The sequence below is a fragment of the Columba livia genome, chromosome 2, assembly GCF_036013475.1.
Source record: "Columba livia isolate bColLiv1 breed racing homer chromosome 2, bColLiv1.pat.W.v2, whole genome shotgun sequence".
Classification (NCBI taxonomy): domain Eukaryota; kingdom Metazoa; phylum Chordata; class Aves; order Columbiformes; family Columbidae; genus Columba; species Columba livia.
This window is the reverse complement of record NC_088603.1, coordinates 35,082,808-35,316,755: the sequence shown is the minus strand read 5'-3', so window position 1 is coordinate 35,316,755 and position 233,948 is coordinate 35,082,808. Positions and strand designations below refer to the sequence as shown.

General features: G+C 39.7%; 3 protein-coding genes and 2 long non-coding RNA genes across 23 annotated transcripts; 3 read left to right on the top strand and 2 right to left on the bottom strand.

Moving 5' to 3' along the window:
- The first annotated feature begins 22,905 nt into the window (after positions 1-22,905).
- Positions 22,906-119,247, top strand: OSBPL3 (oxysterol binding protein like 3). 9 transcript variants are annotated; one of them, XM_065051329.1, is made up of 25 exons: positions 22,906-23,211; positions 24,780-24,898; positions 41,922-42,047; positions 66,159-66,401; positions 75,980-76,099; positions 76,301-76,354; positions 76,563-76,676; positions 77,179-77,349; positions 81,168-81,294; positions 82,118-82,221; positions 82,370-82,462; positions 83,065-83,221; positions 85,645-85,775; positions 88,569-88,676; positions 91,517-91,651; positions 92,353-92,446; positions 95,401-95,651; positions 97,503-97,640; positions 101,524-101,587; positions 104,162-104,240; positions 108,834-108,978; positions 110,285-110,429; positions 111,301-111,427; positions 111,997-112,119; positions 113,655-119,247. In XM_065051329.1, exons 4-25 carry the CDS (start codon positions 66,309-66,311, stop codon positions 113,749-113,751), a joined length of 2,670 nt encoding a protein of 889 aa, XP_064907401.1. In that variant the 5' UTR covers positions 22,906-23,211; positions 24,780-24,898; positions 41,922-42,047; positions 66,159-66,308; the 3' UTR covers positions 113,752-119,247. The 9 variants fall into 9 exon arrangements, with proteins under 9 accessions (XP_064907401.1, XP_064907400.1, XP_064907398.1 ...); XM_065051328.1 differs by having other exon boundaries at positions 22,906-23,224; XM_065051326.1 differs by lacking the exon at positions 24,780-24,898.
- Positions 119,248-119,792: 545 nt separating this feature from the next.
- Positions 119,793-129,327, bottom strand: LOC110356634 (uncharacterized). Its single transcript, XR_010470079.1, has 4 exons — positions 129,191-129,327; positions 125,814-127,116; positions 122,688-122,751; positions 119,793-119,991 (listed from the first exon to the last, which is right to left on the bottom strand). It is a non-coding gene; the product is annotated as an uncharacterized LOC110356634 (long non-coding RNA).
- GSDME (gasdermin E) lies at positions 129,174-155,733 on the top strand. 7 transcript variants are annotated; one of them, XM_065051342.1, is made up of 12 exons: positions 129,174-129,383; positions 129,793-129,906; positions 130,733-130,879; positions 132,358-132,588; positions 133,732-133,924; positions 142,614-142,785; positions 143,909-144,029; positions 149,065-149,253; positions 151,196-151,323; positions 151,439-151,625; positions 153,157-153,230; positions 154,028-155,733. In XM_065051342.1, exons 4-12 carry the CDS (start codon positions 132,378-132,380, stop codon positions 154,256-154,258), a joined length of 1,506 nt encoding a protein of 501 aa, XP_064907414.1. In that variant the 5' UTR covers positions 129,174-129,383; positions 129,793-129,906; positions 130,733-130,879; positions 132,358-132,377; the 3' UTR covers positions 154,259-155,733. The 7 variants fall into 7 exon arrangements, with proteins under 7 accessions (XP_064907414.1, XP_064907413.1, XP_064907415.1 ...); XM_065051345.1 differs by lacking the exon at positions 129,174-129,383 and adding an exon at positions 129,461-129,665; XM_065051346.1 differs by lacking the exon at positions 129,174-129,383 and adding an exon at positions 129,691-129,708.
- Positions 155,734-157,961: 2,228 nt separating this feature from the next.
- PALS2 (protein associated with LIN7 2, MAGUK p55 family member) lies at positions 157,962-217,790 on the bottom strand. 5 transcript variants are annotated; one of them, XM_065051337.1, is made up of 13 exons: positions 217,554-217,789; positions 189,390-189,473; positions 186,449-186,567; positions 181,490-181,642; positions 174,041-174,193; positions 173,289-173,516; positions 171,984-172,115; positions 169,880-169,979; positions 169,259-169,327; positions 168,062-168,223; positions 167,327-167,529; positions 166,887-167,015; positions 157,962-164,845 (listed from the first exon to the last, which is right to left on the bottom strand). In XM_065051337.1, exons 3-13 carry the CDS (start codon positions 186,563-186,565, stop codon positions 164,669-164,671), a joined length of 1,623 nt encoding a protein of 540 aa, XP_064907409.1. In that variant the 5' UTR covers positions 186,566-186,567; positions 189,390-189,473; positions 217,554-217,789; the 3' UTR covers positions 157,962-164,668. The 5 variants fall into 5 exon arrangements, with proteins under 5 accessions (XP_064907409.1, XP_064907408.1, XP_064907407.1 ...); XM_065051336.1 differs by lacking the exon at positions 189,390-189,473 and having other exon boundaries at positions 186,449-186,570; XM_065051335.1 differs by lacking the exon at positions 189,390-189,473.
- Positions 169,893-177,870, top strand: LOC110356430 (uncharacterized). Its single transcript, XR_002409647.2, has 3 exons — positions 169,893-170,027; positions 172,629-173,525; positions 177,507-177,870. It is a non-coding gene; the product is annotated as an uncharacterized LOC110356430 (long non-coding RNA).
- Positions 217,791-233,948: the final 16,158 nt, after the last annotated feature.

The window sequence follows — 233,948 nt, the reverse complement described above, 5'->3', positions numbered from 1 at the left end:
AAGATGTGAATTCTCTAATTTCTTTTGTTTGTTCTCATGCAGAAGAAAGAGAAAACCCATTATCCCATTTTCTTTGGAAGAATTTCAGAGCAAAGAGTATCTCTGGTAGCACTAAATAACTCATTGAGCTAAGCCTTATTTGCAAAGTCATAAAATGACAGCAATTCCTGGAAGCAACTTTCATTGCTGAAATCGAGAGTCCTATAGTGTCATCTTCTGATTAAAGCTGCTTTAGAAATATGGAGTAGGGAAAATTACCAGCCAAGCTCAGTTTGTATTCCTTTTAATAATATTGAACTACATGTCAGTAATAACCAAAATATTGCTTATATGTAAATATATAGAAAGTTTCTGTCCTCTGGTAATAAGTAAATGTCTAGGAACATCTGAAGCAGAGGTTTAATTTCAACCGGAAATGGTGTTTTAAAGAAGTTCTCATGCCTCACAGGGTAGGTACATTACTAGTTTTTTGACAATAGTATTTTCATTTCTGATCAGCTTTCTCTCAAATTTGTGCTTAGGAGAAGATCTGGTTAAACAGATGTTTCAGCAACCAAGTAAAAAATTCTTTTGGAAGCAATGTTTCCAAACTGCATGGTGCCAGGAGAAATGGGAGCTTCCATTTTCCTGCTCTCGGCTTGCTCTGACTTTTAACTCTAATGGCTGGGTATACCTGTGCTGCACAATGCAACACGATATAAAGATTTCCAGACTAGTTCTCCCTGAGTTAGCATTGCTGTCAAAGAGATAAGAGCTGCATTAGCAGAGGAATTGCACAAAAGCCAAGTTCTCCCGAGGAGAAACTAGCTTGGATGCCTCTGGTCACTTAGCACTAGGTCAGGTGTCTCAGCCAGGGACCACATCCTGGGCCATGTTTCTGAGGGGAAGAGCACTGACTGCTTCCCCAGGTGATTCACCAGGCAAACCTGCCTGTTAGCAATCCGCGCGTGGTGTCCCGTGGCTATCCAAATGACGTGGTCAGCCACGAGTGAACCTTTGCATCTTTGGCTCCTGACCAACCTCCTCCATGAGAAGTGAGGAAGGTGAGTGGCAGCGACTGACTGGAAACATCTCCAGCCTGAGCAGAGCAGGATCCTGCCCCTCCTTTCGAAGGGAACCGGCTGTGGAGGGACCTGAAGCACAGTGACATGTGTCAAGTGCGGGTGGAAATGCCTGGGGAGGCTTCACAGTCATTATAGCCAACGCTTCAACCAGCACCAGGAGCAGTGCTATCGATTTTGCTCCATTCTCTTGTCATCAAGCTGAGTCAAGACTCAGTTCTTGTAAAAGCTGCATTAGAAAAATGTCAGTGGAAGATCCATTGCATCTCCACATATTGTTCAGAAAGCCCGTGGGATTAGCTGGGCCTAATGCAGCAGGACAATATATAACGTTTCTCTGTGATTGCTGGAAATAATGTTATTATGCCAGGCTCTGCCTGTCCTGAGAGAGAAGGAGTATTGTGCCAAATTTCATACTGAGTGAGTGCAGTTCTGTAAATCAGCGTTAATGCTTAGCTTATTAGAACTACAGGCAAATAAGGGAAGGCTGAATGAGCAATGCTGTGTATTTAACTATGTATGAGGAACCATTCAAACAGCACAAGGCCTGTGTGTTGGATGTACTTTCAGTGGACTCAGTAACAAAGCTGTTTACTGCGGAACGCTCACTTTCCTTTAGCCAAATGACAAGAAACCCATTTTGGCATTGCATGACTGTGATGCTGCAAGTTTTGTGGAGCAGAAATAAACTTGAACATCTAATTGAGCACTGAGCAATAGCTTGCTGATCACAGACCATAACACTTACCTTAAGATAAATCACTTTCCTCTAGACAACAGCAATTACTGTTTAGACACAGGGGTATAATGGGCAGTTCAAAAGAGAGTAATGTCTTCATCCCTGTGTCTCATAAACTCATTGTTCAGAATGTACATAACTCTGCTTAACCTTCACTAATGTCCTCTGCAGAACTTACTGCAAGTGTTCTGGACATTAGCTTCTTAAAGGACGATCAAAAATGTAATGAGATGAAAATGGTTGTGATTTATCCTTGAAGCTGTTTGTTGCAAGATTCTGACCCAGATTCAGCCCTCCTTAGGGCGGTTTTGCACTGCACTCTGGGCACAATGCCCTTGAAAAGGGCAGAGCGGGTGGTGCATTCATGGACTACCCTCCAAGGTGTCTTAAGCACCAAAAGTCAAACTTTTCTTCCTCTGTGGGGTTTGGCTGGTTGGGGTTTGGTTTGTTTTGGTTTTTTTTTGTTTGGTTGGTTTTGGTTTTGGTTTTAAGTCAGAAAATCTAAAGGAAAAAAGAAAGAAGTATTTAGTCTGTAAAGAATACGCTTTATAAAACCAGTGTTGAAATCATGTTTGATAAACAGTGCTTTAACAAGAAATCAAAGTGATTCCTCCAATACATCTGAAATCAGACTTCATTGCCATTCTAGCTAGCACCCTTTGGGTTTGGACTTTGGTACTGATGCTGAAAGTGCCAAGTTGGCACTCAGAGTCCAGCGTTACAAACATGACACTACTTTTACCTTTTGCTGAAATGCTCTGTAACATAGCAGAGCTCTCATTTCCTTTTCCCTAAGAGATGGGCTTTTGTCATCCTAATTCTGCTAAGAAGAAGAAAGGCTCAAAGGAAACAACATCATCTCCACTGGCTTTAGCTAATACCTGAAACTTACTGCTCTGGCTCCAGCCTGTCCTTTCTGTATTCTCCTTCCTGGCATCCCATGTTCATTTCTTGTCTTCACCCTTCTCGCTCTCCCTCTCCTTGAGCAGGTTAGACTGCACCCCTCCATGACACCTGGATTAGAAAGCTGTGCCTTAAAGAGGCTGAATGCTAATGCCAGCTCACCAGATTTCATGGGCTGTGGATTTAACCTAGCTGCAAGGGTGCAGGGAATGCTGCAGCAGCACAAGCCTCACCTGTGTCTCCTGTGCTTTCACTCCACTGTGTCCACTTTGTTTTGTCTTTGCAGAAACACAGTGAATTTCTCAACAACTCCCCAGGGAAAGACCATGTTGTCTGTTGTTCTTTTCTAGAGACTCTCTTCAGACATGCTTCAGCCGCTGGGATGATCAGATAAGTGCATCAATAAGGGTTCCCGTCTCACTGATGCCAGACCAGACAAATTTTTCTGATACAGAGAAAATCAAGTTTGTTTTCTTTCCCTCCATGTGTCTTACACACACAGACATGTACACACGTGTAGCTTGTTGCCTGTCATTTCCCATCACTCTGGGCCTGATTGTCGCACCAGCAAGCTATGATATGATGGAAGGAAGCTCCAATTCTTGTATGATTAGGTTTGTCCAGTGACATCCCACAACATGAAAGAGATCCACTATCCAAAGCATACCCCACCATCTGCCATTTGTGGTTGATAAGCCACACTGTGCAGTGGGAATATCAGCAGACGTTGTATTTCTTTACCTGTAATGAACGTGTTCTTCAACGTTTGGCCTGACTTGTCTCATTATCTGTTCTAGGACTCAGAAGACAGTGGTAGCTGGACTCATCACTCCAAACTACATTTAAATATTTAGTGTCATTCAGAGAGATGATTGCGCTAGCCCTTCTAATTCACCTGGTGTGTTTCACGACCAAAATTAGCCCAGTACTAGTCACAGGAGAACCTTTTCCTTAGAGGTCATCATATAAGAATATAAGAGCATTTTTAGGACTCTTCTGTACATATCTGTTTGAGGAGGCCAGCAGAGCTGATTTGCAGAGCCTGGGGTCTAATTCTTCAACATGAGTGAAGCTGAGATGGAAATGTCTCCCGACACTTCAGCTCATAGAGAAGTCAGAATGCAGAAAACATTTGCTGTAACTGATAGCAGAAGTAGAGTATAGACAATCCCAAAGTGAGGTTAAGTGCATGTTACCAGATTAGGTAAGCATGTCAAAAGACTCAGAGACTGACACAATCTGTATGGTTCCTGTCAGTGTCACAGTTTTGGCTTTCCTCATTAGAAAATAAATGTTTTTGCATCTTCTTCAATGGAAGATTTTAAAACAAGACTGAAGCAGGTGTGCAAGTGTCAGGTGTCCTTTTGAGTCGAGATGGGATTGACATGTTCCACCTTTAATTATGTAAATTTTAATTTGCTGGCTGTTCATAGGGAAGCGGCTAGCCTGGAACAGCTGCTGGGGCTGTGTAAAATTAACCTGAGCCATGCCCAGGCTCTAGCAGACGGGTGCTGCTCTGCACAAGCTGACGCATTCAGTGCTGACATCCCGTCTTGAAGCTGAGTGCAGAAGGCTGAAAGCTGGATATGCCCTGGAGATCAGTACGTCCTGCCTTCCTCGGGGTTTATCTTCTTAGGCCTTGCAGAGATGGATTTACAGGGGGAAATCAGGAGGAGTGTAATTCTCCTCATCTGTAAGTACCATAGTGTATCTTGTATTGTGAGATGGGGAAGTGACCATGGCAGGTACTGCTCTCTCCCCCAGAGCACCATCACGACTGCTTTATAACTAACCCTGAGCTATGGACACATAGCTGAGCTTACATTTGGAAAAACCTAACTGCCTCCTACCCCCCACTTTCCACCCCAAAGTGTATGACAGAGTTTCTTGAACAAAGGCAAATCAGCCCTGGCTGGGAGATTTTACCTCAGCTAAAGCACAACGTGATTCCTACGTGAGCAAATGTGGTTTGCCTTGGAAACAGCATCCTGTGTGCTGTTGGTCTAGGGCGGCCACCTCCGGGCTTTTGCCTGGAAAATTTTATCTCAGGGCAGGTTTGGTTAGTGCTGTTGCTCTGGTTTGAGCTGTTCTCTGAATTACATTAAGCGGTCCCCAGTGCTCTCAGTGCAGTGCTTGGCTGCAGTTTGCCCAAGACTTGTTCCGACCTGTCACTCTGAAAGCTCTTATTTCAAATTAAGGCTGTGTTTCTTGGGGAAAACCAGCAACATTGTGGTGAGTCACGAAGAAGTATCAAGTCAGTTGGCATAACTTAACAAGGGAGGAACCTACATGTTGAAGATTTCAACCTACACAATGCCTTTGATTTGATTCAGAGCATGCTTTCACCAAGGACTAAATTCCTGAGAATTAAGGACCACTCTAGTCACATTAGGACCACTTTAATGACGACATCCATTTGGGGCTTTCATGCGTGTTGACTTCCCACAGTCGGATGAATTGGCTTAATTTATCAAGTGTCCCCTTGCAGACAAACCCCAAGTCTCCTTTTCTTGCACTTTGGCCATGTGTCCTACAGCGAAGGACTGCTGTGCCATGCCTGCTACCCCATGTGTCTGAAATCTTTCCTTCTCTACATCACTGACTCATCCCTTTCACCAACTCTTAACTCTCTTTGCAAAGTTTTGTATGCTGCAAGCTATATAAGGAAGCAAATTGCATTGAACTGTATTAGCAAGCAGCCTGGAGGGGTTATTTATTTTTTCCGGTACAGTGCCAGAAACAAATTTTCCCAAATCTTCAAACTTTCTGAAACACTTGACTCACATTCCTGAGTTACCAGGCCTTTAAATTACTGCATACGGCTGTGTTTTACTCCTTCATTCACCATGTTCCTTTTTTTTCAGAGCTGATCTTTTTTTCAGAAATTATTCAGATGATGCTACAATTAGTATATTTCACATAGAACTAGCAAGTCCATCTACTCTCTCACTGTAATTAGAGAGAAATGTAACACATTTGAAAATAAATAGCCCAGGCATGAGGCGGTTTTGTGGAACAATACAGAACAAGTGGGTGGACATGAATGTGGAAAAAGAGCCAGGATTCTGAGTGGTAAAAATTGGCTCAACTCCATCAGCTTGTTAGAGCTACAATAGCTTGAACTCTCACATTTGGCAATAAGCTACAAAATTATAAAAATACATAGTATAAGGAGAATCATGTCCTAAGCTGTTATTATAGTGGAGTTCTGCTGGCAGCAGCACAGCTTCAGAAACAAACATTCTAAACTTAGGTTTCTGTAGTTGCGCTCTTGGCTGTAGCTCACATGGAGTTACAGCAGGGGAACCGTGCAGAATGAGGGGGTCCCTGTGACAGCTAGAATGACTGGAGATATATGGGAGGTAAACAAAGAGTTTTCTCCATATTGCAATGATCTGAGTGACCAGGAAATACATGATGGCTCAGACAGACATATTATGATTTGTAATTTTATGCCATTGAGCAGCAGAGAGGAATATTGAGAAATTCCTTGGATTTTTTTCCCCTTCTTGTGGGCAGAGCTGCTTCTTTTCCTGGGTTAAATTCTGGAGTACTGTTTTTAAAAATGCCAACGTGCCTTTAGAAAAATCAGGATACAGGTTCCAAATTCAAGGTGCCATTGGAAGCTGTAATCTCATCCTGCCAGTCATCACTAACTATCACGAGTCTCCTACACCACAGCTTCTGTTTATAGTTTCTCACAGGCAGATTTCTGGTCTGTGTAAATTGGTTGGGCTCCCTTGGCATCTTCCAGGAGATCACTGGCAGTGCTCAATAAAGAACCAGGCACCTCAAATCTGCTTTAGCCATCATTTCGTCTGTACTAAGAGGAGAAAAGCAGATCTCTGTGGCCCAGCTTCCAGGTGTAGCATCTATGGACAGAAATGTGTCTTGAAGCAAAAACTTGTCTACTTGTGTGCTGCTGTTTAAGGAAGTCAGGTCATTAAATCCAGTTATTCATATCAGTCTTTGCTTGAGAATTTTGTTCGTCTTTTCTGTTTTTCTATAAGTCAAAAGATATTATGACAGCTTAGAAAGATCTCATCATAACTGTGCTATATTTTTCAGTCAGAAGCCTGATAAGATGTGGCCTTTTCTCCTTATGACTCTCCAAATATATTCTTCCACTCATTTATTTGCTGCTTCTGGCTGACAGCAGCTCTTCAAATGGCTTAATATAGCATGTAAATATCATGAATTTGCAGAATATGGAGCAACAAAGAAGAAAATTACATCGTACTATGTCCTTCCTCATTTCTCAGGCTAATATAAAATGTCATATGCTTCTGTGATTGAATCGGAAACAAGTTGTTACTTTTATTTAAATTTAGGTTATGGTAAAAGGCTAAGAGCACTCCCACATACTTACATGGGAAATATAAGTATGAATCATCTTCATTGCGTTTTCTTCCTCCCTGATGCTAGCAGTGGGGCTCGTGATCTCTCCAAGAAATGAGCTTGTGTGTGCCGTTCCAGTCCTTGACGTATGTCTGATGGCTGGGATTGGGATCAGTATTTGGTTTTCACAGTTATCAGCTGAGTTCCACACTTATATTACTCCTGTACTGGAATTCAGAGGACTTTCATCCTCTGTATATGTGCAGAGCTCTACTGAGCTGTTAGTGTAAGGGCTATTATTAGGATAGTGTTGGGAAGCAAGACTCATTTTTCATGTATTATTGAATGAAGTATCCTGACAAGGCTATTTTGTGTACCTTACTCAGGTTTCCTACAATGAATGATCCAACCTGTATTGCCACTGATCACACAGAGGTAGACCACAAGAATACTAGAGGACCAGAATTTGCTCAGAATTGTTAATGTTGATACCGTTGAGATAACTGTGGCCTGTCAGACAACGCCTGCAGCTCAGGGGATGCTGGTCAGGGAAGAGTCAGAATTAAGAGTCTGAGAACTTGCACGGTGCCTCCTCCCTCCGACATGATGGGCCTTCTGGGCTCAGTGCCCAGGGAGAGCTGCCAGGGACTGCCATCATCACTCATCTGCAAACAGAAGGACATGACTAATGCTTTGGATGTCACCCCACACATCTCCTTCTGCAGAGCCATGGTGCTGGTGCAGCAGAGCCACAGTCACCCCCAGGGTGGCAGCGGGAATCCTGTCCCACTCATGTTTTGCTTCTCAGACAAACCTCTGGGCATAAGTGACACTTTGGTCTTGGCTAAGAAGAAATACAGAGCTGAACCTGAGTTTTTTTACCCTGGATTTTTGGTGGTTCTTCTGTTATTTGGAGACCCACATACCTTCAGTTCACCAAGTCCTCACTTCTGCAGGTTCTCACTGTCCAGTGTATAACGATGCTAAGTGTGCACATGCTTCTTAGTGGGTTATTTTTCTTAGAGAAAGAAAGAGCAGGTTTCTTTGGTTGGTTGGTTGGTTTTCCCTTTCCTGTCTTAAGGACATAAAGCCAATGTCAAAGAGCTTTGAACATGTTGGCCAATTTCAGCAAAAGGGATGGCTGAGCAGAGATCGCAGAGGCATGAAGATCTGACAGGTATGAAGATCTGACAAGTGACAGGTAGGGGGCAAGAAAGAGGGAGCAGCAGGGGGAACTCAGCTGAGATTTCTCTCTGACAGCATCTGGTTAACCAGCAATTGTGCCTGTAGCTCGCCTGTGCTCAGCAGGAAGCCTGAAGACAGTAAGCAAGGGACATAACTAGATCTTTGGCTGTTGTATGAACAGATCAAGGGACTGTGAGAGGAGCTTGAGGCAGGGGGAAGATTTAGGAGAGACAAAGACTGGGGGCATGATAATGGCAGTGTTGCAAGAAAAATAGTTCAGAGTTGGACTATATATATGGATTAGTACTCAGGACACAGAAAATATATTTATAAGATGTCAGGCTTAATTTGTTTTACTGCTAATGCAATAAGTTATTTCCCTCTTTAGTCCCAGTTTCCATGGCTTTGTTTTTGTATTGGCTCCCTCATCAACAATGACTAGAGAGGTAGACACAAACTTCCACAGTTCCTTCAAATGTCAGCATGGCAAAAAATTGTCTTTCCTGGCCAGGGAACAGCTCCCTGATAACTGCAGTAAGCAAAGGGAAGAGCCACAGGTCTGAAGCACATCTGTGTGTGTGTGTGTGTGTGTGTGAGCAGCAGTTCTCTCTTTCAGTGCAGTGATCTGCACAAATTAGAGGCAGAAGTCACTACAGAGCCAGCTCACATGAGCAGAGCTTGCCTGAAGTGTAGTGTTTAGCACCTTCTCCTACTCCTGGCTCTCTGATGTGATTAGTGTGGGTGTTCTGCAAATGTGAATAGGCCTTATCAAGCTGTGACCTTGAAAGAGCTGCTGTTATGCAAGAAACAAGGTTCTGCTTGTACAGTGCTTGTGTAAAAGTCACTGGCCGCCCACCACAAAATGATTTGCCATTTTCTTGGTGAACTGAGGTTTTTTGACTTGGCGATATGCCTAGTTCAGAGTTCGTACCAACTAGAGACTAAATCTACATCTGTTACCTACTTCCAGGAATAGCATTTGCGATAGATCTGATCACGTTCCCTTTGTCAAGGTAACTGTGTCACCCTTTTGCAGTTCAATGTTGTGTTCTTATATGACTTGAGCTTTACTGAACTTCTAAGGCAAATGGCAACAGCAATAATATTTCTGTGAGCCTCCAAGAAAGTGGTGTGATACGACAGAGTGAAAAGACTTGGAGTAATTACCACCAGACTTCCAGGATCCACATTACTCTTCATGTATGGAATATGATGTAAAGTATTCTGAAACTTCACAATCACCTGAAAAAGGAAGCATGGTGCCTTGTCAGGTAACAAATGGCAGCCGGAAAGCCTGTTTTCAGAGAGCAAACCAGAGGCTTTGCGTGATATTCATTTCACCAAGCTGAAAGACATTGCAACAATATTGTTTGTGGACAGGCAATGGACACAGTCTGCAAAAACAATCCAAAACAACATCAACAAAAAGCACAAGTTTACTCTGCAGAAAATAAGAGGACCATAATTTATTATTGTCCTAATCTAGGACTGAGAAGAAATAGCTGTAAAAAGTGAAATGGAAATGACTTGCCAAACCAGTGACAGCCTCGTTTTCTTCCAAATGTTACACCACAGCCACAGTCCTTGCTACTTCGTCCAGCTCCCCTCATCAGTAAGTTTCAGAAACTCTCTGAGAAGATAATTGTTTGCAGCTTTTACGATTACATCACTGGAATGTTGTCAGAAAAAAATGCTTGCCCTGAGCTGCCACAAGGTATTGTGCTGCCAAAGAAAGTGCCTCTTTGTAACCAAGGAACTAGAGATCTCTGACTTTTCTCAGCTCTGCTTACAAGACTTTGTTGAAAACAGTGGCAAAAGGTTACGTCCACGTGGACAGCTTAACATGCTCATGAAGCACATATCTGACCATCAGAAAGAGTTGTCTAGAATTTATTGTGGAGACAGAGGAGAAAGGAGAAGCCGATTGCTAATACAAGACTAGTGCTTATTAACTGGATGAGCTTAATGCACAGTAAGATATAAGATGTCACTGCAAATCTCCAGTGCTTCACTTCACACCACAGAAAGGACTTGGACTTAGCCACTCGAAGGCATGTCACAGTTAGATGCAGCAATTTATTTGAAAAATAAGTATTACTGTGACTCAGCTACACACTAATCAATTTTATTGCATTGTAAATCAATTGTATTCCTGATAAATTGTTTTTAATTGCACACATTTTAACAGTTTGCAGACTTCTTAATATTGGTGAGTTTCAGTATTAGGTCTTTTTATTACATCTGGAACTGGTGCTTCACATGCACAAGTATTTGGAATACCTGCAGTATTCTGAACCAGACCAATGTTTACCTTTTATATTGCATTACTCTGGTTCACATGCCTCCTTTCAAGGTTAAGAGTGTCAGTGTTCCCCTCCCACTAACAGGTGTGTTTTGTGGTGCTTTTGTATCAGCTGAGAAATCTTTGGAGGAAAACAGTATTTATATGACCGTGTCCTTTTTAATCTTTTGTGTCCTAACAGCAAAGGAACGTACAAAAGTCACACAAGCCAACACCGTCTGTAGCCCAGGCAGTGCAGGCCACTTTAAAAAGGGCAGTGTCATGGGCAAGGCAGAGGAAATGACAACCCATGGTGGATCTGGGAAGTGGGGTTTACTTAACAACCAGCAAGATTAGAACTTTTACCTTTCTTAATTATTTCACAGACTAACCCACTCCCGCCACCACCCCACTGTTACGTCCACTAGGTCTCAACTTCCCAGCAGGGACACCACTGTGCATCCAGGCTGAGCAGAAAGTTGTGTCAGTTTGTGCTGTGCTGCCTCTAGCAGATACCAGTCTCAGATGTTAGTGGCCGAGGTCCCTGGGTGTTCCCCAGCATCCACCTCCACACAGCCCTCTGGTCTCCAGGATCTTCCCCCACTTACAGGATCTTTCCTCTAGCCAAAATCTTCACCTTCCTTTATCCAGGACATCTTCTTTCGATTGAGACACTTTTTTTCAAGAATCCTTCATTTTACCACTCTCCAGAATGCCAGGGCCCCATTTTCCCCAATATAAACAGTCAATAGGCAGAAGCAAAATGCTCATGTTCATGCGCGTGGTGGTTCTGTCTCATGTCTCTTCATTAATAGCAGGGCCCAGGATATTTCACTTCTGTTTTTTCCAGGTGTTACCAAAATTTACCACCAGCTAGTACCAGTTGCAGATAGTAAGCAGCAGGCTTCTTTCAGAAGTTCAGCTTCAAACATTCATCCCGACACACATACACCCAAACATCTGCCCTGCTAGATTTCACAACCTCAGACATTTTTTTTTGCCTGGGGCAGAAGCTTTTCAGATTCCTCACATACTGCATTAGCTGGGACTGAGATTAAAGGGTTTGGGGTGAATGCTTGAGGACAACGAGATTTTAAAGTATAACTGTCTGGAGAAAAACTGCTGAATCTTGCCCAGGCCCTACTGGACGAAAGAATCTAGTTGGGAATTACTTGTCATTTCTGTCTTCCCTGGCAGAGTCCATAAAGGCCACCCATAGGTTGCTGAGCCAGAGTCAGGAGCACAATCCTACCAAGGTAGTCATTTGGGAGTTGTTAGGATAAGCTGGACAAGACAATAATAACATTACTACGAAACACCAGTAACACTTGGCGTCAGCACATACAGAGATTTAACAGTAGACAACTCTGCAGTACAAGGTTCTCTAAACTAGCACAAGCTCAACTCGCTAAGTCCTAGAGTGCATCCCCATGACAACACAGGTATATTGCGTCCAGATTCAAGATGGTTCACCTGGAGCCCATCCACCTCTGCACTGTGAGCACAGTTATCATGCCACTCAGTCAGCTCTCCCCCAGCTAACCAGGACACTGTCATTGTTTCTGCTCTAGATGGGTTGATACCAACTAAAACCCGCTTGCCTGTATTTCATACAAGCTAAAACAGACAAGAATGACTGAATCTGGTGGCTAGGATGACAGTATTTTACCAGAAGCCTGCTCCGTAGTTGCAATGATTCAACCCAACTTTTATTAGAGATTCTTTTGCCTTTTTCTTCTTTTGTATTTCTAGGAGCTAATTTCAATTTAGAAATTTATTCCAGCTGGATCAGATGACTAGGCTTTCCTTCTTTTAAAATGCCTGAAAATTATTTAAGTCTATTCACTGTGAAAAGAGCCCCCAGAGTGCTAGGCATTCACAACAGAAAACTATTTTTAGTCTGTTTTCTTAAGGAAACAATGCCTACTCAGCCAGGCTGTTTGTTCATCCATCTATCAATTTAATTCTAATAACTATGAACCTGCAGACTGATTTCAGCCAGATTTGGCAAATTTGCAAAGTTCCTGCAAAACATGTGAAAAATAAGTGGTTAGATGGAAAAAGCCTATTCTTTCTTTCATGATGCAGGAAAAGGAGGAAAAATTCAGCGATTGTTCTTTTGGGTGAGAACAGGCTGGCTTGTTAGTCTGTGCTAGTAAGTGACCAGGTGCAGAGCCCTAATTCAGCTACAGCATATCTGCTCTCTTCCCTGCCTGGTAATTAGACGATCTAGAGTGAGGTGAGACTATTGTAGGATACGGAGGAAAAGGTGGGGGAAAAACTGGGTTATTGAGTGGGGCTTTGTAGGAGATGTGTAGAGAAACAAATCTGTAGGAGGTCAGACTTCATTAGTTCTGCTATCCATGAAATATGGTCTTCTTTTTCCCTCTGGAGTTTCTTTCTCTGAACTTTTTTTATTTGCTATTTATATTCATAAATCTCACCTGAGTGACTCAGATCTTTTCAGCTGGCAGTTTGAAGATGTCACTGCCATTCAGCCTACATTTGTTGGAGAAAAACGACAGCCACCTTTCCAAGCACCTCCTCTCTGAGCTACTTTGAGAGCACAGAAGCCCAAGCAGCACACTTCATTTCTCCTCACCCCATATTGTGTCACTCTTCCGCCTTTTCTTATTTTCGAGAGCGAATATACACCTCACATTGACACTGGGCAACTTTTATGATGACAGTCATGACTTGTGAAAGTGTCAGCTGGTTATGTCTGGAACATTTCCTTTTAAGTGTGAGATCTCAAGGACAGAAAGTATAGTGAGTTTTAGTATGTAACTGCTATCAACAAAGTGCTTTTCAAATTCAGGTTATTCTCAATCTCAAATATTAATAGGTATAGAAGTGACAGGATGGCCACCTGAGGAGGTGAGAGGGGAAAAATACAGGAAAAACAGTAGAGGGAATGCTTGGGTCTGCACTTATGGTACCTGTGAGTCTGGTGAAGAAACGAAGGAGAAAAGAGGTGAAACAAGAGATTGAGAATGGAAAAAGCTGCACTAGAAAGCAATGTGGGTTGACTTTGAAAAATGCCTTTAAGTTTCAAACCTTCTCTGTAGCAGCCTTTTGTTAACTGACAAAGTGAAGACCAGAGGAACACTGCATGGTGCTATATTGTTTTCTTTATTACCTTTAATTATCTTCTTACAAATGATAATACTTTACTCACTTTTCACCATCTGCCGAGCACTTCGATGAGCTGTCAGCAAGCACTTGCAGTTTGAGCACCACAAATTGATTTGACATTTTAAACAAAAATTGGTTACAGTCAAGACTGAAATCTATCTTCTCCTTGCCAAAATAAAAACCTGAACAACACTGTTTATTTGACACAAACATTCCATTCTGCCTCAGAGAAGGCTTTGCTTAGAGGGAAAGTAGAGGAACATACAATCTAACCCTGCAACATTACTGTCCCTTCTTTTTCAGTGAATAAGTGCTTATCCAGAATGTGGGAGCCATTAGTACTCATCTAAAGCATTTTCTGGGATAGTTTAAAGGAATAAAGGGGGGTTTGGCATACAACTAATTAAACACACTAGGTCAGGTAGAGGCATTCAAGGACTGCCCCTTCTTGGGAACAGTTTAATCACTGCCAAAGTCAGGGATTCATTTACTTTTTTATTTTCTTTCTCTGAGTAAATGAAACCCCTCAAACCACACCCACCTACCTCACAGGGCAGGAAGGGGAACCAGGTCTCCCCCATCTTTGCTAAGTGTTCCAGTTGCTACTTCACATTTTTGAATCTGGCCCTCAAACATTTAGGGGTCTTTTCTTGCTGAAACTATTTGGCAAAGTCAGTTCATATTTGCAAACAGTCTTGAGATGACAGCAATCACACTGGCAGTTCTACTGGTGGTTTTTTACTGGTCTTCTTGCCAGTTCTCCTTAGAGCTGCCCTTGAGGTTACAGTTCATTCAGAGCCCTTTGCACACAAGTGTGACGCAGCCTATGTTCTTTCCAACAAGCCTTATCTTAAACTTCCTCTGCTGGCATTTCGTTTACAATTATATTACTTCCAAACGTTTATAGTAGCTTTATTAGATCCATCTGGTATTCTTCATAATCCTCCCAAACTGTGCCAAACCCAAATAATCTGTATCACAAGCAAATTTTACTACAAGATCGTTCATCCTCCCAGACTCTGAATAATATATGGAACACTGGCTCCAGCTGGGGTCCTTGGGGCATGCAGCTATTAACCTTTTTCCATTTTAAGAGGTAGTAATTTATTCAAGCTCTTCGTAGTCACTCTCTCTCAGCTAGTTTTTAATTCATGACAGAACTTTACCTTTCACTTCTGATTCTCAAGTTCCTTTAAAGCCTCTTTGAAAAAGACTTTATTGACAGTGTTCCAAGGCTCTGAATTAATTGCATCCCCTCATCCTTCATTAGTCATTATTTTAATATTGAAATAATGTTTATGTCTTAGAAAGTAAATGCTCTTCCCAGCGTTACATGTGACTTTATTTTGGCTTATCGAAACCAGTGCATAGGAGGCATATTTGTTTGCTTTTCTCCTCCTATTGTTATGACTATTTGCTTCCACCCTGTAATAGTCCCCCAGCTGCATCAGAAATCCACCTTTAATTCTTTACCTCAGCGCTGAGCTAAAACTTTATAACCTATATGATTCCTAAAATCAACATGAGTTCCACTTTAAAGACCAAATGCGACGTTTTTCATTTCCTCCTTGCAAAGTAAATGTTTGCCATAACACATTGCATTAGCTCTTTGAGGTCAGATAAACAGCTCATTTAATTCACAGTGCATTTTTCATTTTGTGGGATGGGTTTTCCTGCGTTCAGCTGCTTCTTATTTTAGTTCTCACTAGGTATTCTTACGTCACCTGCTCCCAGTTATGTAATATGATTTAATTTCATCTTTTTAAAGATGCCTCCAGGAATCTTTGCCTTTATTACTTCTAAAAACCAAGATAAAAGTCTGAATTCCCCACAGGTAATTTCCTGCCATTCCATAATACTAACTAGTGTGATAATGAGTGTACATAAACAGCTCCATGTCTATGCCAAGTATTTTTCTTCTTTGGTTATGAATGGAGGACTTTCCCTTTTTAAAGACTTTAAAATACACTTGCTCACTCTTGGTCCTACATATGTACAGGCCAATGACCTCCAAATTTTTGCTACTTTTTTTTTTTTTGCTTAACTTTTCAACAGTATTTTTTTAAGTTCCATTAAAAAATAGCAGCTTACTAAAATAAAAAATCTCAATAACTGCTAAATCCATATCTATTTGTATTCCAAAGGAGATTTTTAAAGTGTTTGGCTTTAAAGCCTTGTAGCAATATCCCTTTTCCACACCTCTTCTGGAGGCAGAGAAGTGGAAAGGCAGCTGCACATCTCTGTCATGGTTGAAGGCATTGTTAATTGAATTTGTGCCAAGTGACTATTTGCTTGATTAGCAGCTGACTGGATTGAGGTGACCGTGATGAACTGGCTATACCTGAGCTGCAGGTGAGTAAACTCCATTTCGTGCCTTTTGCTAGTGACCTCTATATTTGTGTTTGCCCAAGGCAGGCTGGGAGGTTTGCTTTTCCCCTATTTTACTTTGTTAGTCAGTCGTGTCAGGCTGTGGCACTTATGTCATAAAAGCTTTCGTTCTACTCTTTCTCAGCAATCACCTTAGAGTTCAACTGAAGGCTTTCATTGCTTTATCATTGTCAAAACTTTTTTAACACAGAGACCCATTCCTCATTAGCAAACCCTTAGAAAAACAGCACGAATGAAAAGATGCATTGAGCAATAGACTGGGTACCCTGTCTTGCCTCCGTTGTCATGGGGTAACGGCGAGGTGAGGCGGCTGTCCTCCCAACAGCTGCTTGGATTCTCACCGGTGTCTTGAGATGTGAGGGAAAATCCCAGCCACTCGACATTTGATCTGTTGGGTGAGGCATTTGACCCAAAGCTCGTTGAATTTGAAGGATGGTTTTTCCATTGATTTCAACAGCGCCAGATCTGGTCTGACGCAGCCGCCTGGAACCGTAATGCTACTTCAAATAAAGGTGAAGATTTCACTTCTTGGACATCCCTTCTGCCTGGAACCATTGCTAGCCTCTGGGAACAAAACAAAACAAAAGCAGTAAATCTGTCTGGACTTACTGACTTGTTTTGTGTGTAGTCAGGGTTATGATGTCTGGGAGGACGTATTTTTCTGTCAGATAAGGTCTGCTGGCAGCATTAAAAATTGTGAATAAGCCATACTAGTGTGGTTCTGAACTGTTTTAAAACACAGTCCACGACACTAATGGCTGTGGTACAGAGAGAGGAGAGGCTACTACTGTAGGTCAGCAGAACTCAACCTACCTGTATTAGCTTTTTCCCACTGTGTCTTGGCAGCCAGACTGAACAGTTTTCCTGTCGGAAACCTTCTGATGCAAAATGAACAGTTAATCCACACCAACAAAAGGCACGCTTTCTGCTCTCCTCTAGTGAAATTCTGAGCTAAGTGCGTACATCTAAGAGCTGTGGCAGTGGATAGGTCTGGTACAGTAACTTTTTACTGAGGTGTAGGTCTGTGGGTGCAAAGCATCACTAGGCACAAACTGGCTGTAACTGTGCCTCATCTGAGAACTGGAAACTGTCTGATCATTGGAGCAGGACGGCTCTGGAACAGCTCTTCGGCTGGAGGCCAGAAGCCCAACTTTCAAGTCAGTGCGAGGAGAGTTGGTCCTCTGCTCTTTCATTCTGATTTCAGTCAGGAATAACTGTTTGCTAACAAGTTTAATGTCTGTAGCTGGACTTGCACATGTTGTCAGGGTCATGCTTCTTACCGCCATTGTTGAGCCTTGCTGAGTATCACATGCACTCAAGTGAAGCACTAGCAACTTTAAGGACTTCAGACAAGAGAATTGTTGCTGGAAGGAAATGTACCTTGTAGGCATAATTTACAATGTTTAAACAATATTATTTATTTTTACTTTGAAGTGGAATGCAAAGGCATCAATCCCATAGCCCTCCACAAAATACTTTCCGGATATAAATTCAGTGCCTTATCTTACCTTGTGCTTTCAGGGTCCCGAAAGAATGAAATAACTTGACGTCAGCAGTTTTTGTGCATTAACATTTCCACATTTTTTTTCCTATTGTGTGCATTCAAAGGAAAAGAATACCCAATCTAGCCCTAATAAGAGAAATCTGGATCCTATTTTCACTGCAGAAAACATGACACTCTTCAGATAATACAGAATGTATGGTTAGTTGTCTGAGAAAAGGAGAGCAGGGATCTAACCTCAGTACTTGAAGAGCTCCACACTGTATGCAATAGTTACAGAAAAAGAATAACACAAGAGATATGCCTGGGCCTTGCCCAGAGCTCAGTGAATTAAGTAGGAACTTTGGTTGTGATGGACAATATATTAAGTCTTCCAGCTGCAACTACATAATACCTTAGAAAGGCAAAAGACCCATGGGTGTGGAGTATCTCTGCTAATCCTTGTGCCCCACAGGAGGATCATCTCTCTCCTGCTCCAGAAAAAAACCCTCACTAGCAACCCCAACGGCCAGGACTGAATCGGCAGGGAAGGATAATCTGGCCCACAGTGCACTGAATTACACTGTTTCCTAACAGCTGCATTGCCCTCTGCCAGCTGAAGAGTATCTGGATGCCAGATTCTGCAAAGACCAGTCTCACATTGCTATAAACACGCTTTCTGAATATAATAAACTTCCATGTACTTTGATACTTTCTGCCTTAAGTAATGTGGAAAAAATATGACTTTTTTTTTTTTCCATCTGACTGCATTTTAGATAAATACTAAAATCCCAGAATACTTGGGAGAATGAGTAATAGTCACCAATGAGGAGGAGGGGGGTGAATGTTATAAAACAGCATCTGGTGTGTATGAAACCAGCACAAGACTGACAAATACAGAATCTTCAACTGCCATTTTGTTTAGCTTTTCTTCTTAAAGGAAAATGCTACTACTTTTAAAAAATCAGAATAATTTTATCTTGAAAACTTTGGAGTTGCCTTTCATTTCCAAGTCAGTATTAAAGTTACTGCTTGGAGCATGTCCTTGCCTGTATGAAGCAGAAGCTTAGTGATTCTTAACTCCCTGTTTCTCCAGCAGTCTGGACATTGGATTTGCTCATTCACCACATGGTGATCACTTTAAATTCACCAGTTTGCCTTCAAATGGAGTAAGCCTGGGAGCCAGACCTAATACAGCTGGGCCCTCGAAGTTCCCCTGGAGCTAAATGGAAGAGATAAATGCAAGTCAAACTGATAGCAAGAAAAGTACTTTTAGTACCAGCTATTTCTAAGGTGCTGCACAAACACACACACACAAAAAGATTGGATTCTCCAGAGTCTGCAATTCTGGCTTATGTTGCCCGCCTTCTCTATTTCTTTGGTGTGCACTGGCAATTTTCAGAATGGATCAGCAGTGCTGTGGAAAGAGGCTGTAAAGCTACCACGTGTCATGTTTACCCAGCAGGTATACACTATGCACGGTCATGGCACCCACAGTAAATCTGTGCATCTTGTTGATGTTTGCTGCCTGGTATATTGTATTCCAGCTTTGAAAGTCTTGGGCCAGAGCAAACTTCTTTTGATTATTTGACAGAGGGACTTTCTTGAAGAGCAATTTGGGTATTGGAAAAGGAGTGACTGCTTACTTTCTTCACTGTGGTACACTCCACAGGGATAATTCCTTGCTGAGTGCCAAGCTGGTGGATGTTAACTCCTTTTCAGTTTTTTGCTTTCCCATTTTGACTAACTTCTGGCAACACATGTGCTTTACCAACATGGAAAGACTGTAGGACTTCCTGCTCTGCCCTCATCTGAATGAGTGAACTACAGCCAGTTAAGCAGTTTGTAAGGAGAAGAAGAGTAAAGGTTGCTGTGTCAGCAGATCTGCTTCCCCCTACAGCTGCAGAGCTTTGATCAGCATACAAGTGAAGGGCAAAATAGAGACTGCTAAAAGTATTTGCAGCAATTAATTAATTTTACAACACATATGAGATGCTTTCACATGGGCATTACAGCATGAGGCACTTCAGAGGTAAACTTGGTACCTCAGAGGTATTCAGAAGGGCTCCAAAGGGAATTTAACGAGGCTAATTCTAGCTGGGAAGCCAGACAAGCCATGGAAGAAGGTCAAGTCACTACAATGATGTGAAAAGAGGCCTTGGCAGATTAGGGAGAAAGGCAAGCATTTAGAAACAGCAGCAAGAAAGACACAGGAAAGGCAGTGACAGTAGCTTATGTGATACGAGCCTATAAATGCAACAGGACAACAGCAACATTTGCCAAAGTATTGTTGATGGGATAGAAGACTTCTCACCAGTGACCGAGAATAAAATAAAAGGTACTGGCATAAGGACAGAAAAGACATGATGGGGAGGGCTGGTAGAAAGTGGAAAGCAACCAAGGACACATTTATTTTGGTGCACAAGGAAAGATGTTGCTGAATTTCAAGACAGATAACTCCTGCCCAGGACTAAAGATATATGTGCATAGTCATCAGAAGAGAAAGATAGATTAATCCAATAAATTTGCAACGTACACCATTCTGCTGCTGCTTCCACCTTCTCAGCCACAAGGATACTGATAGACACATTCCTGTGCTCTAAATGTAGAAGCTCTTCACAAGTCACATTTGTCTTCGTTGTTCAACTCAAACCACAGGACGTAACTTCTGTCTCATTATGAGGCTTTCTCTGTCTGGTTCATGTACCTGGTATGGACGTTTGTTCACTCACATAAGACTAAGATTGCTTAAACATGAAACATCATTGCATGTCTTTGAGTAATTATTTTCACCTAATAATTAAAACAAAACAAACAAACAAAAAGCTTGAAATCATAAGACAATCCCTTTCATTGCTCCACTGGAAACATTATTGTCAACTGTCTTTACAAAGCCACAGGAAAGAGTAAGCTAAAAGGACACACAGAGTGGTAGAGTTGTAATTCAGGCCATGTAATTTAATTCTGAATTATATCAGATCAAAGAGAAACTGAATTAAAAAAAAATACATGTTGCATTATGCAGAATGGAGTTCCTCTTCTTAATAGCTCCAGAAAGATTACAGTGTCATGAGGCTCCATCAATCAGAACAGAAAAACCAAAGAGCAAGGATAAATTGAAGGTTAAGTGCATGGCGCTGAGGAACACCCTAACCGCCTTCCTTTTGCTATTATCAATCGGATGGGTTTGTGTTCATGGATCTATTAAGAATGAAAAACAGCAATCTATATTCAGACAGAGGCTTTCTGCCTATATATTTACCTTGTGGTACACAAGCATCTTGTATTTTGCCATCCCAGTTAACAGTGTCACTATTTCTTCATGTGTTGATTTTCTAACAGAAAGGATGATCTTATTCTCAAAGGGCTGCTTATTAATGTATTTCTAAAATTTTCTTTAGCCCAGAAAAAAGAGAGCACTCCAATATTTTTTTTTATTTTTTCTATTCAACAGAAAAGCAGAACAAAAGGAAAAGAAACAAAGCCCCAAATCCATAGAAAGATAAAACTCCTTCCTACTGTAACTACAGTGAAATAATTTAACACAGACTAGAGATGTCCTTGGTCTATATTTCTTTTCTGTGATGAATACAGGAACAGTACATGTTCTAAATGTTTCAGGAACCTCAAGTATAACAATGTCTATAGGGCAGGATTCAAGATGGAGATTTTGGACCGGAAGAGAAGTTTAATTTTGTTTTGTTCATTTCCTTTTCATTGCAGGCCCTGGAGACTGTGTATCCTCAGGGAGACACCCAATTCCTTTCTAAAACAAGAGGTGATCCAAGTTTGGTTTCAGTGGGAGCTGGAACAGGCCGCACATGCATGGGAAACATACTGTTACCTAACAGTATGTTATTACATCATGTGATCACTGGAAAGATGAACCATCAACATCTTCCAGTTGCCTAATATTTTCCTTAACTGATTTGCTGCTGCAAGCTATTTGTTGCATTTAGTTAAACAATTGTGCTCTTTAAAAGAACAGTGCTAATTTTGTCCTAAAACTTGTATTTATAAAACTTCACTTTTATAAAACCTGAAACCTAAGGAACTGCTGTATGCTGTTTTTAAATTCCAGTTGGTTGCAAACTGATAAATATCTCCTGGCAATACCTGAATTCCCACACAGCAGCAACTTAAAGCTGTGCTAAACAACATAACCAAAACTAAAACTGCTTCTGTTGCTTTTCATCGACTTTGTTGCTTGATACTGACCAAAATATCACTGCTTTAGTTTTCATTGTGTAGGCAGCATTTCCTTAAGCTATCATCAGGCTGCTTGGCTACAGGCAGCAGCAGAGACAACGGAAGCCCTCTTTGATGTAGTAGCACACAGGCCAGCTCTGAAAGCAGCATTCAAGGTGTTTGGGTCACTTTGGTGCTTATGGTTTGGGAAGCCTTTGCTGGATAGCATTCCTAATAAATGTGATACTCTGGTGTCTCTCATACCCTTACAAGATTTCATCCCAAGTACAAGGTCCTAGTCTACTCCCAGGTCACGCTACCGCAAGTTCCCATCCACGAATACCCTCCTTAGCTTTTGGGACATCACTCAAGCTTTTCCAAGTGTTTTTGCTCTTTTCTAATGCAGGATAGATGGTATAAATGAAGAAAAGGTTTTCTGTTTTCTATAATCACTCCAGCTGGGAAAAGCACTGAGTTCTGAATGGAACGGAAAAGCAGCTGATCAGTTTTGAGCACATGACGCTGAGTAGGGAAACCAGGGTGGTTCTTCCCACCCCCCTTCCTTTCTCCTAAGTAGGGATTAAATCGCACGTCGTAAATAAGAACTGTATGCCAGGTCACATCCCGTCTCCATCCTCAGAAGAGGTAATAATTTTGGAAAGATTTAGCACACACACTAAAGGGTTCGTGGAAGCAGTCCAGAGCACTTCTCATGGCTTCGACCTAATTAGTCAAGTTGTTTCTTTTTAAATAAGACTCGGAGTAACACGCTAATTCTAGGATGCCGGGAGGAAGAGTGTTTAACTCCCACCGGAGGAGCCCTCCCAAAGGCAAGGCGGGCCGCGGGGAGCGTTTCTCGGTTGCCGATCCCCTCAGGCCGCTGTGGGTGCGGCGTCGCCCCCTACCAGCCCTCCCTGCGGGCACCACCTCGCACTTCTCCGCGAGGGCGCGGCTGAGGAAACCATCGCTCCCCCGGCCCCGAGGCTTCCGCTGCGCGATTAGCCCCCAGAACACCGCCTGCCCTGCGCTGTCCTGTCCTGTCCTGCCCTGTCCTGTCCCGGCCGCTTAAGGCGAGCTCAGCGCCGGCTTAGCCCGCAGCTCCTGTCCCCGCGTCCCCTCCGGGACCGCGCCCCACCTGTCCGCCGGGCGCCGCCCGTGACGTCATGGAAACACCCCTTCCCCCCCACAACGGCCGGGCGGGAATCACGCCCCTCGGCACGGCGGAGGGGCGGGCGGGTGTTTCCCGTTGGTCACGCCGGCTGCCACTCGAGCGCGACGGTCCCGCCCGCGGGCCCCTCTCGTGGACGTTCCCCAGCAGCTGGAGCGATCGGAGGTGTCGCCCCGCGCGCCTCCGCCTTCCCCGCCAGCACCGGCGCAGGTAGCGCGGCTCTTCATGGTGGCGGCTGCCGCTCTCGCCCGACTCCTTCCGCCCTCCGTCCTGCTGGCTGCGGGGCGCCGCTGCCCGGGGGCCATGGCGGGGGCGCTCGGCGGGCGGTAGCTCGGCCAGCGGCAGGTGAGGAGCTCAGGTGGGTGTCCGGGCGGGGTCGGCGCCCGCGGGGCCGCTTCCCCGCCGCGTCGTAGGGACGGGGTAGCGGGGCGTAGCCCCCCTCGCTGAAGCGCCGCTGTGTGCCGGTGATCGGCGGGGCGGGCCCGGGGGGAAGCAGCGGCCGCCGGCGAACTCGACGTGGGAGAAAAGTGGCTTTCCAACCTCAAGTAAAGCAGCTTTCTGGCCGGGCTCGCAGCGAGAGCCCTGAGGGCTACGGGCGGGCGGCTGCTGCCGGCACAGCTCCTCAGCCTCCGCGCCGCCCGCCCCGCCGGGCTCCTCTCCGGTCACCTCCCGCAGTGTCCCCGGCCGCACTGTGACAGCCCGGCAAGGCTGTTCCGGAACGGCAGCCAACTAACACCCCTCTCCCTGCAAAGGGAGGTGCTGTGGGGGCTGCTCGGCATTTATTTAACTCGCGGAGCGCTCCGTGTGGCACCGAGACGGGGAGGATTCTAGATCAGCCGTGATGCACCGGGCAGCTGCTCCCCAAGGGCGGCCGCCCGGGGAGAGGCGGCTCTCCCGGAGCGGTGGGCAGGGGCGGGTCTCCCCCTTGCTGCTTGCCCTGCCTGGGGAGTCGAGCTGGCAGCCAGCGGGCTCTTAAATGTAACTTCAGAAATCTTGGGCATGTTTGCAAAGCTGTCACTCGTCTAAATCTGTGGTTCTCTGTGCTTGTGTAGAATAAAATATGCCACTTCTTTTTTTTTTTTTTTTTTTTTCTTGGCCACATCTTCAAGAAAATAGGTTAATTAAATCCAGCCACTTCAGTTTCCAGGTTTATTTAATTTCCCTTTGAGGACAAATTAGGCAATATGAGCATTTAAATACTCCATTGCTTAAAAACTGTTTGGTACGGTTCACTGACAGTGAAGTACTCTTCACTGACACTTGCTGTTTTAGTTTTACTAGGAGGATATCTGGAACGGCTAGAGAGAAGGGTGTTTAATAAATTAACTTCTTCCTTGTAAGGTAATTTGTCTGCCTTACACTTTTGTCCTAGGCCTCTCTAATGGTGGTAACCATGTTCTTCCTTCTCTGCTTTCTTGAGAAGGGACACAGGGAACAGTTGGTTGTTAGTTGGTTGTTGCTTCATTCCTCGACTTTCATCAATTAATCATAGAGTTCAGAATGTTTCACTCTACTTAATTTCAGCTTGTAAGTGTGGGTTGGGTATTTAAAGCAGGTTTTTTAATGGACGTGTTCTGTAAAGCCACAGCTAACAACAATTTTAATTTCCATGAGCTTTGTTTTCACTATTGAAAATATTTAAAATAAAGGTTTAAGTAATATTCCCTAGTCTGTACCCCAGTAGATTAAGCTAAAGATTTTCCAGTGTGGCTTCTAGTCCTTTGACAAAACAATAATGTTCACAATTCCTTGTTCTCTTTTTCTTTACCCTGATATTGCCCCACATACTGCGTTAGGCCCATTTGTGTCCTCTCTTATCATTTTGTATAATATCTGGGTTTGTACGCAGGAAAGGTGGGAGGGGAATTTTAGTGATTGGAGGTGTTCTCTTTGCATGTATGTGCACCAAACAGTTGTGGTTGGGCTGAAATTACTGGCATGTTCACCAAGGACAGGAAATGATGGTGAGACTCAGCTGAAGCCTGGTTATTGCAACACTGCATGTGTGGCTGGATTGTTCGCTTTTGCAAGTGTAAGTGTACTATATTTTATACAAACCCCTGTTTTTTTTAGTAGCTGTGTGTATGTCATTGTAAAGACTTTGGTCTAGTTCAAACTGCATCTATTGCAAACAGATGCATGTCAGTCTAACAGCCCTTCTTTCATTTTGTATTCTGTAGGTCTTGCTATATGCTGTGTAGAAAGTAGAGTGTAATAGGGCATTATTCTGGCGCTCTTGGATTTTACGTTTTTTAATCTAAAACTGAGTTTTCAGTTGCTACAAAATCAGAAAAGCCTTCCTATTGACAAGGTGATTCACATATAAGTTGCTACTATATTTTAGGCTTAAATTTGATTTGCTGTAATGTGCATTTCAAAAAATGCTTTGATGAATGAGTATGTGACTGCAGTCATCGGCTACTTTTATATGTCAGAAGAAGCACAGTATTTATATTGGTGTATTTAGATGTTATTTAAGTAAATCTCAATTGATTTCAGTTATGTTAAGATTTGACTCACTAAAAGTGCAAAGTTTTGCTGGTAAAAGGCCAGGGGATGGATACTGTGATATGCCACTGCTAAGGCAGCCAAAGAAACTTGCAGGAGAATCTAATTTTCTATTCCTGTGCCAAGTTTCAGATAACAGGGTGCAGATATTGTGAGATCTGAGAAACAACTCTCCAGACTGGGACTAATGTGTTTCTGTTACCCCATTTACCCTGCTCTACTGTTTGAGGTGCTGCATTTTCATATCTGTCCTCTGCTTCTGCGGTTGTGTTCAAGCAGCATACTTTGGGGGACAGGCATTGTTTTTAGTCTTCTGCAGCTGTCACTTGAGGTATAAGTACATAAATCCTTGAATACTGTGCCTGGAAATAAGTGTTTAATTGCTTTAGTTTCTCATTTACCTGAGAGACAAGGAGTTTTTGTGTATGTAATGTTGTCTTGTTGTGTGTCCTCATCCTTATTCTGCTAACATAAAATATATCTTCGAGGTTAACTTCTAATTACCTTAAAGCAAAGCTTGCTGTCTGCCTTCAGAGCTGAGTGATGTAGGGTGTTGATGCTAAGGAATAGACAACCTTGGTGAAGTTGGAAACATAACAGGGAGGCACAGCTGTGGGTCTGATCCTGGGAGGCAGGACATCCCCAACTCCTCATCCTTTCAGTCTGTTTTAGCTTGTTGCTCATGCAAAGTTTTTGAAGCTGCTTGTGGCTTTCACATAGTGCGTGTGCTCAGAAATAGCAGATTCTATTATGTATGAAGTTACGGCATGAATTAACACAGTGGTGGAATAGTGGTTTTGGAATTCACGGAACATTGTTGCAGGTTGCTTGAAACATTAAAAAAAAAAAAAAGTTGGGGACTGCCTCAGCAGAGGAAGAAAACAGAAAACTTGCACAAATTCTTTCTGATTTTCTGTATTCAGGTGTCCCAACTGAGGTATTTGTTACATGACCAGAGGGGTTTTGTTTGGTTGGTTTTATGTGTTTTTTTTTTTTTGGTTGGTTTTTATTATTATTATTATTATTATTATTATAAAAAAAAAATAAATGCAATTCTGGTACCTGCCTTGTTAGCAGAAGCAGTGAGCACACCAAGAAATGCCAGCTGAGCCTGAGAAATGCGTTTGCTCAGCTCAGGCCAGCGCAGCCTGGCCTCCCCCGTCGTGTCCGTCTGCTGTGCCGGAGCAGCACTGACTCAGTGCGGGCTCCTTAGGGTAGAAATCACGTGTCAATGTGCAGTGCTGAGCACGGCAGCGCTTAATCCTATTTCAGTGTCTGATGATGCTGACCACGAAAGTAAGGAAGTACAGTTGAGCTGCTTTTGATGTGGAAGGTACCAAGCAATTTTTGCAATGCGTGTTTGCTAATGATTCAGTCTTTGGATGAAGGCTGTTCTAGACATGGCTCCTGAATCTTTTTCTGTGGAAAGTAATTACTGATAAGCATGACTTGACAGGAATCCCTGTTCTGTGCAACAGGAGGGAGGAGTAAGCATGAGAACTGACTTTCATTGACCTCTAAGCCCTAAGCTGAAGTAGCGCATTGAGAATTGCGATGAGTTTCTGGCTCTGAAAGAGGTCTCCGAACTTACTAATTGTATAGCTGGCTGTAAGACAGCTTGACATACAGATAGTGGCTGCCTAATAGCTTCTGGTAAGTCACAGAAGGAAGGCTGCGGATATGATTCTTTATCTGCCTCTGTATGTTGCTTTTCAGATTTGTAACAGTGTAGACTGAATTGAAAAATTCTTCCTTCAAAGTAATTGAATAACATATTAGCCAAGCTCTGCCTTCCTTGTCTGACCAAGAGGTGTATATATATCTGTCTGTGTTTCTAGGTTACTCACTTTCGGGTACAGTTGTTAAATTACAAGTACCTGAACTGGAGATTCCCTCTTCAGTTGTTAAGTTGTGGGGTTTTGATGGCTGAATCATATTTAGATTGGCAAACACAGCTGCTGCCATGTCAACACTTAATTATTTCCCTCTGGATGTTTTCTTTGTCACTTATGTTAACATGGGTTTGCACACAGATCTCCCTTTCTTCTGCCTTCCAATGTAATGCATGAACTGGGAATTAAGGAGATTTTTCTTTTCTGCTTTCCATAAGAGCAACTTTTTAAGCAATCCTTCAGATTCTGCCCACATGTTGGCTGAGCTGACACCTAAAAAACCATCATGGCAAAAAAGTGTAGTATGTGGTGCTGCAGTTGTCATGCAGAGCATGTATTTAACCGGTGTTCTTAGAATGAAGACAGTAACAATACAAAATAGTAAAGGTGAGAAACTAATCCTTGTTTGTACCAGTGTTTATGACTATTCTGTGTTTACTGTAATTACACCTGTTGGATTTCAGTAATGACTTTGTGTTGCCATTAGAAAAACCTGAAGCATTGGGCTTTCTGGCCATTCATTGCATCCTCTGATTAATACTTTTAGGGTAGAAGTCTGCAATGTTTCCCTGGCTGAATGTAGTCATATTCTTTCCTCATCTTAATTTCTGCCAATTATGCTGTTACTGCTTATGATGATACTGCAAAGATTTTATTCTCACAAGTGTTATCTGTTGTGACCATCACTTAGGTCACTTTTAGGTCACCTCTCTCTGATCTGACTGATACCAGTTTTGTGATTCTGAAGGCTTTTCCTAGTCACAGTGTATGCATTTTTACTGTTCTGATTTTAGTCTCTTCCATTTTCTTATAGTTGCTGGTGAAAATGAATGAAGCTCCTGGTCTTAATGGTTCCCATAAAGAACAACTTACATGTTTACTTCTTTCTGCACAGAGAGTAGCTGAAACCACAGACGAGACAGTTTCTGAACAGCTTGTCAATCACCAACAGAACCGTCTATGCAGGAGACTTTATCCTCTCAGTGCACAAGACCATCTGTGTCACTGTTAATTCTCTGTTACAGAAGGTTAAGTCCTGCCCTTCAAGTTTTTACATGAGCAGAGTAAGTTATAGGTTTCTGGCACTACTTCCACCTTGCCAACCACCCATGTTAAAAACATTCTATTTCAATGATTTCCTCTTTGTCAAGATAGTTGCTTCATCAGTGTGTCTAGAGAAATAGCCTTGAGAAGGGATAGAGAGAGTTTCTTCATACTGTTAGCTAGCCAGGTGAAACGTACAATTCTGTTTTTTACAGAACTTTTGCTGTCCTGTCCGCGGTGACAACAGATGTTGAAACCAGCCTCAATGAGTTTTGTTTTCCAAAGGTTTCTGCCGCTGCCTCAGGCTGCGAGGCATGATAGCGGCGCTTCCCCTGAGTACGATGCAGAACACGCCTTGTTCATCCTGGCACCTGGGACTGTGTTGGTTGCAACTGCATTGTTAGAAAAGAAGCTTTTTTAATAGTCTTAGAAAACACTGTATTCTGAAGGAGAGTGAATGGTTCTATAATTAATTTCTATATCCTTTGCTTGTGACAAGCGCGCAGTTTATGCTCTCAAAGCTTTGTCCAGGGATCTCTGCACTTGTATTTAAGCGCAGCTTATAATGTCGAAGGGGAGGAGGTTTTGCTATGAATGTCGATTCAGTCACTGACCGTCTCACATACCTTAAAAAAAATATCAGCACGTGTCTGCTGGTCTTCTGTGGTACTGCTTGAGCACTTTAAAATGATGAAGTGTAAATCATCAGTAGCAATGGGGATCCTGAAGACATGGTAGTGATGACTGTCTGCATACTGGGGAGCTGAGGAAGCTAACTCCAAAGGATGTGGGCTACTGAGTCTTTGCTGATTTAAGATGACTGTGGTAGAAGTTTGTGGTGGCTTTTTCAGGTTTCCTCCCTCGTCCCTTGCTGCTTGCCAAAGGCGGGGAGGCTGCTACTTGCTGAGAGAGATCTTCCTACAATCTGGTAACTGTGTGGGGTGTCCCCCGCGCAATCGGATGTGTCTGTGCAGCTCAGTGGCACGTGGCTTCTCGGCTATGCAGCCGTTTAGGTAGCAGATGTTCTAAAAACTTGCTAGTCGTCTTTTTTTTTTTTTGTGGGTGATGATTTCACCACCTCAAAAGGAGCAGCCCATCTAGCATGCATCAGGCTATTCAGAGCTGGCATTATTGCTAAAAGATTTGCAGGTCTTTGCTTTTTACATAAGTGATAATGGAACAAAGAAACGAAAAATAAGCAAAATGTGTTATTGAGACTATGCCTGGAGATTAGATTTTTGCTAGCAACTAAGAGTGATTTATAAAGGGCTCTGTGGTCTAGCCTGCTGCTGTTATGTTCTGCAGACTTCTCAGAACTGCGTCTTACTTGCAGTTAAACAGGGTTAGTTGAATCACTTGGAACAGCCGTGTTTAGTTTCCTTCAAAGATAACGTTCTGATAATGGTTTTGTCACCTGTTGAAATACGTTAACAGGACAGGACCAGAGGCAATGGGGACTGAAACACAGGAGGTTGCCTCTGAACATCAGGAAGTATTTTTTTTCTGCTGTGAGGGTTCCTGAGTACTGGCACAGGTTGCCCAGACATGTTGTGGTGTCTCCCTCTTGTTGATATTCAAAAGCCATCTGGATGTGGTCCTGGGCAACAGGCTCCAGGTGACCCTGCTTGAGCAGGTGGAATGGACCAGATGACCTCCAGAGGTACATTCCAACCTCAACCATTCTGTGATAATTCTACTACTGTATTTTGAAGTTTAGCACAGTGCCACTCTGCCCTTCAAACTCTGTTAGATCTAGAAATTATTTTGGAAAAGCCGATCAGCATCCTGGTGTTCTTTTCCAGTCTTTCCTGGGCCTTAACTGAGCCAATTAGCAACTTTGTGGTTGGGATACAGGTCAACTTTCATACAGCAGGGTGCAACCATTGTTGGAATAGGCTTCTTATGGAGGACTGGTGGTATATGTCTGACAGAATTGGACTTCTAGAAAGAGAAGAGAACTAAAACTAATGGGGTTTAATAATTTACTGAGACTAAGGTCAGATAACAAGCAATTTGTGTATGAAAATAAGAGAATCTAGGCTAAATATAGTCCTGTTATTGAACTCTAGTAACAACCATATTGGGAAAGAAGAGTTGATATTTCTTGTTTGTTTTCTGATTGAGGTCAAACAATGGAAGGAAAATAATTTAGGTGTTGGTCTACAGAACTGTGTTATGTCTTGGCAAGAAAGCTACTGTTTTTTAAGAAGTTAATTCAGTAAGTGTGCCCTTACTAGCATCAACAAATACATCTTATTCATGTTATTCAGTAAATAGTATCATGGACCCTCATTTGCTTACTGTTGTGGTGTCTGTACCACTGCAAGGCTGAGCAGGCACCCACCTGGGTTTAGATTACTGTGCTGGCTATTGGGCTGTTTGGTCATGTGCAAAAAAAAGCCCAGATCTAAAGGGAAATGAAATCTTAAGTTTGGGTATTGAGCGAAATACTGGGCCAACGTATTATGATTGCTTCTTGCCTTCCTTAACTGAGTGGTACTGATAATTTTTTACTGAGTGACCTAGCTAGGAAGTAACAATTCAAAGCTCTTACGCTACTGCCACAGCTGCTGAAATTCAGGAAGTGTAAAACCCATTCATTCTTTCCTCTGTGTGTGGGTTTGGTGTGGTGCTGGTTTTTTTTTCTTTTTCTAAGTGGTATCGCAGAGTTCATTTGCAGATTTGTTACTGTCTTTCAAACCCACCTATCTCATCTGCAAAGCATTAAAACCAAAAGCACTCAATATTATGATAACCTTATTAAAATAAGGCTCACTCACTGAAAATCTCCAAGTGCTTGGAGAATCACAAATTGTTGAGAAAGGAGAACTTACTGAGGTAGGGAGCTGCCATTGTGAATAAATAAAGTTTTTGCCTTTTAGCTGATGTCCAGTTTATTTTGTTGAAACAAGCTTTTTAACATCCTGTTTCTTAGAATAAGAATAAAAATACACTGCTGAAATCTTTTTTTTTTCATGCAGTTCACTGAAGAAATACAGAACTTCATTTCAGATTTGCCAATAAGATGTTAGAATTTTCCACAGGATAGCTGAATCATAGGCTTCTCTCTCCCTCCCCCCTTCATGTCACAGCTTATTTTCCTGTGTATTATACTATATTGTTGTCTACTCTTTGAAATTCAGCAGGAACAACATTTCCACTTGAAAACTAACAGCAGAGCCATTCACAGGATGTCATTTTGGCAGATGACTTACTACTTGTTTGCTTCATGGGGTTTTTTTTAGTTTTGTTTGTTTGTTTTAAGAGAAAGGAGACAAAGTGCCAGGCTTTCATGAAATGGAGTACTTGATAAAGATGACTTGTAAATATTTTTTTTTCCTTTATTGCAAGAACACTTAAGTATACAAGGTCATTTTCTTTTACCATGTCATATGCATGTACTCGCTGGTGTACTGAAGATCCCTTACTGGTGATAATATTACATTTTAAAAGATCAAATTTAAAGCAATGAGACACCATTGAGTATTTTTAATTCTGTACAAGGTCATTGTTTTCATCAGACAGTACTTAATAATCTGCTTTTAGTTCTAATTAATTAGTATGAAAAGCTAAGCAGAGAAGATACAACTTGCCATTTATTGCTATCTGTATTGTCAGCCGTTTCTTTACTTTTAAAGAAACGGCTTCCTTATGTCCCGAGTAATTTGGTGGCTTAGAACACTGACTGCATCTGAGTATAATCAAGTGACTGAGCATTCTTACTTTTGGAGACATTTGTGGGGCTTGTCTGTGGTGGTCACCGCTTCCCCCTGCAGAGGCTTAGGCGATATTGGTTTCCAAGGCATGGCCCGGCATTTGAAAAAAGCCATGTTTTCCTAGCTCTGGATGCCATTTCAATCTTGATAATCCAGACATAGTGACAGTTCACATTGACCTACCATATGCTCCTCACTAAATGAGCCTGCGTTATTGACTTTAATATGACTAGAATGCATGGGTAACATGAACGCACCCTCTATTCAGTGCAGGATGAGAGCTGTTTGCTTCTGTTTTTCTCAAATAAAACTTTTCAACAGTAGGTCAGTGTGCAAGGCACTTCTGCAAAAGGATCATCTTTGCTTGCTGTTAAGTGAATTTTATGTTCTAAACAACAACAAAAAAGTGTATCCCCTGAATATTAGGAAGATGTAGTGCCTTTCTCGCTGTGGTTTGTTTCTCGGCACTCACATCTTGCAGAACTTGAATTCTTGAGGGAATTTCGTTCTTAATAATTGCTGAGCAGTCCACAAGTGCATTACCACTTGATCCACCTGGTGATGGGTTACTTAGGAAAGAAGGAGGTGTAGACTGTGCATCTGTTGTGCATTATTTTATCAATAAAATCTTCTATGTGAGCCTAGCCTAAGGCACTCACAGCTAGAGGAAGGGTAGTATTGGTGAGGGAACTAGAGATAAAGAGCAGGAAAACAGATTTTTATATATCAGTCTATGTAACTTTAATTCTCACTTCTTATTCTGGTTGACCAAACTGCATTTTTACTTTCTTGTGGTTCTTTTTGGCCCTTGAAAATAGTGGTGATGTTCTAAGTAAATACAGACAAGTTATCTTACGAAACTTTTTTGTGCAGTCTTTGAATGCCACTGAAACATTTGCATGCAAGAATGTTTTGTGGAATGTAGGAGGAGTGCAAGCAAAAATCCCAAGGCATAGGTTGGCTTAGACTTGTGTTTGAATTGGCTTTGTTGAAGAAGGGAATTGAAGAAAACTGTTCTGATCCCCTTAATTCCTGCTTGCACTGATATTCTGAAACACTTGTTTCTGTGTGTCTGAGTCTTAGAACTCTGGAAACTGCAGTCATTGTCTTAGAAAAGGCATGGGCATGCTGAGTATTGACATCAAATGAAGAAAATGAAAAATTTTATTGTCAGAATTTATGTAGTAGAAGCTACATGTGTCTGGTAGCCAAAATATAGATTCTAAAAAGTACAGTTTCCGTGACCTACCCCTTTTTGAAATCAATATTCATTTAAAAAATGTCACACCAAACCTTTGCTCATAAAATATATGCATATAAGTGAGTAAAGGCAAAGTATTTTTTTATTATTATTAATGGAAACTTAAGAGTATTAAGGCAATGTCAGTTTGCAGCCCAGGTTGACTGAGTAATAGTAATGTTGGTAAGTGGTATATAAAGACTTCCTTGCTGAAGGTGGCTGTACTGACACATCACAGGACTGGAAGAGAGTTCCTGCATATATTTGCTGCAGTCAATACATTTGTATACTCCCTCTTGTAAAGTGACCAAGTGTCATCTTAAAATAGTCAGAGCTTTGTCCCTAGGCATCCTGTTAACAACTTATTTTAAAACTTCTCTGCTTTGACTAAAACTGTGTTCCAGGGTTCTGGCTAAATGTATCTATGACCAGTTTATACACCTAGCTCATATTTTCTCTCAGTGTTTATAAAAGCATCTGCATTCCCTCTGAGTCTTTGTAAAGTGGTTAACTTTTTGCTCCATTCACGTTGGGGAGACTCCCCATTTCTTCCTGTTATTCTAGGAGACTTGTATTTATAATTTGAAGAGATGCAGAGAATCTTGTGATGTGGCTGACTAGGTACACTTGTGGTGTTCCCTTCAGGAAAATATTCTGCTGTCAGTCTTTCTTGCATAAGCTTACATTGGTCTCAGATGTGTCTTAGGTGCTATTTTTTGTTTCCTCAGCAGATTAGATGCTGGCAGTGCCTTGCACAGTGAGTTTTTTAATGCTTCCCTATATGTGTGTGTAGGAAATACCTTTATGTCAAGGGATAGTTTTGTTCTCTATTCAGACCTTCATCAAGTTGGCGATGGAAGGAATATGTAATTGGCTCATACATGTGAGTATCTTCCCCTCCTTGGTTGCTTCCAGCTGTCATAGCAGAACTGCTTGTCTTACTTCTGAGGTCCTGACCTTGCCTTCAGGGCCGATAAGCTGCATTCCTTGTCACTGCTTCTGTTCATGTGGTTCCTCTCACCTGGCGTTCTAGTCATTCGGTGCATTAGAGGTGCCTCTATTTGTTGACAGCAATTTTTATTAGGCACCTCAATTCCCTTGCCACTAGTAGGACTGTTAAATAAAACTAGCCCCAAGATAATTTTTGGCAACCTCTTCTGATGGTCTATGTCCAACCTGGTATTATCTTCTGTGGCCAGTTACTTAATCACTTTGCAATTCTTCTACTAAATAAGATCATTGCCAGCTTTATTATTTTTTTTAATGCAGCTGTTGTAAGGTCCAGGTGATATCTATATATTTGCCTTGTCTTTTTTAAGTTTTTGAAAGAAAGTTAACTGTTACCATTAACTTTGGTATTTCCTTCTGACTCTTTGACTTAATCTGGAATCTTGCATGTTCCTGGTGGTGGTAGGGCTGATTTTCTTTTTCCTCTTCTCCCCTCACTTCCAACTGTAAAGATGGGTATTCTGTCTGCTCTCCTGACATCATGAAGTACCTCCCACTGGTTTGTCTATCTTTGTTTGTGTTTGGGGTTTTGCTTTGGTTTGGTTTTTTTTTGCCTGCTTAAAAAGTATAGATTGTGGTTTTTAGATATTTATGTTGGCCAGAGGACAAGTTGGCACAATAACCTGGGAATGTATGAAAGTTTTATTTGCAGATATATTTACAACTTAATCCATGTTTTCTTTCAGAAATCTGTAGCAGTATCTTGTTTCCTCAGCTCATGCTCAGGAAGCTGTTACTTGTGATTCCATGCTGGTTGTGGTAGTTCCAAGGCTTGTTTCATAGTAGACATCCTGTCTTTGTTTCTTTACTAAGAAATTTTCACTGCCAAGTTACTTCTTCACTTAATTTCAATGTGTTGTTGAAGAACTTTGTTTAATATCTTTATATTATTTTTTTTTTTTGAGAGTTTTAGCTTTATTCCACGCTTTAAAGAAGTTGCACCTCATATGTTAATAAACTCCTTCCCTGCCTGTTTAGGAGAGCTGGGGAAGCTGTTTATCTATAATAGTTATGCCTGTTTCATCTTGCAAGTTGTCTACAGAACACTGCATCCCATGAGGCATTTCCAGATTAGTTTTTGCACATTTAATGAAACAGCAGGTCAGTGTTACCAGTTTAGAGAGTCTGAATTCCTTGATCTACCTGGCTACTTAAACTAGCTCCTTTTACTTGTTACTTGAGTCAGAGAATGAAGTAAAATCTCCTACCAAAGCTGGTTCTTGAAACCTATTGCAGACTCCCAGCACTTTTTTTTTTTTTTAAAAGGTTTTTTTTGGACCCGGACAGATTCCATTCATTCTTTTGAAGTGGTGTGTTTGGATTTTTTTATCTGTCACAGTTTTAAGTGGTGTAGATATGGACCACCCCACCTCGACTGGCTTTTATGAATAAATAGCGTGTACGTTTCAATATGTGTTTTAGCCAGTAAAACTCTGTCCCTGTGAATGTAGCCTTGTCTTTAATACCTAATTCAAATTCATCTGTCCTGTAGTATAGGCCTCTTACTCTCTACTTCCAAATGTTTTATCTGATCATGCCTGTTTGCTAGGGCAGACTACTTATCTGCTTGATCCGTGTTCTCATCTGTGTTAGGACTTTCAGTCCTTTATCAGAAAATCACAGATAAGAGTACTTCTTGGCCACATCCTCCTTTTCCTTGCCAGTGCAGTGAGGTTAGATGTGGAGATGGCGTGGGTGCCCGGCAACTTTCACTTCTCATTTTGATCTTTAAATCCCTTCTTGGGTGTGTCACATTGTCCTGAGTGTCCTTGTCTCATGAATGAGACTGAATACTCTGTTTCACCCATCTCTTTTTATTTTTCCTTTTTTTTTTTTTTCTTATTTAAGAGCCTTGTTATCAAATCCCTTGAGATGTAGCTGGGTCAATTGTTTGAAGTCCCACCATATAAATATTCTTCAGATTCTGCACCCCATCTCTGTTCTTGGACTGTAACTTAAGTAACCTTGAACACCCAGGAAGAACATATTAATAGCTTCAGATCAGCAGGGAAATACCTGAAGTGCAAGGAGGAAGAGGAAAGGCTAATATATGTTGAACATTTGATCAGATTCTGAAAGTGTTCACTTGAATGTGATTTCATTTAAATCTATATCAAAACAAAAAAAATCAAGTTGCATTTCAGTTAATATATATTTAACTGAAAATGTTTATATATAGTTTCCCCATAAAGTCACAGATAAAGTAATAGCTGTTGCTGGAGTTTTTAAGCAGCTATTACTACAGCTGGGGCAATTTTGCAGGTCACTAGATGTAGATAAAAGCATCTGGTAAATAAACAGATTCTGAAATTTGTAGACATCATAACTGACCACATCTATTTATTTTTTTTTTTTCTGCGGGGAAAATATTCTCATTCAGAGAAAATTCAAAACTTACTGTGAATGGGCTGCAGCTTCTGCAGGATGCTCTGTATTTATCCTGAAGGATGGTATATATTTACTCTGATGGATGTCGTTGTTTTAACATAACCGCTTTTTAATTAATGCTTCTATGGAAGTTTTGTGAACAGTTTGATCTTAACAGTCTTGACGTGAGGTGGCTGATGTGCTTTTTTTTAGCCTTTTTTGGTGTGTTTCTGTGTATGCATGTGGCACTAAGAGGAAAAGAAGACAGGGTTATACTTACGTAGGTGCTCCAGTTTTGGATAGGAGAGTAAAATCTCTCCAGTATTACTGGTGAGAAGAAAACAAATAATCTTTTTCTGGTATCTTTTCTTTCCTGCTGATCCCCAGATGCAGATTTAGTGGACAGTCACGTAATGCTACTGTAGCCGCACGCTTGCTTTCTCAGACTAATGCTGGGGTGGCTTTGGCTGATCCCCACTGTTCTTCCATCCTTCTGCTTGCGTGGGTTTTTTCTCTACTAATTTCTTAAAGGGCAGCATGCGGTATGTCCCTGCTCACTGCACCTTACATGATGGATTTAGATGTGGGGAGAAGGTGAGAGGTGGTTTGGTGCTCAAGAGCAGTGCAGCCCCACCTCGCAGCTGCCTGTGTCTGGTGACACTGCCGCAGAGCGGGACAGCCCAACTAGAGCTCTGGGTCACTCAGCTCTGATTCATGACAGTGAACACAGGGCATTGAGAGTGTATTTATATGTAGCAGATGCATGATGATGTGTATATATATATTTTTTTTTTTTTTAATTCGTCTCTACTATCTAGGCTGTTGTGGTTGTTTTGAAACAAAAATGTCTTCTGTAAGAGGGACACATGTAATATATAAAGTGCCTCTGGCGTTGAACCCTATTTTTGATGCTGTTTATCCACGTTTTGGTCTATTACTTCAAAAAGAAACATTTCAACGGCAACAAGTGTCGTGATTTTTGTGCCTTATCAGAAGTGAATCCATGCAGTCTGTCTAACACCTGCACTGACAGTGGGCAGCTTGTCTGTTCTGCAGCAGCTCAGCTCACGGTACAGCATGGATGTTCCAGGGCAGATCTGTCTTAAAGAACAAAAAGACATGTTTCCTTCAGCCTGTTTTATCCAGCCTGGTCTGCACATCAGAAATAGTAGATCAGAAGACAGAAAAAAAGCTGTGGTGTATTACCCTTGGTTTTACTTGGTGTAGTAGGTACTTCTGGCAGACTTCTAGCTGGTGCTCCTAACAGTGCACACACAGCTCTAACACAGGCAAACCTCAGGTCTTAGCTGGTCTGTCTCTTCAGCTCCAATGTCACGTTCAGTAATTCAAATGGTAGAGGGCAAAAGCCAGGTGATGGTTTGAGGGTAGAGAGAAGGGGGTTTGTGGTCATGGCTGGAGGGAAAGTAAAGACTGTCATTGTTGCAGTGGCTTGGGTTTTGTGCTGGTGTTTTGTGTTTTTTGGTTTTGTTTTGGTTTTTTTTTTTAATTTAACTCCCTGACTTGTAGAAAAATTGGAGGCACTTCAATTATGTAATGACCTCTAAAACGAAGGTGAACACAAACGCTGAATCTGTAGAACACATTTCTAGCTGTCAGCCAAATTTTCTGCCTGCAACCCTTTATCAGCTCAGAGAGAGAAACTGAAGCCTGCTATGTGAAACTCTGAATTCAAACTTTTTGAAATCCTTATTGTGTATAAGAAGGCAGAAGAGAGAACTTGTTTGATGCCTTTATCAGGGTGCTGCCATAGCAGATTTTGGACCCCTTCGTGTATGTCTTGACATTAGAAGGGGTGGCAGGGAAGGGTCAGGCTGCATGTGTGTGCAGGAGACTCACTTCTCCTCTTCCTCCCCTGTGGTGCCTCACTGGGTGGCACAGGGACAAGCATGTGGGTACCAGAGCAGCTTGCTGGTGAAAGCAATGTCTTGACTGGAAACATGGGCTGAGGAAGATTCAGTACACTCTGCTAATAAAGCAATGAAATGGCTTAGTTTGAAAAAGGTGCAGGTATGTGTGCTTTTGTCACCTGCTGCAACTGGAACCAGAGTGGTGGGATAGGAAAGCAATTGGTCTCTTGAAAATAGGAGTTCTGAATTGAGTGTTGGAGACTCAAACTTAACCATCTCAATGGTTTGCTGCCTGCTTCTCTGTGGTAACATGCAACTGTGTGTGCCTGTGTGCTTTTTCTAATGAGAAGATTTTTCTCTCCTTGCAAGACATAAAAGCTGAGGGGGAGCTATTAAATTCTGAAAGCTATATTTAGCTTGGAGCAATTAAAGCTAGCACTGTATAATGACACTTGTAACTAGCTTATCCATCATGCAAACTATAGGGGTTTTAAAATGTTTTCTTTTGATCAGACTTGACATTACTGGCAACTTTCACTCACATGCATCAAACTCTGAATTTTAGAAGGGACGTGTGTTGCAGGTTGTTTCAAGCAAGTCACTTGCTTTCTTACTGTTTCCCTGTCACTTTGTACCTGTTTCAGTTTTCAGTGCAAACCAGCGTAATCCTGTCTTATTTCCAAAAGGAGCAGTTCAGCTCTGCCCTCCTTTCTGCAGCTGCCTGATTTGCTCATTTCATCTCCAATATCCTGGTAGCACATTCATGCAGTGAACTGGTTCAGAAAACTGTGTGGCTAAAAATCTGGCTTTTTTCCTGTTTAGTTATTTACTGGATTAATTTCCCACTGCATTCCACTGCATAGTTGTGTTGCGACTGGTTTTAGTAGGAGCTGCAGCAGCAATAAATGGCTAGCTTTGAGAAGGGAGAAAATTGTCTGGTTCTTCCCAAGGGCTCAGTTCTGTTTGCTGCAGATTTATTCAAAACTACACTCTATTGCCAGATTAGGTATTTGTTACACTCCTGGTAACTTCTTCCAGAAATACTTAGAAATGTGTAGCTTCTTTGAGACTAATACAGTACAAAACGGCTTAATGAATTGCTGTAGAGTTGTTAAAAAGGTCAACTATTGCATGTTCATATTTTTTTTTTCCCCGTGGGTACCAAATAATTAATTAAATGAGCATCCCTTTATGAATCTCCTATGAGCTGTAGTCACCAACTATGAGATGTTTATTGTTCAACTTATCCTTCTATTCCAATGTATCAGGCTCCAGAATTTTTTGACTATCTGTTTGCGAGTATGTCTGTACAAGCGTGGATTACATTTTATTTCACAGGCACAAAAAAAGTTATAAATCAATCAGCACTTCTCTTGCATTGTTCATGTAAATAACACAAAGAATTGAAGGCACTATTTTTCAAAGCTAGGTTTTTTAATTTATTTTTTCAAAGGTGTATCATAAGGTGATTTTGTTGCCTTAAACACGAGAAGCTTTTAGTATATGATTAGTTGGAAGTTTTAAATGTAGAACGGCTTAATTCCTGAGTTACCGGGAAAAATGCCAGCCATAGATTTGGGAAAGTCTGAGTAATAAAATGGTAAAGCTGGTTCATCACTCAAATATGTTATTACTTCAGCTGTGTCTGCCCACTGCAGGCTCCTACAGGCTAAAAATGTCAACAGGCTCTTAAATTAGTAGCTATTTTGGGTCTCTAATCTTAAAAGACAGCACAAATGAAGGAACCTTAGGTTAATATAAAATATCAAAGTTAACACATCAGGTGTTATTTCTTACTCTAGTTTTAAAAGCTTCCACCCTTGATATTTGGATTATCATTAAAAATACACAAGTTAATACATTATAAGAAATCCATTCCTAAAATTAGATCACAGATGTTTAGACTCCAAACCAGCTGGTGGTGATGGTATTTTCAGGAATGTAACACGTAGAAGCAGCAAGCAGTGGAGCGTAAACATGAAATTATGAGTTATTAACTGCAGATAACTGATAAGAGAAGGCAAAAGTATTGTTTAAAACTAAGTGAGTTGAAAACAGGGAAAAATATTTCCTTTTTCCTTGGAAAATATGCTAACACTTTAAAAACAATACTAAATAAGGGAAGTAATCTCAATAATCAAAGAAATTCAGAAGAATTTAGTTCTATTACTGAAATGAAGCTGTGTGGTCTATTGACAGCATATAGAAATAATAACAAATAAAAATGTTACATTATAACTGCTGAAGCTATTATTTAGAATAAAACCTGCAAAATACACAGTGGGTAACAGTTTTGAATCTAGGCTGCAAATAGTTTAAGGAATTCTCTGTTTCTCGTTTTGATCTCAAAGATCAGGAAAGCCTCGGACCACTGGGAGAAACTTAATGATGTGCTAGTTTTTATAAACAGTGAGTTACATGTGGTACCAAGACGCTGGCTCGTCTGGTGCTGATTACAGACTTCTGGAAAGACTGTCAGGCTGATACGGGAACTGACTCAGTGCAACAGAAATGCAAATCTAATAGCTGGAATGAAGAACCATGCAGTCTGTGAATATAGAGGCTAAACTATAGAGCCTTTTTAGCTCAAATTGAGCATGTTAAGCTTTGTCATAATCCACTTCTCTTTGCACCATCCCTGGAGACATCCAAGGCCGGGCTGGACAGGGCTCTGAGCAACCTGGTCTAGTTGAAGATGTCCCTGCTCAGGGGGGTTGGACTAGATGAGCTTTGATGGTCCCTCCCAACTCAAACTGTTCTACGATTTTACAATTGGTAGTGTTCATGTTGTACAGAGAAGTTCTGCAGGCTGCTAAGACTGTTAAATTGGATTGTCGTCAGAAAAAGTGCTTTTGACCAGATGTTGGTCACTTCAAGCAACAGTCTAATAGTGATACAAGTTTGTCAAAGAGCAGTATGTCCTGGCATATCTTTCTATGCAGGATTCTTCATTCTTTGTTGTTGTGGGTTTTTGTTTGTTTTGTTCTGTTTGTGTGTTTTTGGTTTCTTTTTATGTGCTGACAAGATGTTTGAGTGTGTTCCCTACACCCTCAGAGTTACACACTTGTGCAGAATTTTTGGGGCAAGAAAGTTTTCTGTCACAAATTGCATTCATCTGTTAGTGTGTTAATAGGCTAAAACTTTGTTGCTTACTTATATAGGAGAATGTTACTAACCTGAACTTCTAACACATCTTTCAGGAGAGGAAGATGTAGCTGTAGGTGCTGTATTTTAGGGAAAGACTGGGGAGAGGATGGGAATGAGCAGGGGGAACCCACAAAAAAGGTAGTAAACTTTCCAGACATTAATATCTTGTATTCTTTACCTTCCTTGTGCTTCCCAAGTATGGAAGGACAATGCAGCATGAAGTTTTATTTTTCATCTGATTTTTTTGTTTTTATTTGTTTTTCAGATCTGACACCAGACTCATGTGAGCTTGCCACATCTTGCCTCATGGAATTGCTCAGACTCTTATTGCTGTGAAAGAGGAGGAGATTTGGATTCTTCATAGTTAGCACTGAGAAACTACCCACTCACTGTAAGTCAGTCTTCCTTATATCATGGTTGTGGTGCCCTCTCTACAGGAAAGCAGAAATCAAATTGATCTGGAGCCTTTTTCAGCCTAGAGGGGACATGAAAGAAGCTGCCTAAGAAGCTTCTTGCTGTGAAGAATCAATCCATCAATGGACAATGGAAGATGACTGTAGTATAGCTGGCATAGAGCAAGGACTTTGAGGATGACACATTGTGCTTAGTTTTATGTCTAGGAAAAGAATTGAAGGATGTAGCAAGGAAACAGAATAGATAAACCTGAAGTTGTGGAATGTAACCATATATTCTGCTGAGATGACGGTACTTGTTCAAAAATACCTCAGAGCTTGAGGGAATTGGAAAAAATACTAATTGTTGGGTTGCACTGTGTTTAGGCTCCCTTTAATCTTAGGCTTTGGGGTTTCCACTGGTTACCTACCATGCCAGGAAAGGACTCTCTCACCCATTGTGCCATTGGACTCCTTGTGGTTTGTGTCTCATTATGAAATGCTCTCCACAGACTGCAGTCAAACACAGGACTCTGGCAAAGTTGAGATTATGTACTGGTGATATTGAAAAACTTATTGTGTTGCTGGTGGGTGTGTTTTTTGCCTGAGTGTTCACGGATTATGAATTTTATCATTAGGAGGAACTTCTATCCTAAGTCTTATTGCCAGTCATGGCACTTGTGGTGTTTTACCTTCTTCACTAGCATGTAAATGTACCCACAGTGTATCCTGAATACTTAAAAATTTCTGTTTTGAGGTACAGATGGTGATAATGCACTTAAGCTTCTTGGCTGGTTGCTTGTGCTGCACTGTAGCATTTTTAAAAAATACCTTCTTGGCCTTTTTAACCTGTAGGTATTAAATTAGTATTATAGGGCACATAGGACAGGTAGGACATTGTAAGTCTTACCTGCAACTTACATGTTTGCTTGTTGTTGTGGAAGGTTGGATGTTCTGAACTGTGGAGTTCTTACAGTCCTGCAATTGTATATGAACTAACGTTTTGAATTTAGTGTTAACAGGCTCACATGAATCTTTTACATGTAAAGCAGAATATAGCACTGCTCTTCTGCAATAATTTCCCATATTTACATCTGTGTTTGTGTATGCTTAGTCACTGCTTTAAGCTTGATGAATTATTTTAGGTTAAATCTTTCTGTTTCTATTGCGATTGTGTAGAAGGTATTGCCAGCTGTTTATTGCCCAGTAGGACTGACTTTCCTCAGGAAAGCTGGAGATGCGTCATGAAAACTGAATTATGTAGCAGGCACAAGGGTTGAATCTTTGCTAGTGTGGCAGCTATAAAGTACATTAACAGTGATGTGTGTTTTCAGCTTCTACAAACTAGAAGCTGAAACAGACTCAGAGAAGGAGAGCAAGGAGTGGAAAATACTTCTACTTGTTTAATTTGTGTTGGTAGGTACTGCCATACTGCTGCAACAGGCTCTCTCTAGGAGGTACCCAGTTGCTATAGGATTCTTTTACCTATGCAGATAACAGAGTTTGTCAAATATTATTACAAAATAGTTAACAGATTATGTTGGGAAGTTCTATGTTTAAGTAGCAAAGCAGTGGTTTTGTGATTGTCGAATGACTTTCAAACAGTTTCAGTGTGCTTGGCAGAAATGAGCACAGACCTGTCCCACCTCTGTGTCCAATGTGTGGCTATTTTATTTGCAGAGCTGGCTGCTGTGGAACAGGTATGTTCATGGCTTCATATGGAGCTGTGCAGGAGACCTCACTTTGATCCTTTCCAGGGCAAGAATATTTGCCATTGAAAGTTTTGAATAGCTGGTGAAAGGAAGGGTGGTAGGTCTACAGGGATACAAAACTAGCATAGTATGAACAGTTACTAGATAGGAAATTTTCATTGCTCCTCTAACAGCTGTAGCAGAACAATGAGAATTAGCATTAATCTTGACAATATTGTTGTTCTCATACTGACATAGTGCGATCCTGTTGGCCTGTGTTCTTAGAATGCATTAATACTTTGTAACACATTTAAGTTATATTAAGTTATATTAAATCTCACACTAACACATGGTGTAATTTCAATGAATAGTTCTATGTCTTTGAAAAAGGAAAGAAACCATACTTAGTGCTCAAAGTGACTTCACCTTGAAATGAAGTTATCTTAAATTCATTTTCACAAAGTCAAAAACTGAATCTATGGCTATTAGAGAATCAGTTTCCATATGTTGCTGAGCCTTTAGAGGAATTCTTTAATGCTTTCTTGAATGCAGTAAAATGTGGTGAAGGAAGTGATCCTCATTCCTCATCCTCATAAATTTCACTTAAGAAACTTAATTGAAGCCCTGTGTATTCTTTTGTTGGTATTTCCTCTCAGTTTTGCCAATTTAAAATTCCAAACTTTGTTCTTCAGTAGAAATATTAAGTACATTGATTTTATTTTATTTTTTTTTTTTTTTCTCTCTTACTTGGAGCACTGACATAGTAAATCTTGTGGAAGGTATTTAATTTTACTTTGTAAGCTGTATATTGACAGAAATGTTAAGAATATTGACAACTCAACATTATCTGCTGGCTCTTTACTAACTGTCTTACATGAGAACCTCTTTGTACAGAACTAAAATCTGTGCTAAAATGTTGTTTAGTGCTTCCTTCAAAGGAAAAGAAGGTCATTTTTTAGCCTGCTTGTACTCAAAAATACAAAAAATAACCAATGTGCACAGCCCTAGCTTTTCTTTGTGCACAAGTGCATGTCTATGAACTTAAGCTATTTCTCTCAGATGAGTTCAAAAGTGTTTCTTGTGGATTTAGTTATTTAGTTTAGTTAATAGGACAAGGGGGCATGGGCTTAAACTCTGCCAGGGGAAATTTAGGCTGGATATTAGAAATTCTTTACAGAGAGAGTGGTCAGGCATTGGAATGGCTGCCCAGGGAGGTGGTGGACTCGCCGTCCCTAGAGGTTTTTAAACTGAGATTGGACATGGCACTTAGTGCCATGATCTAGTAAACGGACTAGAGTTGGACCAAGGGTTGGACTCGATGATCTCTGAGGTCTTTTCCAACCCAGTTGATTCTGTGATTCTGTGATACTTGCGCTAAAGTACCTGACAGCTAGTAGCATAGGCAGATGTTCCTGCGAAAAACAAAATTGGCAAAAAGGAGAAAAAGGATGTTTGTTAACTTACTGTCTTACTAGTTGCTATTGAAACAAATTAATTTTGTGTTACTGTTTAAGACTAAAATAAACTGTAACTCTGTGCATCATGGATGTTATTTATGGAAGGGAGGGTGAAGAAGCAAGATAACTTTACCTCTTAAGAGCATAATGTGTATTTTTTAGTTTTAGTCATAGGTACCTTGACCTTAAACAGGTAATACCTGATCAGGCGGAGGAAATGTTTGAAACAGCCGAACTGCTAATTTAGTATCATTACAGAAAAAGTAATTTTTAGAATTTGTGTCAGTAGAAATCAAATGTTTACGAAATTATGAGAAGGTGGATCAAATGTACATGCACAGTTCCATGAATACAGGCTTGTAAACCAGTTGTAGCTTAAATGCATCTTTTAGGGCAAGTTGTCACTTGTAAATGTCAAATGTATGTCAGGCTGATGCTGGGCTTGAAGTGATGTGAAAAGGTTGTGAACTCCTTGGTCCTGCACTGTTAAGGCCATACACAGTTTCCTCTGCAGTAGTGATGCAGTATATCTCAGATCTGAAAATCCAGATATTTTTAATAGTTACTGCTTCCTACCTTGGGAGACACTATGAATTCAAGTACTTGAAGTAGGCAATTAGTATAGCCAAAAGTGACTTATAAGAGAGGATCGTGAATCTTGTCTCCTGTTACTCAAACTTTTGATTCCTTATGCTTATATGCAGAGAAAAGTAGCAACTGCTGTGTCTCATCGTTCCAGAAACAATCAGGTTTGTCTGCTGTCATTTTATCAAAAGAAACAAATTGCCTTCTTACTGGCATTGCAAGGAGGATTTTACAAAGCGAGATTCTGCATTTTGCTTCCAGACAGTGACACAGATAGCCCAGATCCTTGTCACTGAGAATGTTTTCATCACCCTCTGGCTGAGCAGAAGCACACACTTTCATCTGGAGGTCATGAATTCAGTCAGTCCTTTGATATAAATCAGTTTTGTGCTTGGAGAAGCCGTGAAAACTTGCCCCTTGTTTTAAAAGTAGCTCTAAGATATCATCTCTGTCTTTCAGTATATGTTTGAACGTGTGTTTCCATCAGTTTTATCTTCTTTTTAGAAAGACTGGGTAACTTTTTCCTGTCTTTGTTTATGTAAACCACGATAAGTTGCTTGTTTGTGCACCAGGTGAAGAATGAAAGTAATGCTTTGGATATATCAGAAGCCAGAATATTTGTCACATTTCAAGGATGGCCTTAGAAATTTATTTATGCAGAGCCACTGTTGCAAAGCTTCAGGGCCCCTTGCTTTCCAGTAGTGTAACAGCAGAAGTTTTGCCTGCAAACTAATTGCATGGAGGGGAAGAGAATGTTGTGGTTGTTGGTGCACTCCTTTAGGAACATGGTAACAAGGACCTGGGACTGAATCTCCAGTCCTGGCATGTGTAGTAGTGAATAAGGTGTGTGTTTGGCCTCTAGTGACCGTTCACTCGCTGACTCATGGTTTAAATGCCTTATACACCCATTTGCTTTTGGGAAAAGGTCATATCTTTATTTTAATTCATGAGTTCTTGTAGCAATAGGTATTTGAAGAAGAAATGAAAAATACCTAGTTCCTTTAGGTTTGAAGAAACTTCCTACACTAAGTAGAAAAATATAAGGATTATTGAAGTAGGTATGTTTCAAGGAGAAATAAAGTTTACTTTATAGACTGAATAAAATGATAAAAATAACTTTACACATCTGGCTTTAAGAAAAGTCCACGATCAATTTGCTTCTATAGTAACATGTTTTAATCTTGTTTTATCCTCACATGTCGGTCCAAGCATGTAACCTGTTGTGAATTTTTTTGTTGCACATTTTATCAAAGCATATATATGAAGGATAAAAATAGGTCAAACCTGACCAAGGATCAGCATTGATTAATAAACAGGAATGTATTTATGAAAATGTAACATTTGCAGTATTTGTTTAATGAGGTTTTTTTATAGCTTACTGACTTTATGCATATGCCACACACTTAACAAAAGAAAATGTCTACTGTGGAGACACATGCTTTTTAGTTACAAAACCACATCGAGAATTTTTGAGAACAAAAATATATTTTCCTGTCAGCTGAAGTTATGTTGAAAGAACATTAAGACTCTGGCAGAAAACCAGGCAAGGTCTTATCTGGTAGGGAGTAAAACATGCTGCCTTGGTAGCCTGCAGGCACAATAGTGAGCATCAGAGTGATACAGTATAAAATGATTTTGAAAAGCTTGAAGAAGACTTCAATGCAGCAGGATGTTCTACTGTAACTTTCAGTGGTCTTCCCTTCTGTCCGGGTGACTTCTGAGCTTCCGTATTTCCTGGAGGAGACATGGGCTCTGCTGCTGTATTTTTAGAGAATGGCAAGTTACTAAAGAAAAGGAAAAGCTCTTGATCTAGTACCAGATTTCATATGATGCCTTACTTTACAATGTACCAAAAATTCTCCTTCTTCCCCCCCGCCCCAAGTTTTGTCAATGTGTATGTTTATCCCCAGGAGTTTTTTTACTCCCAGTACCTAAACCAACTGTCCACGAGTGTGTTTGAATGCACTGCAAGTAGTAGCTTATTTTAAACAGTAGGAGTCATGCTTTCAGAAAAATCAAAGAAATTTCAATTATTATTCTACTTTAGAAGCCTAATACTAAGGGATTAATGAAAATGTTGATTGTAGAAAATTGTCCTTCTGTAGCGCAGCAAGTGTTTGGAACTGCTAACAAACTGCCAAGTGCTACAAAATGAAATAACTTTAATTCTTAGGGGCTCTTAAGTTAGCTAAAAGGTAGATGCTGTCAGCTCCAGTCATAGTCAGAGACAGCAGTGCTTGCTGTGGTGTCAGGGAAAAAGCTGAGTGTGTTTCTGCTTGAGAGACATCAAGAGAATTTGGTGTAGCTGTTGAGAAGGATAAGGGGGACTTCAAAATTGCCCTGTCCCTTTATGTGTGATTTTAACGGCGTCTTTTAATGGGCAGCCACTCTGCTTCTAAAGGTTGAAACTGTTCGTTAATGCAGTTTTTAACACTTTAATGATCCACCAATCCTTACCTGCTGATTTTATTTTTGTCATCACTGGACGAAATGGTATTAACAAGTGGTCGGAGAGGTAAAAGGTACCATAAGATAAGCTGGTTTGTAGCTTTACCTGCAGTACCTTCCAGCATCAGGCGCAGCAGCTTTTGAAAGGAAACGATTGGTTTGGGGGAAGTGGAAAAAACATTCATCATTTGGCTCAAGCTTTGGGACTCTGGAGGAAACTGGGTTCTCCACTGTATGGAAGGAGAACAGGCTGCAAAATTCAGAACTGAAAGGTTCAGTGGACTTTGGCTTGTCATGAGGGTAGTATAAATTTGCAAATTTTCTATGCCTGTAGACGGCTTTCATAGCTAGTAAACTTCTGACTAAATTTAGTGCGTTGTAATGAAATGGGATGCAAAAATATAAACAGAGCAGACTGTGTTCTCTGCCCATAAAGAGGAAACATGCTACGTATCTCTGCGGTCACGTGAATTAACGTGATACTGGAAAAGTACAAAAGTGGCCCTTAAATCCAGAAGAAAATAAATAAATAAATATATTTTTAATTTTTAGTTGGCTTTAACCTTTCTGTATGTTTGCTTTTTATGACTATATGAAAAGAATGATTCTCATTAAAACCTAATGAACTATATGTGGATATTTGGTACTGAATTTAGCTTAGCAAAACAAAGTATATTCACAGACAGCTGTACATATTTGCTTAATAAAGTAATAATCTATATAGCATCACATATGTCTAAGTCAGATTCTTAACTTTATACTCTTTATTGCTCTTGAAACTGTAACTAAGATGTTATACAGTTTCCCACAGATCACACACAGGATTTCCATGGAAAATGGTTAAAATATTGAAAAAGTAATTTTTAAAATTAAAAATGTGTGACATTCCTAGAACTAATTTACTGAACCAGAAATGTACAATTGTACCTGTGTACTGATTTATTTCTGATTGTACTTCAGAAGTGTAAAAGCTGTTCCCTTGCATAGTTTGTTGGTATTTGTCAATTTCGTAGGTGATGAATAAGCATTTTTTTCAGTTCCCATTTGTCTTCCCCATTTTGAGTGAGCAATATATAACACTTGAGACTAGGCAGCGTATATTTTCTGAGGAAGATGTTGCTACATAGAAATTCACGTTAAATTTCCAGAGCAGCCTTGATTCCAAGTGGGTGATTAACAACTCTTCCTAAAACGATGGTTAGAGACCCGTTAAAACCTTCCGTTTAAGCATATGCTGCTTTGATTTACTTTTTCAATTTAATTAATGTTTAGTAGACTATTGTCAGGGAGTGTAAGCATAACTTCAGGAATAAAATTTCAAAGTTTTTGACAAGATTATTTTTTGCTGGTCCTTAAGGCTGTTCGTAATGGCCACAGTTTCAGTTTTGCTGATGTTCTGTCCTCATCTGGGGTGACAGAATCCACCCGTCCTCTGAGAAACAGAGGACAAAGCTGTCCTGTCTTCTTCCATTCTGTTCTTTTAATGGGAAAGACAACAGGACACAAAATATGCAAAAGTTCAAATTGCCACGCTCTAAATAACAATCAGTCATTTCCTTCCAATAATACATTTTACAAGGAGTAACTACCATAGACTTTTAAGTCAACACTAGTTAAACTTGGGGTTTATGATCTGTAGTGTTATAGTTTGGGAAATATATTAATGAATATAATGGTTCACTTTTTTTATTTAGTAAACATAAATGAATGAAAATGTAAGTAAAAGTGAGAGGTTTTTCTACAGCAGACCACTGAGCCTGGAGAATCTCTTGCACATGCTGTATTTTTGCTGTATGACCCACTATAGAAGTGTACATATCTGTGTCTGAAATATTGATAGACTTCTTGGTTTGGTTTTCCTACCAAATCAGTCCTTGACAGCATGCATTTTTATTTTTATTTCACTTTTTATTTCCATTTCACTCGTTGTTGGAAGATGTATTGGAGAGACGAAAAGGGAGGTGAGCAGTGAGCAAGGGAGGACTGTGGCTGGCTGGCTGTAAGAGAAATGGGGAGTTTACTGTTCCACTTAGATCCTCTTGGCTCTGTGCAGCACAGGTTCTTGTATAGAAGTAAGCTGTCTTGGGCAGTTTTCCAGAGAAATGCTTGGATGTATCTAATTTAAAGACAAGGTTTCTTTCCTCACAGGCCAAATCCTGGTGGGGGGGTGGTTGAAGAGTGAAGGAGTTCACTTGCCTGCTTTCAAAGTCAACCCGTGACCAGACATTCCAAATTTCTTGAAAGTCTAAGTGCAAAATTATTCTTCCCTCAGAGCATGTCTCATGCTTTCACTTAGACACCGAATCTAGAATGCTATTTGTTCTGCCTGGCCAAACTGTAGTTTATATGTCACTTCTTAATATTTTTTTTTCCCCAGTGCCATACAGTTATCGAGGAAATCTGAGAGAAACCACTAATTCAGAGGTGGTGATAGCTAAGGAACAGCTGTTAAGGGCATGATTCATCATCTGCTCCTACAAGTTGTGAGATTTCAATCTACCATGTATTTGCAAACTCTGTGGTGAAGGAATACTGGTGACCTGGGTGCAGGGGCTGCCACGATAGGTGTCCTCTGCGCTGCTGTGACTGTCCCTGGCACTGGCTGGGACCAGATGCTTTAGAGGAAGAGTGTGTCAGTCCTTATCCTGAGTAGTTATAAAACATTCACCCTTTTCTCAGACCCTTCTTATAATCTTCATCAGGTGGACTTATGATCTAGTGTGAAAAAAGGCTGTCTTTATTTTTTTCAAGTTTACAGAAATTGCACATCCTTTTATAATAAGTGTATACCTTGATGGTATACACTAAGCTAAATAAATTTATATTATAGGGCATGGCTTGGTCTGTTTTCAAGGGTGGTGTATATTACTTTACCAGCAACAAGTGCCATGACCTACTCTATCAAGTTGAAAAATAATGCGCATTTCATTTGAATAAAAAAGTGACACTACAAGAAAGAAAATGCCCAAACACTGAGCTAAAGAAAGCAACAACTGTAGGGAACTGTAACAGATGCAATAACAAACAAATGAAGCTGGCCCTTGAAATGAAAGGTGTGGGGGGGAATAAACACCTCCCCTCCCAATGAAGTAGCTTTACACTGTATCATTAAATCTCACTTGGCAAAATTGAGATGTCTTCTTCAAGACACAAGAAACTTAATTTTTCATTGGAGGCTTTTTCTTCACCACCAGAAATGTCTGCAAGATCTCACTGGTTTTGGCTGTGCTCTTCTTAAGTTTTTCTTGCAGTCATATTTCAGATGGAAGGTTTTTTTTAAACAATATCACAGAAGTATTTATGAAAAGAAGAAACACATAACATTCTTAAATATTGAGTATCTTTCAGATTGTCAGTATGTCAAAATGGTACCTCTGAAATGAGCCATGCTTTAGTATAAGCGGATGTGTTGGTAGGAGAGCAGCACCGGGCATCAGGAGTCACCACCTTTGTACGGAGGTGGGAAGTACAGAGGATGGTATGGCTGAAAGATGTAGAGGGCAGTGACTATCGAGGCTTTCGAGAAATACAAGGAAGAAATAAATGAGCTATAAGGATTTCATGCAACTTTGTATTTCTGCACTTAAAATCTGATATTGGGCTTTGTATAACACATGTATCTCTCAGAGCAGAAGCAGCAAAACATTTTCAAATCATAAAGAGATTTCAGGGTTCTGTAGAACATAATCAGGCTAAGATCTTATTTTTAAATGTATTTAATTTTATTCCTGTCAGTGTTGTCTTACCTCTCTTATATTTTTGAAATAGCAACTTTAAAGGTTTTGAAAACTCCCATTAAGACTAAAATGCAATTCACTGTACATGACTATCACTGTTTTCTTCTTTTCATGAAGTCATAATGGAAGAGGATATAAATACCTCTGCAAAGTTCAGTTGGTCAAGCCACGGGCTATATACATGCGTTTAGGCAGATTTGAATATTTTGGGATTTATCTTGTTAGCATCTTCAGACTTGGTTAATTCATGACTAGCAGCACAAAATTTGAGGAACACTTCTGAAGTGGGGTCTTTGGCTATGAACTAGAGGCCCTTTTAATAGTGGTTTGTGAGGAATAAGAAACCACTAACAGTGTATTTTGCCTGGATGCCTGCCTGTGTGGGGGATGCTCCAGCTGTGCTGTTGGGATGATAAATTCATGTGTTTCAGTTACATAACTATGCATCATATTTTATTTAACTTACAGCCCAGAAGTATGACCACAACATGCATTTAAAACACAATGGTGTTGTCATAGAAAAAAATAAATCTGCACAGTAAGACTTGATTAATAAAGGATCATTAGCAGTTGAACCAGGTGATAGCATCGCTGTAGATGTACATATAGAAAGCATGTAAATAAATGTGTATATGCTTTGTGTAGGTGTTGGAAATAAAGCAGCTTTATGACCAGTGAGAATTGTAGGTTTTGCCATAGAAGGTGCTTCAGAAGTTCTCAGCTTGACAAATGCCCAGCAGCTGAAGTGAAGGTATATTGGGCAGAGAGCAAGGCTGTGGCCACCCAAGCCTCCCAGGCAGGTGGCACAGTGAAGGATCTCAGTATAGCGGCCAGCTCAGAAAGCCCAAGTGATGCAGGTCTGGAGTGAAATGTCCAGATCTGTGCAGACTCTGCAGTGACTCAGGGTTGGGAGGCTTCTGCCTTGGCATCCAAGTATGCTCTGTCATGGGGCCAGTGTAATCGCATAGACAGTGACCTGTAATTGTCCTTCAGCCTTGCAGCATCAGGCTGCAACTGCCACGATTGAGTATTAGTCAGTAAAATTCATGTCGTTAAGCTGGAGTCTGAGAAGAATAAGCCTTCATTCTCTTTTTTTTTTTTTTTTTAGGGATAGCCTTATTTGAGGTCTAAGTGTCCTTTGCAAGGTCTTTGCTTATTTAGCTGGTGTGAAATGAAGTTATGTTACGAAGTGTGGGGTAAGGAAGATGTACCTTCTTTTATAAAGAATATTTTATTTCTGTCACAAAAGTACTGGTATTTCTGCAGACTTTTGTATTTCAGAGTACTCTGAAATGATTGTGAAAACCAGCTTTTCTGATATTTATTTATTTTTTTACCCCTGGTGAACAAGTCTTGATTCAATACATTACAGGCAAATGGGAGGTTGTTTAGTGGTTTTGGATAAATTGTGGAAACCCAATTGGAACTGTTTGTGTTCACACATTTTATTTGATTTGCTACCTGTGAAATACCCTGTTTCTGTGCATGTGGGCGTGAAGGCTGATTACTCTAAGTGGATGTTGTTCATACAATATATTGCTGCTTGCTCAGCTGAAGAAAAGTCAGTCCTGCAGCATCCCTGGAGTTGGTTCTGAATATAAAAAAGCCAGTGGTTGACTGGGTACAAAATGTTAATTATTGTTCTGCTCTGTTCAGACATAACTAATGTGTGACTTGATTCTCAGATAATTTATCTAAATTATTACATTCACATGGGAAGAAATGCGTTTGTCACATGTATTTACTTTCTCATGCTTAATGCAGAATGTCCAGCTTGACAATTCCTGCACTTGGTGAGTTTAAGCCTCTTAAATTTGCTGTATATGATGGTTAAGCGGCTGGTTTTAACTAATGCCTTGTGCTTTTTCCGCATCCTTGCCTAGCTTTGGAGAAATATTCCGGGCACAGGGAATGGGGCAAAGAAGAAGAGAGAGAGAGATGGAGCTGGGATTGTGTGAACTGGCAACAGGAGATGTGAGCAATGCTTGAGCAGTTTGTGGAGCCCACACGTAAAATAAATACAAAATCAGATCCCTCTGTACAAGGCAGCAAAACCAGTGCATTGCAGCCTTTACTGGAAGCTCTAATTACTTTAAAGCACTCTATGCTGGAATTGTATAAACAACCCGCAGAGCAAATTACAGACTTTTCAAAATGAGTTGCTGGACATCCCATCTTTGGGAAGGATCTTGAGTATTTTAATAGGTTTGCGATTAATCAGAATTTGTATGGCTGGGTGTTCTATCACTTAGGTGAAAGCAAAATGTGAAGTGTGAAAGCTTAATGCGGTTCCAGGTCAGTGTAAATGAACAGCACTTTAAGGTGGGTGTTTTGGGAAGCACAAAGACATGATCAGCTTTCACTGGATGCTATTCAGAGCCTGGCATGTGGCTCCTCATCTGCCCCACTTTCAAAATCTTTGCTGAAAAACCTAATGATGCTGAAAGCAGTGAAAGAGAGAGATCAGAATCTTTAAGTAATGCAATAACTTTTTGTACTTGACACAAATATAAATTATTTGGATTTTGATGTGTGGGCTTTTTAAATAAACCAGCATGCAGCTCTAAAAGCATTTAAATTCAATTTACCAATTTCAAGACACAGAATACACCACCAGGTGACTGAGGCATGTGTTGTGCTGTTCTCTGTATTTCTTGATTTTCACCTTTTAAAAGTATGATGCCTATTAAGCATGTTAAGTGATCTATTCATAAAATCATTTCTCTAGGTGCTGCAAATGATACTGGAGTGTTACAGGAGAACTTGCTTTGTGGCTGTATTTGATTTTATCGTTCGGTTACTGACTTGAAGCAATTATCACCTTCACTGTTTGTCTGCCTAACTGGTGTAAAATCACCCTAGAGTACCACCTTTCAATTGTCTCACTGGGCACAATGTAGGAACAGTTTTAACAACAACTATATTAGTCTCTAAATTAGTGCAAGTTTTCTGCTTTAGAAGATCACTATAATGAGGGACATCAAGGTGCTGGTCCTTCAGTCAAAATAAGAACTGTTTGTCCTCTTGTTTCACTGTTTGTATGTGCAGGCTTTCAGTTGTGTTGGGCAATCAGGTATATGTGGTATTTTCTTGATATCCATATGTTGGTAACTACAAAATACAGCTCATAAATTTCATCCATAAAGAATCTGTTAATAGAAGCTCCGTCTTCTACTCTAGGAAAGGCTGTAAGTCTTTCCAAAAGGATATTTATGCAGCAGTCTTTCCACAGCACATGAAGTGAAAATATGTTCAAACTACCTTGCTCTCTTCCCCAGAGGCTGATGAGCAGCTGGGTGAGTCCATGTGCCTGAGAATGACGATGTGAAACAGGAGCTGGGGGACTGCCAGCTCTTGCGGCCACCTTGTTTATCTACTGTTGAAATACTTTTGTATTTTCGGGTACAGAAAGCTAGAAAACTGTAAATGCTGATGATGTAGTTTCTCCAAATGTAATCCTTCCATTTGCCATTGGTCATTTCCAGATTTATCTTTAATGTGATGTTCCATGTAAATCCTTGTCATTTTGGAGTGACTAAAGTACAAGATTTGAATGTTTCTGATGTATTTTATGATGTGTTCTCAAAACCAGAATACAATAAAGCTTAGAAAAGATTGGATGCATTTAAATGGAAATTTTAAATTCTCTTGACTTAAATTATCATTCATAGTAATTTATTTTCACAGTCTTCCTCCAGCTCTTCACTTTTTACATGCATTTAATTATTCTACCTTTTCACAATTAAATGCATAGAATAAAATAATGAAATTGAGTTCAGTGGTTGTGTTTTAGCTGTCTGTATTTTCCATAGAAGAAAGTGTGAGTTATGAAAAGGCTTTAACGCCTGTGAACTCCAAGTTTTGTGGCCAAAACTTGATGAAAACTTTGAAAGTAGAGTTCGAGTCTTGACCAGCCTTTGAAATACAATTTTATGTCAGAAGTGCAGTTTTATGGCATAAACTTTGTAAAGGTGTTTTCCTCCTTTGTGTGGTCTATATTTTATCATGTGAAAAAAAGACGTACTTGAATGAGTTTCTCAGACTTTATCTTAAAAGTACCACTTGCTGGTAAAATTCTGGAAAACAGAGTCAGTGAAAGATGGTAAATAAAAGTTAAGGAAAAATATGTGGGTCATCATGGCTAAAGTGGGCATGACTGCCATCTCATAAGAAATTAGCTTTCAATGGTATGGTTCATGCAACTTCATATGTTATTATTTTAGACATTTTTATTTAAATTAAACCCTTTTAGCACCCTCCTCTAAGAAGCTGTGGTGTGTTCGGTTTCATATTGTGGTTTTTTTGTTTGGTTGTTTGGTTTTTTTTTAGAAATATATCAAGTGTAGTATATGATAAATTGTGGAAAATGTCTTTTTAAGTATGTCAGAATGCACCTTATGCTGCCCTACTTATAATTAACCACAGGTTTAATTTGGTTCTGTCTTGTAAGTCCTGATGGTCTAGAAAAGCCAGTACCACCCATATGCCAGCATTTTAGAAACAAACAGAAAAATGACGAGAAGTGGAGAGGAGAGTGGCTAAGACCAAGAATAGCAGCACTCTTCTAATATCAAGCAATTTAAGGGGAATCTACATCACTTGTAAATATTTCTGCTTATTGCTACTTTTATAGCCTATAATTAAAATGAAAGCTGTTGGTTGCTGTTCAAGTATAACCAATCTCAAAAATGCTGTGAAACAACCAAGATGCGAGACTGCACATATTGTAAAACACATCCTGCTGTTGTCTGCTGTCTCTATAGCCTGTTTATAGCCACTGGAACTGAAGTGCAAAATGAGGGTACTCATTAGAAATAACAAATACGGATTGTTATGTTGTAGCACCCTTTCACTGGGCTCAAATCAAGTTATTTGTAAATTATTCATTCTTACGTATTGCTGAGACATCCTAATTAAACACTTCTGTCTTTTAAACTTCTAAAAATGCTTGAGAATCGGAGTGTAGCTCAAGTGTTGTTTTTTTTTAATAATGAAGAATTTATTTTGTTTTTAATGAAATTCAAACAAATAGCTGGTAGCTTGCACTAGCCTGAATCTAAATGTAAGATTAGGGAGAGTATCTTTTTTGAGGTCGGTCTGGGTCAGTTGACAATGATACTGCTTCTGCTTTCGTCCCTGAAAGTTGGTGCTGACTACCCCTGCATTTTTGCCAAAACAAAGTATGTGGACTACCCCCTGTGACAAATGACTCTCCACTGCAGTGGATTAGGAAGGGCTCCTGTGACTGATTGTTTATTTATGAAGGAACTACTGATCTCTAGAAAAGAGACAGTAAAGAATTCCTTGAGAGCAATAACTTCTTGTTTTGGTGGTTCTAGAAGTGGATATGAATTTGAGCTCTAACCTGCCAGCAGGGGCACTGAGCTGCTGCTGAGACCCGTATCAGTTCTCAGCAGCTTTGCACTGAGTCCGAGCCTCAATGCTGCAGGCAGGCCATGTTTTACATTGGGATGTCATACTGTGGTAGCCTTATACGAACAAACTTACTGCATTAGAACTCTATACGTCTTCCTTGTTCTGTGCTATCTGTAAATGTGTTACATTATTCACAAAGTCTTAAATGAAGCCTTCCTTTTTGGCCAGTCTCCTAACTTGCTTTTAGGTTTTGTTCCGCTGCAGTTAGGCAGCAACAGGACAAGATCTGACATGAAAGCACTCACACTGAAATGGACCTTCTGTCCTTCCCAAGCATGGTTGCTGCTTCTGCAGCTTCGTGTTCACTTTCTTCCTTTTTCAAGGTCAAAAGTTCTCTTACCAGCCCTGTCCAAGTAGAGCCTGTAAGGTAACCCTAGCCTCATTCAGATTCTCCTCCAGCATTTCAGAATTTGAGGAGGTGGTGGGGGGATTCTGTCATTTGAGAAGGGGAGAAGATCCCTTTTATGGTCTCTTTCCTGCTCAAGAGCAACCCTGTTAACCTGATTGGAGACCCTCATCTCCAACCTGCTGCTGCTTTTGCTGACCAAGCTATTGTGATTGATACTTTTCTCATTCTGTGTTACTTAAGCAAAACATTGCATGTATTTATTCAGATTTATTATCTAGTTTCCCATATCTTGCATTTCTCTGCTTCTAGGTCTCTTTCAGTTCATCTTTATTCTATGCCATGAGGATAATGTTGCACAAAACCTGATCCATGGAACCTCCTTCCTGGTTCCCATTGTCAAGGTGTTCATCACAGTCATAAATATGAAAGGAGTTAAGACCAGCTGTGATGCAGAATCTGTCAAGAGTGTGGTTCACTCCATCCGTATCTGCTTTTCGCAGTTGTTGTCAACTGTGTATGTGATACATGTTTCCAAGCAAAAGCACATTGCAGGCATTGTCCTGTCCCTCCTTGAGGAGCTCCAGCCTAAGCCTTAAAAACTTTAATTTTTATTTAAAATAAACACATTCCTCTGTACACTTTTTTCTTTATATTTGCATTTTTTAATTGAAAGCTCAGAGTTCACAAACTCTTACCTTTTGGCATTAATAATAAAGATACTTAGCACTTGTAGTACTAATTGTCCTCAGTAGACTTTAATCGTGTTAATTGATTCCTACAACACATCTCTAAAGCATCAAGGTTTATTCTCATACTTTATGTTTGGAAACACAGTATTGGGCAGTTGGTGGCCCGTAGCTTAAGATGATGTTAGAAAGGGTTAACAATGATGTGCTAGCACTGCCTGCCGTTGTTCAGAATACTACATACCTCTTTTGATGTTTCAAGCTATCTTAATATGAAAGACCTTCTGTAAAGAAATAATTGCATAAAAAGCTGTAGCTCTGTCTGCATTTATAAATACAGATGTTGTAAAGTGTGCTGAAAAAGGTGTACTGGAATGGAATTAGAGACTCTGAAGCTGATCAAGAAGAAATGTGACATTCTCATAACTCCTGGTCATTAGACTTTATAAGGTGTGTAAATGAATTTCTGTGTATCATAGAAGAGCTGAATCTTGTTGCCACAGTCATTAAAGTTAATGATATTTAAATTTTGAGCTAATAGGCCTGCTTATAAAGGAGAAGCACTAATCATTCTCAGAGGGAAATGCTGTTTCCTTTGTAACTTTTATCTTTTTAGAACAGGGGCGTCAAATTCATTTTCACCAGGGGCCACATCAGCCCGCTTTAGAAATTAAGTGATATGCACAAGACGTTCAGGACAAATCCAGTGTATTATAGAAAAACAAGTATCTGAGAAGGGGACCCTAGGTTTTTGTTTGAGTTTGGGTCTTTGTGGGGTTTGTTGTGGTTTTGTGTTGTGGTGGGGGTTTGTTGTTCTTGGTTTTTGTTTGTGTTTTTTGTTTGGTTGGTTGGTTTTGTTTGTTGGTTTGGGGTTTTTTTAGAAGGCAGATGATGCCAAAGTGTGAAAAGGAAAACACTGCATCAAAGAGGACAAACCAGGCTTATTGGATTATGCCACTCTTTAATGAACATCTAGTTTTCCTGAAAGAGATAAATGATCTCTGTGTTGTGTTTGCTGTTCATACATAACCTATGATGTTTTTCTTCAGACTTTGGTAAAGATTATCCCTGGGTCACCAAACTCTTCCAATAGTCTTATTTGCTGTTCTACTTGAAACCCAAGGTGGTTAGGTTTGGGTTTGTTTCTCTATAGTTAAACCAACTGTGTCAGCTGGTTTAGTAAAATACATTGCTTGATGTCAACCTTGGTAGATTTATGCATCTCACAGCATTATGCAGCTTATCAGGTCATAAAGAGACAGTCTGATTCAAAGTTACTTGGATGCCTTCAATGATTTGACAGGAAAATGATGTCTTTTTCTTGATGTACAGACAGTGCTGTCTTAAGATCTTGAATTACTACATGCTGACAGACTGACAGATACTTCCATGAGAAAGCATTGACTTCCAGAACTAACACTGTGACTATCAAAACTGATCTAGGAGAAAAAACAGTCTGTATCTCAGTAACGTTTTGGTAATAATGAGTGTAGTTATAAAAAGGGATGAGCCTTGGGGTGTCAGTAGAATATCTTTGTTTTAGTGAACAAAGCAAAGCTTTAAATAGTAACAGCAGAACAATTAAAGGCAACCAAGCTCGTATCAAAGTTCTGATGGTGATGTTTCCACTCCTACCACCTCTCGGACATTATCATTAACAGATGGGCCTCTCCAAGGTTTTTAGTACAGGCTGTAAAATGATACCATGTGCCTGTTACTTCCCTTACTGCAAATGATAATAAGCCTGAGCATTCTTTGTCTTTTCACTTTTAAGTTCTTTGCTAGATAAACGGCATTTCCAGTGGAACCAGACCCACTGTTTTATTAATTGAGCAACTCCATTAGCATTGCTGCAATGCAGCATGTGAGCTCCTAGCACAGGCTTTGGTCACAGTTCAGGAGCTCTTATTTTTTGCTCTGTCCTCTTGACAGGGAGACTGTGGACTCCTCTGTCACTGGGTCACAAACAGGTTCCTGTGGTCCCCCAGCTTGTGGCTTCTCAGTTGTGTGTGTGCAAGGGTCTTGCAAGGAGCTGGAGGGGACATGTGGGTCCCCACTCAGTCTGGTGGCTCCTGCTGGGGAGCCCTGAGCTGTACTTAGAATCACAGAATCATTTCAGTTGGAAGAGACCCTCCCAATCGAGTCCAAGCATAACCTAACTCTGGCACTAAACCACGTCCATAAGAACCCTGAACCTTAGTCAAATCTTTTTCTGAACGGGGTGGGGGGACAAGGAGAATTATTCATTATTTAGGACCTGACTGTGAGCTAGGTCAGTCTTGTTAGTTATGTTTCTCAACTGTGATTAAAAGTTGAGTGGAAAAGGTGGTTTGACAGCTAACTAATTACCATAATAATACAGACATTACTGCATGTATTTTCTTTATTGCTAGTCACCAAGATTTTTAACATATCTGTCTAGAATATATACGCAGCAAACTCTTTTTATAGAAGTGTCATCTATTGCAGATCTCCTGGGGGTAGAAATAATGTCAAGATTATGCATTTAAAGTTAATCACGTTGCATGCAGTATTACAATTGGTTTCTATAGATGTAAGTGAAAAGTGGTATTTTTATATAGACTCATATTTCAGGATACTAATTGACCTATTTCTAAATTTCTATAAAATTTTTATAAGATAAGGATTGGATTATTTGCCTCAAAGGCTAGTAGGACAGCAGATATTTGCTTTGCTTCAGGAGTCTGAGTAGCCGTGATAGGGAAGTGTGGTGCTCTTTGATGTCTTCCTTGGGATGTATTCTGCTGGAGTGTTTCTGTTTTTTTGGTTTGGATCTTTGTTTTCTGTAGATTGGAACATGCAGGTTTTTCCTTTATCGTGAAATGAACATTATATATGAAATATAATCAGGTGTTAGATGGAGTATATTTGTCATTTTTTCTACCTTTTTCCCTTTCCCACTCTCTGTAGCTCTTGATTAGGCAATTCAGAGAGTTTTGTTTGATCTAGATTTTCTTCTTTTGGGTCAGTGTGATTTAATTACTACAACAGCCTCCCTAAGGAGGTGGGCTAGATGGAAATAACTGTTTCTTTGCATCACAGACTACTTCAGAGAGTAGCATGTGTCTATGGCTAATGACAGCATCTGCTCAGCAAAGGTTGTGATTTGGTCAATGTCTAGAGATGGCGCCGATCTGATGGTAGGCAGTTCTGAAATACTTCCTGTTGTTCGAATGTTTGCTTTCGAAGATAATTTAATAATTTAGTTGTTTTAAACCATTTTATGCTTTTTTCTGCAAGTTTTCTTCTGCAACACTACAGTATCTGTGCACTTTGCCCTTCAATAATATGAATCTTATGGTAAGTCACGAACAGCTAATACCCTCCTCAGAAATACACATCCAGTAGTTATACATAGCATATTTGTAGTCTATAAATAATTCTTTCCTTTTTTTCAGCCAGATAAGACACTAGGATAGATTAAAGCTGACAATTTGAAGTATAACAGAGAAATCCATGAAAGCGTTAGTTAGAAAAGGCTATTGTTTTGTTTATTCAGGTGGGCATGAGTGAATGTAACTCAGTCATTTAATAATAGCTACAGAGCAAATGTTCCAATACAGATTCATTTTCAATTCAGTGACAGTCACTCAGTGTTGCTGGCAAGTCTGATTTGGATTGCTCAGTCCCATGCTTGCTGTGTCCACATGCCTCTCATCAGGCTTTCTGTTGTTCCCATTCTTCTATCCACAAAACCTTAATTGGCTACAGTTATAGAATGAGATGTACACTTCCAGTTTTGGTGCTCACAATCTCTCTTCACTGTTCTTTCACTGCTGAATCAGCTCTGAAGCAGCTGTTAAGGCTTTCTTTTTCTTCCAGAGCTGTAATAAAAATAATTGCATAATGTTGCCTTTTTTTTTGTGCAGTTTTCCATTTTTTCCGAATTTTTGCTTTTCTTCTTTTGTGTGAGATATGGAAAAACTTGGATTTTGCTGTAATCTTATTGCTTTGAGAGTTGCAAGAGATTAATTGTGATACTGAGAAGCTGCCTTGAATTAGTGCAGTTTTAAAGGTTTGAGGACAATTTAGGATGGTACTTTTTTTTAAAAAATGTAGGTTTTCCTGTTGTATGTAGCATCATGTTTGCATTAGCTTTAATTGATGTAGAATGATAAGGTTCTTAGTACCAGATGATAAGTAGAGATAAGTGCTGTTTATAAGTTTAGGCTGTAGTAGCTATAAATAACACTTGCTACTCATGTATTCTTAATTCTTTAAAATGCACCTGGTGAGGTCATTTGCGAAAGTACTCTCTTGGCCTACTTTTGCTGCTGTTGACTTGATAATGAACAATTAGGCCAATACTTAGCACCTGTGAAAATTTCCTGCCCTAAATTTATTTGGATTAGCCTCAGTCTCATACTTTTGATTTGTCTTTTTGGAATAGACAGAGTAAGCGGTGCTGTGTGCTCTGGAGGAAAGGTGACCACAAACACAGTGTGGCTTGGGGAGAAGCAAAATGTATTGCACCTGGATTATAATGGCCTCAAAACATTAATTTTAGCTGCAATCTTAGATTAGTTAGCATAATACTGATCTTAATGTCTGCTTTACAGTTGTAATTGGGATTGCACCTGGTAGCCTTAAGTTCCACCAGTAACGTAAAACACCAGTTGCCCTAGAGAGGCCCAGTCACTTCTGCTGGCAGCCAGAATATGAGAGTCAGTTTGGGATGTGAGATCAGTGTTTTCGCACCTTTCAGGAAGAATAAATGGGTTATTGTTGAAGGGCAACCAGTTTTCTTTTCTATCTCTCTTTTTTTCCCTTCCCCTGAACTCGAAGAGATTTTTTTTTTTTTTAAAAAAAAAGGCACAAAGTAGCTGCTGGAGCACGCACCAGTTTTCACAGATAAGCTGGGGCTGTGTTAATTATTCATATGCACTTGCACATTCAAATCTGGAAATCTCAAGGTAGTAGGTTAAATTACTGGAAAACACACATAAAATAATAAAACAGTTTGAAGAGAGGGCACACTTCACTCCTGACTTCTTCAGGGCTGGTACTAAAAGCTTTTTCTTCAGCCCATGTAGTAGATAATTTGAAGGAATAAAGGGAAATTCCAAAGCCCCATTTTGGAGGCAGACTGACAAAATACTTGAGGTGCTCTCTGTCAGATTTACCCCACCTATCACCTGCTCCTCATTGAAGCACCCCTAGTTAGGTGGCTGAGTCACCTTCAGCTTACTTGAACTCTGGAGAAGTGGCCGTCTCTCTTTCTGATTTGAGAAAGACAAATGATGTTGCCCCAGGAGATCTTAAATACTTAGGTGGTGTAAGTCTGTGTCTAGTTGATGTCGGTGTAAGCAAGTGGAGCAGTGCAGTAAAAGTGAACCTTTGTAGGGAATCAGTTAAAGGTGAGGACCAAACATCCACACCAGGACAGGACTAGTCAGGACTAGCTCTAGTCTGGTCCCGTGGACTTAATGCTATGAGCACTGAATGTGCTCCTAGAGCACAGTTCATCCAAAAGGGTTTTGCTTTCCGTGTTTCAAGACTGTCCTGTAGTGCAAGCCTAAATGTTGCAAGACTAGGGGCACCAGGAGATTCGTAGCAGAAGTTCCCTTCTGCTCTGTCCTAAAATACTAATGCAGCCACACCTTAACTTCCTTTAGACTCCACACCACAAATGTGATGATAGAAATACTCTTCTGATTATATGAATTCTTTTTGTGTTAAAGTCCATGAGACCTCATTTTTTTTCATCTACCTGATGCTTCCAGGACGTCACAACCCCTGTGTTATGTGTTCAAATAGGCAAAGGGCATTGTGTAACTTGCACACAGTGTCTCTGAAGATACACCCTCAAGGTACCGATGACAACAACTTTCAGTGCATTTTACTGCAAGTTAGAGCCTGTTTCTTGCCATACGCTCTGCCAAGCTTTTCCAAAAAGCCAGATAGTCACCAATGAAAGCCAAGCGATAAAGTGGTCATTTTGGATGTGGAGCAATGAAGAGGACAGGCGGTTATCTGAGCAAACAGTGTGCCAAAAAAGTAAAGCACTTGCTGCATGGTACGTGCAAGAGGGTATCCGAACGATGAGTTTGCAGGAAGTGTGTTTCCATTCCTGTGGTGAATATTTGATCTCTGCTTCTTAACAGAGATGTTATCATTAAACTCTTTTACTAAATGCAGCTTGAAACTAAGCAAGAAAGTTATGGTTTATGCTTACTCTACAGTTTAAAACCTACATAAATTGAGGGAAATCTAAACCTGTTAAAAGTGCTAGTTCTTAATGAAATGCCACACAAATTTATCTTTTAGGTAGGAAGTGACTATACCTTCTCCTAAACTCGCTATTCCTAATCTCAGTAGTAATTTCAGTGTAAATCCCATGAGGGTAACTGAGTATTTCTGACTAGATAAGGTAAATGCTGTGAAGAAAGACCTTGTTGCAGGTGAAAAGAGGGCATGTTGGTTGAAATGTTACAGCAAGCTATATTGCCAAAGAGGCAGTGTAGGTTGGAAAGGTTTTTTGTTTGGAATTTGGGTGCTTCAGACTATCTGAAGAGGGAGAGAAGTTTTCTGCAGTGTACTGTTTTCTTCATTTTAAGTCTAGCACCTGGGGTTGGTTGTTGGTTGGTTGGGTGTTTTTTGTGTTTTAGTTTTTTTAAGAGAAATGAATTCTGAAAATACATAAAGTGCTTTACTAGAGATCTTAAAATGCTGCTTCTGTCAGAATAGGTTTCTGAGCCTCTTCAAGAAAAGATGAATGGTAAACTTCAGTAACCAGTGAGCCCAGTTCAGGACTGTTCTGACACTGCAAGCAAGAGGACTGTGAAATAGTTGCCTCCCTGTTTCAGCAAGGAAATTTCTCTGTGTGGAAACTTCCTTATCTTCCTCAGTGGTGGTTTTTACACTTTTCCTAATGTGCAAATCCCTTGCCTAAGACGAAATCTGAAGTGACACGCAATTCACAAAGCCGCTCTGCTACTCGAGGTTTTGGAGAGCATCACCCTTGTGTTATATCCTCTGTTTGGTTTTCAAAAAAATACGCAGTTACCATGACAACTCCTGCCCACACTAGAAATCCGTTATTGGGAGTTTCTGGCTTGGCTTTTATTTGCACATGCTGCAAACAGCACTGTTATTAAACAGGCTGTTAATTATTCTTCCAGTCACTGACTGAGACAACTGATGTGACAATAGTTAAAACTTTCTGATTCCAGCTAAGAGCAGTCATGCAAAGTGAGCTGACTTTGCAAGCTCACTGCTTTTATGTATTGCTCGTTTATACATAGATTTATTATTTTTTCCTTACAAGCTGAAGCCATGCTTACTTGATTAATTTATCAAGAAACTGGGAAAAAGAGGGGTTTTTTTTGATTACTCACCATCTCTTTTGGAAGGTATTTTCTTAGATGCTTTCTTCACATTTTGAGGATTTTTTTTTTCCATTTTATACAGATATTTATTGTACTCTGTGTGTCTTTATTTTTTAAAGAATTTAAATATTCTAAAAGGTGCTTGATACTGTACTTTGTCCTCTGAATAAATAGTGACAATTGAAGCATGTGTTTAGGATCCAAAATTCATATTGTTCCTGTTTGAGACTTGTTTGCTAGATGTATTTCTAATAGTGTACAGTAGTGCAGTCAGCTTGTATTACTGAAGGCTTTATTATGATTCGTGCTACAGAATGACAGGAAGAGACAGTATCTGAGAACTTGACTTTTTGTTTTTCTTTTCCCTTTTAGGAATTTCCCTGGGATGCAGATCATGCCACTGGACTGCATTTGGGTGAAGGATGAGTTCTGCGTTTCTCTCAGGAGTCTTCCAACACATTTTCTTAATTACCTTTTAATGGTGTTCTAAGTGAGCTTATGTGAAACAAATGGTATTGCATCATGAGTGAAGAAAAAAGCCTTGGTGCATCCCAGAAAATGTTGTCTCCTTCAAGAAGTACTAGCAGCTGTTCCTCCAAGCAGGGAAGTCGACAGGTAGTACAAACTTTTTCAACCAAACTGAAAGCATTACTAAGTATGGCTGTTACTTTTGCTCTTGAATATCAGCAAAACTCTTAAACTCTCTTTGCCTGTTGCTTGTTTATTTCATCACTTCTTTGTTTTCTTTACTCTCTTTTTGTAGTTGGTAGCTCTGTCTTATTTTGAGGTGCATTAAACACATTACCAAAGAGCAGGCACTTGCACAACTGGAATGCCAACAGTGCCTTTGAATTTCTGCCCCGTTGTATGTGTGGTGTCTTTATAGTGAAATATTGCTGGCGTAAAGGCTTGGTCTCAGTGCTTTGATCCTGAAATACCAAGTCTTCCATGTAGGATACCACTTTTGTGGTAGGATATTGCGTACCTGCTCTGCTTATCTCAGGTTGCCAGGCAAAGGTGTGCCCGTGTGTCTGAAAGAGAAGGCATTTTTCTCAAACTTTGAACTAGAGCCTCTTTGACAATGAAAAAGTGCCTGTGAATGCCTGTGTGTGCTGGTTGTTGCTGTAGAACTCTAGTTAAGAAAAATAAGTATTTGTGTAATGTGGTGCATCTGGGTGACTAATGCAAAGCATGCTTTGTTTTCTGCAGAGCTGATGCTGTACTTTAAACCTCACAGTTTTAAAAGACATGTTTACGGGTGTTTGCTCCAGGCTGCTGAAGACAGCTTTTGTTGGTGGGCAAGAAACATTGACCTGCAGCCACACTGAGAATTAAGCTAAACACACTCAATCCATGCTTGCGAAATTGTGAGCAATGTGCTCGACATAAACTTTTTTTTTTGTACAGCTCCTGGCTTAGTGGAGCTCTTCAAGCTGGCTCAGGTTGAAATATTAATTGGAATTGAGCATCCAGATCCCCCTAAAGCTTTGGAGACCTCAGCTGTGTTTTGAAATAGCACCTGCTTTTCTGGGACTTCTGGCTCTCTACATAAAATTGGCAAGGCAGACAAATCTCTGAACAATTTATGCCTTTTAAAGTGCTCTGCTTATAAGGAATGCTGTGCATGTCTAGTATACTGAGCAAAGAAATACTTGCTTTTGGCATGTCTTTTTTTGTTTTCCTGCAACGTTATTTTTTTGTATCCTCAGTATGAGATTACCTTTAAAAAGCATAATTTGAAACATTTGGTATTGTCTGTTTCAACAGTTTGTTTCTACTAAGTGTAATAATGTAGTATTTTAGTAACAAGATTTGCGTGAGCATGACTAAATCCACTGATGTGTTAAGCAGCCTGTATAAGGAACCATATTTATGCAGAAACAATTTCTGCAAGAACCTCGCTTATTGCCATTTAACATGATAAAATCTGTTGGCTAGCTCAGGTTTTTGATACTATTATAGTGGGTTCCATTCCTTGTCCATTGTGTCCTCACCTGCTCTCTTTGGAGAAAATGAATAGTTCAGTAAGGTTTAATGTTATCTTGTCAGTCCTGAATTTTTTTTAGTCTCTGATCCTTGTACGAAAATGTGAAGTGTACCTGGTCAAGGTGAGAGCTGCACCTTGGTGTTTTGCTTGTATTGCTGGTACATCCATGATCATGCATTATAGACAGGCAGATGGTAAATTGCCTCATCCACCTGTCAGATCAAGCTAAATGGAGGTATAAAGTAGGTTGTTTCCTAAAGTGTATCGAAGAGTGATACGGTTGATATTTCTATGCGATATTATAACATGGGACATCATGATAAGTATCCCCACTTTGATCAGTGTTTCAATGTTAATCTTTTCATTGCCAGTCATTGCAATACCAACAGTATACTTTTGCATCTAGGGAACATACATTGGTTGACTGGCTGTCCATGTTTTCAGGGGCTGGTAATGACAGAGGCAAGACTACGGAATTGAGGAGTTTGTGTGACTTGTTATGTGCTGGGAAATGATCACTAAGCAGGGCTAGAAGCTCTGCTTGCTTGCTTTTGCTACATAGTCTGAAAATTTGCAAACATGTTTTTCAGAAATTATGTGTGCTTTTTAAGGTTCAACTGGTCTATTATTTTTATTTTTAAATAGGAACTTCTAATATTTGTAAGGAATACTCTAATACTTTATTTCCTTCTTTACCAAGTGCAATAACTTCCTAGCTTATCCTGTAACTTGTTTTGCATCTGCTAAAGTGATCTAGACCTCTTCCTTCAAATTAGTAAAATTTAGAAAGATAGAAAAATTCTAAATTACAGTTTCTTTCATCATTATCAGTGTTTATGTGCATGGCTGCATATTGCTGCCCATTAATTCCCTGGTGTTTTTCACGTGGCTGGTTTTTCACACTGAAGTTGTCTTGTAGTTTACAGAACAAACTGTTTTGCTCGGGAAAACAAAGATTTAAATATCCCGTGCAGTATACACACTCTGGATATTTACTTAAAAATAACATGTGTGTGGTTTTCCCTTGATTTTTTAAAAAATTTATTTGTTAATTCCAGTTTGTGACAATAGCCTGTTTCAGTGGATGTTTTGTTAGACATACACTTCCGTGCTGCATGTGGAAAGAGGGACACTTAGGTCTAGCAGAGGCAGTACTCTGCGAGACTTACTGGCCTGGACCAGTGCTTTGGGTGAGAATGGGTATCTTCTCCCTGTTCCTGCTCCCCAAAAGGCTCTGAGCTTGCAGATTATAAAGATCTTTACCTTGCTAGATAGGACCTCTCTTTAGTTATGTAAACCACATGGTATAGTATATATTTTAAAATCTAAATTGTTGGTCTGGGCAGTGAGGAGGTTGAGATTTCTCGTGTCCTGTCCCTTTGCTTCCCCCTTCCCACGCAGGATTTGTTGTCACACTTGATCGAGTAGTTTTGTTTATTTTGTTAATTGCTTCTTTTCTCACTCAGCCTCCTGTATGGGTAAATTGCAGCCTCACAGTCCATCCCTGCTAATACCCACCTGCTCAGGGCTGACAAAACTGGGCATGAGTGATACCGCTGTCTGAGAGTTATTTAATTTGTTGGTTTTCATCTGTGTGTTAGTTTAAATGACAGCACTTTAGGTGCTCTATTAAGTTAACAGCAACAATCTAAAGTTCTATAAATCTGTTAAAGAAATCCCCTAATTTAAAAAGTACCACAGACATTTTTTAATTTTTTTTTTTTTTTTTTTGCAAAGCCTTAGTAGAAAAATAATACTGTTACTAATACTTTCTTATGAATATTGCTGTGAAAGTTTAAATCATTTTGCCATATGCTGTGCAGATTGAGGAGTATAGTGCTATGATTTTGATATTCTTTCCTTCATCTTCCAGCTCCACAGAGGGCTTCTTGTTCCTCCTTCAAACATTTGTGCCTCCCTCAGGGACCTTCAGAGCTGGGCTTGCTGCGTGTAGGTTAACAACAGATCTGCCTGACAGGTCTTTTTCTCTGTGCTGCTGATGTGACACAGCAGTTCTTTTAATCTGATAAAGTAGGAAGAAATTCCGAGACATGCAGGGGAAGGGACCTGGACAGCTCATTTGTTTTTCTCCCCAAAATAGTGAGATCTAGGTTTTGAGTCTCTCTGATTTCCTAGGCACAGACTGTGTTGCAGGTACACACTGGCACCAAATAATAAGAAGCTACCCTAGACTGGGCTATGGAACCCCCGTAGTACAAAGTACAAGTACACGTGTCAGCGGTGTAGAGTATAAGTGAAGTCCTGTGATGCAGAAGACAGGCCACTGTGCCAAAAATGAACTGGCTTAAGCAGAGCTGCAGACTTGGAGGGGCCTGCTCCTTCCTTTGCTAAACTTGGTGCCCTTTTTCCGCCAGATGCAACACATTTGCGATGTGAATTGAAGATGTTAACAGTTAATCCTGTTCCACGAAGTTCAGCTTCACCTTGAAGGCCCATAGCAGGTTGGAGGCTACTGCCACATCCCACCTCTGCTTTCATCTGCTTTTCTACTTCGGTCATTGAATGGGATCTCTTACACAAACCCATAATTCAAACTGTGTTTTGTGAGGAAGGAAAACTGGTATTGATCTTCTTTAAATTTAAATTGACCTGTAAGCAGAAGAAGATATATTCCAGTAGTTATTTTTAAGTCTAATTTGTTAACTAACTTTTAAAAGAGATTCAGTAGGGAAAAGCTCTATGTCAGGAGAACTGCTTAAAAAAGCTTGTGTTCTAAAAAAGAAAATTAAATAATTTCTGCCAGTTTTATGAACCGTAACGAATGCTGTAGTTGCAGCTGATGCCAACCCTTATCCTCCACAAAGCGGGCTTCTATTTTTGGCACTTTAAAATATTCGGTACAACTGACTGCATTTTACACTGGAGAAAGTCTGGCACTGTCATCTGTTTCGTTCAGGGAGCTGCAAGTGCAAGCATCGGTCTGAGAGCTGTTCAAACTCGTTACTTCATCCTTTCTCCTGAAATAATTTGCTTTGAGGAGCTGTATAGTACAGAATATTGCAAAAAATTAGGAGTCATTTGTTTTATTAAATAAAGGACTACTGTTACTTAGTGATAGACTTACCTCTGAAGACCAAAGTGTATGGTTTTTGTTTTGTTTCTCAGCCACAGAGCAGGTATAGCCAAGTAGCAACTACTGCAGGGTGAATTTCCAGTGCTGCAAGGGGCCCCTCTGGGCCTGAGAAAAGTAAAGAGTATGTTCCTCCCTCAGCCTCGAGTGAAACTTCTGCCTGGGCAGCAAATGCAGTGTCGATCATTTTGTGCAGATATTGGCCCCTAATGATAAAAACATCTTTTGGAGTGTCATAACCTTGATACTACCAATCTGGACATCAGGCTTATGCTGGAATTGTTAATGCCATTCAGCTGGGAGTTTGTTGTGCGTGGGTTTTTTTCGGGTTTTTTTGGGTGGGGAGGTGGTGGTGGTGGTTTTTGGTTTGGTTGGTTTGTTTAATTTAGCACTGTGGTTTGAGGTACCTCTTCCAGTTCCCTGTTGTGGGATAACAACCAGCAAAATAGAGCATAACCTGAATTATTCCAGTAGCTTTTAGGAAATCCTGTGTCTCCAATTTGTTCCTCTGCTGTTTCAGACAGATGAGAGCAGTTGATAACCAACCAGCCTGATTAATTTGCCTTCATTTTAGAGAGTAAGCAGTTTTCTCTTGCTTCTGCAGCTGCTCCCAGCAACAGCCAACTGACGCTTTTTCCTCATTAAATGAGATGTCAGATCTCTTGCTGAACAAAATGCCGATCAAGACCCTGTAGGGTTTGGATCAAGAGTGAATGGATCCAAAATGAGTTGCAACAGCTGTGTGTTGAAAAATGTGTGAGTTTGGGGGTTCAGATGGCAAAGGTTGGACTCTTTTTGAGAGATACATGTGGAAGGGGACCAAATGCTGTTACTGCACTGTTGTACCATGCATATATCCAGCAGATCCCCAAAATGTTAATTCTTTGAGCTATTCCTTGTCTTTCCTTGGGCAACTTAGTTAATTGAATAGTCTTGTGCTTTTAAAAGGATTAATTTCTAATCCAACTAAAGCTACGTTTACATAAAGTTTGCAGTTGAAGTGTGAGGTTCCCAGGGCAGAAATGTGGGTAAGAGACTTGCCTTCAGCTGAGACTTGGCAGGACATTGGGCCTGCTTGATGGGAAGAAGTGCTCTCACTTGCTTTTCTTCCTGCTTTCACACTTTTTAATGGTGGAGGCACTTTCTTGGCCACTTCACTGACCTGAAGAACAGTGAGAAACGTGGTTCTCCTGCAGAAACATGGGGGACACCTGGTGCCTGACTGCAGGAGTGGCCCAGACAAAATTTGAGTTGGAATGCAGGCCAGAATATACTCTGTATTTTAAAGTTTTACCAAAACTATTTGACACCATATCTATTCCAGATGGGTGCAAGTGGCTGAGTAATTTATCAGCTGCTTCCTTCTGTTCACCTCTGCAAGCAGACCACTCTTATCAACCTTCAGTTGTTCAAGCTTAACCAGAGTCTCTGAGAACTTGATCCAAAGTTCTTCGCTAGGTGTAACACTGGAATATTGAAAAGTATCTGCTGTTCACTAGTCTTAACTGCTGTCGGGTTAATTCTCAGTGGAAAAATTATGTGTTTGGGTACTGTAGTTTAATGTATTTCAGCTGAGGCAATTACTGAAGCTTGCTCAGTAATCAGGCAAAACAGCTTTTAAGCTCTTCTGGCTGATTTAAAGAAGAAAGAAACAAAAACATAAACACAGCATTTTTCTCAATCTTGCAGTTTGTCCTGGTAGTCCTTAATTAGAATTATCTTTCACTACTTCCATCAGGTTTCTCACTTTGTGAACCATTTACCTTTTTCCAAGTCTCCAATTTGAAACTAGCTAATGTCAAGATTAATTTTTATATTGGCTCATTTAGTAGGTAATATTTTCTGAGGAAATGAGATTTCATCCACATGTGGATGTTTAAGCAGCAGTAAGTTCAGCTCGTACAAGTAAATTGTAGCATTATACTATATTTAATGATCTTTAAAGAGGCTGCTCTCTGTCATCATAACAGTCCCAATCCTTGTTATCATATAAGGCTTCATCAGTAATCTTTAACAGGAAAAAGAAATCCAAGCCCACTACGGAAAGCACTTAGTGTCACAAAACTTACATTTATGGCACAAGAGGTTGTGGAACATCATTTTTCTTTGGCTTTCAAGGTTTTGGACTGGAATGTTCAGTCAAAAAAAAAAAGAAAAAGAGAGGGGAAAAGTCCTTAATATTGGAGGCTTAGAGCTGCCTTTGTACTTGAGTGTCTGTCAAACTGCAGCTGGCGGGCTCTACCTGCTGTGCCTGGTGTTAGGCTGATGTACTGGACACAGCCCAGGAGGCTTTCTCCTCTTCCTTCAGCCCAATAAAATAGTGATATCCATGAGTAGCTTCTCTGTTCCCTCATCTCATATTATAGTAATTTACCCCAAAGCAGGACAGGATTCATGATTATTGAGAATTTTAAGTAACTCCCAAAGTAGTAAAAATACAAAGAATATGGAGTGTAACTTATGGTTTTCAACAGGAAAAACTTGATTTCCTGATTATTGTTTCAAAATAATGGTATCTAATGCACTGTCAACACACCTTCAAAACTGGAGGGAATAAAGAAGCTATTTGTTACGAAACTGACAAGGATAAAATCCGAACCTGTAGGGATTAAAAAAAAAAAAAAAAAAGAGTGCCATGATAACAATTTCAGTTGGAATAACTGCAGGTTTAACTTACCTTCAGGTAGTAGAACATCATTGAGTGGCCTGTAGGGTGTTGAATGACAGGAGCTGCTCAGCGCCACATTTCTGCTGCTTGCAGCCTGTTGTGTAGTGCTGGCAGGGAAGCAGAGCAGCTTTCCAGTTTGTTCCATGAAGTGCAATGCAAGGAGAATAATAACAAAACAGTAGAGTGCTGCCAGGAATGTGGTAGAAAGGAGATCAGATTCCTTAGGCTGTTTAGTGAATGTCTTTTCAAAGATGGTTTACTGTTAGGCCTTGTTACTCAAGTAATCAGCGTATTACCTACTGTAGTTTGTTGGGGTTTTTTTGTTTTGTTTTGTTTTTTCCCTAGGTTTCTAGGGGTGAATTTTAAGGATTCTGGAGATAGATAAATGTGGTGGGTTGAGCCTGGCTGGACACCAGGTGCCCACCAAAGCTCCTCTATCATTCCCTTTCATCAGCTGGACAGGGAAGAGAAAATAAAATCAAATGCTTGGGGTTGAGATAAGGACAGGGAGAGATCACTCCTACTCAGAGTAAGATAATGAGAAATAAAACCAAATCTTAAAACACCTTTCACCCACACCTCCCTTCTTTCCAGGCTTAACTTTATTCCTGAATTCTCTACCTACTCCCACCCCCACAGTGGTGCAGGGGGACAGGGAATGGGGGTTGTGGTCAGTTCATCCCACGTTTTCTCTGCCACTCCTTCCTCCTCACACTCCTCCCGTGCTCCAGCGTGGAGTTCCTTCGATGGAAGACAGTCCTCCATGAACTCCAACATGAGTCCTTCCCACAGGCTGCAGTTCTTCATGAACCGCTGCAGTCCGGGTCTCCCATAGAGTCACAAGTCCCGCCAGCAAACCTGCTCCAGCCTGGACTCCTCTCTCCATGTGTCCGCACATCCTGCCAGGAACCTGCTCCAGCTTGGGTTTCACATGGGGTCACAGCCTCCTTCGGGCATCACCTGCTCCAGTGTGGGCTCCTCCATTACAGGTGGATTTCTGCTCCACCGTGGACATCCATGGGCTGCAGAGGACAGCTCAGCCAGCCTCACCATGGGCTGCAGGGGAACCTCTGCTTCAGCACCCGAAGCACCTCCTGCCCTCCTCCTTCCCTGATCTGGGTGTCTGCAGAGCTGTTTCTCTCACCTATTCCCACTTGTGTCTCTGTCTACAGTTGCTGTGCATGTAGTACATGCCCCCTCCTTATCTGTGTTATCCCAGAGCTGCTACCACCATCGCTGATGGGCTCAGCCTTGGCCAGCGGTGGGTCCATCTTGGAGCTGGCTGGCACTGGGTTTGTCAGACACACAGAAGCTTCCACACGTGTAGCCTCCCAGCTACCATAACCTTGCCACACAAACCCAATACAGCCAACTAGCACTCTTGCTGACTTTTCTTTCATTTTTGTTTTAAAATTTTTTTGAGTCAGTCAACTTTTTGGAGGGTAATGCTTCCCTATGTATCTTACAGAGAGGACCACAGATACTCACCTACCTGGGATAGTTCTGTTTTCCCCAAAGTGTTTCGTGCAAGTCCTTTTTCGTCATTAAATTCTATACGTTAAAGTATTCTTTGTCTTTTTCAAATAGATGGGGATGATACTAGCACATGCCATTTCCTGTCAGTTGTTTGTAATTCTGGATCTGTCAAATCCTGTGGTTGCTGGCAATAAATAATTTGTGAGATCTTTGATCAGAAACCTTGAAACTCGTGTTATATTTTCATTAGAGTCAATCCATAAATAAGAACTATAAAAATGTTATGAGATATATTCTCTGTTACATTGCTGCAGGGCCTTTCTTTTAAGAGTTCCTGATGGCAGAAAAGAGACATTCTCTCTTAATTAGAGTTGTATCTGATGAAGGGTTTTTAAAATTTTTCTTGTACACTCCCTTTATGTTTGGTTCCTCATAGTACTCCCTGGGATTTTCATTATTTCCCTGGGATTTTCATTATTTCTACTGCAAGTCACACCAAGCACAAAACCTTGAGTTACTGAATGTGAGCAGAAGAGTTTTATATAAAAGGTGTCTTTTATTTCTGCTTCATAGCGTACAAAGCATGTCCTTTTAGCATAGGCTTTTTGTGCCTGTGATGGCAGAATGTTTTGTATGCTAAATTGTGACTAGGCTGTGGCTGTACACTGTGTATACACGTATGTATGTACGTACAGAAAAATATACATATAAAATTCTGGTAAGCATATATATTCAACGAAGCGTGTTGTTGTGAAAGTAGTGTTTTATTTAGTTTGTATTATTTTTATCAAAATTTTTAAAAAGACTCTTGTCTCTTGGAAGATACGTAACAAAGTATAAAGACAGATCTAAGCTTAGATTTCAACGTTATTTGGGTTTTTTGCATTTATAGCCTTCATCCTTCTGAATCTCTCTTAACAATTGTGTTGTTTTGAAGAAACAAGATCTAGATTTGGCTTTTCTTTTTTAAGCAGGACAGCTGGGAAATTGTAGAAGGACTCCGGGGAGCAATGAATTGTACCCAGGAGCCCCAGAAGCAGGAGGGCTGCTTGCTGAAAAAGAGGAAATGGCCTTTGAAGGGCTGGCACAAGGTAGGAAAGGAATGTTTGTCTGAAAGCTCCATGGCATGTGAGTGGGACTTGCTTGGTGTGGTTTTGTGGCAAAAAGGTTACTTAAGAACAGAGTAAGTGTTTTCCAAATAAATATGGGGGGAGATGTTGTGGTTGCTGTTTGTTTGTTGGTTGGTTTTGTTAGTTAGGTTGCTTTTTAATTCTCCACATTTCTGGTTACAGAGATACTTCTTTTTGGACAGAGGGATTTTGAAGTATTCCAAATGCCAAGGTGATGTAAGTGATCAGAAACCCTTTAAGGCCATTTTAAGGTAACAACACTGTTTTGTTCAAAATGACAATAAATCGGGATTGTTGACAGTGGGAAATAGAGTTTCAGCATTTGTAAATGGTAGGTTGAAGGAGGGGAAATGATGATTTCAGTAGGTAATATCTATCCTTTTGCTTTATTCTGGAGTGATTGTATTCTTTTTACTTTTTTCAGATAGAGAGAGGGAAGCTTCATGGCTGTATTGATGTTGGACTTTCTGTCATGTCTGTAAAGAAATCAACAAAATGTATAGATTTGGATACAGAAGAGCAGATATACCATCTGAAGGTAGGTCTTCAAGATTGTTATAACCTTGCTCCTGAAATAACAACGTTAGGTACAGTGGATATCTTCTTTTCTTTTTAATAGTAAGAGGTCTGTTAGTTACAGTAATAACTTAGTTTTTAGTCTCAGCAGACTAGTTTAGACTTTATAACTTGAGAGGCCTTAGTGTACAGTTCCAGAGTCAGTAACTCTGTTTCAAATAGAAATTTCGAAGATGCCTCACATTTAGCAGCGCTCTTTTCACTCAGCACTTTTTTTGGCAAAGGGTATGCACTTGTTGCACAAGTCCTTTTGTTTTCAGTAGTTGTATCTTGCTCTTTGTCTTACCTATAGAGGAAGTATTTTCCACAGTCAAATGTGTATATAGAAACATAGGGAGAAAAACTTTTCCAATACTTTGCCAATGAAGGTCAGACAAGCTAGCTGTCTAGTCAGCACACAATACCTTAGTTTCTTTTTTTCTGATTTTGAATGCGAATGTTAAAAACCCTGAAATTTTGTGCAGGTGAAATCTCAGGAACTGTTTGATGAATGGGTAGCGAAACTTCGTCACCACAGAATGTACCGTCAGAACGAAATCTCCATGTTTCCTCATGACGTCAATAATATTTTCTTCCCTGTGTCTACTACTGCGGACTCTTTCCCTGGTTTCTATGATTCTACTCCGGGTAGAAAGGTAATAGTTATGATTTATAAATAATCACCTTTCATCAGGGATTAAATTAGTCTGATTTGTGTTTATTAAGTAAAGACCATAATGGAAGTTTGTGGTGGGGTTTAAGTTATGATCTAAAATGTCAGGAGGGAAATTATATTATTTATTGATCTACTCCCAGCAGTTTTCTCTATGATGCTGTTAAATTTTATAATATTGTTTTAATGCAGTAAATTATATTTTGTGATGACTTTTAAAACTGGATATTGAGTTAGAATTCTCATAACATTTGAGGCATGTATCAGTATTTGTCTGATATGTGCTGCTGAATATTGGTCTGGGTCCCAGAAGAGCACTTGGCTACTTTTTTTTTCCCTTCAGCATTTTTTCATTTAGACGTTAGCTAATAAAACCTCTACCCTTTTACATTAATGAATCTGACTGTGCTTACCTGAGGACTATATAGGAATTATCTGAGAGCCACCACCTGTGGCCACTATTTTTATTTTGAACTGAGGTAGAAGAATTATTCAAACCAATCCAAGGACCATGCTGTGGGTGGGTATGGGGTCTGGATGAGCCTGGTTGGCAGTGTACATCTCTTTAGGTAAATTCTGTGACTTAGTTTCACAAATGACCTGACAAATGCTCAGTCCATCACTATGACTTAATCTCTTTGATGCAGTCTCAAGAAAGAGTGATTGTGCCTGAAAACAACCTCTGTGCCTTGAGCAGTCTTGCTGATGTTCACCCAAAGAAGCTCTTCTGTTCCAATCTAGAACCAATGATCTCTTCTGAGAATAATGACTATTTTAGTAATACTGTGTTACTTAGTATAACTCAAACAGCTGTTTCTGCCAAATCCAGAAGAAGTGTCTCCTAAGCAGCAATCACCTCTTTCTCATCTTCCTACCCAAGTCTTTTTTTCCCTGGCTCTATTGCTGTAGGATCTGAGTGGGCTTGTTCCCTGATACTGGTGGTTCATCACTTTGGTAGGACTATCCTTTCACCAAACAGAAATATGAAGGGCAACAAAGTTGGTGATGGGCCTGGAGCACAAGTCTGATGAGGAGCAGCTGAGGGAACTGGGGCTGTTTAGCCTGGAAGAAAGGAGGCTGAGGAGAGACCTTATTGCTGTCTGCAGCTACCTGAAAGGAGGTCGTAACATGGAGAGTGTTGGTCTCTTCTCCTGAGTAACAAGTGACAGGACAAGAGGAAATGGTCTCAAGTTGTGCCAGGGGAGGTTTAGTTTGGATATTAGGAAACGTTTCTTCACAGAAAGGGTTGTCAGGCATTGGAACACGCAGTCCAGGGAAGTGGTGGAGTCATCATCCCTGGAGATATTTGAAAGACATGTAGGCATAGCACTTAGGGACATGGCTTAGAGGTGGACTTGACAATGTTAGGTTAACAGTTGGACTCGATCTTAAAGGTCTTTTCCAGCCAAAGTGTTTCCATGTGCCTGCACAGGTCTTTGCTGGTGGCTGAGAGCAGGGGATCTGTGTGAGTGGGTGGCTGAGCAAACAGTAACTCACCGTGTGTCGGTAACAGGGCTGTTGTGCAAAGAGCTGCCGGCGAGCTCTGCTGTGCCAGCACGTCTGTGGCTCTGCCAGCCTGCACTTCCCAGGCTGTGTCTGCAAGGAAATGGCAAACATCTTGTGGCCGTTTGGTTATTTTCTCCCAAAAAACAACTGGGATACAGGAGGAGAAGAATACCAAGGGCAAAAGTGGAACATTGCAAAGGCCCTGCTATCTCTATGCCTGTGCAATCCCTCTCTCTCTCTTAAAAAAAACCCACCCAAAACCAACAACAACAAAACAAAAACACAAGAAAAAAAAATCCATGTGGCCAGCATATCTAAAATCTATGTTCCTTGTCAAGAAACTAACCATTTCTTCTTTGGCATGAAATACTTTAATTCACTTATAATTTATTAATCCAGATTTGCACTGCAAAGAAGCCCTACTTATTTTCATGTGAAAAATAGAACGGGCTAGTTCTTAAGCTGCAGTTAATCACCTTAGCTCAGCTGAAGCTAAATGGAAGTTTGCCAATTTACACTAGCCCTAGCTTGATGTTAGTTGATATGAATCCAGCAGTTAGGTTATTTTGAGAAAAATATATCAAGTGAACTTTGCATTACATTTTATTTGCCTTTAGAAACACATGATCAGTTTTCATTTTTTATTTAATTTTGTTTTTTTTTTTTCAGTTGTTGTTGAGAGGTAGGTTTATCTACCTACATACATTTATGTGGAATGCTTGGATTCTAAAGCTTAGCCATGCTGATCAAAACCGAAACTATGCTAACTGGAGCTACACAAACTCTGTTTTGCCTGTTTCTTGGTAATGCCTGCTTCCTTCTACCCTCCTGCTTGTGTGCCCTTCATCTATATGAATTCTGGAAAAGCTGATTATATGAGCTAGATTTCTGAAGAGATAAATGTGGGATTTGTTCACAAAGTGCCACTACAATTGCTCATCTTTAAATTCAGTTTACTTATGCTGTTAAAGGTGCTGAGGTTATTACATGAGTATACATATATAGATAACTAGAGCTCATACAACTTTATGTATGAATAAAACAGCTAAGCTACCTAGATTAATTTAAAAAGTGTGCTTATTGCATACTGACTATATGAATTAACACCATACTGAATGACATCACGTGGATAGGGCATTTTATTTTATTCTGCAACTCGAGTTGGAGCTTATACTTTAAATTTTAAAAGACCAACTAAGAAAATGGCAACTGACTGAGATGTAGATGATGTTTCCTACGAACAGATTTAAAACCAGTACTACCTAAGCTACCTGAGTTTTGATATAAGGTGAACAAGGGGTAACAAAGTTTGTGTTTGCTTTAGGAAATAGCCAATCACTTTAGTCAGCTTTTCTCATAACCAGTAAAACAGTCATGTAATAGTAGTTTAGATGAAACATTGTAAAACTGATTTTAAACAAGATGTTGACAAAGCATGTCATTTGTGCAACTTCTGGACACAGACGTTATTAAAGATGAAAGGTTTAGTAAGGTCTAAAATTAATTAGGCATTTGAATCACTATTATTTGTAGTTACATTAGAGAAGAAGACAGCATTATAGGCCATAACAAAGTGACAGTAGTATTGAGTAGAAATTTCTTCCCACTGGAAACTTAATTGCACTGCTTAATGAGGTCTTACACAGAATTTCCAGCATCTCCTGAAGCACCTGGCAGGGGCACTGCTAAAAATGAGATAAGTTTGAAAATGGTCACTGAGACATTGTAAAAGGGTGGTATTTACCCAGATGAGGTGCATAGTCACACATGGATTAAGACCTGTCAAGCCAAATCACATACTACAGTCATAAACCTTTTTATATATACAGTCATATAAAATTTTTAAATAACATCTAGTAGGTCTTGCTATCTTCACTGGAAAACAGCATGAACAAATACATGCCTGTTGCATTTAAGCTACTTTGAAGGCTTCTTTGGGGAGCATGGAGAGGAACAGAATGTCCAGCTTTGGTCCTGTTCAGATATGGTTCTTTAATTGTATAAAGTTTACTTAATTGATGCAGAATTTTGCCCTTCCTCAAAATTCAGTTTTCAGCATTTTTTTTGGTTCCTTTAGTATTTCCACTGTTCACGGACAGCAGTTATGTTAGATATCCTGACGCTATGCTCAATGACTGTACACCTAGTCTTGTTCATACACTCTTTTTCTTCCATGTTATTGATGCCTTCAGTCCTTGTGCCTGACTGTGGACCTCAACAGTTGCTTGTCAAAATTTGTGCATACAACACTAAAATATAATTTGTTACTTATTCACTTGTTCTTATTTGGAACAGGCAGGCGGCTTGACCAAACAGAATTCGTTGTCAGCTGGAGGTAACTTGTCATTTTCCTTTTCGAGTAATGAGTCCAGGATTTCATCTTGGCTACAGTCTTCTGAAGACATGGAAAAATGTTCAAGAGGTAATGATATTTGAAGGAAATTGAAAATAGGCTAATATTTCCCCTAGTTTTTATTGACAATGATAGTACTACACTGTAAGAAGTCATTATAGTTATGAGTTTTGTCTGAAACTGGAGGGAGCAAAGGGGTGGTTGTTGATTAATTGGCAAATCACTTGATTTCAGAAGGACTAGTGATTTTGGATGTTGGGTATCAATTGTGGGCACCTCTTCAAGGAAGCAATATATTTCAGTACATTTTCTTTTATATACAAACATCACCTTCGGTAGTAAGTTTTGAACTTTCTTAAGCCAAGCATTCAAAAAAGGGAAGCACCCAAAATCTAGTCATTTAAAAATCACTAACTGTAATTCAAAGTCATCTTCTGCTTTCATGCTTTCCTAAGAGCATGAAGATCTTTCTCTTGTTGGTAGTGTCTGTGTGATACTTATTTGGGAAAGTTCTAACCACCAGTGAGTTTCAGCTCTAATACAGAGGAGCCTCATCTTTAGCTCAAACTGTACAATTCAGTCTTGATGCCTATGGAATTGTTACCCTCACCACGAGGAGCTCTAACTAGTCCCAAACTGCAGTAATGATCACATTATTCTTACTTTTCTGCAACCAACTAGGATAAAATATAGTGATCATTATACACACCATGTAGATACATTTCATATTTTGAATTTGAACTTGAAGATAGAAGGATACAAGCTTTTCATCCTGTCATCTAATGAATAGCTTATATTAGCTATACTCAAAATAAAGCTAACCTACAGAGAAAAAACTTCCAGTGTGTCTGTTACTTTAGGGCAACTGAAAATATTCTCTTGTTCAAAACAGACCTCTCGAACTGTCACACATATTTACTGGAAATGAACCAGCTGTTACAGAGCATGGATGTTCTTCACAGGACGTATTCAGCGCCTGCTATAAATGCTATGCAGGTTTGTTGTTCAAAAAACAAAACCAAAAAAGGCTTTGCCTTGCCATTCCAAAAAACAGCCCCAAATCCTAAAGTGTCAATATATTTCTTCTTAGCTCTGCTAGTTTTGTGGCAATCTGTAAAATTTTTGTCCTGCATGTTCTTAAAAGGTTGGACCTTTTGAAAGCCCAAAGAAGGAAAAGAGAACACACAGGAGGTGGCGGTCCAGGGTTGTTGGGAAAGAGGCTAAAGGAATGCTACAGGTAATTTAAGTCCTTTCAGTTCCCATCTTTCTCTAAATCTTCGTTACTGATCGCTTCTTGGTGTAACCAGTTTAGGAAATATGAATCTTTCCAAGTAGTGTCCTGTGCTACCTCATTCTAAGTGATCAGACAAAACACAGAAATGTTGTCATTGATATCTGCAATAGGATCTGCCCTGCTGCCTTCAGGAAACTGGCCACGTTTTTCACCCATTTTTTCAGTCTGTCTCCACTTTGGGGTGTTGTGGTGTTGGTTTTTCTCATCAATATAGATTTTTGCAAATTCTCCAGATAGTTTTGTACACATTTGCATCCAGAGACCATGTGATAAGTTACTTATAAGTAGAGCAAAATAGTATAGTTATATGCTACAGCTCTCAATGACTTATTTCTTGGAGTTTTGCCAAATCTTCAATTGTGACATCTTGGGCAAAGTTGTATCTATGGTTTCCTTTGACAGGTGTCATCCATTTCAAGCCTTTTGGTAACTGTCAGTAATTTTTCCATTTTTGGTGTCTCCAACATGTAACCCAGGTGGATACAATAAAACAAAATTGTCTTTACAGTTTATAAAAACGTCACAAATGGCCATCCTCCTTACAGGTGCCTTCAGTATTTTCTGCCCCTATGAGACTGCATGCTTCCAATCCTAACTTATCAACAATAGATTTTGTAGAGGAGAAAAATTACTCCGATGGCTCTGAAACATCATCAGAATTTACTAAAATGCAAGAGGACTTATTTCACATTGCACATAAAGGTAAATGAAATCGTCTTTTGTGGGTGGTTTTATATCATCACAATTTAAATTATGATGTGAAGTCTGAGAATGCTTCCTGTTTGATGTTTAGGAAAAGCAGAAAATGCCCTCCCTTCCTGTCATTCCCTTGAGGAATTGCAAATGTTGAGATCTTGACTAATTTGAAAAAAGTGACTTAAAGGTGTTGGTTTTTTGTGTTTTGTTTGTTTGTTTGTTGGTTTGTTTTGGGTTTTTTTTTTGTTTTTTAATTTTTTGTCTAGTGAAGGACAGCCCTTTGTTTTATGTGCTAAACTTACGTTGGATTTTTTTGCCAAAAGATAACAATCCGAAAATCAGTTGCTATAAATACAACAGCAGATTTATACTCTTTTGTCTTTGCATGCATGCGTGTATGTGAGCACATGTATGTTTGTGTATTTGGCGTGCTTCACTGTGTTTCAGAGTCAACATTTGTTGGTGATGCAAGGGTTGCTATGGTAGTAACCTATTTTTAGTGAATACAGAAGAGTAAAATCATGTAAAGCAGCCAGAGGGGCAGCTTGACTAGAAATGGTTTCTTCTCAGAATCATTTTTCATTAGCAGCCCTTTGCTCCATCATCCTCGCACCAGAAACACTTTTTTTTTTTGTTGAAGTGATCTCTGTGAAGAAGGCACTTAAGCATTTATAGACTTTTGGGAGTATTGGCTTTGTCCTCTTTTGCAGAAGAAAATGATTGATGCTATCAATAAGCATTCTTTGCTTGTTTTTCCCTTCTAGTGCTGATGTGTCTTGATTCTTTTATGTAAGAAAAGTATCTAAGTAGTAAACTTTATTAAGTCAATTATAGTCAAAACTGATGTATGTTTTCCAAAACAAGAAAACAAGTGGGGCTGGGGTGCAGTCAGGAAACTTGCTATTAAGCAGAGCAAAGAAATTGCCTAGTCAAGGTCATCTTACCTAAAATGTCTGTGTTGGAAATTTTGGTTAGACTGACCCATGCATCGAAGGGACAATTGACTTGGTGCTATTTAATACAGTATCGCTTTATTAAGAGTACAAAGATTTTTTTTTTTTCCCAAAAAGTTGCTTTATACCCTACCCCTTCCAAAAAAGAGTAGCGAAGACAACTTTTGCTTTAGCTTTTGATACAAGTTAAATAAAATGTAACATTAGTAATTTAGTCTGTAATAATTATTGAAAATTTAACTATTATACAACTTATTAAATTACATTGAAGGTCACTGAAGATTTTGACATGAAAGGCTAAGATAATAAAATAGATCAGGGTGGATGCATCTTCCTCTCCACTCCCTGCAATACTGTTAAAGATTTCTTCAAATAGGTTAAAGCATGAGAATTAGCTTGGGTAATGGTTTGCAGTGTTGAAATACACCTAAGATGATTTTCTTATAAGAGTAAATTAGGTTACATTATTTAATGAAGTGGTGATGATTCAGGTCAGCCCTGAGTGGATGATGAGGAGAGGTATCAGACATTCCTTGCTCTTTGCCCTTTCCATGTATCCATGCTCAGATTTCATGTTGTTTCCCTGTAGGTGGATAGATTTTTACATTGCCCATTCTCATGACTGTATTACAAGGCTTAATTAGGCCTCCAGAAATCCTCTAATTCTCCAATTGAATATGAATGTTGAAATCCTGCATAAACAAATATTACTCGAATACATTTTTGTTCCTTGTGGTTAAAGAAAAGATTAAATGCCTTAGAAGTAAAAAAAACGAGGAAAGTGCATTTCCCCTTTAAAAATCTAGTAATTTTAAAATTGCATGATCTGTTGTCTGATTTGAATGTTTCAGGCTGGTGATACTGACTCAGGAAGGAGTAGAAGTAGCAGCGTAATGTGCACAACGTTCAGGATCTGACCCTTTGAGTCACTAAATCATCTAACAAGCTGAAATTTCTTTATCCCAAAGAGATAACAAAACTCAACACCACAGTTGGCTTGCTTATGGGGAAACTACTAACCCTATAGCTGTGGCACAGTATGTGTTATAGCTGCTTTTTGATTTTTTTTTTTTCCTATTTCACTTTTTTTCTTCCCTCTCTTCTTCTCCACCACTGGAATTATTAAAGGAATGTGGAATAGAGTCATGACCATCTGAAGATTCAAGCTAATTGGGGAACAAAAGAAAGTGAAGAGCAGATGTGGTTAGTTAGCTTTGTTGCCATCTGTCACAAATAATCGGAGTAATTTTGACTGTGGCTAATATAGTCAACATGGTAGCGTTCACCATAAACATTTCTTCTACTAAAAAATCTACCCTATAACCTTGATTAATATGACTTGTTTTTAGTAACCCACTCTGGATCTCTCAAACTAAATTCTTGTTTCTGTCATCATGTTTTGTTGAAGTTTTACATAGTTGGTTGGATACCATTTGTAGCTGTTTTTAACTGTCACTTTTTACGAAATGGTTCTAGTTTACTTCACCTTGAGGTCAGCATTCAGCACCATATCTACAGAGAGAGAAAAGCTGAAGCAGATGCTGGAGCACGATGCATCTTCCTCTCCATCTGCACAAATAGTTGGCTTGAAGAATGCCTTAACATCTGTAAGTGACATGCCAAAGTTTGGCAGGCTTCATTGTCATCAGATACTACTTCTATATTTCATAGTAGTTAATTTCTGTTTCTTTAGTGACTATTCTGTGCTAGTACTTGCAGTATTGAAGCATACTAAGTTATTATAGATGGCGTTTTTCAAAGACTCTTTCCTAAGTGTTAAAGGTATTGTGAAATCACTGAAGTAGATAAGATTGATTTAGGTATATAATACAATCTGTATCATTTAACGTTAAGAATCAAAAGGCTGCTCTGTGACAATGAGTCTACTTTCTCTCAAAACATAAAATGTTCAGTCGCTCAGTTCTGGTAGATTGCGGGTTTCCCTTTCCTGTTCCTAAACAGCACTCAAGAATTCACACTGTGACTTGGCATAAAATAAAGATGATAGTGGCTGAAAGCACTCAGCTGCCCCTTGTAATGCCCTAGAGCTTCATCACACTGCACCAAGACACCACAAAGCAAATTCAAGTACAACTTGTTTATATAGACTTCCAACCTTAATTATCTTCAGTCACCTAAAAGCAGCAATGGAGCTGTTAGGGCAGAGTTCTGTTATAAATTACAGAAGATTGTGTTCTTTAAAAAGGCAGGGGTTTTGTTTGGTGTGCTTTTTGTAATTGATTGAGACCAGAACTTTCAGCTTGGTCATGTTAAAACATCTCAACCAAACAGTGATCTGATTTCAGAGCAACAAGGGCCATCTTTACCATGGTCTTAAAATTTCAGTGTTTGTTGCAAATTCCTAGTCAGAGGCAAGGGAGACTCCTTGGTATTGATAAATGTGATATAGGTCATCTTAGAATCATTTCAGTATGCAAACTTCCTTTTCCTTTAAAAAAGCTATATATGGTTATAGCTTTTTAGGCATACACTATGCCTCTTTGCCTAAACCCTTAGAGGCCATGATGTCTACAGAGTATTTAGAGAAAGCTGAAACCTGTTGCATGGCAATGATACTCACTCACTTGCACTTCTTTGTTTTTGGCTTTCAGATGTTCTACTCATGATAGTTGAATAGGTGACTTTTGTTTTTCTAGTCTTATTTGTCTACCATTTTATGTCCAAGATTCTGGTTTAAGATTTCTGAACTCCACGAACACTCAGCATGAATTTTTTTTCCTGAGCAATGAAGTTCTGTTGACCATCTTCAACCTCTAAATGTTGTTTTGAAAGTCATGCTTTTAGGTCTTATCTGATACTTAATAAGCCTTTTGTAGCCAATCCAGAAGTCACCTGTGAACCCTGGCAGTTTCAGCAGAGGTTAACACCTGTGAAAGCTCTTTGTAGCCTATAGATCTGTAAAGCCATGATGCCAACAGAAAGTTTCTCACCTTGTACAGCAAAGCATCCTGAAGGAGAAAGGAATAAGCTTCTCTGAAGATGTATGGAAGCACAGATCTGATAAACCTGACATATTTCTAGGACTTCCTTGCAAGAGTCCTGTGTTGATGACTTTGACTTAGTGTTTGTTGTTGTTCATTTCACTTTGTTTTCTGTACATGAAGAACAAAAAAATCAAACATAACTCTGTTTTGCTTTCGTTAGCCTGGCAGGGGAAGAAAAGTGAACAGATTTAAAGTGGATAAAACACCACAAACGTGGCATCCCTGCCTCTGCTTCTCCTTCATTTAGACAGGATTCTTAACCTATACACAGTCTAAGCAAAGCAAAGACAGAATGAGAAAAAGTACCATATTTTTATTTCTCGGGGGGGAAGAAGACAATAGAAGAAGAAAACACTATGTAGCAAACATAAAAATTGGAGAATACTATTACAGGAAAGCTGTGTTAATTCTTTTTTGCACTCATTTGTTGTGAGTGTAATGCAATGCTGTCCACTTGAATACTTTACACAGCAATGATTTTTGCCTGTATGGCGAATTCAGATCACACTCATGTAAAGCCGGAAATTATATTCTCCCTTCCATCACCACTTTGGGCTTATTGTCTTTCCTGCCCTCCAGACTATTTCCAACAAAAATTACTGTTGAAATCAGAAGCCTCTGTGGGACAAAGTGAATGTGTGAACAGCAGGGTTCCCCACATCCTGGTATTGATTCAGGTCACTAAAATGGGCAGTAAGTCTTTAGCATTGTTCCAAAGTTAGTAACTCCATCTTTTTTTTACAGATATATTTTCATTGCAGAGAGGGTTGCATTCTCTTCCTATAAATCTAATGTGACACCTGTCCATCAGATGCACCCAGCAGGACAAAATAACATGAAACAAACATGACTTTGCAGTAGAGGCTTTTTATTCTGATCACTGCTCTTATAAGCTTATAGGACACAAATTGTGCTTCTACCTGTCTGAATTTAAGTTGTGTTTTTCTGCCAGTGGAAAAAGGAACTGTCTGTAAATGAGGCTAATGGCAAAATCAAATGGTTTGGGATGTGGCAAGAGTAAGAATGTTGAGAGAGGCTAGGTTGAAGGTGGGGGTGAAGGAAGAAAGCTTGAAAAGAAAAAAAGATGCACAAAATTCATTTATGACTTATTAAATCCGCTTGAAAAATCTGGTAACTTGAAATATCCCTGCCATCTTTGGCTTTTTTCCTCCATTTATGTGTCTTTTCTCTCACACCGAACAAAAATAGTTTTGAGAGCTAAGGAACAAGGTTTGAAGCATTTATAATAAATGATTTGCTGAGCTAGTAAAAAAATCATGTGGTGGTGTTTTATGCTGCACTTTAAATACTCTTCACCCCTTTTAACGCAATAAAGCCACATTCAAGTTAGTTGAGAGAACTTTATATCCCCAATATTTTTGTTAAATATTCCAGGCAATAGCACAAAACACAGATCTTAAAGACCGGTTACGCAGAATACATGCCGAGTCTATGATCCTTGATTCAGCATCTAATGCAAAATCAAGTCCAGATTTGGTGAAGGTGGGTATGGATTTCCTCTTTCAGTGGTGTCTGTTCCTCAAGCCCCCACATCTAGACAGTGCTGCGTTAGCTGCGTCTTGTCCTGTTCTTCGTGTCCTCCCTATGGTGTGTCGTGTTAGTAAAACGAGCCCGCTTTCGTGGTCATGAGTCGTTTCTGATGATGCATTGTGAAATATGTGATTTGAAAGACTTTCCTTGTGAGCAGTTTTCCTGAGCACATTTTCATTGCTTTGTGCTGCCGGTTCCCAGTGTTCTCCCCCACCTTCCATCTGCTTCCTATTCAGCATGAACAGACCTGCCACCTTGATGCCCTTGTGCTGCTGTTTCTCTCCCCCTTATTCCCTTGTTAACTTTCAAGTTCTGCGTTTTTTTCTGTTGCCTGTCTAAATATTGTTAGCTCGGAATGCTGGTTACCGCTGTGGCTCTTGTAAGGTTTAGAACAACTACCAGACATTTCCATGAAAGGATCAAAGAAGCAAGACATACAAAAGCCCTTTCAGCTGTTTCCCTGTTTTCACACAAAGAAAAGCAGTCTTCCACATATCCAGTTAGACATTTGGGACGTGCTGATGTTCAGACAGTTTTTTGGCTTGCTGTAGAATGCATGCGAGTCTGGTGTGTTTATATAGGAACTGGGTGTTAATGGTGCTAGTGAGGGAAGCAAGAACTGGGTTATTTCTGATGGGTTTTCCTAAATGTTAACTCATATAGAAACCTGCTGTGCTTGTAGGATAAATCTTTCATTAGAACTTGAGTGGATGTTGATACTGGGGTTTTTTTATAACTTATTCTTTCCTTTTAAAGACAGTTTAAGTGTTCTGGCTATTCGGTTCTGGTTTAGTTCTGTTTTAGTAGAGCTGTTCTTTGGTCCTATTTATATGTTTGAAATTGTTTGGTGTGGGTTTTGTTGTTGTTATTTGTTTGTTTGGATTTTTTTTAAGGTATTTAATCATTCTAATGTCTTTTGCTTTTAATCCCAGGAGAATTTGAACAGCACTTAAACTGCTATCCAGACAAGCATTAATATATTGGTTTTAATTTCAGGCATTCTTTATTTTCTTATTTAGTGGAGGTCCTTGCAATGACAATGGATTATTTCTGAAACTTGTTCTATGCACTATATATATACACGCACACAGATGAGACAAAAATAGCTTCCAAAACGTCCTTTAGAGGTTTCATTCACAAATTCTTTCTGGCGTGGTTTGGAAAGGAACTTAAGGATGAAATCGCTTATACTGCAGAAGTTTTAGATTTTTCTGAGGACTATGACAGAGTAGTGCTGCCGGGAGGAAGATGAGGCCACTGCACAAAATGCTGCTCTAAATGATACATCAGGTGCTATGATAGACCTGTGAAAATTGACACAGTATGAACTAGTACCTCAAGCCTTTGCGTAAGGTAAAAGCTTAGTTTGTCTGTTGGGCAGTTTATTTTGTAGTTAACATGTCAGGGTGGGAACATGGAAGAAGACAACCTGAAACTTTCATGTGATAAATATAAAAACCTGCTGTTCTTTTGTGAGTCTTTCCTGCTCACTTTCCTTCTCAGATTCAAAATAGTATTGGAAAGAATCCCAGTAGCAATGCTCACATGTTTAAGATTTTTTTTTTAACTTGTAAGCTCCTGTAGCTGTCTTCCCACACACAGACAATGTTGAAGTTTCCTCTTTTCTTGCTGCTATATCAGAAGTATTTTTTTTTAAAGTCTTTTGTATGATAACAGTTCGGTTTGTTACCATGTCACCAATATCAGCCCGTACTGAATAACATTCTATACTATCACAGAATCTACCAGCAGAGAAGATTTGAAAGATTTGTCAGCTTGATTATAGACTTGTCAGATTGTTCATTATGTTGTTTTCAAAGTAAAACGCTACGATTCCAGCAACATTATGATAGAGCAGTCACAGTTACAGGTTAGTAAAGCATCTGATGCAGAAAAGCTTGAGAGCAGCTAATATACTCCTTTGGCGCAGCCAGCCCTTTTCCTTAGTCTTGGTGGAGTTATCAGGGAAAACAATTGTGCACAGTGTTCTCCAACTTTTTTTACTGCATTCACAGAATGAACCAAGTCTCACTGGTCACCCCATCTTTGCTAGGCCACTTTTTGGGACTCTGCTTATGCCAAACGTCTGTAGAGCTTCTGTGGGTTGAGTTACTGAGATGTCCATGGCAGTCAAATGTGCCTGCAGCAGCAAAAGCAATGTCACTTATATGGCTTTGATAATGTGCTGGTTTTGGTTATCACAGAGCTATCTCAGGCGTGGATATGAAGGAAAACCTCCCAAAGAACAGCATAGAAAATTATCTAGTGATAAGACAGAGAGCTAGGAAAGTATTGCTATTATAAAGGAAGCAACTTTGCCCCTCCAAATTTTTTATGCCACTGCATCACAGGCTTTGCATTAAGCAAGGCTTGGGAGGAAAAGACTAATTCATTTGCTAAGATCAGAAAGGAATGTGAATCTAAGATGTAATATAAAGAGATGGGAGTTTTTGTCCTTTTGGGGGCTTTTTGATGATAGATTTGTGCATATCTGGCTGAATCCCTCAAATATCAAAGCATTTTTTCATCCTTTTTTTTTTTTTTTTTTTTTAAAAAAAAATGATTTACTGAATAAGCATTGCTCTTTTCCTTCTTTTTTGTTCTCTTTGGTCTGTTTTACTCTGGTTTTAAATCCCTCTTCGAAACACATGCTACCTTTTACTAAATAGGAGGGGAGCATGTGCAATCTTCTCCCAGTGTTTTGCAGCCCTTTAAGTTATGTGACTGTGGAACTGCATGCACGAATGCTATTTGTGGTACTTCTCTCAAAACTTGTTATTTCTTTTAAACAGGAAAATTCAAGAGAAGAAAGCAGAGGTCTGGTTCACCAGGTCTCCAATGAAAGCAGACTGTCTCTTGCTGACTCTCTCACAGAATTTTTTGATGCACAGGAAGTCCTGCTGTCTGCTAGCTCTTCAGAAAATGAGGTCTGAGCATTAAGATTGACATCATTCTGATGTAGTTTCTTATTTGCCACTTAACATGCAGTTTTTCTGAGTGCTCGCTGTGCATCAGATGACTGCTAGAAAATGAATATTTTTCAAAATATTTAGAAGTCAATATGCTGCATGTATTTATTTGTTGTCATTGTCTCTTCACAGTAAAATGTAGCAATTATTATGAAGAACACTTATATGCACATTAATGCACATGGCAATTAGGTAGCTAGTATGCAGATACTCTGTATATTGTACTGTCTGCCTTGAGTCATTATACACGTGCTTAAGAAATTGTACTATAGAAATATATCTTCATACTTGTGGTGTCTGTAGGTACCTTGGGGCTGATCTCATGCATTTTGAAACTTAATAACTCATTTTGCCACCTCTTCTTGGACTCCATAAAAACCTTGGCTTTGATATAAGCAAAGACTTCTTAGCTGTGGGGCCAAGAAGATGAAGCATGTCTCCACTAAAAGAATAGTCGAATTTTCAGTGATGGTGATCTCTCCCAAACTCAATTGTTTCTTCTTAGGAGTTCTTAGTACTTTCCCGTAGTACCAAAACAGAGCTTAAACAGTTCAAATCTATTAAAATAATAATTGCAGGGGAAAGTAACAATTTTCATGTGCATATGGGGTTATTTTAACGAGTGGCATATCTTGCTTATTTCCCTGCCCCACACTCAGGTATCAGATGATGACTCATACGTAAGTGATATCAGTGACAATGTCTCAGAAGATAACCTAAGCAATGACATAGAGAATGAACGACAAACTTTAGGTAAGTTCAATGTTGTTTTGTGTTTGTTTCTTTTTTTGGGGATTTTTTTTTTTCTTCTCTTACTAGAAATAATTTGATATTACAGGTTTTGAGATGTAAACAGCCTGCTATTTTCTGTTACAGCCTCAGTTTGGTTTTGAACAGCACATTCTGGCTAATCTGATTAACAGAGCCCAGGCACCATTGATGCAGCAGGATGGTGGTTCTGTATCAGCAGAGAAACCTGCTTTCTTGGCTGCTTTGGTGCAGCTCCCACTTCTTTTCAGTTCTTTTCATGGTCACACGATTTTTCAAAGTAGCAAAGCCTAGCTGCTTTCTTTTTTTTTTTCCCAAAAGTAATTTTCCATTTGTCACTTGTTTTTTTCAGTTTGCAATTTAACAACCACATTAAGAATTCTGTTGCTTTTAGCAGAACTCAGTGTTTAAAGGAAAACACTGGGAGGCCTGATGTATGACTGTAAGGATTTTTTCTTGTGTTTTTTAATCATGAGAGCCTTGTTAGCACAAATGCTTGTTTAATTGTCTTGCTAATTAGAAACAGAACAAAAAAAAAAAGAGGGAGAAGAATGTGTCATAACAAACTAATTGGCTTCAACTCCTTTCAGTAATCCTGATGTTCTTCCCCCTCTATCAATATATTTTTAACTTCAAAAAGGCTGAACTGTGGTTTCTTTCTAGCAGCTGTTTCCTGGTCATCTCCAGGGACCAGTGGATCTCTATGAACTTGGGTAGTTTGAAATGCCTGGAGATCTGTTGTATTTTCTAACTGTTTACAAGTGAAGATTTTATTGAAAGAAAGGAAAGAATACATATTGATTTACCTGTTATCTGGACCTTAGTAAACTGTACTAACTTGACTGTTCATATTCTCATAAGAAAGACCATCACTGAAGCTCTTCCATATTAGCAACACCTCCACATGCTTCTGGTACCTGCTCTCTGTGTGCTTCGGTCAGCCTGCCATTCCCACTAGTAGCAAACTGGAGGCCTTTTTCCTACAGGGTATTAGCTGAACCATGAATTGTGGGTTTACTATCAAATCCTCTGGCCGCTGTAATGTAAAAGGTCAGACCAAATGATAGTAATGTTCCAGTCTGGCCTTGAAAGTCATTGAGTCTAGGTGGAGGTCAGATGTCTCTCTTTCGGTATTGTTGCTGGCCATTGCAAACCAGATCTACATGGGCTTCTCTTTTCTTGGAGAGATGGAAGAACTTGGCTGTATAGAAAATTTGGTATCTGAATATCTTAGTTGTTTCTCATATCTGTTTTGTCACCAGATTACCCCAATTAACGGGCTGGCCCAGAATATGTAGTTCAGTCAATTAGTATTCTACTTTTAATCAGAAACTGTCAAGGGATGTAACCAAATCCCATTACAGAGAGCTCTTTTGAACAAGGATAATTTTTTAGCATTTACCTTCTTCCTCTCCAGATATCTCCCCGTTCCTGAGGTATCTAAGGGAGCATCCTTCTTTTTGGCCTCTTCTTATTTTCAACAATCTATTCCAAGATGGAAGCATAGGAGCCAACCTCTTAAGAGTATATTTTTTTCAGGTAGATTTTTTGATTTGTAGTGCCCATGCCATTTTTATGCAAAAAGAAAGAGTAACAGCAATTCGGTCACATGAGATATTAGGACTTCTAGTTTGTGAGTAGCAGGGAAGATGGAAACTTCTTCCTCAAAACTCTGGGGCTGCTGATTACACTTGAAAACCTCCATGTGAGGCATGGGCTAGCATACATGGCAGTGATGGAGAAATTAGCCCTGGTGGTTATTTGTACTTTGTCACTGTTGGAAGCTCTGCTGATATCACGTTCATGTCAGTGGAACAGCAGAGGAAATACTGCTTGAAATCCTGCATTTAGGGGCAGTGATTCACAGGAAAGAGGTGCAGCCCAGTGCTGGTTTAATTCTTCCAAGACAAATCTCTGTGAGGAAAGCCAGATGAGGACAAGGGTTGACAGACTGGCACTCTACATGAATGCCTCTGAATGGCAGCTGATTCTGGGGCAGGAGCTTCCTAGGTGCTTCTAAGGACATTTAAAGATAAAGTATCTTCTTGTAGCAGCAACTGTATACCTCTCTGAAGTGAGACTGATGTACAGATAAGCCAACATAATCACTTGAGACTAGCCTGTTGCAGAAGCTTGTAGCTCTATTTTAATCATGCCACAAATCATTTCATGGCACACTTAGAACTATTTATCCTGTTCCAGTTGCTTTGACGTAGCAACACAGACCTCAGATATTCATGTCAAGGACTCTCCACATGAGTCCTTTATTATAATCTTCAGCAAACCCATTAGCTCCACAGTTGCTTAATTTCTTCCACCTTTAAAACAGGCCATTTCTTCACTAATGTATGGCAGTCTCTAAAAGCTAACATCACTCAATATTTTTTAAATGCTAAGCACTATAGGGAGCACTGTGGAAAAGCCTGCATGTAAATCTATGGTGTAGTACATTTCCCTGGTAGGAGTATTCTAAAAAGTCGGAAAAAATAGGTAGGAGTTTGTTATTATGCTTGGATCTCTAAGTTACGCCTTGCCTTCTGAGAAGTGTCAACTTAATTGAAGCTCTGTCAAGGAGGGAGGTTTTACATCACTTTAACAGATAGGAATCTGTCTTTGTTAGAAATAAAATCTAATATTTACTCTTTCAAACTCAATGGAAAGCCTGAGCCTTTCTTATAGCTTTTAAGGGGAAGGAAGGTCATTTTTAATGCATCTTTTGTATCTGGCATTTACCTCGGTTAACATACAGAAATGAAAATCTTGTTCTTAATTTTATCATTTTTATAACAGGCTATCTTCAATCACAAGTGAAATACTTGCATGAATTGTGAGGAAGGAAGTTTTGCCAGAGAAAAGATGGTTGCATTTTAGTGTATGTTTGCAAAGGGGATGAAACTAAGTAAACAGTGAATTGATTTGTTCTGCCACTTCCTTTTCAGACTGTATTTCTGAAAGTGGAATGGGATGCAATTCTAAACGGAGAACATGTTTACCCGCTCCGTGTCCTAACACGAGCAACATCAGCCTGTGGAATATCCTGAGAAACAACATAGGAAAGGATCTCTCCAAAGTGGCCATGCCTGTTGAATTAAATGAGCCACTTAACACCCTTCAGCGTCTGTGCGAGGAGCTGGAGTACAGTGAACTACTAGATAAAGCAGCGCATACGCCTAACCCATTTGAACGGATGGTAAATATTTTATTCCAAGTACCTAGTAACATTCAACATGATTAGAATAGAGTAAATATAAAAACAGTCTACCAAAGGAGTGAAGATGTTCTGTTCCATTATTTTTTTCACCCAGCTGAGAGAGGCAGACTCTCTGAATGTGTGTCTGTACATACTTACATACCCACTATTTTTGACTCTTCTGCATAATTTGTGTTGCTTTATCAGCAAGTCTCTCTCCTTGAGTGCCTCGCTGTCCTGCAAGGTTAAACAAAGTAGTCTAGTTCTGTTTTGCAGCTCTTACTCTGTAAAATTAACATTTTACAGCAAAAAAAAGGAGGGGAGTTGAATTGATGTACTTCCCTCTTGAGCGTGAAAGCTACAGTATGTCTTTTTTTAAGGGTGTCTAATCTGGTAATGCATTTGTGCATAGAGGATGGTGGATCTTCCAGCCCTACACTACCATGATGTCTTAATATGAACTAAAAGAGCTCAATTTGTTTTATTAACTGGTTTTGTGAAGTTTTGGGGTTGATACAGAATGTTCAGGACCTCAAAACTAGGCCATATTAATGTATGTTTAGTACAATAACGGTGTCATCTTCTGCCGGTGCAGAACCCTGAATTCAGCATTTGGCGAAAGAATACGAGAAAAATGCATGTCAGTTCTTCTGCTTCCAGGTGCACAAAAGCTATTTAATATGTAATATTGTAAATAAAGGATTAAAAACTCTCTAAATTCTCTTAAATTGAAGCTATAGATTGTCCCTTAAACTCAATTAAGCCTTTGTAATTCAATATATCTTGTATTAAAATGAGGTTATTAATGGATGTAAATAGTCATGTAATAGACACTGTTTGAAAAGCCTCCTGCTCCATTCTGACACTCTGCAAGGGTGACAATTTAGTGTGAGTTCTCAGGACAGAGGGTCTGGCTATTAACTGGGGGGTTGGTGCAGAGCTTTTTTTGTGTTCTTGAGAACATACGTTAAAATGAAAAGGAAATGAGCAGCAGTTGTTCATATGGGAGTGAAAATAAGCCTTTTCTCTCCTTCCCACACTTAAGCATCTGGAAATTACCTCAGAATGGAGTATTCTTTGAGAAATCCTGAGGCAAAATTTTTGCTCGCATCTACTTTTTCACAAGATGAGGAAAGGGAGAAAAATTGTACAAAAGAGACCTGAACAGACAACCCCAAATTCTAATTCCTCAGGTTTAGAAGGAATTATGCTTGAGTTGACCACAAACATTTGGAAGGGTTACCTGTGTCTCAGTCATAATCAGGAACAGTTTCATTATTAGGTAATAGCACACAGCAGGTAAAATGCAATTCATTTCAAACTGCATTAGAAATATAATAGCAACTTGGTGAAAACTCATCCAGTGCTGCCCGTGCCATATTTAGGAAAATGATAGTTGGTAGATCCTTAGAATCACAGACCACAACTATAAAAGCCAGTTATAAGACAAAATCTAATAGTGATTTTTGAGGGTACTGTTTTGAACTGTGTTGCAGAATGCTAAGCTGTTTCAAACAGTTTTCAGAAATGCTGTTTTCAGTTGATGAAATTTGCAGTGTTTGACCCTAATAACTCCATCCTGGAATGACTCTCTGAAAACTGAATAATTCTCTAATATGTGAGCTAGTGCTTAACTTGCAGGAAAAATGCGTGTTTGCAGTCTGCAAATTATGGGAAAAATAGCAGAATTTGATGTCAGGATAAAAACCATATTTTGCTGTGGTGGTATTTTTGGTTTTGGGGGGCTTTTGGTGTGTGTTTGTTTTTCCCCATTAAACCAGAATGTATAGCAAAAATTGTGCATAGCTATGGTAAATTAATTAATCAGAATTCCACATATGTTATTCCCAGGTGTATATAGCTGCATTTGCAGTCTCTGCATATGCATCCAGTTACTACCGAGCTGGAAGTAAACCATTTAATCCTGTGCTTGGAGAAACCTATGAATGTATTCGTGAAGATAAGGGTTTCCAGTTCTTTGCGGAACAGGTATTGTATGCTGCAGACCTTAGATTTGCTGCTTTGACACACTGTTTAATTCTAAATGTATGGCTGGGATCCTCTGGAATCAGTAGCAAAATACAAAATTACTTCACATAACTTGAGCCAAACACAACTCAGGGGATGTTGCAGAATTATAAATGAGGGAAATTGTTTTTTGAGGGAAGTCCAGTAACTCTGGCATGGAACATGACAACCAACAGCTGACAGTCGAGAAGCCAAGGCTGGCAAGCTGCCCTCTCCAGTAACCAGATAACCTGGTTAAGCAGAGTGTGATTCCCCATGTGGAAATCTGATCACGACTGCAACAAGCATTCACATTCTTGTCACTTTCTTTTGTGTGTGATCATTAATGTAACAAGGTGGATGGATGATGGCAGAGCGGTGGATGTGGTCTACCTTGACTTCAGCAAAGCATTTGACACAGTCTCCCATAGCATCCTGGTTGCTAAATTGAGGAGGTGTGGTCTGGACAATAAAGTAGTGAGGTGGATTGCAAACTGGCTTAAGGAGAGAAGCCAGAGAGTGGTAGTCAATGGTGCGGAGTCTAGTTGGAGGCCAGTATCTAGTGGAGTGCCTCAGGGGTTAGTACTGGGGCCAATATTATTCAATATATTCATTAACGATTTAGACGAGGGAATAGAGTGTACTATCAGCAAGTTTGCTGATGACACTAAGCTGGGAGGAGTGGCTGATGTGCCAGAAGGCTGTGCTGCTATCCAGCGGGACCTGGACAGGCTGGAGAGTTGGGCAGGGAATAACCTGATGAAATTTAACAAGGGAAAGTGTAGAGTCCTGCATCTGGGCAGGAACAACCCCAGGTTCCAGTATAGGTTGGGAAATCACATATTAGAGAGCAGTGTAGGGGAAAGGGACCTGGGGGTCTTGGTGGACAACAGGATGACCATGAGCCAGCACTGTGCCCTTGTGGCCAGGAAGGCCAATGGCATCCTGGGGTGTATTAGAAGGGGGGTGGTTAGTAGGTCGAGAGAGGTTCTCCTTCCCCTCTACTCCACCCCGGTGAGACCACATCTGGAATATTGTGTCTAGTTCTGGGCCCCTCAGTTCAAGAAGGACAGGGAACTGCTGGAGAGAGTCCAGCACAGGGCAACGAAGATGATTAAGGGAGTGGAGCACCTCCCTTGTGAAGAAAGGCTGAGGGAGCTGGGTCTCTTTAGTTTGGAGAAGAGGAGACTAAGGGGGGACCTTATTAATGTCTATAAATATATAAAAGGTGAGTGCCAAGAGGATGGAGCCAGGCTCTTTTCAGTGGCAAACAATGATAGGACAAGGGGTAATGGGATCAAGCTCGAACACAAGAGGTTCCACTTAAATTTGAGAAGAAACTTCTTCTCAGTGAGGGTGGCAGAGCACTGGAACAGGCTGCCCAGGGAGGTTGTGGAGTCTCCTTCTCTGGAGACATTCAGAACCCGCCTGGACATGTTCCTGTGCGACCTCACCTAGGCGTTCCTGCTCCAGCAGGGGGATTGGACTAGATGATCTTTTGAGGTCCCTTCCAATCCCAAACATACTGTGATACTGTGATTAAAAATACCATATCTTCAGCCATTTAATGTCTTTTTTTAAAAGAAATATATCCCCCGTGTGAGTCAATCAATGATTAGTATTTTCCGTGGCACTATAAATATTTCTACTTCCTGTCCAAATACTTTGTGAGCTAAGCCTTTCAGATCTGCTACCACAGCTTAGTAGGTGAAGAATGTCTACAACACATCAAGGTCTGGGTGTTTATGAAAATAATTCCCAAATAGGAGAATAATTACTTAAGTATGGGTGAAAATTATTAAGTTTAAACCAGTCAAGTTACCAAAATTGCCAAGCTTGAGACATATGTTAGAAAGAGATAAAACTTCAATAATCTGGTGCCTAACAGAGTAAGAATGATTGAAAGCTGTCTCATTCTGTCTAGACATAACAAAAAAAAAACCCTACAAAAAGTGCAGTGGGTAAGAGTGTAAGAGGCTTCTTTTAGGAAAAGTGTTTTTGCCACTTCTGAAGATACAACATTTTGTACAGTATGTTTTAGAACTGACAAAAAGAAGTGCTGTGATCTTCGCTTAGTCTCAGGAAAAGTCACAGGCAAGAGTTAAAATGAGAAAAAAAAAAAGGCACAAAGCAAGAATCAAATTTAAAGTTGGAGTAATATATCTGGTTCTTCACTGTGTTACTTCAGTTCTAAGGTGATGTGTACAGAGCACTGCAGTTAGTGTAACATCAAGCTGGAGTAACAAAGTGGTGAATAGAGGTTGATACTGAATTAAATACTGAATTAAAGGAAGTGAATATTGGATAAATCAGTACAAAGACTAATTTTTCTAAAGAATTTTAATACATGAGGGGGGTTGGACTGTTAACAGCTGTTGTTCTAGTATGTGCAGTAAGCGATGTGAGTTTATAGAGCGGTAAAGTTACTGTATGGGGTGGAGGAATATTAGGAAGCGAGGGCAGTATAGGAGGAAAGATATTTCATGTAGCTTGCGAGCATTGAATAGTTCTCTTTGCATCAGCAGCTGTTGCTTCTTGCCTGTTTGCACAAGCATTTTGATGCTTACTCTAGGTAACCTGTTAGTGCAGATAGTATGCAATCCATGGCATAGATAGCCAAAATGTATAAAATAAGACATTCTGCTCTATTACTGGAGTGAGTTTAGAATAACTCCACTTAGCACCGTGACCCTAGGCTGGAATTATAACAGTTTAAGTGAGAGCTATGTTTAACCCATGAATTATAGTGACATCTGGGGTTAATCTGGGTGCAGTATATGAGAGAGAGTGTGTTGCTCCTGGTGGATTAGGGCACAGCTGAGAGTAATTAGTACTTTTTTCTCTCTCTTTTTTTTTTTTTTTAACACCAAGATGTTCAGTAAATAACTGGATGCCTGCACAGAAAATGCTTGATAAGAGATTTGCCAAATGAGTGACAAAAAAAACCCTAAAACTGCATATGAGCCACGTGTAGGTAGTCAAGAAATTAGATTCATAGTGGGAAATAGTAATTTGACTTGAAAATAAAGTTGTCTTTGTCAAAAGAACAGACATTACACATCAAAGAGTTGGTCTTGGTCGGTTGTTAGTTGTGTTCGTCCAGAAGGGAGATTTTACAGCGAAGGAGGAGTGGCTGCTTCACTTTGTGCAGTTACTATATTATTTACTATTTCCTTTTAATAGTCTGCATTGTGTATTTGTTTATTTACTCACAGTCCTTGTTTCACTGTATTGGTGGTTGCCCTAATTCATGTATGTGCTGTTGCCCAAAGCTGATAAAACACAGTGCGTGTGATTAGTTTTGCACTAGAAACGCCGGGGGTGTCACTACTGCAGCAGTAGGGGTTGCTGGATGGAATTTCATGGCTTGATTTTTGCCACCCGTGGAACCCTCAGAGATCGTTGTCTCCTCCATCACAGTCAGGGTTTTGTTGCTATTTTCTGTACAGAAGAATTTGGCCCTTTGTGGGGTTTTGTTTGGTTGGTTTTGTTTTTTAGAAATTTTTGTGTGTGTACTCTAGGTGCAGCTTCGGTTACTCTGTGAAGGGGTCCTGAAGGTAAATGTAATCATCGTCTTAGAGACAATGTACAACGTATGTAGTTAGATTTTCACTCAAGGAACAAATTCAGTGGCCTTTTAAAATAAGTGCTTCCCATTTCTTTGAAGGCTTCTTAGGTCTCTGTACCTTATTAATCTCACTGGCTCCCTCTTCAGGAAACAACTGCAAAAGGAAAGTAGATGGAATTGAAAATGCCAGATATGAATGAAAAATGAAGGGAAAAAAATAAGAACCCAAACCAAAATGCCTGTTCAAGTGTTAATATGTCCATCTTGTTTTTTTCCCCTTTCATGTCTTGCTATTAGGTCAGTCACCATCCACCTATTTCTGCATGCCATGCTGAATCTGTGAATTTTGCTTTTTGGCAAGGTAACTCTTCAGTCTATCATTTTCTTTTACAGTGTTCGTAATATTTTCAATGTATGTCTAACATGAAATATCCAGAAATTGGGAAAAGTTGAAATTCCCTGCTTAAATTGTACTAGAGTGGCTTTTAGAAATGCTGGCCTATACTTACTTGTACACTTCTTACTTAGATGTTCTGCCATTATAAAAATGTTGAAGTTTTTTCTTATAACATTAATTGATTTTTCTTTTCATGTGAAAATACCTGCATTTCTTTAAAACCAGGTTTGTTTGGAGTCGGGTTCTTAAATAAAGAAGAGTTGTACCTCAAGCTGTTTATAAAACAAACAAGCTGGAACACAGCTTGAAACACTACAGGTTAAATCTTGAGCCTTGGCAAATCTTGTAAACCTGTTCTGAAAATAATTTCCAAAAATGAGCATAACGGCAAGGATAAATGTAATTACCTTTCTCTGCTGGCATTATTACAGTATGTAAGATTTTGTGCTATTCGACTACTAACATTGTGTTTCAGAAGAAGTGTGTTGGAGCTTTGTTAGCTCTGTAATGCTGGTAAAGATGTCAGCCAGTCACGGTACCTGTGTGGTTAGATATTTTTGGAGTGTACACAGGATATAACTATGTCTCAGTTAAAATCCTTCACCCAGAGGTTTGTCAATTCACAGTGTAGCCATATTATAACCTTTAATTCTGTTAGGATTGACTCTGCTGACTTAATTATAGTTATTACGGATTAAGCCATACTGAACAGAAATGGAACTCTGTCATTAGTCTGGGTTTCATTATTCAATATAATTCTTTGTTTTGTAAACAAATACAGGGACAAGAGTTCTTTTGTTCTCAGCCAAATAGCAGAGATGACCTAAAATTTATTCAGTCACTGAAAACTATAAATAAAGACTAGAGAGCAGCCTTTCTTAATAAAAACGGGTGAAACTGATTTGTTCAACAGATCATGACAATGGTTATCGCTCAAATATTTTAGCACTTGCATTTAGAGAGCAAAGCTCTTCTGTAAAGATGAGAGCTGAGAATCTGATCAATGAGAAAGAGTATAAGATTTGGTCTAGATGAGCACAGCAGACTGAGTGAGGGTACTGCAGTGTTGTTGGGGCTGTTTTGTTTTTAATTGTGGCTAGCTGAGCTTATGGGAGACCTAGACAATGTATTGTTTTTATTCTTTTCCAATGCAAAGGCAGTTTGTAAATGCTATGGCCTCTTGTGGGGCTATATTAACTTACGTGGAAAGATTAACTTCAAGTTAATCATAAAGGCAGCTCGTCAATGAGGTAAGTTTTTTCTGTGTGCAAAGTTCTTTTCATTTACCATATTAGCTCCTCAGCAGCATTGCCAGAGTAGTGCTGTCATTCCACCAGACACTGACCTTAGTTCAGCTGTTTCAATGTCAAGAAATCTCTTGATCATCTCTAGTGAGCCAGCAGGCTGGGTTCTGACAGGGACAGTTCTTTTGGAAATCATTTTCCCTGACTTATGAAGCTGACTCTGCTTTCGCAAAGGAGTGTGGACACATGAACAATGGAAATTCAGAGAAGGCAGTTCCAGCTATTAAACATCTGTGTGCTTTTCTTAGCTGTCCTAAAATTTTTGCATGATCAAGTTACACATTGCTTCCCAAGATGTTTCCCATGTACTGATTTCCGTGGGACAGCTTTGCCATTTGTGAGAACAGAGAATGTAACAGAGTCTGATGACAGATTTTAGCTGTTAAATTCAGCAGGGTGTGCCTTTGCCCTTTCTCTTCCATCCCCCTGCAGAAGAGAGGAAGCTAGTACAGAATTGGGCTCAACACCATCAACACCTGTGTAGTACAGGAATCACAACAGAATTGCTGCCACTAAGGAGGCTGGCCCAGCATCTAGCCCAGCATCTAGCTTCAAATGTATTTTATTTTTCTAAGTCCTTTTCTCAGGTGATAACTCTATACCCCTTCTGCCATGCTTTTTTGTCCTTGTTTCTTTCTCTTCCAGGTGTTTTTGCTCAATAAATTTGTCTAAACTTGCACTGAGATTTCTAATCTTTTTTGGAGAAATGGCGTGAGGCTTGGACACGTCTCTCTGTGATTCAGACAAGATTTTTAAAGGGCCAGTTAAACTTACAGAAAAAAAATGGACTAATTCCCTCTGCAGTTTTGTGCCTTTTGAAACATTCTCTTGCTTCTTCACTGTGGATGCTCTTATTTGCTATTTTTTTTTTTTTTTGGAATTCTGCTTTTGTTTTTGGAAATGTCTGCTTTCATTCACTAGCAACTGCATTGCAGATAAATATACTCTGTCTATAGCTTACTCAAATTCATCTCCTTTGGAAAAGGTTTTGAGAGGGGACTTCTAAACCTCTTTTGCTTTGCTATTTAAATAATCAGTAATGTAATGGGGGGAAACATAAGGAAGAACAAACAAAACCATGTTTGAAGGTCCACAGCATTCTCTGAACACTTTTAGTATGTAGCAATTAATTATTTTGCATTTCTTGACAATAAAATAGAACCCAAAAATGTATTGGTTCGCCCATGACTAAACCTGTCTCTCTTTGTTTTTTTTTTTCCTCTTCCTGTTTCAGATGTAAGATGGAAAAACAAATTCTGGGGAAAGTCCATGGAAATTGTTCCAGTTGGTACAACACACGTAACTCTTCCAGCGTAAGTGCTGCAGTTGTGCACTGCTGTTCACACACAGGCACAGACATGCCTGCACACATAGGAACCACGTTTATGTGGATAAGAACAAGCTGTGCTGTATTAAACCTGTGGAAAAATTGGGGATTATGGTTTAGTTAAAAAAAGGGGGGGAGGGAGAAAAGAACCCACCAAACCCAAACCAGAAGCATAAAACAGAAGCACTAACTCTTATAAAGGTTATAAAAAATGAAAGATGAAATTTAAAAAAAAAGTCACTCCTGTGTATATTGAAATAAGCAAAGTTGGTGTTTTCATACTTCAGTTGAATTTCAAACTTCATGCGTTTTAAACTCACAGGGAAAAACTGCATGGTAGAGAAAGCTATGAATTCTTTTGTTTGAAACATGGACTTGGGGGAGGGGGTGTTGTTTTTGTCTTCTGTACCTATATTTGTATGGACCTTAACACCATGGGGTCCTGGTCTTTAGGTGAGGCTGATAACCATCGTCACTGCATAAATAATTATGGTAAGTGATAAAAAAAACCCAGTTGCATATCTGGTGTTTATTATCCAAGGAAGTAAGCAGATTTTGTAGTTCAGTGTTGACTAAGGTTTAATACCATCAACAACCTGGCAGATGTCTCAAAATCGACGGCCCTTGTTCTTGTGGGTGACTTTAACCTGCTGGATATCTGCTGGGAGCTCAATACTGCACAGAAGAGGCAGTCTAGGAAGTTCCTAGAGTGTATAGAGGACAATTTCCTTCATCAGCTGGTAAATGAGCCCACCAGGGGCAAGACCCCGCTAGACCTACTGTTTACAAACAGAGAAGGGCTGGTGGGAGATGTAGTGGTTGGAGGCCGCCTGGGGCATAGCAACCATGAAATAATAGAATTTTCAATACTCAGAGATGCAGGGGGAACAATTAACAAAACCTCTACGCTGGACTTCCGGAGGGCAGATTTTTGCCTATTCAGAAGTCTAGTTCAGAGCATACCCTGGGAAACAATGCTTAAAAACAAGGGGGCCCAGGAGAGTTGGACATGCTTCAAGCAGGTGGTTTTGAGTGCACAGGAACAGGCTATACCAGTGTGCCAAAAGGCTAGCCGGAGGGGAAGACAACCGGCTTGGCTAAACAGGGAGATTCTGAATGAAACCAGAAATAAAAAGAGACTTTACCAACTGTGGAAAAAAGGGCTGGCTACTTATGAAGAATTTATGGAAATAGCTAGATTATGCAGAAAAAAAATCAGGGAAACAAAAGTGCAATTTGAAGTTAATTTGGCCAATTCTGTCAGGGATAATAAAAAGTCCTTCAAATATGTTAATAACAAAAGGAGGGGCAAGGAAAACCTCCATTCTCTGTTAGACTTTGAGGGAAATATAGTTAACAAAGATGAGGAGAAAGCTGAGGTGCTCAATACCTACTTTGCCTCAGTTTTCACCAGTAAGACAGGTGGCCCTCAGGACAACTCATCTCTGGAGGTGGTTGACAGAGATAGGAAGCCAAATAGGCCTCTTGTATTCCAGGAGGAAATAGTTGGTGATTTAGTGAGCCATCTGGATCCTCACAAGTCTATGGGACCAGATGAGATCCATCCTAGGGTGATGAGGGAGCTAGCAGAAGAACTTGCCAAGCCGTTCTCCATCATCTTCCAACAGTCCTGGCTCACTGGGGAGGTCCCATATGATTGGAAATTGGCCAATGTTACCCCAGTCCACAAAAAGGGCTGCAGAGCTGACCCTGGCAACTACAGGCCTGTCAGCCTGACCTCGGTGCCTGGCAGGGTTATGGAGCAGATCATCCTGAATGGAATCACACAGCACCTTCAGGATGGACAAGGGATCAGACCCAGCCAGCATGGCTTTAGGAGGGGCAGGTCCTGTCTGACCAACCTGATCTCCTTTTATGATCAGGTGACTCACCTGGTGGATGAGGGGAAAGCCGAGGATGTGGTCAATCTGGACTTCAGCAAGGCCTTTGACACTGTCTCCCATAATATACTCTTGCAAAAGCTGGTAGCCCATGGCTTGGACAAGTGTACTCTACGCTGGGTTAAGAACAGGCTGGAGGGCCAGACCCAGAGAGTGCTGGTGAATGGGGCTGCATCCAGCTGGCGGCCAGTCACTAGTGGTGTTCCCCAGGGGTCAGTGTTGGGTCCAGTCCCGTTTAACATCTTTATTGATGATTTAGATGAGGGGATTGAGACCGTCATCAGCAAATTTGCTGATGACACCAAGTTGGGAGGGAGTGTTGACCTGCTGGAAGGCAGGAGGGCTCTGCAGAGGGATCTGGATAGACTGGAAAAATGGGCTGATTCCAATGGGATGAAGTTCAATAAGGCCAAGTGCCGGGTGCTGCACTTTGGTCACAACAACCCCCTGCAGCGCTACAGGCTGGGCGCAGAGTGGCTGGAGAGCAGTCAGACAGAAAGGGACCTGGGGGTACTAATTGACAGGAAGCTCAACATGAGCCAACAGTGTGCCCAGGTGGCCAAGAAGGCCAACGGTATCCTGTCCTGTATCAAAAACAGCGTGGTCAGCAGGACAAGGGAAGTGATCCTTCCCCTGTACTCTGCATTGGTGAGGCCACACCTGGAGTATTGTGTTCAGTTCTGGGCCCCTCAGTTCACGAAAGACATTGAAGTGCTGGAGCGGGTCCAGAGAAGAGCAACACGACTGGTGAAGGGACTTGAACATAAGACCTATGGGGAGAGGCTGAGAGAGATGGGGTTGTTTAGTCTAGAGAAGAGGAGGCTTAGAGGTGACCTCATCACTCTCTATAACTACCTGAAGGGAAGTTATAGCCAGGTGGGGATTGGTCTCTTCTCCCAGGCAGTTAGCAACAGGACAAGGGGGCATGGGCTTAAACTCTGCCAGGGGAAATTTAGGCTGGATATTAGAAAGAAATTCTTTACAGAGAGAGTGGTCAGGCATTGGAATGGCTGCCCAGGGAGGTGGTGGACTCGCCGTCCCTGGAGGTTTTTAAACTGAGATTGGACATGGCACTTAGTGCCATGATCTAGTAAACAGACTAGAGTTGGACCAAGGGTTGGACTCTATGATCTCTGAGGTCTTTTCCAACCCAGTCGATTCTGTGATTCTGTGATATTTTTTTAAAAATAAAAATCTGCAGTGTTCCTATGCTAGCTTGTCAGAGTGCCCATTATAGATCAGCAGTTAAAATCTCTTAAAATTTGGCATGTATCCATCATGTTTGCAGAACCAGAGGTCTAAAGGTTAAGCAGCGTTCTAATTAAATCTGTTTTCCAAAGAGAGTCTACAAAATTAATTACTCTGCCATCTGAAAAAAGAAAAATGACCCAAGAACCTAGCACTTGTCAGACTAAGCGACTAAGCATGATTTTTTCTTACATGGGTAAAATTGTGATATAGAAAGATAGTATCCAAAAGGTAAGGTATAAAACATGTTGTGTTCATAGCAGCTGGCCTGAGCAGTGGAGTGAAAGGGCTTTAGGATGTGAGGGTTCAGAGACAAGGTAACTAATGGATTAGGGCCCCTGGTTGGCTGATGACCTGGAAAATAATCTGATTCATATGTGTTCTCCACATGCTGGTTTGTATCCCTGTGTATCTGATAAAGAATTGGGTACAAAAAAGGTACTGAGGCTATAGGCAAAAATGAATCATTAGTATTGAGGTTATTCTTGGAGCAAATACAGTATTTTTAGCATGCATAGAAGAGCATGTGACCTGCAAGTAGGGGCAAGAAAACAAGTTATTGCAGGGTAAATTGGCTGCATATCTGCTAGTCCGTAAAAACTGTCCTTGTGCATGCTCTTACAAAGCAGCCAGTGGAAGCAAGTGGTAAAGGAGAGGTAAGGAAAGATTCTAATATTCTCACAGGACCTGTGTGTGAGGCAGTTGCTGTTGGGAAACTGGTGCTTTGTAAGCTTACCCTTTACCTTTTCAGTAGCACGGTAGCTATTGATATTCAGAACAAATTGTAGAATAGATGTCTTCACAAGACTCCTTTATAAATCCTTTTCTTGAGGATTTATAAAACTGTTTTATAAGAACATCTACTCTTTCAATAAAAGGTAAAATGTTGTATTACCTATTGGTATTCATCTCTCCCTGTCTGCTGTCTTCCAGCGTGCAACTGTGTCTTGAACTACCTGGTGAAAACTTCTGCTCTTGCTTGAAGCACGCACATAGGCTCAGTCTTGAGAACTTGAGCCAAGCTCATTCTAGTCACTAAAGAGTCTTCTGACAACTCCAGTGGCCGATGTCCTTGTGTTTTTCAGTTGTCACTGTGTTACAAGTGGTGAAATAGGCATTCCAGCCAGTAGAAGATATTAGAATTATTACTTTTGGAAACTTAAAACTGGTAAAGAGGGGCAAGTAAATTGAGAGAAAAGTGAATTCAAGAGCAAAGTTTATAGCGGAAGTGAAAAGGATTTTCTGGGAGACAGGATTGTTGTCACAGGGTTTGTTTTTGAGAAGGTGTGGGACATGAAGATGAGGCATTCCAGAAAAAAAATTGTTTTGTGGGGTTTTTCTAATCAAGTTCTCTGCAATTTTTTTCCCACAAATTTATGAGTTTGTTTGAACACAGTATGAGATTTTCCCTGTGTGTAATTTTCTTACAGTTTTAAAGACCATTTTGCATGGAACAAGGTGACATCTTGCATCCATAACATCTTAAGTGGGCAAAGATGGATCGAACACTATGGAGAGATCATCATCAAAAATCTTAACGATGACACTTGCCACTGCAAACTGACTTTCATAAAGGTAACTGCAGCAGCGAGCACAGCAATGCTGACAGTGCCTGTTCTAACAGACACAGCAGCGGGTGGATGCTCTCAGCACAAGCTCAGTAAGACAAGCTTTGTCTGCCTGTAGTTCTGTAATTACCTGTGATTTTTTGAGAAACTTAATTCTGAAGGAACTGCTGCTCACTAGGCAGAGCCAGACAACAAAGAGAAGCAACAGCTTTCTCAGGTGATTCCACTTGAGACACAGACAAGCATGGGGAAAGGAAGGGAAGAAATATGATGAAAAGCCTCTTCTGTGTTTTATGAGAGAGGTACACACAAGGTGTCTGCTAACAGTGGTTTACCACATGCCTTCATTCTGCAACTGTAGAACCAGTGCTTACGTGGGGTGCTTCACCCAATGCTCTGTTCTAGCCCTTTGCAGGTACTTGGAGGAGCTTCTGGGAGAGGTTGTGGTGTTACTCATAGCTTTTCCTTTGGTACAAGGCACCAAAATATGAATTCCTCAGGAAATCCCCTTATGACTGAAATTAAAATTAGGTTTTGGCAACAGTTGACTTCTTCCTGGAAAAGGAAAATAAATGAAAACCTAAAATGATGCCAAAATTTCTAACCTGAGAAATAGTTTTGCAAAGCATGCTAGGAGACTTGCCTTCTCCTGCATTTTCTGTATCGTCTGATTGCTGGAGAAACACCGTGCTTTGCGTAGAAACAGTCTATACAGATACAAGCCAAGTACTTCAGCGTACCTATGCAGCATGGCATGCTCAGCAGCAGAAAGACGGTTTCCTTTTCTGATTTGTTTTCCTGAATACTTTGTGCTTTCTAAGAAAAATTAGGATGATTTTTTTTTTCTTCAAATACTTATTTGAAAGTAATGTATGTACAGAGTTGCAGTGGATGTTTAGAGTTCAAATTTTAAAGACTAAGAGCCTGCAAATCTTACACCTTTGATATTGTAAATTGTCTGAACTGGAGATTACTGTATCAGTTCTTTTTCTTCCTTTTCTGCAAGTTTGGGAAAGATGCAGATAACTTAGGACTCAGTGTTATCTGTCACTGAGCAACATTCAAGGTCAGCTGTGCTTCACCTAGTACTGCCCCTAAAAAAGGCAAACAAAATAAATATGATTCTTAACATTAGTGTTTTAATAAGCTGATTAACAGTACTGGCACCAGTTGTTTGCATGTGATATTGTAATGTGCAGTTAAATGAATGACTTTCATTTCAGAAAACCACTCTACAGCATGGTGCTACTGACACAGCAAAGTCACACTTGATCTCTAATGCACGTTGTTTCCCTTGTTCCTTCTAATTCTAGGCCAAGTATTGGAATCCAAATGCACATGAGATTGAAGGCAGCGTCATGGATAAAGCCGGGAAAGTTGTGCATCGACTCTTTGGGAAGTGGCATGAAAGCTTATACTGTGGGACAACTTCATCTTCAAACTGCATATGGAGAGCAAGTTAGTGATCAAAGTGGCTAACGAGCAGAACTTATAATTTGTTTGAGAATAAGCTTATTATTTTCATCTCTTTATTAGGACCCGACTTCTTGTTACTTCTATGTGAAATACTACATTCGTGTTGTTACAATTTAGACTAGAAGAATACATTATTTAATTTAAATAATATCATTGAATCATTTCATTTGGAAGAGACCCTCAAGATATCGAGTCCAGCCATAACCTAACTCTAGCACTAAACCATGTGCCTAAGAAGTTAATCTAAACACCTTTTAAACTCCTCCAGGGATGGTGACTCAACCACTTCCCTGGGCAGCCTGTTCCAGTGCCTGACAACCATTTCCATGAAGGCCTTTTCCCAACATCCAAGCTGAACCTCATGGAGAACTTGGCTTCTTTCATTTTCTCCATTCTCCCTCATTTTCAAGTTTGGGCATGAAGTGGATATTGAGGACACTAAAAGGAAGAACAAACCAAAACCCCCACTTTTTGTGTGGAGAAGTGTGGAGTATTTTATGTATTATACATTGGAGGACAGCCCACAAAACTCAGTTCTGTAATGACAGCTATATCTGAACTTCACCCAAACTCGGGAGTTTTAGTCTGCTGTAGTTTGAAAAAGCACTATGATAATAGCATGGCCTTCATCACAGTTGTGCTCTGATCCAGCTGAGAGAACAGAGATCTGTTTTGCTGCAGTGCAATTATCAAGGGGAATGTTCTCTTTTGTCACACTATTAAAAACCTCTCATTCCCCCAGAACTGAGACTGTGGTTCAGATACGAACAAATGACTGTAGGGAGCTTGGAATTTTCCTTCTAAAGATAAGAACATTTAACTGGAATTCTGAATGTACTCTTTTCTTCTGTAGATCCAATGCCTAAAGGTTATGAACAGTGGTACGGATTTACGCAATTTGCACTGGAGTTAAATGAGCTGGACCCGCAAACTAGGTCATTACTCCCCTCCACTGATACACGTTTTAGGCCAGACCAAAGGTAAGAAGTATTAACTCTTGAATGTCTTCCTCAAATAGTTCTTAATCTTCTGTATGCTCACTTTGCCCTAAGCTCAGGCTATTTTGTGTAGATACCTGCAGTATGTTTCTATTTCTACATTAACGTGCATCTGAAACAGACATTTCAATCACTTATCAAGAGATGGTCTCATCATTATGGACCAGTGTTTCCTAAAATTGACTTATGGATGCTTCTAGAACTGCCTTTCCAAAGATGTTAAAACTTCAGTACTTCAGGTACTGGATGTTGAACGTACTGTGTTTGAACAGCCAAAAACTGAGACACTATAAATTTATTTCTGCAGTGGAATTTCTACTGTTGCCAACTTCCAACTAAAAGAATATAATATAACGATGACTCTGAGCTTGTTATCAGTTACTTTTCTTTAAGTGCTTTTGGATAGTGCAGTTGTCTACAGATGTAGCTGTTTACCTTTCAAACACTGTGAACTGCCTGCTGTAAAGATTAAATTCTGGAGCTCTAGAGGACCTGGGAAAGATGGGGGACAGGAGGATCAATTTTGTCTCTTACCACTGCTGGTGCTACAGGTTTCTAGAAGAAGGGAATATTGAGGGAGCTGAAATGCAAAAGCAGAGAATCGAGCAGCTACAGAGAGAACGACGGAAGGTGCTGGAAGAAAACAATCTGGAGCATCAGCCTAGATTTTTCAGGTACTATATAATAATTAGCATATGCTATCCTTTATTGAAATTCTTAGTATAAATCTGCTTCTAAACTGCCGTAGAGTGGGCTCCAGTTTTTTCCAGATTTCTTCTATATTCTTGATTTTTGTACTTTGGCAACGTAGAACACTCCAGACTTAGTTAAAACTCAGGATTATATATTGCTTTTTCATTAGTGCATCCCTGAATTTCTTTCTGATTTTTCTTGCCTTGATGGTGATTGGTATTTATCCTATGTTTGAATTTGCCTGAGTGAATGTAGCATTTTGATTCTTTCAAGCAAGGTGAAGTAGCTGGATTTAGCTTAATTGCCTCTGCTGCACTTCTGCTGAAGTGTGCAGAGTTGGAGCCTTTCATTTTCAGGGCTGTTTTTGAACATTTCCCCTGTTTCTTGGAGAGAGAATTATCATTCAGAGGGCACTTTATTTCCTCTTGTTGTAAATCAATTAACAGGAGACTTCAGCCGTTGAAAAACAAAACTGAATGCTGGTGAGGACTTGGCCTTTTGCCCTCCAGCTTCTCTGTTCTCCTGCAATGAAAGAGGTGGAGGCCAGGTGAATGTTGTATGAGCCTGTGTATCACAGTTAACAGATCTGGGATCCTAATTTTTTGCTGGATAGATAGGTACTGTACTTCTGAGGAACACAGAAACATTTGAAATAAGTGTAAATAGGTGCAAAAAGGGAATGGCACAGATCACTACATGTTTAATGAGCTGGTGAGCTAACTCATCACATGTCAATCACACCTACTAAGGAGAAGCAAATGTTGCTTCCAGCAGGATAGAGGCAAAGTAACACTTTTTAATTACAGATTCACAATGAGAATAGTGAATAAGGATGAGAATTTGAGTCCTCACAATGAGGATTTGAAAACTGAGATTTGTGCTGTAGATTTAAATACCAGAATAAAGAATTTAATTACTATATAGCAAAGTGTTACACAGTGTCAGAGTAGATATGAATTATGCATTTGGCTTTTCAATAGTGATTTCTCTCTTCAACAAATCACAGGCCTGGATTTACTTAAAATAGTAATTAGATGTTGTGCCAAAAATGTTGCACACTAGATTAAAAGCAGACTGATTCCTTCAGGGTATGGTACTAAGTGCAATGAATCTTGCCTCTTGACTGAGAGCTATAGGCTCTCTTTCTGTAATAACTGTGGTGAGCCATGTTTGGAGGGGTAAGAAGTTTCCACTTCCCACTCAAAGCTGCCTTTGAGACTGTGAAATAAACCTGGACTGTAGTTTTAAGTGCTAAGCCCTGGCATGTGACAGTGGAATAAGCGTGTTGATCTCAGCTGAACCTGAGGCTACAGAGCTGGGTCTCTGAGGCCCAATGCAGACACACCAGTTCCACTCTCCAAGATCTATTGCTTTGTTTGAAGGGTGAACTGAGTTGCACTGCACCTGGTTCATGGGCTGGATTGGGTACCTGTGCACAGCACCACATGGCATTACACAGCACGTGTACGGTGAACAATAAGCTTTACATTTAAGGCATTTGTTTTGTCTTTTATAGGAAATCCAGTGATGACTCCTGGGTGAGCAATGGAACCTACATGGACCTTAGAAAAGAACCTGGTTTTTCCAAACTGGACAATCCTGTCCTCTGGTGAAAGAGGAGCTACATGAAGATATTCTGTGCTGTATTCTCAGATCTGATTTAAAAGAAGTATATGTAAAATGTATCTATATATATAAACATATATATATATATATATATATATACACGCATATACGTGTGGGGCGTGTGTATGTGTGCAAGTGTGCATATCTCCAGAATTGTGCTTAATTTAGAATCTGATAATTCTTTTCTTTATTCTGACTATTGCCGTGATTGTTTGAATGTATAAATACGCTGACTTCTTTTTATAAAATATTTAATAAATAGGACTGAATGTTATCAGCGAGAAGGAAAAGAGGAGCTTTTACACTACTTTTCCAATGTGTAATAATGTCAGTTCTGAGTTAACTTATGCCTTACTGAATTGCATTGGAGACAGTAGCATCAGCATCTCCTAAGCTGTGCTGAGAAATCAGAGTGCAAGCCTTAGTAACTCAAACTGTAAGTAGGCTTCCACAGTTCAACGAGTAGTTCAGCTGACTCTGGGCTGGTATAAATTGCTAAAACAGATTTATCAGCTGGTGCTGGAATCTGAGTATGATCTGTTGCTGCCTGTAGAAAAGATTTAAATAAGCTTTTGTTTCTGTTAGCTTTCTTTTTAGCATTATGGAAGAGGTAGTTCTGAGCTCACATCAGTGGTTCTGCTGCCTTATACATAAATTGTACCCAGCTAAATGTAGTGCTAGAAATTCAGGAATCGCCAAAATTTTCTGCTGGGAATCTTCAGATTTATAGCCCCCAACAGGGCAAGAGGAGGGAGGAGATCCTTTGTATATACTGCTTGAGCACTGACTAGATGAAGACGCTCTCTCTTTTCCCAGTAAGTAAAACCTATACAGAGCACGAAATCCTGTGCTTCCACAGCTTCATTTGTCTTTATTAACCTAAAAATTGCAACAGTAAGACTTTCTAAAAAGTAAGCAAACTGATTGTTTTAAGCTAGAAATTTTTTCTTAGTATTTTGATATTTTCTACCTCTTAAGAAATAAACAGCATATTTAAGATCTTATATTTAAAAAATGACCATCTGCCTTATGGAGAAATGTATGGAGTCTTTGATCTTCCTCTGTTGGTTTGTTATGTTCAGATAAATATTCAAGTGTCTTGCACTAAATCAATTGCATCTCTTTCCTGTAATTTTATACATATGTCTAGATCTGTGAAACTACTAAACCATAGGTCAGAAATTTAGCAGAAAACAAATGTAGCACTTTTGAATGAAGATTATAGAGGTGTGCAGTATTTTTTTTTTCCATCAAATCATAATGTCATAATCATTAACAGAATAATTTGCATTCTTACCTATCTGCAACTCAAGCCTGACCTAGGATTCTTCAAGTCTGTTCCATGTGTCTGTGACACTGGCAACAATATGGTTTCCAAGTTACAGATCTATATGTCACCACCACACGCCCCCCCTCCCCCCTTTTTTTTTTCTTACATGCCACTTTAATGGCACAAAATAAACCCAAATGTTGTTGGGATGTTTAACTGGCTTATGACTGGAACAGTTGGACAGGCATGGGTAAGGGAGACTCCTGGAGGGACTAGTAGCTTAGAAAAGCTTGCACTTTACTGTGTGCTGCGTTGTTCTAAACAAAACCTATTAAAACCAGATCTATGTATTATATGTAACATGAAGGAAATACTCTGAATGCTTCCATTTTAAACCAAATCTGTCAGAATAGATGTGTATGTGAATTCTGCTTTTTGTTACGTTGAAGCCCCATTGTTGTGGAGGCAGACAGATGCTGTTTTCACCATTTTTCACTTTGCCCAGGAACTCAGTATCATTTCCGTAATTTATAACCAAAGAAGTTAGCATAATTCTTTCTTTTATATGTGTCTTTTAAAGACTTGACTACCACGCCAGCAGCTTACAACAAGACAAGGTTCACGTCAACATGAAGACAAAATCTGGGCTTTGATTCCAAAGGAAATCTCAACCTTTGGGAGCTGTTTGACTTTACAAGGAAAGTGAGGATCTTTCATGGCTTGTTCCCATCCTGTGTTTTATTCTTGTATTAACTGGCAAAACTTGGCACAGAAATGAGTTGATATTTGTACTTAACTTTGTTGTTGGTAATTATCATTTGTACTAAAAATAACATTCATTTAACAACAAAAGAGGGTAGGGGAAATAATTAAAAAGAAAAAGAAAGCTTTCCAGAAAGGGAGGAAAATTTGTGGAGGATGCATTAAACTTGCTTAACATCATATTTGGCAGCTACTGTGTTTACTGTCTATCTGATTGCTGGGTTTGTATTTTCTACATATGGAGAGGATTTTCCCCATACTTTGTCATATGACCTAATAGTTGATAGCATCTGAAATTTAAAGGATGGAGACCAAAAGACGAAGTTAAAAAAACTGTAATGCATTAAACTCAGCAGATATTTAATGAAACTAATCTCATTTTGGGTGCATGAGTCATGATTTTTGAGAACTCAAACTGGCAGTGTTGCCTTCTATTTTACAATCTAAAACGTCTAAAATACATTTGACTAATGACGAGAAGCATCGGGCAGAAGAGTGCCTTATACAAAACTTTCTTCAGCAAAATTTCTATGTAAAGAAGGTAAACTTCAGTATTTTATCATTGTCTTGAGAAAAACAATACCTGAGAATAATCCAGGGCATTTCTTAAATACATGAAGCAAAGTTTCCTGTTGTAAATCTCTGATATGCACCTGCAAACCTGGTGTAACCAGTTGTGAATGATCTCATGTTTCCAGCTGCAGGTATGGTTGGCCCTGCTTACTTTTGTACGAAACAGTTTGGTTTAGTTGTTAAACTTCTATCAGCTGTATATTAAGAAGTGGAAGAAAATTGTCTCGATGTTACTTCTGTGTATTTCTGCATACAAATATATTCATAATTCACAAACCTTAATATACCCTATACAGTTATTCTTGGTAAAATATGAAATTTTGGTAATTTTCTTCTCCAAAACTTCACATGTGTTAATGGGTGCAGAATGTACATTAGCTTTCTGCAATATATCTTAAGACAGCTGTTGTTTATAATAACTGACATGGAGGGACTTTTTTCCCCCATTTCCACCCTGAATGGTAAAAAGAACTTACTAGGCAATTTACTGGCTCCTTTCTTGCCCAGCGATGATCCCAAAGTTGTTGAGCTCAAAGGATCACTCTTAAAATTTCCTGATGACCATTGCCTGCTATGATAGCTCTTTATTTGATGACTCTATAAATATTACTTAATATCATTTTGGAGTGCACTTTGAGAAGCACTCATCTAGCACTGCCTTCCTTTGTGTTCCAATTCACAAAGTCAGAAACTCACTATAAACTTATGTTGAGATGATGGAGGAGCTCAGGCCTTTGGGTATTAACACACTGGCTCGGTTTTCAACTTGCACAGCAAAGAAAGAAAAAAAAATCCAGGGAAATTACGTTTATAGAAACAGAAACCCACAGCTCTGCTTCCAGATTTGCAGTTTCTGATTTTCATGCAGTGTAAGTTTGGGTTTACGAAACAACATAACTTGTTTAGGAGGCTACTCCTGACAGTGAAAAGAGCCCTTTAGAGTGAGCGGAACTGGAAAGCACCATTAACCATTGTATCTCTTTCTTAATCTCTGTTCTCTGAGACTTGCTTTATATGTTAGTTCGCCAGCACGTATCCACTTCTTGTAGATGCTTTTTGAAATACAGATCCAGCAAAGTACTTAGGTTCTTTATACAAAGCTTGGAAAATTAGATGCATGGAAGAAGAATGAAAACAGCCAAAATTTTGAGAGGGAAACATCCTAGAAATATTTTCTTTTACCACCACGTTTTCTTTGGAGGACTGGAAGCAGGATTGCTGCTTTCTTTTAAAACTTGGCTCCTGAAGGAGGTTGTGGTTGCAGACATAGTCACCTTATCATTTGGCAGTTTAGTGTTGACGCCAGATCACTGTCTGGAAAGGAACACAAATTTGTGGGGCCAGAACATACAACTGGGGACAACTTTGGAGTTGCATGAAGGTCCAGTGCTGGTCCCAAAACAAAACAACACCCAAAACCCAACCTTATGAAAAACCGCACCCCTTCCCATGTTGCCTGCTTTCTCTCAGCTGTTTACGGTTCTGTTTGTTTTTTTTCTGTGGCCCCTCATATCTGAAAGTCTTTATTCAGTGTCCCATTTTCTCTTTAAAGACAGACATTCTGAAGAACAGGAAAACAGTTCATTCTAACAAATTTTTAAATGAGAAATCATGCCTAAAAGCTGCAGTTAAAACTAAAAAAAACCCAACACATTGTGGCCTACTTCTGTGTGTTTTCCTTGACTGTGAACAAGACTTCTTTTCCACTTGCACTCTGGAGTCAGACCACAGCCTGGTAAGGGTGGCTAGGGAAATGTGCAGCTACATCTGCTCAGCACACTCCTAATTGATGTTCTTACATCTGCTTTTGTGGAAATCTCTACTGTCATCTCTCTAGATGACCAGCTTTGCAGAGCAGGACACTTTCAGCATTTGTTATTTTGTCAATACAATTCTGTGTTTGTGTGTGTACAACTCGTACAGGGGGAGCAGGCTGAAGAGGAGTGTGAAACTTTGCCCACAGCGCATATATAACAGAGAGAAGGATGAAATCCAGCTTCTCCACACAGCTGAATACATCTTGCAAGGGCTAGAATCAGATGGTGCTATTCAGAGGAGTGAAGTTAAGATGGAAGGGATTTTTTTTTCTCGTTAGGTGTGTTTTCATTCATGGATTATGTCTACTATAAATAAATTTTGCAATATTCACTAACTCATCCTGTTTTTTAGCTACTGGTGGGTACAACTTACTCCAGCAGCATAAGAAACTGCACATTATGTGGTTTATCTGTTGAAGTTTAGTAAATGCTGTAACTTATCACCATATGTATTACTGTACTGCTCAGTTCTTAGATACTGTTCTTGCTGCGGCTTTTGAAAGCAATAAGATAAATTTTCCACATAAATAGTTGCCATATGTTAAAAAGTTATATTAAGTTGTTCCTTTTTTATATAAATTGTGGATTTGGTGTTTTCATTGTCTAAAACAAAACTATCAAAGCTTATGAGAATGTTTGGGAGGCTGACCACAAGAGGTGACGAGCTCCTTCAGCTCCACACCTTTCAGATGGCTGCTATCCCTGAGAATCAGGCAGTCTCCTATTTATGTTAACAGTATTTTACTAGTTCCAGTATCGGAAACACATACCACATATATGAGGTATTACATATGCAAAGCTGCTAAATGCTGGATTTGTTTGTTTTGATAGGGCATTAGTGATTTCAGAATGAAGAAAAGTATCTTATGTGTTAGAATTATCAGTGGCTTTCAGATTTTGTGAGAAAACTTTCTGTAGTCAGGATCATTCCTGTTTTCTGCTTCACTTACTCCAAAAATTTGTAATAATGTTGGAGCACCTTGATGCACAATTTGATTTATTATCTTTGTCTCTGTAACCAATTTAGTTGGATGTTAATAAATCATACTTGCAAAAGGTCATAGAGCACCCTGACTTTTTCCCAGGGGTTATAGGCATCTTTCTTCAAAGGTTGTTAGTGACAGCTGAAATAAGTGTAGTTGCTGTAGCAATCTGTGCTTTTTACACTTGCGAAAATGGTGAGTATGAAACAGATTCCATCTGCCAGGAGCTTTATTTATCACTTTACAACCTGTCTGGGAGTTGTGCAATGTTCTAGTTGTTTACCAGTTACCTGTATGCACGGTACAGCAGTGTCGTGTGGCTGTTACACCAGACACTGGGGCAGGGTGAGGGGTAAGCGTATGGAATTCATTTAGAGCTGGAAGCTGATTCTTGCAAGCAGTTTTTAGTAGGCAGATGTGCAGCATAAATGTTATGCTTTAGCATGAATCTGGAGACTATAAACCGTGTGCTCTCCGTAAAACAACTTTTAAAAACAAAGAAACATAGTATTTACTGGATAAAATAAATAACTGGAAGGAAACTGTATCAATGTGGTGTTTTCTCCCTCAGAAATGGTGATTCAGGGGAGCTCTGCTAATCACATCTCAACTATGTCTCATGATCTCACTGTATACGTATAAGATGCAATACAGATGGATTAGGGTCTTGAAAACTGTCAAAGTATAGTGAATGTAATTCCTGACCAACCTGTGATTCCTGATGGCAGTTCTGCAGCACTTTCCAGGCTCAGTCTGTACAAAGATTTGGTGGGAAGGAGCATGGAGGTTCCAGGAAGAGCTGGGAAAATTGGATCGATAAACCTGTTACCACACAAAACATTCTCAGCTGTTGTACATGGCAGAATAAGGACCAAAGCCAAAAGAACAACAGTTTTTGTAATGGGCAAAAATCAGCTCATGTTTTTGAAATCCAGCCATTTTGGTTCTGTATTGGGCTAAGAACTTTGGAACTTGATCATTGTGTCAGTGAGAATCACATCATTGCTGATCAATTTTGTCAAATCACAGAACAGTTTGGGTTGGAAAGGACCTTCAAAGCTGATCTAGGCCAACCCTCCTGCACTGAGCAGGGACACCTTCAACTAGATCAGGTTGCTCAGAGCCCCGTCCAGCCTGGCCTTAAATCTCTCCAGAGATGGGGCATCTACCACCTCTCTGGGCAAATCTAATATGCTTTCATTGGTACCTCAATTAACTAGCATTTTGTTCAAATTGCTGGGAAAACAGCCATTTACAGAAGCAGCAGTATTTTTTTCATAAGTATAAAAAGGAGAGGAAGATGGTACGGGATCCTCATTGTCGATGCCCAGATGATCAGAACTTCTCTTACAGAGATCAGAATGTGGGGTGGATCCCTCATGGTTGCCCCTGGTGGTAATAACATGCACCCACCCACAGCGTGGTCAGCACTACCCAGGCAAAACAGCCTATTTCTGCTCTACAGAAGTGTAAGGTAAACTTGGCTCCTATAGACCTTGCATCCAATTTGTGTTTAAGTTCAGTTGTCTGTTCATTTACAGTAATCTCCATTTTAAAGTCATTTTGCTTGCTGCAAAATGATTCAAACCACCATAGCGTGAGGGAAAACACTGACAGCTGAGCAAAGCTTGCTCTGTGTAGTAGCTGTCACATCTTGGCTTCTTTTTATTTATTTATTTTTTTAATGCCTCTGTTACGTTTCTTTCATCTCTCAAACATTGATCTCCGTGCTCAATTTGTTGATTTTAACTTAGACCCCCCCTCTCCGCTGCCAGTGCGGCAGATGCATAACAATTTGTAGGGTTACTCTCAGTTTTTTAAATAAGGTTAAAAGCTGGCCTGGTACCAAATTCTGCTGTATACTTATGAATTTGTATCTTTGCTTAGTCTGTACCAAGGAAAATATTTGAAATTGCTATGTGTAAACCCTCATTTGAGGTAAATCATCATTGCTCTACTAAGCTAACTAAGGCTTAAGTTAACCAAGAATTTGACTCTGTGGGTTCATTGATGTAAGTTTTTACAGGCTCTTGAAACAATAATAAATTCCTGGAAGACAAGATGGTGTGTATGAACATCAGTTGACGTTTCTGTCCGTCATTTCAGAGACTTCAGGAACTATTTGCTTTCTCAAACATGTTAGGCCACTATTTCTCTTTCAGGATTTTTTGAGCTGATGTTTCACTTGCTGTTTTACTAAGATGGGCTGTTAGAATTTGAAAACATTTTTTGCTTAGTTAACACTTTATTAAAATTACTTTAATACAAAATTGCTTTCCTAAATTACAAATTTCTTACCTTTTAACTTGTGTTAGTAAAAAAGAAGCTATGATAAAGGCTGCAGTAAATCTAGTTTGAATTACTGCAGTACGTGCCTTGAAAAATCCTTTCCTTCTTAGGTTTTATGAGGATATGTCTGGCATGCCTAGATTGCTGCCTAGAGCAAGGAAGATTATGTAGATTTATCAAGAGATGAGAACCTGTCTAATAGCTGAGGGATTTACTGGTTTGTTTACTCTTAGGTTTGTTATAATTTCAGCCATTGACAGACTGAAGATAGAGTGAAGTCAAGAGATCATCCTGCTTGTATTCATTGTTTGCTACTTGCAAGAGTAAAGTGAAACAAATCTTGTGAAAGCAACTAGAGCTATATTTTATAATAGCAATATCGTTTTTTGGGATGGGAAAATAATTTTTCTGATTAAGTTCAAAAATAGTGCACCAAATTTCTAAGTTCTTTCATAGCAAAAACTTCCGATGAGGACTTTGCCTGAGAAAGTGCAACACAAGTAGGTCAGTTAGAACAAGCTTGACTTCTTCTGAGTTCTCTAGTTACCAGGGGATAGTGAGCACAGCCCATCCTTAACCTGTTCTTTTTTCATTTTGGACAGAGAGTAAAACTTCAGTCAAAGTTGATGGAGGGTGGAGAGCTCAAGGATGTTATATTCTCACCTTTTGTGGATATCAGAAACTGGAAAAGAGATCTGGATGTGCCACTTCACAAGAAAGGCTGTAGTAGGAGCTCCATTGTATTTTATCCAGCTGTAAAGCTTCCTGAAGCTCATGCTCATGTGAATATTTTGGTCTTGATACCAACAGGAATTGTTTGTTTGAAATGATGGGGGAAAGGAATGAGAGGAAAGCATATATATTGTTGAAATAAGGTTCTCAGTATTGAAGTGTGCAGTCACGAGGCCCCAGCCAAAAGAATGGCTGCAGTTCATGCTTTCCCAGTACCAGTTGCTCATTGTTTCCTTTCATACTAATGCTTCCTCTCAGGACACAACTGCTCTTCCTCCTTTCTTTGGAACTGCATTACTCACACCGTGATGTATGGGCAGTGCTGAGGCTGGACAGGAACTGCGGAAGAGCAAAATAAGCCCCAGCTCAAGCTGACTGTGACCAGTTCTGTAAGAGGAAGCCCATTCCTGTCTCCCAGTTGCAAAGATGGTAGTACTGGCAATAAGAAAGCCATCCACCCAAGGTCACTTGCATCACACGTTACAGATGCTACTCACCCAGATCAATGTGTCATTCAGACAAGCAAGGATGGTACAAGCAGCAAGGACAGCAGTTTCAGTCCTATGATAGAACAAATAAAACAAGTTTTTAATTGTCAGAGAACAGGCCAATTAGTTTCATATGTGGTCTTTTCTTCCAGCATAATGCAGACCTGGTCTGTTTGTAACTCCAGTATAACAAACACCATCAATGACCTGGCGTTGTGTGACTCCAGCCCTTGTCAGCACCTGTACAAATGTGGAGGACACCACTGGTGCTTCCTTGCTCCATGTTTCAAAAAATAACTGTGTTCTCTTCACCCTGTGTCCCTCCAGTGGGGAAAACCCAGGTATGTTCTTACCATGCTGTCTGTAAGATGCTGAAAATAAGGCCCTCTGCGTGCTGAAACTAGGAGGCAGCAGCAGCAAGCTGAAAAATGAAATGGCTTTACAAAGAAACCTTAGTCTTCATACCTAATGGGGTTGAATTAGAAACAGGGTAGGTTTGGGTTTTTTTTCCTTTTGTTCCCCCTCATGGTGTACATTTCCACTGCTGAGGATGCAGACCTGGCAGCTCCTGCTGCAGAGGCCCCAGGAAGCCCCAGGAGCCTGGACTCAACCTGTAGTAGCAACGCAGCCTCGCAGCTCCTCAGGAGCCTTTGCAGCCACTCACTTCTTTGTTGTTTGTAGTCTTCTCCTTGGTGCATCTGCTGCTTTTGTGGGCCACTGCCTGCTTCAAAGATCTCTAAACAGAATTCTCAATTTCTGTCTTTGTGGGTACTTTAAAAATGCATTTACTTTGTTCTCCTAGAGAAAGTCCTTTCAGAATGCCCTGGAACAGGAATTAGAGTTGTTCAGTTCTGAAACAGAGATGGAGCTGACACTAAACAGGTAATGAGAATGGGGGTTAAGGAGCTGCAAAATAATTGGGAAATAAACCAAAGGACGTATACATGCACAACCCAACAACAACAAAAGACAAAATGTGTTTTAAGTCATAATAAAGTTATTGCTACAAATGTTGTAGTAGATGAAAACACTTGTCAGGTGTTATTCGATGAAATATTAATGTTAGCTTCTGAACATTTTGCAAGGTTTGGCTATGGCCATGCTCGGCTGCCCTGCAAGGAGCTGCAATCACACACCGTGGATTCGTTGGACAGTTCTACCCAAATCATTTGCTCCCACAGTCAGACAGTGAGTGTTTTGGAGGGCACTTGTGCGTACACCTCCATTCAGAGGATACAAGAGGAATTGTGTGAAGCAGAATAAACCTGGGAAGCTAATCAGAGAAAACTGTTCCTTACAGTTTTCTTCTCTACAGACAGCTTCAGTCACAGGCTCTTCCCCATGGATCACTTAACTCCTCTTGTTTTGCCAACTTTGTCGTGAGCTTTCTATGTATTCCTTAGATGTGCTTTCCTTAGTCCTTCCATCCACTGTAACTTCAAGGTTATCTGTAAATAACAAAATCAATATGAACTGCCCTAATTTTAGGATTACAATTTCATTGATCTTAAAATGTAACAGCGGAACAATAATGAGTGGAGGTACCATCTACTAAATCAATGTGTATTATGTAATCATTTACAATCAGTTGTACCTAGCTGCCTGTAGTACCAGGCACTGTACAACTGTACTTGTGCTATACAGCTATATGCCTTAGTTATATTTGAAAGAACCCTGCCAGAGTGCTTAGAGTCTCAAAGGTGTTTGTGTGCAGAGACAGAATGATGAAGGTCCTCATTTTTTCAAGGCTCAGTGGCAGGTATCTTCTGTCTGTTTGTATAGGACATAGACAAATGTTTGGGGCTCCTACATAACATTTTGATAGCCATTCCTTTTGGCTAATTTATGAGGAAGTCCTATGACTGGATAGCTTAAACAATACAGCAGCCAGATGGATTTTGATAAAACATTAATGAGACCAGATGGTTCATAATAAACTATTACAGAAGAATACTTTGAGACACGCAAGAAACGCTATCTATTCCTAAGTCTTCATTATCATTATTGTAAAAGAAATAAAGTTCTGTGCCTGCCATCTAACCTATAATTTCAAGTTAGAAGCGCTTAGTTCATGCAGTTTCGTGCAAACTGTCCTCCATATTATTGTTGGAGGACAACGCTAGATGACACGTTACCAACCACAACATACCAGACACAATCCTAACCTCGTCTTTCTGACAATTTTCTTAAAATAATGTGGAAAATAATCAAATAATCACAAGGTTTTCATAGGCGGATCTTTAGATAGAGTTTCAGGTACTCTAAACCACAGTCACTGCACCCTTGGCACTCTCCCCTAAGCAGGACACAGTCACTTGCTCTTTGCCAAGCCTGTCACCGGCTGCTGGCACGGTGGCAAGGCTGGTGACAGCCTTACCAGCGGGATTGCCGGAAAGCTGTTGTTTGCAACAGGAACTGTTCGGGAGGACTGAATTGTGTAGGCGAAAACTAGAGAGCATCCCACCAAAACAGGAGATGAATTTTAATGTGAAGTATAAATAAACCAAACAAAAAAACCTGCTCAGATCTTTTATGCTGTTAAAAGGAAACGGGGTAAAATGAAGTTCATTCTTTTGCTGGTGATTTGGCTTATGTTGCTGGACACCTTTAAAAAGATTTGCTACCCCAAGTATCCCTCTTTTCTAAATGGGAGCCCAAAATAGTTTCACACTTTTTTTCCTACTTCCTCCACAGAACTGAAGCCAGCAGACCCTTCTCCAGCCAGCATGAGGGTTTAACAACCTCCTGACATGTCAAGATGCAGGCTGGATTTCAGTGAGCGCTTTCTAGCCAGGCTGGATGCAGCCTGAAATAACCCACTGATGGCTACAAGGCATTATATACCATTAGTACTGCTGTTAATACTGGCTCCATTCAAGCATTTAGAAAAGTTTTTAAGATAGAGACCAAAAAATACAGCGATTTAAGAAATTCGCCTTTGCAGACAATTTTGGCTTGCATCTTAATGTCAGTTGCTGAAAAAGAGTAAGACCAGATTGTCCCATCAAACAAACAACAACAACAAAAAACCACAAAAAAAACAACAAGCAAACAAACAAAACCACACACACAGACACACAAAAAACACCACACAAAAAAGTCTAATGCCAAACCTTTATAGGGCCTTTTCTGTACCTGGTAGGAATAACCATTCTGCAATGCTGACACCTTGTGGTGGCCTGCTCAGTGATTTCTTCTATTACTACCATGCCTGAGGAATTTCTCACAGGTGTTTAAGCAGCATACAACTATTGTGTGTTCCTTTCGGGCTACTATGTTTTGTGTTATTACTCACTTATTATTTGCGTTACTGTTTGGTTGTTTGATTGTTTGTTTTAAGTTGTGGCTGTGAAGTTCTTGTGTTGATTGTCTCACTTATCTATTTGAGGTAGCTAAATCTTGCCCCGTACCAAAAGCAGTTTGTTGCAGAGGCAAAAGTTTCTGGTTTTCTGCCTTCTGTTCTTTCTGTAAGAGGATCTTCTCATGCAGGAGGAATGCAGAAGGATCTTTTAACACAGAAGTGTTACACTTGGTGCTTCAGCACAGGAGATGGAGCGTGTGCCAGACAGATCCCAACGCAGACCATGCTCACGATGTGGATTTCTCTGACACAATGTTCTGCCAGTCCCTCCTGAAGTAACTGCCTGCTGTGACTTTGGACTGTGCAGTGCACCCGGAGAACATTTCCATGCAGACTGAAGGCTCAAGGTGGGTGTTCAATCCTAAATGTCTCCTGTTTGTGGCCATTTTTGATAACAGTCTTGCAAGCCTTTAATAGCAGCATAGCCCAAAAACTCTCTGCTAATACCCAGACCTATGTTTCTCTCTTCTAATTAATGAGAAGCATCTGGAAACTATGTTGGCTTGTGGCTTCCAAGTGGAGAGGGTTCTGCTCTGAAGTTTTTTCTTGAAAAGATGGAAACATTCCCGGTGCGGGTACCCTTTATTTGGTGCACACACAACCACCAGTAACATCCTTAAAATGCAAGTTTCACTGTTCTTGTTTGTGTCCTCCCTCCTCAGTGAACATTTCCATGGCAATGCAGTTCAGTGCAACTTCTTGGCTTGATTTCTCAAAAGAAGCTTTAGCAGAGACTTGCATTTGAAATGAATCATGCATTGCCACTCCCTGGAAAAACACATGATGGCTGATGAAATGTGTGCTATTACTGTGGGAGATCGCTACTGGAGTGAGCAAATTCTGCAGCACAGCGCTGATCCTAAAAAGAGATCTCCTGAGGATGTGTGGGCACTCTTCCTCAGGATGAGGATCTAAGAACGGAGCTTTATATTTCATTTTTTATTAGTCCATAAAAAGTAAATTATCACAAATGCAGATACTTGCTTAGTTCCATTCCGGCTATTTGTTCAAATTTCTGTAAGCAGGTGCAACACCAGAAGGGAAATGTATTTATTGATTCGCTATCAAGGATGTCACCTGGGGGAAACAGAAATAGGCGACAGATTAAAATCACCTGAAATTAATTGACAGTTTTGGATAAGGTACATAGCTAAACAGAATGGAAGAAATGAATACTACTTCAGCTACACTCATTCACTGTTACCTCTTACCCAGGATTGTTCATTTAAGGACATACAACTTGTTATTCTACTAAGATCTGGCGATACTTGTGACTGTACCCTACAGCCTCTAATGCCCTCTCTTCAAACCACAAGTACCTGGCCTGTGGCATGGTTCACTTGAAAAATATTTCTTTAATGTTTATTGTCTTGGAAAAAACTACTCCCTGGGTTTCTGCAGACTCATCTGTTTCTCAATGGATCGATCCTTTGGTATTGTAAACAACCAAGTTGTTTTATTCTGGTTTTGCATTGTTTTCAGAGGGCTGAGCTGCAGTGACAGAGCTCAGTATTCCATAATGCAGTTAATGAACCCGTCCCTATGCTCCATTGACCACATTTCTCATTTTTCAACTCCCTGGACAGGGAACTGGAGGCCTTGGCTTGGAGGGTCCCATTCAGACCCCTGCAACCGCACAGGGCCAACAGCACCAGCCCTGAAGCTGTGACCCTGCAGCCAAAAAATGTGTCAGGGCTGTTGCTTCCAGCAGATTTTGCACTGAATCTCTGCATTTCTGACCAGATTTGAGAGGATGTCACAAAAATTTATTTTCTAATTGTGCCATGAACTATCACTGTCTGGTCATTACCAGAAGGCAAGAGAAGCTACCTGTGTTGTTACACTGGAATTAACCGTGCAGGACCAGCTGTCCCATCCCCTGGATGGCAGGGCCCCCAAGCCCTGCACCTCAGCCCCTCACAGGGCTGGCACCACTGAAACAGAGGAATAAACTTAACAGCAGAGTCAATTGTACTGGTAAGCAGCATTTTTTATCAGCGCTGCAGAGCTCTGGGGATCATCCTCCTTAAGTGCTCCCAAGACTAGATGCTCTTGTGTTGCTTATACTCACATAAATACTACATATGCATTACAATTTTTGAAAATTTTGACATACATTTATACTAAGAAATAATCAATGTTAGTTAAAATTGTTTAGCTTCTTACTTAAAATACATCTATTAATTGCTAAACATAAACTAAGCACTCTACTTCTAAACAATGTATTATTTTATCTTCTGTCTCTCTCTTCCTTGTATACATTCTCCTTCCCCTCTACTCTGCCCTGGTGAGACCACACCTGGAATATTGTGTCCAGTTCTGGGCCCCTCAGTTCCAGAAGGACAGGGAACTGCTGGAGAGAGTCCAGCACAGGGCAACAAAGATGATTAAGGGAGTGGAGCATCTCCCTTACGAGGAAAGGCTGAGGGAGCTGGGGCTCTTTAGTCTGGAGGAGACTGATGGGTGACATTGTTTATAAATATGTAAAGGGTAAGTCTTGGGAGGATGGACCCAGGCTCTTCTCGGTGACAACCAATTATAGGACAAAGGGCAATGGGAATAAACTAGAACACAGAAGGTTCCATTTAAATTTGAGAAGAAACTTCTCAGTAAGGGTGACAGAACACTGAAACAGGCTGACCAGGGAGGTTGTGGAGTCTCCCTCTCTGGAGACATTCAAAACCCGCCTGGACACATTCCTGTGTAACCTCATCTAGGTGTTCCTGCTCCAGCAGGGGGATTGGACTAGATGATCTTTTGAGGTCCCTTCCAATCCCTAACATTCTGTGCTTCTGTGACCTTCCATCTCCCTCTTCCTTGCAGAAAGATCTAAAACTTGAGAAATACCCCTTCATTTTGCAGGTGGTCAGAATGCATTTATCATGGTTACGGATGGGTACACCTTTTGTAACTCAATCACAGTATACGTTAATTCAGCAGTTTCTCTTCACCACCTCGCAGGGCAGCACCACACCCCAGCCCAGACCGCCCATCCCGTGTGTCCAGCCACCTCTTGACAGGATTTGCAGCCCCCAGGGAAGGTGACGCAGCCCCGCTGCATCCCCTCCCATGTATTGGGGCAGCCGCCCTGCGCAACAAAATGGCGCCGGGGCGGCCATCGCGCCCCCCCCCCCCCCCCCCGCCGCTCCACCTCAGCACCCGGGCGGGGCTTGCGCTCCCTCGGCCGCGCCGGCAGGAAACCCCTTCGGGGTCAGGGCTTCATCCCCGGCTACTCGCACAGCTTCGTCCCCGACACCTCGCCTCGGGGCGCGGCGCGGCTGGGCACGCCCCGCGGGCGGAGCTCGCCGCATCCTCAGGGCCCGGCGGGGATCGCCGGTGAAGCCGTGAGTATGGGAACGGGCCTGGGGGAGGCGGAGGGAGCCGGCCATGTCCGCCTCTCCGCGTCCCGCTGGGGGGCACACGGCAGGAGCCTCTTATTAATGTCACTGTATGCGTATTTGACACTTTTAATTCTGTCAAACCAAGTGCAGCTCTAACAAAATTTCCAGAGAAAGGCGCTCCAGAGGCAGAGTTTTCTAATGCTGTGCCCATAACCATTCCATACCCATTCAGTCAGGATAACGTCAGTCCTGGTAGCTCTGTTAACTCCCTCATGTTGGCTAAAGGCATGTTCGGTTGGTTTATGTCTTTATGAATGGGTGAAAGAAGGTATTTGGGTGTGTTTTCAAATCTGTGTTAAAGGCACTATAGCCACAGAGACAGGAATTTGGACAGAATATTCTTGCTTCGCAGGTACAGCTGCACCAGCAAATATGCTCCTTGCAAAGACATTCCCAGCACAGCAAAGCGTGGGAGATGCTGATGGTGTCGTTCTGAGGCTGAAGATGGTCACATCTCTCCTGCCTGGTGAGTCTCCACAGTCCTTGTACACAATCTGCGGCCTTTCCCAGGTGTCCTTTTTGCTGGTCAAAAGTGTGGTGACTGGAAGCGAAGACAAACCACCATGAATCAGAAGTTTTATAGAATGGTGTTAATGCTTCTTTTCATGAGATTTAACGAGTGTGTAACAATGCCAAGTCATAGGAACTGTGTTTTGCGTTTTGACTTATCATAAACTCCTCAGAAATTGGTGCGCCCTTTTCAGAGACTGTGTGTGTGTACGTTGGTTCTGTGGGACTGGGATCAGAATGAGTGAACCATCACATAAAGCACAAAAATGTTTGAGGAAGGTGATGCTGGTGAAGAGCAGCTCAATAATAATTTTCTTGATGGGCCCCTCTGTTACAAATCAGTCACGTAGTTGGTTGTGAAATACAATGTCATGCAAGAGAAGTCCCAGGGAAAAGGAAGACTAGTTTTTGGGGCTGTTGGGGGTTGGTGTTGGGTTTTTTCTGTTGGTTGGTTGGTTTTGTGTGTGCGGTTTTGTCTTCTTCTTTTTTTTTTTTTCTTTTTTCTGCTGCAGTGAAGCTGCATTGCTTATTCTGTTAAAGTGTCCTCACTGAGATTAAAACTGTCGAAATTAAGGAAGAGAAATTTAAGAATGCAAAAATGAGTCTCAGTTCAGAGTCTAGGAAAAGCTCAGAGAACAAGGAAGTCAGTGGCAATGTTCCCAGCGCATGTAGCTGGGGGTGTGATGCATGTTTGTTGCAGCCACAATTACAGTCGAAATCCCAGAAGACTCTTCAGTAAAATGTTACGTGACTTCGATGCTGTTCAAATCTTTTCTGTGCAGGTGTTGTTGGGAAACACCGTTTACTTGCTTCCCTAGAGAACTAAGAGTAGGCCATAGGGGTTTTGTGAGATGGTAGATACCTCAGCATGAATTGGTAAATACAGTGGGAAATATCTGAAATGGGATTTGAGAAAAGCTAATGGAAAGGTAAGTTCCCAGCTGCAAAAGACTTGTGGTTTTTGTTGGTTTTTATTTTTTTTTCTCTGTCCTTCAGCTGAAGTTAAGACATAAAGCCTGGAGTCCAACCACTGATATGTTTATTCAGTTTACCATTTTCTCTTGATAATCCTGAGTGCCCACTACAATGTTAGGTTTTTTTTTTGTTTCAAGTCTGTTCTAACTTATTCTGGCCTGTATTTGTAAATGGCAAATTTAACATTTCTGCAGAGCAAGATAAGTAACTAATTGTGAGTGTGTGGGTGCCTTGCTAAGACATCTTGTGCTCTTAGTTGAACGTTCTAACCAGTGTCAACTCTGGGATTCAACGGAATGCTACCAACTTTAAGAAACTTATTTAATCCTGGAAATATCATTAGATGAAATAACACAGAGTGAAAAACTAAAAAAGATTAGATTTATTTAAAAAATAGTGCGTCAGAATTGCGAATGGTTGTTTTTACCATTTCTCCTGTGAGTTTGGACAGTTTCCCTGATTGAAAAAGTTGCTTGTAAATACAGAAAAATGCATTGCTTGGGATAAAGAGAACCTGACACAGTAAGAAACGCCAGTATTTTTATATTTAAAGTATTTAAAAGCTAGAATAAGATCATGGATGTAGGTGTTTAGTTGATATGAATAACAGTTGCAAATAACATGTTCAGTGTAGCTGTAGTTATGCTAATGAGAAATAGAAAATTGGAAAACATTGGTATAAAGGTTCAGAAAGGAAAAAAAAAAATGATTTGGGCTTTTCAGGGGCGTAGTTCATAAACAGAACTTTGTCACAAAGAGACCAGCACAAGTATTTGTTGCTTTTTATAGCACAGTTTTTATCATCCCTATATGTATTTACTTGGTATTAAAAATATCGAGATAATTTGTGTGACTAATACCCAATGACCTTGTTTGGAGTAAGATAATTCTGTGGTGGGTAATAAAAGGAGGATTCTGTGGGGAGGCAGGATCTTCTGCCCTTGCACTGGTGCTGTCACCCTCCCAGCTGCTCTCTGTGGGTGCTCATTAGCAGATGCTTTCTCTTAGCACTTCAGGTAAGCTGTGTAAGTTTTTTCCTCCCGAACAGTTTAATTACCTCTGAATGTTCCTTAAAGGAACTTTTCAGCTGTAGATTGGAATATTTTATTTTCTCACACTTTTGTCTTTTCTTTGTTATCTGCATGATCATGACCTCATGCATTGTTGTTGTAACGTTTAACCTTGCATATTGTGTTTGCAGTGCATCCTTGTTTGCTTATTTGCTGTTGCTTATTTAAAATTTTAACTAAAATCCTTTTGTCTGTTAAGTGGTTTGAACCGTCGTGATTCCCAGCTCAGAGTGGAGAAGGTCGAGTGAAAACTCTTGCTGTTCCTGCATGAATACCAATACTATTAAGACCTTCTTAAAGTAACAGTGTAAATATTTATACTTCCTAACTGTAGTTGTTGAAAAACAAATGTATTCTTTCAGAGTTCAATTGATTCCCTGAGATGTTTGCAAAAGCAACAAAGAATTTTGTGAGAGAAACTAATGACGGAGGCGACTTGATCCCTGTCTCGCACCTGAACGCCTCAGACAAGCTGCAGCTTCTGAGTTTAGTTACGAAGAGGAGGAAATTCTGGTGCTGGCAGAAGCCCAAGTATCATTTCTTGACAGTCACCCTGAGTGATGTGCTTACTGAAGACAAACCGATAAAACCAGGTAAAGCCATGCTTGGGCAGCACTATTAGTGCAGATAAAAAGAATGCAAAGCCTTATTTCTTTATTATTTTTTTCAATCATGTTACTGGAGACCTTCTTTCAGGGGAATGATCTGAATTATTCCCCATTTGTGGAAATGAGATGGGTGGATCTTTTCTCACTTGACTATTCATTTAACTAAAACCAGTAATAATGAATGTTTGTTAAAAAAATGTTTTGCTTAGATAGACTAAGTAGTAGTTTAAGTAAATTGAGTGCTGAAGGCCGACAAGCTGTACAGACTTCTTGTTTAATAAGAGTGCTGTTTGCAGGCATGGGAGCTCCCCTAGAACATTTTTGGGTGATTCCAATATGGGATAGTAGTGTGAAACTATGCTGTGCTCAAGGTCAAAAAGCTCTGGATAAACAGTGTCTTGTTGGTGATAGCAGCCCAGGGAATGCTGGCACAGGCAAGGCCAAGCAAGTTTTACCGCTGTTTCCTTTCTTCTTGCACACACTGTTGGAAATTATTGACCCTTTTATGTCTTCCTTCATCCAGCTGCAGCAGTCCTAACCAGATTTTAGGATTAATGAACTGGAATCTCATATTTCAGGGAATGTCACAATTCCATACAGGAAGGTAAAATTTAGATGTTGATTGTAGCTGACTTGGAAGACTAGCTGATTCTGAGCCATTCTTTGGTTTGTAGGTGTATAAGATTCAGAGTTGCTTTAAGCCAATTAGATGCTTCCACAGGTTTTCAGTGAGCTTTGAGACAGGCATGTAATGAAATATGTTAAGATAATGGCAGAATATCAAATATCACACCTGTTGTACAAGCAGGTCTGCTTTGTAGTTTTTCCTTGTAGCTGAAATAAGTTTGTCATTATAAATCTTCCATAGCACTTGAGTTCAGCATTTCAGTCACCTTATGTTTTCCTAAAATGGCAAAATATAAAAGATAGCAGAGCAAAGATGATGAAAATGTGGAGGAAGCAGAAGTAAGAGTTGCAGAGCTGTAAATTTCATTATTTACCTGCTCAGTACTGTTCTTTGCCTTCATTGACTTGTCATATTTGCTGTAAGTTTCTGGTTTTTAATTACTTCAAGACCATTTCAGCACTTCCCTTCACAGGTTGAAATTACTTTTATTGCTTTCCTAGTAATTGTGGAGTCTGACTTTGCAAAATATATGGGGAAGTTTGAAGATTCTATTCAAGGAAGTATTGGAGCTTCATTTGGGAAGATCAGCCTGGGAGCTGGAGGGAAGGGCTATGTGGAAAACCAGTCCTCATTTGGAAACCTGAGGAAGCAGGAGATTGACTTGCAGCAGCTTATGAAAGACGTCAAGGACAGGTATGCTTTTAATGTGGGTGTTGTAATGGTCAGGAGAGATTACTGAGATGAAAGGACTTTGGCCAGCTGTTATAAAGTTCTCATTTTCAAGTGATGAGTTAAAAATACCAAAATAAAAATTTGCCAGATTTCGAAAGCTTGGGAGTCAAACCTTTCCCTTTCATTTTAAAAACCTCTCTCTGCAATTTCATCTTACACATTTGCATGAATTACAACATGGAACAAGAGCCAAATCCTTCCTTCTTTGGTGGACTGTAGTGAGGTGACAATCTGGAAGAAAAATGGGTTGTTTTCTCTCTGTTACTGGGGCAAATGCTATGGAAACTAAATTCAGAACTACCCGTATTCTTGTAAGCAGGCTTTATAATTTTGTGTGTGTGTGTGTGTGTGTGTGTGTGTCAGCGACCATACTAGAAAATCAGATTGTTTGAAGTTGAAGAAGTGGCAAAGGTGAGCAAGAGTGGTCAATGCATGTTCTAGTAGCTGAGCAAAATGTAGTTTATAGATCTACTGTTCACTGTTATTCACTATAATAGCTGAGGGGCAAACCCCAGATTTTCCAAACTGTAATCTTAATTTTACAAGGTATGCAATGCTTACTGTCCTGCTGTAAAATGGGATTGATTTAATGTTGCAGTAAGACACTCATGGACCAAAGCCTACTAGGCAACCAGCTGACAAATCGGGGCTACTCTGTATTGCAAGTCCTGACTCATGGGAGAGGAGAGTGTTGTGTTTGTGACAGCATTTCACCCTGGGTCTGTAGGAGGTGGTGGTGTACATTTTAGTAGCCTTTTCTGATTTTCTGAAGATAAAGATGATACATTTTTGTTATCAGGGTGAAAGTTGTTGGAAGCAGTGTAAATTTTCTTTAGATAATACTGATGTTGTAGAAATAATCAATTATCCATTTTCACAGGAATAAGTGCCTGCTGTTCTTTCTATTGTGAGTGTTCACAAGTCAACAAACTTGTTCTAATAAGGCATTTCGCCATCTTTGTACTAAATGCCTTGTTGAAACCAGAAAATACTGGGGTAAATGTATGTACCAGGCCTTTAAAATTAATATTCATCTAGTATCAGAAAAATAGTGTCAGTCAAGATTTAGAATCTGGTTCTAACACTAGACAGAGCCTTATAGAAAAACAAACTAGAATGACTTGTATTTAGATCAGTAAGCTCTTGTGTAGTTTTCTGCAGTAAGTTACCTACTCTGTTCAAACAAATAATACTCCCATAGCATATCAGATTTACTTCAGAACATCTTGGGGTTATAGTCCTGAATGTAACTACATACTTTAAGTATATTATTTTATTTTGAGTGTGGAAAATCAGTAGGTCTACACCAATATTAACCTCATTTACGGTTATGTTCATGTCTGTGCAAGCTTCTTTTATACAAGCAACTAGTTCTTAGTTCACAGAAAAGCTTCTCATAGCTTTTTAAGGCTCATGATGCAAAAAGTATAATTGGTGTCCAGTCAGTCTGGCTTTTGCCAGGTCACTGAAAATGATAAGGACAGCAGAATTTTTATTTTGGAAAAATTAAAGCATCATGCTGAGGCTTAATGGCAATTGTGGCAATACCTTACAAATGAAATTCCAGTTACTCATTCATAAATATTATGTGATTTATGATGGATTATGTCCAAGCTTCTAGCTTCCATTTAATTTGTGGAGCATTGTGTGGAATTCAGGAATTCAGCATTCAAGAGTGCTGGTGCCTGGAAGCCAGTGATTTTTGGATGCAAAGCATTATAGTACTATGAAGATGTTTGCCTCTCAGTCCTGAGATGAGAGTCAGACAAGTGTTCTCAATTTCATCTCATGACATACGTTGCTTGTGCTTGTTAGATCAGTTGCTGTTTTTTTTGTATTATTTCTATAAATGTGGCTTAAATAGGTTACTTTTTAAAACATTGTTCTTGTATTAGGCTGTTTAAGTCAGATAAATAACAGAAAATTCTGAAAAAAAAAGAAAAGTCAGAGCTGATACGGCATCTAAATTAAGTCCTCAAGGTTCAGCAAGCTGGAAGTGCTGAGTGGCAGCAAATCGGTTTCCTGTCATTTCTCATGTGAACCTTCTGAAGGCAAATCTGACTGATCTTTATTTAGATGCCAGATGCCACATGGGCTTTCCTTTTCTGAACAGAGATGACAGCTGAAGGATGTGGGATGGGGTCCTTCCTGGTTTGCAGAAGCAGTGACACTTTAAATGCAGAACACACTCATGTGCAATATAAAATTAAAGTTAAATGGTACTTTTAGGTATATAAACACAGCATATTTTATTTTACCTTATTCTTGCTTCCGTAGTGTATTGTGCTTGCTAATTGACAGTACTGTAATGTACTGGTTTTTGGTCAGTTTTTGGTATGTTTGGTTGTTTTTTTGGTATGCCTTTAATGCACTGAGACTGCTATGGATTTTAAGAGTATTTTCCATCTTCTATTTTAAGGCTTTCAATACTGTCTGTCATGAGATCCTCATAGAGAAGCAGATGAAGTATGGGCTGGATGAACAGACAGTGAGTTGGACTGAAAACTGGCTGAATGGCTGGGCCCAAAGTGTGTTGATCAGTGGTACAAAGTCTAGTTGGAGGCCAGTAACTAATGGTGTACCCCGGGGACAGTACTGGGTCCAGTCATGTTTAACATCTTCATTAGTCGGCTGGGTGATGGGCTTGATGAGTGTACTCTCAGCAAGTTTGCTGATGACACAAAATTGGGAAAAGTGAGTGATTCACCATACAACTGTCCAGTTCTGGGCTCCCCAGTACAAGGGAGAGATGGAGCTATTGGAGGAAGTACAGTGAAGGGACACAAAGATGATGAAGGGAATCCTCATTTCCATGTTTGAGGAAAGACTGAGGGAGCTGGGACTGTTCAGCCTGGAGAAGAGAAAGCTCATGGTGGGCTGGATCTTGTTAATGTATATAAGTACCTGAAGGACAGATGCAAAGAGTATGGAGCTGGACTCTTTTCAGTGGTGCCCAGTGACAGAACAGGAGGCAGTGGGCACAAACTGAAACATGAGTCTCCATCTGAACATCAGGAAACACTTTTTGACTATGAGGGTGACTGAGGATGGGCACAGGTTGCCCAGAGAGGTTGTGGAACCTCCTTCTGTGGAGACATGAACCTCAGGAGCCTGCTCTAGGTGGCCCTGCTTGAGCAGGTAGGTTGGACAAGATGATCTTCCAACATAACCATTCTGTATTCTCCCCTCCAGTGAAAAAGATGAGGAGGTTATAATCACTGTAGTTCTCAAGGATTAACACATTCACTTGGGTTTTTTGTGTTTTGCTTTGTTTTGTTCTTTACCATCTCAATAAACTCTGTTAGATAATTGAAGTTCTGAGAAGACAATGACAGCAGAGAGGAGGAAACAGGGCCAAATGGCAGCAGTCAGTTCACATCAGCAGAAAAGTTTGCCTATCCTACTTCCATCATTTTGTGTGAATGATTCCTACCTCTATGATTAGCATATTAGAAAAACAGAGCAAGTGTTATTAGTGGTATACTCTGACATGATTGAAAGGTATTTTTACATTATTGAATATTGCACTTTAATATGCACTTTAATTGATTCAATTATTGTCCTCACTGAGACAGAAAAGATGCCTAATCCTAATCTGAGTACAGTGGAAATTCAGCCCATTTTGTTATTTGTTCTTTGAAACTCCTTGAGCATTTATGCATATGATGAGAAAACCATTCATTTTTCTACCAAAGGTGCTACATGGGTAATATGAAGTCACACAGTGTTATGAGACAGGATTGAATAAAATCGTGTGCGTCTGTGATTTTAAAAAATAAGTATGCTGAATAGAAAATAGAGGAATTATCTGTCACTTGTACTCTCAAAAGTCTTTGGCACTCTTGGGGAAGATGTTCTATGAAGTAATAGTCAGGTTATTCTGTAGAGAAAATGGTGAAATGCTATCAATAAGCTGACTGTAGCAGATACTGTGTTCTGGTATTACTCTAAGAAGTAGGTCAGAGAGGTTGTATTTGAAATGGATTAACAAAAGAAATATTATGCATCTGTGCTTGGTGGAAAGTGGCAGAGTGACGTCTGGTGAATTTTCCTCCATGGCACTGATCTAGAGGGTGCTGATCTAGAGGTCACTGTTAGAGAAGGAACAAGCTGGGTGAAGGCTCTCACTGTGCAGCAAGCAGCATTTGTAGGGAAGACATCAGACTGTTGCATGTTATAAATAAGTGGAGAAGACTGAACAAGCTGAGGAATTCTGGCCAAGCAGTGAGAGATGTTTTCAAGTCAGTCATGTGGATGTCATGGAAGAAGCTGCATTTGGGTAAGGCTGTGATACATCCATGTGTCTGCAGCTGGGACAGGAGCTGTTGAGGTGGTCTTGCCCAGTGCAGGACTGAAAAGGTTTTTCACTTATGTGGGTAGTTTGGACTAGTGAAAATTTGTGCAGGTAGGCAAAAGTACTCACTTCAGTGTGAGTATGGACAGTTCTCACTGCAGTAGCCATTCTCTTTAGAATTCACAGTAAATTGGCAAGCACCTTCCATTGAGGATCTGTGGGGCACAAGACTGAGAAGACTAGATGGGATTTGATGGAAAAATGTTCCTAGCCCCCTCCTTTGTGGATAGTCTGGTCAGATTCTGCTCTTGAAGGAAAGACCCTCAGTCTCAGCTGTGGGTTTTAGAGCAGCCTCCTGCTCTCTCCTTTAACTGTGAGATCCCGCTCTGTTGCCAGGTGTTGTCTGTTTTCTCTTGCTTTCCATTACTTTCTGCTTTTCTCCTTTCTTTTCTGTTTCCATTCTGCAGCAAATTGCCTTTGTGTCTATTCTCCAGTGCTTTCCTCATAAAAGAAGAAAAAGGTTGAATAAAAGTGAGGGAAGCCTTTGTATTATAGGAGAGTGTGAGTGTTTAATCCAATTAAATGTGGAGAGAGTGAGACCAAAACTCAAAGAAATTATTTTCTGTTCATGTTTGACCCATAGAGCTTACAGCATAGTAAATCATTGACCTCAGGAAAGTTATTTAAGCAGAACAAACAATCAAACAAAACCCCATAATCCTTATCTTTTAAATGATCTTTATTTATACGGTCTCATACTCTGTGTTTTGATAACAGGACAGCTCTTCCTATCTTGTATAGTGTTACTTTTGAGTACTTCAGCTCAGCTTCTCAAGGTGGGAAGGGATACAGTGATGTAGTGCCGGTCACACAAGATCAGCAAGGGCTCCTGTACAATAGATGTTGAAAGAGAGGGTAAGAGTGGTTATAGAACAGAAATAAGAGCTCTGAAACGTGACCCGTAGAACAGAAAAATGCAATTTGTGTGCCTGCATGCATGTATTCTCAGGGATTTAACTCAAACATCTCTTGTTATTCAGGCACATACTTGATATTCGGGGTGTTATGCTAGCAAATTATTTCAGCTCCTGCAAAAATACGCTTACAGATTCAGTGGCCATTGCCCTGCAATACTTAAACCCTGCTCTGATTGTCAGACTTTAACCCTATTGCGTTTTTCTCCTGATGACTGTTTTCAGTGTTAATTTAGATAAGCATGGGTATGTGCTTACCTCATGTTGTCTCCTGTTTGAGTCACTGAGAAGAGCAGAATGTGTTGCCTTGTGCAGGCTGCGCCCCAGTGATAATTTGTGATGTGCCCTCACACAGCCCTGGAGTCGAAGGGGTTTTATGATGTTCAGTGCCAGAAGTCTACAAGAAAGCATTTAACTGTGCTGTCTTAAAAGAAAAAGGTATTTGTAGCTGTTGGTAGGGGTATGGGTGGTGTTCATGTTGCTGCGTGGCCTCTGGTGCTGCTGCAGCTCATCCAGTGCTGCTGCCTCAGGAATTTCTTCGCTGCGCCCAGTTGCAAGCTCAGCTGTGCCTTCTGATTCTTTGTTCTCCCGCTCTGCAGTGAGTTCTGCATCTGAACCTCAAAGCCAGGAGTCTGAGGGGGTCTGAACCAGTCCCACCTTGGGCAGAATACTGTAGAAGCAGATGGAAGAAACAGTCTCTTGAATTATTTTGATCGTTTGTATAGAGTTAAATCATATTCTGTGTGCTTCTTTTGTTAGCACTCGTTCAGAAACAGCAAATCTAGATTTAATCTGTATTTCTCTACCTTTGATTGTTTTGTTTCATTTGCTCTAACTTTTGGGGATATCTGGTGTTTTGTCATTCCAGTAAAGCAGACAAAAAATACATCACATGAAAGCAAATGATAAATTGCTCTTATGCTTCTTCATTGTACTTCTTGCCCTGTGGCTTCTTGGGTCAGAAGTTAAAATTGCGAGTTCTTAGTGCCTTGATTTGTATTTTCAAGATGCTTAGCACACCTCTTCAGAACCATAAATAATTATTGTGAAGTATGTGATAGGCTTGATGGTCTGTTATTGTGATAACTAATAGCTCTGCTTTGTCAGGCACTTCTAAGAGCAGCAGTGTTTGTGATTGCTTGACATTTCTTCAATTTTTGCTTAATCCAAAGATTCATTGCATTCCAAATATAAAGCATGGTTTTGCACCACAATAAAAAAGTTATATTAATAATCTCAGGAATGCTTGGGGCTGCTTTTCTAGTGGCTACTGCTTTGCTTCAGAGGAATTTTCTTTCCCTTGTTTAAACAATCAACTTTAAGGATTTCAGACAGTTCATTCCAACTGATTGAACTTTCATACGAGCATGTAACTCTCCAAAGATCAAAAATTGCTTCAGGATATTTTTAATTTAATAAAGAAGCAAGCTGACCAGACTTAAAGGGACTGCGTAAATCCAAAACACCAGAATCTAATAAATCTGAAACTTTTTAATTAGAAGTGGAGATATCCTGATTTAAATAAAGTGGAATCAGACATGTCTTTCTGTCATATTTTTGGGGAATTGCCATTTAGCCCTATGAATAGCCATTTACAGTGAAAAGGAGGAGAAAAGACTGAGCAAGTTGAGCCAGGTCTAGCAATCTTTTAATCTTCCAGCTGTCATGCTGGAGTTATCTGTTCATAGAAAATACAACTTCTCATCTGCGGACCTCCAATGGGTATTTTACAAAAGCGTAATATAATTGAGTGTAATATAATTGGAGTAGGGATGACTTGTGAAGTTGGAGGCATGGGCTACAGACTTGAGGTCCTTCCCAGCGTTAATTTTTGTTTGACTGCAACAGCCCTGGTCATTAATTGTAACTTGGGACGTTATACTGATGAATAACACAGGAGTTTATAGTGGGTGTTTTTTTCATTAATCTTCTGCAATCTCGAAATTCATTAAATCTTTTCTATGTTTTCTTCCCTAGCCCTTTGAAGTGCTGGGTCAGTGCTGATCCCACTCAGCCAGGCCAGGGTTGAGGTGGACACTGCAACAGATCCACAGCAAGCTGTGAGAGCTGTCACTGAGATGTCATGCTCTCACTGTGCTGTTCATCCGTCAAGGAGAAATTCTGGTGACTCAGAATGTGGCAGTGGTGTGTCAGGGCACTCCTTTGCACATGGGCCTTCAGAGGCCAAACCAGCATTCCTAACAGTGGTTGCCTCAACCTGTCCTAGTCCAGGGTGAGTCTGGAGCACTTGGGCATGAAGGAGCCCATGTCACCTCTCCTGTTGAGGAGCACCTGATGGCACACCTGCAGCAGGTGGAAGGACATACAAAGACAGGAGTCACAGGACTGCATGGTGACAAGGCGATAAATGAGTCTGAGTTTGGCCAGGTGGCTGGAAAGTGGTGACAATGAACTGGGAGAAGAAGTGGAGGTGAAGGCTGGGAGCCATGAACAGCTGGTGTCATCTAAGGGTAGAAGACAGTAGAGAAACCACATGAAGTAGGGCTGGAGAGCTGTCTGTGAGACAAAGCTGATCTGAATGAGAGGGAGGGGGAACAAATGGGACTTGATCCGGTCAAGTAAAAGAGAGAAAACCAAGGACTATTGTAAGGAAAAGTGAGGCTTGATTGCAAAGAGAGATAATAAGCAGACTGGAAGATTGCTTGCTATGTATTTCCTAACTTCCAGTAGCTTGACTGCAGTTTCAATCTTTCTAAGCAGAGCTTTGTGATGTATGGATTGCATTACATGCTTATTATGTATTATGAAATTATAGGTATTTTTATTGTGCGTGTGCATGCATAATGTAGTAGTGTGCTAGGCTGCAGGAACTTCATAACATGGACTGTGAGCACAGGTCTTTTTGTACTCTCTGATAACTTCTTTGGTTGAAATAATTATTTGACTAGAGACTGCAGGATGTGAGCTATTGACTTACTGCACTGTTTGTGCTGACGTGAGACCCAGAAGGGAATGGTTAACCAGCATCTCCTGCCATGGCCATGTTAGTGTCAGTGGGAGTTCATAGTAGCAAAAGATTTGGTCCAGTGTCCATGAACCTGGCTGGTTGTTTTCATTATACACTGGACCTTAAAGTTGTCTTTAGTTCTCCCTTGCTTTTTTTTTTTAGCTTAGCAGCCAGACAACCATGATTTTTTTTACAGAGTAAGGAATTAAGAATTCAATATGTGTGTTGGGACTTACTGTGGAATACAGATATTTACTGCTAGCAAGTAACAAAAGAGGACATAATAATTTTGAGGAGGCTGCTTATACAGCCATCATTGTTATTTTTACAATAAAAGCTTCTTCAAGCAATTAAGAAAATGTTTTTTTCTCAATTCTAATATTTATGTTGCTAATGACATCTTTTCTTTTTCAGAACAATAAATCTAAACAGTAGTTTACTGCAACAAGTAATAGAAAGAAAGCATGAAGTGCTGTGCATCTTGAGAGAAAAGATAATTACGACTCAGAAGTGTACAATATCTGAACATATCCAGACAGAAGAAAAAGTCAGCGGCATGTTGGGATTCAGTACAAAAATAGTAAAGGTAAAAGTTGTTACAGTCTACAAGGAATAGAACATTTTGCAGATTAACTGAGAAGAAATTTTGATTTCTCCAAATAGATTTCAGAGTATTTTTGCAAGAACTCACTGCACTGCTAATTGTAAATGTTTTTTCTGTTGCCTTACTAGCAAAAGATGCCATCTTATAGTGCGACCCTGGACGGTGGTTTCCATCAATACTGCCAAATTGTGATTCAATTTCTATGTAAATTCCCACCTACAGCATAATGTAAACCAAATGTAACACCTGAGTGAAACTTGAGGAGCAAAAAGCATTGCTGAAGCAAATTTGTTCAAAAAGCCAAGTAGTTGTTCATCAAAAATGTTTGCAGTGTCTACTGAGTTTTAATATTTATGGAGAAGCTATTTTTTTTTCAGTCATGGGAGCAAACATCAGCTGCATCATGAGGATATCTGAAAAATTGCCCGTGAATTGGAAAAAAAAGTACCAAAGTCAAAATACATGCTAATTCATTTTAAGTTTTGGGTTGTTTGGTTGGTTTTGTGGGTTTTTTTGTGTTTGGTTTTGTTTGGGGTTTTTTTGGTGTGTGTTTTGTTTATTTGTTTGTTTCTTTTGTGTGTATATGTTGGGGTTTTTCCTTGGTTGGTTGGTTTTTTGTTTTGCTGGTTTTGTTTGTTTCGGGTTTTGTGTGTGTGTTTTGTTTGTTTTAAGCTGCAGAGGAATCACTTCCATGTACAGGGTGTCTCCAGTAGGAGAAATCTGGGAGTTGCAGTTCAACAACCCTTTGTGCAAGTGCCACTCTCCTGGTACCAGTCTCCAGCTGGGCCGAAGGGGTGTCAGGGCAGGCTACAGAAGTGGGTGCCTGTTTCCTAGTGACACGGTGTTTCACGTGTGGCAAAAGCTGCACCTGGAGCTCAACTTTGTACTAGGACAGGGTAGCTAAGAGTTCGATGATAACTGCCCGTGGCGTTGTACTTCTACCTCGGTGTTCGTCTTGTTCCTTTCATAGATGTCAAATGTGCTTTAGTCACTATGGAGAATAAAGCATATTCTTTCTCTGTATTTTTTTTCCCCCATAATTAAGTCTGTGCTTAGGCTACACAATAGCTGAATCAGATGAACAACAAATAAATCTGTCCTCTAGGTTTCAGTGAGTGAAAATGGAAGTATGATGAAGGATTCTAGTGTGATCCTTGAAATTCCTCCAGCAACCACTATCGCCTATGGTGTAATTGAGCTGTTTATAAAGAATAGTGGCCAGTTTGGTAAGTATAAAGCTCGTTTTCTGTGGCATGTAGATTAGCTGTGGACAGAACTGTTTGTTGGGGAACAATTTTTGCATTTCTGTGTGTGTGAAGGTGGTGATGTTGTATGGTCTCCATTCCCTTGATGGTTATTTGTGCTGTGAAATGTTGCTTGTCTCTTTTAGTAATGCATTTTCACTTGTTTGAATAAATCATAAACTCAGACTAACTTAGGTCTCAGGGGACCACAGGAGGCCGTCTAGCTCAAGATGCAGCTCACGGCAGGGCCAACTTTTGAAGTTTGATCTAAGTTCAGTTTTATACCAGATTGGTCATATCCTTGTCTATTCTCATTTTTATTCTCTCCAGAGATGGAGATTTCATCACTCGTCAGGGCAACTTGTTCTTATATTTGACCACCATCACGGTGAACCTTCTTTTTTCTTAATATCTAATGAGAATTTTCCTTTCTCTAATTTTTCTCCTGCATTCTGTGCTATCATCATACAGAAGAGTCTGTCTCTGTCTTCATGCTTCCATTAGGTAGCTGTAGATAGTAATAAGGTTCTCCCTTAGCAATGCAAGGTGTTTTAAAAAGATGGACCCAATTTCAAAGGTATAGTGATTTCAAATTGGGTCCATCTTTTTGAAACACTCTCTGCTTTCTCCAGGCTGGGTGTACCCAGTCTCTCAGCCTCTTCTCAGACATGATGTTCTCTATCCCTCAGCCGTCTTGGTGGCTGTTTGCGAGATTGCTCCAGGATATGAATGTCTGTTTTGCGCCAGGGGAGTCCAAAACTGGACAGAACACTCTGAATGCAGTCTCCCAAATAGAAAAATCACTTTCATCAGTCTGCTAGCCACAGTCTTACCAGTACGGCCCAGAATGCAGCAAACTTCAATAGCTGCAAGGGCACGCTGCTGATCCCCTTCAATTTGTTGTCCAGATCTTTTTCCGCAATTTTCCTTCTAGGCTGTTGCCTTCACCTCTTGGCAGGGAGAGTGAACTGAATATAAATCAGTGGTCAACTCAGGAATGTTTAAACAACAGTCATTCTAAGAAAAGAATGATTCATAAAGTATGGCACTAGAATTTAAACTTTTCTGTCTGTTTTAACTTTAATATATAGATTGCTCTCAGAATGGTTGCATAAGTGTCCTTGTCATGTTTTCAGGTCATGCTTTACTCAAGTCAAATACTTTCAGGTGTCAGGTTAAAAAAATAAAGTTGAAATTAGCTGTGGGGGGAGTAGTAACGCTGCTCTGCAGAATCACCTGGGTTTTCTTTCCTGTTTATCCTCAGTTAAACTCCCTGAGCTAGGGGAGGTTTCAGGGGATCTTATGCAAGAAGGAAGGAAATCAGATGGACTGTGTGGGACTGGAATCAGATGGACTGATGTGGAGACAAGCAGGAGATAATTGAAGTGCAGTTGAGATTCGAATCCAGGATGCACTTTATTTGGATAAGAAATGCAGAAGTTACTCTCCATAATTCCCCTTCAACTGACTTCTGATATTAAGGAAGTCCATAGGTTCAGGAATGTAAGTGAATATCATCTAACCTGTAAAAAAAAGAAAAAAAAAAAAAGAGAGAGAGAGAGGAAAATGTGGAATTGCTCACAGAATGTCCTGAGTTGGAAGGGACCCACAAGGATCATCAAGTCCAAATCCTGTCCCTGCATATGACAACCCCACAGTTCACACCATGTGGCTGAGAGTGTTGTCCAGTCTCTTCTTGAACACTGTCAGGCTTGGGGCTGTGACACCTCCCTGGGGAGCCTGTTCCAGTGCTCCACCACCCTCTGAGTGAAGAACCTTTTCCTAATGTCCAACCTAAACCTCCCCAGCACATCTTCCTGCCATTCCCTCGGGTTCTGTCACTGGTCACCAAAGAGAAGAGATCAGCACCTGCCCCTCCTCCTCCCCTTGTGAGGAAGCTGTGGCTGCCATCAGGTCTCCTCTCAGTCTCCTCCAGGCTGAACAAACCAAATGACTTCAGCTGCTCCTCATATGGCTTCCTCTCCAAACCCTTCACTAACTTCATGGCCCGTCTCTGGACACTCTCCAGTAGCTTTATATCCTCTTTATCCTGTGGCGCCCAGAACTGCACACAGTGCAGTTACAGTACATAGACCGAACACAGAGATATACCAGGGGGCATTAACTTCATGGTCATGATAGAGCTGTAATTCAGAGTCATCAGGTGCAGTTAAGGCTGTCTGACTGCAAAGGATGTACAGGTGGTAGCTTGCTTAGGTGTTTTCTGGATGGGAATTCCTATGTCCTGCTAGCTGATAATGCATGCGTTTTGTTAATGATCTGTATTTCTCTTTTTCCACTTCTTTCCCTTTTTTTTTATTTTCTTTTTCATATTTAATGGTACATCTTTGAAGCTTCAAAACCAGCACAGCTTGTTTTGTGTTTTATCTCAAACAACCTATGTCTTGTTGCCTTTTTTTTAAAAACAAATTTTTGCTCTCTTCCCTTGCCTGACTGTCATTGAGAAAGTAAAGTGGAGGAACTAACAACAAAATTAGGGATTTGCCAGCAAGAATAAGTATGGTGGAGCCTAACCTTCAACTGCTTAATGTCTGAGCAGTGATCAAGGTCTTTTTATTGAAATGAAAATAGCCTTTGAAGTTAAATCCAGAGACTAATATTGTCCTTTCACATGAGTCTGAAAGTGACCAGTAGCAGGTGTAACATAATGGGATTCTCTTCACAGAATTACAGAATGAAGTACATGCAAGGTTTTTTGCTTGTTTCTTTTTCTTTGCCACTGATAGTGCTTGAGTTATTTATAAAGAAGAATGGTTATAAATCTTATCTAAAACATTCTGGCTAATGTGACTAGACATGCTTGGACATTTTTATAAATACATTTTAAAAAGAAGGGGAAAAAAAAAAAAAGGTCTAGTCCTTTTCTGATCCCTTTACAATAATGTTTTCCTGTAATCGTTCTGTTTGATTTCTACAGGTTAATTTTCCTCTACATGTAAAAGCTGTTCCTGTAAAAGGCTTTGCAGTTTTGTGTCTCCACACTGCAAGTCTTCTTGTTCTTGCTTTACAAAACAGGAGGTATAGTAGCACCTGACTTGATTTGCTTTGTTCTGTTCATTGCTGTGTATGTGTGACTTACTTCCTCTTAAATGTCTGTAAATTAAACAATGTGAATCTTTTCAGCTCCTCCATGCAGAGGAGTCTCTTTGCCTTTGATTGCTTTCATTGATCATCTCTGCTTTTCTTCCATTTTTGTTAATGTTTCTGAATAACTAACAAGATCTAACTGCACTATCAGAGTTTTGTCATTGATGGGTGTAATAAAATTCAGTAGCAAAAATATCACAGTATTATCTATATTCTTTCATTCAATTATTTTCCCTTCTCTTTTTTTTTAAAGAGTATGACAAAATTAGTGTTACAAAATTAATTAACAGTCCTATTAATACAAAATTTTCAGAGTTCTGTGTTTTTCTCTGAATCAAGTCTGATTATGAGATTTAACAGCAGAGTCTGTATCTCTTAAAACCTGTCACACGCTGCTGTGTATTGACTTTCCTTATTAGCATCATTCCGCTCTAGGAGCACAGGTAGTTTATTAGCAGAATCTTCCTCCTTCAGGGTTCATGTGAAAGCTGTGTTATTATCAATGGAAGGAACATGAGCGTCTTGGCCTTAAGGTGCCTGAGCTGCTGTGCGGAGTCTTGTTGCTTTGGGAAGTTCTTTAATTTGTGTTAATCGCTTTCGGCTCCCCTGCAGCTCGCTCTTCTCTGTGGAGGGTTATGGAGGCATAAAGGTTGCTCTTGTATTTCTTTATGGTGGAGAGTTCTTTGTCTGCTCTCCCTTTGAAAAAGCTTTTTGCTGATGGAGTGCTCTCTGTGCTTTCTCATCTACTTTGAATGTCCTTAATTTGGTAAGACAGACTCTTACAACTGCAGGAAGGTTATATTTAGGTTTTGTGCCTGGTACATGTGAGCACAGTGCTTGATTAATTACCTTTTCTTTTCCCTTTGCTGTGAGGTGTTACTTTAAAATTGAGATCAGATCCTCTTGCTAGGCTGCCTGCCTTCTCCTCAGACCTGCTGCAGGGTGCCAGGGGTACAGCTTCAAATCTTGCATTTGAGCCTGTAAAAGGTCATCAAAATAATACACAGGGCTTTGATTATATTCTACGTCTTTGGGGCACAATATTGGACACATGAGCACAGAACCTGATATTCCAGGTTTCTCAGCGTAACTTCTACAATGGGTCCCTGTGTAGCTTCCAGGAGTCCCTTGGCTTCATTGAGTGGGGGGATTTGGTTGTCAAGAAAGCTGCGGTCCTGGTTTGGGGGATGGTCAGTGCTTGCCATGAAGATGAGGCAAAGCAGAAAGGGTAATCCAGCCAGGGTGTGGTATTTTCTCCACAAAGTTATTGCAGCAAGACAGTATATTGCAGGGTGATTCTGTTAGTGAATGTGGCTGGGTGAAGTCCTTCAGAGACCTGGAAATGCCCTCTGCTCTCTACTCATCTGGAGATCTTGAGGATGAATGTGTGGCTTGGCTTAGAAAGAAGAGGGAGTCTATCAGTGCCATGACCAGAAGCAACTCTGTGATGGACTCTGAGTCTGGATGAATCTCAGAAAGTGCTTTGCTGTGTCTCCATCGTGAGTGGATCCTGTAGCTGCTGCTACAGCACATCTCTTAATTGCTAGAAAATGTGAGGGATTCTTACCCGCATCTCATGCATGCAACATTCAGATATATGGTGTTCGTGGGAAGTTTTCATGTTATTTGCTGTCTAGATTACTTTAATTCACAGGAGCTGGTGTCACATTTTGTAGTTTGCAGCTGTGCCCCAGGACCTTTATCTGCACACACTGTACCAAACATCAGGGCTGCAGTAATGCTCAATAATTCATATACGTATCAACCTTTGGCATTCCTCCCATCTGGAAGAGATGAGACATGGAGAAATCACATGCAAAACCACTAGGGAATATAAGCTAGCATCTCTTTTGGTAATTGCTTATGTATTTTATTAATGATTTTTTTAAAATTGATTTTCTAATTGCAGAATTCTGTCTGCTAGATGAACAGCAAGGAGGTTTTGAAAAAGAAAGCACAGAAGGCTCGACATATCACCATTCAGCACTGTTCAGAGATGGTTCATTTCTCTATCAGCCAGATGCTGTTGATAATGAGATGTACTCGGGGGCTAAAAACCTCATTCCCAGTGATGCTTCTTTAAGTGTATTGAAACAAGGTATTACCAGCAATGCTTTACATGATTACCTTACAGGGAGTTAGGCAGCATGATAGGAGGAAATAATCTGGTACAACAGTACATAAAAAATCATGTTAGTTCACTTTAATAGCCCATATCAGGGTGTCTTGGTGGAATGCACTGAAAGAATAGAAGAATTTACTTCTGCAGTGAGTATATGCAGTAGAACATTCTGAATCCCTTTGTCATAAATATGATTTTACAAAACTGGGTTTCTGCACCAGTTTTGTTACATTCCAGATAAGCTCTAAGATCAGTGATGATTTATGCTTTCATTCAGAGACACTGAGAATATTTTTTAATGATTTGGAAAATGCTCAGTAAAGCTGTTCAGTCTAGGCTTATTTTCAGTCTCAAAAATTACAAAGGCATCTCTCTTGCCTTCAATTAGTCTCATTATTTTCTGAGAAGCTTTATAGACATCTTTGGTATCAACTGCAGCTGCTGAAATTTAAATGTGATTTAAATGGAAGTTTACAAGTTGGTATAATATGCCAGGCACAAGTTATTTATTGTAGGGATGCAGAAGGAAGGGGCAGGATTGTCACCAGGGGAGTGAAAAAGGGGAAAACAAATCGAAGCCTCAGAAGACACTTCACTTTTCCTCAGTTGTTGGTGAAGTTCTGACAGCTTGTTCTAACGATGAACATTGCTTGTGTTGTCTCTAAACTTCGCCCTTTGTTCGTGGCTCTTCAATAGACTGTGACCAAAATAGGTATTTATTGTCCTGAAATAAATTCTGTCATTCTCCAATGTAGACTTGTAAGAAAGAAATGACTGTGTCCCCTTGTGTGTATAAAAGACACTTGCTTGTGAAAGAATGGTATGCCACTGCTTGGGTTTTTTTGTTTCAGCTTGACGTATCCGTGTGCTTTTCTTGCCTAAAAGGCTCTGAGGTTTCTTTTAATTAATTAACCCAAACTGTTGAAAAAACTAAAACAATTGTTTCTGCTGAAGCAATTTACAGTAGGTTTCCTCTTGAGTTATTTGTGTGGACAGTCATACAATTGTGTCAGGTACAAAAAATGCCTGTGGCTGAGCTTTTTCTCTTTCTATTTTTTTTCCCATGAAATAGTTTTTAGATATAAAAGGCATCTTCAAAGAGAGCGTGTTTCTTGACAAGAGTGACATGAAGGGCAATTCCTTTTAAAAAGGTTAAGAACACTTGCATGCCCATATATTTGGAATGTGGAAAACCACATTCCAACCTTCCAGTTGGCATTATTGACTTGAAAATTTATTTTCTTTTAGCGAAGTGGTAATCTGATGTCTTAGAACGTTTTGGCTTTGGGTCATAATTGAATTGTGGAGAAGGAAGTGCAGTTATGTGTATCGTAATGGACTCAGTATTTCAATCAAAAAGAGATTTTTGTCCTCATTGTTGTAATACATCTTTTTAGGCCAGGGGTGCCAGGGTGTAATTCTTGGCACCTGGTGACATATGAAGGCAATAACAATTTAACATTGCAACAGGAACTTTTAATTCCTTGTGTGAACTCATACCATTGGCTTTGTAACTCGTATTAACCAACAGATCAAGAAGTGAGGTTATGAGCAGAACTCTTATTCTGCCTTATAAAATAACACTCTCTGGAGGTGAACTTTGAAGCGAGAAACCTAATATATGGTTAGTTCAGTTAAGGTTAAAATACTGACTTCTAAAATATTCAAAATACTGAACAGCAAATGTTGATCCTTGGTAGCTGTTCTTTTTTAGAATTTTCATTGATGCTTCATTGGCTCATTAGGGAAATATAATTAGATGTCTTCCAGTCTTGCATTACAACCTGTGCTAATGGAAATCTGGATGTCAAGATGTGATAAATGAGCTTGTGAAACACATAGCAAAAATGTTAACTGTTTTTACTGCCATTTGTGCAGAAATACTTAAGTTCTGCTTTTTACTGCTTTCTCGGGAAAGATCTGTCACAGTTGAAGACTCAGTTCCAGCCCTTTGTGAAGCTGCCGGAAGACAAGCAAAAAGCTTTATATAAAACCCTTTGTGAACTCCTGCTCCATGAAGAAATGGTAACTGCCCTGGAGGACACGGTAAGATGAAGAAACTTTGCTTGCTTCCTAAAAGTAATTTCAGAATAGAGCAAGCATTCTCTTTTGCTCAAACTTTTCTCTTTTCGGGAAGTTTTACTTATTCTTTTCCTTGCAGTTAGATGATATCTGCACAGGAGACAAGCCAGATCTGAAGGAGTTAAAGCCACCACAACAGCAAGACCTCCTTGGCTTCTTGCAGCTCTTAGGGTGCAGTTTACAGAGTGAGCTGCTGTTAGAGAAATATCAGCCTCAGGATGAAGAACTCTTCTCAGCTGCTCACCTCCTCATCAGCGCGATCTCCGGTATGTTGTGAATGAAAAGAAGAGCTCTTTTTTCCATTTTCCTTTCAGAAGCTCCCTCTGTGTCACAGCGTTTATGGCTCTTTTTGAGCAGTTGGTGAGCTGAGTGAACGTGATTTGTTCTGTTCCTTTTTATGGGTTTCGTATATCATACTTAGCATTCCTGGCTGTGAATTAAATTCAGCCCTCAATCACTCACAGATTTTGCTTGTAAAATACATATTTCCCCAAGATTGCTCAGCTCTGCTTTCTGCGAAGTGTGGGCATTTCCAGTTTGGCAAGCTAATTTCTGTTCTTATTGGATACCAGAGTCCTTCCCAACGAAATGCTGAGAATTGCAAATTAGGTGTTTTTTTTCAGTGTAACAGCATTTATTGTTGAGGTGCAAACTATATTTAGCAGAAATGAATCTAACATAGAGACGCTGCAATTAGAGGGTTGTTTTGCAGCTGCTCAAAAAGGAGATTAAACATAAATGTCAAACAAATGCCATGCTCGCAATCTAGTTGGCACCACAGTGTTAATTAAAAGCTACCTGTGAAGTCCGAGACAGATTCCTTCCTGGCTTTTTCTCCTCTCTCTCACATATAAAGAATCTCCTGACATTAAGATAACGCAGGGAAGTCCGGTTGTGCTGTCAGCTGGATGTGGCGCTGTGCAGCAAAATGTCAGTGTGCATCCGTACACGCACAGCACCCGGGCAGGAAAGCTTAACTCGTTTGCGGAGACAGAAGAGGAACAGAAAACAGAAACCTGCTGATGTGGTAACGCTTGTCAGATGCTATTAGCAGCGGGGCACAGTTAATTGACTGTGTTGCATTATCACCTGACTTTGGACATAATGTCTGCTGCTAACTTCCAGGCGGCAGTGTTGTTGGATCAAGAATCAAAAGCTGGTTTATGCCTTTTGCTTCTATTAGGAATACGGCCTTGCAGGTACAGAGTTGAAGGGCACCACAGGGATTGTTTAGTCCGTGTCGCTGCCCCAAGGTAGGCTCAGGCTCTGTCTTTCCTCTCAGATTGTGTTTTTGCTGAAGTCAGCATCACATAGATTTTTGAGAGTGGAGGTTCTTGTTTTATTTAAGGCCTAAATCATTCATCCAGCCTGCAGACTTGGAGTAGAACACTGGGAAGACACTTAGGGAGGAGACAAGAACAATGGGGAAGAAATCCTCTTTCTTGCAAGCTGCCTTCTCTCGAGGGCAGGGACAGTCAGTGTGGGGCTCGTACCCATCCCCCGTCCCATTTTATTCTGTGCTCTGGGAAGCAGGCGGGGAAGGGCTGGGTCAGCCACTCCAAACATCCAGCAGAGCCCTTGTGGCAACTCTGCTCCTCCTTGAATTGCTTTGATCTCCAGTGTCCATGTCACGAGGTGCTGTACCTGCGGTTGGGCCTCAGAAATGCAGCTCCTCTGTCTTTGCTTAGCAGGAGAACCTCGTAACAGAGCTCACTGTTAAGAGAGTCCCCTCTCCAGCAGCCAGCCTCATGCAGTGTTACTAGAAACAAGCTCTCCCTTGTAACATTTCCTCCCCAGAGCTGCCTGATTACACGCTGGTCCTGCTGCGTGCCTGCTGTGATCTTCAGGTTGTTCCAGCATTGTGTTCTTTGGTGAGTAATCGAAACGTGACTGTGTCCGTGTGGGCCCCAGCAGCAGTAATGACTGTGCTCTCGGCCGCCTTGTGTGGCTCACCCAATAAAGAAGATGTCAAGCTCCAGTGCGAATTTCAGCCCTAGGCAAGGTTAGAGGCTGCTGGTGACAAGCCATGCAGGTAATTTACTGCAGGTGGACACCTGCCTTGTAAAATGTTTCTGTATTTAGGAGGTTCCGTGAGCTGTGAGCAAAGGAAAATTTGTAATTTAAGCTTGAATTTTAATTTAGTAATAGTCTCAGTAGCCAATTTTAAAGTCTCAGTGTCAGTAATCACCAGCCCTTGGGAAACAAATTTCAGTTGGATAGCAGCAGCGCTTGTGCCTTGGCAAGTTCTGAAGTTCCAAAATGCTGAGGCCATTCATTAAACCTGCTGAAGGAATGGGGCAGGCTGCCATTCTCCATGAAATTCTGACAAAAATAATAGTAAAAACCTCTTAAATATTTGGGGGCAAGGGGAATGCTACTGTTTTCTGAGCATGAGTGATAGTTCAGTGTGATCTGCAGTGAGAGAAGTTGAACTGGGGGAAAGGACACGGTAGGACAGAGATTTCTCTTTAGAGGGTGCCATGGACCTTTGGTTCTGGATGAGTACCTTGTACTTACCCGATAGTAAAGGAATCTCCCCCTTTTGCGGCTGCCTTGTAGGTGCTCTGGTGGTTTTGTAAGGATGAACTGAGCTGTGCAATGGCAGGAACAGCACTGCTTGGAAAACCTTTTTAATGTCTCTGTCTTTTGCTCTCTCTCATGAATACAGCCTAACATCGCTTCAGCCGACGGCATTGTGGCGCTGAGCAGTCCTTTGATGGCTTCCCTTGCCGACAGAGGGAGATTTGACGTTGTGCAAAGGCTGTTTGCTTCATCGAACATCAATTTGGAAATGACAGAGTCTTCTGTAAAAGCCGTAACTATGAAAGAACCTAGATTCTCCCCGCTTGTTCTTTACGTTGCATTGTACGGATTTTACGCTTTAGGTGGGAATGTATAGGAGCTTTGCTGAGCGTCCAGTTACTGCTGTAGCCTGTTCTTTCTTCTGTAGCTCTGCGGTGTAGTGTCGGTGTGTTTGAACTAGCAGGAGAGCCACTCAGTTGATGCTCATCACTGTTCCCCCAGGGGGTGTGGGGTCAGGGTGGGCACTGCGCTGCCCTCCCCTGAACTGCTGCTCTGCGGTTCCGCTGAGGTGTATGTCTGCAGTGGAACATGCGTAAACAAGGGGTGAAGGGGAGGAAGTTAAAAAAGACAAGGCTGGAACAGAAATCATGTAGCTCTTCTGGTAGTTGTCAGATCTGCGTGGCGGTAGAAGCCTGATTGCTTGCATTAATATGCGTGGGAGAAGATGGCAAAGTACAAACTGCTTTTTGTAAGCAAGTAAACAAGCTGTGGAAATCTGGGGTTCTGCAACGCAGGAAATGTTTTGCGTATTTAAGGCTTGATGTGCAGAATGCATTCGCTCAGAGGCACGTGGAATGGAGGGCTCTCAAAGAGGTACTTGATTATGTTTTTATTTATTAAGTGTAGTTTGGCTTTATGGACATGAACTGCATGCTGCAGGAAACAAAAAAATAGCCTTTTTCAAAAACTAAGACTACCTTAGGGATTTAGGCCTCTGTACAGCATTTCTGTTTTCTACTAAGTTTTTACTCACCTTAGCAAGTTTTAGCTGTTTAAGTTGCATTTTTAACTTTGAGGTATGATGATGCCTTTTGGTGTGTGCACGTGAAATGTCCCTGCTGCTCTCCACAAAATTTTTTGTTTTACTCACATGATGTTTTGAGTGCAGATGTTTTACTTGTGTCCTTGACTAACGGTCAAGTGTCAGTGGAGCACTTTGCACTTTAAACTGCTTTGCCTTTTTTTGTCATTATTTTTTGTAATGATGCGGGTGGGACAGAAATGCAGTGGAGGTCACTGCCAGTGTGGGCTTGGGAAGATGCTGTTCCAGGTCAGTGGAATATCAGTGCTTCCAGATCAGATGGTGAGATGACTGACAGACAAAAAGCGGGCACCTGTGTGTGGAGGTGATCAGTCACCAGGCCCTGCAGCTTGGCTGGTGGGTAGGAGTCCAGGGTTTGATTTTTCTGCTCTCTTGCCATGTGGTCTTGAGCAGATTTCCCAAGGGGTCTTTAAAAACTCAGGTCAGTTAAGCTTTCCCTGAGAAGCAGACTGTGCAGAAGAGCACCGTGGTGCCTTGGTGTACCCTGAGAGCGCAGGGAAGCCTTGCGTGCTGAGCTGCTGGCCTTTCTGTCTCTCATCTGTAAAACGAAGCTGCTGGTGTTGCCTGAGCCTTGCGCTGGTGTAAATGGAAATGGCCTCTAGGGGGATGGAAGCGTGTTACTCTGCTGCTGGGAGTGATGCGAGTTTGTAAATGGGAAAGTCTTCCTTTGCCAGTCACTACTCAAATGTTGCCTCTGTAACTAACTATTTTATCAAAACTTTCTATTAAACTTTGTCAAAACAATGGAATAACTTACAACCTTTGCTCTTTTTTTGAGGGGGGGTTTCCAGTAATTCCCATTGCCTCAAAAGATGGTGCACGCAGGCAGCAGATGGATATTTGGGCATCCACGTTGTGCTGCTGTCCGTGCGCTCAAGTCTGCCTTACAGAGTTTTGGTGTAAGCCTTATGTGCACGATATTGCATAACTGCTTTCAGGGTGTGCATGCTGTGCTGTAAGTGTAGGAAAGGGGATTTGTTTGAAGAGAGGAAAAACAAAACAACAAACTCTAGGTGTTCTATAGAAACGTCATTAAAAAATAAGAGGTTTTGTTTCTTTCCTGCTATTTTGCTTTCAGATGTAAATTAGTCTTTTGCTTCAGCTAAATCCAGGGATCAGGTTGAGGCTGAGGTTGCTGACAAAGCCCAGGTGAGGGCAGGTGGAGGCGCTGGCAGTGTTGACGGTGCTGGGGAGCCCTCCCAGCTTGACCAGCAGTACCTATAGCTGTACATACAGCCGAGGAGGATGAAGGCTCTGTGCCCTGTCACATGGTCCTGGTGCCTGTAACCCTTGGATGGATGGAAACTCAGGGAAGTGTTACATGAGGCACCACCACTGCAGGGTGGGTTTCTCTGCCATTCCCCCATCTCCCATGTAGGACCAGTGCATGGTGCTTGAGGTGGAAGCAGGGAAGGGGGTAGACACCCCAAAAGGAGGGGTCATGGGGCAGCAGCTTAGGGGGACAGAGGCAGGAGTTGGGGCAGCCTCATGCTCACAAAAGGTGAGACACTTGCACAAACAGTGTGCCAGGGACACCAGGCCCGCTGCTGCTGCCTGCTGGCCAGGGGCAGTGCTTGGGTCTCTTGGCCCCTTGCCTCATCTGCTGCCAGATGCTCAGGATGGATCAGTTTGTCTGCAGCAACCATTGGTTGTACTTCATTCTAGGCTTTGGCTTTTTATGTGCTCTTTAGAGAGGGGTTTCCTGGCTTTCCTCTATTTGGCAGCACTTGTGTGACCACAGAAGCTCCTCTAGACCAGCAGGCAGCCTGGGATGGCCTTTTTAGAACGGAGTGAGCAGTACAGCTGTGGGAAAAAAGAAACACCAAGGCAGTTCATGTGTTCATCATTTTCCCTCCAGTTCCTTCTGTGCTCTTGAAAGCAGGATCCTTGTGCACATTAATATTAAAAATAGCTCAGCCTGGGGATATGAAGGTCCAAGGGAACAGCAGAAGCATTAAGTCTCTCTCCAAGTAACTCTTGCCCTGCCCTTCCCTAAGCTGTATGAGGAGAAACCTCTGCTGAGACCCAGCCTAAGCAGCACTGATCTGAATTAATTCAGAATCCACTTTAAAAGAGGTGGATGTGCACCCACTAGGTATTAGATAAAACAGCAATTTCCTGTGGCAGGCTGGTCTTGCACAGAAAATGCTTTTTCAAGGTTAGATGAGGTCTTCCCTAGAAAACAGAGGTGGTTAAAGGGCTGTAGGCTCGAGAGGGCTGGAGCTTGTCTCATAAAAGGTTTGATTTCACACCCTGACTTAATTCCCCAAAACGTTGCTTCCCTTTGCTTTATTTCTGCATTCCCTAGGAAGAGTGGGGGAGAAACCACAGCTTTGCAATTCAGAATTGGCTCAGGACCAGGGAAGACGAGGTCAGCAGCCTTTTCCCCAAGAGCCTGTGCTGTCTGCAGGCCCGTGGCTCAGTCCTGCTGCCGGTCACCAGCGCTCCCCTTCCGCAGGCTGCAGCCTGAGGCCCTGGGGCTTTCCTACACGGGCTGATCACTCTGTGGGCCCAGGAGAACAACTCCCATAACGCTGCAGTGTCTAGAAGATGAGCCAAAGTCAGCAATGACATTTCTGGGATGGTTGAAGAGGTCTCAAGAGCTCTATATATTAAAAGGGGATTCGGCACATTCAAGAACATAAAGGTAAACAAGACCAACTGAAATGTTGCTTTTTGGAACATCGAGCACTAAATGAGGCAACAGCAGCAGTGCCCGTGTCCCCGCCGCGCTTACAGCAGCGCACAGAGCGCGAAGCCAAACCTGCGCACAGAAGCTGGTCAGCGTAATACGCAGTACTGGCACCAGAACCCACGGGCTGCCAGGACATGCTTTGTGAGTTCAGCTGGAGCCAATTTTCGTCAGTAAAGGGGTTTGGAAAGGATAAAAGGCAGATGTGCTCAGATTGCTGTGTGCTAGCTTCCTTGTGCAGCTAAAATTCAGAGTGTGACAAAAAAAAAATCAGAAATAAGCTAATTATATTTTTTCAATATTAAATCTTTATTATATACAAAAATATTTTGTTGGGAATTAACAGGATTTCACAATTTGTACATTAACATGTTTATGTTTGGCTGTGTTTATTGTGAAAATATTAGCTGTGAAAAAGACAATGGGAGTTTTAGAAAACAAGTCACCATTTAAAAATGTCCTACGTATTAGCTGACCTTATCAGTGTGAAGTCATAATGCTAACAAGTCCAGAGGCCTAGGCCTGCGCTACAGTGTTGTATTCAAACAATAGTTAGGTACTAAATCATCTTGAGGTTTACATTAGAAAGTTTAGCTAATAGTTAAGATTTTTTTTTTTTATAGGATGTTTTCAGCTAAAGAAACAGTATTTTCTTTACAGGAGAGCAGTTTTAAAAGTTTTACAAATGGCAAATCCAGTTTAATTTACTATGCTGTGGAAGAAAAAACAAAAACAAAACCAAAAAACCCATGAGAGATTCCAATAGGCAAAACCAGTTGTGAGAACAAGCAAGGTAAGGAAATACATGGTGACAGACTTTTAATGCACATTTAAATCCAAACACTTAACCAAGATGTTACAGTTCTTGGCCCGGTGTGGGGTGGGAGAGCGGCAAACTTGATTTTACTTTAAAAGCTAAGGAAGCAGCCACCCTTGTTACAGCACGGGACACAGCTCCTACACACCAGCAGTGTATGGTGGGGGACTGCAGGAAGGAATGCTCAACATGCATTTCAAAGGGGGAAAAATAGAATACATTTCAGTTATTTCCATCTATAATTGTGTACAAGATCTAAACCAACAAAAAAATCAGTCAAAAAATATTTTCCTGGCAGCCAATGATTCTGCTGCCACCTCCAGAACCATACAAAACAGTGTCACTCGTATTGCTCTATGGTGTGGATCATATAAGAGGTCCAATACAGGAGAATGAAAAGGATAAATGGGAGAAAGTGTTTCCAGGACCACTGTAACTGTGTCAGCCCTGCAGGCTGGTCAGTAAGTTCCACCTCCAACCAGTGCCTTGGCAGCAATGGGAACTCCATTCCCAACTAGCATGAGAAAGGGCTCAAAACACAGAACAAAATTCACATTTACTCCAAGTTTAACTTATTCTATAAGATATAAATATCACTGAGAACCTGCTGAAAACAAAATCCTGTCTGGAAGCTGCTTAACAGCCTTCACCAAACTAGAGTTTGTTTTAAGCCTGTACAGGTAAATTCCAGCTGCAGTACCAGCAAAGGAACTGGGAATTCCACAGTTTAATGTGACAGTTCGTGTACCAGTCTCCCACTAGGAAGAATTCAGGTAAATTAGCGGATAGAGTCTGAATTACTTCACAGAATCACAGAATGTTAGAGACTGGAAGGGACCTTGAAAGATATTCTAGTCCAATCCCCCTGTTGGTACTTACCCCCAAGTTTTATTTTTTATAGATGTGTGTGTGTGCAAGCACATGAGCACACTTTTAATCTGTTTGTAATCCAAAGCTGCCTCTCAAAACTTGGTTATTTTACATATGTTTTCCTTATTTCCTTGGGTCTGAAAACAATAAGTTATACCATTCTTAAATAGTGATGTTTATATTGACCACTATTTCCTCTACAAGACATAAGTGGAGATTTAAAAACACATGAAAACAAAGAAGGGTAAGACAAAAAAAGAAACCCAGAAAAAAAAAAACCCAAAAACCAAACCAACAACTGGGCCAGGACTTCACCACCTTTAGTATTGGCAGTTCCCAAGTTCCCATCACAAGCCAATGAAAGTACCTTCACCCACAGCAACCCCCTCAATGGCCCTGGCGGGGTTTGGTGTGGGGAGGGACAGCTGGAGGGGTATTTAAGGCAAGAGGTGTAGCAAACTACACATTTGTATCCAATAAGAACTACCTAGACATCAATAAATCGATCTCAACACATTTGCAAAAGTATCATGAAGTTTGGCAAAAACAATTTGGTGCTTCAACTCTTCAGAACTGGGGTGAGGCAGGAAACCCTAGATAAGCAAGCAGTCCATACCCAGCTGCGTGACAGATGCCACAGCCTCCACCTGTGGTTGGTTTTAAAGCTGTACCTACAGGCACAGTGAGTGACGGGGATCTACTGCAGCAGACACTGCAGATGTGGTGAGAAACAGCATCTGCCTCAGCGTTCCAGCAGAACGAAGAAGCAGGATCAATGAAGCCCGGATGGGAAACGAAGGAATGGGTGAAGAAAGTCTGAATTTGTGTTCACAATAATAGTTTGTGTAACGAGAGGTAATAACCCACATCTCCTGCTTTCTGCTTGGTTGTTCTCCACTGGTCCTTACTTAGGAAAAGCTTGGCTCCAAAGGGTGCCTGTAGCCAGGAATTTTGTGTGTTTCAAAAATAAAAATTTCCTATTCCTTACCTGAATCACCCTCTTCAAAACAAACAAAAACCAGATGAGTGCCTGAACACTGAGCTGCAGGCACTTTGTACAGCAAGTCATCCAGGTATGATTTTAGAAGATGCAGTGAGTTAGAATTGTAGAGAAGACTGGGGAAGAAAGTGCCATGTTCTGAGCCTATCCAAGATGTGGCAGCTATAAACACAAATTCAAAAGTGATGAGCTGACCTGCCATCCTGCTCCACAGAGCTTTGTGCAGCTAAATACGCAGAGCTGCACTCATCTGAGAATGCAGCACAAGTTCAGGGTACTGCACTGGTCAGAAATTCAATTTCCCTTGCCTACATTGGTTTCTCTGTTCCAATGTTACATTTCCAGAATATTTTGAAAGACCTTTATCAATGTACGCGGGATAACACCTCCCATTGTAACTATCCCACTAAACTTTGAGTGCATCTTGCCACATGATGTGGGACCTAAAGCAGACCTGCTAGCGTAACATTTAGAAACAGCAAAGTAATCATTGGGTACATACGCACCAAAGTATTTACATTAAAGTTGAGAATGGTGTACACTTAAGGGAATTTTTGGTGCATTTGAGGAAATACTTTATGGGTCTTGGAATACTGACCATACTTTTATGTATAACTTTTCATTCACACAGCAACTACAGTTTCTTCTGTGAGTCTCTATATGTACAGAATTTTACAGCACCTCATGCACTGTCCAAAACAGCTAGAAATTACAGATAAATATAGAATTTTTAGATTGAAATATCTGTATATTTAGAAAAATATACATTAGTAAACACAATAAACCAGGTAGAGAAGTGTACCAGTTCTAAAGTCTCACATGCAGGTACATTTCGGGATTAAGTCATGGTAGCTTAGTAATGTGATAGCAGACGTGAGCATTTTTTTGTTTTACCATCCACATACATACATATACACAGACAACTATTTGATAATTTACTTTTCTAAACTACTTAAATATTTATCTTGTGATACATACCACATATCTTAAACATTTAGCAGCATCTTACCTCGCTCAGACACACCTATTGTTATCATTAACAGTCAACGTAATAAGTTTTCCTGTTAGTATCTGCAAAATGAATGTTTAGTACAGAATGAAATACATGAAATCCTAGTTATTTTAACCCCCCCATAATACTTCAAACAGCAGTTATATGAAATATTCTCACTTGCTTAAAAATAATTGTCTTCCATCGTGACTTTGTCCCCTAACTGCATGATATACAGGTGTCTCTCTAACATCTGATCTACCCTACCTTGGCAGGTAGAGACTATCACCACTGTGTACATGACTGAAGTGGCACCAGCACTCTAAGAACCTCCAAGAATGTTCTTTTTTGAAAAAAGTAACTCATTCCCATTCCAGTCATCCTACCAGGGAGTGACAAAGAATGAAAATCAGCTTTTGCTAAAAACCAAAACAAAACCAAACCCTCCACCCCAAAACCAAACCACTCCCTCTCCCCACTTCAACATTACAATCTCAACTCCCAATCTCAACTCTCAATTTTCAAGATTTAATGAATAAATGCAAGGAGTGTGGTGGTTGGTTTGGTTTGATTTTGTGTTTTTTTTTCCTTGCAACCTGCATATGGACATGCAATTAAAACCTGCAGACACTTGGATACGATCTTTGCATGCAACCTAAGCAAGCCATCTTCTCTTATTGCTTCAGAATTGTACTTCTCACTGGCATCTACATTACCACCACCACCACCAATCAGCCGTGAGGCTCCACCGTGCTCACTGCTTGATTTAAAACCACTACATAAACCTGTAGTGAACACTTTAGCTTTAGGCTTTAGCAAGTACATGGCTATTCAGAGATTGCTGACTAGGGAGGCTCTTTTGACAGGATTAGTATTCTCTCTGGGATGGAAACAGAAGGAGCAGAGAGGTTTTCCCCACTAAACCTTGGTGCCCATGTTCTGTGTTTCACTTGGTTAAATAAATTTATGGGAAAAAAAAAGATGAAAGTGATATTTGCAATATAAAGTACTACGGTGTGGAAACTGAAGGATCTTCTCATTCCATTCACTAGGGAAGAGTGAGCTCAGCCCACTTTTGGCATCACAAATAGAGTATTTTCTAACTCATAATGAAAAGGCATTGCATCTGTCTAGATAGCACATCTTATTTACAGCATATGTAGGTGTCCTGTTACACAGTACACAAACACAGTTTAGTCACGTTCAGCATACAGTGCCAATAGCAAACCAATAAACAGCCAAGCAGTGGCTCTGCTATCACTGCTGCTAAATACAACCCTCCATCCATTTCTTAAAGCAGCCTCTGAGCAACAGGATCACAGAACATGTCTCCTGGGAAAGGAAAAGAGAAGCCTCATGCTGGTGCCACACTTAAAAGCTCTGCCAAACTTCAAACAAAAGCAGAGAAAATAAATACATCCTGAAAAGTATAACAATTAAACAAAGTAGTGGTACAAATTTCCCTTAAAGAAGTTCATGTTCCCTCTAAAAGACTGAAGTCTCAGTATTAAGAGCCACAAGGGCTAGCTGTGCTGTACACAGTTCTGACATTTTCCACATACACTGCAATCTCAAGCCCCCCCACCCCTTTTCCCACACAACAACCAGCTTCACAGGCTTTGTAAAAATGATCTGTAGTACACTGACGTTTTTAGGGTTTTTTGTGACTTACACTTTTCCTATACTGCATCAGCTCCATTTTTCTTTTCCTTGTGCACATAAAAGTCTTTAAGAGCCTCAGGAAGCGATACTGTTTTACAGTGTCTAAGCCTCTTCTCCTTCAGACATAGTTCTGGGGAAGTTGCCTTTCGACAGCATCCCGTGCCGCACTTTCATGTTGAAAAAGAATGCAGAAGCCAGGTGCCTGTCACCAGATGGAAGAATTTAAACAAATAGATGACTTCAGTTTAGACACCTAACCTGGTCAGTGATGGCGAACGTTACTATATACAACAGCTTGACATTGCAATGTAAAATATGGTCACAAGAGCTTGTCTTAGTGACAAGCTGTATTTTCATTTTGTTCTCCTTAAGCACACATTTACATCAGTGTAAGTTTTGATTAATGAATTTGAAGCTAATAGGAATTATATCAATGAGCCTACTGAGGGGAAAACTGTTACTGAACAAAAGGAAATACATTGTAAAACAAAAGGGTATAAATAATATTGCTTTTTAGCAGTAAGCTTCCAATTCACTGCTATGTAATGGAAAGCACAATTAAAAACAATGTAACAAAAGCACAGAAATTCCATTACATCACACTGAGAAAAATACAGAAATACAGCAGTTAATCACACACAAATATTCAAGAATATAGAACCCAGCTAGATCTCACAGGAAATCAAGCCACAGATCACTACACAAATATCAAACAATGACCTAAGAACCTAAGAAAAGAAAATGCCCTTTCTCTTTTTTTTTTATAAGCAATGTGTTTTCACAAGTGTGAATAAATACTCCTAAACATTAAGCGTCACTCAACAAGGCTCCACATTATCAGGTTCTCTCTCAGGCTACTTCACCGTTCTTCAAATTGCACTGAATTACGTTGGTACAAGCTTTCTAACATCAGTACTTCAACCATAAGGAGCTAACAGGTTGGCTCCAAGAACAGCCTAATAAGCAGCTTGCAAGGTATTGCTTTATGTTATTTTAAGAGACACTTCTAAGGGAACCTACACAACAGTTGTCTAAATCAAAGAGACATCAAGAATTTGTGAAACATGGAGAATGCACCAACATTAAGCCGAAAGAAGCTAAAGCAATAGAGCTGTGTGTTTGGCTGCTGCTTTTAATACTTAAAATTCTGCTCCCATGAAATTATTCTTTTGTTAAGGAAGAAAAAAAAAATAAAAAAAAAATTAGTGTTCTTTCCTAATAAGAGCTATAGACTTTTTACCAGTCAAACACTGACATTAACAAGTTTTACAAAATTGTTTCAAGTATCCTTTTTTTAATCACAGTGAAAATGTAAGACTAAGATGTAAATGCTGAAGTGAATGACTGCAAGTTTCTTAGATGAAAAAGGCAAAGGTACTAAATCAAAACATATAAAAATGCTTAAACGCATTTCCTTCGTGTGATATGAATAGAAAGGTTATCTGTAAAAAGTTAGAAAAATTAAAATAAATTACATATTTAAGTACACTTTCCCTTCAACATTTTTATAAAAATTCAGAATAGTGTACTTTTGAATATACAGAGTAAAAATGCACAGGTGCCGTAGGTTATCGTCAGTATCTACATAACGTCACATTAGTGTATTTGCTGCTGTTGATTTTATTTGTTACTTCAGCTCCTCTTGTGGACTCTCAGTACACCCAGCTAATTGGGACCCACTGTGGCTCCAGCCTCAGCCTCTCGATCGCAGTCTGTAGCTTCTCGAAGGCCTTGTCTAGGTTGTCGTTTACAATGGTCAGATCAAAATAGTGGTTGTACGCTCTCTGGATCCGAGCACTTTCATCCACTGTTTTTTTCAAATCAGTATCCTGAGAGAGAGAATTTAAAGATTACTAAGAACACACGCCTTGGCAAATCCTTCAAAATAGCATCTATTTAAAAAATATTTAAAGTTTAGATTTATAGTAACGTCACACAGAACTTAAGCTAAAATGCACGAAAGGGCTGAGTTAGCTGTGCCAATAATGTTAAATATGGCAACAAAATGTTTGCAAATCTTGCAGTTTTTAAGAAAGTCAATAGAAGCACATGAACTTGGGCCAGTATGCACAACAAGCAGTTAATAATGTTGTATGTGCAACTGATGATCCAATCAGAATCAAATTAAATGCTTTAGGAAAGACCGAGTAGATAACTTACATAAATATATTTGTGCCCTTTTTTATTTCCACAGAAAGCACCAAAAAATCCAAGAATTTAAAGTAGCATGTAATTAAAGACAATGAAAGTTACATTTCTAGTAGAATAGAGCTCTAGAATACCTTATTGCTTTTTAAGGCTACATTCAGCCTTGCTCACCTGACATCAGTTCCTCATTTGTGAACTACTGCTGCATTATTTTAGGTCTGACATGAGCCACAAAATACGCAGAAAATTTCTATTCCTGCATTATGAAGCCTTCATGAAGTGCTGCCATGGAGCATTTTTGTATGTGTCATTAGTCCTACATTCTTAGAAAATCCCTCTCCACTTTTGCACAAAAGCAATTTTTTGGTAAGCAGTTGTGAGATTTGTCCCCTTGACAATATTTATTTAAATATTTTCAAGTCCTGATACAGTTGTAAATACAAAAGCCAAAATGAAAAAGTAAGTTTGTGAATAGCCTTTCCTTCATAGTAAACGAAGGAGACAAGCAAATGTAGCACCAGAAGAATCAGAATTTTTGCAATGGCTTAGGATACTAGAAATAATATAGAGGGACACATGAGCAAGCAGAACATAATCCTTTAAATGACATTTGGTTTTTATTTGTTCAGGAAGTTCAAGAACATGAAATAGGAAATCATACTCTATATGTATGTTCACTGATAGGATTTAGAGTCTGTAAAGATATATAGATGTATTTTTTTAATGTAACTATCCTCTTTATTATTCATAGGGACATGTAAAACAAAGGCAAGGACATCCCTTAGGGCAGGGGCATCAAACTCACTTTCACTGGGGGCCACATCAGCCTCGCAGTTGCTTTCAAAGCCTGAATGTAATTTTAGGACGGTACAAATAAGAAGGAATATTATGGTGAGTTCTCAGCTAGCCACGGCTTTTCCCAGGCAGGGAAGCTGTGCTGCTGAACACTGAGGATGGTGATCTTAACTGCTAAGTCTGGCTTTCGTCCTGCAGCTGGGAAAGAGAATATTTTTCATTTGCTGCTCTGGAGGAACCACGTCTCAGTTCCCTCTGCTACACACTGTGTCCTGGAAAAGGACAGAATATCTAATGAATAAAATGTGCCACTGTGTTTTACACAACAAATCCAAGGAACTTAAGGGGAAAAGGAGCTATTCAACACTTCTTCTGGCAGCTGCCAGCCATTCACAGTGCACCATGTGCTGCTGCAGCAGTGGAAACACGGCCCAGTTGCATTCTGTTGTTGCTGGGATTTGGGTTTTGTTGATTTGTTTTTCTTTTTTACGCAGGCTGCAATATCTTTCCTAAGGATTACAGATTCCATTTTGAAAGCACACCTACATTATAAGACAAACTTGAACAAAAGTCTTTGGGAGGAGTGATGGGGAAAGAGAAGGAAAGACATTTACATAAACAAACAATTCCCACTATCAAATATCTACCATTTGCTGCAAATAATCAAAAGTGACACTTACCAAAGAACACATTACAAGTAATTTTTGTAATCAAACACTTCTCTATAAGAGGTCTATTTTTGAGAAAGAAGCAATCTGTCTTATACATACTATTTGATGAACCTCTACTAAGTAATCAGCAAAAGTCTTGCCTAACTTTTCTTAGAGATATTATTTTCAAAATAAATTCAATCTAAAATTAAAGTTTAAAAAAATTATCCAAGAACATCCTGTTCAAAGCAAGCTAAATATGAAATAATCTGCTTACAGTGAGAAGTTTGGTTGTAATTCCAGCATCTACCACAGCCTTGTGCATGGCACGCAAAGTCTCCAACTCTGGAGCAGCAATAAACACTACATAGGGCATGAATTCTGAAGTCCTCAATATTTTCAGGGCCTAGAAGCAAAGAAAAAGAAAAAAACCCTCTAAGTTTGAGAATGACTCACTGCATTTCCCCATTACTTACAGGGCACTGCAAAACCAGTCTGTTACAGTGGGCAGAAACGCCTAAGAGAAGATTCTGATTTCTATTTTAGAAACTCCTACACTGCCTTTTGAAATGCTCAACATAATTTCGTCTTTGGCTAAAAAGATTATTTACTACTCTGCAAAACTCCTAAGATTTTTTTTTTCCATCTTTCTCAGTCCAACCAACTGCCACAAATGCAAGAATCCAGCTGATCTTGTAATCTTTAAACCAGATATACCTGTGGATTCACGTCCAAGATGCAGGTCCTTCCTGTCTGAACAACTTCTAGGATGGAATCAATTTTGGTGCCATAAAGATTTCCTTCATATTCTCCATGTTCTAAGTATCTGCCGGCTTTAATATCCATCTCCATTTCAGCTCGTGACACAAATCTGTATGCTTGCCCATCCTTTTCATCATCCCTTGGTTTTCGTGAAGTAACTAAAGAACATATTTCAAATATGAATGGAATGTTTTCTTTTTGTATTTCAAATACAAATGTGAGACTGGAATGCCTGTTATGTTACTGAGAGTATAATACACATCAATATACAATTATAATTGTTCCATATACAGATTAATTAATTATTCTAAAGTAAGTTTCAAAACTGAGCACATCCCCCCCTGTTCCCTTTATTTCTATTCATCCTATACGTTGCTTACCCACCCATTTGCTTATTTCCTTTGTCTTACTCCTTCATACCGGATACAACACTCATTCATATCATCTTTTCAACTATTCACTTAGTAAAATAATTATTTAAGTGACCTGGAAATCAAATGGAAATTGAACTCTCAAATGCCAAACGTACTTCTGAAAATCAGGAAGTGTACATCAAAATCTGTCCCGCCTATACAACTTATATACTCTGACAAAATTACTCCTATCCTGAATCACTGGGATAAACATCAGGTATCTTCCAGATAATCAGTCTTGAAGTATGATACTATGATAAGAATACTGACAACTTACATGGCACTGTAGTTCCAAATCTAGTAGGATTCAGTACTATAAACCTGTTTTTCAAACTTCTTCGCCCCACTCCTTGGGCCCCAATTAAGACCAGTGTTTTCCTCTGAAAAGGAGGCATTTTGGCTACTTCCTCATAGATCTGGATTTCATGACGATCAAATTCTACATTGAGAAATGTACAAAAAATAGTTAAAACACAGTCAGTAGCGTAATAAAAAAAATAGACAACCCTACTACAGATTAGCAGACCACATGTGAATATAAATACTATGTAAAGGGCTGATACAATCTTTCTTCCTTTGAACTGGTAAGGGAATAAAACAGTTGCCCCTGCATGTACAGCACAAGGTCACAGTATTACCTGTACTTCCAAGGAGAAAATTCAAAATTGATCAGAATGGGAAAACTGTGATTAACAAATCAGTGAGTTTTCACAGAATCACAGAATGGTTGAGGTTGGAAGGGACCTCTGCAAGTCATCTGGTCCAACACCCCTGCTCAAGCAGGGCCACCTGGAGATGGTTGTTCAAGACCATGTGTAGATGGCTGTTAAATATCTTCAAGGATGGAGACTCTACAACCTCTCTGGGCAATCTGTGCCAGTACTCAAGTGACTCTTACAGTGGAAAAATCGTTTCTTGATGTTCAGACAGAACCTCCTGTGTTGTTGTTGCCTCTGGTCCTGTCACTAGGCTTCTCTGAAAAGAGCCTGCCTCCATCCTCTTTGCACCTTCCCTTCAAATTTTTGGACACATGGATGAGATCCCTCCTGAGCCTTCTCTTCTGCAGGCTGAACAGTTCCAGATGTCTCAGCCTGTCCTCATAGGAGGGACGCTCCAGTCCCTACATCATCTCTCTATGTCTGTATTTCCCTTGCACTGAGGAGGAGCCCAGTACACCCGAGGTGTGGCTTCACCAGCACAGAGTAGAGGAAAAGGATCACATCCCTTAACCTGCTGACACCAAAGCCTTCATTTTTTCCTCTTTTAACACAAAATCCTTCTCTGACTTCCACGTACCGAAGGATGTACTCGGCACCACCGTATCTTCACTGGTCACTATTGCTTTTGAACCACAAAAATGATCTGATCTATCAAATTTATAATCAAATATTTTACTGCAAATCTTTCAGCTTTGGATACACTAGACACTGCAAGTTTGGAAGCCCAGAGAACTTTCATTCATGTTAAGAGATACCTGCATTTCTTGTAGTGAGATACATCATCTTTTTCTTTTTTTTGCTGCTTATTGTTCCACAGAAAGGACCTAGAAATAAAAATTGAGACAAACTCATCACTTTTGTTAAATGTGTTTTTATGAATCTTATTTACATGAACATATGCAAGTTTAGATTAATGACATTTACGAGGATTATTTTAGAGTTTTATGTATTCTAGGGCAGGAGATCACATCTATTTTCATCCACATGAAATAGTATAAGAAGAACTGAACATAACATAGAGAAAAAGTTATTTTTTCTAGAAAGCTTTGTAAAAAGCAGCAGAAAAATCCATGAAACACAATCAATTTGTTAACAGTGCATACTTTAAAAACATAATTAAAAAGACAGCTAATTCTCATGCTTTTGCCACCTCATTTAACTTTTCATCAGCAGGTGGACAAACTGATTCATGTATCTATGAAAACTAAAGATATACTTTAGCCTTTGTCCTTCACACAAAGCCAAAATACAATAACTAGCATTTCACAATATTCTGTGTAGTCTCATACAGCAGTTTTCTAGTATTTATGAAGGCAGCAAAAGTAAAACAAATGGAGTCAGAGCAAAATCTATTCCTGAAATTCATTAAATCTCACCTGAGTTGTCCCAGTCCCTCCTAACAAAGGCCTTTCTCTTCTCTTCCAGGAACTGGCTTGGAATAAGCCCTGCACTTCCCCCTTCTTTGACATGACTCGCCTGGAAAGACGGAAAAAAAAAAAAAAAAAAGAAAGAAAAAATTCGCAGGTAACTTGTGAGAAGCATTTTTCTCATTGACATGGTATTGACTGGTTTTCACACTGCCAGAGTTTCTCAGTGGTGAGTATTGGTATATTTACTACTGAGACTTGGAAATTCAAACTCACTCGTGGATATTAAAATTCTTTCTTACAGCAACATTGTCTCGCCATTGAGTATTTAAACTTATATAAAACAGATAGAAGTTTCATTACTGGTTCTCTTTAAGTTAGTACAGTCTTATAGCCATGAACTTTTGACATCAAAATCCTAAATGGAATTCTATGGCTTCAGACACTTAACTCTGAGTGACAAAGCCCAAGACTTTCTGGTACACAGTACACTTATTTTGTATTCTTGAGCTGCTCCAGACAGGTTCCAGCACAGCTTATTAACTGTCATTTCACAAACAGTGAAAGCCATTTACACATGCCTAGTCATGCCTTCAAGCTTTTTGCACTAAGTAACCACAGATTTAAAAATCTTAGTGAGTTAAGTATTCCTGGTAATGAAAATTCAGCTAAGATTCTCTATAAAATAATTTCATGGCAAGCTCAATTCTCAGCAAGCTTAACACAGACAAACACAGTTATGAACTGCTACACTTTTCTTCCCATAACTGGTTGGCCTGTCTCTTGCTGACACGAACCGCTTCCTCTTCAGCTTATATGCTTTTACTTATGCCCGAGTCCAGCTTCTCTAGAAAGCACCAGGCAAAACTAACTTTGTTTTCCCCATGACATGATCTGCACAGCAATGCTTGCAACACTCCATGCCAGTTTAATGCATTTTATTTTTGCCACTGATCGAGTGTTTTAAGATTTACTTCTCCTGGACTCCAACAAGCTACAAGCTGGAGATTTTGAAAAGCAATGCAGAAGACAGCATGTAAGCTAATGTCAAACTGTTCCGGAGTTTTGGATTGTCTAACTTTTGAAACTAATTAACTTGGCAGTAACAAATTTTCTGCCTTTCTTCATTCTTTTTATTCTCTTTCTTTCTGTTATTACTGTCACTGACAGGCAACAGAATTCAGCAACAGTTGTTGATGTATATTCAAATATTTTTGTTGCTTTTAAAGAAATCATATATATATGTGTGTATATATATATATATTGCTCTCAAGTAACATTTGGCTTACTGTTGCTTGTTATCTAGCAAAGAGTGAGTCTTTTAGAGGTAGAAAGGGAAATCAATAATGCTCAACTCTGCCTAGATTTCCACTGCCACTTGCAATTTTGAGTATCTCATTTGAGAAAAGTGTCTTAAAGGTTCACTCATCTCACTTTCAAGGGCACTGATGATGTTTAATATAGTGTATAGTGTCTTGGAAAAAATAAAAATAGCATAAGCACTAGATTACATTTCTACTGAAGGACTGAATGTAGAAATACAACCTTAAAGCAAGATGAACTGTTAATATGTGAACTAGTGCCAAACACTTTGATTATGAACATGCATGGTACAGCTCACAGACACTGACCACCACTGTGGAAATAAAAGACACAGCTTCTCCAAGTAGCTATTCTCACCCCTCTTCAAATCCACAGGGTTAATTTCCCTCTTATTCCTCAACTCTGAGCATTTGGGAAGGGATCCACTTCTTCCACAGTCGCTTACCACAATTAATATAGTTAATTACCACAATTAACATAGTTAACCTAAGACTTTCTGCTAGAAATTGTCCACTTAACTGATTTTGGAGTGTCTAGGCTTACAATACAAGAACAAAGACAAGCAAAGAATAGTAACAGCAAAACAGGCATTACAGATACAGTTTATAACATTCAACTTTTTCTAGTATTTCAATTGTTAATATTCTTGATATTAGCTTGAAATTGGATTGCAGTGTAAATATATATATATATGTAATCTACTTTCATTTAACAGCAGATATAATTTAGAGTTTATTTTTAAGGCAACCACTGAAACTTTTCATTCTTTTAGTTTAATCTTTTTACCAACCTGCCACCAATTTGGATCTTCCCGGTTTACAATCTGAAGAATTTCTCCTTTAGAAAATTTCAAACCTGCTTCTTTGCATGGGATGAGGTTGTCATTATATGGATTATAATCAAAATGACACTTCACAAAAACCTGAAACGTGTAAAAATTTATAAAGCTTAAACACTATAAAATACATCTTTACTAATTCATCTGTCAAACTAAGTACTGTCTTTACCTACAGCATAAAAAGTTTCATATGATCAAAGTTGCATTTGGCAAATAAAATATAACCTATGGGGAAAAAAAAGCATATACTAACTGAGTAGAAATAATCAGCAGTGTAAACCTCAGTTGAAGGAGCCTCATGACAAAATTAAAAAGCCAATTGTTCTATTTGGACGACATATTATAAAACACTCATTTCTACATTTCAGCATATATAATGGAGTATTCCTACTCTAATAACCTAAAAATGTAAGAAAAATTCTCTGAATGTAAGCCTTGTCTTCAAGGCTTGTGGAATCTTAATAAGTAATTTTTCCATTAACTCAATGTTTTAAAATAAATAAGATATGTGACTGCTTAAGACTCAATTTTGTTGCAGGGGAAGAAACCGTGAGTTGCACCAGTAGATTGGAAACATCTTTGACTTTTTTCTTCCAGGTTGGGGAGCAGAGGAAACAGTGGACATGCCTCCAATACAGCACATTCCCCCAGCATCTACTGAATGTAATCATAGTCTTTTACAGTCATGGGCATTAGGACATGAAAAGTGTCTTACAAGATGTTTCAAATGCACTGATTTAGAGCAACAAGTTGCTTCTGCAGTGAAGAAATCAACAGCCTACAGCAACAACAAAAGGAGGAGAAATAGCCACCATCCAAGTTCCTACTTATTCAACGAGTTCAAGCTCATCTGTTGAATTCAATAAGTTCCTGAATTCTATCAAACAAATTACTTGGACACTGATCATGTTATAAACACATGCAGTTCACTGCAGTTTAGTGTGACCATGGCTAGGTCATCTGAGGTCACTGAACGTCAAAGAAAGATTCTTGGAAGTACACAAACAATCCTCAATCTTAGATACTAATTAGATTTTTTTAAGCAGATATACTAGGTGTGGTATTAATCTACTGAATACACCCATTTCCAAAATGTACTTAAAGGTGAATACAGGTATCCACATTTCAGCCTTTGTGCTAGCATTAAACATACAAAATCATCAAAATATATTTAATCCAAAATCTTAAAATAATCTTATGCAATAGAGTACCAAGTAGTAGTTCTTTTGAAAGAATTGCTAGAAAAGTGCTACTGACCTGCTGCGGAATAACAGTGTCTCTGTAGCTGGGGAGAATCTTCAGAGTGACACTGCCACTAATATTTTTCAGCAGTTCCTGCAGTTCTTTTGGATTGTTTCCAACCTCATGGCCATTCACCTCTTTAATAATGTCACCTACGTGCAGAAGACCTTGTCGATCTATCATTCCGCCATGAAGAATTCGTGCTATTACCAGATCATTGTTCTCAACTCTAAACGTAACACCCTGAAAGAGGTATGTGAAACCTAGTTCACCATTATTTGAATTTCAATTTCATTTTACTATTATCTCAAGCAAAAATATATAGCTATGGGTTATTCTATCTACCCCAAAGAGAAGAGCCAGTAATAGTTACTACAGTGTAAGAGTTCCTAATACACAGATAAGTGTCAGGTGACACAAAAGTGCTTTCAGACAAGGTTTTCATACAATCGAACAGTGACAGTATTGTTCTTGATTGCATGCAATCCTGTCATTTTGTATAAGGGCCACGCAGATGTTGTCTTAAGTTGGTTATGCTAGCAAGTCATTCAGCCTAGTGACTGTCTATTCAATAGCTCATAATTTCTTAAAGAGAACATGATGGAGAACATGTAAATTATCTTATTTCAACCTCTCAATACTGATCCTATCATCCATTAAATTACACAACATAATAATGGAAATAATTAAAATGTAATGCACAAAATAGGGCATGTACAAATGTTTTCACTCACACATTAAAGACATACTCATCTTCAAATGCTTACCAGTGGTTCTCCTGCTCTTTTGTGAATTCCAAGTATACGAATAGCGTCTACTGGAACAATCTGGTTGTTCACTGTAGAATTATTGACTTCTGGACTAGAAGGAGGGGAATCGTAACATTTTGAAGCCACAATATCATGTGCTTCTAAGAGAGACTGCAAAGGAACAGAAAGATCCTTTTTTAAACCATGAAATAACCATCAGCAAAAGGATTTAGTTCTGAATAACCACTGAATCTGCCCTTTTGAGGCCACATCATAAAACCCTTACTTCACATGGAATGGAACAAAAACTGACATATAAGTAGTCACATGGCCTGATAAGCCCACTGTCTTGGCAAATGTGCTCTCTTTTGTAAATACAAATGCTGCTTCTTAAGCATATATAGGAGAAATATAATGAATTTGGGTGGAATATGTGATCTTGCAGAGAAGATTGAAAAAGGAGTGCCTAAAATAGTATTTCACCTAATGAGACACTATCTGAGCAAATGGTTAAAGTAAACAAACCCACTGCAACAAAACAACCCGAAAGACAACTCATCATTAGAGAATTGTGTTTAATGAAATAAAATTTTCCTCCACAGTAATTTAGATAATTACAGGTATGTAGGGCTTTCTAAGAACCTGCAGAATGAGTGATTTCTGCTTGCATAAAGACAAGGCAGAATTCTAGTACCAAATGAATCCAAGTTAACAGAATTCACTTTCTGAAATACAAGAGCTCAGATTTCATAGTTAATGGTGTTTTCACTAGTCCATGTAAATAAATACAAAGCAAAAGGAGGAGATCCAAATAAATATTATCATATTTGGAAGACAAGGCAATTTACACTTGATTTTTCTCATAAAATATACTTTAAGATTTAAATAAAGGATTTATAAGACAATACATACAGGCAAAACAAGATTAAACTTGTGAAATCAGACAATGGAGACTTTCTATCTTGAAATGGGACAGCCTATAGCCACCATATACGGTAGTTCAACATAAAGCATCCTGTAGCGCAGAGAATCTCACTGACAGATATGAGAAAAGAAGCATGTAGAGATGCCCACTAGGCCTCAAACGACATAGCTTTGTTTCAAACCTGATGAGATACGATCTTAAGTCAGATCACTGGCTGATGTCAAGTAAGTAGCTAAAGAGCAGACACCAAAAACAAGACATCGTGGGGACTATGACTGATCGTGACATGCACATCCTAGAGGGAGATGGCAAACTACTAGAAAGCAGAGCAGGTGAGCAGGCAACATTTAACACTTTGCTATTCAGTCTGCTCCATCCTTCTGTAAGCCACCTCTAACCTAAAAGTTGTGCAACCATATTAGTTTAGTGCTAAACTCAACACGCAAGCCCTCAAAGTGTCACAAACATGAACAGTCATTTTAATCTGCCCACTACACAATAACCTTGCTGATATTTCAATTTCATGCTAGAAGGAAGTACTAATTCATCAATTTTGCCCCTGCCACTAAGACGGTGAAGACAGCTGCTTATTGTGGCTGCTCTGATACTGTGGACAGAAACCAAATCAAATTAAATAGGAAAAAACAATCATCTATTTAAATCAAACAGCTGTCAGATGGTAGCAATTTCTAATTCTTCATTATCCAAGATACATCCAATCCAGAAACCATGAGAACAGATCTCTGTTTGCCAATGTTTGCAAGCAACATTTTTGGATCTTTCTACTTTTCCAAGATGAAAAAAACCTAGCATCAACTATACACGTTTTAACACATTGACACTGACAAACCCGGTAGATACACGACTATGGTCCAACAGAACAATTAAATTACAAATTGGGGGCTGAAGTTTGGGGTAATACAAAAGAGCAGAATAACACTACAGTCTTGCATTTAGAACTCCTAACACTTCAGGTCTCAGAAGTACTTAAAATATTTTTGTTCCTCTTTTATGCACTAAATATGTGCTACTCTTCTCTCGTAACACTGTTTCAAATGTTAGAACTTAATAAATTGACTACAGGCCCCTAATATACATGTGAAAAAGAAGACACTTCTAAAGGCTGTTCTGGAAAAGCGAGGAAATCGATATCTTAGAGAAATTGGGGGGGCTGCTAAGGAGGCATGAATATGTAGGAAAAATAACTCTCTAAATTAAGATCTCTCTAGAAGGCATTTAAGATCACTTTTCTAAAAAAAACATTTTTAAGGTACGATTAGCCATTACAAAGCTAACTATTAGAAGAAAATATTGACTGCTTTTCAGATTAAGTATTTTATTGCCAGAAGAATCGTCTATTTAGGAGGAACATCTTGCATAACTCTTGAAAAGGTGAAAGTAACTGAACAAGTTCTTCCATAAGCAGCAGAAGCCATTCTTCTGCATGTTTAATCACTCGCGATAACAGTATGGTACTTTCAACTTCCCTCAAGGCAACATCTTATCACTCTTGTATTCTGCCCTCCAGCTGCTGTTAGGCAAGACTTGCTAGAGCCTTTTCTATGCATTGCATGTGCCACCTGGCCCTTCATAGAATAGCTTGGGTTGGAAGGGACCTTCAAAGCTCATCTACTCCAAGCCCCCTGCAATGAGCACAGACACCTTCAACTATGTTAGGTTGCTCAGAACCCTGTCCAGCCTGGCCTTGAATCTCTCCAGAGATGGGGCATCTACCACCTCTCTGCGCAATCTGTGCCAGTGTTTCACCACCTCATTGTAAAAAATTTCTTCCTCATGTCTAGCCTGAATCTCCCCTCCTTTAGTTTAAAACCATCACCCCTTGTCCTATCACAACATACGTCTGTACAGCAGAGGGTTTGTACCCAGAGAGGTGGGTCATGCTCTGGGAAATCTGCCACGTTCTAAGTTCCCCACACAGACAGAGGTGCCCACTATGGTGGGTGCTGGAAGGCTGAGCAGCGTTTTCTAGCTTCAGTACATACTGGCCTGATGGTCAGCCATCAATGCTGTGAAACTCATATGAACTCAGTATCTTCCACACTTGGACTTCTGAAAAGTTTAGTTGAAGGGGGCAAAAAGTGGAAGGAAAAAAGAAAAAAAGACAGGAATGAAGGTAGAAAAGAGAAAAAGGAGGCAGTCAGTCAAACACAGCAGTACAACCACACAGGCAGCTGTACTCCAGAGGCCAATCCCCAATGTATCTTCTGTAAAAATGTGTAAAAGAAACAGAGTAATTCATTATTTTCACCACTAAATGATACATTCCATTAAGCTATTGCACTGAAGACTCGTATACCACATCTGATACTTGTATGCCGAGGCAGGTTACAACTGTAAGATGATGCTGTGATAAAGTGGCACCATTCATTTGTAAAATACAGAATCAGCCTCTAAAACAGTTATATAATAGTGTCCATTAAACTTTAAAAGAGCTGAGTCAAGGTGGCTTGTTTACACATTTACTGAATTGGAGAAAGGATGCAGATCACATTTTCTATAATTAAAAATTACGTTGTATTTTTCCTTTCTTCCTTACAGGCCCCTTCTTGCAGAATTTGGAATATGCTTCCTTGCACTTCCTTACAAAAGACAGCACTTATTTCTTGAGTATTTAGTTTATTTTCTGTTTCCTTTTCAGAGAGAGAGACATACAGCCTCCCTGAGCCTTAGAAAGCCTATTGCAGCCACATTTTGGTCTGCAAATTTTCCTAAATGCTATTCCAGAGTGGTGATAACTATGACATCAGTTAAATAAAAACACTTAATCAAAATAATACTACTTTGGCTTTAGTTGTCTTTGTTGCCTGCCTCCAGATGCGGAATGGAAGCACAAAATTAAGGACAGAAAAGTACACCCCAATTTTAGGCTTGAAAATTGAATCACCTCAGATCTACTTTTTAAAAGTAAGTATCTAGTTGCTTTTTGCCTGCACACAGCAACCAAAACTGCTCATTGTTTCTCTAAATAACACTGAAGCCCTCATCACAAGAGGCACTTAGAAAACAACAACAAAAAAATAAAGCTGCTTCAGCTTCTTTTTTTTTTTTTTTAAATTAACTCTAATTCTGACAGAATGAACGATAGGCTAGTTCTCCAGAGCAGCATTTAGCTACCTTAACAATCAACCAGTCTTTTCTCTTTCTTTTCTACCTATTTTTTTCTGTAACATCCAGGTTTTGCAGCAAATGAAGTAGGGAGCTCTAGAAATAGCTTATTTCACTTACATACCCGTGACCCAGTCAACAGTCTAGCAAAAGAGGCAGCATGCAATCTTGTTCATAGCATGCAATAATCACGACATGAATTTTTAAACCGGGTTCCAAGGAAGAGTCAAAGTGCAAACCAGTAAGTCTGATGTTGATACCAAACAAATTAGAAGTAGTTTCCATAAAAAAAAAAAAAACAACAACAAAAAAAACCCAGAATGATGGGACAATACAGATCATGGGAAAGCATCAAGATGCTTTAATAAAGGGAAGTCATGCTTCTCAAATCTAGTTAAGTTCCTTGAAAGAGTCACCAAGCATGACAGTGAGGCAGTTTTAGTTGATAATATAGATCAATTCCCAGAAAGGCCTTTGAAAGACTCCTTTATCAAAGTCTTTCAAAGAAACAAAGCTACTATAGGATAAGCAGTAAGGCTCTCAAGCAATCAAAAATATTGGTTAAAAGACTGAAAAAGTTGGGCCAGGAATATAATATTATTAATTTTCACAATTAATGTCACCAGGGGATTTCCCACAGGCATCTAGGCTTGGTTCTGCACCTGCCAATATGCTGACATGTCAGATAAGTCATCTAGGCAATGGGGCTGAGAAGTGAAATTACAGTGTGTGCTGATGCCGATAAACTAGTTGAGGAATAAAACAACTGACTGTAACCTGCAGGAGCACCTCATAAGCAACAGAGTGAGAACAAGGCAAATGAAATTCAACACTGACTTCAAAGGAAAACACGATCCTAATCTAACATTAGCTAACAGACTCAGAACTGGTATCTCAGATGTACACAGTACAAAACCAAACCAAACCAACAACCCACCTCTACATCTACCGAGCCTAGAGGTACCTCTTCTTTACTGAGAGGGCAGTCAAACACTGTAACAGGCTTCCTAAAGAGCTGGTTGATGCTCCATGTCTCTCAGTGTTTAACAGGTGTTTGGACAATGCCCTTAATATGCTTTAACTTCTGGCCAGCCCTGAAACAGTCAGGCAGTTGAACCCGATGATCATTGTAGGTCCCTTCCAACTGAACTATTCTATTCACCAGCTGTTAAAAAGGCAAACCAAATACTAGGAATTTTTAGGCTATCAGTAGGAGATGCAATGGAAATTATGACACCACTTCATAAGTCCATGCTGCTGTGAATGACTCTGGGAAGCTGTATACAGCTGTACACAGCTTTGCTTCCCTTTGAGACAGACACACATAGACTATGAGGTCTTTCAAATCACAAGTAACATAGAAAAACTGACTAAGAAAAACTGTTTAGTCTCAAGGGGGCAGCAAGGGGATATTAAGTGAATCTGACAGGTGACAGTCTCAAAACATCATAGTCTCCACTCTGCTGGGGGATGTTGTGAGAGCCAGGTTTTCACATGGATTCAAAAAAACAACTAAACAGCCTGACAGAAGAGAACATCATCACAGGTGGATTATGATACTTCTCACTCAGACATCTGAGCACCAAATCATCAAATCCTCAGAAAACATTTTTGAAGGTATCACTTGTTGGCTTGTCCTAGCCTTACAGTCCTCACTCGATGCCTACCAATGGGAACAGGGAAGGAAAACAGAAGAGATATTTGTTAAATGGACCTTTAATGTACAATTAGGAAGCACTAACAGAAGATCATAGCAAAACTGCAAGTTAACATAGCATATATGCCATTTCAAGTCTGTTCTTTGTAAATCAAATAACAATAAATGTACAAGAAACAGTGTAAATATTGGCATTTTTGTGCACCTGCTACTTTGGAACTTTTAAATTAAATCTGTAAGCTGCTTAAGCCTGAACTTATGGGGTAACTGATACCAGAATCATGTGCCTCTCTAAATACGAGCACTGAATAGGAATGGATACTGGGTTTATCTTATTATTGGCTGTTCACCCTAATTAAAATTCATATTTGATCTCAGTCTCCTATAGCCACTTCCAGTGTCTACCACAAAGATTCTTTTCTCAGCCTCTGGTCTTCGCCATCTCTCTCCAGAGGTCGTTGCTGCAGCACCTGTCAGAGTCAGTCTACTCCAGCGCTTAAGTCCTCTTAATCTTTGATTCATACTCTTTGATTTGTCAGCTTTAGTTTCTGTGTCTAACATGATGGATCTTTGTCAGGTCTGTCACTGCACTAGTTGGCCCCTAATTCTAATGTTTTTGCATTGTAACTACAAATTCCTCCAAACTCATCCTCTTCTTCTCCAGTACCATTTTATGCTAAGGGATCAAAGACTGATTTGCAGGTTTATTCACAAGTAAGTCTCCAAATCATAGTCTTTGATCCCTTAGTTATGATGCCCTTCTGAACAAATAAGAGCAAAAGGGAGGCCAACATACCACTCTTAAAAGAGGCAGAGGAACTGTCAGCACTCAGAATAGCTACTACCTCAAAAACTGAGCTCCTAAAGGGTTCCCTCTTCCAACAGGCCACAACACAGTTTGACAGCATTTCCAGTGTTTATCTACGTTAAACAGTAATGCACCTCACTGCTGTGCTTGTATAATATATAACTGAAAATTTAGGGGAAAAAAAAAAAAAAAAAAAAGGTGTTTTTAAACTCACATACCCCAAAAATTTCTATGACCCTATACATGTCTGCCAAAAAATGCACATTTATACTGTGGCAAAAGGTTTGCTTATGTTCTTTACAGGATACCTATAGCTAAGTATTAAAGTCACCAGAAGCCTGCCTACAAAGTCCAGAATCTGCCATAGACTTACAAACCCTGATCTTCAAGGGTCAGTACAGAAGCTGGCCATAGAATGGCAGCTATGGAAAAACATCTGCTTTTGACAGGTGTATGTCAAAACTTCATTTATGTTAAGCAGAGCAATAGTGAGAAGGATGCATGTTCTCAACCTGCAGAGCAGATCATATAGAAGAAGCACATTCATCACTCCGCAAACTGTACATATTACACCTGAGTACGAATACCAACAGCTGAACCAAAATGCAGAATGGTCAGTACCAGGAATGGAGACAACCTAGAAATGCTAAAGATGAAGCCTTTAAGGAATTGCTATGGAAACTCCAGTCATATAGTAAATGTTTGTCCAAGATTTATAACAGAAACTCCAGTGGATTTTAATACAATGAGTGAAGATATTCTTGAGGTGATATCAAAGAATAACATCATGCTCATTCTTAGCTTCACATGGTTTCTACTTTACCTTTCATTTGGAGTAAAGTCCTACATTTTAAAGTTTGCCACAGTTCAGTTTTTGTTTCATTATTATTCCTAGATCCATATGTGGACACTGATACAGTAAGTTGGTAATACACAGTAAAAAGGTGGCACCTGAAAATGAGGCTCCTTCAGTATTCCAACCAATTCTGCAATATTTTCATCTTTATTTACTAAGGGACTGATGTCTTCAAGAATTTCATTCACCAACTCCAGGTTGTTGTCACTGACAGCCTCAAGTTTAGAATCTTCTAGTCGCTCATGAGCCTATAAGATTAAATAGATGAGAATATATTATAAATAAGTTTCAAGTAGTTCCAATTTATAAACCTTTTAAATAATTTATTGGTGCAACCTTACGCAGGAAAGCCAGAAAAATTACATACAGTATAACCTGTATATTTTATCTTTATAACTGCTGAAGGATTTTGCATGCTTAACTACGTGACCCAGTATACTTCATAAGCAGCACTTGTCAGAGGTATTCATATGTCCTCATTTCCTACAACATCTATGCTGTATACACCAAACAGTCCTCTCTGAACAGAATAGCACATCAGACCTTTCCTGTTTCAGAACCTAGTGCAAGTACACCTTCTATAAGAAGGACAAAAAAGGAAATATGTGATGTGCTCAGAAAAAAAATAAAGTCTGCAAGGGAAGCATCTACCTTTGGCTCCTCCCATTCAAACACCCTCAAACCAGAAAATTCTAAAGGAAAATCTGCACAAGAAAAGGAAATGCTAAAGAAAAGTCTGCGATAAAGACTGCTAACAGTATCCTGGGCTGCATTAAGAAGACTGTTGCCAGAAGGCTGACCTCTACTCAGCACTGGTGAAGTGACATCTGGAGCACTGTGTCCAGTTTTGGACATACTGAAGGGAGTCAGTGAACGGTCAGGAAGATGATGAAGGGACTGGAGCACTTCTCATTTGAGGAAAGGCTGAGAGAAACGCGACTATTCAGCCTCGAGAAGAGAAGGTTCAGGAAGGGATCTCATCTGTATGAATACCTGAAGGGATGGTGCAAAGACAATGGAGCCAGGCTATTTTCAGTGGTGTCCAGTGACAGGACAGGAGGCAATGGGCACAAATTGAAACATGGGAGGTTCCCTCTGTGCATCAGGAAACACTTTTTCCACTGTGTTGGAAGCTATCTGTATGTGGTCCTGAGCAACCACCTCCAGGTGACCTTGCTTGAGCAGAAGCTTAGACTAGATGCCCTCCAAAGGTCCCTTGCAACCTCAACCATTCTGTGATTTCATGATAACTTTTTATCTCTTTCTAGAGCTATTGCTGCAGACATAATACTTTCCTAAGCACTGCAGATACTTAAAGTCACTGAAAGGAAGGAGCTTTCAGCTACAAAAGAAACACCTCATAAATCCAAATGCTTCACTGATTTATTACAGGTAGTGCTGTATCATAAAATACAGGAATACAAGGAGGCCAAAAATAACTAATTCTCAACGCACTCAATTAAGAGTTATTTACAACACCACAGCAACTACAAGTTTTAAAAAAAGAACAATTGCTTTGGCATGTAAAAACACAACAAATAACAGATATATTTGGCAGTCATCTATATATATAATTCGAAGGTATGCACACATTCCACTTTCTTATTAGTGCTTTAAAACAGATGTTAAAATAAAATTTTCTAAAACTTTTTTTTTCCTGAAATAATCTGAATATTAAATTCTACTTCATATCTATAAAACGGTATTTCTGCAGGGCTGATGACCAAACACTGGGAAGACTAACTTAACACAGAGAAAGACATTTCAAACATTCCCCAACACCAACATGCACAAACCAAATGACCACATTTATAAAGTCATAGGAAGCCTGTCACCTACACACATTCTCCTTACTAAGGGAATGCTATTTTGTATAATACATACAACAAACAATACCCTTCTTTTAAAGTTTACTACTTTTACAGCAAGTAAAAACACAAATCTATTGACTTTCAAACATATTCCAACTACAAAACCTTTGTAAGATTAGAGAGTATGGGTTACCTTCTTTCTCACTCATTTTCTTTAAAATACTACTACTAACACAAGAATATAATCTAAATTCAAATATCCTTCACCACAAAATCAAGGCCATGTATATACTGAGGAACAGAAAGTTTTTCAGTCAATAACTTCTGATCTTGTAATATGTAGGGGAGTAGCAGGATAGGAAGAGGTACAAATAATTAGAAAAAAAAAAAAAGGCTAACTTAGATATTTCTTTTTTTTTTTTAATGTCAGTTCATCATTTCAGAAATAGTGATACTGAGTTGAGTCTCTTGATTCATTCAATATTTATTATACTTGCCAAATGTTCAAATAGTAAGGCTTTTGCCTCCAACAATCTGATATCCTAAATACTGAACTCAGTGTTTATGCCTAAGACGTTTCTTCGGTCTGGTTTAGGCATTCACTTGGTACACTGTAGGTTATGCGACAATACTAAAAGCAATAGTATGACTGCAGGAAAGAAAATAATTTTGATGAGACAGTTCAGCAGCAAGACTGAGTAACATTCAATCATGTTTTAAAGTCACCATTTTTTTTTAAAAAAGCATAACAATTAATAAAGGCTAGTTAGGACTAAGCATAAACCTCAACACAGGAAAGACAAAGAACTGTTCAAGAGGGTCCAGAGGAGGACACAAAAATGATCAGAGGGATGAAACCCTTCTCCTATGAGGACAGGCTGAGTTGGGGTTGTTCAGCCTGGAGAAGGCTCCAAGGAGACCTTATTGCAGCCTTTCAGTACTTAAAAGGGGCTTACAGGAAGGATGGGGACAAACTTTTTAGCATAGCCTATTGCAATAGGACAAGGGGTTTCAAACTAAGAAGGAACAGATTTCAAACTAAGAGAAAGTAGATTTAGATTAGATGGATGGAAGAAATTTTTTACAATGAGCGTGGTGAAAAACTGGCACAAGTTGCCCAGAGAGGTGGTAGATGCCCCATCCCTGGAGACATTCAAGGCCAGGCTGGATGGGGCTCTGAGCAACCTGATCTAGTTGAAGATGTCCCTGCTCAGTGCAGGGCAGTTGGACTAGATGGCCTCTGGAGGTCTCTTCCAACCTAAACTATTCTCTGATTCTACAAACACCAATAAATGACAGGATAATGCATTTCACAGTATTTTACATTTTATCCTACCACCTACTGAAGAATGGAAGGTAGAGTAAAAGAATCCTATCCCAAAAAAAGATTTGTAACTTCTATCTTGATGCCTTTATTCTAGACAGAAAAAGTGTGAAAAGAACTTAATGCCATTTTAAAAATATTAGCCAGACTTTGAATTGCAAAACATTATAAACTAACCACTATGCTTATTGCTTGCCTTCATTTTTTCTAAGGACTGAAAAGAAAAAATAAGCTTGCATGGCTCATGACACATTTCCCTAAGTTTCTTCTCACCCTTTTTGGGATGCTTTACATAATTATTAGTCTTAATAACTAATAAAGGAAAATTAAAAAGCTTTTATATTTCTGGCCCAGTCTGAAATGAATCTGCTTAAATAATCTGACTATGTCAGGGTCCTGAGAATTGCCTATTCTGTTAAAACTCAGTCTTCTCATAGAAAAACAAGTTTTACGTATTTTTAGAGACAAATGGACATATATATGAACTATATATACTTAATGAAATGTGTTGTCATTTTGATCTTGTCCTTATTTAGTTCTGCTGGTTAGGACTGAGTTTTTGGGCTTATTTCCAAAATAATTACAAAAGAAAATATAAGTGTGGTCATGCCATATGAACACAATTAAAATGTTTCAGCATTCTAGATAAAGCAAGGTTATAGTTAAGAGTCCGTTTCCATTACAAGCATTTTTTTTTACATCTGCTAGTCATTAAATTCCACATAATTGTAATTGGCCATTAAAGCACAAATTCTTGATAAGAAAAAAAATGCTTTGCAATGAACATTTTCTTCATGATAAATATTAAATTAAAGAGGACATATGCAGCAGATTCTGAAGTTGGAAATAACTCTAAGTAAGAAAATGCTTTTACTTACTCTAGTAAATTTAGTACAGAAATCTTTCCCTCTGCAGTCATCTCACTAGCAGATGAGACACTTCCTAAGTTTCTTACTATGCAATGTCTTCCAATTACAACTATTTTTTTTTAACAGCTAAACAGAAGTAAATTCTTATATGAATTCTTATGAGAAGTTTTCCTTTCTAGATTGTTATACTGAGCAAAATCCCTGCACAACAATTCTTTAGAGTATTTTGTGCCTGTCCAGAGGGCATTCCTTTCAGATGTTTGTTCATATTAAAGAGACAGCTACATTTAAATTAACTGCTTTTTTCCTCATGAAAGAAGCTTATTTTTATGAAGTAAGACTAAGAAAGAATATAAGTGCTGTACAATATTGACTGCATCTCCTACTGGTAAAATAAGCTACATTTTAATTACAGAGTCTAAAGATTTCTTGTAAATATCACCTTATATATTTATAACTGATTTCTACCATCTATAAATAAAATATTTTAATAATGCAAGACCAAAACAGGATAGCCCATGTCTCACAGAGCTGACAATCAAAGGTTCCAGTACTACTCTATGATCCAGGAAAGGGCATGGTGGGTATATTTCACTGGGCTGATCAGAATGTCACTTTGAGACAAAGACAAAAAGAAAACTTGTTCACGCCATGGGGGAAAGAAGGTTATTGCTCTTTGGCAAAAATGCTAGAAGTCAGAAGGCATATGGGTTTTGCACACAACAGTGTTCACAAGACTATATTAAAGCCAACTGCTTCTAATTTTAAGTATTTTGACATTTTCTTCATAAATATTTTTACCACATTATTTCTGGATTCTCTGAATTTTTCTTCTTTGTCTAGATTCTTCCAGGTAACAATAAATCAGTGTGAAGAGAAATTACATTATACCAAATTTTCACCTTTAAGAACTTCTTCAAGTCTTATTCTGAATAAGACATACCGTACATAAAAGCCATTGTTAATACCTCAGTCCATACTCAGTGTTCATGCCATAATTTAAGAGGTAAAATATTCCCAGATTCTACTCAGAGCAGCAAGTTTAAATACCTTAGCAAGTGATCTTACAATAGGATTTTCCATAATTCCTTTAAGAAAAATCAGGTCTATTTCTTCAGCTCCTGTCGATGTCGGCAGATCAGTAAGGTTATCCAGGACCTGCTGCATGGCTGCTGACAAAACAAAAACAAAAAGTAAGTACTGACCAAAATAGGCTTGCATAAATAAAAGCTCTGGGAAGCACCACAATACTAACTTTAGAGATGCTAAGCAGCCAACTAAATATATGAAAGCAAGTGGACAGAACGGAAAAAGGACTTTTTTTGTCGTTGTTTGAAAAGTGGAAATAAAGGATCTATTCAAATCCTTATCATCACAATCAACTTAAACCCATGCCCAGCACATTCCTTTCAAGATTCACTACTACTTAAAGATCGAAAAAAAACAACCAACCAAACAAAAAAATCCCACCAAAACAAAACAAAACCATACCATACCCAAACAAACAAATATAAACTACTATAAGGTCTGCATAACCTTCCAAATGCAATATGAGCAACTCATTCATGACTCTTTTAATTTAATCTATCTTTCAGAGGAAGTTTTCACCCCTCATACGTACACCAACCAACTACAAGTTTTACAATGCTTTTATAAGGCAGATGTCACTGTTTTAAAAATGAACACATAGTTTCAAACCATTTTTCTTGAACCAACAATTTGTTTCCAAGCAGGTTTTACCTTGAAGACAATTGTGTTCATTCCCATCGGTGCTTTGCAACAAGTTCTGACTTTACAACCAGTTCTGACTTACTGCACTCCAGCATGAAGTGCAGACAGTGCTGATGCTAACACCAACCAGGCACCACAACACACTGCAACCAGAAGTATATCCTACAACACAAAACATATCGTGCCTGCCCAGTACGCTCAGTGGAGATATTCCTGGCTGTCTACAGACTCGGAGAGAGCTGCAGCGGCTTGAGTGAGAGTGAACAATGGTGGCCAAGAAAAAGCCAGATAATACCACCATCTCAGGTGTCCTGTCCTGTGAAGTCATCAAGTTGAGTGATGAGAACTTGTAACTGTGTCCTTCAACCCTCCTGTTTAAAAAAAAGCTGAACAAAGCACATCCTTTATGTTAGACATCAGATTCAGTTATGTTCACGTGTTACAGAGTTCTTGTGCATTTGGGCACACGTGCAGCAGCCCTTAGCAGGGATTACATCAGGTAGCCCCGAGCTTGCAGAGATGAACATGTGCCAGCTTAGGCTGAGCACAAAAGAGGTCACCCCTGGAGACAGTTATGACATCCTTTGCAAAGTAAATGGTCATTCTCCTCCTGTTTTCCAGCATTTGAGTAAATATTATTATCTTGCAGTACTATCTTAACAGTGAATAACCTATACTGTTTTTCTTTTTAATGGTATTCTTTTAAACTCCTGCTGAGTTACATGTCCATGCTCGGACCCACAGACACTAACAAAAAAAAAACCAAAACAACAAAACAACAAACTTCTGTTGAAATCCCCGTCAAGCTAAAAAGCATTACAACAACCACTGTGTACTGCAATGCTCCACATGTTGCATAGCAGCATATATCAAGAGAATTGGAAAGCCTATATGTTCATTCTCCCACACAGGAATTTACCCTTAACTTTCCTCATTGCTTTATAATGAAAACTATTATGAAACACTGCACAGTAACAGAACAAACAGCATTTCTCAACACCTACTTTCTAATTTCAATCCTTCCTAGAAAATTCCATCCCAAGAAAAATTTTCTAGCCATTGTTTCTGACAAGTGGAACTGACATTTCAACAATCAAATTGTCTTGTGTGCCACATTTTAACTACAGCAGTCTATGCTAAAAGACTGCATTTTTAAAAAATATGTTTTAACCAGACTTCTTGCTTTCAAAAAGCGGATCTTCTGTGAAGCCATGAGTAGGAGGGAAGAATGACACTTTATGCTTTCAGATTCTGAAGCAATATTATTCCTACTTTTTAAACAGACAAAGTGCTGTTAGCAATCACACATTACATAAACTCACCAAATAAACCTGTAAATAGTCCACATCTTCCTCAGACTAGGTATGTCCTATATCTTGACTAGTTCAGCTGCAGATGCAACTGCCTTGTTTCAAGGTTTTTCAGTCCTCAGTTATATGTTCATGACTCTTGATGCAGTCACGCAAACTATAGTATTTGCAGAAGCAGACAGATGTTTCTAGCCAATTTACATAGTGTACTAAGTGCTACATGAATACTGCAAGTGTTATAATAATAAGCTTTACTTACCTTTTTAATGGTTATATAAATTGTTTTTAAGGGATGTCAGGTTAGCAATTTTGTGCTTATAAATAATCTGAGTAAAAATATAAAGTTTCATTCAGGTTGAAGCATGCATCTAAACTATGAGCTGCATTTCCAGCACTTGATGCTGAAAGAGGCGTGCATAATACATTTCTTATATGTCTTCATGTTAATAAGCTGTTTCTTACATAACCATTTCAGAATTCTGCCTATCTTACAATGATCAAATTTAAAAAAATCAAATCCCTATATAAAAAGTTCATCACCAAGGAGAAACTGTTGAGAGCAACATTAAGCTTCACAAGAACGACTTGCAAGGTTTGTGCAGCTAGACATTATATTTTTCAAATGAATATTTTATTTAATAAAGGTTTCAAAAATTCCAGCATTAAAACAGCTTAAGTATATTTTAGCTTTCTTGGAAAGCAGCAAACACCTTTATCAACATGCAGAGTTCAAAAAAATTCAACAGCAGACTTGCATGCCAGGTGATCAAAACCAAACCCAGCTGTTTTCAGAAATAAGTTCCTTTTGCTGTTCATCTGATGGTTGTCTTCTTTCATGGCACAGCCATCACAGTAAGAGTCTTCTAAGCTATCTATTGTGCTGCCTCAACATTAGAAAGAAAAACAAAAATGCAGGCATGTGTAAGTTGAGATAAAACACCTTTACTCACCCTGAATTGTTTACATTTCAACACAACATGGGTCTCTATATTGCCTCCATGTAGCTAGTTCCCCATCTTAAGTGGAAGATCCTTCTAAGTAGTTGAATAAAAAAAAGAATACCGTTAAGTGCCCCTTTATTTTAACCAGCTACAAATTTTAAAAAAATCAATTTAAATAAAAAAAAAAATAATAGCACAAGAGAAAGCTTTAAGAAGCTTAATCAAAGTCTTTGCATCTGTTACCTACTACATGGTAACAAAATCAATGTTTATATGTTTCACTGCTTTACATTCACCTGGCAAAAAAAAACCAGAACATGACCAAATGTTATTTTTCAAAAAGTCAACAAGAGCATCTTCCAACAGGAATTATGTCAGCTGGTTTATTTTAAAAGAATAGATAACAACTTTCTGTGACAGACTAAACACTTTAATTTCACTGTTCTCAATTTATTATGCAAGTTATGTCCCAGCTTCAAACATAGTTCCTGTTTAATGTGAAATGCTAATATTTGTTCACATGTGTAAATAGCTTTGAAAGTCTAAGCAACACACTGACCTACATATGCCTTAGATATTCATACATATATTTTCAAGCAATTTGATTTTTACAAAGACAATTTAAGGGGGAGGGAAGGAGGGGAAGACACTTTGGTAAATGTATTATGGACCTTCTTTTTATGCATCTATTCAACAGGCTTTTGGTTTTTTATTTCTAGGGAAAAAAAATCTTATTAAAATACAAACAGCAGGAGACACATTGTTTACAGGCTTGATCTTTCAGAATAATGTAGATACACACAGAATTTCAAGTAGCAGTCTTTAAAACAATTTCACTTTTCTCTTTCCCGGGGCAAAGCCACCTTAGCTCTTTCAGTAAGTAAAGAATCTTATGTTTGAGCAGCAGGAATTAAATCTGAAGATGTAAGTACCCACACAGGAAAGTTTTACTTAAAAGATCAGGTCCTATCAAGCAAGGAACAGATGGAACTAAGGAGTTTATAGACTAACAAATCTAAATACGCTATAAAAAATGCCTTTTGAGCCTTCTGCCTTTTCTTTGGTGAATCTGCCCTTGAAACGTTCTTATAGGTTATTCACTGGGGGTGGGAAGACCTGTAGAACTTACATTTAAGTCAGGTATTCAAGAACTAAGGACTACAGTGAACAAACACACAGCTTGGTAAGCAGTCAAACTGCACAGACCATGTTGTCAGGAGTGCTCCTTATTGTTGAATACTTTGGTGTCCAATAAAAGCAAATGCATGCTTTGCCTTCAGTGGAAAAATAATCGGGTCTCTCTTGCCTCTCTTGTCCCATCTTTTAAAGGAAACTGGTCATAACATACCAACTTTGAGAGCTCTACCACATACTTCATTCTCTTTCTGAAGACAAGCCTTCCTCAAAGACCCATCTGGCTAAGTTTTAAATTCTCATCACAATACAAAAGGATTTGCTTTTGTAAGGAGAGCATGAGATGGGCATGGTTGACTACAATGGTTAACAAAACCACCTAGGAATGCACATATTACAAAAAACATGTACAACAGCCTCCAGACAGAACAGGAGGAACTGAGCAGCAGAAACAGGCTCTCAGTTGACCCAAGGTGTTGAAATAAAGGGATTCTTCAGAAAAAGTGGCAACAAACTGAGTTTGAGCTGGGACTCCAAAGAGAAAATGAGATTACAATGGGACACGCTCCACTACAGCCCATGGCTTTGGTGACAGGGAACACACAGAATCAATTTCCACAGTCAGTTTTCAAAGAACATATTCATAACCATACCTCATTCACATATAGCTCTTCAGACAACCAAAGAATGCTTCAAAGGTTCAATCTACATACTGTACTTTACAATAGTAAATTCAGATCAAATAGAAGTAAAAGATACTACGATAACTCTTCTCTTCTTGTATTGTAAGAAAAAGACAGGTTTTCACCAAGCTTTCAACTGTAGCTCTTCTATCAAATTTGATTTTACTCTTTCTTTCAGTGCCTAATTCTTGCCTACATTAATTCTATGCAAAGGAAAAAGGAAGCATACATTTAAATAAATTTTCCACATTTGCAGACAGAAGAAAAATGTGTCACTCACTGGGGAAAATTAAAGCTTTCGAGAGTTAATCCCTTGCACAGATTTTTTTAGTTCAATTTGATTTTATTAGTCTCCAAGCTTACAAACAGGAGTTAACAGAAAAATATGTATAATATATTTAAATAAATGTATGCATATTTATTTCCACATGATCTACTCATCTGGATAGAAAGGTGTAATAAATACCTCTAGGATTTTTGGTGAGGCTGGTGCTTCACACAAAGTATAGAAAATTAGACTTAAAATCCTGTCACGTACACAAACTTTGGAAACAATTTTATATATTATTTGTAACTTTTTCAAGAGGGATATATCCAAAAGAAAAGTTTCACAAGACACCCAATATGCATAAACAAAATAAGATTCATTTGTAACTCATATGGACCTTAACCAATGAGAGCTGCTTATTTTTTTTTTTTCGATTTGTATTGACGTTTTAAGATAAAATGGATTTATACTTTAACATACTGCAGGAAAAAAAAAAAAAAAAGTTATTTTGCATTGGCCACTTCTCTCCTCAGTTACAAATTATAACATTTTTGGTAGCCTAGGTCTGAGAAAAGGAGTACCTATGAACAAGATAACATTTTGAGCTAGGACAAACAAGCTCATTCAGTAACAGACTATTGACCAAGAATACATGAAAGACTGACAAAGCCCTCTGTTGCTAGTGTTGCAGTAAGTTTCAGAAACCAGGTTTTAAGATAAAAGTCTCTGGTCAAGCATTATGCAGCGACCACACAGAACACTAGGTTTGCGTTGCCACAGCCAGTGACTGTATTCACTGAGCGGAGATCGCTTTTAGCTTTGAAAAGAAATAACATAAATGCTTAGAAATGTTTACTAATTTTTTTTACTTTTCTCCAAGTCTCCTGGCAAGGCAAGATTCAGCTACTGTAGCATAACTATAAATAGAAGCTTGAGCAGTCCCTTCCCTTATCAAACCTAGCTCAACTACATCTTACATGCCCTTTTTTTTTCATGACTCTTAAGGTCACAAAAGTTATGGGGAAGAGCAAACAACCCTTCCCCAACACTGTAACCACACTTCTTTCAGGCTGTGAAGTTTGTCTAAAAAAAGATGAAGCACAAATTTTCTGACGAACAGATGGACCTCACAGCTGCATCTTTTGGAAAGAAAAGCAATATTTTAAAATTATTTCAGCAAAGATAAAAAGGGAACAAAGCATCACATCTCCAAAACCAGTCAAATTAAAAGGTTGAATCTTATTTGAATATATCTATCATGACCAACAATGAAATATTGATAAGAGAGATACTGAAATTCAGTGCTGAGGAAATTGTGTCAGTCTTCTCTTTCTTAAAGGATTATAAAGAAAAATATCTCAATTGTAAAGTACAAAGGCAATTAACTTGATGTTCACTAACTCAGCTTGATGCTTTGAAGATAACCCTATACAGCTGTTAAATACTACCAAGTCCTCTGTCTTTTTTAAATTGAAGACTGATGCAAGCTTCAGGCACAAATGATGAGTAACTGAGGAGGCATATACATGCACACACACAAATACACTGAATGTGTCTTTTCTGCCAGAGAAGCTTCTCATATAATGGTTTAAATTGTACACGTCAAACCTCACAATTGAAAGTTCTCTGCAGCAAACAAATGGTAGGACAGCAGGAACCTGCATGGTGATGCCTCTATTGTAGTCTGAGCCACCTAATGAATTTCCTGCTTCATTATGGTACTTGTGCCACACCAGAAGGCTTAAGATGCCTTCTGAAAGGTTCAGGAAATGCAATTATTAAAAAAAAGATAATATACTTTCCCATTTTCCTGCTTAAATAGGGAATAGCTTAAATAGTTTTCAAGCTCCACTAAAAAAGTAGCATTTCTTACTGAATTACAGCATATACAACTGCTTAAGAGTAATCAGGTAAAACAAATGAGGAAAATAACTGGATCAAGTTATGAAAGCTTAACTCAAGTGGGAAGGGTCCCCTGAGGTCTCTAATCCAACCTCATGCTCTAAGAAGGCACAGCTATGAAAGCATACCACGTTGCTCAGGACTTTGTCCAGTAAAGTCTTGAAAACTTCCCAGGATGGAGAGACAACACAATTTCTTTTTGCAAGCACTTTTAGTACTTCCTAATGACAAAAATGTTTTCTTTACCTACAGTCTGAGTTTCTCTTTCTTCCATTTGTGTCATTTGTCTCTCACGCTCACTGGAACGGGTTGCCCACAGAAGCAAGGAAGTCTCTGTCCCTGGAGATATTCAAAACCTAATGGACCCAGGCCTGGACAACCTGCTCCAGTTGATCCTGCTTGAGCAGGGGGGTTGGGCCAGATGGTCTGAAGAAGTCCCTTTCAACCTCAATGGTTCTGTGATTTTGTAACTATTTCCTGGCATAGTGAGCTTTGCTCACTACTATTGCTCTTCTTGAACTTTGCTATATGCTCTTTCACACCATGTAAATACTACCTTTAAATAAATACTGGAAACTCATATTGCTACTGGAAGACTGAAATCTCCACTCTTTCTGTAATATAAAAGGCTCTAGTCAAAACCCATAAACACTATCATGTCAGTTACAGATGCCTGCACTTCTCCACAGCATCTCAAGCAATACTGAAAAAGCTGTGCTGTCAGTGGTCAGTTTGAACTAACTCTAAGAATTTTCACACCATTAAAAACCAAAACAGAACAGACTTATGTCTCCAAATAATTATTAATTGATATCAAATTGCTAGTATGCTGTTTTACAGCTTCTAAATACTGTTAATCAAAAATTTAATAACTTCAGTAAGTCTTTGCTGAACATCACCACCGTCAGCTGCCAACCAATAAATAAATCTACTTACACAGTTTCTGAAAACTTTACACATAGCCCTAAATAAACCAAGCTTTTGCTCTAGCTGACTCTTTGTATTAGTCTTCCAAGAAGGTCATAGTAAGGAGCCAAATTTTGAAACCACATCCATTTCCCCTCTAAACTGTATATTATATGGTTATGATAAGGCACAGCTTAAAGGAAAAACACTACTTTTCCTCTTGCTATTACAAATGTTCCTATGTTGCCATTTGGAAGAAATAACAACGAGATCTTTGAAAGAACTCCAAAACTGAAGCACTTCTCTGCACCTGCCAAGCTGCACAAATAAGAAGGCCAAATATTCCAGACATTGGAGAAATTATTAAAAAGCATTTAAACAATCCAGAAACCTAATTCTGTTGGAGGCAATGGAGGTCAGTGGAAATAAAAGGAGATACTCAATAGTTTTGAAAGCCTCTACCTATAGTCTAGACAAGTAGGGCTGTATATGTAAAGACTTTCATTGCAGTAAAAATGTAAGTGTTCCAAAAGGAGAGAAATTGAACACAGTATTGCACCTCAAGTTACAAGCAGCAGTTGCATTTGAAATAAAATACAGAAGGATTTTGTTGTAAAAGTTTCAACTACCAGATAGCACAAACTGGAATGTATAAAAGTGAGTAAACTAAAAGCTTTTTTAAATGGCTGAATTATTTCAATTTTTGTAGTGTTCTTACTTTTCAGCTACTGATGTTAGGGAAGTATGTATTGATGTCACACAAAGACTACTGTGCTTTAAATGAATACTAGCAAATGCCCCAGGAGAAATTTCAGTTTTGGTGAATAAAGACTGTACTCCTTCAGTTTTTCAACTACTTTAGTAATTCAAGTACTAAAAGATAATTTAAAACTTATTTTTAAATGAAGGCAAAATACAATCAGTGGATATACAGCCTAAGATGCTACTTTGTACCCAAAGTTTCAGTACAAACTTAGCAAGTTTCAGGATATATCCTGCACTCCACTCAACTTATACAACAGGTTGAACTTACTGGATCATAATCATCACCTTCCCTGGTATTTCACCAGAAACACCTGGATGAAGAAACTTATATTCTCTGTTGTCACATACACAGGCAGTTAACACCAGTATTTATAAAGTTCAAAATGTCAGTATAACAGATGCAACAAGATGCGCATAGCTTTTGATGTGTGCTTTCTCTGTATCTTAATTGAATTAAAATTATTCATCTGTTGCAGGGTGACAGAGCCTGAAAACAGTGTAAATGACTGAAAAAATACTAACAACATAAGTAAAGACCACAGTTATATAGCCAGGAGCAAGTAATGTGTAAAAAAAAAAATAAAAATAATTAAGTTTATTGTACCAGTTTTGTTGGTGGAAAAGTTGAGGCGAAGTCATACAGAATTATCTATACAATTTCACCCCATTGATAACTTTATCCTAAGACCAAGTGGAAATCAACGAAGATACCTTCTTAAATCAAATCCCCTCTTCACACAAGTACTGAATTTAGACCTGAAGAAAAAATAGTGAACAGTCTTCCAAAGGGAGAGGAGAATTCCACTTTAAGTGTTAGTGATTTCATCTTGTTACTGGTCTCCAATCAACATTGTCACAGTGGATAATGGCAAACTGTGAAAACTTCCAAGTTGTATATTCTGCCTCACTTCTAAGACCAGACATCCCACCAGCAATAAAACAGAAGGTTCAGATTCTGTTATGAACATGTTTCTTCAAGCATTAGCACTTTCATCTAGGCAGACTATGCAGGCATATTTTCAAATAAAGTTAAAATTCACAAGGATTGTAAGGTACTTCACTGTCAGTGTAAATGTCATGGCTCAGAACCATACTTACAGAGCTATTTTGTAATGTCATTTGGGTTCAACTACAAACAGGACAAGGTACTTCCAATACACAAACCTGGATACTCTGCTGCATGGCAAAGTAACAACACTGTGCTTCTCCAGAGACCCAGGATGAATCTGATCACTAGAGATCTTGTTGATTCTACTGGAGTTTGCATCTCAGAGGTGCTTGCATCCTTCCATCTGAAAGAAGCTGACCACTCAACAGAACACCAGTGAGAAATTATAAAATAAAAAAAAAAAATCCACACTTCAGATGCTTGGATGTTTCCTTAATCTTGGTTAATACGAAATTTGCTTTAAACAATTCTTTCTGCACCCTGTTCTAAATCTGCATTATTTATAGCAATGCTCCAGTTTTCATTCTTCTAACCTAAAGAGGGTAATTTTCTGCCTTAAGGAGGGCAATTTCTCTTCTGCTATATTGACTGGGAAAGAAAGCCAGGCATAATTCCTCTTTAACTCTTCCAGTCTGTACCTTTTTCCAATATAGACAGTCAGAATTGTGCAAAGTATATCAGAAGCATACCAGAGTCTCATGAGTGCCTTAAACAACACCATTAATACTTCTGTTTCTACTCATACAGATAGATCATGAGATCTATTTTGACTTTATCACAGTTATATCATACTGTCAGCTCAATCTACTGGTCTGTCACAAAAGAATAGAACAGATCATTTTGAACCTCTTCCTCCTTCAAACCTTAAATTTGTACCTGAACAAAATGTCCTTTTCCTTAAGTACAAAACACTACATGTATATTTTGTCCTACTGCTATTACTCAAGGCTTCAAATCAGGTTTTGACACTTTGGTTTGGATCCTCTCTTGCTTCAGTGAAAATGCTTGGACAATGAATTTCACCAGAAACCACCTTTCATCCAGATACTGCTGCTGCTTTTACCACTACCTCCTTCAACAGCTTTAAGTGCAGGAGACACTGAGGAATTCTAACAATTAAGAATTTTTATGATGAAGAGTTTTGATATTGAGTGAAGTAAGGCTATATTAACACATTTTCAGACTTATTTTGTAACAACAGCAGAATGCTTTTTTAAATGACAGCATCAAACATGGCACTTTCAAAATCTGATTGTCCCGTTATGATGCAGTCACTCCAAAAAGGACACCTATGCCCTTTTAATACATCACACCCATATATTAACATTTCATGCACGCCCTGCTTCTAGATTTCTCTTATTGTGAAGTATTTGTTTAATTATCACTTCCAACCTAAAGCACTGAGGTATTTAAATTAGATCTGCATCAATACAGACATAAAAGTATTTTTATTTGAGGTTCTATTACAGATGCTGCACAAGCATTTGAAAATTGTTCAATAAATTCATATACAGAAAACAAAAAAGCAGGACAGCTTTTTAGAGCACGAAATAAAGCACTTTAGATTGAGACTACCTCAACACATTATTTAATAAACAATGAAGGTGATTCTAATTTAAAATAGAAAATATATTTGACTATTATATTACTGTATTATATCTACCCCATTTTTCTAAGAGGAAAAAGACTCATCATCCAAAATGTCCACGGGGAAGTTTACAGTTAATTCAGAGCCTACTTAATTTCACTGAAATTCAGTGAAATTCACTCTGCAATGCAACTTGCAAGTGAAAAATTTAAGACATTAATAAAACTGAAAAAAAATTATAAAATATACATGGAATTATCTCTGGCCTAGGACGTCAATTTCCAATATTACATGATCACCAATTACATTTTACAGAAGTTTCATTTAAAGTTCATTCCTAAACTCTAATGCTCCTGCTTCCACTAAAATAAACCCTCTTATGCAAGCACTCCCTATCTCTGCCCAAGCAAACTTATTACAAAGTTGTAAAAAGAAGTTGCTAAATTAACATTGTTACAGTTTAGGGTGACTTGCAACAGAAAAAAAGAAAAAAGTTTCCTTTACTACCCTTTCTATATGATGCAGTTCTTGTTTACTCTAAGGACACAAAGTAAAGCTTTACCTACAAAGAACATTTACCAAACACACCTGGAATGTTAGTAGCGATGTACTGAATATAAAAGGTCTTTTCCGAATTCATTTGCAGAACAACACTGCTGTTGTTTTTAAATAGTTAAAAATATCACATAAAATCTTTGTACTTAATACATAAATGGCAAAACTTGATAGCATGTTAAATACTTACTTGACCTGTATGAATGCCCTATCAAGAGAGTCTATTCTAGACTTTACACAGACAATATTTACATTAGCCTCAACAGTTACCTTCCCTTAATCCTTTGAAGAGTATGTTCAAGAACCCCAGAAAAGGAATAGAGATCACCTAGACAATGGAGATTGTGAAAGGAACTGAAAAACTCCACAGAGTAACACTGCACTTAGTAATTTGCTTCACCCCATGACTACTTCCCCACAATATGCAGTCAGGATTTATTTAGGATCAAAAGCACATAATTAAAAGTAGAAAATTTAATTTCAATTTAAGAATTTCTGGGCACAATAACAGAGGAAAAAGTTATTTCTAGTGGTCTTGGGACAGCTTGCAATTCTGAATTTTCAGTCATGTAGTCTGTCATGCCAACTGCATAACCAGAGAACTTTTAAGTAAAGGCTTACAAGTTTTCTAATTAAACAATGAGTTTTAAACATTTTTCCATTCAACTCTTCCTTTGGAAGGTGTGATACTAGATGACAGAATCACAGAATGGTTGGGGTTGGAAGGGACCTCAAAAGATCATCTAGTCCAACCCACCTGCTAGAGCAGGTTTTCCCAGAGCAGATCACACAGGAATGTGTCCAGGAGGGTTTGAATGTCTACAGAGAAGGAGACTCCACAACCTCTCTGGGCAGCCTGTTCCAGTGCTCTGGCACCCTCAAAGTAAAGAAGTTTCTCCTCATATTCACACAGAACCTCCTATGCTTCAGTCTGCGCCTGTTGCTCCTCATCCTATCATTGGGCATCCCTGAAAAGAGTCTGGTCCCATCCTCTTGACACCCATCCTTGAGATATTTATAAGCAAAAATAAGATCCCCCTCTCAGAAGCTCAAGGACATAACTGAAACTTCAGACTAGTGGAAGGGCTGCAGTAAAAGACAGGGCAGTGCTCAGAAATACAGTGAATAGCTTCATATAAAAAAATCTTGCTTCCAACAACTATTGATGGCTTCATTCCCAATGAGCAAATAATGTGCTTATATGAAGTATAGCTTACTACCAGAACTAAAGATTAAGTTGGAAGTTAAAAGCATGTTATATGCCCAGATATAATCTGCTGCTATTGTTTCAAGCCTGCAACAGATGACATGAAAGTACGCACAGCCTAGTAACTGCTGTAGTGGCAGTCATCTCACTTCAGTTTATTTCTCTTCCTTGATAGCACTAACTATTCAAGTACATACTTCCAGTTACCCACATTACACTAATCACTCCCTTAATTACTGCTGCACAAGCCAAGTTCTGTACATCTTCAGATCAATTATTTTCTTTTTTTTCAAAAGCCATTCTGGCAAATGCAAAGACAGATGAATTTTTATTCCTGGACAGTTCACACCACTGCAAAACTTGAAGAATACAGTCTATTAAGGCTTTTCATAATTTTCTGAGATAGGTAAAGTGTTGTAATATCTGAAAGCAGAAATGTCTAAAACTACAAATTTTACTTATATTTCATTATCTCTTTTATAACGTGTTCTTTTGTAAAAATGAAGCTATGATGCAACTTGGCTTTCTCAGTGCATCTGAAACATTATGAAGTCTACAAAGGTGAAAAAAAATAAAGAAATTTAAAAATCATTTCTTTCTAGACTTCAAACTACAACTGTGGTTTCTTAAAAGCAGTTCATGCATATCCTCAACTCTCTTCAATCCCATTTATGGTGAAATAATAACAGTCACAGAATCTCTTGGGTTTGACCCAAGTCATTTATTCTATTCTTTCCTTCACTGCTTAGGGGTTTTGAAGAAAGGGATGGCAGGAGAGAGGAGAGAAAGATGTAAGTACAAGCACCACCTGACTGAGCCAAGAACTTCATTCATTTTTGACAACAGAACCTCTCAGATTCATACAAGTTTCTAGGCCCAGTTATTCAGTTATCAGTACTCACAATCAAGAGAAAAGAAGTGGAAAGGACTCTCAAAATAGCCTATTGGAGTCCTTCCATCTACAATCAGAAATGGCAGGTTAGGCATCACGATTTTCCTCCATCCCTAACCTTGGAATTCCACTGCAATAGATAAATAATTCCATGTTTCAGCTTTTCCACAAGGAAGTTTTATGAAGTCTGGGTCTTGACTTGGAAAAGAGTAATTGCTTTGCTAACCACCTTCAGCATGGCTGTTAAAAGGACTGTCTCGTCACACTAAATGAGTTCTCAGAGCAGTGAGCCCCATCTATAGTAGTTTCTGCTTATTATACTCCCCATTAAATTCCTCTTTACCAGAAGAGTATTGGACCTGAGAGATATATAAAGAGGAAACAATGTACCCTCCTATGGATAAATGGGTTCTTTAGACACAACCAGATTTAAGATTGTGAAATAATTTAACATGAAGTTACACTCAAGTTCCCAAGTGAATTCAAAAGGGCAACGATGTCTTTTTCTGTAATGCTAAGATACCAAAGATTTTCTGTGTCTTACATGGACCAAAAAAACATTTATGACATTTATAACTACTGGCAACAGAGAAAACAAGCTGTATCTCAGCAAACAGGTCATACAGCACACTCAAGAATCAAATAGATGGAGTACTCCTGGCTCATGCAAACACAGCACTGAAGTATATGGCCACATTCTTCCTCATAATTTTTAAAGGTCTGAAAAAAAATATAGTCTAAGAATGCATTTTCAGAAAATGTAAATTCCTTCTTGATCAAAAGGATATCAACTCGTTTATTTGCTTTGTTTTGTTTTTCAAATAATCAACCATATTTCTTTCACTTTCCACTACATCGTTCCTGGAGACATGCAGAAACTAAAGTGAAATCTTGATTCTGCTTGGACTTTTAGGATATTCTTTCTGTTAACATGGTCCCCAGCATACCTGCACACATTCCACTTGTCATGTGGTGCAAGAACAAATCTTACACTCACAACAGAATCTGGCTGGCTCTCTCTCCTCAAAGAGCAGCTGAGATTTTTAAGCAGCCCAAGCTTGCACTACCCTAAATCAATACATCCTGACAGCTCAGCTACAGAATTCTACACGTCAGCTACATGCACATGCAAAGCTGCAAGATACCATGCTGGACTTTAGTTTGCTTTTTGGTCCAGTCAGGAGGGATAAATAGCTTGAGGAGACAGATATAAAGTAAACCACATGCAGGCAGACTGGCAGAACATCTGTCCCTAGGCAGATTCAATGGCACATGAACAAAGGCACAAGCCCTGCAGCCTGTTAGTAGCCAGGTAGGCACTCACTGGTCCGCCTACTAGCGTTAGTCTGCACATTCAGATTGATTATAAGCATCAGATCTCCATGTTGAAACTTCCTTTGGAATACTCAGTTTGGAAGTGAACTCGGCAATAATAATAGCACACTGCTTGCAAAGGTGGTTTTTTTGTTTTCATTAATATAATATCCTTTCCATAAATCATGCTTACTGATGACACTAAGTATTTCTCTACAGAAACCGGCCATCGTAGCAAACAGACACTTGATGCCATAAGAAGGAATTTGTGTTCAATGACTGAAGCAGTTGAAACATGAAAGCAGCTTTCTCAATTGTAGAAATGCTGGCAGATTTTCTGTTTCCCAAAACACAGTGTCAGGATTTAAACACCACATCACTTCTCAGCATAAGTTTTCAGACCCAGACAAGGCAACTTTCACACAGAAGGAATCAACACTTGCTTTGTAGTATCAGAGAGACTGCTTTGAATGAACTGCTGCCAGTAGTTCAAAAAAGAAGCCAAGGCTCTGTATTTAAAAATTCTTTTCTCAAATTAATTACCACCCCCGAGTCGAGAACAATGGACATCAAGGGCTATGAAGGAAAAAGATACAATAAAGCATGCATCACATCGGCTCAACATAGGATTAAATCATGGCTGAAAGGGTAGAGAATTAAATAACCTAATGATAATTTTTTATCTAGATTTTAAGTACTTGCAATTCACAATGCAATTACACAAATTTCACATATGCTCAGAACTGTGATTTTCCTGTGCTTAAAAAATGAACTGTAGGCATACTGAACAAGTTTCAGCAGAGTATACCACAGAGCCTTGTAATTTCCCAGTCTCACATGTCCATTATACTTTTCTTGCTCTGATAATACCTGTAAACCCATACTCTGGCTCCATATAACACCTCTTCACCTATATTCTACAAGCATACTTGACTACAAGAAGAGAAAGAAGTGTAGGAAGCAAGCAGAAACACAGATATCCAAACTAAAGATCTGGCATGTGAACTATGATTTAGAAAGAGCAATTCATATTTTCACTATTGGCACTAAACTGAGATATGCACCAATGGATTTTACACTTCTTTAGCCTCATGAGGTGTCAGTCTTCTCTGTTCCTACACGTAGTAAGTCCAAACAAAATTAAGCATTACCCAATCCACTGACTGCCTCAAGACAAATATGAAGAGTTCAATTACCCACATACTATTGCTGTGTATGACGAATGAGAGTCTAAAGAGAGTTATTTGATATTAAAGCCAAAAGTAGTCAATAGTCCATATTCAGTAGTATAATACATTGAAAAACAAGTAGTCTAAACTTAAGTACAAACAAAAAAAAAAAATTCATCCTTTCTGAAGACAATACTAACAGCAGGAAACTGTAGCATCCTTCCCCCAAAGGATTTTCACCAAAGACTTACAGATAAAGCACCGTCTGTCAGTTTTCCTATTTTAACGAAGTCCATCACTCACCAGACAGCTCTTGTTCTAGACAGATACCTAAACCTAAACAGGTATATTTTTGTGAGAAAGGAACACTCATACAATGTTGTAAGAGCACATATGTCAGATGTCTCTCAATGTAAAGTATCAGGAAGACTATCTTAAGACTTAATAAAATAAATCGGAAAAGTAATTCTATTAGTCTTGCTTTTCAGTTATTAGGTTTTCTAAGAACATGTGGATATAGGTTTTTCTGTATGAAAGATACAGAAAAACAATGCGAAGACTAACAAGAAGTGCATAGTGCAGCACAAATTTGCTTGTTCAGCAGAGCTGCAAGACTCTACTGTAAATTTGAAGCACAGAAATATCACTGCAATTGCACCTGAGATACTTGCTTTCTCTAAAAGTTTCTACTTGCATCTACAGTGCTAACAGCAAAGCCAATACAAAACACAGTGTGCTGTGATTTTTGAGGAAGGAAAACCGATTCCATAAATGACACACACTACATCAAGAGCACCCCAAACAAACTTACAGACACAGCACTTCTGACACCTTGTACAAAGATGCCTCTAATAAAGAACAAGTGAATTTCAAGCTTTTGAAGGTTTTTGCTGCATTATATTTTTGGGAGGCATGGAAAATATATTTTAACGAGTTTAGTCATCACTGAGATTAAGAAATTCAAGATCATCTTAGTGTCAGATTATCTTTCACAGTTTTTTGCAGTCATCTCTTTTGTACATTTCCAAATTATAACAGCCATCATCACACACACACGCATGCATGCACACACTCCAACATCAGTGTTCACAACACTAAGTCAAAATTTAAAGCTTACCATACACAGAAAAGCTGGTCACTTCTCCAACACAAAAACATGAGTAAAATTTTGTTTGAGGCCCAAAAGTCCTGAACACCTATTTAATAGAGAATTATTTGGAAACATACTGAATAAAAGGCAAAAAGTGGCTAGAAAGTAGTCAACACATTATGATGAAGTTAAAAAACTAGATACAGCAAAAGGAACATCTCAGAAAGAAAAATTGAAGATGGCTTACAGAATGTTCCAGCTGATGGCCCAAGCACCACACCTGGCCTGTCATTTTTGCACAGTCTAGCACTAAAATATAGTGCCTTCATCATGCTGAAAGGGGTAGTGTCTAAATGGGACTGCCACCCGCCCCACCTGTGTTCATGTATACAGTCTGGCACTTCTGTCTGGAAGATGACATTACGTTTACTGCTCCCTCCTTGAAGGGAAAGAGAGGGAGATTCCCAAAGCTGAGTAGGTTCAACTTGCCACTAATTGTGCTCCTTTACAGCCTACTGCCTTAAAAAAGGTTCATTAGATGTGAGAAAAGCAGTTGTGATTTGTGCTGTTTAATGTTTACAGATATAACCAAACGAGGCATGGGCTCTGAACCTGGAAAAAGGAAAAGGTGGTTAAGTTCTATGTAAAAAGTTATGAAACTTGTTTATGAAGTTATATTGATAGAGGGAACTAACATTTTAAGGGTTAACCAACCACATAATAAGGGTCTACTAACGAACTAACACTTTAAGCCACATAATGAATATCTAGTTTAGAGCTGTATATAACCAATTGTGTTAAGAAAAAAACAGAACCTCATCAAATGCCGAGATCAGAAGTTTTACAGCACCAGCTGTAACCTTGAGGGGACAAGATAGCCAAGATTTACAGCAAAAAGGGGGCGCCAGTCTGATTTCGGTCAACTTGGCAGCTTGGGTTCCAGCCAATCCATCATAATGAGCCAAAGGTAAAAAGTTCACTGTGACAAAGCTGAAGGAGCCTCCATCCAAAGACCCCTCCTCAAAATCACCAAGTGACACTGCGCAGGCGCAACAGGGGAGGGTCAAGGAGGAGACTATGGAAATGGTTATCTGAGACTCATTTTAATAAGAAGCGGGGAAAGGTTATGAATATGTATAGGTTTTCCTGGGGTTATTATGAATATGTAATACCTTATTGTATTTAAGCACACTTATTGTTAAAAGGTGTGCGTGTTGGGCGGAGCGAATCCCCCACATACCCAGCACTGTTTTGCTTATGCTCTAATGAACATGTGTTTAAAGAATACAAATAAGGAATTGGATTAAATGTTGTTTATCCATAGAAAAAGCGTAAGTTGTTTATTTCGTTAGACAATACTACAAAATGGAGATTCACTAAAATATTACTGAAATTATTTAAGTATATGTTCAGCTGCAAGCAGGTAAGTAGTCCCAGTGACTTCAAAGTTAAGGCATCTGTTAAAGTTGTTCTTTGGAATTAGACCACAGAAAAAGAGCAAAAAGGAAGGAAGTGACCTACTTGAATGAAAGACTCATTCTGAGGATTTTATGTTCAGATCCCCTCAAAAGAGGCTGACAAGAGGTATTTGCATATATTGCCTTAAGTACAAACTGTAAAATGTCACATAGTATAACTCTTTATCAACCCATTCGGTTCACAAAGTTTATTCATACTTGTATATCCATAAGATTTTTTTCAACTGTTCTTCCATCCACTGCCTATTTCTGTTCACCCAAGAAAGTACACTTCCTGTTTCCCAAGTATGCCCAAATGCTTGAAAACAGAGTAGCAACTAAAACCAAAATGGTAGCTTAGCTGAAGTAAAAGGATAAAAAGTTTGATTAAAAACAATCTGTACTATAGACATTTAGAGATCTAATATGTTTAAACTATATTTTAAAAGATGGCCAGAATCTAGAGTCCTGGTGAATCTTCTTTTGCCTTTCTTCATCTTGTTAACTCAGTCCGAAGCTGCCAATGAGCTCTAAAAGCTACATAATAAAGCTTTAGCAGGATTTTAATTTTGGTCACGGATAACCAAATACAGTAATTCTAGATAATATTAGCTAAGATTTATGATGCATTCAACATCTTCAGATGCACTAAAGTATTTTTGGGCATCACTTGAACAGACAATATTCAATGTACTCCTCTTTTTTCTCCTATTTCTATACAAGAACTAGATGTATTCTGCACTTTATTTCATATTTCTTCCAAAAGATCAATTTCTTCAGAAAGAGAAGAGACAAGTCTAGTTAAGCCTCACTTTCAAGACATCAGAAGGTCAAACTATACCTGGTTTTGATAACAGAAGTTAGGTACACCATCATCAATTCTCTGAGCAACATGTACCAATAATTACAGGAAGACCTGCCCTCCTGGTGCAACTTTGAATAAGAAAAGTTGGTCATTTTTTCTAAGCTCCACTAAACTAAACTAAACTCCACTAAACTAGAGAAATAACCCCAATTATTTCTTTTACCCACCACTATCAAAATCTCTTATCCCAAAAAGCCTAGATCAAGTTCTTGCTAATGGAACTGTTCTTACTTTTATACACTTCCCAACTTATGTCAAACCTGAGAACTTCTACATTCCACTTATTCCAAACTAGGGTTTTGCCAGTGACTATACTACTTGTTCAAAGGTAATGAGAGAGTAACCTTGAAAAAATATTTTTAAGCGTTTTCAGAAAACTACGTTGAGACACTGCTTCTTTATCACCTCTTCAACTGGCCAATGAAGGGATCAAACACAACAACCTCAACTACTACCAACAAGTATGAAAATATGAAATACTGAAAAGCAAAGAGGAAAGAGATCTTTACATCCCTCTGGGATCTAGTCATCGCATTTCCAACAGGTAGCAGAAGCTGTTTCTATAGCACTATATCTCTATTCTGTATGGGAATCACTTTGGACTCTAAGATCTCACATCAATCTTATTTCACTAAACAAAATACACTTCCTGTTCACTGTTAACACAAGACAGTCTAGAAGTCCTGACTCCATCCCTCTTACTTGCATCAGAGGATTTAATCAAGAAGCTTCAAAGTCATCGGGTATTATTATAAACTTGGAAGTGTTTTCCAAGTGATACTGAATGTAACAAATAGCTAAATACCTGCAGAACGACCGAAGTGAGTGAAAGATGCACCAGTTGCTACCATTGGTTCCCAGTTCTGAGTATAGATACAGGACAACGTGAGAAGGGACTTTAAGAAGAATGGTTTTTAATCACAGCGATCTAAAACAGATCACTGTTTCCTTATTATCTTCGCATTTCCACAGATCGGTTGAAGATCTGTTTCCAAGAACAGGATACCATACTGTCAGTCTGACTTGAAAGAATATTTCTGTTACTAATCTAGAAGTCTTTCCTTTAACTTCAGACAGCCACCTGCTACCAGCACAGATACGTAAATTCAAAGGACCCCATAACCAACCAACCCAAAATTCAGACTATTAAAATGCTCTTCATTTAGCCCCATCACACTGTATCTTTCCGTGTTTATTAAAACCCCACATGAAGAGCAGAACCTTTAAAGCCACACAAAGATCTTGGCCAAGGCTAGGTCTGCCTTACACAGGGTGCTTGTGTGAAAGGTGGCATCAGAAGGAACATGTCACATAGCAGCTATCAGATTTCTGGAGAGCAGGTAAATATATAAACAGGAATACAGGCTCCAGTGCTTGGAGCCTAAATATGTAGCTCTGCTATTCCATCTGGACACACTGCTAGGCAGAACAGAGCAATGGCCAACCAAAGAACAATCTGTGGGTATACTGGTCAGTCTGACATGCTTTCTAATCTACATATATGGGTAAACATTAATCTGCTGCAAACTTACCACCAGCTCTATTACCAAGAGAAGAACTAGTACTGGATCTATCTTCACAGTAGCTACAATGATACACATATCAGTTATCAAGCACTACAAAGAAAATCCATGTCAATTATTTAAAGAAACTAAAGAGTAATCCAGTCCAAGGATAAGAGTTTCTCATGTTTAATCAAACGGTTCTCCAGTGCATCAGTGCAATATTAAGAAGTAGTGATCTTTTTCTTACAGGTAGCCATACCCCGAGCTGCTTTCCTGTGCCAGGTATTTTAGATCATCCTCTTGTGTTTGTGCTGGCTCCCTCGTAACTTGTAGAAAAGCAGAGAAACAGTGGCAAATGTGTTATCTTTGTTGTCTATAAGCGGATGGACTTTCCAGAGACGTTCAGTCAGATGCCTTTAGCATTATCAGTCATTCCGCTGTCTTAGTTTGCAATCCCCTCTGCAATTACATTCAGATCTTTTTTGAAGCTGTTAATGTGCAGGCCCAGGGCAATTACATAAGATGTTATTTTAGTCATGAATAACACATCAAATTTTGGATTCTGCCACTGTTGCAGATTACCACAATGAAATTCTTCACCAGTTTGTGGTTAATGATGTCTAGGAGCTTGGGGGACCATCATATGCTTCACTCTAGAAACTGAATTTAAGGCTAAATTTTCTGGCCACAGCTTCTTCACATCAAGGGACATCAATGTCTTCCCTCTTCTTGAAAATCTGCTCAGATATAATGTTAATAGGAGCTCCTGATAGATTCTGAATGGTTTCAGAAGTTGCATTGCTCGTTGGAAAAAGGATATGGAGTTACATGGACCTTCAGTCTGACCCAATGACAGTTCTCATTATTTAAAACTTACCTTATTAAAGAGCACTCAAATACTATTTTCAGGTCCATAATGTATTACGTAACTAGGCTGTAGGACTTCAGTAGCAATGCACATAACAAGTTTTACCCATTAATGTTACATTTAACAAACAAATCTTGCATTAGTATATAATGCTCCTGCACTGTGATACCAGATGCCAACTACGGAATTAAAATGAACTGCCTCTACACATTTCCTGCTAGCCTTGTATTCAACATAAAAAGGAAGTCATGTCCTGAGACCTCAAAGTACCAAAGATTTCCTTCTGCCTATTTCAAGATGGCACTATATTCTCAAATAATAAGGTTCACATACAAATTCATCTTTGTAGACTTATGTGACCTAATGTTAAAGTGCATAGCTATTTCTTAAAACAAGTAAAATCCAAATAGAAACAAGCCATCGTATCTCCCAAGACTAACTCTGCTCCTCTGTTTATTTCATACCGACTGGTTTTCTGTCCCAAGATTTTGTAATAGAGGTAAAATGTAGTAACTTGTTTTATTCATGCAGCTTACTGCCAAACTACTTCAAAAGTTTGCAAACCCAGATGTCTGGAAATACAGATTTAACAAAAACATTGCTCTAGCTAGCCTTACTTAAATGTCACAACTGAAAGACTTAGTGTGCTTACTCTCTGCCTATTAAGTAAATATTTCAAGTATTTCCAAATTAAGAAACTCTACAACTGAAACTAAGTGAATCCAACATAACCTCCAGGAGTAGAGCTACCTGGAGAAAATACAGTTTTGGGTTTAAAAAAAAAGATAAATGTTAATCTTTAAAACTGAAGTATTCGTAGCTACTTCAGTCTAGTAGTAAGAATAGTAAGCATTAAAAGTGATCTGAAATTTGAAGTAATTACAGAAAAATAAAACTCAATGTATTAACTTACCCTGGAGGAAAAAAACAGAGTAATCTAATTCAAACTAGTGTAGCACTGTCCAGAGAGATTACCTTCTGGAAGTATAGTAATTATATTTGTAAAATAAAATCACTTATGCTTGGGGTGGGGAGGCTCAAGGGATTTTTTTTTTTTAATTTGAAATGTGTGAGAGCTTCATAATGGCATGAATACTGAGTAAAAAAATTTGTGTACGGAAGTACACACTCTGTTTAATGGTCTTTCTGTTTAATGTTCTTTTTCAGTAGTGGTAAACAGATATGTGTAACTGGCAAGACTGCAGAACACCAAATGTCAAGCATGAACAGACATACAGTTCCACTTTTCCATATAGTGCCCATACATTCTAAGCTAGGTAGCAGAGTGTTTCGGAACTTCTTGCAAAAGCACTTCTTGCCAAATTTGTAATTAGACTAATCCTTACAACTCTAACAAAAAAACCTCCTAGTGGTTTCACTGAAAGTTTCTCCGTATAGGCTTTTGCCATTATCTTACAAATGACGCTACTTTAAAAAAATAAACCACTATATTCTTGAGACTTGCTTAATAGTCCATATAGTTTTAATTCAACATCTCCTGTTAATAGCAAGACATAACAGCACCATTTGGACACCCTCACTTTGATACAAAACTGTCTCAAAAATAGTTTTGGTGGCTTTATGGAGAAGTAAGATTTGTCGTCAAACAAGGCCTAACCTTATGTCTTGTATATCAAAAATAACTTCATTGGGAGCCAGAAGCTCAAGTTTTAAACAGTTAAAAAGAAACACAGTGAAACAATACCTGAAGCTTGGAATCAGGTATGAACCATTCACTTCTCTTAGAAATTTCAAATTACTTACAACAATACACTTTGAGACCTTCCACTTTATTAGGAGTCCAGAGCTGAACAGTCCACTCTTCTCTTTTCCTTTTCCCATTGATCAGTACCAATTAAGTACTTCCTCCTGAAGACCCCTGTTCAACAGTTTTTACTGTTGCTGCTTGCAGCTTTTCTGAACTGTAATAGCATGGAATCTGGCCTAAGACTGAGAACTGTATGGTAAATTGGTAAGAACTACACAATTTAATCTGCTGCTGTTTAGTTAGTCTGTGCTATTTGCAGAGCTATTTGCCAAGATTTGGAAGTTAAATGTGTACACTTCAGTTTATAGCTAATAAATTCCCTTCAATGGTAAACCTGAATGCTTCCAGGTGACAGCACAAAAAGTCCCAGCAGACTGCAATGACTTCCCCAAGAAATAGACTACTACATGGGAGAGAATGCCTTTTTGATTCAATCACCAGACCAAGATTTCAAAATGTGTCAGGTTTTGGCTGCAGTGGATTTTCTTTATTTTAACGTATTTAGTTACTTACTTGTTAAGCAGCACTGGCTTATTATCACTTTACACAGCTATGCAAGCAGGCCCCCACACCACCCGAGCAGTACCTGGCTTCCCAGAGCTCTTCTCCCACGGAGATGTCGGAGCGTCCCCACTAGAGGGAGCGTTCGAGCTACATTTCTGCTACGAAACAGGAGGGGCTCTGCTTCACGCTTTCGTACTTGACACTCGAACTTGAAAATAATAAAAAACACCTTTCTACACCTTTTATCCACACCCAAAGCCTCTTACCATCCTCACCAGTGTACACATCCCGTTACTCTCCCATTCAAACAGCAAGATTTCTAACAACACATTGATCCCTAAGATCTACATATTGGGAGCGGATGGGGGGGACGCACAGACAGACAGGTTTTTCCTACCTATGTATCAAACTTAAGAAACAATTCAACTGCCAACTCTTCAGTGTTCTACCACTTTCCTAACGCTTCCTTTGGTGTATTTATTGCCTGTCCTCGAAATTGCCCAAACATTTCTCCCTCCAATCTAGCAGGGGAACGTGAAACAGACATGATCCCTGCAGGCAGCAGCAGAAGGATGAGGGTTCTCAACCATCAGTCAGAGCAACTCAAACACAGTTGTTATCACTATGTCACCAGCTAATCTTACAGAAATGCTTCGTTTAAAACCCAGCGACACTGGTTACCAGTTTATCTTGCTTCCCAAAGAACAGTGACTCAAATGTGAGGTGTCCATTTTATCACCCTTGAGCCACAACACCTGTAAGATTATCACAGAGCTAATGATGGACAACTCCTCTCACACAACAGGTTCATGCCAAGGTTAAGTTTTATCTGTGTGACAAGTGAGCCACCCTGGAGAAAGCTATGAAAGAATGACAAAAATTACAGAGCCAGCCCAAATACCAGTAGTGTTTCACTTCATAAATAAGCTTCAGTTGAACATTGCTTTAAATATCAAAATAGCAAAAAGTTTGTCCTCAGAGGAAGGTTCAGATATGACAAATGTCAATAACACCAAGTAACATGCTTCTGGAAGTTGCTCAAATACTACATAGATTAAATGCATATAAAAGAGCTTAACTGATCAGAACTGACCAAATCAAGCACTGCTCATTCCATTTTGCTATTGCCTACCAAATCTGGCATAAGCAACAAAACTGTACCAGTAGATCTGGAAAGAGAGACTGAATATCTGCATGATTTGCATTCAGATGATTGCCTTACAGTCATACACTCTATAGACATCAAGTTTCACTTAACAATTTCTCCCTGCCCATATGTTCTTTACCAATGAATGCATAAACTGAACTTCCAATTGTTAATTACCCTTCCTCTTCCTGCACTCCTAGTGACTGGAAAAATGCAAGTGAAGCTTTAAGAAACAGTATGACTATGGCAAACTTAAAATCATTCAAGCAATTTCTGCCCAGCAACACTGCACTTTGCTACAGTACAATGGTTCACAATACAGCAAGCCAGAATTGCTTGGAAAGGCAAATAAACTTTTTGCTCATTTCATTCATTAAACTGCAGTGTGCCTTCCCAGTTTCAGAACTTCTGCTGTATAAGCAGTTTCATCTTGCCAAAAAGACTTCTGTAAACTTCAGCAGTGGATCAGGAAAGGCATGGGGTGGAATTTTAATAAGAAGATATGTAAAGGCTGACTTACCACTGACTAGTTAAAAAAAATAAATCAATGTCACATAAAAAGTACTTAAGATGTCTTACACACTAAACCTCCCACATGATAGCTGCATGCATATCTCCAAATATAACACTGGTAGCTAATGAATTAACATGGAATTATATTTACATTATATTTCCTGTGTTTAGATACTGTAAACGGTATCACTTTAACTTTTCATTAATGCACATTTGACCAGTGGGTGGAGATCAGGTTTTAATTCGAAAGCTAAACCCAAACTATTTGTGTAGCCACACTTACTACAGAAATAATATTTGAATGCCAACATCATCTCAGAAAAGAGGCTTAAATGAACTGCCTTAAAATAAAAATGTAAACCATTTTCCTTACCTCCTAATTTTCACTATTTCAACAGTATCTTGACAAAACATTTGGAATCAAAAAGTAAAGGCTTAAGCTTATTTGAACAGTTGTGTCTCCACTTACTGGAAAAGTGAATTTAACTGAAACACTAATTTGATCCTTTGAGATTTGAGTAAGCAAAAGCTGCGAGAGGAAAGTTTTTGTGTGAGATGCAAAGAATTGGTTCCCTCTCCACCCATGAATTTCATGAGGTTCCTACTCTCAAATAGTTGCTTGTCAGAATCCCAAACTAGTCAATACTTTTAAAATAACCTGTCCAAGCAATTTCTTAAATAACACTTGTCAATAAATCTGATATGTCACCTAATTTCAATATCTTGCTAATTTCCACAATGCTTTCATGATGACCAGGGAATCAGATAATACCTTAATTTAAAAATTATCTTAACTCCTCCCCCCCACAACCTGAACCATTATTCTGACATTTTGTTGAACTGGGATTAGAAAGACTCTAGTCACAACTGTACTGAGCTAGCCAAAAACACCTACCGGTCCAGCTATTTGGCACTGCCTTCTAGCTAAGACACACTTAAATAAAATCTTAGATCAATTTTAAGCTCCGAAACAATCATAATCTACTATTTATCCTGTGATTAAAAAGTCACATCGACACCTTCCTTTCAATGCAAACAAGCCATTACACTCTTTTAATAGTATTTGTGACAGACACATCTGTATTTCAGCCTGTCTCTCACATGTCAGCCTGAACTAAACTCACTTTTCCCCAGGACCCTTTATGAGCTTTTATTGTGGAGGGCAGTAAAACCACTTTCCCCCTCACAGACTTACTCTTAACCTTGCTATAATATTCTACATCATGTTTCCACACAATTCCAATAATATCTGTACTACTCCAGTAACAGGATGTTCCTAAAAAGTCCATTTTGCACCACATGTGCAAAGCCAAACCCATTCCAGCTTGCCTCAGCACTGAATTTACAGAACACATACTGTACACTTCCACTGGTTCAGTAACTTGTCCAGCTTGTTAAGAAGAAATGTTAAGAAGAGTTTCTCCCTACACGTCAACTCCTCTCTTGTCTCTTTTCCTCGAAAGAACAAACAGGAACATTTCACTCAAGGTCAGCTAAAAAAAACCCCACAAAATAGAAACCAAACAACAAAAACATCAGACAAACAAACAAACAAAAAACAAAAAAAAAAAAAAAAAAAAGAAGAAGAGAGAAAGAATAAGCAGCAAAAAGCAAGCTCAAATGTGTGTAGTGTTGAGAACTCATTTGTCCATCCTGTGGTACTCTGTCTGCAACAAACACTCTTTCCTCATCTAGTAGCATGATCACTATCTCATTCAATTCCTTCAAAGCAGAATAAGTCAATTTTATCCATTTTTACCTTAAACACAGAACGCAACAGGGCATTTTATTTAAAGTTGTGTGAGTTTTTTATCCTTTCAAATCTTGGGACAGTATAATTCATTCCGCATCTGGATGGAGACTGCAACACATAAATACTACCACAAACACTATCACAATCCCAAGTGTATCCATGTCTCTTAAATAAAAAGAAATTCCTCCCCCTTTTCTACAGCATAAGAAAAGATTCACTGATCTACATACAGATCAGTGTCCTGCACAGAGGATCAAAGGGCACTCACAAGAGCCTGAGAGAGTGACGTAAAATCAGAACTTCAAATCACCTATAACTAGAGCAGAAAGCATGGTTTTAAAGCAGGACACTAAACTTTCCTAAAACTGCATTCAAAGTATAAGGAATTTTTACAAATAAATACATTTAGAAAAACAGAATGATTCAGGCAGGGACTGAGTCACTGTACAAACAGACTCATGCTAAAGACTCTTTTGCCTGTCATTACAATACTACAAAGATTTTCCCTGGCTCATTGACCTTTGTTTTGTTTCTGCACATAGAAATACCCAACAGAAGGACATAATATCAAGCTGGAGCTTGATACTGACTGAAAAAGCTGAGAGTTTGAGGACAGTGTTCAGATCACATCCTCAACAGCTCAAAGTAAAGCCTGCCAAATTATTTGGTAGATTATTTGGTTTTCCTGCTTTTACTGTGGTTAAACATCAACTAAAAATGTCAAAAGTAGGAAGTTATATTGTTTCTGTTCCTTTCTGTCTCCCTAAGGTATGCATACACAGTAATTCAGAAAAAAAGATCAGATTAAAATGCTATGCTTTAAGTAAGAAACATCCTAGAAGTCAGGGTTCTTGCAGAGATTCATACTCTCTATTAGACTTCGTTAAGACTCCTTCATATTAGCCAGGCACTTTTCAACTACTTATTTTCTTATTTTTATTTTATTAAAAAAAAAAAAAAAAAAAAAAAAAAAAAAGACACATGTGATTAAGCCATGATTTAACTTAATAGTGTCCATTATTTGTTTAAAGAAAAATAAACAACAAGAGGTAGTTCAAGAAAGGTCCAACTGCATGTATGTTGCAACAGCTTTTCAGTCATCTTAGAGACTTTTAGTATGCACAGCTAGCCCACTAATATAGCACCAGCACAGACACCATTCCACATAGCTGGTACAGTATATTCATCAATAATTTCCATATTAAGTAGTTCTTGACAAGACAGGCTGAAACAGCAGTGATCCATAGGATGTGAAACAAATCAAGCACCCAGAATTCAAAGAAGCTCTATGTCATATGCTTTTGGTTTGATGCTAAAGGTTCCATAAAAACCCACAAACACAAAAAAAAAAACACCAACCAACCAACAACAACAAAAGAAAAGTAGTAAAGTGTCTTATCCAGAAAAGAGAAGGAAATAAAAAACTAACAATGGTACAAGCATTATGACACCCTGCCTCGGTACCGCAGATTTTTCACAGCAACTCAGGTAATCTATACAGTGCAATGCTTCAAGAACAAAATAAGGAGAGCGAGATGATCAATTTCAAATATTTCAAGGGAAAAAAGAGGAAATTAAAGATTTCTCTGAGGAGTCCATTAAAATGAGCTCAAACTAGACTCCAATTATCAGCACTTTATTCAAATGAAAATTTTCTCTATGACATCTTCAAGAATAATTTTGTGACAGATGTTGCATGGTCCAGTCGCAAGTCACAGTGTACCACCTCAGCAGAAATAAAAGGAAACATTATGATGCTAGTGTCAACTCAACCAGTTTAACAGACACTATCTGTTCAGAAGCAGCATGCTAAGATTTGTTCAAAGCCTCCTCTAGTCCGACATCTATTTATAGACGCCCAGCCTCTCTACAATTTCTCACAGCCCCTCCTCCTCCCAAAGCCAAGTCAGAGAAGTTTAATGGATATAATCCTGGGCCTTGTGCCGCAAGATGGTTAGAAGATCTGCAACTCTCCTCCAGCGATTCCATGTGCAATAAAATCAAGAGCTATGAGAATAGTCTAACCTACACAGGAGCTACATGCATGGGATAAACCTCATCTTTTCAGGAAAAACCTCATTTTTCCTTTGCAGCATGTTGATGGTAATGAACCACATAAGCATCAGAGCCTAAGTAAAAGAGACCTGCCTCCTTCCTCTTCACCACAGAGCAATAGCCTAAGCCAACTGCCTTGAAAGCCAAGACAGAAGCTATCCAAGTCCACTTTGACCCCTGGACATCAGCAATGTCATCCATGCACCCTCCCACTTACATTACAGAGCTACTACTGTACATCGTACCTTCCTCAAAGAAACTATGAGTCTGTTCTCTTTCTCAGTGCAGTTTCTGGTTAACATGTGATATCCACCATCCAGCCACGCATGTGCACATCTTTATAAAGCATTGATCCAGATAGTCTCTCTTTGACCAGCATCTCCTCCAAACAGCTGTAACATCACAGAAAGGGCGCAGATATTTTCCTGCATACGGAGCACAACGCCACAGGCTGAACTCCGCCACAAGCTTTCTGCATGCTCGGTGCCTCTCCTACCACCTACATCCACTTGCCTGTAGTACTAGCACAGAGACCAAGGAGATGACAGCACTATTGGAAACTCCTGCCCACCCGATTACAACCACATTTTCTCCCCTTTCCCCAGTCAGAGGCAGACGGAAGGGGAGGGATAACTTCCTCAGGAGGAAAATAACCAGGGAAAAGCCGGGGCAGAGATCAAGAGAGGAGGAATCACCCCAAAGGGAGAGCAGATAATCCCTGAGAGGCGAGGCTGCGGAGGGGCATAGCACTGGATAGAGGGACAGGGAGAGCGAACGGGGGCATAATCCAGCAGAGAAGGGGGAGATAATCCCCTCGGAGGAGGGGGGAGGCGGAGGATCCCGGAGAGGGAGGGGCGGGAAATCTGATAATCTCCAGGAGAAAATACCGGGAAAGGGGTGGGGGAAGGAGGGTGGGCGGGTAGATAATCCGGAGCGGCAGATGAAGACCGAGTCTCCCGGGGACGCATCCGGAGGCGGGAAGAGGAGGGTTAATCCTCGCTCTGGGGGCAAAATTCCCTCTTCCCCGACTCCGGCGCTGCCATGTTCGCTCCCCCGCAGGCCCGCCCGGCACCGGTACCTGCGGGCGGCTCTTCCCCCCTCACGCCACACGCACACGGGGCGCCTCAGCTCCCGCCGCCGGGGCAGCGCGCCCCGCTCCGGCCGCCCAGCTCTGGGGCAAGGGACTCGGCCGGGACAGCTGCGTGACTTCGCCTCCCGCCACCATTTCCCCGCCGGCTTGAAGGGACGGAGGGAGAAACGGGCGGACGAGCCCTCCCCCCCGCACACGCGACCTCCTCGCCGGTACCGCAACTCACCGGCTGGCACCGGCTCCCGCTCTCCGTTCCCTCCTCAGCGGGCGCCGCTGAGCCCCATCTACGAACTCGAGCGCGCGAGCTGCCGGTTGGCAGAGGGAGAGCACGAGCCGGAGGTGCCGCCGCTTTCCCCGCCGGCTCCGCAGCCACCGCCGCTCTGCGCGCGCCGCCGGCGTGGCCGTGGCACGGTGCTCGCGCTCCTCCTCCCCCGCCCCCTCGCCTCCCCGGCGCGCGCGCGCTCGCTCGCTAGCGGCCTCCGCGGCGGTGGCGCGCGAGCACCTCCCCCGCCTCCCGGAGCCCAACTGCCGGGCGCGTGAGGGGGCGCGCGCCTCCGCCTCGGCCCGGCGCGGGTGTGAGGGACGAGGGGGCGAGTGTCCCTGGGACCGTGTGCGAGAGACGGCGGCGGGGGGTGCGACCGCGCCTGCGAGGGACACAGCGCATGGGTGTGTCACGGAGGGAGCCTCTCTATATGCGGGGGCACGTGTGTGCTTGTGTAACGGCAAGTGTGTGTGTGGGGCCGAGCGGATTGGTGATGGAGAGCAGCGTATGAGAGAGCAAGCGTGCGTGTGTGACCCCCGCCCCGCTCCCCGCCGGTGCCGTGTGCCGGTGCTTGCCGGGGCAGGTTGGGACTCTCCTTCCTCCGAGTCAGGAGAGGACACGCCAGCGTTTCGCTTGACACTGCCTGTTCAGTCACCAAGTGCAAGAAGCGCTGGCAAAGACTAAGTCAAATATTGCAAAGAGGAGGGGGAGGAATTTCCCCTGACACTAGTAACATCCAAGACCACTGAGGTGGAAACAACACTGAAAAACCGATTTTGCTGCACTTCTGATCACTGTTTACTTTAAACATTTTGTTTGTTTTGAACAGTGATAATAGAGCAGCTTTTGCTTTCTGCTTCTTGCTGATTTTGCAGACACCATCAACTTTAAATACCCTTGGACTTACTGAAATTTGAGTTGTAGCATTGAGTCAGTCTTGCATGCACAGTTCTCACTGAAGCTGGAGTGTATGTCTCAGGGTAAAATTTACCCCAGAAAATAAAATGTTCAGATCCAAAACAGTACTTCATTCGTCAGCTTGTTTTCATTCATTTTTTCCTACTCTTACTGACTTTCCAAAAATTTTTAAGTCCAGGACTACAGTTTGACTCTAATCTACTTAATCATGCTGTTTTAAGAATACATGATAGCCTAGCGTGGCATATGGTAACCCTTAACAATAAATTGCCTGCAATTCACACTGGTTTTTGCTTTGGGAGCCATTGGAGAATGTGGGGGTAGAGTTTGAACAGAAAATCCAGTAAGTATTGATTTTCATTTTAACAGGTTCAGATTGTGCTTTCCTACCAGATTTTTAAGCAACCAAAGATATAAAGTGGCATATCTATGATGGGCATAATTAAACAAATTGTGGAACAGCAGTCAGCAGGTGAAAAACCTTCCTCAGATTGACCAATAATGATGCATCAAGTAAATAAGATCTTGCTGTCCTCATCTTAGGAAACCAGCATGTGAAATTCCTTTAGGAATTATTTTTACTTTTCAAATTACAGTAGCTATCAAAGGCTCTGCTCAGAAGAGTCACTGTGCTGAGAGCTTCACAAGCACGTGGAATTATGCATCCCTGGGTCCAAAGAGCTTACAGCCCCTCTGTGATTTCTCAGTGAAAGCATCCAAAATGAACATATTTTGGGTAATTTGCTTCACAAGCAGTTATCTTTTCCTTATTAAACGGAAAGGAAACTTAACATGTCATGAGGGATTCTAAGCTAAGTAGTGACCTACCACCCTTTCAGTGTTCAAACCTCTACAGCTACAATGGCAAAATTGCCAGGCACAGAAAATCCTCATGCCCCAAAAAATAACCCCAGCTCTTTCTCGTTTACCTCTCATTTATTTTTTGTGATGTTCTAATGGAAAATGTTTTGAACCAGCGCCACAAAATGCATAACTGTCATCTCGTTTCTGTATTTCACAACTCAACATCTTGTTGATTTTTTCTTTTACAGTCCCTGTGTTTGAGGAGGCTGAACATTATTCTGTTAAGGAGAAAGAGTTGTAGCAATTTATGCTGATATCTTTCATCATGTCCTGACTTTACTTTCATGGCCAATGAAAGAAAATCACTTCAATGCAAAACTTGAGAGATTCCTTATGACGGTTCAACTCAAAGCTTGAACCCAAACCTGCGAAACATGAGAGCCTGTTTTTGGCTGTAACAGAAATATCTAAACAAAAACTACTTTGCTCCACAACCTTTCGAATGTCTTCCATGCTGGCCTCTGCAGCTGTTATTTGGCTATTAAAGCCCTTTAGGGAATGTGTCCCAAATGCTTTCACACCATTTCTTGCCCACTACTTAATCCATTTGAACTCCTGGGGTCAAGGGAGAAACAGAGATGGATTGTTTTAGATAAGAATTTAGAAATTGGTGTTTACAGTCTGGCAGGAATTATCATATCCTTTTGGCTTCTTATCACTGACATTCACATGCTTGTCATAACAGAAATCACCCATCCAAGGACAGTCGTTAGGGCCCTGACGGTGCAGTTCAATCTGATAGTTTTGCATCATTCCTGCAGTGCAAAACGACTGTAAATCTGTCTTATCCATTTAATGGGCAATTACTGCACTTCAGCCAAGCCTCACCCTGTTCCCAGTTTAGGGCAGAGAAGACAGGGACCTGGCCAGGGCTGACTTATGCCCCAGCAATTTCTAGCTGGTGATCATGGTCAGTGAGGCATAAATTAGAATGGTGCCAAAGCCAAGTTTCTTTATGCCAGGGATTATCTCAGTCAGTCTCTGTCTAGCCACAGGATTCAGGGAGCATGAAGACTTCATGGTAGGTCAGGCCCAGCTCTCATACTTTTGGGCTGACTGATTAGTATTCACTTGAACTGAAGTTATGACTCTACAGAGCTTTGAACTCTGCCTTTGATGATACAGATCTCACTCAAGCAAAAGGTTTCTTTTACTATGAAGCCTGGTGATCCTCTCTTTAGAACTGCAGAAACTAGCATTACTAATGTGATCATTCTCTGCTGGTGCTACAAGTAGTATGGCAGGGGTCTTTCTCCAGGGTCTTTTGGTTTTGCTAGATGTCCTGCCTTGATGTAGAGAGGTTAGAGGAGCAGACACTCCAGTGTATAAAATGTGGGAAGGAGGATGATGTGCTTTTCATTTCGCTTATAGTTCTGGGTGTACAAATGAAAAATAAAACCTATAATCACTACCAGCACCACATTTGCTTATTACTGCAGGAATGATCTACTGGTTCATGTAAACTATGCACATTTTTCTTTGTCTTATGCTCTGCAGAATTCTGGCCTTAAATCCTCTGTCACGGTTCTGATGACTATTTAAATGACAAAATGAACAGGTGTACCCACAGAAGAGCTGCTTCTTTGACCTAGTTCTCCTTTTTATATTTAATTGTTGTGGGCAACTGATGTTGAGCACTTAGAGTGAAGGACTTTGAGACAGTACATTTTTAAAACGATGTTTTAAGCTGATTGCTGGCATACTCTGCAAGTCCAATGTTCTGTGTACTTCAGTTTACTAGCTTGGATAATCAGTTGTTACAATCAGTCTTCAAACAGCTGCAACTCTAGATGACTTCTTTATTTGATAACCGTTAAAATACACTGTCTACATCACCTGAAAAATTAGAGACAACAAAGTGTCAGCTTCTTTGCCATGTTTATCACCATTTGGAAATCTTATAACAATAACTTGTTTATGTATTCACTGGCATACCGTACAAGGTCATCATCGTCAAAACAGAGAGACATTTTAATAAAGTTCTTTGTGCCAAAGAAATGAGATAGGGTATTGGTTTTTTTTTGGTATACAGCATGATTTCATGTCTGTACACAAAAAGTCATTCAAGATTTTCAAAAAGATCCAGCAAAACCTGAAAAATGTGTGAGAAATTGCATTATTTTCTAAACTATCCCCGAGGAACTCATTAAAAGATCACATGGATGATTACAAAGATTGAAGTTAAAATACAAAAGTTTTCTTTTCTTTTCTTTTCTTTTCTTCTCTTTTCTTTTCTTTTCTTTTCTTTTCTTTTCTTTTCTTTTCTTTTCTTTTCTTTTCTTTTCTTTTCTTTTCTTTTCTTTTTTTGAGAGGCGTGATCAAAACCACAATAATTAGAAGAATGTTGATTTACATGAAAAGGCAATATGAAATAATAAAGTAGACAGCACCTACAGAGTTAAAAGGCTGTACATCTAACTCCTATGCTATTTTCATCACCGAGGTCTCTTTGCATGTGGAATTCAACTCCACGGGAGGAGATAATCAAGACAAATAGTATGGCTTTATTTTTAAAAGGGGTGGATAATTTCATGGCAGCTTACAACATTGGTAACTGGGCAAGCTAAGATAATAACGCTAATCAAATCTCATGCTTCACAGCACTAGTTCCCTACGGGGTCAGGAAAAATCTTTCCACTGTATACAACACTACAATTAGCAAGGTTATTATTGGGGAGCAGAGGTACAGCCTTCCAAAGCAACAAGCTTTTGCCATTATCAAAGGACAGAGGCTGTACTTTCCCAGATAAAGAAAAATGCATTATTTTCTTACTCCAGTTCTGCTCCTCTTCCATGTCAGTGTCTTAGAATTACAATACTTGGGTTTGTTGTGAAACAACAACAAAAAAATCCCCTAAACACAAGTACCTAAGTGTATTACTGTCTGAAATCCATCAAAAACTCTTACACCTGTGACTGGTAGCCCAGTTCAAAAACAGCTGTCACTGACTGGACATGGGGATGGTATTGATTAAGCTCTTCTAGGTTGCAAGTACACATTGTCCTTTGATTAGGTCAGTATTGTTACAGAATTTGCTTCTCAGTAGTGGTTTAGGCAGAAAGACATAGTTGAAGTTGAAATTACATGTATTTGGAATATTTAGTTTTGGAAGTACTGTTCATTTTCTTTAATTGCCTGAACATATTGTTGTAGGTGTTCTGTGTGTATACTTGAATTTTATTTTCTGCCAGTGTGTGCATCAGAGAAATGATATTAGCTGCAATTGAAAATATTTAGCTATTTTTTCTGCAAAATTTATGTTCTGTATGTGAATGTGATACTCTTTACGAGTTGGTGTGGGTTTGTTTTGGTTTTTTTTTGTACAAGGTGGAGGAAGCACAATAGCATTCTTTGAGAACCTATATTATGAAAAAAACCCTTTCTATGAGCTATGCCTCAAACACCAAGAGTAGGTGTTTCCTTGACCCGCATCTCGAAGATATTTATTGTAAATATCTTTTCTCCTGTGCATAACCTATGTGCATTCTCAATTCTCAGCCCATATACTGTTCAGAGCAGGAAAAAAACCAAAACCAAAACAATAAACCAAACCACCAACAACAACAACAAAAACACAAAACCAAAAGAAAACAAAGAAAACCCCACAAAACAAAACAAAAAAAAAACCAAAGTACAGCCTTACTTCCATGTTGAAGTTTGGGTTAAATGACAAGAAAATCCAAAAACCTGGGGGGAGCTTACAAAAAGTTAATTTCAAGATTTCTTCACAGGTGCAAAGGTGCTAATCTTTCCTGTATAAAGAATATTCAGCCCCTTTCTTCCACTACATTGCATGGCCATGAGCTGTAGAGGGTTCAGCTAAACAAAGCTGAATTAAAAATTAAATTTTTGTTTATTCCTTGGGTCTCAGTAACAAATTCAGTGAAGGATCTACTGTCTACAGTATCCTCCTGAATACAGAGTTAGGCACAAAATATCCACAGAACTGTACAATGAAAATGTGGGTGTGTTGCTGAATAGGGTGATTTAGTGGCAACAGACACAGCTATCTTTTAGGTACTCAGTGCCTTCTTTCCCCTCGTTCTTCACCAACAAGGTCTCCCTAGCCTCTGTGCAAGGAGAAGTATCAGAAGTTGATGAAAAACAAGAAAGGGATTACTTGTGAGAACTCAGCTCATACAAGTCCATGGGACCAGATGGGCTGCATCTGAGAGAGCTGAGAGGGCTGGTGGATGCCCTTACAATGCTGCTCTCTGCCACCTTTGAAAAGTCACAGAGATCAGAGGAGGTAAATCTTGCACCCACCTTCAGAAAAGGCCAACAGGGTGATTTGGGAAATTATGAGAGGGACAGCCTCACTTAGATTCTCGGGAAAAACCTGGAGCAAATCCTCTTGGAACTCATTTCTAGACATATGAAGGAGGTTACTGGAAAATGTCAGCATGAATTGACAAAGAGTAAACCATGCCTTACCAACTTGAATGCGTTTCTATGGTAAAATGACTGTATTTGTAGATGATGGGTGAGACGTGGATGTCAAGACTTTAGCAAGCCTTAAAAAGTTTAATAGACTGCAGCAAGGTTTTCGACAATGACTCTCAAAACGTCCATGTATTTAGGTTCACACGTTTCAGTCATGTTGAGCAGACAGCAGATGGTTTGAATGGTCAGACCCAGAAGGCAGTGGATAATGGACCATACTTTATGCAGAGGCCAGTAGCAAGAGAAACAAGTGGAGCACTGCAGGGGTCTGTCCTGGGACCTGTCCTGTTTAATGTCCTTAAAAATTACTGGAGGAGGTGATAGAGTGTTGGTTACTCAAGAAATTTGCAGATGAGATCAGGCTGAAGGTACAGTTAACATGCTGGTGAGGAGGGCTGCCATCCAAAAAGACCTTGACATGCTGGAGGAATGGGCTAACAGAAACCTCACGAAATTCAGCAAGGACAAATTCTGAGTCCTGCACCAAAGATGGAGTAAGCCCTTGCGCTCATCCGGGCTGTGGGGAAGCATGTCTGCTTGGCTGGGCAGCAGATTTCCTGAAAAGGCCCAGGAGGTGTTGGTAGACAGTGAGCTGAACATGAGCCAGGGGTGTCCTCTGGCAACAAAGAAGATCATCAGCAACTTGGACTCTATTAATATGGAGTCCCCTGTTACTTGGCACCTGTTAGATCACACTGAAATACTGCCTTGAGTTTGAGACTCCCAGTACAAGAAATATATTGGATAAACTGAAACAAGTTCAGCAGAGGGCCACCAAGATGGTTGAGGACTAGAGCACTTTGCCAGTGAGGAGAGGCTGAGGGAACTAGGCTTGTTCAGTCTGCTTGTGCAGGAGCAGAGGATGGCTTTGAGGGAAACATAACAGTAGCCTGTCAGTGCTTACGAGGAGGTTGTCAGGAAGGTGGAACCAGGCTCTTCCGTGCCACATGGCTGAAGGATGAGGGACAAAGGACATAAATGGAAGCAAGGGAAATTCTGGCTGTATATAAGGAAAACCTTTTTCATCATTAGGAAGCATTAGAAGCATTTGCCAAGAGAAATTGTATATTCTCCATCCTGGGAGGTTTTCAAGGCTCAGTTGGATAAAGCCCTGAACAATGTGGTGTGCTCTCATAGCTGTGCCTTCCTAGAGCATGAGGTTGGACTAGAGACCTCCTGAGGTCCCTTCCTATCTGAATTACTCAATGATTCAGTGACCCACTGAGTTCACAATTTGTATAGAAAACATGGGGAAAAGGAACTGTGCCTGCAGGGCGAGAAGACAGTTCTGGCATATATGGTTTATCCAGTGAAATGATAAATCTTAAATTATACTGGGAGCATGGACCAGAATGCAGGCTATGACTGCCCAGCTGTGCTGTAGTAAGTTGGCTGTAGTTCCATATTCCCTCCGTTTGCTCTCCTTTTGGCCTCAGCAACCTTGCATTCTTGGCTGCACAGTTTTAAGCGTGAGGCTTGCATGTTTTGAAGTCTTTTTTGGCCACCAGAAAATTTATTAGGTTTTTCCTTTTCCATAGCCTCTTTCCCAGAGAAGCAGGTCCCCAGAGTGAAAGAGAAGCCACAGCAAAATTCTGAAAATAGCACTTGCCAGATCTCTTGACCAGGTACTCATTAATGAAAACAATTTCTTATAAGAAAATGCAGAAATTCCCCTATGTCAGCATCCTGGCTTCAGGCCAGACACACAAAGATGAAATTCCAGTAAAGTAAATACAGACATTCTCATTTTCCCTAAGGTTTGCTTTAATAGTTAAAACAATGTCATTTACACCCACTTCAAATTTTTTTACACTATGTGATGGCTGTAAAGGGACCCTAGTTTAAACAAAAATCAAGTCTCAAGAAATCTTTGTTATATTCAATAAAATCAGAATACCAATGCAGAGAATTTTAATTAAAAACTTCAAATAAGCTCTAGGGAATAAAATAATTTGTGAACCTATGTGTATCAGAAAAGCCATGGCTCAGCGGCCTACATGAGTAGACTCAGCTCATTTCCTAACAGTGTTCTCCACCTTACAAAAAGTGTTGCCAGAGAGACTCTGTATCCTCATGCTTCAAGTCAAAATTAATAGTTAGCTAAGGTCAGGAAGAACCATTCCTTACAACAGAGAAATGAGCAGTATTAGCTTTGGACTGCAAGGCCCTCTTCCCTAAGCTGCTATTGTAGCTCTGGCTACAAAACGTCGCCCCTTTCCCAAACTCCTCTTCTGCAAATCTTTTCAATACAAAATACATTGCTGTTCGTGACTCCAGCTCAATGGGATGCCAGCAAAAAATTGTGTCTCCAGTGAAAAAACAGTAGAAGATAATCACTGTCAGTAGCAAGCATTGCTGCCTGTTCTCTCCTATCTGCCATGGCAAATTCATTTAAAGAAACCCACAAGTCAGTCTGGCAAAGATGACAGGAGCATCAGAGGACACTTTTCTGCCTGAATGAGGAAATAAAGAAGAAGAAATACTGAAGACAAAATATGAGGTGATTTTAAAAGGTACAAGGGTTGGAAGGAGGAACAAAAGGGAAAGTAAATGCTGATTTGTTATTTTTCTTTTTTAGAAAGGACTCATTTTACTTGCAACCACATTTAGGGATCAAATTCTCATTTTAGACAAATATAATGGGAAGAACAGTTAAGGAATTATTCCACCAATATTGATCTTAGAAAACTTCTGGTTCCTTTTCCTCTTTAATTTTCAAATGCTTCTAAGAATGTAATATGTAATTTTAATATTTGACCCTGTTTATCCTGAAAGTAATTGAAAGAAATCCAATGATGGCCACTACAGTAGACTAGGCTTACAACAACAACAAAAAAATACTGTAGGCACATGTTACACAATGTCTCTATTTAAAATCTGATTACTTACAGTGGATGGTCTAAACAGACCCAAAACCTGTACATTTTATTGCTGCAGTTAATTTATTTCACATAATTGCTTATAATTTGAGAAACCTGGCTTGCAGGACTAATGGTATCCTTTTGTTTTAAGTTTTGTGTCCAGTCAAAACACCGGTTTTGCTGTGGAGTGCATTTCGGAAGGCCAGAAAAAACTGGGCCTCCTGAACTTATTTGTGCAATTTCTTCTGGGGCAGGAGGATGGTGACAAGGCAGATGTACAGAGTTGTACAATACAAATCAGTTTGTGGAAGCTACAACGCTCTCATTTCCTTTGCCTCAGACAAATTTCTGGCAGAGGAGGCAGCTGAGAGCAAAGCTGACTAAATGTGGGGCAGCACCTGCCAAAGGGGAGGTACAGACTAGTTACTTCATGTTTCTCAGAGGACAAAGGCTGTTGGCAGGGCTCAATTTCTGGTTACTGGTTAAACTCTCTCATGCAAGACACGATTTTCGCACACTACCTGGGAAATGCAGCAGAATTCCCATCATCATCAGTCTTTGGGAACTTTCAGAGTATCACAAGTGTGGCTCATCCTGCCTACAGACAGGGATAGGGAATGATTGACTTGTGACGTCCTTTGCGTTCCTAGTTTTCTGTCATTTATAGAGAATAACTTGCAAAACAAGTGGAAATTATATTTATCCAGTGTTCTACGTTGCACAGGATTATTAAAGTACCATCTATGATCTTTTACACAAAGTAGTTACATATTTTAAAGAAGCTGTAATATATAAAGAAACTGTCTTTCTTTAGAGTATTTATCAGCTCTGTACCATTTTCCTTATTGTTTTTCAGACTTGTTTATTTACATTTAAGCTCCATAAAGCAAGGATTATCTTCATTCTGCGTCTGAACAGTGCCTAATCTGTTAAAACTATTTCTTGTTGGTCCCCAGGCAGTCCTATGAATAAAACTACTAAAAATAGTAAATTATGTTTCCTGGTTTTCAGCAACATTACATTCAGGGTCCTCTTATTTGTTTTGAATTCAGATTTTAGCAGACCCTCTCCTAGGTGTTCTGGTGCATTTCTATGCCTTTCAAAAGCTGTGTACCCACCAAAGGATTTCCTTTCAACATCTTAAAGATTTTATTAAAAATCCAATGGTGTGAAGCTTAGGATGTTTTTAAAAGCAAAATTTAGAGGCAGTAAGGTCTGAAATCCACAGCTGAGTTAGTGCTATCAGACAAAGGTAAAAGTCCTTTTCATTTTTTAAACAGACTGCCAGTGACTTTCAATAGCACTTCCTTCCTACCTGGCTTTTCATTTCTCATTAAAGAAATTAAAACAAACAAACAAACAAACAAACAACACAAAACCAAAACCAAACCTCTTCAATCAAAGATGAAAGCTGGCAGCAGTATTTTCCCAGGCATAAGACTACTCAAAGCAAAGCTAGATAATAGTGGTAACGACATGTAACCTAGTAGTGTATTGGACTTCAGCCTAAGAGAGACCAAATTAATTTATAAACTTCCAGATATGTTATGCAGAGATATTATTAAGTCTACTAGTCAAATACTGGAATCTGGAGAGGGGAAGGGAGGACATGCCATTGATATTTAACAGCACGCAGCTGTTTCAGATAAAAAATAAGACAGGAAGTAAAGAAAGTACTTGGCTGCAGGTTGAATTTCTGTAAGTGGTGAACAAAATCTAGCCAGGTTACAAGACCGTGTGATTTCTTCTGATCACAACCAAGGGTCAGGTTTCTGAATTTATATCATATCTAGATTCCTATCTGTGTCTGAAGAATGCAAGACACGGCTCAAAGGAAGGGCAAAAATGACTTATAGCAAGGCCAGGTGCAAACACTCCATAGATGCAATGCACACATAAGCATGTGCTACTTCCATATCACGCAATCTCAAAAGCTCGCTGCACCCACTGGCTCTGTTGCAGAGGCTGCAGTTGTGCTGATTCTGGTTATCTACACTGACTTTGTGGCAGTCTGAGCTGGGCACGGCTGCTCTTGTCCCAGTACAGGATAGACTACTGTCCACTAAGAACCAGGAGCTGGCTTCTGGACTAGACTTTCAGTTAATTGCTGCTTCAGGAAGAGATGCATCCACCCTCAAATCACTGGTACCACTGCTCGTGAGAGCTCATGTTTCCAGGTGTACCTTACACCACTACTGCTAAGGTCAGCAGCTGAGGTTGTGCAACAGCTTGTTCTTCAAGCTGGAAATTAATTGGGATCCTCCAAATGCAAAGCAGAGGAAATCAAAATCAGGTTTTAAAGGCCAAACACTGAATGCAAGTGTCAGCTGTTAAAAACTTGAAATAAACGGTTAGAAGTTACGATCCATGGTTCCTATTCTTTCCCCAGTGGTGAAGGCTGACCTCTGCTGCTTATGGCAAATGCAGCCCTTCACAGGGAGGGTGCATGTCCTTCACAGCAGCAGTCCAAGGAGTAAGACCTACCTTAGAAAGAGATATCAAATCATCATTGGGAATATGGCATAAATTAGATCTTTCAGTGTTAGAAAAGTCTTTCTGTGTTGTGCTAAAAGCCAATGCAGAGTTGACAATCCCTACTGGGGGGTCCATCCTGTTGCTGGGCTGTGCAGCTGTCTGCCCTCTTCCACTCACAGAAACAGAAAGAAACATTTGGCTTTGTACATCTATCTTCTGTGGCATGACCTTTTTTCCTTTGCATAAGGGAACTAGAACATAGAAAAATCCTACCTTTTTTAGCGGTGTATTAATCATCAAGTGCAAATTCACAATCATCTAAACTGAACACTTGAGTTTGTTTTTTTTAAAAAGAAATCTTAGCCCAGCAGATATGATTTGTAATTATCATTTACATTTCCAGTGTGCTAGATTAAAATGACAGACTTAAAAAATCATTAGAGAGTGCACTAGAAGCCCTCTTCTTTTATTACAATCTATTTTTCCCTAAATAAGAGTATGAATTCATTGAAATATATTTCATTAAAATGGATTTTTTTTTATAAATACTAGAGAAATATGTTATTATAGGAGTAGCACACAATAAGGCATGTATTAATTGACCATTAGTATAGTTCTTGGGTAGCTGAAGTTTCACAACCTTAAGCTTCTTGAAGCATATAAGGTGCATTTTAATAGACCATTAAAACACGGAATGTTGTGTCTTACTGCAATATATTATGGAGCGAAACAAGCTGCATTTCACTGAGAACATATTGACTGCTTTTAGCCTGAAAGATGGATGAGAACACTGTGTTCCATACATGTTGGGAGAACCAGAAAATTGTGACGTTTCTCCCCAGTGACACAGAACTTCATGGAAAGATGTGAGTCTTACTGGGTAGGAATCTGTTGCTTAAAGTAAGACATTTTTGACACTGCAGGCAGCCTGCATGGTGTCCAGCTGTCTCTCCAGAAGGTGCCAGCTTCTTCTAGATCTCTCTTCATCTTCACTGTCATTTCCGTGCAGATGTCTTGCATACTTTATGTCATCTGAAGGACTTCAAATGCCTACTAGTTGGCACCTAAATGACTATTGTTGCAACCCCTACCTCCAGTAATAAACCTGCTAGACCAGTACAGAAATACTTCAGCCATGAGCTATGGATGGACAGATGTATGGATAGAGAGGTAAGCTCCATGCAGCACAATTTTCCAGACTTTCTGTGCAACTTTCTTCTTGAGGCGTTCTGGTTCTTCCAAGGCAATAAGAAATAGATAATAGAGCTCATCTCAGTGCAGTCGTCACAGCTGAGACAGCTGATGCCTTTCTCACCCAGAGTTTTTACTGCCTCAGAGAGTAGTTCCTGCAAGGACATCTCCATGAACACTTTGGCTCTTCCGCAGAAGGGGATGAGCTAAGGAAAGCTGCCAGCCAACACCTCATGAAGCTCCTCGAGCATCCGTGTCCTATCTGGATATCTAACAAGGACAGGAGTTTCAACCCAATGTGTTGAGATTTCCTCTCCCTGCCACAATTCAGGCAGTTGTTATCAGAGCTGTAGATTACTGGAAATGAGAGGGGGAAAAGTTCTTAAACCAGAACAGATTAATTTGGAAATGTTCTAAATTTACCTGCTACTTTAATGAAGTCAGTACATTTTTTCTTGTTTTAGTGTATAAACTTTTACAACAGAGAGTTGTCTTTGTATTTGTGCCTAGTGCTTTAACAGATCTTAATAAACACATAATGATAAATGGTCCCAAATCGGTAAGCTATGATAACTTACAAATATAGCAATGCTTTTGAGTTTTCTAGCGCATTAAAAAAATACTACATTAGTGCTTCAAAAATAGCGTGAAGTAAATAAGCTATCACAGTATAAAGAAATATTGGAAAGAACGGAACCAAGTTAGCAAAGTAACTTCTCTGTTTGTTCGGGACAGAGTTTGATGTGCTAACTATTAAACATTAACGTATTATCTTGATGGATTTTGTTCCTACACACTTCAACATCACAGATGAGAAAGCTTTAAAAACAGTGCATTATAATATGTACTTATTTACTAAAAATATATGGGCATAGTAGATTGCGTTTTTCATCCTCTTCACAGTCTTGTCATTGTTCTCACAGTGAAAATTACAAATTCTGTTTTGAGACTGAAAATTAATTGCAGTTGTCATTAAATGTAGGTGTTTACAGATATTATTAATTGAGAAAATACTACACTGTTCTTAACAAGAGGTTGCTTCATTTTGTACTCTGGAGAGCTGAAAGCTACTCTAGAAGGAGACAAGACCACTTAGCAGCTTTTGGGACATGAAAAACAGCACATGAAGAACATTATCTGTCTCTTATATTTCTTTATTAATAACCTGAAATAGTTTTTACTCTATTCGAAGTTTCTTCTATCAAATGTCACCAGTAACTTTGGCAGCCAAACAAGGATCTAATCCTTCTGAATTTTTAATAACTATTACAAACTGTTGAAAACAGGCAATGTCCAAGTCAGATTATGGAATGGACAGCATCCAAAACCTTCTACATTGTGTGTCCCCCTTTCAGTTTTGCTTGTGGTCCAACTACACCAGCTTTCTTCAGTTTTAGTAGGAGATTCAAACTCCATTCATCTCTTGGGATCAGGAAATTCATTTCCAGCAGAAATGTTTTATGCAAAATACATCTGTTCCTGTAAAAAAAAAAAAAAAACACACAACAAAAATTCTTTCCTATTTAAAGAGTGTTTTACTCCAGATTTTTTTCTTTGAACAGCTTTGTATCAATGGAAATCAGAATCAGCACTTCTGAGTTATATTAGGAAACTGAAGGCAGAATTGGCCTCTAATTATCTTGCTCATTCCAAAATAATCTGAAATGTAATAACATACAATTGACTCTTCTCTTTCAGGAATCAAAATACAGGCTATTAAGACAGATGTTCCATTAAAGCAAGTATGCATGTAGGTTTTGGCAGGTAAGAAAGAATGGGCAAAGTACAGAACGAACAATGTCTGTACTTAATTTTCAAATTAGCTTGTTAAAGATTTTCAAAATGTTTTTTGTTGGTTTAATAGGAAAATACAGAACGCCTCTTGTGGCAAAAATATGTTTCAATTTGTTAGTGTGGCATCCTGAACTAGCACATTTGAGTGCTAACAGTATTTATCTTTCATACATTTCGGTGGTAGCAAATAGTGTTGCTATGGCTAATACATATACCAAGATGTCCCTTACTTCTTTTTCAAATATATGGTTTTTACTGTATCTTACTACTTCTTGAAAGACAAATATAAAGTCAAGAAGTGGCCTATGTAAAAATAACCAATGAATAAAACCCAAGACTGCAGACCAAGATATACAGCCTGCATCTGCACTGCTTCACACTGTGCAAAACCACCTTCCAAATCGTGGGGTCCTATAAATACGTGTTTGACAGTTTGGCAGCGAAGTATATTCCCACTTTGGGTGGAACATTGCATTTCTGTAGGGTGTTCATTCATTGTGAGTTTGTCCACTTGGCAAGTTAATCAATGTCAATAAACGAGAAGAGTTACAAAAATACCCTCCTACACCATACTCTTCCTTTGGCTTCTTTGGTCCTGCTACGCATGATAGTTTTGACCTGTGCATGATCATTACGTTACTTGAACTGTGTCTTTCTTAAGTTGATCAATTAAACAGTTAACCCTTGCTTAACATGGTGGCTCATTACTGAAGGGCATCTCAAAACACAACCCTTTGTGGCTCAGCAGGGGTTTGCAAGCAGATGGTGACTGCTTTTGTGCTGGAAAATGCTTGAAAAAATCACACAACAAAGTGCTTAGACTAAGATTCCACCATAGCCACATCATATTGCTTATGGGATTCTTCAATAATGTTTCCCAAACTGGGGTCTTATGAACCTTGTCAGGAAATGGCTCTGCTGTGTTTGGAAAATACTGGAAAAAATGTAGTTGCACCAAATCAGAGTTTTCTTCTCAGGTGAGATGTCAGCAGCTCAGTGCCTGTAGGGCTGAACAGGCCCTACTTATTGCAGGCTGAACACTGCAATCGTGTTTGTGCAGCAGCACTGCAAACGTCTTTTATGTGCATTCAGCAGTTTGCACGTCCCTGGCCCATACAAACAACATGTATATCAGCTCTCATTCTGTGCCCCAGAGGGCCTGGGTACCAGCTGACAGCTCCAGAACTGCACTCCTGAGCTCACCCAAACCTGAGCTTAAATTCAGCTTGGCTGAAAGTGGCCATGTAAGTCTTCCTATGATCTGTCTGAGAACACAGCCCAGCAGCAGTTTTTCATGAGCTTTCCTAGTTGGGCTCTCTCAACCGAGACTTTCCTACCAACAAGCTGGTTTCTTCCTAGTGCCTTTCTCTTATTTTAATGGGAAATACTGAGTGCTGCTCATGTCCCTGCGAAGCAGCAAGAGACACCTGGGCAAGGGATGTCAGCATGTGGTGTGAAACACTTGTGCATGGCAGGAGCATCTCCTGCCTTCCAGCCCCGAGTGCCTGCGTGTTCTCTGTTCACTTCCACAAACCGCTGCTGAACAAGCCCTCTGCCCCCGCAAAGAGGCTGGGAACTCAGGTACTTACCGCAGAGTACGACCTCCCACTCTCTGGGCCAAGTTTGGGAAAGACAGGCATTTCAATGCCTCAATTTAATTACCCACATTATTTATTGGCTCCCACTTCTTTCCATTGATTGTATGTCAGAATCTAATTTAACAGTAGCGGAGTGACAGGGAACAGAGGGCACCCAGGGGCTTAAGGCACTTATGTTGTTTTCCTAAAATATCCTGAATCATGCTGATTTGAT

Coding starts and splice junctions, on each gene's coding strand:
- OSBPL3 (XM_065051326.1), top strand. CDS start 66,309: ATGAGTGAAGAAAAAAGCCTTGGTGCATCCCAGAAAATGTTGTCTCCT. Junction 104,241..108,833: donor ACACACGTAACTCTTCCAGC/GTAAGTGCTGCA, acceptor ATTTTCTTACAG/TTTTAAAGACCATTTTGCAT. Junction 111,428..111,996: donor CGTTTTAGGCCAGACCAAAG/GTAAGAAGTATT, acceptor CTGGTGCTACAG/GTTTCTAGAAGAAGGGAATA.
- GSDME (XM_065051341.1), top strand. CDS start 132,378: ATGTTTGCAAAAGCAACAAAGAATTTTGTGAGAGAAACTAATGACGGA. Junction 142,786..143,908: donor TCAGTACAAAAATAGTAAAG/GTAAAAGTTGTT, acceptor TCTGTCCTCTAG/GTTTCAGTGAGTGAAAATGG. Junction 151,324..151,438: donor TAACTGCCCTGGAGGACACG/GTAAGATGAAGA, acceptor TTTTCCTTGCAG/TTAGATGATATCTGCACAGG.
- PALS2 (XM_065051337.1), bottom strand. CDS start 186,565: ATGCAGCAGGTCCTGGATAACCTTACTGATCTGCCGACATCGACAGGA. Junction 169,328..169,879: donor GAGGGACTGGGACAACTCAG/GTGAGATTTAAT, acceptor TTTTATTTCTAG/GTCCTTTCTGTGGAACAATA. Junction 168,224..169,258: donor TCTCACTACAAGAAATGCAG/GTATCTCTTAAC, acceptor TTCTCAATGTAG/AATTTGATCGTCATGAAATC.